The 285,467-nt window shown below is 42.3% G+C and overlaps 2 protein-coding genes across 8 annotated transcripts in view; one reads left to right on the forward strand and one right to left on the reverse strand.

The window, feature by feature from the left end:
- Positions 1 to 588: 588 nt before the first annotated feature.
- Positions 589 to 193,366, forward strand: DPF3 (double PHD fingers 3). Of its 7 annotated transcripts, XM_026078770.1 has the most exons (13): positions 589 to 1,076; positions 3,327 to 3,414; positions 5,908 to 5,974; positions 19,491 to 19,555; positions 97,930 to 98,090; positions 103,234 to 103,341; positions 127,327 to 127,454; positions 131,352 to 131,447; positions 132,489 to 132,527; positions 136,172 to 136,250; positions 148,610 to 148,747; positions 161,937 to 162,065; positions 164,877 to 165,346. In XM_026078770.1, exons 5-13 carry the CDS (start codon positions 98,066 to 98,068, stop codon positions 165,071 to 165,073), a joined length of 939 nt encoding a protein of 312 aa, XP_025934555.1. In that variant the 5' UTR covers positions 589 to 1,076; positions 3,327 to 3,414; positions 5,908 to 5,974; positions 19,491 to 19,555; positions 97,930 to 98,065; the 3' UTR covers positions 165,074 to 165,346. The 7 variants fall into 7 exon arrangements, 6 of the variants coding, with proteins under 6 accessions (XP_025934555.1, XP_025934556.1, XP_025934550.1 ...); XM_026078771.1 differs by lacking the exon at positions 19,491 to 19,555; XM_026078765.1 differs by lacking the exons at positions 589 to 1,076; positions 3,327 to 3,414; positions 5,908 to 5,974; positions 19,491 to 19,555; positions 164,877 to 165,346 and adding exons at positions 23,797 to 23,834; positions 190,612 to 190,724; positions 192,072 to 192,153; positions 193,187 to 193,366.
- Positions 193,367 to 256,328: 62,962 nt separating this feature from the next.
- RGS6 (regulator of G protein signaling 6) overlaps positions 256,329 to 285,467 on the reverse strand; it is a 95,468-nt gene continuing 66,329 nt past the window's right edge. Inside the window, exons 13-15 of the mRNA XM_026078754.1 lie at positions 280,084 to 280,270; positions 264,821 to 264,910; positions 256,329 to 256,487 (exon numbers count right to left, since the gene is read on the reverse strand). Coding sequence (XP_025934539.1) covers positions 256,329 to 256,487; positions 264,821 to 264,910; positions 280,084 to 280,270 — 436 coding nt within the window. The remainder of the gene's footprint in view (positions 256,488 to 264,820; positions 264,911 to 280,083; positions 280,271 to 285,467) is intronic.

Consider the following 285,467-nt stretch of genomic DNA (forward strand, 5'->3'; position numbering starts at 1 on the left):
CACAGGCGCAACCGCCGCCCCTCGCCGCTTCCACTCAGCCGCCGCAGCTCGGCCCCCCGCCCCCCCCCCAGACAGCGCGCCTGATTGGCCTTCACCCGCGCCTGCTGCTTGATGGACAGCTCACCCGCCAAACAGCAAGAGGCCAGGCCGCCGCCTGGGCCGCCCCTTCGGGAGGGGCGGGGCCACAGCAGCCGTTGGGCGGGGCGGGGCACGTTGGCGGCCGCGGCGTGCGGGGGCGCGCGGTTGAGGCCTGGGAGGGGAGGGTGCCCTCAGCAAGGGGGGTCCGTTAGCGGGGCGGGGGGGCGACGCGGGGCAGAGAGCAGCGGCAGGCCTCAGGGGGTCGCGGTGTGGGAGGTGAGGCGGCGGGCGGGCCGGGGACAGCCGCTGTGGAGCCGTGGCAGAGAAGGGGGAACGYGTTGGGGAGCGGGGGAGTCCCGAGGAGGGCAGGGAGGGAGGGTCTGGGTGTGGGGCGAGGCTTGGGGGGGTTTGGCTTTGGGGGCTCCGCGGTGGGAAGCGTCTCTTTCCTGCGCGAGTTGAGATTGAGGGCAGTGGGCTTCCAGGGGATGGGCGGGAAAGGAGACAGGTGTGTTTCTGAGGGATGGGGCCGCTGAAGGGAAACCACCGCTTCCTGCTCTAGGGTCCTGGCTGGTTCATGGGAAAAAGCCGATTAAAAGCTGCCCCAGGGCTTGGGGGAGCTGGAAGCTGTTGCTGCAGCCTCTCTAAATCTCTCCAGAATTATTGCATGGTGAAGAGGAGCCTGGGCGGTGGAGGACTGGTGAGGGAGCAAGTGGTAGCTCTAAACTGTCCCTCCTAGCTGGGGGTCCTCCCCTTCCTTTTCATACTTTAAAATATTTTTGGAGCTGTTTACTACTGGGTAACAAAAGGTTAGATCGGTGACAGACGAGAAGGCATTAGTAGTAGGACAGCTACGGAAAGCATGCAGCAAATGGATGAGGAAGAACTTGGGGCTGCAGCAGTCAGTGGCAGGAGGAGATCAATGCTTCTGTGGTTCATCAGCAAAAGCTGAAACGGCAACAAAAGGATGTAGTTGCAACTACCATCTCTTTGCATTCATTGTAAGAAAACCGCTGTCCTTTTGATCGTTCCTTAAAGATGTACTAAAGGCTGTTTTTGTGTAGTGGCTTTCCTCCTCCTCTTCCTGTCTATACAGCATCTAGGAATTTAAAAACTTCAAAACAGAGTGGTAGAAATACTTGTCCCTCTAACAGATGATTACAGTTACAGCAAAATGTGATCCATAGCTCAAAAAAATGTGGAAAAATAGGGTTATAGGCCTTCTCTTACCAAACAAAATGTTAGATTTTTGCCACTTTTGTAATTTTTAAAAAAGAAAATTCCAATATTGGGAAAATATGAAATGAATTTTTACTTGTTCCATTGAATATTTAGACCTTGCACTGGCTTGTTGTGTGCTCTCAGCAGGAGGGTAATTTTAAGGAGATGTTCTTTCATTCTCTTAGTTACTTGGTCTGTGTTTTAAGTTCAAAATGCATAGAGTTAAAARTGACCAGGAAAAAAGGGTGTCTTCAGGAATAGACACAGCTGGAGAATTTACCTGCAGCTTGCATAGTTTGTGAGCTCTATTTCTTTGCCTTAAAAAGTAAGCGATCAGCAAATAGTATTGCATGTAGTGTTACACTTTGCTTCTTTTGTTGGCATTGTTTCAGTTTTTTAATTTTTGATGCCTGTGAGCAATTTTGAAGGTTCTGTGACCAATATGCTGCCAATAAACTGTGCATTTGAGTCCACTGAAATAGAATTACTACCAAAAKACAGGTATGTTAGATGAAATCTGTTTTCTCAGCTGCATTGCACTTACTTATTTTTGAAATTCATAGGCAAAATGGGCTGGAAAAGACTTCAGAGGTCATTCATTGGTTTTCCACACACGCCCAGCCTCCCTATATTTTTCCTTATCTGTGTTTGTCTAACCTGTTCTTAAAGCCTTTTTGTGTGTGAGACTCAGTGCAATTTATTCTAATGATTTACTATATCTCTCACTGAAAGATTTTCTAATGTGTGAACTGAATGCTTATTGCTGCAATTTAAACCCATTACTACTTCTCCTTCTGTCCACCATGGATATAGAAAACAAGTTACTCCCTCTCTGCAACAGTATTATATATTTGAAAACTGCTAAAGTTATCCCACTTGAGTCTTTGTTTAACAGAAAAAAAAAAAAAAGACTAAAGAATACCAATTCACTCCGGTATTACAGATTGTGACTTTTAGCTGTGGTCATTCTTGCTTCCTCTGTGGACATTTTCCATGTGGGACATGTCTCTGTGAAGTGTGTCTCCCAAACGCTGGAAAACCACTATATACTACTACTCAGCTGAGGCCTTACTAGTGCTGAATATATTTTTCAGGATGTACTCAAGTTTATACATCATAGTATGGTGTTTACAATGGCRCAATAATGTTAACTGTCATGAAGTTTATGATCAAAAAGGATGGGGAAGTTACAGTTTGAGAGCTGCTGCTTCATCGGCTGTTTTCATTCTGGATTTGTGCAACTGACTGTGCTTGGTCTGGTCACTGTTGAATGCCACCCTTCTCAGACCAATCTTCAGATTGGTCAAGGTCATGCTGAATTATAAGTCTGCCCTCTGGTCCTGCCCTGTYCTCTGGCTATTTTTTCTACTTATGTTACACAGTGGACTGGATTTATACCTGTGTAGTATACTAAATACACAAATTCAGGCTATATTTACTTTATTTGCTAGTTTACGTTAAAATATAAATGTAAATTTCGTTAAAATATACTGTAAAGACCAAACTTCCTTAATCACATTAGAATTTATGGTTCAGCATAGGGTTAGGATTACTGCTGGTTAGTGAGTTGCCTCTTATCAGCTAGACTGCAGTAGCTGAACTTGTGTCTGCTCTTAGCAGTCACATGTGAAAACTAAAATTGTTTTGCTTAAACTTTTTTATGCTGAGTCTTAAACTGTATATTTTATCTCATGATTATTGGGGCTAAAACTATGTAATCTGCCTGTTACCGCTTAGTTTACACATGGCAACTCATTAAGCTGTGGTAACTGGAACATGCATCGAGCCCGTAAGTGGGATTGTGTAAGGTAATCAAAAGCAGGATTTGGTCTAACAGTAAAACTCGTCCTTGGTTTAATTCCACTGAAATCAAAGCAATTACATTAAGATCCTATTTAACTTTGTAAGCTTAATTTTTGCATTATAAGCTGCAGTAGTCTTGCAGTCATAACATCAAGGCTTTTAAGTATTTTTGCTTATGAAAGTTGCTGGTTGACTTGTAGTTCTCAGAATGTTCTGTTGTCCCACAGGCCAGCTCTGCTGTTGATGCCGATASTCATTTTTGGGTTCTCCTCCTGATGCTTGTGAGGGAAGAAACAAACTGCTGTAGCATTTAAGGTGATGAATTATTGCAGTTTATATATCGATCACTAACTTGCTGCATTTGTTCTGCGTTTGTATAAAATCTTGAGCTCTCATATCACAATCTTGATCTAGAGGTGCAACTCCCTCCGGTGTCTATTAGATGGTTTATAAATATGGGAGCAGATGTTGATCGGGTCCAGTGGAGGGCAGTAGTGCACTTACACAAAGCTACTCTTTCTTAAGACCTGTGGAGTATTTCTTTTGTATCTCTTTTGTACCAAGTATTGAATTTCTATAAAAATCAATTTAAAAAGCAGAAGTACACCACAAAATTCCTCTACAACATTATTTAAAGTGTATTTATTTGTATTTATAGATATAAGGCACAGGGGCACTGATGTTGCTTGGAGAGAGCTCTGCTTAGAGTATGTAAGAAGGTAAAACTTCTTTCTCCTGAAGTATCATCTTTGTCTTCCCTGCAGGGTGGGGGTCACTAAACACACTGAAAAGTTGGCAAATGAAACTGTAAACTTTCACATTGTATATCATTGCATTATATGAGTTTTAAAAAAATTGCAGTACATACAGTACTTCTGGCTGTTAATGTGGTAAGGACTGCTTGTATGCTAAGGAGTGACTCCTGGAAATCTAGTGGTAGGTTCTGTATCTATCAACTCTTAGTATTTATATATAAAACTTTAAGTTACTGGTTGGTATAAGTTCAAACTGGACTCCTGAGAGTAAGTCTGCGGTCTCTTCCTTTCAAGTATGCTTAGCAGTGAGAAAGATTCTGATCAAATTTAGCCCTCTCTTCAGTGCTGTTGGTTTTTGATGGAATTGTTCAGCTATAACTTACTGAAATATTCTGCTGTCTAATGAATTTAGCTTATCTTTTTTATTCTGCAGGATTAAAAGGAATAAAAAGTCCCAATACTTAATTTGCTTGTAAAGCTTTCAGAGTTAAGTCCCATCTTTAAATCATTTAGGTGCTTAGAAGTGAAGGTTTCACTGAAAGACAGTAATGAAGGTATTCGGGTTACTAAACACTTTTGTTGGCTTTGGTGGAGGGACTTCTTGACTCCAATATATTCAGAAGACTCACTGCAGAACATGCAGGCATAACTAGGTACTGACCATTTAGATGGCTTGTATATCAGTAGAAATGGAGCTGTGGTGTCAGGGGTCTCATTAAAGAGGCCAGCATATTCCAGGACATAGTCTCTTCTTAAAAATCCATTTCTGAGATCTTCCACTGCTCATCTTTCATTTTCTCCCATGGGAGACACAGATGACTGGGCTGTGTTTACTGCCTCAACAATTGTGTATCACTTCCTGTGACTGCAACAGCCTAATGCAGAACTGGGTTGCTGCTATTGTCACTTGAATGCGATTTAAAAAAACAAAAATCAAAAAACAAAACCCAAGGCTCAACCCCATAAAACTTTAGTAGGTGGCACGGAGACTCTTCACTTGTGTAGTAACAGCCTAGCGAGTGCAGAATGGCAAGTTTGGTGGCTGCTATTGCTGATGATAGAGGAAGGATGGTGGTAGTTTGCATAAAGACGAACTTCAGTGTCAGTGTTGATGAGAAGGAGGGTGGCTACTTATCAGGGGAGGTAGGCAGTTGCTAGGGTGGAAGTGATAGATTCCCAAATCCAAGTCTGGCATCAATGCCAGCAAAAGTTGGATTGGCTTTGTTTGTAGGCAGTACAGGCCTATCTAGGCATCGTGGGTATCTTATCACATGCAAGCGTTTGCTGTAGCTTCTGTGGGTGTTAGAACCCAAGACCGGTAGATTATTACTGGCTCTGCTGTACCTATGTGTAAAATCTGTTATTGCAGGACTGGCATGGTCTCAGGTACATGGGAAAATTTTGCCTGTAGTCAATAATTCCAACAGGCTGGCTCTGTTTTGTATACTTAAAGTCAAATGAGTGAAGTGGTGGTATTTCTTTTGAATTATTTTTTAGGGTGAAAAAACAGTATAAGGTTGGGAATTCAAAACGTAAGTCTCAACAGTGACAGTAACTCAGTTCCATTGTGCATACATGGGTTTTTGTTTGAAATCTCTCTTTCTCCTTAGAAAGGCAAACTGGAATCCAGACACTGTTTATACTCATTCTGTGTTCGTAAACACCATGAAGGTTACTGTGTGCATCTTTAAGTGGGTCCTGTTGACTCTGAATGGATATTAAAAAAATTGTTTTTTTCCTGTAAAAAGAAGGATTTAGTTTGCGGTTTTGACTCAGACTTACTGTTCCTGTGATATAGCACAGGCTCCTGTGTGCACCAGCTCATTGTTGTCAGTCTGCGCTTCAGAAATGGCTTCACCTTAATACTACATTTTTCTTTCAAAATAGCGTGTTGTCTTTGAGATAGGAGACTGCTAGATAGCTGTGAAATTCTTTTGATTTCTTTTGATATTTTAGCTAACTGTCTTAAATATATGATTTATGTGCARTATGAACAACTACCTAACATTTTAAAATGTCTTTGTTCTTTTTTGACTTCTCTTACCATTTTTAGTGGGTCCATTCCAAGAGTTTTAAATAATGCAACAATAACCACACCTCCTGCTGAAGACGTATTTTATGTGAGTATAAATATGTACGTGTGTATGTGTATACACACCTACACATGGACATATCTCAGCCTACAAAAGCCAGGCTTCATTACCACATTTTTCTGTGTATGAATGGTGAGAATGCTAATTTGAGGGCATTAAATTTGCATATGCTTTTGAGGACAGAAGTGGCTATGCTTTGTCTTTTGTCCTGTAGTGCTGTCCTGTGCAATCCAGATCTGATGTCTGTCATTAAAAATAAAGCCGGACTTCTTTGTTAATAATTTCAGTGCTTTTTGTGAAATGTCAGTTTGGTAAAAGGTCACATCTGCAGGTGGTGAAGTGATCTCTCAAACAGATAGAGTTGGTAATGAGGGTTTACACTGCTAGAACACAAAACTGGAGCTGGACCTTATATTCCTTGCAGAGGCAATGTAGAGTGGAATATCTTGACAGGGTGGTTTTTGAAGAAACCTGTGGTAAGTACTGCTGTCCTGCTTCTTCACAGGGAAAAATGAGGATCTGCAATGGAAGGTTAAATTCCTGGTGTAATTAATGTCTGCCTTAGAGTAGTGGAAGCTGGCAGCTTTTTCCTTTTTCCTCCAGACTCGTTTGTTCAGCTTATGGATCTCTAATACACAAAGTGCTTGCAATTACAAGATTGATTTCTAGCCTTGTATTTAAAAACAGTTCCAGTGAAAAGAACTGGTCGGTATCTCCAAGGAAGTATTTTCTTTTAGGATCAAAATCTTGTGTGCTGCTTCATCTTCTCTCTTTTCTGCTTTGGTTATGAGGTTGTGCTTTTATACAGAGAGATCTGTACTGTTTTGCCTTTACACAGCAATAAAGGATGTCAGGGCTCTGAAGGTTGATTTGTCATGCTGGAGGAAAAATTGGTGACATAGATCATAGGTATCATCTTGTGTATTAGGTTGCTTTATATTAAGTACGCAAGTCTTTGGACAGGTGTAGGCACAAATGATGATACAGAAAAAACCCTTCTCCAGAAATGTCCATCTGGAGATCAGTGTCCCACTTTCAGAAAGGAACAGTGTATCCTTAAAGTTTATAACAACTTTTTAACTGAAGAAACTGTGTCACATGGTTAGTAACACCTCCTTTCTCAAAGTCTGTATCCTATATCTCAGTCTATATCTYACATGCTGAGGAAAGTAATTTGTAAGGCTTGAGTACAGAAAGCATTGTAATCAGGTGCATRTGGTTCTCAGAAATGCCCAATAAATGAGCATAATGCTCTTCTGAAGCATGAGCTAGCTCAGTTGTCCTGTGTGCATCGTGCCCTGCAGATGTACCCTTTTGTAAAAGCACCATTTGAATGCTACCAGCCTTACTTTCTTTGTCTCTCTCCCAYCCCCCACTTCTGTTGTCTTTGAATTCTGCTGGAATTTCCTGTTTCAAGGGTTCTTTTTTTGAAAGAAAGGGGAATGGAAGGTTTATGAGATAAGAATTCTCACTTCTAAATCCTCTCTCAACCAGAGCAGCACAGGAGGAGGAGGAAGTTCAGCCCGGTATATGTGGACTGGTGTGGGAGGTTTCCTATTGCTTAAATGTAAAATATCAAGAGTATGTTAGGAGTACATCCTGAAGGAAAAAGGGTGGGAGGAGGGAAGGTTACCATGGGAAAGCAGCGTTGTCTTTTCATATATCAAGTACCTTCTGTAGAAGGTATGTGCGATTTGTTTAGTGGGTTGGGGTAGTTTGAAAGAGAATTAGAAGTATAAATCTGCGGATGTCTAGTCTCATGGTGATACTGTATATCCTCTACTCTTGTCTTGATTACTGTTTGTATGTTCTTCCATGTTCTGAATACTTCCAGAGCTATGATTGTAGCTGCAGTCTTAAATTTTATTCTTAGGTCACTGTGCCTCTGGTCATCCTAACTGCATGTATGCACTGATGTTTAGAATGGATCATGGCATTGCCTTAGCCCATTAGAGTGCCGGTTTCATGTCTCATAGCCCGCTCCATAGACACCCTGCTTCATGGAGCCATTCTAGGACCTGGTCTGCAGACTGCTTCTCTTCTGGGCACTGAGTGGAAGTGAGGAACAGCAAATTGTGGTCAGTCCTAATTCTCAGTGTAGACATCGGCCTATATTTCAGTGTATGTGCCTAGGTGCAGAAGTCTACTTATGGGCTGATATTGCAGGATCTGTCCTGTGTCTACAAACTAATAAAATTAACTTTCTGCATGGTTTATGATCTGCCACTTCTTGTGTACCTCTGGAAAAAATGAAATAAAAAGATTTTTTTAGACCAAGATATACAGCATTTACTGGGAAGCAATGAACTTGATTTCTAGAAAGAAATACTAAATCAATTGCTGAATTTAAAAAAAAACAACAAAACACAACCTGCAGATAGTGATAGTCTACAAAGGGTCTTCAAAAGTGTGAAGACAACTGATACTGTACGTCTGCTTTGTGGAACTGAAACAGTACTTGTCTTTCATATACAAGATGTAATATTACATCTCATATACAAGATGTAATATTATTTTGCAGTTCCAAAAAAACTTCAGCTCTCAGCTTAATTGGATGGAAATCAAAAGAGGAGATAAGATATAGAAAATGGTTTATGGACCTGGTTGAGCTATCATTTCCCTGAGCAAAGCACTTTCTAATTGGGAGCAGGAAAGCTGTCCAAGTCCCAAGGAAAGAAGAATAGCTGAAGTAACTGTCCATAGGATAATACAAGTTGCATACTGTAACTTTGTGGTAAATCAAGAAGGATGACAGAGCACTCTCTATGAAATGGTTAAGAGCTTCTAGAGACTACCAGGCCATGGGGTTTAAGCTGCATTAATTACCCAAGAAGATGTAATTGATTATTTTTTTTTAACCCAGGTAACAACTGAGTGCAAGTTGACTAATAGCATTTAGCTGCTTTCTCTAYAAAACAGGCCTTCTTTTCTAAAGCTAACAGACAGTGCAACAATATCAGCTGGTGGAACATCCTCCCCTTGAATAAAGAACATATTTTATCACCTCTGTTCAGAATGCCAAATCTGAAAGAAAAGGAAAATACAGATGATCAAAGAGTGTGTGTAAGGGCAAAGTCTAGGAGAACTTTTGTGGGAGAAGTTACATAAGGGGGAAGGGGGCTGTGTTACAATAAGCCAGCTATGTGAAATTGCTCCCATAGGTTCCAGATAAAATTAAAATAGCAGATGGATGTCTTTATGCAGTGTAGCTCTGCATGTATACTGTGTCCAACATATAAGTATTCCTGGCCTGAAGAGATGGTCTTTTAAAATTTCCCTCTAGGAGGAATACCAGTGTTAAGTGGCATTCCTCAGAGGCACTTGCATCCATTCATGCAGATAGAAGCACAGGATCAGACTCAGCCCTGTGAAATGGGGAGTGGAGCTTGGGGGGGGGGCGAGGAAACAAGCTTTTCTTTGGTAGAAATTTGCAAGTCGAATGTTTTGACAAGTTTCTTCCTCTGATAAATATGAATGTTAAATGGAAGAAAAATAAGGAAAAATATTTTGAAGGTCATCTGTATTTTGTGTTGCCTCCTCCCACCTCCCCAATAATCTGTCTTTGTTTTCAATTCTATGGGGCACACTGGCCAAGTTATTGAAAAGTCTGTCCACTGGTAGTTTTTTCATGGGAAATGTGAACCATGCAGGTGTGTGCTATGTCAGGAGGCCTAAGAAGTTAGCATCAGCCACTCTGACTCCAGAACTAGAAGCGATATTGTTATGCCTGCATGGAACAGTGCCTGGGATAATAAATCATGTTTGATGGCCCAGAAGCTTGTTTCTGATGCAGAGTTGTGTGCAGCTTTGTTCACCTGTAAAGCTTACAGTAAACATGGCATTTGGCTAGTTTAGTTTTTTTGTGCTAATTTGGCCCAGTTTGTTCAGCTGGCCAACCAAAAAAGCTGCAGACAGCTCTGGGTTTGCTATATGTCACGTGGAGCTGGAAAGTAGGCAAGACTGGCYGTGGAGTAGGGAGACACACCCCCACAGATCTGATGCAAAGCCTGTTTAAGTCTGTCAAATTATTTTTGTGGAATTTGGCTTAGGTGCCAAATTCTGGAAGTTTGTTTCTTGACTGAGAATGTTGGAATTTCCCGAGGCAGACACAAGTTGCACTTCTTCCTTTGGATCCTCTTGCTGAGCCAAAACAGTGTCATTGACTTAAAATATCAAAATAATATACATGCTACAATTTTTGGTAATTTATAAGCATTCTGGGTCAAATTTGTGACTACCTAAGTGGATCTGAGGGATGAATCAGGCATTGTCTTTGTTATTTTTGGATGTAGCAACTTGACTATGTCCTTTAATATTCCTCATGATGTTAATGGGCAAATTATAAGACTTCATTTATTTGCTTTTTCCATTACATTTTGTTTCAACCTGCTGCACTACCTGCTTGCTGGTAGGAGGCTCTTCACATGCAGTTCTCTGTTCATGGACAGTGGTCTGGATTAGTTACTGCTCCTGGCTTGTCAGGCTAAGATATCCTACTCTGCCAGCCATCTGTGGTTGGATGTGGTATGTAGGGTTGGGGGGGTTGAGATGAAAAGTGAGAATTTGTGCTGTATTAATGTGACAACAGAAGTATCCTGCCCAATTTCCAAAACGCCAGTTATGTTAATGTCGAGGCCAGTGACAGAAAGCATAGTTTCATCACTGTATCCTTTTCACAGGGCCATCTTTCAAGTTATGTCCACTTAAACAGAAGTTGGGCTAAGTGGAAGGACTTTGGATGTTTAGGCTGTTAAAGAACTTCTGTGCTGTTTTGGAGACAACTGCTTGGGCTGATGTTTTCTTTAGCCTTTGTCCTTGGAGGTGGACCTCATTTCAGAGTAGGAATTTTTGTTGTCTGAAAAAATACTAATGTTTCAGCTTTAAGGAAAGATCTGCCCATAATAAGCTTGAAACCTGCTTTAACTTTGACAAACAGAAACAGTACTCTAATGTATGGACTCCTAACACAAGGAATGGTCTGATCTTGAAATTCTAGGTTTGCATTCATCTAGGGTTTCCACTGGCTGATATTGCTGATTTTGATTTGGACTGTKTTTTGGAGTGTCATAAACTTATGAGTGACAGTTTCTCATATTTATGATATGTTTTAAATACTGTAACTGGCGGCTTTGTGATATAAGCCTTTAGCTAAGTAAACGCCTTGTACACTTCTTCAGCTCTAAAGGCTATGATTAATAAGCCCATGTTATTTGATAGATGTGCATAATAAATTCTGAGTGACTGCAGCTATTGATGGTTAATCTTTCTGTAAAGATCTAGTACGGTGAAAAATATTAAATTTTATATAAACAATGCTTCATGCATGTTGTATGTTTTTTGTCTTTTTCTTACCAGATTTTTTCCCAACTAAAAGTTTTGGTATGAAAGCATTACTTTCTGTGTAGGTGTTCCTCTGATCCTTCTGTTTTGTTCTTCACCTGAAGCATCATCATCATCCCTGTAAAATCAGGCTTGTCTGCTGTATGAATAATTAAAGCATTGCAAACAGAATTATGATTTCGAGTGAAGAGAGCAGAAGCAGATAAAACACTTCTTAAAAACTGATTTTCAAGAAGTATCTCTATACTAGTAAAGCAAAGTGAGAAGAAAAATAGGTGTGTATATATAGCACTGATTTTAAAAAGTTATGTTTTCAGATGTAGTTGTGAGATTGTCCCAGGGCTTCTAGCCTGACTTCAAAGATTGAATGAGACTCCGTAGATCTGTGTTCATGCTTGCATGTGCATGCCCTAGTGTGAGAGAAGGACTGTCTGTGTGTGGGTGCGCACAGAGAATGATCAAAATAGAAATCTTTGAATATAACCTCTTTGTCCTAGTGTATGTATTTGTCGTTTGGAAAAAAGCAGAATGGCATATAATAGTCCTTTGCAGCAACAACACAACAAAAGAATAAAAAATTAAAAAAGAAAAGTAGCATGAAGATTGCAAAGTCAAGCCCTCAAAACTTAGGAGATGCCAGAACAAAGGTTTTCTTTGGAGTTTTAATTCAGCTTCTTTATGTGGATGCATTGTAATCTAATTTTCCATTGCATGGCAGGGTACTCTCTCCTGCTGTTTTCTCTTCTGTCCTGCCTCCCCTTGTATATCAGCAGAGAAAATACGGAAAACAGAAGAGAGCTAGTTTTGCTCCTGTAAGTGTTGGGATCTGATGCAACAGTAATTTCTGGACAAAGGATGATTACTGTAAAAATACAGATGGAATCTTGGGGCCATATCCCAACAAGCTGCTGAAAGCGCTTTTCAGTGACTTAGTCAGTTATGGGTGGCTTTTCCACAGAAAATTTCTAAAGAAACATTCTTGATACCAGATTCACTGAGTCTTCTGAATTTCAAAGCCTTACATGAAGGCATAGAGTCTACTCAGCCTTATCGTTGTTTGATTTTATTTTAAGATGTTTTGTTCACTCTCACTGTTGGAAATTGTTCATGAGAAAGCTTTCAAAAATGCTTTGTCCCCTCTGATCTCTCCCTTCCCCTCCCCCTTCAAAACAAAACAAAACAAAAATCCCAAACCCTTCTGCAAGGGAATTCTTTGGCTGAGGAAATGTCACTTTCTTAGTGTGCTAAAAGTCTGAACATTAGAAAACATTCAGAGGTATCAGCAGTTTCAACTGCTGGCAGTGCTGATTGTGCCACCTATAATCCCTGTAGGCATACGTTGTGTAGTATAAAGAAGGTAATGTTCAGCCACGGGGGGAATGTTTCCTGCGAGTGTGTGTGCATGGAAATGCACCAGTACAAATTTGTGTTAATAAACATATAAACACAAAGAAATGGCTTCAGCTGTGCCTACCCCTCTGAGGTGGTGCTGGGCAAGCTGTACTCTGTGTAGCTTGGGACAAGAAGTGGAGGATATTGTACCCGCTACAGCTGAAAGGGGCCGGGGCCGGGGCCGGGGCCGGGGCTCGCCCCTCGCCCGCCGCTAGGGGGCGGTGCAGCGCCAGGCCGCGCCCCCGGCCGGCACTGCCCGGCTGCTCCAGGTGAGCCGGGGCGGGGAGTGGTAACGTGGAATAGCAATACTCAGTAGAGGATTTTCCGTGACCTTCAATGATTCACGCCCGTGGATGTTTACTGTGCGTAATCCCCATCAAGTTTTACTTCTACCACACCCACTGATGTGTCGTCTGTTTGGGGAGTCAGCAGATAAATTAAGCAATTGCTATGCAATATGGCAGAAGAATTATGTGCATGCTGTTATGGCTGTTAGCTGATTTCTTTCAGAGTATTTTTATTAAGGTCATGCTTTCATAAAGAAATACCTTATATGGGCCAAACTGTGCATTCTTGGATATAAATAAATGCTAATTCTTCTCAGGTCAGGACTTTTAACTCTCAACTCTGACTTTCGACAGCACTAATTTCTCTGCTGGGTTGACTTCATGAAAGCAGGATATGAAAATTTTGGAGAAAAGATTTTTGCTGCAGTGTATACATTTTAAAACTCCTATTATACATAGATGAGATTCTACTTTAGTTTACATCACTGTAAATGAAGAATAAATCTTAGTGGCAGTATGAACAGGATTTGACTGACAATGTTGGACAACCTCTTTTCCTGTTGAAGCCAACTTTGGCAGAACCAAGCCAAGCCATGTTAGAATTGCATTTTACAAATGGGAACAGAATCTGACTGGCAGGTTGGTTTGTTTTCTAATGTCTGTAGCCCAAACATTCAACCTCAAGGAGACTAAAACTAGGCACCTAAATCCAATAACTCCCAGAGTCACACGATAGGAAACACTAGGCATAGGATCCTGTGTATGAATCTTGGCTTACATAGCTATATTGCAGCACTCAGATATTTCAGTCTGCTTAATGTGTGCTTCATGCTTTCAGTGTCCTGTAGTTACAGGCTCTTAGTTCCTAGTGACTCTGCATTAACTATATAATCCTACTCTGATTCTAGAACCCTTTCTTTCAAATATCCCAGCCTTAGCAGCCATTGCTTCCTAAATTGTTCTTCAGTGCTGTCTCACCCCAGTACTATCTGATATCTGTGATCAATGTGTTTCTTCTTTTCCCAATCTGATTTCCACAAGTATTTAGTAGCATAGCTCATCTTTAGCAAATGAATGGCCTCGATTATGTACAGATAAATGTGTTAGTGTCTTGCTGAACTGGAGTCTTATTTTCTTGTTACGGTTTTTGAAAACAGCACAGGTCTTCCCATAAGCTTTAGGAAGGCCCATTAAGTAGGCGCATTGGGATATTTGTGTAAGAATATGGCCTGGAAACAACACTCTGCTATATATACAGGCTTGTGGATTAGAGTGTGTATATATATTTTTAAATCTTTTTTTCCCGTCAATATGCAGTAACTGAAAAATGAACATCTATTGTCCCAGCATTCTGGATGCTATGCTGACAAGTAGGCCAGGCTTGGATGTCCCTAGGACTGCAGTTTGGAATAGTGCCAAGCTCCTTTGGAATATAACATGCTTACATTTGTATCTGGAATACAAGTGGGATTCTCATATTCAATAATCAGAAGGAGGGGGTGTGAGTGAGGGAAACAGCTGCATGTCTCTGGCACTGTGCGTTGCATACTGACCCTTGTTGTGTAACCTCGGTGCCCCAGAAGTTTGAATCCATTTCAGGAGGTGGACATTTATTTAGCTGGGAAAAGTGTTAGCTAGTGAATTATTCCAAGTATATAAATAGAGTAAGGGAATCCACTGCTTGTCTGATATGAGAGTGATCTTAAGTAATAAGCACCTCTCACCCACAGCAAATGCAACTACATTTCAGATCGTTCTGTGCTATCCTTCGCCTTCTCCCTAAATGGATTTGGCCAATGTTTCTGCCTAGAAGAACGATGAGAGTGGAAGGTCCTGTTTGCCAGAAGAAATTATTACTATGTAGGGAGAGAAAAGGTTTTAATAAAAAGAATTCAGAGAAGGACTGGCCAATGGTTAGAAGAGAGCAAGAAGCTATTGCAGGGCTAAAGGGGAGTGGTAAAGAATGCAGGTCAGTTAGGCTTGTTGATACTATTTCTGGACAGTTGTGAAGTGGGTAAGGTGCAATCTTAAGGCTTAATCTTGTGGCCACTGGCTGCACAGAATTCCTGGAAGCTGGGTTCCTTCCATTTGTGTTTTGTAGCGAGATGCTGATGCCTGCAGGAGCCARACAAGGAGGATCTTCACTAAGAAAATAATTTGATAAATGATACTACTGCAGGCAGGAGTATTGCAGCACAGCTGCAATATTGTTCTTTATAAATGTTTTTATTCTATCAAAGTTGTTCTAATGCCTCTGAATCATATTTCCTAAGGGCTTTAGCCATAGACACCAGACAGGAGGGAGCATTCTGTTATGTGTGAGATGGGCAAATCCTTTGGATTTTGCAAGTGAGTGCAGAATTCAACATGTATAAGACACTATGCTTAGGTGACTGGTCTTTACCCCATTTTCTACAATGCTTTTCTGAGTTAAAAAACTGTAATGCTTGATGACTCCCAAGCAGTGTAGGTTCCAAGACATTCTAACTATTCTGAAGTATCCTCAGATGTATAGTAATATAATATAATGTAATATAATATTTGGTGGGAGCTTTTCTAGTGTTGAAGATGTTGGTGCCGCCTTTTCAGATACAGAGGCTGGAATGCTCTTAGCTGGTTCTTCACCTTTAAAGCCAGACAGAACGCAAGGAGACACCAGAAGGAATAGTAAGGTAGGGAATTTGGGTTTTCTACATGTGGCACAGTTGGCAGGATAGAGAGTGTAAGTTTTATGTGATGATATTTTGTATGCACTTGTGTTCTACTCTGGGCTCTTGGGTAACAATCATTTCTATCCTTCCTGCCTGAGATCTGAGGTTGCATTAAATATGTAGTGTATTTGAGTGCTACTTCTAGTAACATAGGGGAAAGAATGTGTGATTCTTGGCCATACCAGTTAGGTAGCTTGAACCTCCGTAGCCTCCTTGAGCTCACTAGTAACAGCTATTATCTGCGGTTTTGGGATGATGCCTATCTAAACCTATTCTCCTGGATATTGGTGCAAATCAGGAGCCATAGTTTCACTGAAGTCAGTAGGCCCATATTAATAATGCACATGAAAGATGAAAATCTGGACCTATGCATGTGCCTAGTAAATCCTGTACTAGGCAGTCTTTCCTGGAGTTATGTAAGGACTCTACAGGATAGTCCTAGAAATAGCCAAATAAGCAGCATGGTTAATAGCAAAAATAGGCACCTTGTATAAAGCAGTATCCCATCAGCCTTTTTCTTCACTCAGAGTTTCATAATAGACGTTGACAAGTTCTTCTTAGGTACTTTCTGTTGAGGCAACACAGAGTAACAGCATCAGCAAAGGCCTGTCAACTTAAGCAAAAGCCTTAGCTTCTGTAGAAGATTTGATACAAGGCTTAGATGTGCTGGAGAATGGCTGGGGCAAGAGTTGTATAGCAGCGCTTCCTACCGTGAGGTGGCCTCTGCCTTCAGAAGAAAGTGTCTTGGCAGCAAAGCTACTCCGCTCTCAGAGAAAAACAAAACAAAACAAAACAAATGAAACCAACAAATACGCTCCACCCTTGGCAAAGCCATTCTGATRTAAGGGATTTTACCAGTGCGGCTATCTCAGTTAAGGAATGTCAGCAAACTTCTGAAGGGGAGACCTGGCTTGAGAGCCTTTATGGGTTAGGGAAATTTGTATCAAATTAGCTCCACTGGTAGAAATTGCTGAGGAGACCTGGGGGCAAGTAAATCAGGGCTGGCTCCGCTGTGACTTAGACTGGAGTAACTTACACTGATAAATTCCCAGAATCAGTTTTATGTTGTACCAGTGTAGCACATGTCAATTGAAGTCTGCCAGCTTTTAAAGTTAGGCTTGATCTATATTGGTGTTTTAGACAGTCAGTCAGTGCCTTTCTGTTGTTTGCCTCCTCTACCAAAGTAAAGCTGGATGGAGGATGGAAAAACAGTTTCATGAAACTTTTAAAGCTGTTTCTATTTAGCAGAATTTAAAACGTAACTGAACAAAAGTCATCTTATTTCCCCCTTTCTTACTTCTTCCTCCCCTGTTTGGCCAATCAGTGCAATAAAATGAGCTAGTGCCTTCGTATCCCCTCACTCACTCCAAACTGCTGTTTAGTTTTTCTTCTTTCCACTTCAACCACCTCATTGATTTTTATTTTTCTTACTCTGAACTTTGTAAAAGTGGAAGATATTTTAAGTTATTGATTAGCAAGGTTAATCTTCTTTTTGTACTTTTTCAACTTTTCCAAATTGTTTTGAAAGTGATGGAACAAAAACAGAAGGAAAGGAAAAAATTAAATGGCACAGCACAGTCATTTGTTTGTATTTATATGGAAGAGAGGGGTGAAAGCATTGAAGATCTTACTAAATAAAATTTTGAAATGAAAGTATTGAAAATATTTCACAAGATATTAAAAAACTAAGAAATATTAACAGTGAATTTAACAGCTGAATTTAATTTTCAATAGAATTAAAAAATAGACTAGTTTTATTGTAAACTGTATAACTTCTGGATGTGCTACAAAAGTAACCTGTTTTAGCCTACTTATGATAGTATTTGTTCCCTTGGCCCCATGAAAACTGAAATACATATTATAAACAAGGAAGTACTGAAAGACAATAAGTTGTTACTCTCAAGCCACATCTGCATGGCTCACCTCTGCCTACTCTATTAAAAAATTTCCCATAGTGGAGTCAGCATATAGTCACAGTGTAATACTCATTCCTTTCTCTGAGGTGATCCCATTTGTAATGAAGTAAAGGTTAAGCTGTTCAAATCAACAGCAAAATTCAGAATTAACTCTTTCTTTGAATGAATATGGCAGTTCATGTTTTTCTCTAAGTTGTTAATATTTTCAGGTAGAGTGCTATCGCAATTGATTATGCTCAATCCAAATGTTAAACTTGTCTTAGAATCATAATAATTATAGTGTGTGCTTATTAGTGAGAAGACTGATTAGCAAGGTAATACATTCTTTTTTCTACTCATGGGCTAGAGGAAGTCATGTTATAGCACTCTTAGGCCACATTTGAAATTTGTGTTTAAAAGTGGTTAAAATGCCCAGACTTTATCTACAGTGATGATGAGGAACTTTTTATGAGAGTCACATCAGACTTTATCTGCCTTACAAGCCACTTAGGGTGCATCCATATAGGAGCAGATATCTAGCATCTGGATCCAACTGGTTTAGCAGTAGTTTGGAGAGTGGACCAGCCTGCCTCTGTCCATGTAGGCATGTCCTAATATATACCATCTGCTCCCGCCAAGATTCAAGTGACCTTGGAAACTCTTTCTTACCCCATGCAAGGAAGAGATAGAGACAGGAAGCATTATAACATTATCTCAGATGATTCAGGATAACACCTCTATATGCCTGTAGCTTTATCCCATCTACATTATAACGATGACTGGTCTCATGGAGAGAACAGCAGTAGCTGGCATATGTGTGCTCCTGAGAGCATGTGTCTATCTGTATTATTAGATTCCTATCTCTACTACTACACCACTGCAGTGGCTACCATAAGGATATGTATCCTCCTTTTGAGGCAGTTTGTTCTTAAGGCTGTTTCCTATTGTTGAGGGAATTTTAAGAAAAATCCATAGTAACATAAAGAATTTTCTAGAGCATTACACTAAATATCACTGATTTTCAGCACTTCATTAAAGTGAAGACAGATTTAAACCAGAACCCGGAACCTGAAACAACTTCTGTCTCCCCAGACTTTTGAAAATTTTGGATCAAGGTCTGAATGTATGTCTTAGCAGTAGAGACTCATCTTTAGTATCAGAAAATACTTGTTTTATCTGACCATTCCATTTGAAAATAAAGGGGCTTGAGTCTAGACCCCAGCATAGGTGTAATTCAGGTGTAACGCAATTGCAAATTGAATGGCGAATACGAAATTGAGACTTTGAAGTAAGAATCAGGCCTGAAATTAAGATAGCCTAAAGGCATCCAAAAATTGTTGCTATAGCTATAGAGGGGAATTTTGCTAAAAGAAAATTAATAAAAATTCAGGTCACCTTTTAGGAATGCAATTCCCAAAATTGCAAATAATGAATCAGTGACATCAATTTATGCTCTGCATGGCTCCATAGTTATCTTTGTTATGCTGATTGCATAAGATTTTAGTGATGTGTCTGTAGATGGCTGGTGTTGAGTGTGTAACTTTGACATCTTTCCCTGCTCATTCAGCTAACTCAACTATTGGTAAAGATCAAAGAAAATGAGGAGGTGGGCTGACAAGAAACAGTGCATGAGAGATGCCTGAAAAGCTTTAAATAAATAAAAAGGGGTTAAGATTTCAAATCTACTGCATGATATCTGTGGATGTGGAGCTCTGTTCTGCTCTAACCCAAAGTTAGGAGAGCTTCTGTCACAGAACATGTTGTTGTACCTTATATGAATCTGGTCCTTTGAATATTAATATGTTTGAACAAAATACAATTGCATATTACTAGATGTATCTGGGGATATTAAAGCTGAAAAAGTATGTGGTTTCTGGTAGACTAACAACTGTTTCTTTTGTATTTTCCTCCATTGCAGAATTAGACAAGCTGCTCTCCTGTCAGTGTCTAGTTTGTTTCACTTTCCAATTCACAAGGGTTGAGGTATGTATAAGTAAAAACCTAATCTTTCCTCCCTCTAGAAAACACAATTGTGCATTAAAACTTAACAAGACAAAAGGGGAAGCGCGAAACTACAAATACAGGGTAAAACTCCTTCACAGCCAAGGATCCTCAGTGAAAATAAGGCTTTGCAGGGTGAGCAGCRACATCTTTTACACCTCACAGAAAATAGCAATGCACTTGCATTATGTAGATTGTAAAAATGTTTGAAATAGGGGTGGATCAGAAGAGTAGCAAAATGATCCATGAGACATGACACTTTCCAATACAATGGGAAGAAACTACATTGTTTTTCTTTTACTTGGGTAGAGACAAGCTGCGGATCCATATACCAGGCCTGATATGAGGGTGTGGATTCTACATTCAAAAGCCTTACTCTCTTTAGCTCCTTAGAGCCAGAATGTTTAGGCTTTGTGTTAATGCCATAGATTTTTATATAATGGTTTTATGTAAAAATCTACCCTTCCTTTTAAAATTTAAATGTTGGCTGCCCAAACAGTTGGCAACCTTTCATTAAAAATATGCCTACCTAAATTTTTAGTGCTAAATATTTTAACAGCATTTTTATTTTCCTGCAGCTTTCTTGGTATGTTTCAGCTGGGTCTGAATAAAACTATCAGCAGCTACATAGGAGGGTAAAAATCCAAAGCTTGGAACTTAGTGTATATGTAACTGGGTGTGTTTCGGATGTGTTTGGCTCATATGTGATGTAAATCAGCAGTAACTGTATTGATTAGTGACTTACAGTAGCCTAAAACCAGAATAAAAAGGAATCTAAAAATTTAGTTTATAAGTGATCTGTGGTTGATGGAATGGTGTGTATGTGAAAATGGAGCCCTCCGTGGTGTGGTATAAAAGTTTTATTAGCATAGGTTTGTGATGGTTCCCTTACTCACAAAGACTGACTATATGAATCAGTTATGTAGATCATCACAAACAAAATGCCACCCAGTGCTCCATATTTGCATGCCTGTTTTACAGCTAAAACAGTAATCTAAATGTTGTAGGATTCTATGTGAAGGACTCTATATGAAAATAATGCAGATAGATGAGCAAAGCCTGATGTCTTGGTTATCACGTGTCAGACTTCCTGCTGTTCCGATATGGCAACTCTGTCCTTAGTCTTCCTGGAGCTTCCTCTGAACGAGGCAATACTAGTGACCACTGCTCCTGGCCAGTAATACGGGATCAGACTAGGAGAAACAGCGTCAACAATCTAAGCTCATCTGTGGCTGTTTTCACTGTTTGTTGCAGTTGCTGGTAGCTGATAAAGGCCCAATGTCTGAATAACTGGGAGCAGCGAGGGAGCGTGAGTGTGTTTTAATCCCATCTTTGTAATACACTCCCTGCCAAGCTGCACCAAGAGCTCTTTGCCTGCAGAGCAGGAATGGGCCTATATATYCAAGTGTACAGGACCAGAGGGACTCATTAAACTTCTAAAAATGACCTCAAACAGCTTTTTCTAATTCTCTAAAAATGTCATATATATACTAGAGTATATCAGGGCTTTCTAGAGCTTGGTTGAATTTTGGTGCTGCCTTCTCTCAGTAGCTCAAATCTGCCTCCAGTTCTGCAGTGTGATAATGTTCTAGACTATTTTTTCTTTTGTGAGCAGCATAATTGTTGTTGTTCCACAAATAAATATTGCCCATCCTAGACCAAATGCTAAAATGTGTTTGACGTTTACCGTCAGGTGAATAGCAGGACAATGAGGAAAGTGAAACGAGCAATCCTTGTAATAGTGAGATGTGATATAGGTCTTTAGGCAAAGATATGCACTTTGTGGTATAAGTTCATATAAACAAGGCTGTCATTTTCTGAAGGTTCTCAGGGCCACAAATACAAATCCTGCAGACTGATTAGTATCAGTGTGGACATGAGATAGCCAAAAGAGCATGATAAATTCTTTACACAAGTAGTTAAAGCAGTCTGCTACATGCTTTTTCTCCAGTTCTTGCATATTATCATTACTTTTGTGGTACCTGTTCTTTAGATTTTATCTGAACAAATCCTTGTCTACGGCAGTAATTCATACCTGCCACTGTGTAGTGTACTGTGAAGCACTGTTTTCCTAATATTTAGACTAGGGGAGAATTTCTGTCAGCAGTCTGGGCTGTAGGATGTAATCTTAAGAAATAAGGACATCCAGGGTCACTAGTTCAGGTGCACACTAGCCTGTTCATTTCTTTCTGGTGTGTACATCAACTGTGTTCTTATGAAAGCTTGGCAGTTTGTGGTTAGCTTTTCTTGTGAACAGTGCGAGAGTACTAAACAGGAGGATCTGTAGTCACATTCAATGTCACCTGGGCTACTACTATATTAAATAACATAATGTAATATGATAATGGAAACATTCTTAAAGATTGCTTCCCAGAACTGTGTTTTGGGATATATCTCAACATCTTGGCAACTCTCCAGCTTACAGAAAGCTTATTTCTCCTAAGCAGTATTTGTAACCAAATGGCTTAGATTGCTTTGATGGAAGAGATGATTCCCTCCAGGGATATAAGCTTGGCACAGCAGCTAGGTTGACCTAGCGGCCAGAGTAGGCAATGTGTTGGAAAGAGGGGTGCTGGACAGATCTGAGAAGATTTAACTTTTCAAAACTTCTGATGAATCCATAATGAATGGGAAAATGATGCATTGCTGTTTCCCCCTCTTCTCTGTATCTCATCATTTACTTATCTTTCTGTTCTCCATCTCCCTTTCTTTTCCACCCCCTTATTAGAAAGTTTTATTTTGATAAACAATTAAAAGACAGAGAGGTTTTGGTATTCTTGGTCTTCTTAAATTCAGCCCTTAGCTAGAAAGATTGCTATTTCCAATTCTATTAGCACCTGGATACCTCACAAACACAAGTACTTCCATTTTTTCCATTTTTATTCAGTAAGTTCTGAATAAAGTTGGTTCTTTATTCTCCTTTCTTATACTGTTTTTACAGCAGGGTATTTTAACTATCTTTAGTTGAGTTTCTTCTGATTATATAAATGCAAAGGACAGAGAATCAGGCCTCTGTTTTTTTTTTTTTAAGGGCTAGAGGATGCCTGAAGGGAAGCAAGACCTTTAAGAGAGAGAGAGAAGTATTACATGACAAAGCTTACAGACAAGAGGAAAACTTGGTCTGCTTCTGCTCTTGTTTATACCAAATTCATGCTGGTGTAATTTCATGAACTTCAGTGGATTTGCTTCTGAGTTACAGTGAGATCAGGATTGGCACTCCTTAAATCACTTAGGTCATGCTACATAATTCATTTGCAAGCTCCTTTAATTAGTTGCAGGTAAGCACAGACTTCCTGGAGTTTGCTGCTTCCCCAGGAATGGACTCTAACTACACCCTGTCTATTCCAGAAGTCCAGCCTCCAAATTACTCTTCTACTGTGCAAGTAAATGCCCCATAAAATGCGAGTTAAAGCTCTTTCCCCTCCTCTTATTTATGCTGAAAGATCACAGGACCAGGTCTCAACACGCTAAACCAGACGATCACTTCAGAAGTTGCTTTGTGGGAAAAAGAGCAAGCAGGCAGGCAATGGGTTCGGCCACTGTGCATTATGTAACCAGTGCACTGGCTGCAGGAGCTGGATGACTGACATTGAGAAATTCCTGGGGGAGGTGGAGGGGGAGGGGGTGCTGCCCTGGAGTCCCCGCGAGCGCCGGCAGCTCCAAGGGACCTGAAGAGGAGAACGGCTTGAAAGAAAGGGAAGCAAACTGGGAATAACAACAGAAAGCTTGAGAATCTAATGCGGCAGCAAATGTCAGCACGCATGTAATTTATTTTCCTGATAAAATGGCATGCATCCAATCTTTGCACGTGAATAAGGGGGCATGCCATTTGGGAAACGAAAGGCAGCGACGGCAGCGCAAAAAGACAATGAATGAGCCGAGCTCTCTCTCCCACACTTCTCTCTCCGCTCGATTTCCTTAAAGAAAGAGCCAAATAACTGCGAAAAAGTCGTCCTCCCCTCCCCACCCTAGTCCTCTGGATCTAATTCGGCGTGGTGACAGCCCCTTGGGCGTGCGCTGCCCCTTTAAGACCTGCTCTCTTGCAGTTCCACAGAAAGGGAGTGACCTCTGGGCTTTGACAGCTCCCCTAATAACTAGCAGAGCCCTGGCTCCGCCTGCGCGACGGGATTGGGCGGCGGGCCGGTATCCCGCGCCCTGATTGGCTGGCCGCTTCCCCTGAGCGAACCTTTAGAACTCCGAGACACAATATTCTGTTACATTGTAGCAAAATGGCGACTGTCATTCACAACCCCCTGAAAGCGTAAGTAGGAATCAAAAATGTACATATTCCGCGTGGTTTAAATATGAAAAAAGGCGCCTTTCCGATGCTTGCTGCCAGCCTGAGCCAGGTGCCTCCAGTCTCCCAGCTGATCTCTCCTCCCGCCCGCCTTTTTTCCTGAGCTACTCTCTTTTTTGTGCAACACACATAAACGGCTTGTGCTGAAATGAACAAGAAAAAATGTTACATTTGCGTTGTGCTTAATTGGCTGTCAGGGAGCCCGAGAGATCGGCGGGCGGGAGGGAGGGCAGGAGAGCGCTGGGGCTTTTTGCAGCTTGCGGAGCCGCGCGAGCCGTGGAAACGGCGAGATCCCGAAGGACCCCCGAGGGGGTGCGTGCACTTGACAGAGTCCTGCGCCTGCTGTCCGGGCCAGCTCGCCCCGCTGCCGCTCCGGCGTCCGATGGGGACGGATCGCTCATGGAAACAGCGTGCTTAATTGTTGGTTTCTCTGCGCTCCGACCGTAGTTCGGAGTTTTCTTTTGCAAATCTTTCCAGAGTTGGGATGACTTAAAGAGGGGGAACGAATCGGCCACATCGCTGCTTAGCTCAGTGGCAAAGGGGTTGCACAGACCGTATGAAAGCAGGGCAGCAGGGGCATTGCAATTACACTTAGATTTTCGTGTGTTTGTGCGCGCGAGGGACAGCGATAGGAAAAGGGGGAGAGACAGACACGTTAAATGAATGACTCGGGATTACTGATGGTTGATTTGGGGCAGGAAGTCCGGAGATCTGTTTTGCATATGACAGGCTTTCRCTTTTAAAAGTGGCAAAGAGAGTTGATTATGTTTCCATCTTGAGGGTGGGCGCACACAGTCACGGTCTGCACGGGCAGAATCTGGCCAACTGTTTGCTGAGGAAATACAGAAAGAGAGAGGGTGCGTGTGGAAGGGAGGGGGCAGGTGCTTCTGCTACAGAAATATTCTAGGGTTTCCGATCTCGAATTAAGGCCGATTTAAGAGGGGGAACGCGGGAGCCAGTTGTCTTCTGGATCGCGCCCTTTATTTTCCTTATGGTCTGCAGCACGCACCGTTAATCCCTCAAGGCATTAGGGAGAGTGGGATTTGGCACCGTATGTGGGGAGAGGAGCTGTCTTAACCTTTTTAAAACGACTTTTCTGCTAACGGGGGCAGCGCTCTTGCTAATAAAGCAAGAAAGCAGAGTACCTGGCGGTGACGCTTCGTTTGCACTTTCTGGCTGCACTGAGTGGGTGTTTTTATACGTTTGAGTTTTTAGGGATGAAATTAGGGCTGCGAAGTTTTTCTTTTTTCTTTTTTTTTTTCCTCGACTCAACTCTCTCCAGCTGGAGTTGGAAAAACACTTGACGGTTTTTCCAGGGATTCCTGCCGCTCTCTGCAATCTGGAGGGAAGAAAAGCCTCGGGCTGAAAGGGGGTACTGACATGTTTATCATTTCTCCTGCTCCGTCCTGGCAGAAAACCTTTGCTTTCATTTACCCAACCTTTCCATAGCACCTTATAAAAATCTACGGAAAGAGGGGAGTGCAGTTGTCAGGAGGTTTTTCAAAGAAGTCCGTGTATCTTCGGGGGAGAGGGGGGTCTGAACATGCTCTGAAAACTGCACGGAATAGACGACGTGCCACCCATCTGACGGCACATTTAATACTTGTGCCGTGAGAACAACTTTCCGCCTTGCCCTTTCCCCCGCCGTGCGTCGCTCAGACCCAGGCAGATTACTCCCGCTCATTACCGGGAACTTAAACTGCACGAAAGCAATGTTCGGGGCCATACCGTATAGCTTCTCACCTGTGCTGTAAAATGCCACGTACGTTTATGAGACTGTGTAAATATTACCAGCAGTGAGGAAGACTGGGCTTGAGCGCCTTTGGGGAGATGCTGGAAGCTGCCTGGAAGGAGCGTGGGGAGCGGGAGCGGGACGCCGCCTGGGAGCGCGCCGGGCGCCCGGCCCCGCCGGCCCGGCCCGGCCCCGCCGCAGCACTTGGCGGCGATTTGCACTTCTGATCCCTGCGAGACTCGGCGCAGCCACACTATCCCTCCGGGGAGGACGGATCCTGCCGGCCGTGCGCTTGTGCTTAAATGAATTGGGGACCCGATCCCGCTGCTGCTAAAGTCGGAGGTGGCAGGATTAGGCCTTTTATAATTGGCTCCCTTTCCCTCCCCTTGCCCCTGGGGTGTGAGAAGAGGAAACAATAGACATCAAGCGCTGGGATCGCTTTTCTATATGTGCTTTTAAAGTACTAATGCTGTGTACAGGAAACAGAATTGGTACTGGCTGCCTGACACCATCTGCATTTTTTATTAACAACTTGTTTAATAAAACATTTTATAATTTTCATTTATTCTTTAAAGTTGCTGATCGGGAAACAGTACACATATAAATAAATTATGCATGGGATAAATTAGGACAAAAGCAGTAGGGCAGATAATAGGGGAAAAGATGCAGTGCACAGTATTTTATCCTCATGTGTCCTTCCTGACAATGAAAGGGAGCTGAATGACATTTGCATTTCCTCTGTCTGCGTTTTGATTGTATCTCAAAACTCACAGACGCCCCCTACAGAAACTGGCCACACAAAGGTTTTGCTCTGAGATGGGGGACAATGTAGAGACTGAAAAATTCTAGCTCAGGTGTCACGCAGCTCCCTGTGTGTGCTTGTGCATTTAAGTGTGTCCAATATTCAGTTTCTCTCCAGCACTTGGACACATATGTGGCCTTGTTCATGCTAGACTAGTCCTCTCGGGATAATATATTCCAGTATACCTAAGCATCCGTGGGAATGCGTTACATAGAGTAAGCTCAGTCCATGGAGTCCCTTATTAACGACCGACAACTCCTTACATTCAGCTTGCCTCTTTCTCTGCATATCTCTCTTTTCTCACTAGCTGAATATATTTTGGTGCTTTCATCCCTTTGCTCATCTCCACTTCCTCTGGTAATCCAATCAATTTGACACAACTGCCCATTATTTCTGCCATTTAATAGCTTGTTGTTTACCAACATGGTGCTAAAGGCAAAAAGATCAGAGATTTAACAGATCTGCAAGGAAAAGGCAGCAGGTGTCTGGATAAACATATTCTTCTTGGTCTGTTAAAAAAAAAAAGGCAATATTCAGATACCTCTGATGGGACAGCAGTGGATTTGAAATGCTCGGTTTGTTGGGTTGTTTTTCCAGTAGCCTGTGTACCTATCTCCATAGTTTTACTTTCCATCTTTTCTTTTGGATATCTTAATACAGAGAGATTTGAGCAATGCAGTAAAGGAARCAAATACAGTTTAAAAAGTATTGTGAATGACTTAAAATGTCAGTCAAGAAACCTCAGTGGACTTTGTAAACATTAATTAATTAAACCTCTCAACACCCCTGTGGAGAAATGATTATTGCCTTTGTTTTATGGATCGCTAAACTAAGACAAGGTGGTTAGAAACTTTCTAATTCAAAGACCAACTCTAGAATTCAGCAATTCAACTTCCAGTCCTAACATTTAGTCACATTTCCTCCATCTCTGCCTTATTAATGATGTGCATATGGTACCATAATGCATTTAATGTAATTAAGATCTTGTAATTTACCAAGTCTTATCTAGCAGAAGAGCTGATTCCCCCACCCCTTCTCTGTCTTTACTCCCGCAGCTGACTTTTATTTCAGGTTGTCAATTAAACATACTAACTGGAACATATGTTAGGCTGTTGCCTTTTTTGCATGTGAGATTCCCTCACACTGTAGCTCTCTGCCTGAATGTTCACAAGCGGAGCTGTTGCCTTGAGTGGTTTGGCCTCTGAGTAGCCATGCTGGTGCTTTCCCTTTCTTTTGCTTAAGACTGCCTCTGGGACAAAAGGGCTAACTTAGTCTCAACTGCTAGGCTAAGTCACTTATTTGCTGACAACATTTTTGGACAACTTTGGTGTGGTCGGGGATGCTTATTCCCAGCCAGGTGTTTGGGGACCAGATCAATGCAATCTTGTGTGTGCAACGCTAGAGCTGACCTTGTAAACCCTACCAGGCCTGTTCTGTATCTGTATTTGCCCTTCAAACCCACAGCAATGGCTGGTTTTCCAGTTGCTGTGCTTTCTCATAAAAATTTGCCTTGAGAGCCACCTCTGGTCCCTGGGCTGCCAGTTGGCCATTCTTGTTATGATGAATTCTGTGGCATGAGACACCTGTTAGCGAAGAAGTGGTCTGTGCTCACATCCCTCTTTCATGTAGGCAACAGAGCAGCATGGGTCGTGGGTTCGCAGGTGGCAAGCGTATTTCGTCAGTGATAACTCAGCTTCAATTCAAGCTGGCTACTTGAAAGGTTCCATATCCTATTTTCCTTCCTTGAGTCAACCCCAAATTGTGATTAAGTGCTAATGAAGACTGATTTTTTTGGATGCTGTAGCATAAATGTCTGGTTGCTGATTTTTAATGTTAGAGTGAAAGTACAATGCACAGTGCCTCTTCCAGCAGGTGGAAACAATAAAATAGATGGACAGTTAGGTTGCCAGTTCAGTGCTTACAAGTGATGCAAAGGTGATTTTAATGTGGCTTTACAAAAGGGAATTTTCTTCTGTTTAATAGGGTTGTTGGACTCATTAAATCACGTATCAGAATCTCTGTGAAGTGTCCAGTGTGGCACTGAAGTCACATAAAAACATAAACGAGCCAAAGTACGATGCATTTCAGGCCAAAACTGTTGTCAACATGGCAACTCTTTTTTTCTATACCCCGCCACCAGCCTTCAGAGAAAATGATGGATGAATATTGCTGTGTGTATACAGGGAAACATGGGCATAAAACCCAAAGTTGTCTAGGGGGGAAGCCAAGATCCTAAGACCTGAGGATATGCTGGTTTGAGTATGGAAGTGTCTGATAAATGGTATGTTGCTAGTTACAGCGTTTTGTCTGGGTGCATGAGTAACTTGTGCATGATTAGTTGTTGTAGTGCTTTTGTAATCTTGTTTTGTTGGTGTTCTAGCCTTTCACAGTCCATCTGGTTGGATGGATGGATGGAGCTTGTGTCATAAAAATGTCACTGAAAAAAGGTTTTAAAACCCATTATTTATGGTGTGTGAAAGTAATATTGAACTAACTCAGATGGGATATAAGGTGACTACAAAGGCCCAAAGATCTGATCTTTTTGAGGGTGGAATAATTTCAAGGCAAGCACATATCCAGTGGACTGGGATCCTAATGTCAGAGTGTCCAAATGGGAATAATTTACCCAGACCATGCAGAAGTCCAGAACACAAAGCGAAACATGGTACCGTCTTCAGTCGGAGTCATGGTGAACTGTAGTAAAGGCAACATGGCTCAGCCTCTGTGCAGCCTGCTTTCTTAAAACCAGAAGTGTTGTGTTCTGAGGTTGCTCTAAAAAACAGACTTTGTCCAGCTTGTATATCTGCTTTTTGCAATTCATTACAGTCGGCCATTCCTCTGGTATCCAGAAATGAGACATCCCAAGGTATCTGTTGTCTGGGAATAATGTGTTTTTTAGAATTGCCTTTTGCTCGGACTGATGTTTTCTTACTCTGGATTGTCTTTCATGTCAGAGCTGAATTCCTTTGCTTGGTAGATCAAATTTGCTATCTTGGTATTTATTCTGGGCTCATCACTGTGTTGTCTGTATGTGATGTTGCCTTGAGCAGGAACCATCCTTGCATTGTTTATCCCTGAGGACTTGCAGGAGAAGAATGAATCTGTTTTGGAAGCTGAGTTTTTTTTTCCCTTGGACAGACAGACCTCTGATCTGAGGAGTCCCTGGTTTGGGTGACATACTCCCATGTGCAGAGAAGCAGCACCAAGGCAACATTGCTTAAGGCCTGTTCTGAGGGCTTCGTTAGGACTGTACTGCTCTTTTGTCTTTGCCTGGAAGTTTTGCCCAGCATGCACAGACTCAGTTGTGTTAATTGCTTCTTTAGCATAGGTCCCAATTTTAGGGTTTTTTGTTTCTTTTAAGGAAAGCAATCTCACTAACCATGATCTAGCAGAGAGCATACTTTAAAATCTTGTCTTAATTTTTTAACAAATTTTTTCAGGTGGAAGTGCTTCTTTTTGTTTTTTAAAGACTTCTCTACAGTTTGTGAAGCAAACCAATTACACTGGACTAGTGTGTGAGAAGCAGAAAGTGATTTTCCTTTCAAAAGAGAAGAGAAACTGTCCAGTCTACTTTCACTGTCTAAAGTGAGTGATATGTAACACATAAACAAATGGCATAAGTGAGTGCTTGAATACTGAATATTTACAATTCTTATTTATCTATAGTAGCCTAAATTATTAAAAATATGACACATTCTTTAATTGTTTAATTGTTATATATGGTTTATTTCCCAAAAGGGCATATTTTAATCACAGATTCCCAGCAGATGTCTCAAAAAAGAATAATGCAGTATCGTAATGGTTGCTGGCAAATATCCTTCTCACACCACCATCTCCTCCAGTATGGGAATAGCAGGAGTATGTCAGCATGTGTCTCAGTTTTCAGGTAACCTGCCTGAGCTGGGTGCGGTCAGGGACTTGCAATTGCAGCTGCATGGGAGGTTTTGCTGGCTCCCCAGCACTGTCTGAGGGGAGGCTTTCCAGGGAGTCACTGGAGCAGCAAGAGCAGGGCAAGGATGGGTACTGATGAGTGTGCATTGGGTGGCTGTGATCAGCAGCATGTGCTTGCCAAATCCTGAGTCATTGATTTTGCATTCTGCTGAGCTGCAGCTGGGAGAAAGTCCCCTGCTCAGGTGCTGATGGGGACACTGACTACATCAATGTTATTCTTCTGGTGAGAAAGGCTGGAAGTGTCATTTAAAATTGCAGTCCCCTATGAAAGAACTGATCCAGCCTGAGTGAGGATCATCTCTCCATTCATACAACACTGTGAGTTGCGTCAGTCCTCATTCCTATCTGATAATGCCGTCCATGCTTTCTGATAATTTTATAAATGAACATAAAATGTGAACTATAACATACATATTAAATCTAAGTATGCAAAGGAAAGGAACCCCACATAATTTACAGTGTCTTCCCCTGCCAGATTCTGCCAGATTCCCCCTCATTTTGGTTCCTTTACATGTTGTAAAGGGCAGCCTGGTTGGGGCAATCATTAAGTTGTTATTTAAACGGCTCCTAGAGGCCTCAGTTAAGACATTGTGCTAGATTCTTTACACACACATGGTTTAATGGTTCCTGCCCTGTAAGTCTCGAAAGTCTAAATAGGTTGGATGGTGCAAAGAAAATCAGGTGCAGAGCAAAGAAATAAGGCCATGTCCTATGTTGGTTAATTCCAGTCTGTCCTACCCTATCAGCTGGCAGTACAGATTTGATCTGATCAGATGTGGGCATGCCACTTCTGCCAAAATGCAGAATACAGTGCTTATGCTCTTTTATGCTTTGAGTTGGCTCCCTGCTAGCCACAGGAAAATAGATCATGCCTGTTGGAACAAAATTACCTCTTCAAAATTTTTGAGTGTTTTTTCATGTTTTGGAAGAGTGAGTGAACACTAGTTCAGTGCTTTATGCCATGTGGCTGTGAAATTTTTGATCTGGTTCTAGGAACTTTGCAGTTTCTAGCATGTTTGCAGTCTCATGGATCCACAGCCTAATGTGTGTTTAGTCCCAGAGCTGGGAGAAAATTGAAATGGTGGGGGTCTTATCCCAGATAGTTCACTATCCAGTGAACTATGCTGTTGGGAAACTTTCAATGGAGACACAAAGTTAGTATTATTTCATCAAGGGAAAAGTAATATCCATATTTCCATCTCCTGCAGAAATGGTCCAGACCTGAGGAAAGTAACCCATGGATATGTGACTCTTCAAGTATTTTGRCCCTAGTATTGCTTCCTGACAGATTGTGGTTAGTCACTGATGGGCACAAATATTTTTCATGTTTATGATTGCTTTAAAACCTATGCAGTCTGAGGAAGAAATAATGGAAACAGTGGTTCAGAAAGCTGTTTAACTGCTAAACTCCTTTGGTCTTGACCATGAATAAAAAATACATAATGCTTGTGGCTGCTATCCTGTTGAGTGTTCAAGTAAATCATACACCAGTGTCCCATATCAGATATTATAACATGAGCCCACTTGTATCTACAAGCTTACCCTGATTGCTTTGGCTTTTTTTTTTCTTTTTTACTACCAAAGGGTGTTTTAAAGACTGTAGGTTTTTGTGATTTTTAAGGACTCTCTACCCTTACAGTTTTCAATTCATCAGCATATGCTTGTTGATGTGAAAAATGGAACAAATCAGGAGCACAGCTCTAATTCAGAGGTCAGCAACTTTTATAGTTGGGCCAGTGCAGGTTAAGAGGCTTGCAAGATGTGATGGATAAGGTTTGGTGACGGAAGCACTCCACGATGAGCTCTTTCTCCTCAGGTATGGCTCAGCTGCAGCGCTGAAATGCTTCTTGTACTGCTTCATCATATCTGACTGACTCCCAAACCTTGATTTTTAGAAAGTGCTTCTTTACCAAGCATGTGCCCGTCTGTTAATTTTGGTGCTATTAGTCCTCAGTGGTCAAATGGCACGTGGATGAATGTGATGGCAATACCTCCGCAGGGAGAATGGAGCCCTGAAGACTTGTCACCTCTCTCTCTTCTCCTACACTGATACAAATGAAGAGTAACTTCATCAGGCTAGCTGGTGTAATGTTGATGGCAAACAGGCATTCCTCAGGCAAAAATCTAGGCAAAAAGTTTTGGTGGGAAATACGTGGAAAACCCTTCTCTCCTCCCTCAGTTTCCTGTCATCAATTCTGAATTGTTTTTGTTGATAGTCTCAGCTAAATGTTTTATCTTCTCTTAGCTTTCCTCTCCCCCGCCTCCCAACCTCTTTCCCCCATTGACCTCTACAAGCACAGTCCTAGCTGTTGATTTATCAGGGCAGGCTGGCTCAGCACTGTGTGGAGATTGCTTTTAATTAACTCTCTTCGTTTTTTCCAACCTTCAGGGAGCAGCAACCCTTTAATGATTTTAATATTTTATCTGGATTTATATCCACCTTATTTGTTGTTTGTTGCTCTGCTTCCTCGCATGTTCTTCCTGAGTCATTTCCCAAAATGAAATGTTTATTTCAGGCCCCTCAAACAGAAGGAGGAGAAGTGTTTTTAATGGCTTCTGGACTGGGACTCCCTATGATCTACACAGTGTGTTGGAGGAAGGTGGGGAGTTTAAGGTGATGCATTTTGGTGCTGTGCTCAGAGCAAGACTCACTTCTGTGTTCTGTGTCAGTGCGCAGGGCAAGGCAGCTTTGTTTTGTGGTTACAGCATGGCAGATCAGAGCCTACTGAATTAAATCTGACCTCTGACTTGTCGTATGGTGTGGGTAAGTCATGAGTTTATTTTCACAGTCAGGTATGACTCTCATGCAAGGCAGGCTGCGTAAAAGAGGCACTAGTGTAATGACATGTTGTTAAAATGTAGTTAACTTCCTGTATATGAATACAGGCCTAAATGAGAGTCCCTCTTTACTAGCAAAAGACTCCCTTTGCCTACTGTGAATAACTCCCCCAAGTGAGATTTCTTCAGACTGAGCAGAAAGCAACTATGCAAAGCTTCTCCTAGCTGGAATTTTCTCTTTGCATATCCTGCAGTGAGGACTGCAGGAGGTGCAGGATAAAAGAATAAGGAAAACTGTTTGTTATTTGTAATATTAAGTATGTGGCACTTCCATGCCAGAGCAGGAAAATGTTTTATAATCACGCTTAAAGTAAGCATTACAATCTATTTTGCAGGATTATTTTCGCTGTTCTTCTGATGGGGTAAATGACACGCACTGAATGGGTAGGACCACGCCATGAACCATTGACAGAATCAGAGTCAGAGAATCCATGTTGCTTTGCTTTTGTGTTGAGTGTTAGACAATAGATGAGCGATGTGTTGAAAGGGAATGGGAAGCCTTCCTTGGCAGCAGTTCCATAGCCAAACTGAATCTGGGGACGTGGAGGAAGAGTGGTAGACTGAGTTGAGACTGTCTGCCTAATTCTGATGGAAGGAGTTCACTGATAAATATTGCTAAGCCATCCTTAAAGGCAGTGGTTTATGCCTAGAACTGATAAAGACACTGTTGGGGTACAAACATTTTACCTCTGAAATGAACCACATCACACCAAGTGGCAAGTAGTTAAAAGTATCCTCACCCTGCATTTCAAAACATACGTGCTACACAGCAGACAGTATTGTCAGTTTAATTCATGCATCAAATTCAATGAAGTCATTGACATGAGAACAGTTTGACTTGAGTTATTTTACAGAGCTACTTAAAACTGTGTGCAAGTTTGCCATTTGTTAAAAAGGCAAAACAAATTAGCATGTTCCCAGATCTGGTCCTCCTTTCCAGAGGAGAGTAACCCTGAGAGACAAGCTGAAAGGAACACGATCATGGGTGCTACTTATCAAAATATTGGCAGCACGTCGCTGCATAAGATCGTCTGTGTCATCTGGTCTGTGGTTTGTGTTTGTCTTTTGTATCTCTCTCTGCAGCCCAGTTTAATTTGAAAAAATAATTGTTTGGGCCTTTTTTTTTTCATGCTCTTGCTGCAATTCTGCAGTAACTTTTGAAATTCCTCATCCCACTAGCTTGCAAATGTACCTGGTTCAGGTATTTATTCTGTTGAGTAGATCTCAAAGTAAATTCCCTCCTCCCTGACTATTAACTTTGTAGCTTTGTTTCCATAACTAGCTTATCCACAAAATGCTGGAGTGGGAGAGGGAAGGGCTGGTTTTCTGATATGTCTTCAGAATTCCTCACTGCTAAACACACACCTTGCAAAGTTGAAATCCGGCCAGCCCTCAAAGTGCAGGCTGTTTCCTAGGTTGTTTTTACCAGCTACTTTCTCCTTTATGCACCCCTCAGAGTGGAAGAGGAGGAACAGATGAGGGGTGAGCATGCTGGCTTTGGGAAAGCCTCTGACCGGAAAATGGATTGCAATTCCAGCCGAATGGTTCTTTCCCTTGGTAACAGAATTGCATGCCTGGGCTCTGAGCTCTTTGCATTAATTCCATCTCTGCTAAACTTTCCCAGTCAATTAACCATGCCCATCTCCTGCTCTAGCAGCCACATGTGCCTTTTCTGCCGCAGCAGGGTTTTGGAACAGTAACTGCCTGCACAAGCCTCTGCTGCAGCAGTTTTCCTCCAGCAGCTTTCCTCTAGCATAGTTATCAATCAGGACCTGTCAGGTTTTTCCCTCCAACACATCTATTTTCAGGGCTGTAGGACTTTGACCTTTTGCTTTTGTCTTTATAAATACTATTTTTTCCAAGAGGGGCCAACTCAGATGCTGAGTGTTAAGGTTTTACACTGATACTAAAACTGCATGCAATTTTCAGTCTTAGTCTGAGTGGGTTTTGGTAAACCCGGATGTTTCTTTTGGTTTGTGTCATTTTGCCTCCCTTGCATTTTGGTTTTGTTAGTCAAAATGGTCTTATTAAGCTGACCAGTGGTTCTCATACAATGTTCCAGGCAGCACCCACAGCCTAGAGGTCTCTTCTGGGTAGGTGGCTAACAGAACTGAACAAATCAGTAGTGAGTTCTTGAAGGCTGGAGTGTCTCGGCAATGCTAGCTCATGGGGTTTGACGTAGAGCACCTCTGAAGGGAATTCTGCCCATGTCTCTATAGCTGGAGGTAGGGTTTGAACACTGACACTAGTGGTATCTTGGCAAAACACTTGGGAGACTGCAACAAAGTCTTGAGCGTGTTTTTCTTGCATGTTCTACTACCATCGGAGCTCAGGTTGGGCTAGAGTACCTGTTAAAGTGAGAGGCTTTAATATCTTGTCTTGAGTGTGCAGGTGATCCTGGTTCTATTTCTAGTGGATAGGTAACTGTATCATAAAAGCTCCCATCCCAGTTGGCACTAATTGGTTCCTTTGTGGGTACTTTCAAATGAGCAGACAAGGATGAAATTGGCCACAGAGGCTCAATTAATAGCAGTGTAGGTTTGGAAGAGGGTTCGTGGGTCTTATGTCCAGTCCCCTGGTACCATGTCAGATAATCCCTTTCATAAACTGAAAAGTCCTTGTCTTAAATCCCCACTTGGACTGTTTGTTGCCATTACTTCTCTTGGGAGGATTCCAGAACCCACCGCTCTGATGGCTTGAAATAGCATTTTAATCCCTAGCCTGGACCTACTTGTGACCAGTTTATACCCATTTGTTTTGGTGCCAGCATGAGGTCGTTAGTTAAATAGTATTGCTCCCTCTATGTCTTCCTCTCCACTATCATGCCTTTGTACAACACTATCATAAGCCCTCTCAGCCTTAGTTTTGATATCCTAAACTAACTGTGCTCTCTTTTCCTTTCTTGGAGTAGTTATTGTCTCCATCTTCTGTTCTGCAGCTTGGGTTACTCACATWCAACTTTCCTGAATATGAGTAGACAGAATTGTACTGAGTGTTCCAGGTGAGGTCTTGCTGCTGCCCTCAGCAGTGACTTTAATTTTTACCTCTTCGTGGAGTACTTTGCATTTGTTTGTGGCTGTATCCTGCTGGTGGATCATAGTCATCCTGTGATAGAAACATAACAGTATCAGCCTTCTTGTGCCCTTTTTTTGTTGCTGTTGAACTGATGATCTCCAGGGTTTTGACTGAAAGTTGTACTAAATTAATTCCACCTAATTCTTTTTTCCTCAATATTCTTAACTTCTTTGATGTCCATTGAACTTGTGTCACTGGTTAACTTTTATCAGCACACCTACTTTTTGTGCCAAGCTCATTAATGAAAATATTAAAGAAGATCGGTCTTTAGACCCGTCCTTTCTGGAACTCCAGCAGTAACCTCCCTTCAGCCAGTTACTGTCTCTTACCACATTCACTGTGTCCAACATCTTTCTGTAGTTTTTCAAACATATCATCACTCTTGTACTAATCCTCTTCTCCATTTTTAGTAGTTCCTCATGTAGTACTGTATCAAATGTTTTATGAAAGTCCAAATTGATGAGAAATAGGTATCTACAATATCAGTATCTTGTCAAAGCAAGATGTCAAGTTACCCTGGCATAAGCTATGACTCTTGCATCTTTTTCTTTTCCTTGTTCCGTCATGTCTTTGATTATATTGCTCTTAAACTTGATGTGAGTAAATTCAGGCTCAGTTATCCTTATTGCAATAATTTGCAAGGTTTTAGAACAATTAAAAAAATAGGTATTTTTCTTTTGCTTACTATCTTCAGAGATATGGTACTGACCATGATTTGCTATATGTATTTAAAGTACTTGCTAGTAGCTGTGTAGTTTCATGTCCCAGTTCTTGGGCAGAGGTTATTCAGGCCTTGTGACTTGACTGCATGAATGCCTTTGTGACTTCCACCTCAGTCATCCCACTGCAAACTGAAGCACAGCATTCCTTTAGTTCTTAGCCTGTACCTACGTTATGTTTAATCTATGTCCCATTCTCACTGCAAAGCAGCTGAAATTTCTTTGTGCTCTTTTATTTTGATGTCTGAAGAATATCTACTATTAGTTTAATAGCTTTCATGAGTTCTAACTCTTGTCTTTGGCAGTTCTCCCTTTATAGCAATGCTTCTTGATGCTTTTAAGATGCTATTTTTCTTCTATTACTACTGTTTTCCATTCTTGAAGGGTGCCTGCTTAATTCTGATGTCCTTTTCTTAATTATTCAGCCAGTAACATCTCCAGTCTTTCCGCACAAGTTTCAGATAATTTTTGTATTTTTCTCTCAAAGAAATTTGCCAAGTTCTGCTGTACTGTCYGCTCCTGTCATACTTAAGAAGGGCTCCTCAAGAGCAGGTTTGAAGAACTTTGCAATAGTGATGGAAGTGTACAATTTTGTACCTACTCTTAGACTGCAGAAGACTTTAAGCCATTCTGATCTAGGGCAAGCAGGAGCAATTCCACTAAATATTGAAATGTTTCACCTAATTAGACCATGGCCAGATGTGGTTCCTAACAGTTCAGCAATGTATAACAATGTTGTGCCTTTCATCAGAGTTGCAACCATTAAGTAAAACCGAAATAAGCAACACAAAGTTGATTATTCTCAAATGACTTTATTCCATTTTCCTCTGATGCTATGAATCCCATTCAGAGAAAACAGTGTGTATGGATAATATGTGTATACTTGTGTGTGTGCATAATATGGGAAAGAAAGAATGTATTTACAGATGATGCTTAGGAAAAAATGATATGGTTAGTTAATCAATGTCTTGGCATTTTAAACATTCCCATATACTTTGTATGCTTTGTACTGATTTATGGCAGTATGTGATTCACCTCTTTCCTATTGGTCAGTTTCAACAACTCATATAATAGGAAAAAAATAATTTATATTTTCTAGAGGGCTGGGAACTTTTAAAATATTACAGCACTCTTTGGATCAATGCATATCCCAGCAATCCCTTGCATAAGTGACCTAAAATCAAGTGATCAAACCTCTTTTCCCCTCCCCATCCCTAGAGAGATATTTGTAATTAGATAAAAAATGAGGACAGAATATGCATAAGTATCTGTTATGCTGGGATTCCTGCCCGGAAAGGAAACTAACGGCCTTAGCTGGTCGTAATCTTTTGCACCCGGTACATTATTGACAAGGCTATGGCTTGAGAACCTGGGGAGTTCAGAAGCAGATTGCTCTGTAAAGAGCAGCTGCTGTCTTATGGCAACCTTTCTAAATTGACTGTTTTCCAAAACAAGTTGAATTACACATCCTATATGTCACTCATCATTCATTATCGAGGACATTTTGTTTTTAAGAAAGGGCCTGATTCTTCAATCTTGTGCTTTATGCCATGGAAGTGAGTGTAAATCACTGCTTCTGTGGCTTGGAAGTGTTTCACATTCACTTTTCCCAGATGTAAATGACCACATGAGGTGCAAGACAGTGGAGAATTAGTCCTGGATTTTTTTATTTTTTCTCATTTCATTTAGCAATTATTACTTGTCTCCAGTTTTAAGCAGAAGGGACCATGGTGTTGTGGCGGCAAATTCTGGTCTCTTTGCTCAAGCTAAGTAACCTCTTGGAAGTCTATGCAACAAGTCGTCTAGTAATGTGATACTGCACAATGCAAGGGGATCAGATTGGTGACACTTCAGAAATCTGGAGACTGCTTTATCTAGTGTAGTGTTTTTCTTTTTTCTCCCAGTGTGTTTGGTAAGTGTCAGCTCACCTCTCTCAAACTTCTAGATTTTAGTCCTCTGCTAGATGTGTATTTTTGTCTTGTGACTTGACAACAGTGAAATACAAAACCAGGATGCTTACAAATCTGTCAGTCTTCCTCAGATATCCCAGTTGTCAGTGGATTTATCACTGATGAAAAATCCACTGATGAAAAGCTTTTCTTGGAGCAGGCTGGAATTCTGCATGCTAGTCTTCCTCTCTTGCTTTGCTTAAACATCCTTGGGGTGAATGTCAGTGAAGGTAGAAGTGTTTTGAAAAAATGATGGGCAAGGTCACATAGAAACATGCCCTCCTGCACATTCCCAGGGAAGGTATCTATCCAGCATTTCCATTGTTCTGCCCAGTGTAGCTAAATCAGGGATTATGAGAGCCAAGGCCAAGCTGAAATGTGATTTTTTATTTTTTTTTAAATTATGTCCACTTTGGCRTCTTTGTGAACTGACGATGGTTGGTTTTTCCTCCTCCACTCATAGTAATTCACAGAGTGGGAGATCTGGGGCAAATCTGTGTTTTCCATGCTTACAAGGCAGCAGGAGCTTCTGTGGCTGAACTGAAGTATGTTTTTCCAATACACCTAAAGTAGAAAAAAAAATCAGCTTTATAAAACTTTAGCTTTTCATTTGTGATGCATTATATATAGGCTATTGGACTGCACCAGAACAGCACACACCAGTCTGTTTCACCTTGTGTGTTTCAGCGAGATTTTTGAAAGACTGTACTGTTTTGTTTGTACTGACAGTCAGTGTGATTTCACTGAAGTCTATAAAGTTATGTCATTGTGAGAGACAAATTTCAAGGCAACCTCTCTACCAGAGAAAATTTTATTTTTTCCCCTTAAATTTTCAGAATCTCCTTCCCCCTAGGAAATTCAGCAGAGCCCTATGCTTATAATTTGGCAGAAAATGTTGACATGAGCTGCCACCTATGAGATCCTCAGCAGAACTCTATAGCTTAATATGTGGGACAGGCAGCAGATGACTTCTTAGTAATAGGGATGGGTCAGAATAAAATCCTGCATCTAAGCACTTATTGTGAGCTTTGAAGATTGAGCCTGGATCTGAAGCTGAATGCATCTCTTTAATGGACAGGATCCAAACACCCACATGCTTTGGCAGAGCTCAGATCCAAATTTTCTCTACCTAAAGAATCAAGGTTCTGTTTTCATGTAGATTCTCCTACTAGTGAGGAGCAAAGGAAGGGATAAGACAGAAAATATGACACATTGGCAAAATTGTTTTTCAATACCATGTTTTTCAGAGTTTTTTCCATGAGGCGTCAGCAGCTCTTAAAAATCAGAGAGAGAGAACAGTTGTCAATGAGCCAGAACGGTTAAATACTTTTAAATATTTGAGTTGGGTTACTCCTTCACCTTTCTTTCTCACAAACATGTCTGGTAAAGCTCCAGTAATAAAAACACTTGCCGGGGGAGAAAAATAAAACTCTTTTCAGCAAGTTATGGTGGTGACATTTTAATCACATCATAACAACACTGTTAGCAACGGTTTAGGTTTGGCATTGAACATATACACAACATTTGTTCTTTTATACAGTATCTGTATTACATTGTAAAAATAGCACAATTGCAAAACTCATTTGTCACCATTGTGCCAACTTTGTTCAGCTGACAGTTGCTGTTTGAACTTTTAAAGCAATGTTTCATCCATATGTTAATACCAACTGTACAATTAATTCCCTCTGCTTTCAAATGATCCTCTTGTGCCCTACTACCACGAACGGTAGTTACTTCCCAGTTCGGGATACCTTCAAAACCATTTCTGTCAGATAAGCTCTGCCCACCCTGGGTGGTTCCGTACTTAGAGCTGGTAAAGAGCAGTCTGGAGATAGCAGTTGAAGACTGATTCCCATGGCCTTTAAATTTCCCAGTACATTCCTATCCAGAAGTTTGTTATAACTACTTCTTAACTTCACTGAACCATTTCAGGATGGTGCTATTCAGAAATTTTCCTCTTCCCGGTGAGAGATTTGGAGCTCCTCTGCAATGTTTTTGGATGCTGTATATGCTCTTTCATTATTTGCTCTCTGTGAAGGATGCTTATTGCATAATTTCTGAGTTTAGTTTAATAACGTGCTTTTGATTTTGGAAAATAAAGAAACAAAAAAATCAGGAGGGCAAAACCAAGACCTACAGAATCCATAAATGAAGACTGCAAGTGATGTTACATAGTAATAATTGGGCAGTTGGCATAGAAGTCTCCACTGTTAATCCAAAACCAGTTTTGGATTAACAAAGTCAAAAAAGCCCAACAAATAGGAAGGGGGAAGAACTCTCCCTGGATAAAATGGTGCTCCCTTGGGTAGTAACTAGCAGGGACCAGACTGACATGCAGATATACCTGCTGTTGTATCATCCCAGAAGATTAGAATTCAGCTAGAGTAGGCACAAACAGATTTTATTTCAAAAATTTTTTTCTTTTGAATTCTGCCTTGTTCCTACTATTACAGTTAAACCACACTTTATTTTAGGAAGGCTGTTATTGGCTTCAGTAGGGGTTTCTCAAGAGGGAGAGAAACTTGAAGTGGGTAAGAATGGATCAATATGCAAGGGTTTATATGTAGGCTGGAACCTGATCCCAGTGCGGGGAATCAATGGACTTTCACAATGCGGAGGTGGATTGCACAGGGGGACATTCAGAGAGAAACTAGAGAGGGGCCAAAAGTGCAGCTGACCCGTAAGAAGTGCCGTTTACCTATGAGTTACATGGAATAGTTTTGGTCTCTGATAGGCCTGCTCTGAATTTCACTCAATGTTTCCTTTTACGTATTTATAAAATATATAATACTACAGTAAAGCTGATTGTCATGACTGATATTAGCACCCTGCTTATAGAGTTGCATGAAAATCCTTATTTGTTCCAAGATACTGCTAAACAGAGCCCTGGGATGAGTGGACCTTTGCTTTGGTGGTGGAGATTGTTGGATGGATGATAAAAGTGACTTCATAATAAAATTTTAGCTACAAAGCGGTGAACAGTGTTTCTGTGAGACATTTGTTTTTCCGGTTTAAGTAGGCTATAGCTGAGTAGTACATTTATATAATAATATAGAAATATATACAGTGCAAAATCACTCCTCAGCATGCTTACACAAGGCATCACCTGCTCTGGTTGTGCCAGTGCTTTCTGCAACTGCTAATGCCTATACTCTAAAGTGACTTGAGGCTTCCTGGTGGTGCAAACGAAACTGCATTTTGCTGCTCCAAAGGTAAGAGGCCAAGGCCAGTGCTGTTCTGGCTATAGGGAAGGAAAAGGTAGGAAGAGAGGGAATGGAGAACGGGGTGGGGAGAACTGGGCCTGCTTCTCCACTTCCTGCTGGCAGGGACAGGAGGGATGGGAATGGTGCCTGCAGCTGAGGACTAGAGCCTTCTTCCAGTTGTGGCCAGGGCCCTACTTCCCCTCAACAAACACAGCGACAGTTAGCCTGTTTACCAAATGGCTTTAAATAACATTCCTCTCTAGAAGTTTTTAAAGACACTAAGCTGCCTTAGAAAGTCTAGTGGCACAATAATTGGTTAAAACCCAGGAAACACAGGCTAGGAACAACTGGTGAGTCCTCTCAGATGACCCATGGAGGCTCTGCTGGATCAGTACTGGGGCCTGTGCCACCTGATATTTGCAAATGATCTGGAAAAGAAGGTGGAGAAGGAGGTGGCAAAGTTAGCTGATAATACTAAGTATATTCCAGGTTGAAAAAAGCATCAGGTTACTGTGAAGTATTGAAGAAAGACCTCATGAAAGTAAATGATTAGGCTGATTAAAATGGCTGATTATGTTCATTTTAGATAAATGTAAATTAATACATGTGGGGAAAAACAATCCCAAATTAACATATACAGCAACAGGCTTAGAACTAGTTATTGCCACTGTAGAGACAGGTTTTGGAGTTATAATGGATAGTTTTATCAAAATCCGGCACCGTAYTCAGTAACTCACTAAAAAGAAAAAAAGAAAAAAGAAAAGAAAGAAAGAGGCAAATTGAATGTAAGGAATTATTTTGAAAAGAATAGAAAACAAACATCATTATTATGAAACTATGTGAATCCATGGTCTGCTCTATCTTGAATACTGTGAACAGTTTGGCCTTCTTTCTGAAAAAGAATGCAATAAACTCAAAAAGGTACTGAGAAGGAAAGAAGGATGATCAAAAGCATGAAGTAGCTTCTTTATGAGGAATTATTAAATTGATTTGAGTTTTTCAGTCTGTAAAAAGATTTATGAGGGGTGTATGAGAGATGTATATGATCAGGAACATCATGAAAGAGGCAATTGGGGGATGAATGTTCAGTCCCTCTCTTGAAGTCAGAAGTTAGGACATCAAATGAGACTATCAAGAAGCTGATTCAAAATGAACAGAAGGGAGTACTTTTCACAAAATGTTAAATAAATATGTAGAACTCTTTGCAAAGGGATGTAGTGAGTGTTAAAGTTCAGAAAGTGTCAACTTCACGGAGGAAAAAAAACCTTCAAGGGCTATTGAATACTAAGATATCCAAACTGCAAATTGCTAGAGGCTGGGAGAGTGTATCAGTATATTCTGCCGGAAATATCACTATATGCTTTACATATTTTTATGGGCCTCCTTAGGAATTCCTTATTGGCTGTAGTTTGAGACAGAATCCTGGGTTAAATGGACCTTTGGTCTGACCTGGTATGGCCTTTTTTATGTTTCAAGGGCTCTGGCAGTCACATAGTTCTTAGCACTGTTGCAAGAAAGGCCTTGAGAAGTTTCAAAATAAGAGACTCAGAAATACAAGACGCAATTATGATTACTGGCTAAATAAACCAAAGCTTTATTTTGTTCTTTGCAACATTTGCTCCTTCATGTCAACCCTAGGGGGATATCTGTGTGCCAGTTTGCCCAGGTCTTGCAACAACCTGAGACAACCTGTTTATTAAACATATGCTTTGGCTGTTATACAGAGGAAAGGGCATGATCCAGACTGGTAGTGCAGAGACTTGCGTTCAGTTTCTGCCTACAGCCCATTGACTTTCTGTATGTTTCTAGCCAAATTCTGTACCATTTTGTCCCTCTGTTTCCTTGTGCAAAGAACAGATAAAATCCTGCATATTCCTCCTTGAAGAGCAGTTTGAGATTAATGGCTGTGAAGTGCTAAATCAGTGCTAAAAGTTGTGAGTGAATGCAAAGTTTGTTTAACGCTGATTTGTTTAATGGACATGCAGTTAGGAAACTTGCTGTCTTCAATGTCTATTCATAGGACAGTCATTCAGACTGGATAAGAAGTAAAACCTATATTCAAATTCCTTCTATAGGAAAAATTGGAATCAGCTGTTGTTATAGTTATTACTTACTGATCGGTTGAGGGGGGCAGGTTAGAACTGGCAGGGTTAACCCCGGGAGATCTGCAGTGGTCTGATTTGACTAGAGAAAGCATTATACTTTTAGCTCTCACTAGGTCACTGTTTATGGGATGAATTTTCTAGTCATGTCTCAGATTCACTGTCGTGGGTGACCTTTGCTCTTCCATGTGGCTCTCTTTCTGCTCCTGTGATCACGTGTAGATGCATCTTATAAATTATTTTTTGTAATGAAAGGCAGCTGATGGCGCTTCCATGTAAGATGGTTGTCCTCTCCTCATGCTGTGCAGTAGGATATCTGAATCCTGATGAGAAGGCAAAGAGATGCTTTGCTTCAAAATCAAATATATCAAAGGCCCCAGTACCTGCCTTAGCACTTGCAGCTGAGCTAGATGGTATCAAAATCCAGGGAGATGTGGTTAAAATTCTTGGTGTCCAGCTGTTGTGTCCCAGGTAACTGCTAGTTGCTTAAATTAATTTTCAGCAGGAGGTATGTAACCATGTACATAACAAGCTGGCACAGTGCTCTCTAAACTTCCCTTCCAAATCTACTCTACACTCATTGTAAAACTAGAATGGATTATTTAAGCCTTTTCCTCCTTTGGCCTCAATAAAATCTGACAGGGGAGGTGACTTGAATCTGCTTGTTTTCTGAATTTCTGGGAAGCAGTTTTGGTTCCTGGCTCTAGATACTGTTGCATCTGATTGYCATGGTCCTTATGCTGCTCTAGTATAGTTGAGGCATATGGGCATCTGAGCCCTGCCTTCTCTCTTTCACTGCTCACAACAGACCCTGTAGTATGACACTAGGGAAGGAGGCCTTCTGATCTGCTCTGTGTTCCCACACTGGGGCTTCTACACAGGATTCCTGTCTTTACACAGGAGTGGCTGCTGCGGTAGGTCAACAGAATGATTAAACAATTGCATATTAGGCTCTTACTCAGGCATCTGTAGATGTTTCCAGGATACTGTACACATTGGCTAAAAGATATGAAAAAGCCCATCTTTTTCAGTGCACTATCTAGGTATTAACACACCTTTCAACAGTCAGGAGGAAGCTCTGAGGTGCTGCTTTATATACCAGCCTTTGAGTTCTTAGAAATCTAACTTTTGAGAGATCTTTGGAGTTGACACACAAATACTGGCAACGCAACTAAGGAGACCTAGATGATTGCCTTTACTAATGGGACTTAAGTACTGGGATTGCCTCCGCCTGCTGCCTCAAAGCTGTTATGGGTCCGGAAGTGTGGGAAGAGGATCCAAGTGTTTGTGCAAAACTTCTCTAAATTTCACTAATAAACTTCCAGACATATTTAAAATGAAACAGCTATGATTGTGTGATTCCTGTTGAGAACCTTGCTGCAGCAAAAAAATTAGCAGCTCCTGTTAACAWATCTGCCCAGTATTTGTATGTGGAGTAGTCCTACTGGATATCAAGGGTAGTAACAATGCGAATCCAAGTACCYATCTCAAATAGGAAGGCAAAAGATGATGTACAGTTGCTTCTTTATACTACTGAATGTTTCCAGCACTTGCTGGTAGGTTCACAGTGCCACTACAGATGGCTACTGGGAAGATATATGCATGGATTGAAACAGGTGAGGAGAGGCTTGTAGTAGAAGAAACTGCATCCACCAGAAGGCATAAGGATGATCTGCAGGGATGATCAGAATGGGGTAGCTGTGAGAGCCATCCTGACTCTCGTGGCATGGCGCTCAGATGCCTCACTAAGTAGTGTTAATGGGCAGTCCCTAAATGCCATTCTCTTCCCCCCAGGAAATCTGTGCCTGTGTCAAGGTAATGCTTGGGTGAATTCTGCCAATGCTCTGCATATAAGACTGCAATAGTAAGCTGTCCGGATATAGTACAACACCCTCACCCACAGGTTTCATTTCATTCATACCCAGAATTTATTTCCACTTACACTCTAAGTCACTTGTGTGCCAGTTACAGCTACTTTTTGACCTGGAAAAATACAGTTGTTTGAACAACAGCTATCTCTCCCCCTATTTTATATTGTTTCCATCTCACTACATGTAAATTCTGTGTGAAGGCCACCATGTCCTTTTGCTCTTTGCATAAGTGTAGAGAGGTACTTAAACATGACTTAGCAAACAGTTATTCTATACAGTGCAAACAGTAACTCTGTGTAAAGGGCATTCACCCAGCCTATGTTGCCAGTGATGATGCTCAGAGGGTGGCTCTGTCTCAGACTTCCCCTGTTCTGCTAACTCAGTACTTCTGATTTTCTGTGTGCATTGCACAGTTTCACTCTTGCCCAGTAACCAAAGGCATCCAGTTATGAAGTGGTGGAATAGCTGATTAAAAAAAAACAACAAGCCACACACAAGAAAACACCCAGTCTAGTTTACCACCTTTTGATTCAAGTACTAAGGGGTGTTTGAATACCTGAAGTGTCCCTTAAAATGGAGCAAAATAAGTTATACTAAAACAGAAAAATGAACTCTAATTCAATAGAAATATTTATTCAATATAAGTGTAAGTATATAAATATTTCGACTCACAGCAGTATTGTACCTTAATTTCACTTCATACCTTTCTTTGTGTGTAATCTCAGTTCTGGTCCAAGTTAAAGATTTTCTGTGCCTTTTGGATTTCTGAAAACTGTCTTCTGGTAGTTTTAAGGTAGTTGATAACACTGTGGAATTGTTAAGAATACTCTCCTCCTGCAGTTTAACCCTTCTGTTTGAGGAGTCCAGGGACATTCCACCAGAGTGACTAGCCAGTCTTCCAAGCTTAATGCTGTCAGTTTTTGCTGAACTGATGTTATTTTTAATGGAGGAAAATAAAAATATTTCTAGTTGTTAGGATATCCTATTTCTTTAATTCCTGGAAAGCTGCAAGTGGAATGGGGGGAAGTTAAGCAAACCTCCAACAAAGTGAAGTGGTGAGCTGCCACTGCTGAAGCAGGCCAAGAGGTTTAGACTGAGGGAAGGACTGGAAAGAAAGCGCATGTGTGCACATGGGTGTGCACATGGGTGTGTACTTACACGTGTTTGCTGCTTCAATTGGAGAACAGGTCAGAGGAAAGGACTGCAGGTATGAGGGCAACTGATCTTTTAAAAAGTTTGTAACATTTTGCTTTGAAGAAACTGGTGTTCCCATCTGACAGAGTGAGATATATGCAGATTCTTTCCTTACTAAACTTATAGTTTCCCTGTAATTATAATAGGGACTTTTCTAAGATGTAAGTTCATGTTTCATCATTTTCCTCAGTTACTACTGAAGAGTACAGTGGTGGTGGCAGAGGCAATCCTTCAAGCCCTGTGGATGGTGTGAATACAGATGTAAAGGCTGGTTACAAGGTGTGGCAGCACAAGGAAATGCAGATAGGATCACCACCTGGGTTTTAAGGCAGAAATGTTTTACTGACGGAGGGTTGCTAGGGAAATCTCTGCATGGGGAAGTGACTGGCAAAAGGACAGAGGATGCATTGACAAATGGATAGGAAACAGAAAACAGGGACTGAAAGGAAGAAAAATGAGTGTAAATAGAGAAGATTAACTGGAAAGAGACATGGTAAGGTAGAAAAAGAGGTATCATAATGTTTTGTAGGACAGAAGTAAAATGAAGACAGGAAGAGAAAGACTATAATACAAATGAAAGACATTTCCTTCAGTTAGTTCCTATAAAAATTATTATTAACTGAAAATCAGTATTATAAATATTATAAACAGCTTCCACTAGGCTGTGATCTCATTGCACTAATTGTTGTGTAGTCTCTGACCCAAAGAACTTATTGCTGGCAGTTACCGCTGGTCCTGGTCCCTGCTAAGGAGCAGGATGGGCGTACACTAGCAGGTGAAGAGCATGAGGGCAGCTAGCAAACCATAGAGTTCCTTGGAGGAGAGGATAGCTTGTGGGGCCCAGTGTGATATCCTTGGGCATAATGTTCAGATTTTCCTGGAGGAGAAGGCTCAGATCTGGAAGACCAACAGCAAGGCCTACTTTCCATTCCCGGTGTGGAAAAGTGATGGGGAGAGTCTGGAAAGGACTGCAGTGGGAGGAAGGAGTATAATACAGCTTTGGTAACAAATGCCAAAGCTGGTGATGTTTGTATCCCTGCTTCTGAGCTGAGGTTTATGTGTGAGAGGTGGAGACCCCTCTGTGTGGCTGGGATTTTAGAGATTAAATGSGTACCACAGCTCAGGGGATTTAACCACTTTTTCTCCCACTCCTCCCAATGAAGAAGGGAAGCAGGAAATGAGGTGGCAGTTTAGCTAGAAAGGGCAAGAGACAGTGTCAGGGATACCTCTGCACCAGTCCATTGCAATGTAAAAAAATGCACAACTTTCACTTTGAAGCTAGAGGGTTACTGTTCTGGGAGGAAGCTGCAGCAAGGTTCCTTTTGCTCTAGCTCATAGGGTTAACCCTTTGGTTGCTATGGAAGATTTGTCATGCCGGATCAGACCTGTTATCTGCCTCATCCAGCATCCTATTCTGGCAACATTATTCAAAGCTGGGTTTTCAGCATCTTCTGGTGGCCTTCAGTGGAAGCTTTATCAGGAGAGCCCAACTGTATAGGCTAAAGAGACAGCATATACTATCTTCAGAGGGGATGTTTGCTTCCAACAGGTACCCTCTCCAGTGCCATTCCCACCCCCACTACCTTTGCTTGGGAACCTGTAGGGACTGAGATATGTAATCCCATTATTTATTTTGCTCRTGAGTACAGAATGGATTCTGTGCCCACTAAGTTTGGCAAAGAGGCCCTGAGGGGAAACCTGTGAGGGTTACTCTCTCTGAACCTGCCTGCAAATGAGCAGCTAAACTGATCTGCCACCTCTTCTCCTTCCCTGATCTTTTCTCACAGATTTTCTCCTAAAGTTCTTGTAGCTTTTGTGTGATAAGCACTTAGTCATAACTGCTCAACAGCAGCTGTCAACATACAGCATCACCAAATACCATAAAGGCAGTTTCCTACTCTTACCATCAGTGTATCTGTGCTATAGTAATTTGAGTTGTTTCTTCTGTGCTTTTTTTCTGAATTGATCAGTATCAAGGAGGACTTAGTAAAGGACCTTTGGCCTCCTTTGCTTTCTTACATGGTGGTTCGCCCACCAAGAGAGCATGTAAAATCTTTCAGTTTGAAACTTGTCACATTTTGACCAGGTGTTAATGACAGCACAAGGTGTGCCAAGAGGGGTGAGACTGGCCTCAGCCCCTATTGTTATGTAAAATATAGGCTTAATAATCAACTCTTTCATGTTGTCCTAAATGACTTTTTCTACCATGCTTTCTCATTTTTGCAACTGTAAGTAGCAAATACAAAGCAAACATTATTTGTTTTCACATCATAGATATGAGACAAAAGGATACAAAAGCCCAGCCCATAACTCACAAGTGCATAGAAGCAGAGTAAAGGCCTCACACCATTAATCTTCAGGGGAGGAGAATAAAAGCAGCTCAGTGCTGGTAAAGGTTTTCTGGAAGGTCAGTGTTTGTAGTCAGAGTTGCAGTGTCTTAAGGACATCCCCTTCCAATTGTGGATTGGAGGGGCACTGTGCAAAAACTGTACAAGAAGATGGTGTGTAGTTTCTTACAGAAATTTGGTGGATGACTTTACTACCCTGATTTGTTCTGTCTCCTGCCAAGGACAGGGCTTCAAAACTGGCACAGGATATTTTGCTGAAAGCCAGGGTGGTTCTGTCTCAGGAGGCCTCTGCATCCTGCATGGTCTCAGAGACTCCTTCCTCTGTTGTCACTACTGTCCTAACATACCTCCSAGAGAAAGGAATGACAGCCTGCCCTATATTTGCTCCTGGACGTTACAGACTTGATGGCGAGCATGACTAGGAAAAATGTGAGCCCTTTGCTGAATGGGGTGGTGCCCTGGTGACGAAGGATGCAGAGAAGGCAGAGTTACTGAACGCCTTCTCTGCTTCAGTCTTTACTGCTCAGGCCAGCCCTCAGGAACCCCAGACCCTGGAGGCAAGAGAGAAAGTCTGGAGAGAGGAAGACTTTCCCTTGGTGGAGGAGGATCGGGTTAGAGATCATTTAAGCAAACTTGACACCCACAAATCCATGGGCCCTGATGGGATGCACCCACGAGTGCTGAGGGAGCTGGCAGATATTATTGCTAGGCCACTCTCCATCATCTTTGAAAGGACGTGGAGGACAGGAGAGGCGCCTGAAGACTGGAAGAAAGCTGATGTCACCCCAGTCTTCAAAAAGGGTGAGAAGGAGGACCCGGGAAACTACAGGCCAGTCAGCCTCACCTGCATCCCTGGAAAGGTGATGGAGCAGCTCATCCTGGAGGCCATCTCCAAGCATGTGGAGGAAAAGAAGGTGATCAGGAGTAGYCAGCATGGCTTCACCAAGGGGAAATCATGCCTAACCAATCTGATAGCCTTCTATGATGGAATGACTGGCTGGGTAGATGAGGGGAGAGCAGTGGATGTTGTCTACCTTGACTTCAGCAAGGCTTTTGACACTGTCTCCCATAACATCCTCGTAGACAAGCTCAGGAAGCGTGGGTTAGATGAGTGGACAGTGAGGTGGATTGAGAGCTGGCTGAATGGCAGAGCTCAGAGAGTTGTGATCAGTGGCACAGAGTCTAGTTGGAGGCCTGTAGCTAGYGGTGTCCCCCAGGGGTCAGTACTGGGTCCAGTCTTGTTCAACTTCTTCATCAGTGACCTGGATGAAGGSACAGAGTGCACCCTCAGCAAGTTTGCCGACGATACAAAACTGGGAGGAGTGGCSGATMCACYRGAGGGCTGTGCTGCCATTCAGAGAGACCTGGACAGGCTGGAGAGSTGGGCGGAGAGGAACCTCATGAAGTTCAACAAAGGCAAGTGCAGGGTCCTGCACCTGGGGAGGAATAACCCCAGGCACCAGTACAGGTTGGGGGTTGACCTGCTGGAAAGCAGCTCTGCGGAGAAGGASCTGGGAGTGCTGGTGGACACCAAGTTAAGCATGAGGCAGCAATGTGCCCTTGTGGCCAAGAAGGCCAATGGTATCCTGGGGTGCATCAGGAAGAGTGTTGCCAGCAGGTCGAGGGAGGTGATTCTCCCCCTCTCCTCAGCCCTGGTGAGGCCACATCTGGAGTACTGCGTCCAGTTCTGGGCTCCCCAGTACAAGAGGGATGTGGCACTACTGGAGCAAGTGCAGCGAAGGGCTACAAAGATGATTAGGGGACTGGAGCATCTTTCTTATGAGGAAAGGCTGAGAGAGCTGGGMCTGTTTAGCCTGGAGAAGAGAAGGCTGAGAGGAGACCTTATCAATGTGTACAAGTATCTGAAGGGAGGGTGTCAAGAGGGTGGAGCCAGATTCTTTTCAGTGGTGCCCAGCGACAGGACGCGAGGCAACGGGCACAAACTGAAACACAGACAATTCCATCTGAACATGAGGAAAAACTTCTTCACTGTGAGAGTGACAGAGCACTGGAACAGGTTGCCCAGAGAGGTTGTGAAGTCTCCTTCTCTGGAGATATTCAAAACCTGCCTGGAGGCGATCCTGTGCAACGTGCTCTAGGTGACCCTGCTTGAGCAGGGGGGTTGGACTGGATGATCTCCAGAGGTCCCTTCCAACCTCAACCATTCTGTGATTCTGTGAGGAAGCATACCTACATGCAGTCACTGCTTAAATACTGCTGGGAGTTTCACTGCATGCACTGGAGCTGTGGGGGGGAAAATAGTTTCATGAAAGGAGCTCTGTTTTAAAGTTCTGTGTCCAGGAATTTTGTGCAGTCACTGAGGAGATTTACCGTGCTTTATACTGAATCCAGTGCATGTTGGACGGGATTTTGCATGTTTAATCACTGCTCTGTGACTGTGCATGTAGTGCAGGAATGGTCAAAAAAGTGTGTAATTATGATACACTTCCCTGTCCACTCTCTGTGCCTTGAATTAAAGTGCACAGACTAAGCCACTACTTAGCACTTCACATTTTCAAAGTGTTGCACCAGTCCTAATACTGGAAATTCCTGTGATGGGCCAAATGATGTTATTCCCACTTTTAAAATTGGTGAATTGAGAGAAAGTGGGGGGAAGTCACAGGCCTGGGACTTTAGAAAGACTTGAATAACATTATGAATTTCTGGCTCTTGTGCTTGGGTTAAGCGTGACAAATCATGCCTCTGTCTGCCTGGATATTATTTACATAATTTTATATATATATATGTATATTTGTATGTATGAATATATMTCTCTGTGTGTGTATATATATACAAGCAGTTAAGTGTCTCTCTCTCTCTCTMTMTATATATATGTATGTATATATTACAATTCCTTGTGACTGTCATTGAGTCTCCTTGGAGACCCAGCTCTGTAAGAGTCATACTCAGGTGTTCCTGATCCTGATTCACCTGCTTGCATCATTTCATCAGGTCCTCTCTGTGACCCTTATTACTTTTGACTGCCCCTCATGTGTAATCCAGGAAATGCCATAGTCTGAAAGGTGATGTTATTGGCCTTCCATCTCTTCAGTGAACATATGAAATGATTAAAATAACTTTTTTATGTTTTGAGAAATCACAATCTAATGTAATTAGATTAGGGAGCTGAAGCACATGTTCTGTGAGGACTAGCTAAGGGAGCTGGGTGTGTTCAGTCTGGAGAAGAGAAGGCTTGAGGGACCTAAGAGCAGCCTTCCAACACCTACAAGGAGGTCATCAGGAAGATGGAGCCAGGCTCTTCACAGTGCTGCATGGTGGCAGAATGAGACAATGGGCATACTTTGAGATGAGAGATTCAGATTGGATATAAGGAAAAGCTTTTTCTGCCTGAGGATGGTCAAGCAGTGAGTCAGGTTGCCCAGAGAGATTATGCAGTCTCCATCCTTGGAGTTTTTCAAGACTGAAGTAGGCAAAGCCCTGGGAAACCTGGCCTGACCTCACAGCTGTCCCTGGTTTGATCAAGAGGTTGGACTGGAGACCTTCAGAGATTCCTTCCAACCTGTGTTATCCTTGGATTCTTATGCAATATTTTGCCCCACATGCTGCAAATCAGGGCTCATGCTGAATTTCCAGAAATCTATGTATAATATAGAAGGGAACCTGAATAAAATAAACAAGAAAACAAGGACACTAGAGTAAGAAGTTCCCCATTTCTGAAAAATTTCTGAGTCTCGTCCTGTGTAATGGAGGTACAAACTTAAATAACACAAGAATCTTGATGGAAAGCCTTGGTGACAGTCTTGTGCCCTGGAGCTAGCATTTTGAAGAGCTCCCTTCAGCTCTCCACATAATGGGATTGCTTTCTGATAGAATGCATAATTCCTACTAATATTAAAGGGAGTTAGTTCATTCTTTGCCACTTCTTTCCTTCCTGTCAGAAGCATTGCATTGGACTCTCTTTCTAAGTTCACTGATGTGAGGATAGGTGGAAGAAAGTCCTGCAGGTCCTTTCTCTGGGTGGAGCGCAACAATGTTTACTTACAACCTGTGTTACCTTCGGTGACTATTGTGTTTGCAGTGTGTGACATACATATTCATGAGTAATTTCTTTCCTAAACTGTATTCTTGACTAGGGTAAGTGAAGACAGTCTAGGCCACAAGTGTTTGGTTTGGAGAATTTATAATACACTCTGGAGAGTGATTCAATGGAAACATTAAGTAGAAAATAATGGAGTTTTTGCAAATCTACATTTTAGAAACAAACTAATATTACCTTAATTCCCTTTCTTCAAAATTAAGAACRTATGCAGGATGTTTAACTTTGTTAGATTTTCTTTGCCCAAAACTGTAGACTCTACTTTTGTTGATTTATTGGCACTGTACTGTGTCAAAAGAGCTACCTTCAGTGCGTGCTGGAAGCAGTAGGTTTTGCTTGGGATAGGATGCTGTATTTCTCATTTTTGCTCATTTATTCCTAAGTGCCCAGGCTTGGGTCAGAGATAATTTTCCTTGGAAAAACTGTACTGCACTGTATGGAGAAATAAAAAGTCATCATCTAAGAAAAACATAATGTCAGAAAAAAAAGAGTACAGTTACAGAGCAATGATGCTTGAATTGGATGCACTGTAGGTAGCAATGCAATGATAATGGTTGCTGCCTGGAACTCTTAATTTGAAAAGAACCTTATTAAGTCCTGACCACATTTCCCTTCTCCCCTCTCTACCCCACCTGGTGTTGCTTTTCGAACATGTTGCCTAACCATTTGCATTTGCCGTGAAAGCAAGGCTTTTAAACTGCAACAGAACTTCTGACCTTCTTACCTGACACTGCTAAAGGTAGATAACACGAAACATTCCACTTATCACTGAACACCTGAAGCTGTAAGAAGATACCTCTCCTTTGCTAGGTTGAAGATCCAGAAAGCTTAGCAACCTGTCTCTCTCCCTCCTTGAACTCTGAGAATACCGTTAGGACAGGAAAATTAAGGCTGAGATACAAGMATATGAAAAAAGAGCCCCCTTCCTCTTCTCTCTCTAGTCAAGTTTTGCATGAAAATCCTTTTGACAATTCAGATTATGCGTTTCCTGAAAATGTTAATGAACTCTGCAAGCTTCCTTGAAGAAACAGGCATGAGAAGCATGTTAGATTTCAGGCATAATGAGTCAGAACACCCAACTTGTATTTGTTGCATCCTTAGTGTGCTTGGACAGGTTGTTTAACTACTCAATAACTCAGTTTCCTTTCCTATATGAGGATAATGATAAACCTCACATACACTAAAGGGATGTTTTGAGGGTTAATGGATTCATGCTTGTGAAAAGCCTTAAAAGGACCTGTTGAGAGACAAACTATAATTATTATGGACACGTCATGATTACCAGAGATTACGTGCACACATTTACACATACCTATGTGCATGCACACTATTGCTTCAGATGGACAGTGTGCTGACGGCACCTCAGCAAGGGTGATTTCAAAAAGGAGTTCTGAGATTTGGGAGGTGGAGGAGAAGTCTTCCGTTAGCATTAAATGACTCGCTTCAGTGGGATGTGACATTTACTGACATATAAAACTTAGGCAAGGAGTGGGTGATAAGTGAGGAAAATAAGTGCTCTTCCTTACATTTTGGTGATGACAGGGTCTTTCCTTATCTACAGAATGCTTACAGGCAAGGTTGTACAGGACTCCCTAATGTTGCCCTAAAAATATCAAGGGATCCTTCATTCAAAGGAGTGAGAAGCTATTTTATGCTCCGCAACCCTTTTTAAGCCTGTGGCTTCTCTTCAAGGGAGGTAATTCTAATGGTGTTTCTAGTGGTGCAGCTGTTTGTCCACATGAAACTAACTCACCTTCCTCCACTCACTTCACAACACTATGAGCACCATATAARTAAGAATAGATCACTGTCATGAAGAGCTGTGTGGAAAAAAGGGGAAAATGAACTTAATGATTGTAGTTTTGTTTCATATGGATGCATGGACTTTGCTTCAGTGCAGTGGTATCACTTATCTTGGATGGGAAGTCCAGAATTAAAACAAAATGAACAAAGTGTGGTTGAAGACGGAGTCTTTTAGTAGGGCAGCTTCTTCCTTTCCTAGATTTCCCATGTATTCTTAGTTTTGTTGCTTCTGAGACCTTGAAAAAAAAAGGAAGCTCTCACTGGAACACTTCTTTATTTTTTAACTGAAATTCTTAGATATTCACATGTTTATAATGAGAGAATATCCAAGATYCACCTAAATGCTGGGCTTGCCATTCTAATTAAAGAAAGGGTTATTTGAACTCTCTGTTTAAGTTGTTGCTCAAGAGCAGGATGTTGTTTGTTTAATTTAAGAGGTGGGTAGTGGGAGCAGGGAGTTTCTGGGGCAAAGATTTGAAACTAGAGAAGACTGGGGAATTTTTGGACAAATTATTTCAGACTGAAATATGCTGATTCATCAAAACCGATTCAGTTCTCAGGATGGGGTTGATTTTTGGTTAATTTCCTAAATCAAAGAATTGAGGTTGTATTGGGGAAAAGTATTAGAGCATGTTAGAACATTTATTTGATTTGATATTTTCTAATTGATTTGTTTTTAAGTGGAAATGGCTTAATAATTCAAAAGGCCCCAGAGGTTAAAATCGAAGAGAAACAATGTAATTGATTTAAAGACAATTTTTTATATATTGTCTCTTCATGCACACTTTTAAGATTTAAAATTTTTGTGCTGTTGTGGGAAAGGGCAACAAATCTCCTCCAAATCATCCAACAAGATGAGAAAATTGTTTCCCAATCAGGCTTAGGAATTGAGAAATGTGATTCGAAGAAGTTCTAATTTTAGTTCTTTTCTAAATGTCTGTGCTAYGTTGAACAAACCAGAAGAAACCTATATTATATTATATCCTATAACCTATTATATCAAAACCTATATTATATAATTATGACTATGGCTGTTTGGGCCATTGCTTAGGGGAACCTTTAACTTGAGCAGTAGTTTTGCCAATCTGAAAATTGTGACACATGCAGATGCTTTTTTTTCTCCTGAGGTAGGTTCAAAAACTATGATTTTTTGTAAATGGTGCCTTTTTGAATGCTTGTATTTACCTTTTTTTTATGGATTTTCAGCCCGTAGAAGGTACAAGTCTGAGGTATTCTCTGCAAATCCAAGAGTTAGAAACACGTTTATACCTATGAAAGCCACAGTCTTTGTTTAATTCATATGACTGTGGAGGTGAGGTTTGAGGAAGAACATCACATTGCACAAAATATGAAATCAAACCATGAGAACTGGTAAGAGCTGCTTTAAACTTGCTGTGATACTGCAAATGAGATGAGAACCAATGGCAGCTTCTGTGAATCTAGATACTAGCTTGTGTGCTCCAGATTCCTGTTTGCAGAACAGGCATAATACAACGGACTGACTACACAGTGGGCAAGTACAAATGAGCTCCAGCTCCTGCTTATCAAGTTCTCTGAAGCTGCAAGGAGGATGGGATTTGTGCAGATTTTATTAGTTGACCCTTTATTCCTATGACGACGATAGCCTGTCTCAAACTGGAAAAAAGTGAGGCTCTTTCTTGTTTGCCAGAATATTTGTCTTTCCATAACTTATTCACCTGGTTTGGAAGCTAGCTTGTTTGTTTTTTCAGGAAAGGTGCCTGCTTTTGCCCCACTTTATGGTTGGGTAAATAAAAATGCAAGGAAGATGAGTGGCTGACACAAGGTCACCCACTGAACTACCTGCTTAGCTGAATTTAGAGCTATAGATCAGTCTGCCTCCTGGTCAGGCAAGTGAAGACCAGCAGCATTCATCCTCTTCCTCCTCCTCTTCCCTATTCATCACATGCAGATTAGTCCTCTCCAGAGCCAGGAATCTCTTGCTTAGATTCTGATGTTTTGTCCAAAAGCCACCAGAATTAGGTTATTAATTCCTGGGCTGTTTTCTGACATTTGTGACAGGCATACTTGCAAGCCTGAATAAGTGTATGAATGAAAACCAGATTGAAGACTGCATGAGGGATTGAAGGTTGTAGGGAGACCTGCAGGCAGAGAACAACTGTATTCAACTAAAGCATCTATAGATCAGTTAACTCTTCACCACAGGGTCTGGGCTCACAGACGCTTCTCAGTAGTCATGGAAATAAAGCTTTTAAATAGGCCTGGCCACACAGACGGAGGACCTGAAGACATTCTGAAGACAACACTTTTCCTTTTTTTACAGTTTTATCTAAACACATGTGAGTAACCTCCTATTTCTGCTGACAAGGTTCTCTRAAAACATATGTACTCCATTCTGTGCAACTTCATTTACAGAGTGGCTGTTAAAGTTTGGCACTCTGGAAGGTGAGATGGGGAATATGCTGTTTATGTATGTGAATAATGCCTTTGTGTCCTTTAGAGAGACAATCTGGATCTCCTTACTTCGTGCTTTTGCAGTGTGCTGTTGGAATGGCACCTGCCTGGCTGTTGCTCTTCTAGCCTGATCCCTTGCTCCTTCAGCTAGGTCATTGTTTCAGTTCGTGTTTTCTTTTGGGCAGATCAAACAGTATCCTGTTTTATCTGCTGTGTTTTATCTTCTATCATGAAAATCAATTCTCCCATCCCTCTCTGAGAATAGACTATTCCCTTGTGAAATATCTCATGTCCTTCTTCTCCTTCAAACTCTTACTTTAACTTGTTTATGGTTTGACCAGGTAGTTTGTTATATTACCACATGTGGTCTATACAGCTGGGCCTATGAGAAGGAAAGAAAAAAACCCCAAACATGCAGTTTACATATCTTTTTCTCCACCTCCTCTTCCTTCTCTCCTCCCTGCCCCCCACACCGGAAAAAAATTCAACTAATCAACCGTTGAATCTATTAAAATATCAGTCTGTGGGATGCTACATGCAAGAGCAAATCCTACAGAAACTTCTTGCACCTGCAGGGGAAATGCTCCATATACGGTATGGAGGCTGGCAGAGTCTTGATTCAGAATAAAATTTAAATGATTCTGGTCGTTTTGCCACATCCTGTTTCTCTCATTTGTGCATGCACTATTTTGATACAGTTTGCTGGAGCTTGATAGGCTTGAATTGTAGCACTAGGATCCTGCTCCTTTAGAAGTGCTTTGGTTCTCTGCCCTGCAGAGATTGGGGCCAATCTTGAAAACTGGGGCCAACCTTACATTTCCTTTCTGRTGTTTCTTGAAGTTTAGTGCAATTTCATAACTGCTTTTGGAGTATTTCAGAGTAACCCAAACATCACTAGTAGCACAGTTTCATTCTCTGGTTAGTCAAATGACCAGTATCATCTCTCTTTTCATCTGTCTCTGAAGTCATGATCCTTTGTTTTGTGTGAGATATGAAGTGGCAGGGAGAAAAGAAGTTGGTATGCTTCAATTTCCTGACTCTGCCTGAGGGCCTTCCCTTGTTAACTCTGTTTCTAGCGTTAGAGCTTTTTTTGGCATGTGAACCATCCTGTAGATCCCTTCGATGATTTTGGCACATCTTGAGTTTACATTCTGTTTTATTCCCCTCAGTGCATAGGTATTTTAACACCTGAAAGAAAACTTGATCTAAAGAACCCCTGTTAGTTGCTACAGGAGCAATCCCAGTGTAGACATGTTGACTAACAAGGCAGCTACTCCAGTTCCATTAGTCTTCCTGCAGTGATACTTGAATACTGCTGCTCTCCATGTAGCAAGTCTTGATGATTCAGAGTGCTGTTTCTGCCTGTGGCCACATTTGAATTGTCATGTTGTCTCCTTGACCCCTTCTGCAGACTCCAGTGGTAGCTGGATTCAGAATTCAAAAAGCCAAGCCACATATGTAAAAGTGGATAAATCCTCTTACATTAAAAATTTCAGATTTGCARTAAAGAAGGAACTTGTCAGGAAGGTGCATTAAGGTCCATTGCTTGTATATGCTTTTATTTATTTGACTTCTAAAATTGTTTGGTCTAAGTATATTCCATACTGTAAAAATAAATTCAGTCTTTTTTGGGGCAGTGGTGATATCTGCATTGGAAAGAATGACACACTTTTCCCGTAAGTTAATAAACCTATGCAGAGCTCAAATACAAGGTAAAATCTTCGTGAAGATATTTTGTATTTTTCTAGCCCATTAGCTGGTTGAGTGAAGTGGTGAGTGGAACTGAAGGTTTACCTTGAGCTGATAGCACATGTAAATACTTTGGGTAGGGCTTTGCCTTGGAATAGTCTTTTTCTAATGAAGAAAAGGGGTAGAAGATTTCAAATCCAATTGAATTTGAATTTGGATTTGGCAGGGATTTAAGTGGTAAATTGGTGGCTTAAAGGTATTCTCCTGCTGGAAAATTCCAGCCTGGATTCCATGCACTGTGCAGTTAGTGTGCACACTGAAGAGCATGTGTGTGTTGTTTGGATCTGTCTTTTGTGGATGTAGGCCTTCTACTGAAACTGAGATCAACTTAAAATTAATATTTGGTTGCTCTCAAATTTGAAGAATGTCCAGGCTGATATTTTGTTCAGTTCCATCAAACTTTTTCAAATAGAGTTCTACCTGACATTTGACATTTTCTGGTCCTTTTGTGTAACATATGTTGTGTTCGATCAGACTTTGGTCTATGCAGCCTGGTGTTGTGCTTCAAGAAGTATGTATTCCTGAGACAGATGGAAAGGACATATATTTTAACTAGACACTTACAGAAAGCTTTCAGAGGACAAAAGTGATAAGTAGATCCTTCTACAGGTTTATAACTTGTTCATGTTTTTTTTTTTTCCCTGGGTCTATCTGGGGATCCTAACGCTCTGAATACAGTAGAGCCATTTAAAATTGCAAACAAAAATACATGGCTGACTGATGTAAAGTATGCTAGTAAAGAATGCTGCAACTCCCGTATGGCAGCCAGGAACCAGAAGCCCAGCACCAGATACATGAACCATTTTCATCAGTTATTTGCTATTTGTATATAAGTAGCATCCAGAGTCTCTAATTTAAGGATGAACATTCTTTGTGCTCTGTGCTGCTAATATGTGTACTTAAACTGTATCCAGCCTGGTATGACATGTTTATCTATGAAAAAAGTAACTGGGTTCCTCTAATACTAAAAATACTGTCATTTTCCAGTTTCAGGAGCTCCAGAAATGTTGTTTGTTGTAACTGAGAACTTTGATACCAGTTCTGTCTCTGAAATATGCTTACCTGTAAACTTTCGTGTTGCAGTACTGAATGAAGTTGGAGAAGTTTTCTTTTAACGGTTATACTCTGCACGACGCTATTAGGTAGTTCAGCATTAAGGGACAAATTTTTCATATCCTTCTTATATGACTAATCCCATTAAAGTTAGTGAGACTGCTTGGGTGAGCAAGACTAGTATTTTGGGGTGCCTTGCTCTCATCAGCAATCCTGGAACTACTCAGCTGAGCAAGTCTAATAAAATTTGGCTCTATGTGTGGAGAGTTGTGTTCTTTCCGTTAAACAAAACGTGACCTCTACAGGTTCTCCTTTTCTGGTGTAAACACAATGTCTACACCAACTGGAGGACCTCTTTACTAGTGCCGCTGATTCCAAATAAAGTAATGGTGACAGGACCTTTAACAGGAAATTACTCTGCCAAATTCGTAATGCAGCAATGCAAGAAAATAAATTCACTGGACCAGATCCTCAAACTGTTGTAAATCTTGGTCACCTTATGCTGGACTTTGCTGGAACTGTGCCAGTGTACACCAGGAAATAAATGGTATCATTCTCCTTCTTTATTCCCTACCACCACCCTGTATATTTTCTTTTACTTTGAGTATTTATATACAACTGGTGCTCTTTCTTGGAAGAAATCCTTTGCTTGCCTATTTTGTTTCTCGGTGGTGCTGCTGACCTTCTGTGAGCAGCTCTGCACTGAAGAGATGTGGTTTGTTACCAAGTTTCAGTGGGTGTTGCCTGTCCCTTCCCCTTCCCCCTCCTTCTCTGCTTTGTGTAGCAGATGGTGCTAATTCCCRTGGTGGCTCTTGATGCAGCTGAGGTCTCTTCCCTGATGCCTCCACTGTATCATGGAAACTCCCTGTGGTCTTTTTGGAGAAGAGAACACACAGCTGATTATTATCTTTTGTTTATGACTTTTAAGATCCTATTAGGATTATATTTCCTTTTGCTGTTCTCTTCCCCCTTCCCTTCCAACCTGTCCCAAAGATCTTTGGTCTGAAATCCCCTCCCACTTGGGGAATATTGTTTTTCATTACTGTTGTTAGTTATGTTATTTTGCATTCCTACACACAGTTCCCCCCACAGTTACCTTTGTAAATGTTCCCTCATTACTATTGTATTTGCATTTTTTTCAAGCAAAAATGTTGACTCTGTCTATATAACAATGGGCCCTCTAGTTTATTGTTTTCTGTTTTAATTTAGAGGCGGAAGCACTGCTATTTGCTGTTTTAGATTAGCCCCTACCTTAGTGCCCCTTTTGTTAGCTTTAAGGTCTCCCCCTCTCTTGTAGTACACAAGTCCACTAGGATGTGTTTACTAAAAATCATCTTCCTCTCCACTGGGCCAGCAAGGTATGTTGCCCATACCTCTCTGACTCCCTGTGCTGACTTTTGGTCTCCTTATCTGATTCTAAAACCACATTCCTGCCTTTAATGCACTATATTGCTTTCTCCTAACCCTTCTGATTCTTTTTTGACTGTAGTTTTCTCAGTTATAATTGAGTCAGTGGTTTTATATTGGTGAAATCAGGAATGGAGTTTCACCCTGTGTATCTGATTGCCTTTGCCTTGTTACATGTGCCAGCTTCTGTCTTAATTCATCTTACTGTGTTGCTCCAGCATTTTCCTGCCATAAATATCTCTGTGCATTTTCCTGTAGCATATTATGATGTCTCCCCAGACCCTGTGTATTGTGCTCCTCCACTTTCCTCCAAACTGCTCACTTCACTGCTTTTAGGCTAGCCTTCCTTTGCTGTTCTCCACCCTTGCCTTTTATGCCAGATATGAAGCCAAATCCTGACGCCACTGAAGTCATTTGAAATGTTGCCATTTGCTTTACTGAGATGAAGACTGAGTTCACTGTCTACAGATTTAAATATTATGAATGGGGGGGAAGTGGGGAATGAAGCAACATAAGAAAAAGAATCATTAAGTTCATTACACCCGCTGAACAGATCCTGTGAGCTTTCACTGTTGTGTTATGTGTCCTCCTGTGCCACTGTTTTTGTCACCCTTTTCTGTGCTATGCTTAATTTAGACTGTAAATTCCTCACTTCAGACTCTTTCTGTTTCATTTCTCCTTGATATGGCGTGCCCACCTGTAGCATTGTACAAATGTAGTAACTCAAGAAAGACGGTGTAGTCTTCTGAAAATTTTACCCAGCTTAAGCAATAAAAGAATCACCTTTTCATAGTAAGAAACAGGAAGTCTCTGAGCAGTGGTCAGAATCTCAGTGGAAAGCCTAGCTTCACTGTGTGATGGGGACATGCAGTGACCAGACTACAGGACAGGACAGAAGCCTGTGGAGGAACATTTTATTCATCAACTTTGTATCTCTTCTGGGCTGAGGACTATAAATCCTTAAAATTTTTAGTTTGGCAGTTTGGCAGTTTAGTCTTCCGAAACAACGCACAGAGAAACAACCTCTGCAGGGTATCCAGCAAGGACTCATCCTGGTTCTGTATTATGGGAGAGGAGAAGCCGTGATTCTATATGCTTTTTCATACAGTACTGCTCAGTCTCCTAATTCGATCAGCCTCCCAGGTGAACCCTTAGAGGTGTGGGCTGTCCCAGTGACATAATATTTTAGAGTAGCTGTTGTTTTGTAGAAAGCACTGGGTTTGGTCCAGACGGTCCTGATGATGTGCTGAGTGGTGGCTATGTCTGAAATTAAGCAGGCAGGAAGAGCTCTGTACAACTGGAGCTCAAACTGGAGGCAGGGGAGCTAAGCAAGCTGTGTTTTGTGGGGAGCTGCGTGACTCCATTGTTCACCCCCTTGTTCTCTAGTAAGTGTCCTGTGGCCTTTGTAGGATGAAGAGCAATGTATTCCAGTTACATCAAACTCTGATACTGCCTGATAGCAATGGCACAATGGACTCAATTTTATTTTCCAGGTAACACAAGCTAATTTCATCTTCATCGAAGTCACTGGCAAAACAAAGCCAACGTTCCTTTCTTATATGTGTGAGATTACTTTTATTTTGTCCTTCTTTCTGTGCTTAAGGTTCACTTTAAAACCCTGAAGATGTGAGTATCCTCTCACCCCTGGCTTTAGTTGACTTAATTCTTACAACTTCCATAGTTCTCTTGGTTTACAGAGGTGATAAAAGAAAAAAATCTCTTTCATGTCATGTGACAAGCCAATGGTGGCATGATGCAGTGGGAGAGCTGCTCTGAGCATCAGCTAGCAGTGAAGGTCTGTCTGTCTTGCTGCATCTGTTTCTTTGATATTTGAACAGGACTCTTCTGAGCCAGTCTCTTTCACTCCATAATTAGCCTGTCACTCCAGGGAGCAAAAAAAAACTGGGACAGAAATCTAATCTGGCTTTCCTGGATTACAGGGCTCAGCAAAGGGCTGGTCAAGGAAATATGTATTTAAACAAATTGCTTCACATTTATACATTAACCCTTGAGTGAGTGGCTAACATTCCATAAAGAATCTACTTTGCAATTGACTGATTTCCCAACTTTTGCTAAAGCCAATGAAGGACCATGTCAGGGAGAGTCCAATCAATCATCTGTTTCTGCAGTTATTCCTTGTATCATGCCTTTTTTATGCCAGAAATCATCCTCTATCCCACTCCAAGACAAGTCTCTCAGAATAATAACTGACTGTTCTTCCATTCTCAGACCGTTCTTAGCGTCCTCTAGTCTAAGAAGTGATAGTGGGGAGCAATTTCTGGCAGGAATGTCAGAACATCTCTCATAAGCATGGAGATGCTCATGAGAACAGAGGGGAAGGAAGACTGCAGTTGGGGATCTAGAGCAGGCAGACTCTCCACCATACACTTCCTCTAAGGATACTGGAGAGCTGATTGGGAATTCGTATTTTGCCACGTGATGGACCCATGTGCACCTGAAAAACCCRTCTCTCACTGCCCTTAGGGACCTCCACTGCAACAGAGCATGTTTGAGCCAAGGATAAGAATGGCCRTTGTGGGAATTACAGCAAGTGCAAAATACAGGGTTAATTTTGTTTCAGTCACTTTTGAACAGTCAATAGTCCACTCATTTAAATGTTCCGAACAGTTTTTTTTTTCCCAAGGAGAGCCAAAAATTCATGTTCTCAAGTACATAGCTCTGCTGCAGGACTTTCACCTAGTACTTTGGGCCAGTGAAACAAGTACAACAACTCTGATCCTCTGCAAAATGAATACCAAGGTCTTAACATATACCTTGATTTTCTTCCTAAGGTCAGCTGCCATTTTAATTTCTCTACAGCCATGTTTTTCCTGCTAGAAAAGACACCTAACAACTACATTATGTGAAATTTCTTTTTGTGTTGTTTCTGTAACTTTTTTTCTTCAAACAATTTTTAACTAGAGAGTTCATCTTTGGCATAACTCTGACTTCATTGGAGTTACACCAGAAACAAATTTGTTTCTGGAAACCAAATAATGGATCAAAGATTTATAATTAGAATTCCTCATACCCTGTGGTCCTATAAATGTTTTCCACATCAGAGGCAAGGTCTTCACCAGGATAAATAAGATCACACACTTTACTTCAGGCTTATAATAAGCATGTAGGCTTTTTCTATCCCAGTTTAAACAAATTTAACTGAAATTAGTTCCTGTTGCTGGATTTCCAGATCTGCAGACTTAAATCTGGTTCCTGAAGAACCTGCCCAGTATTGTCAGCAGGAATGCAAACTTTCCCACAAGCTGTGCTGCCCATCTACAGCAATGGTAGGCCTTGACTGTGTGAGATAACTGGACCCTTCTTATTCCTTCAGGTAGCAAGTAGATTGGTAAGGACTAGATTTAAGGTAGATCAGTATATTACTCATCTAAAGCAAAATAAGGGCATACAGGAAGACATTGAGTGGAGTTAAACACATACATGTTTTAACCAATGTAGTTAGTCTGGAAACAGACATCTTTTGATGAATGAGGTTATAARGTATTATAAGCTGCTTGTCACTTCCCCTCTTCCAGAGACTACAGCGACTCCAACCTACTAGCAGAGCAGTCTGTGTGCAACTGTTTTCATTTCACACAAAAGTAGTTGGTTTAGTTTTGACCACCAGTTTAATCTATTTAAGCTAACCCAGCTTGTTTTGTTTGATGCAAATTAGGAGCCTACTTCAACAAAAGTGGGGAAGTAACCTCTGATACGGCAGTGCTGTAACCTCTCCAGCTGAGCTAGATGAGGACTTCTGTGCACAGTAGAAATTAATACRATTTCCTTAGGTAACTGACTCTTTGGGAAAGTTCTTAGCACATGTGATACTGAAGAAATATGCTTTTTGTGGTATGGATGCTTGTGGCATTAACATTTGACCACTATTGCCTGGATTTAGACTCCTAGGCCACTATGTGAGGTTTATGCCAATGCCTTTGCTTTCATGGTTGACTTCTGGGGATCTTGAGAATCCCTTTGGTCTTTTTTGGTCACAAAAAGAGAGTTCCAAAAAGGATAAAACAAAGGTGAAGGTAAAGTATCCCCCAGAGACTTCCTTTTTAGGAGCCAAAGTGAGTAAGAACAGTAACTGTAAGAATGCCATCTGCTTCTTTTTGGGAAGATTGTTGGGAAAGCAGAAGGAAAGAGGGCTTCCATTCTTTGGTAGATATTTTGAATCTGTCAGCCTGTGAATCTAAGGCCCTGGATTACTGACAACATCTCACATCTTTTATTATGCTAGAATCACATTTTAGCTTCTTTCTGAGGAAAAGAATATCTGCGCAATCATGATTGAGTTGCATTTGTTTCTGTCTGTCTCCCTCCCCTTACTATCTCCTGAGCCTGTGGGCCACTTTCAGCCAAACTTGTCAGTAGGGTAATTTTGTAACAGTTTTATGAAATCSGGCTGCCAGAGGCTGTTGCCCTTCATTGAAGACAGCTGCAATGTGAATACATCCCATTTTAGCCACCAGATAACTCACTCAGGAGAGAGAAAGCCCCAGCTGGAGGAAGAGCTTTACTTGGAGCAGGCATCTCATTCTTCTCCACAGATGCCTGCTATAAAACCAGGTCCCACTAGTTCAGGCATTTCCTGTATTTTTAGGTTGTGATGGGGTGTGAGGCTTTCAGTGCAGACCCAGAATTCTAGGATCCTTTATTCTTTCAATGTGCAGTGTGGAATGGTAGGAAACCAGTGGTGTGACAATCAGGTGAAGCCTGAAGGTTGGGAAGCAAATCCAGTTCTCTGTACATGTTTGAAGCCATGTACCTTGATTTTGAGAAAATTTTGTTGTCCACAGTTCAGACACTGTTTGACCTTCACATGTGGTAAATGGCTCAGTTACTCAAAAATCAAATGCAATCTAGATATAAATCCTGAAGCATGGATGTAAGTTTTATGAAATTCCCTCCAAAGTATTTCCCTCTGGTTCTTTTTTTTTTTCCATTTATTTCAAAATGTGGTGGAAAACCACAGATTTTGTTAGTCTCCACTAGATCTAAATGCCTCAAAACTAAGGCTTTTTGTACTTCAAGAGGATGGTATACTTGCCAGTCACTCATTTTGTTGAAGGATCTTCACAGGTATCTATGACCCTAGTAGAGAAAATATAATGGTCTAGGTGTAGGCTGGTCTACACCAGTTAGTTAATGTTACTCTAGCTTCTAAGAGATCAAGTGTAACTCCACATTCACCCCTCACTTGTCCTACTAGTGTAAAGAACAAAAGTTACATTCAGAAGCAATTCTGCAAAACTCTGGTTAATGCACTCAGGAGAACTCTTAATAAGAACAGTACAATCAAGTTCAGATTTAATAAGAAGCAACTTGAATCTTTAATGGAATTGAACCATCTTTAATGACAAATTTCTGAAAAATACAAATTTCCTCTTCTATCACTTTCACATTCTAGCTTGCAAAGAGGAGTAGAAAAGCCAAAATATATTGAAAACGCTCTTGTAGCCTGCTGGGAACACAGGCATTTCAGCTGTCCCAGAGGAGAGCTACGTTCAAGTGGAATATTAGCTCAGTTGGGCCAAACCAGGCAGTTTGTGTCCAAATCAAAACTGACCAAATTTGCTAGTGAGGTTCCAAGGTGGTTGGCTAGAGAATTGTAATGACACTTCCTAAAGCAATGAATTTGTCCTAAAACAATTAGCCAGCTATGTGTGCATGCCCCAAATGCAGGTGTTTGAGAGGAAACTCTGTATTTTGGGTCACAGAACTGTCTATAGACTAATATTTAGTTATGGATTTCCTATATAGGACTTATTCAAGCGTGAGTATATGTACATTATGAAATATTTATAAAGATGGTTACCACATGGAGACATGTTGTCTGTTTCTGGCCACACAAGTTTTGATGGAAAAAGATGGAAAAGTATTCTAAATGGGAGTAATTAAAGGGACTACCAACATGAAACTTGAAAACAGTAGTACAGTCAGGCATTACACTTGTCTTATAATTGTTTTTAATTGCTTTTCTATTTTTCATGTACTTTTTTTCTCACTTGTTTGTATAAAAGGTGTGAGCAACATGGAAATCCAAAGAATGGTCAAAACTGCAGTGTAAGAAAACAGAGAGGCATCAGCTTTTCTCTCTAGTGTCTTTCTTACAGTGACCTTCCATGTGACTTGTGTTATTAGAAAGTTAAAAAACCTTCTGATGGGAATGAGACTTTGAAGTTGGTCATATTCCTTCTACTGAAAGCTTTGTTACAAGAGACCCCGGTCATTGCTATCCCTTCAGCATTCCCTTCCCACTGTAAGCAGGCACGGTATCGCTGCGAGATTTTTCTTATGGATTGAGCAGAAGGTGAGTGCTTTTCCCAGGAGAGTTCACAGGCTCTCCTGTGAACTGAGGATTCCAAAATCACCACAGAACTCCTCTTCCTTCTCCTCAGGAATAAGTTTCTCTGTTGTTTACATGAGGTCAAATTCACTGCTGAGTTTTGGTGGAGTCTGATCTGCCCCGGTGTGTATTTTACTCATATGATAAGTTCTATAGGATCTCCCGCAAACAAGTGTCAGGACCTCCATGTCAGAGCTAATTTGAGGATCTGCAAAGTGTTCCATTAGCATCAAGTTTGGGCTTTGGTTCAACAGTAACTCACTGAGGGCAGAGAGTTGCTTCATCAACTACCAGCTATGCACTCGGTACTGCCTGGGGTTTCAAACTAACTCATAGAAACACATCCCTCCTTTGGAATGGGTGCCTTAGAAGTGCATAATACAGCAGTGCAGAGAGGGCAAATATTGTGGACCAGTAACCATAGTGGTGGGAAATCTTTTATAATTGTGGAGCATCCCTGGAGATACTGATGTATTTCTGGAGCCAATAGGGCTTTGACAGTTAAGGTCTTCTTCTGAGACTTTCTCATACCCAGTAACATGCTTGAGGCAGCACAGACGGTGCCTGGTGGTTGTATCTGATGCGGTGTGAGCTGATCCAGAAGAAGCAAAGGTTCTGTCTGTTTGTTTGTTTTAATGTATCATAGAAGGTTGTTGAGGCTACTAAGAGCATTGGAGAGGAATATTTATTTATTTATAGCCACACTGTTTACATATCATAGCTTGATGAAAGGCTGAACGCATTACACTTGAACTGAACATGTGACTAGTTATCTGCCTCATGCTGGATGGCTGTTGGCCAAGGCGATATATGTACATACTCTGAGCTGCAGTTGTGCAGCTGAAGCAAGCTAAGCTCTTTCAGCTTGTCTTTGTCCCTCTGCTTGGTCTGTCAGATAAGCACCTCCTTTTAGGTCTCCCTAACTCACATTAAAAAAATGATTTAGATTAGCATAAATATAGAATTTAAACAGTAGTCTTTGCTAGAGTTCATTTCAACTGATGAAGTTATGGAGTGCTCACACAAGCTCCCGACTAGCAGCAAAGGTGGTAACTTCTGGCTGGGACCTTGGGGATTAGGAGGGGAGTAGYAATCTCTCTATGTGCCATGGTGGCACTTAGAAGAGGACATGTGACAAAGGTGTTTCCCTTCAGGATTCTTTATTTAAGTCCTGTTTTGCCTAAGTAGTCTCCATTGGTAGCAACATTAATTGAAATACTGTTCATAAAGACTTCTTTCTGCATCACCGTTCTGATTTATTATAATGGGTTTTGCGGTACGTGAAGGAGGAGAGCGGGAGTAGAAAGGCAAAATAGATGTGTTTCTGCTTCTAAGCTGGGTGAAGCCCCATTATATTCTACTATGGTGCTTGTGAATAATATCACAAGTGTTATGGCTGCTACTTATGAACGGTTCCTTTTGAAAGAGAAGCACTTTTTTGCTGGTATGTTATGTTGAAAAATGTACAAGAATAACTGTGCTGCCTGTTGACAGAGTGGCTTATGAGTTGCATTCAGACTATCCATTTGGAAAGAATTTCTGTGCTGCAGCTCTGGTGTTGCTCTCACACTAAATGCTGCCTCTTTTCCTAGTTGGAGGCTTTTCTGTTGGGGCACCCTCATAATATGATCTAGGTGAACAGGAAGCCACTTCTGGGCTTGTATCATGGGTAATCTTTTAGTGAGAGATCTACCCATGTTCTTTATTATTTTAGTGCATGAAAGCACATTAATGGCCTGTTGGCATTCCAAGCAGAGAAACTGAACAGCCATGGTTAGAAAGATGTATGGTTGTCGGTGTAGGATGAGAGAGGATGATACTGTGATGGTACTGCAAGAAGAAATAGGAGCAAAGCTGCACTTCATAGCCTCATGGAAAGCCCAGGATAGCAGGCACAGGAATAGTGACTAGTCTGTTTCTGGGAAAACTGTCTGGTCCTCTTCAGAGCTCATGTATGATCACATTTGATTTGCAGCATGGGTGATAACAACTTTGGAGGTGCTAACAGAGTAAAATGAGACAGAAATAACAAGTTCATGACTTCTGAGGGTGAGGATGAACATCTTTCAGATACTTTGAAATAACAGATATAGCTGCTATAACCTTCTTGCTTCCATCTCTTTCAAAATATTACAAAAAAAAAAAAAAGAAGACTGGATCAGTGAAGGAYGTGTAAGACTTGCTGATTTATGTTATAGTTCCATGACTGGATTAACCCAGAGCTGCTGCTGAGAGAAGCAATCTTGTCCTTCAGCCATCCAACTATGTGTCCTAACCCTGACACTACCTTTCCTTGTGACAGCCATGTGGTGATTCAGGCCAGAGAACTAATCACAGTTAAAACTTTTTTTTTTTTTTTACATTTTAAATTTGCTGACCTTGCAAGAGCTTGTGCTGGCATGAGGGGGAGAGCAGTGTGAGGGTGGGAACAGTAGCAGGGGAAGGGTAGAGGACATTTATTTTAAGGTCAGTGCCTGTTTGTGCTGGCTTAAACTGGCTGTGGGACTGTGGCATACAGTGGCCATGTAGTGGGAGGGAAGGAGATAAAGCATGTCTGGTTGATTAAAATAGTACAGGTGTTAAAGCTAATGTAGCAGGTCCTGTGCTTGGAGATGGGTCACATCCTCCCCGTGCCTTTAAGCTTCCCTATCAGCAAAAATGCAGATAACTCTCTGAAGGGCTCCTGTGAGATTTAATTCAGCAAAGTCCTCAGGAGGGAAGGTTTGTACAGATAGGCAGTGTCTGTAGAATGTAACCAGGTGGCTGCACTGACCAAGAGAGCTTGCAGCATTTACACTTGGCTGGGACTGTGCAAGTTTCTCTGGAGGAAGGTGCAGGCCTTCCCTCAGAAATGGGGATCCCAGCCATTGTAATGCTGGGTTTGTGTTGCACGTTCTGCCCTCAATTTTCAGTGATGAAAAACAGGGTGCAGGCAATGTGCTTTCAGAGGCACAGTGCATGCACAGAAGCAAGTAGCACCTTGTCCTGTTGAATGTTCTCTGGCTGCAAGTTTTTCCCTATGTAAGTTGCATAGTGTTGACTTTCAATGAGATTCTACCCTTAAGTATCAGTAGGTTATATCAGGTAGCACCTGCACCTGTGCAGTAGGGGATATCGTACAAAGCAATTGATCTAGAAGCCTTTTAGCTGGGAGAACAAGAGCAGGATGTTCACTGAAAGGTTTTCAGTAGTGAAATTTGCTCCCTGCCTTGATTCTTCTGGTTTGCTTTTGGTATATGCCCCTAGACCCTCTCTATCCTCCAGACTCTCCAGAAGGGGAAAAATGAACCACAGTGAACAGAGGGAGAATTTGTTGGTGATGTCGTAGGGTATGAAGAGGTGGTGTTTTATTTTATTTTTAATGCAGAATACTGTAACATTAATGAAAGTGCACAGCAGTCTGGAGAAAGGGGCCCACCCACTTCTCACTTGTTTCCTTGTAGCTCTGCTAAGCAGACACCCTTCCTGTTACTCTGGACTTTCCCCTCCAAAAGTTTACATGTATGCAATAATTTTGTTTAAATCTGTTTTTGTTAATGGTCTCTCTTTCTGTGTCCTCTTTAGATCCCCTAGAATTAGCTAGGTTTAGAACAAAAGATGAAGTCATTTTTTTAAAAGAAGATTGATTCTTCAGTTTGCTCACTAGTGTTTCCAGAGCTCCTCCTGGTCAGTTATACGTCTTAAGTCCTGTGTCATTTTGCTGAATTCTAAAGTATTTTCCATTCAAAAACTGTTCCTGAATATAGTATTGACTGTCAGACACCAATTTCCTTTAGGAAGATTCCTTTGGTCTCCCTTAATCTACCAGGCATATAACAAATGCACTTTTACTTTCCCCTGGTCAAATAGACAGGCCATGACTACATTGTAAGCAYGGAATTGTGTCACTTTGCAAAAATATCCTGCTCACTGGTGTGACTCCAGCAAGCTCTGACTTTGTGTCTGCTTCTCTTCTGTTCTGGAGATGTTCCTGTCTTCAGCACTATGCATGTGTGAGTGGAGGGGATTGTCACAAAAGTTAAGTCTGAAATCCTTACTTGTGTCAAAATCGACCCAGTTCCAGTATTTGGCCTGTTATTATTTCTCTCTTCTCTTTGTCTGACTACATTTTCAGTGCTTTTTCTTTAATCTTTTAATTCTTAAAAGAACACCAATTTAAGTCCTAATTCTATCTTGGAACACTCTGTTACTACTATTTTAAAATAGTTCCTGAGATGGCCTTATCTGAGAAAAACTTTGTTTACTCTTCTCCACAGGTTGTTAACCATAGATCTGTGACAACATGTAGCCAGCTCTAGTGGTGTTCTTTGAGCAAGCTTTGAGTATATACGGCAACAACAGWTGAGAAGCAACACCCACAAGTTCTTGAAAGTTGGAAGAGCTGGGACTAGAAATGTGGGGCATCCCGAGTCAGGTGTCCCCCTGAAGTTCTGTTGGAAGCCCCGTTGCTTTCTGTGCTTCTCAGACAAACCTGCCTAGACCCCCAGTTTAGTAGGAACGCTGAAAACTTGATGAGCACTTTCAGTCTCTGAGTTTCCACATAACAAAGCCTGTGGTGCATCTGGGCCAGATTCCTCCCTGGTTCTCACCTGATTTAAGCCAAAAGAGGATATAGGGGGCAGACTGATTTCTGAGGAAAACATGGAAAACCTGAAAATAAAACTACCAGACGTTGCTTTGACCAAAGCCAAAGCAGGGGCAAGAGGAAGGGAAACTACTACTTCTTCTAGGAAATGGCTTAATCAAAAGACAGTCCTGTGTATCCACCTGGCAGGAACACACAAGTTTATTTTTGTCCTGGGAAGCTGTTTTGGATATGATGAAATGTGACCCCTGTTGTAGCAAGTTTGAGAAGTTTGCTGAGTGTCAAACTGCTGAGGAATTTACTTTGTTACATTTTGTCTCCTTCCTTCTGCTCCTCCCCAAAGAAGACATCTTTTCAAGCCGCTGCCCCCTCCCAGAATACCATAGTAACCCACCAGCTTTGCCAGAAAATGCTTAGCGCATTAGCGGGTTTAAGTGTCAGAGCTGAACCACTCAGGAGGCCACAGAACTGCATAGATTTCATTCCAGTATCCCTTCCAGCTGGTGGCTTTTTGACAACACTTCGTGGGCACAGTTACAAACTCATGAAGCCTGTGATACAGATGAAATATGAGTTGCTGCGCTGCATGGAGAGGATAGTTGTATATGCGTGGATGTGGTAGAGGGAGGAGGGTTATGAGATCAGCTGGATGTCTGTAGTGAGAGAAGTGTGAAATGGCAAGGGTAAGTTTTCCATTACATAGTGTTCAAATAAAGATGGTTGTTATTATTGAGGTTATCTGTTCTAGAGTGAGAAAAGGATCAGCACTGACCTATCCAGCATTCTGTATAAATAAGCAGTATTTTTGCCCTTTTGTTTTGGCTATCTTTGATAATTCCTGTCACCTCTAACTTATTTCTGTGATTGCCTAGGTGCCGGATTCTGCTCTCACCTTCAGGAGCATGACATCAGGAATCATTCTTCTGAGTCAATGGAGTTATGCTRATTTTTTAACCTGGTCCAGTTGAGAGCAGTATTTGGCCACTGTTCGTATTAACACCTGTAGCAAGAACAGAGAGGCTTCCATGCTGCTGAATGGAGCCAGACAGCTGCTTATCTCCCCTGCAGATGTTCCAGCCTTTTTGTCTCCTCTGTATGAGGAGGCACGATGGAACACAGGAATGTGCCATATCCTTTCCATTCCCCTCCCTGTGGTTTGGGGCGGCCAAAAATGAGCAGGGACTAGGGGCCCATTAGCAATGTGAGTGGGGAAATGCTTAATAATCTCCTGTTTTCCTGAGCATGGGATCTGACTTTTTGACTGTGGCCATAGGCAGAGCTGAGAGTGGGGATATATGCAGAGGGAAAGTGTACCTCTGGTTTCTTTTCCCCAAATTAGCATACTGAAGGTTTTAGGTGTACAAAACCTGCTTTCAGAATTCCTGCAGGATTCAGCTGGAGCCCTGCAGGAACTGTGGAGCAGACTGGCTCAGGATCTGCTACAGTTTGCAAATGCAGACTGCTGTCACACAGATGATGGGCAGTATTTTGCTTCTTCAGAGTCAATGGCCCAGACCTGGCGTGGGAGTTCCTCCCTTCAACAGGGCAAACGGAACTTTTGCCTCCATGCAAAGCAGTCTCTTCCAGTTTCCTTTGCCTTTTGAGCTCAGCAAGAACCTGGATTCCTTCTTGCACAAAAGCAAGATATAGCAAATCATTTCCTGCATTCAGGAGTGCCATGTATTTCCTGCTAAATTCAGAATTTGCCCCAGTCTGTAACAGTGGTTTCTGGGCCTACATGGACGTAGCAATAGCTTTGAGCTATCCCACAGTGGTTAAATACTACCAATTAGATGGTCAGAGGTATCTCGCTCTTTGTAAAGCAGGGGCTTCTGGATTCTCTTTCCAACTTTGAACACTAGATGAGGTCCAGATCACGTTAGGGAACAGTGCTCTAAGCGCTGGCCTGCAACCATATTTCAGACACTACTGAGCCATAGCTAACTTTAATAGCTGTTCAAATGAGCAGTTCTCTATCTATACAAAACAGCATAACTATCTTGTAGCTCAGAAAAAGTATGTCTGACCATACTAGGCAGGGGAGCCTTGCTAGGAACAATCAGGCTTCAGCACAGCTGTAGGCAAATGACATTTGTGATCCCGCAGAGGCTGATCTTTGTTTTTTTAGGTTTTATTTTTAAACTTTGTTCATCATTTGGAGACACAGTGTGCTGGAGTATTTGGACATCCTCTCTGGAGGAAACAGGGCTCAATCAGTCTTGTCTACAGGGAGGAGCACAGTCTACCTAGAAGGAGCGAAGGAAAAGGTGCTTATGTTAGTCTGCTTTTTTGCATATCTCCTACTGGGTACTCTGTGGACTGAGAGATACAGTTGCTTACACCAGGTTGTCATAGTTACCTACTCTAAAAAAAATCAAGGAGGAACATTTAGATCTTGCAGAATTCATAGGCTACTCCACTCCTTTTTGTTGGTTTGGGAAGAGAGTAAAGTCATCTAATGCAATGTACTGACTCTTAAAAAGAACAAAACAAGCAAAAAAACCCAACTGCAAATCCTCCTTCCAGTATTTCTCTAACATTGCATAATACTATAAGCGAAAGCAGCATTTTTTAAACAGGTGTAGAGTTGTGCCTCACTGCTTCCTGTATTTCAGTACCTGCTATCTGATTGGAATGGGGTTGCAGGTATTGAGTGCCTGTGTGCACTGCATCTTGGTAACACTTGATTATGCATTCACTGAATCACCAGCCATTTGCTTTTCTTTTTGTCCAGCGCTGAAATACATCTCCATCCACCTTGCCTGTCTCTCACTGCTAGGGCACATGGTGCAGTCACACACTGGGCTGAGCTCCTGTGTGAGCCAAATCCACCATGCTATTGAAGGAGGATGTTGCAGTGCTGGAACAGATTATGGCATAAAGAAGCCAAGAAATGCATGAAAGAGGGAATTGTATTTAAATCATCAAAACAAATAAAAGAAAAAAACAAATAAAAGTGAAGAGAATGTGAAATTTCCTCTTTGATGTTCTGTGCTGGGCAGGTTTCGATCTCTTTTTAAAGACTCCTCCCCCACCCCTTTGCTTCTTACGGGATTGTATCCAATATTCCAATGTTCATGTAATGCCTTGACTTAGCTATCATTCTTCTTGGGATGATTATAGGTTAGTATAATGTACCTATTGTTCTGTTCCACAAAGCAGCACTGTCATACGGACGGCAGGGGTGGGGAGAGGGGAGAATCTTTGTGTGTTCTCCTGCATCCACACTGTCTTTAATTAGCATTCTTCCTTGCCTTTCCTTTTTTTTTCTTTTCCTTCCTATGGTGAATGCGGAGCACTTCCCCTTCTCTGACTGTTGGTCCTGTTTTCCGGTTAGACTGGTGGCCTCTTTTTTGGTTTTGGCTGAGTTCATTCCCATCATAGCAGGTTGCCTTTCAGATAAAATAACATGAAACCAAGTATTGAGCTATTGGTGTTTACAAAGAAAGCAGGTGAATGATTCTTTCCCAAACCTTATCAGTTGAGTCGTTTATATTATCTTGCATGATTTTTTTGTAGACTCAGAAAAGAGAAAAAAACTGCTGCTGCATTTGGGCCCTGCTGTGCAAGGCACTGTATAAACATGTACTAACATAGTCCGTGACTCTGAGTGCTCACACAGTTTTTCTATAACAGCATTTGCCTTTGCCCTCCAGGTGCAGGTGTTGGAGACTGCTATTTAGTGTTGTAAAGTGTTTTTGGAGCTGGGGCTTGACTTTTGTTTGTTAGACAAGGTGCAGAGTATATTATTGGGTGCTTGAAAAATATTAAGGAAAGGCTGAAGAGTCTAGTTAAATCTCAATTGTTGTACACAGGAGATAAATGTTGGTCCCATAATTGGTTAAGAAGCTGTGTAATCAGTTGCTCAGTTTCTATTGTTGCCACCTCCAAGATAAATAATACTCAGGGCTGTTGCAGTATTTTAGCTAATAAGGCTGCATTAGCAAATAGGTTCATCTTGACTAGCAGCTGTTTATTTCACTGAAAACTACTTTCTGCTTTTGAGTCAAACAAGTGGTCTAAGGAGATGGCTCCTGACTAGCCCATCAAAGGAAAGCGGTAGTGGGGTGGGTTTTTTTCAGGACTTCACACAACTTCCTCCTTTTTCAATGGGAGTTTACCAGAATGATGAAATGGGAAGCCAAGTGAAACCCCCAAACTATTGCATTTTTAAAAACTATTGTTATAAAGGAGGGAATTACAGATTTTGCAAAAATCTGGATTGAAAAACCTCTGCGAGCACTAAGTGTGCCTCAAGTGCATGCAAATTTCCTCCTATAAAAGTGGACAGAAGTCTGTTCAGACATCAGAACTGTCTCCTCTATTCTGCAGTCCCTGGGCTTCCTCTTGCTCCTAATGCACAAAGCCAAAACACACGCTTTTCACGTGAATGTCTCCTTTAAAACTCACTTACATGAATCTTGGAAAGCAGAGATAGGAAAGTTCATCCAGCTCTGTAATTGCTAGGTTGTTCCTCCATAGAAAATGACTTCTAGTGTGAAGCCTTAAAAATCTTTGATGTCTTTGTACACCTCAGAAAATAATTTGCAAATTGGAAAAAGTATACTGTCCATCCATATGTGTGTGGAATGGAGAAAAAGGGGTATGAAAGTGTACTTCTTATTGTGCCCCCAGAATGTGATTTTTTTTTTAATCTTTCATAATGATAATTTGTAGAACTGTGTCTCCAAAACAAAAGAACCAACACAGATGCACAGTTTGGCAAGCTGCAAATGTTAAACAGCCAACCTTTGTCTCCCTGGTGTAGTTTTGTGGACTTAAAGGGAATTACACCAGTGGCAGTGAATTTGGCCCAGATTGCCTTTGACTAAAATTTGTTGTTTTATGTCTCATGTCCTGAGGAATGCTGAATGAGATTTGATGTTTTAGAAGTGGATGGAATCTTCCGTGTTCAGTGCAACATACTGAGACACACACACGTGTAAGCACAAACATGCTCACGCATGTGTACGCATATTGATTGCTTCCTGGGGACATTCCCAGAACTGAGACATGCTTGCCAGGTGTGTTTGCAAGCCAGTTCTGTCTGCGTTGTGTGTATCAGAGCAGCACAGGGATGCTCCACACAACTGCTGCTTGCCTTGTGCTTGCTTACTGTATATCCCCTTTGTATCCTGAAGTGGAAACCACAGGTTAATCCCAGTCAAATCCTGTAAATGATTGGCACTGTTGGACCAGACACAAAAAAATTCCATCTTCTGACTTAAATGTATTTACATACCACAGGTCATTACAAGTTGGCGTTCACCTTTGTATCCATTCCCACATGTCAAAGCATGGATATTGGTTCATTTTTGCTTTTACTCCAATATTTCTTCTGTTTCTAGGTTTCCTTTTTAAGAAAAAAAAAAAAAAAAAGCCAAAGGAGTGATCCCCATGGGCCTTGACATCTGCTGCCATCATTCTTACTGACTCAAATGACACCTAGAGGAGGAGAAGGAACAGTCTGGCTGCACTATCTTGTTGTTTCTCTTCTATGGGCCCCCACCCTGCACCCTCCTGGGCCAGAAATCCACTAACTAGCTCCTCCTGACTCCAGCTGTCATTTTTGCTTTTTATCTACTCCTGTCTCAAAGAACCAAATGTCATCTCTTGTTGTTCTCTGAGCTGAGGTCAGAGACTCCTTATGCGCCTTACTCTGATCAAGGATTTTCAACTGGGAGTGTGAGTGGTAATCAACTGCATGGTTGGGGAAGGGGAGAGATTAAATCTGAGAATTGCCAATGATTGCCCCACGTGAAGAGCAGTGGCTAATGAAATACATGCTCTTATTATGCTCTTATGATTATTTTATTCCCTTAGTGACAGTAAAATGCTATCTGTAGCAGAAAGGTAGGACAAAGTCCATCCTTGTTTTAGCCCTGTGGTATCTGATGAATGTTCAGTGGGGTAGAATTTGGTAAAAGTAGTTTTGCARTGGTGAGTGACTCATGTTTTCAGACGCTCTCCTTTGGAGATTTCAGGAAAGGGAGAAAACAAATCAGAGATACGTTTGTGTTCTAAATTCAGGACCCGTTTTTTTTCAAACAAGGACAGCCATTTTTATTTCCGGTCTTGACTCCATAGCTGAGGGGAAGTCATTATAGGGTGTACTGGGATGGGACTTCTAGTACATCCTGATGGTTCCACTTCATCAGCCGGTTTTGGGGATGTGCTGGCTGAATGGAAGTGAATGGGGCTGGAAGGGCTCCTAGTGCTGCTTTAGTCTCAACTCRGTGTTTATTTTATATCTGGTTTATTCAAGGCTGAATCAAGTTTGTGGGATTGCAACAGATTGCAAACTGTTAATTTTCATAGTTAAAGGAAGGCAAAAGAGTTAACAAACAGGCTAAATGATGAGAAGTATCTTTAGATTGATTAAATTCTTTCAGTGTTAGAGGTCTAAATGATCTCCTTCAATACACACTTTTTAAAGTCTTCTAAGTCCCTCTAAAATGTCTTCTGCTGTTACAGAGCTATAGGAAGAGCAGTTTCTGAATCTCAAGTTTCAGTTGGAACTTATTGATAAAGGATTCAATCAAATGCTACATCCTTATGCTCCACAATCTGGGGGTATGTTGAGCCATGCCTAACTTTTGACAGCATTTGGATGGACCTGTTTATACAGTTTTGAGGTCTGATCATCTCTTATATGTATTGTAATTTGAAAGGAAGGATGGATAGGAGGAGTCCACTGCCCTAGAGCTGCTTGTCAGTTGAATAGCCTTCTTGATCTCCTCCTTGCCTTTTTCTGTAGCACGGGATATGGATCACCTCCTGCGACCATCTGAGCACATTCACCTCATGAATCCTTTGGGATTGTGGATGCCCTGGTAAACTAGTGATGGCTATGAGCTTCTTTTTTCTCTTTCTGGAGCAGATTATAGTACTGGAGATTCCCAGTCTTTTTTACTGTAGATCTTAAGGTTTTATAGCATAGTGAGGATTTGCACCAAGGTTTTTGTGGACCTTTCTGTGCTAGATCTCTTGTACATTGTTTCCTGGGATTTCTGGAGACTGGGTTCAGTGTTCCAGTTTGCCATTTCTAGTCCTGAATTGTTCAAAGAGTCACAGTCCTTGCTGTATGCTGTTCCATTTACTCCTCCTTTTTCACTCTTTCCATGTCATCTTTCCTTCCTTACTCAAATTTGCCATTCCTGGTGGTATTGCTGGTTTGTCCTGTGGGAGCCATGGTGAACAGCTTCCCCATTGGACTGATTTGGATTGATACTTGTCTTCTCAACACATTCATCTTTGAACAGATGTCTCAGTATAACATAAGTTTAAAACCATTTTTAGGAAATACCACTATACCCTACACAGGCAAATACCAGCACTGAAGCCATGGCCTCATTCTTTTTCCACCTCACGCAGCCTTTTTACCTGAGTAAAATGAGTGTAATATGCTAGCAGAAATCTAAATGGTGTACTCAGTGCATGCAAGTTTTAATGGCAACCAAGTGTGAAATCAGATGGGGAAATGCTGTTCCTGAAATTCAGATTCAGGCCTTAAATCGAGAGTGCAGTTAAAACATAATTTGTCTTAATTTACCTGTCACTGCAGTATTAAATGCTTTAGAAAGTCAAGTTGTATTTTTTCTGCTTCTGCTTTTTTCTGTGGTGTTGCTGTACTCAAATGTGTTGACAGTTACAGCAGCATTGAAAGATATTACTAGAATAGCCAGTTTGGTCCTTCAGGACATAACATACACGTTTCTTTAAGTGAATATAGAACATATAACACTGAAGAAAGCAGGTAACTGCAGAAACAAAGCACTATATTTTTACTGTTCGTTTCAGAACACTTAAAACTTTCTAAAAAGTGGTTATCATTAGAACTGGGTCCTCTTCCTTCTGCAGAACCGCATGTTCTGTGATTTTTCTCCAGTATTTTATCAAGGTACTCTGTTTTATGAACGTAGAATTACCAGAATGCAAACAAGTAAACAAAGCTAGACAGAAAACATGCAACACAGAGATTTTGAAAAGTCTCAGTTTTCAGTTATTAAAAACAATGTTAAAAACATGCTGAAACCTCAATCCATAGTAAATTATATCCATACCTGCTATCACCTCAAATCCTCTAGGAATTTTTGCCACAGATGCTTACCAGATGCTGCAGCTCTTTCCAGCTGTTTCTCCACTTTGGGATGCATCAGGCAAATTGAGCAACCTCATCAGCTGATGAACAAACTTATGAAGGGTAAAATGGAGTAGGAGCTGCTTAGCTGAAGTAGGAAGAGACAATTTCATTTGAGATGATGCTGACTGAAGGCATACATGCCAACTGTGTATCAGCTTGCTTAAGACTGGATGTTCATTTTCTTTTAMAATGCTTTGTACTTGTCCTACCCCTCCTTCCCCTGGTCCTTTGCCTTATTAGACTGAAAGAAGGAGCATAAAAAAGAGCGCCATGCACTTATTTGTACAAGTACRTCATTTATATAAGTGCATCATTCTATTTTAATTGAATGTGCAAAAAGTCACACAGAAAGCAAGAGAGAGGTTCCCTCAAGTGTTCATAGCCCCCACAGCAAGAATACTTTGCAACTCTTCCTATCTGAACATAGAAAATGTCAAACAAACACTGGGCATTCTCTGCATTCAAAAACCAAATGTGAGTTCCTACAGTTCCTCATGAGTAAAATATTCAGTTCCAAGTCATAGATGGCAGCCTTATAAACAAGAATCCATGTGACAGTGATTTATTTGTAGTGTGTATGTCTGACCATGTACAGACAACATTATAGGTCAGTGATAGTCAAACGTGAAAAGTTTGACTCTTGAATGGACTCAGAGGAAGCAATATAATCACCAGGGTGTGGTGACCTGATGCTGTGCTGTGCTGTCTTTGTTGCTTTGTCATCATTGTTGCATATTGATGGTAAGCTATGAGCAGATGTCTTAGTGCAGTGTCAGATCATCACACCGTGATTATCTTGTATTTTCTCCCTAACCCATTCTGATCACTGGTAAAAAGAGCTGCTTCCCATCTCTCCATCTTTCTGCCCCTCTCTCTGACTTCAAAGAGTAAAGAACAATCCCAAATGCTCTGAAATATTGGCTAAGCCTTCTTGTTTGTTGAGCAAAGAGAATCTTTGACCAAGCCTACATACTCCTCCAGTACCTGCATGTGATGTTTTAAAGAACTCAAATTGAGCACTGTTGAGTTCTGTTATAAATTAATTTTTCTTCTGACTTCCAGGAAAATGTCCTATGTTTCACTGGGTTGCACAGTGCTTTCTGCTAATCATTTTCTTTATGCAGAGAATGATTCAGTGTGTAACTAGGGTGCATGTGCGGTAAGRGAGGGTTGTTCATCTGCTGCTTATAAATCCTCCAAACAAAGAATCTCTGAAGGGCTTTTCTCTTGTAACTCTCACTGAAGATGATGAGATGTTTTAGCATTCGCCACATGTGGCTTAGGGTTCTTTTTGGGGAGAAGAGAGAAGGGTGTGCATTTGAAGAGAAAGGAGATGGTCATTCTATTGCGCCTGTGGCAGAGCCAACAACGTTGCTGTCAAACAGTGGTGGTTCCTAAGCAAACTGCATCTGGAAACCCCGGTCTAGGGCAGAAGAGACATTTATTTACCTCCCTGCTCTGTGGTCAGCAGCAGCTACACCAAGATGATTCATCTGTGTGTGGTGGCCCRTAGAAGCAGGAGCCTTCCACACTCTCCACTTTTTTGCAGATACCTCTGCTTTCTCCCCTTCTCAGCTGCTGCTGATGGAGGGACTCTTCCCTTCCCCCTTCCATTGCTTTGGAGCTGTTTTCCTGCTCCTGATGAATGTCAAGTGCTTTGGGCCTGCAGCCCAAATGGGTGAGGGTTAAGACTTGCATCTACCCCTGAGACAGAGTGGAGCCAGTAAAGATGGGTTATTTTAAATTGTGTGGTGACAGGCCTTTTTTCCCTCCCTTCTTGTTCCCAGAGGATGGCTGGGGAAGTTCATTGTGCCAAATGCTTGGAGTGTGTTTTTTCTCCTCTTCTTTCCCCTTCAAAACAGAAAGAGAAAACTTTATGCTGTGAATTGTGTTAATTGGGGAACATAAATCCAGACTGTAGCGCAGCACTGCTGGGACTGGGCACCTGTTGAAGTTTAATGAGGGAAGAGCAGCTTTCTTTTGCCCTCCCCGCTTGAGCTCTCCCCACATGAARTTCTTTCTTGTGGTACAGACCTGTTCTGATGGGAGTACGAAAACGTGAGTGAAAGTGTGTGTGTTGGTCCAAAGGTTCTCACGGGACTGAAAGCAACATGCGACTCCTTTAAACCAATACAGCCAGATAGAGGTTCTCTCAGGCACAAGTTAGTTGTGTTGTCAATATGGGAAAAAGAGAGAGATTCCTTTGGGTGCCAAAGCCACTGTCAGAAGCGGCTGCAAGCCCATTTGGGGCAATCCACACTGCAACAGAAATTTTGATTGTCCGTGTGCCCTGACCATCCTTTTTTGGATTGATGACAGGGTCCCATGTAGGATGATATATGACTTTTTATTCCTCTTGTAAGGCCTGATGTTTTCTCAGAAATTCATGATGAAATATTCCCTTATGATAAATGACTGGCTGAAAAGATGTCTCATCACATCCAGAACACAGAACAAGAATCCTTTTCCTTCTCCCCACCACGGTGCTGGGAATAAATTGGTGCCAGTCAGCTTGTGCAGTACGTACTGGAGTCCCTTACGCAAAAAGCCAACCTGGGAGGGCCTTGATCAGAGCATGAATGGGAATGTAATAACCCACTGAGTATAATAACTCATACTTTAGCAGAGATGGACAAGCTCATCTGAGATGTCTCCAGACCACGTGCCAAAAGCAAGAGTTGCTCTTTGACACTGATACTTGAGGAAGAGAACCAAAACACCTTGGGAAAGAAAGGTGACTAGGGAGGGTAACAGAAAGAGACCTTAGAGAGAGGGCCCTGCAAGTCCCAAAGGATTATTAAAACAAATACTGACTGGTTCTGAGATCTGCAGCGAAAATATAGTAAAACTTGCTCTCAGATAAAAATGCTTCTCTTGATGGTGCAAGACCAGTGTTCATCCTTCAGCTTTGGGTAATATAACATTACTACAGGAGGTATTTTAACCAGCTGGTAATATTTTACTGCTTTTGCCCTCAAGCTCATCAATATTTGCATAGCATTAAAACTCTTATTTTTATCAAGTTCACCAGCTCTTGCTGATGCAGCACTGAAAGTCTGGAAAGAACCGCTTGCTTCTGCTTTGAGGGATGGGATGAAAGGTTAGAAGGGGTGGATGGTGATTGCATGAGCAATGCAGGTCAGGTTACTGGTGGATTCCTCTTGCAAGATAAGTGTGAGCCCTCTGAAAGGTAATTATTGGAAAGCCTAAATTCCTGAGATAACCTGTCCAAGAAGAAATACTGACAGGAACAGAGGCCGTGTGTTAAAGGCTAGCCATTACTGCAGGGCAACGGGCTAGCCTCTATCTCTCATTTTTTCTGTAACCTTTCTGTGCTTTGATAGTTGACTCCCTCAGTTCTTTTCCTTGAGTTACTCRTCAGACTTTTCCTAGGCCTGTTTACAGACCACTTTGATGCTAGTCTCTGTTCTGTTCTAATTGGGATGCAGAGAAGTGGAGTTTAGTTCCATGTTCAAACTCTTGTTTGGTTGTTATCTTTGCTTGTCATTGTAACTGCTGTGTTCAGTTAGCTCTTACAGCATGTCTGGAAAAGAGAAGGGTTGCTCTTATATTTCTTTAACTGATTTTGGTATAGAAGAGCTTGAACCATTTTTCAGGGACCACATGGAATCAGCTTTGGAATAAAGCCACTGAATGAAGCAAATTGTTGGATTGCATTTGGGGAAGGAAATTCTTGAAGAGCGAAAAAACAAATTTAAGGAGAAAAAATGGGAAATGAGAAAAGTGCCTTCTTGTTCTCTGTGGCTTTGTTGTGCAAACTGTCTGTGTCTCATCTCTAATGCAGAGATAACGGTACCTACTCTGCTCCTGTTTCCACTGGTTGATTGATTAATGATTGTCTCATGATCTCCAGATTACACTTTTTGTGATCTACAACTTCAACTGCTGCAGTGTATTGCATCCCAGAAAGAAAATGGAAGTAAGGTGTTAGCTCCAAGTAGCTCTGCAGGCAGTGGTACAGGAGGAAAACATCACAGACTGATGTGAACAGACTTGCCCATGTGTTTGTGTTTCTAAGACCTCAACCTGCAAGTGCACTGAAGTATATGCTGTTTGTTCAGCTCTCTGTTCTTCTCTGTTCAGCAAGACATTCAAGTAGCTGTATAACTGCATCGAAGGGGACCTGAGTACACAATGAATTGCTTTGCTGAATCAGGACCTAGTGTTTGGTCAAAGGCAGGGTTCCATTGTGTACCTTTGAGGACCTCAGTGGACAGGCAGGGACAAAAATGTGCCAGAGATCTCCTGCCCCAGCATGATCAGGGTCTGCCTTGAACAACTGTGGTCTTTAAAAACAGTGAAACTGTTCCAAAATAGTAAGTCTCAAATGTTTGAGCAGGAGAGAGGATCTTTTTGGTTTAGTGATAATGGCAGCAAAACACTTCTGCAAGCTTCACTAACTGCTGAGTGAGATGTAAGGCTCTTCTCTTTGCTTTAACTGTTCTACAGTAATAACAACCCCAATCTGATACCTGAGTTAAGGTGGTGCTGAGAACACTAGGAAAGCCAGAAGAAAAACTTGCACAGGGAAAGTGGGTGTGTGAGGTAACAACCATCAAGTACTTGAATTTCTGAAAGCTTGTTGAGTGCTTTTTGACTTTATCAGACAGTTCCACTCATATGCTGCATAAATATCTACTGAAAAAAGGACACAGGTATTTGAAACGTATCATTCCTCAGTGTTAAAGCAATACATGTACGTGCAACAGTGATTTTCTCTGCCCCCATGAGATGTGCTCCAGGTGCAGAAGATCCTGTGCTAGACCTCTGAGTTAGCTCAAGAGTGCTCTCGGTGCAGGGCATTCTTTATGCTGAGGGAACTGTGAGATGCTCTGTTGGAGGACACAATGCATCTGTTTCACCTTTTGCTTCTAACTTCTGCTGTTCCTTTTTAAGGAGTAATAATGATACTTCAGCAGAGGAATGCCCGTAATCTGCTCTGCTTCCATTTAGGGGTTGAACTGGGGGAGGGAGGTGAGAAAAGGAAATCTAATGCACAGTCCTCTTGTGAATTCCCCTGCATAGCATGAGTCAAGTATATCCCTGCTGTATGTCTGTCTGCTGAAGTCAGTAGGTTTATACAAGTGAAAGAACCATTGTTCCCATGCGTTCAAGAGAAATAATAAAGAAACATAACCTTAATTATCTAGTCTCAGRATGACTTTCAGGAGAGCACAAAATATGATTTTCCATTCTAAGTGTTTGATATGTGGTTAATAATTATTAACTGGCTGGAGTAGATCTTTGTGTTTTCTTACATGTGTGTATTGCGTTTGTTATACATATTGTGGCTAGGGAACTGAAAATGCTACCCATTCATGATTAGTAGACTTTTTATCTTTTAAGTGTTCTTGGCTATGGCTGAGTTGTTTGTTTGCTTGTTTGTTTCAAGGCTGACCTCAGAAGCAAAGTAAGCTCTAATGATTATGGGGTTTTATTCTAGAGCTATATAAACCTGTCTGCTTTGCAACTTGYGGGATCATTTTCACCTGAGCAAAATGGATATTTCCTGTAGCACAGGAGTTACAAAGTTTCTACAAAAGAGGCAAATCAGTAGAAAATGTGAGCTCACTCCTTCTTGTTACAGGATGAAGTATCTAAAATGTTGATGTAATTACGGTTTTGTGTGGTGTGGAAGCTTGCCTGTTATTTAGGAACATTTCTGCTGCTCTCCTCCTTCCACGTTTATTTCAGTCTCTTCTAAATTCTACCATCTGGATTGAACAGCATTGCATATTTGTCTAAACAACTGCGCAAAGTGCAAGGGAAATCTTAGCCTGGGAACTTCCAAGAGGGCCAACAAAGATCATTAAGACTAGGACCATGCTACAGAGCTTTGTCGGTTACAACCCTGATGTGGCTAAAAGCATGCAAAACCCACATGCTCCTTCTTGGCATCTCTTTGCCTGCAGAGCTCTGGTGGCGATATGTGGCTACATGAATGATGAGATACATGGAGATACATGAAAAGGAATGCTGTTGTCAGCTTAGCTGATGTCATTTGGGAGATGATGTAACTGTGATGGCAGGGAAAAACTCCTTTTGTTTGTGTTTTGCTGTGTCTCCCTAGAGGGCTGTGCTGGCTGAGTGACATAGCTATAGCCACTGATTGTGTGGATGGGCTTTTTCCCTTAACAAACGGGTGTGCTACTTGAAGACTATTCCCCTAGCCTGAGCTGGCTGTACTGCTGGAGACTACCTCTGGTGGCAGAAGGGGTTTTGAGACCTTACCCTTGGCTACCGCAGGCAATGTCAGCTGGTCTTAATATACCAGATAGTTGTACTGCTATTCAGAGGGACCTAAACAGGCTGGAGAAATGGGCAGAGAGGAACCTCATGAAATTCAACAAAGGGAAATGCAAAATCCTGCACCTGGGAGGAATAACCCCTTGCACCACTACAGGCTGGAGGCCGACCTGCTGGAGAGCAGCTTTGCAAGGAAGGACCTGGGGGTCCTGGTGGACAACAAATTAAACATGCATCAGCAATGCATCCTTGTGGCCAAGAAGGCCAATGGTATTCTGGGGTGCATTAGGAAGAGTGTTGCCAGCAGGTCGAGGGAGGTGGTCCTCCCTCCCTACTCAGCCCTGGTGAGGCCACATCTGGAGTGCTGGGTCCAGTTCTGGGCTCCCCAATACAAGAAAGACATCAACATAGTGGAGCAAGTCCAGCAAAGAGCCAGAAAGATGACTGAGGAACTGGAGCACCTGTCATAAAATGAGAGGCTGAGGGAGCTTGGACTGTTCAGCCTGGACAAGAGAAGGCTCGGTGGGATCTCATCAGTGTTTATAAATATCTGATAGAAGGATTTAAAGAAGACAAAGCCAGACTCTTCTCAGTGGTGCCCAATGACAGGATGACAGGCAATGAGCACAAACTGAAACACAGGAAATTCTGCTTGAACACAGGAAAACACTTTTCACTGTGAGGGTGGTTGAACACTGAAGCAGGTTGCCCAGAGGGGTTGTGGAGTCTCTATCCTTGGAGATATTCAAAACTCAACTGGACATGGTCCTGGGCAACCTGGGCTGACCCTGCTTCAGCAGGGGGGTTAGACTGGATGCTCTTCAGAGGTCCCTTCCAACCTCAACTATTCTGTGTGATTCTRTGATTCTGTGTGGGGTTGCTCAAACTGATTGAGTGGCTTTGCCAAAAGTTAATCAAGGAGCAGTCACACAATTGTTACTATTGGAGGGAGGTGTGGGAGCAGTAAGCTGTAGGAGACAAGCAGCAAAAAGCAGCAGGGTGGGAGGGAAGGGGGTGATATTTTTAGCCAGCACAGCTAGAGCTAGCTAGCAGAGGATGTCTGTGTATGACCTGAGCATCTTGTAATATAGACAGTGCCTACAATAATCCCCATGAGTTATTAGCAAGGTGAGTGCAGGGTGTTACCCCTGTTCTGCAGGTGAACTTTTAAAGCTACAAAGGTAGAGTCATGTTTAGAACTCTAGTTTGCTGGCTTCCAGGTGCCTCATCAGACAACAGATTACAATTTTTACTAATCCACCTTTSTCCTGGATGTAGGAATGCAAAACCTAGATCCAGTGTGGGAAATCAGGACTGAGAGAGCTGAATGGATAGACTTTGCTTTTGACTGCAGCTGGGCCCAGGGCCATGAACACTCTAGAACAAGCAGACTTCTGGTGACCCCAAGCCCCTGCAGCCTGAGATACTTCTTTAAAAAAACATATTTTTATAAAAATCTCTTGGATGTTGTCATGTCCCAACTAATATTGTTGCTGAAGTTTTCATTAGTTCATACTTTTAGTGATTGGAGAGAATTAATGACCTTTTGGGGAGGTAGGACCAAGCTGAATTCTGACTGCTGTCTTCAGATACAAAAGAGGTCTAGGTTATCACCTTTCACACTTGTAGTTCATTTAATTGGATGATGCCTCATCTCTTTAAAACAGAAWCCCCTGGCCTGAGAAAGAATTGATGCTCTGAGATATCCCCAAGGAATCTGCCTCTGAGATTAACCTAATTGGTCACTGTGCTGAGTCTAATAGAGATTGTATATAATCTCTGTCTCTGGAAACATCCTAGATATCTTGGTGTATGGCATGGAGAATGCTGCTGTTATCTCTCCATGGAAGTAGGCAGAAAGAATAAGAGCAGATGTGGGCAAATTACCACAAGTACCAAGGTATAGTTGTTCACAGCCCAGTACATTMGAACAGGGCCAAGAAATTCATCTTCTGATATTAACTCATCTAAGCACACATCATCTTGTACCTTACACAGATACTTGTTGTATCTAGCCAGCAACTCTGCATGTTAACTGCTGAGTAAGGTAGGCATAGTGATCCCACCATTTTAGCTCAGAGAGTTGGGAATATTACTGTAGGCCTTGTGGGGGGGCATGCACAGCTGCAGTAGGAGGAACACTTCCAGCTCTGGTCCCTCCTCCTACATAAAGATGGCAGCAGCTCCTTGCCCCAAAAGCCAGATTTGGCCTGCAGGCTGCTGTCAGCAAGGTACCCTGATGTATGATGCTTTTCCTGCAGTATTAATTTATGCTGCTGTCTCTTTTCTTTAAATGGAAATGCTGGCAGAGCTGTTGTACTTCCACAATACTTGTGAGGATGGGGCTAATCAAATCAATTTTCCCCAGTTGTAAGCTATGCCTACCTTTTGTCATTTTTCTTCAGTGCCAGATTTTTTTGCATGAGATACCTGTAGTTTCAGACTGGATTAAATTACGGTGTAAGGCTGTTTTCAGAGTAATGAATTTAGTTCACTCCATAAGGCCAGGTTCTCTGTTATGATTCAGCATCATACCATGATTCAAACAGTGAGAAGTCTAGCTGGTAGGGACTTCCACTCCACCAGGGAAAATCTCTGCTGATAAATACCTGGCAAAAGGGGATTCCTTTGTCCTTCTACATATAGGGGACAGACTAGTGCTGGGTGCCCGCACAAGAATGCTGGAAAATCTCATGTTGCTCTTTCAGTGACCTACGTTTCCACTGGGCCTTTGGCAGAATCATAGCTCAGGGCATCTCCTTGACTGCTCTAACGTCTGGACTATGCCAGTCCTGACTCAGCAACTTGTTGTCAGCTCCCTGGTGGCTCCTGATCTCTTGTACCACATAAAGTCTATGCACCCACATACAGTCTATGCACCTAGCACAGTATTTTTGAACAAATGTGTGAAAGCTTCTCTGTTTTGACCCAGCTCTATCAGATCTTCCAACAAAAGGCATTCCCTCTCCTTACAAACCTTTCCTTGCTTTTATCCTTAGATCATTGCTGCTCCAGCAACACTATGTCTGCTTACATCTGTATACTGCTTTATAGTCTGAATTTTATATGTTTCATACTACTAAAACAATTCTATCAGGTTTCTTTTTTTCCATCTCTCTGTGCTAGGGAAAGTTATACAGGCCTCTTTTTGTGTGTCAAATGGAATTGTTCAATATGTATAGAAATGAAGTAGATGTGCGAATGACTCCGGCTCTTGGAGAGTTTAGGACAGACAGAGGTACATGTTTGTGGGTGTTTACAAAGCTGCCATGCTTACATTAAAAAAAATGAAAGCCCAGAAAACTTGAGTCGTCCTGTAGCCCCCTCTGGAAATCCTGCTTTGCCTATGCTCACATTCACACCCTTTACATCATTAGAAGATGTTGTGCAGGGACAGACTCAACTGACCATTATGAGAAAACTGAATCTGCACATTCCTGCACTTTCTGGCTTGCCCTCGGAATTTGTGGTAGGATTTTGAGCAATTTATTACGCCTCACTCAACATCAGTGAAGCCATTTTGTATTTCTGTTGAATTTAATTATCCTACCTCTCTGGAATCACAAAGGATATATAATTGTAGCATTTAGTTGCTGCCTATAGGCTAGAAAATCTAACTAGAACAGCTGAAGGAGGGGCCCAGTCAGTCCTCTGTTGTTTAATGCCTGACTGTGGTTTGAAATCCTTGTATATGCCATCAAATTTTCTTTTGCTTGGATCTTTTCATGGATCTTGTGTTAGCATCTTGCAATGAAATCTGAGGAATAGCAAAGCAGAATACTTCATGCCTTCTGAGGGAAGGCTCTGGAGCTGTGTGACTGCTGTTTGAAGGTGCTGTGGGAGTCTAGTGGATCCTGGGCTCTCTCAAGCACAGGATTCCAATTGCGGCTGCCATCCTGGGCCCAGAAAGGAGACGCAGCTTTTCAGATGACTTGGACTTAGTCCACTGTGCCCTTTGCAAACAAATAGTGGTGTTTCAGAGTGCATGAGGAGAAAGGAGTGGACAAAAAGTGCAGGCTGTGGAACACTGATCTCTTTGGCTTGCTTTGTGAAAGGATAGGTACCACATTTTTGCATAACTAGCTCTGTTTTCATTGCACCATGCTTATGTATTCTAAGGTAGAGAGTCATAGCAGCCCAGCCTGGATATGAAAAACACACGTGAGCATGGCCAGACCACCACTTGAAAACAGAATTATGATGACTGGAGACAGAGAAAGAGAGGAAGGCCCTTTTGATGACTGTGTCTATTAGATTGTCCACATTAGTATCTGTCTTTGAATCATAAATGATATTAGCTCACAGTTCATAATAACATTTCCCACTTGCAGCTAGCCTCACTATCATCTTTTCTGGCCTCAGTCTTACCCAGCCATACTATCATTGCTTCCAGCATTGAGAGATTTGGAATAGTGCTATCTGCATGAGGGGAAAAGGTACATAAAGCTGTGTGTCATCAACATAACATCTGGCATTGGTGCCCATGTCACTTCATGATATTCCCTGGAGGTTTTGCGTAGATATTAAATAGAAGTGGTGGCAGAATTGAGCCCTGTGGCATTCTTCATCTCAYGGCTCTTGGAGTGGAGGAGCAGCTGCCTGTCATGGGCTTCATGGGATCTGTTGGAAAGGAACAAATGTAGCCAGCTTAGTGTAGTTCTCTCAGCACTTGCCAAGACWTGCGGTTGGTCAGTAGTACTTTGTGATCTGCAGCGTCACAGGCAGCTGATAGCTCAGGTAGTATCTGCATGAGTGCTTAGTTCCAGTCCGTCCTCATGAGAAGGGCCAAGACCCCACTGCTGTTTCATGTCCAGGCTCTGTCATGAAGTTAGACTGGAAGGTCCAGAGTATCTTCTGAAGCAACATCGTGTCACTGCTTTACCACCACACTTCTCAGCTCTCGCCCAGTTTGAAACTGGATGGTAGTGGTGCTGGAGAACAGTTTTTGGGTTTAAAATGTCTTTTTCAGTTGCCATCRCTGTTCCCCACAGTATTGTATGATCTAAAATGTAAGACTAGAGGCTAAAAGTGTAGTAAATGAAAACTCTGTGGTCTTGGGGAGAACATCAGTTTCCACATTTTCCATCATGGCTGGGAACTGTTGCAAACTTCAGAAGGAAAATGCCGCTGCTTTAAGTGATTAGTCATCCCTTTCTATGCTATCAGCTTTTTACTTGCACTGTTGTATAGTGGGCATGGTTTTAGAGGAAAAGGACTAGAAAAGGGCCTGACCTCTGAAGCTGGAAACAATTTGGATTCAAATACAAAGGATCTGGTGGAAATCTAAGAGCTGCCCTTAACGAAGACCAGCTCTTTATTATGCAGGTTTTCCAGGGTCATGTGGGACTGCAGTCATGGGTGAGCTTGACTGGTTATGTCTTTAGTGAGTGCTCTCCTTCCTTAGATCCTCACCTGAAATATGACAGGCAGTGAAGAAAGGGTGCGCTAAATTCTTCCCATTTTGGAGCTGTTGTAAGAGCTGTCATGCACACAAATAGCGTGGACTTTGCAGGATGGGCTGGAAGGAAGGGGTAGGGAGCTGCTCTCCTGCTTTCAAGGCACCCTGAGAGTCCCTTGTAAGCAGGAAGATTCCGAGAGAAACAAATTTCCCAGAAGAGCTAGGGTGAAGCTAGGCTTTCGATTGTTATTGCTGACTTATAGGCCAGGCCAGTTTTTTCTGTTTTTTTGGTTTAAGGCATGCCTAGACAGAGGAGTCATTGCGCTAGGTACTGTACAGAAAAGCAGTAAGTCACAGTCTGCTCTGAAATCCTAGAGTCTGATTAAAGCAGGGATACAAAGACTGAGAGAATGAAAGGCTTCTTCTTCACTGACTTTGCTATTAGCTGATCTGATTCCTGTTATCATAGAAAACCTTAGTTTCTCAACATTTAAGAGGACAGCAACCTAATAAAAGTCACAAGGTCTGATTCTCCATACTGATATATGCTCTTCTGCTAGTGACTATCCGCAAAACTGAGCAGAATTGCCTCAGCCTCACATCGCTGTCCCAGGATCCATGGGACTGGCTGTGCTTCAGAGTCCTTCAGCGTGCTCACCCCACTGACAGCATGCTTTCACTGCTCCAAACCAGATGCCTAGTTTCAGCACTGCCCTTTCTCACCAAAAAAGAGCCCCTAACTCCTACTAAATATATACCTCTCTTGAAAAGGGGCTGCTTATATGCAGCCTACAGGAGATTTTAATAACACAGGCTGTTTTTTTCCAACCCAGAGAGCTTTTATTAGTCAGCCAGAACCAGGTTATTTTAGTGTCCTCAGGCTGGAATGTAAATGCAAAGCTTGCATGTATCCTGGCAGCATTACCTGTCCCGCTGGTCCCAAACATACAGGATTTCACCTTTGTCCCTGCATGAAGGGGCTGTGTTCTTTTTGCAGTGTGCTGACAACTTTATTCTGTATTTTCAGGCATACTGTTTTCAGTGCACTCTGCCTCCCTTGGCCAGTAGTTATTCCTGTCTGCTCCTTGTTTCTTCCCCAGCATCTTTGAAGTCTATGCATATGCTGATGGTTTAATATCATTAATACCAATCTAGACAAGTCTGTGTGACCTTTCACACTCATGTCCAAAGGGAAGAATTGACCCTTGCAGTCAGTCACAGTACAACACTGAGTCATGCATACTTTTCATAAAAATAATGCAGAAAATCCCCATAGTTTTCACAGCTATTATTTTGGGGAATGAAGTGTAGGTCTTCCATAGCAACATAGCTTGGGAAAACTATGAAACATGTAACCTCAGATAATTAATCTTTCTGACATATAATGTACTTTTTACTATTAATGTTGCCTGGTTATATTTTTTCTCTTTGTGTATTTCACTCAGTGAAACTCAGCTGATCTGTTTAAGTTTCATTTGAACTCATTTGCTGTCCAGTCTTATTCCCGCCSTTATCTATTCTCCAGTTAGACTGTAAATCTTCTGGGAGAGGGCTGGGGTTAATTCCACTTCTGTGGCTATACAGTGACTAGCAAAATGGGGCCATACTTTCCTTTGTTGTCCCTGATATGAATAATATGCTCTGGTTTTCCTGCATAAGATAAAAGATTTTATGTTTGGATATGCAAGTACCATATTGAAAACAAAGAAACAAATATCTCCAAGTTAAAGTTCCTTAAAAAAATTAACTAAAATTCAGAATAAGTCAGATTCACTCCAGTGAAGACTAATGGCAAAACCAATCAACCAACCAACCAAAAGTAATTTCAGGGAAGCTGTTCTCCACTGAAATATGACTGACATAAAGAAATATAGTTTCTTTACTTTCCAGTATTTTATTATTCGTCACATTCTTCCCTTCAAAATTAAAGTCAGGGCAAGGCTTCAAGGTCCCAGTACCTGAATACTGACCTTTCCAGTGAATAACCAGGGGGTGGGTTTTTGATCATGCTTGCTATAGTGGAGCCAAAGGTGAGAAGCAAACTTTCTTGAAGTAAGGGGGTGTCTGACTGCTTCTTCTAAATTATTATCTTTTTAAGGCAAAAGATGCATATTTAAAATGTTTAAGATAAATATAATGAAAAAGCTAGACTGCAAGTAGCATAACTCCTGCAAAACTGTGCAAAGACTGAATTTGACCCACTAACTTGGCAGTACAATAACTCTCTGGTCATTAAACACATTAGGCTCTCAAACCCCTTTTTTCCCTCTTAGGAAATTTTAAATTTTAATCTTATAACCCAACCTGACAGTATCACTTAAAGCCAAATATTTAATATTCAAAGATTTATGGATATTTTCAGTCTTACAGGAAGATGGAAACTGAGTTCATCTGCAGCCAGATTTTCTAGCTTGATTGCTGAGATGTGTGGTATTTCTTTTGTTAATAAGGGACGCTTTCTGGTGTGCTTATTCCATTGGTTGGAGTAATTTTTTAGCACAAAGAAAACCTGTGCTGTGGTGACAATTTGCTATCACACAGCTGTGCTCTTCCTCCCAGTAAACTCCTTGGAGTTAGTGAGCATCCCTGGTTTAATATAGGGGGAATCTGACTTAACTCTGCTGAAACTCAAGTGTTTTTGGAAGAGCTGTTAATCTTTGATCAACTGGAGTCTCCTTGTTACTGACTTTGATTACACAAGTGTACAACTTTAATTACAGCTTTTAATAAGCTTTCCTTTCTTCCTAGTCACATTCTTTGCACAGTATGTGCAGCTTATCTTTTCCTTTCTCCTTTGCTCCCATTCCCTCCCCCCACCCCTTTTCTGGAAAAAGGGGACTTGAGGTCATTGCTGGTGATCCTGTGTCCAGAGATATCCCTCCGTATGTCCTGTGCCTATGGCTCACGCCTCCACCCACTTGTATGGTCCAGAGACAGCTCTTTTTTGGCTCCCCTGTAAAGATCCACACCAGGTTTTGCCCAGGAGCTCATGGTTGACAGGGGAAAGAAAGTGCTGTGAGATGCAAGAGTCACTGCAAACATAGTCTGCTGCAGGAAACAACTGGACAATCCTCAGAAAATCCGGTGCAGCCTGAGGATGTACTGATTCCTGTATGTAACTCCTGCCTGTTGAGGATGGTTCCCCCCCCGGAACACTCTAAAATGCAGCGGCTGAATGACTTGTCAGAGTGCCAGAGGGCAGCAGAAGGCCAGAAGGCTGTGGTGTCCAGCCATGGTGCTTGTTCCTCATCCAGGGGCTTGGTGTGCTGGACAGCCTTTGTTCATTAGAGAAATAATCTGATGGAAACCTTGGGAAAGACATATGGACTGATCATAGTAAATAACTGAGGTTATGGCTTAAAACAAGCACAAGGAAATACTTTTTTCACATGAGTTGTATTTCAGCCACGGAACTCATTGCCCCACAGTGTTTTAGGTTTGAAAAATGTATGTGAGTTTAAGAGGCAGTTGGATAGATTTGTGGAAGAAAGGTCCATCAAGGCCTATTAAACATAATGTCCCCAATATGGGGTAACCCGAGACTTGGGGAAATAAAGTTCTGATTATCAGAAGTGAGGAGGAGGTACTGGAGAATCCTCCCTCTGTATTTTACTGTGTTTTTTTTATTCTTCCATATGCCTCTGTTATTGACCCCTGTCAGTGAGAGGATATTGGGCCATGCAGCCCAGAGAAAAGAGTGTGGCTCCCATGGAAGTCACGAGCTGGAACTGAAGGGTCACTTACAAGATGCGAGTCATTCAGAAAACAGACACAGATGGTAAAACAGAGTAATTTGCACCAATTTGACATTCAGAGATGTACAAAGGGAGTATACTGTTAAAATGCCAATTGTGTCTGATGGTAGAGGGTAGCAGGGAAAACAACTAATAGAAGAGAACAGGAAATGGAGCCTCTTTTATCTCTCTGTGCATGCATCCCTTCAGCTCCCTTGCTGTGCATGTTATACTCTTTTTGCACACTAATGAATATCAGAGTTGGAGTAAGTTGTGCTGTATATCGCTCTACTCCTGTTTTCTAATGAACTTACCCTGATGGATAGCTTTCCCAGCTATTTGTGTCACGACAGAGTTTCACCATGACAAAAGATCAAGCATGAGGTTCAGCAGTGTGGCCCACCCACTTTGCAGTACTCCAGCGTGACAGCTGCTTTATGTCCTCAGGGTATCTCTACTTTGATGCTTTTCCATCTTTAGAAAAATTTGGATGGAGAATTTGGGAATCTCTAGCAGGCAGAGTTTTAAAATCTTTTTCTAGGGAAGATGAAGATTCTACAAAATTTTTGAACAAATACTTATTTATGAAATAAGTGACATTAGAACTGTTCCTTCCACCAGGCATTAGAACAAAAGGTTTGCCGTGTTGGATCTTACCAGCGGCTATTGTATCCTGTTGCTTTTGGTGCCTTAAGCCTGACTGTGAAAAGCTGCAGAAGTGTAAAGAGRACGTGTATTCTGACCATTACAGGCATGATCCTAGTTGTTGATGTGGGTGTTTTCATGCCTAGGAAGCACACAACATGGGGATTATGTCCTTTGCTCTTATGGGCTCCTTGACATCAAAAATGCTGGAATGAAGTTCTTCTAAACTTGGTCAGTGTTATGGTTGCTCAAAATATACTGCAGAAGTTGTTACAACACAGATTGAAAAGACTGGTTTTCTGGCTGGGCTGGACAAACTACAGGGAAAGACAAACAGTAGAGCAGGGTCACCATGGTGTTCATATTGCCTGACCCTGGGTCATGGGCCAGTGTGGTTGCACCATTTGCTTATTTAGTAGCTATACCACTACTGAAAAGATCTGTGTCCAGTTCCTGAGAGTCTGATCTTTTGATGGCACTTTCTGCACAATCTGCTTCAGCAGTGTCTTATGTCAGCAAGCTCTTCATGTGTTCAGAGAAAGTATTTCTGCTCATCCATTTTTAAATGAATGTCATGTCTCCTTTTTCCTGGCCTTGTTTGAGGGGGCAGTGCAATATTTCTTAATCTCTGCCCTGTCTCTTTTGACAGACTTGGGGACCAGTTCTACAAAGAAGCGATTGAGCACTGTCGCAGCTACAACTCTCGGCTGTGTGCTGAACGAAGTGTCCGCCTTCCCTTCCTGGATTCACAGACTGGGGTAGCTCAAAACAACTGCTACATCTGGATGGAGAAGAGGCACAGGGGACCAGGTTGGTAGCATTGTGTCTGTGTATGCATGTGCATGTATGGAGGGCAGGCCACTGAGCCCTCATGGGGTTTAATTAATAGAAACTCAAACTTGCTACAGGCCACACAGAAGAGAAGCTGCCTAAACCTCTTTGCCTGCAGGGGATTTCCTTTGGTAACTGCAGAGAGCAGATCCTAATTATTCTCTCTCTACCCAAAGAAGTGATTGCCTGACATGGTAGTTTCTAAGGCTGCATCACAGCAGCTCTTTTAATGCTATTGATCCCAGTTGGTAGCAGAAGACAAAATCCTCTACTCTAAACAGGACTGGAATTATCTTCAAGGTGGACTGGTGGAGGTGGGAATGTCCTGGATGGATGCTAAAAATAAGAAATTATATGGAGAAGAATATAGAGCAGAGGTGAAATACGGAAGAGTCCAGCTATTGGAATGAATGTTGTTCCGATGGTTGGAGATGTAGGTGTAACTCCTATTTCTGCTTTGAAAAGTTACTTGGGTATCAGCTCTGGAGCCTCAGTTTCTTCAAGTGCAGAAAGAATTTGGTATATGTCCTTAAAGAGCTTTTGCTAAGCCCTGTTCCAAAGTTCAATGAGGCTGAAGGGAAAAGACCACCATTTTTTTTGCAGACTTTGGTCAAAATTTCCTTTGTTAGAGTAAATCCATCTGAAATCCTTGTTTTAAAGGCAAAGGGCAGTCACCAGTTCAAAGGCTGGAGATGTTAGTCAGACAGAAGACAGAACTCCTCCTGAGATCCAGAGGGAAATTTGATAGAGTATGGCTCAGTATCTGACCCGTGATTAGCTCAGGGAATGTTTTTTTTGACAACACCAACCTAGGTTTCTTTCTTTTTTTTTTTTTAGAGTGCAGACCAGAGAGTTCAGGCAGGGAGGGGGCTAGGGTGGATGGGCACTGGCCGAAGGATGTGCATATGTGTGCATGAATACATGCCAATTCCTGTAAACTACACTGAAAAAAATAACAAACAGCAACCATCTCCAGGTCTGGGAAGGGGCAGCCTGCTGTTGTGTCCTTGACTGACCAGTTTGCAGGAGGTGGGCTGGAAGGAGCACATAGGATTCCTGGGGACAGACTAAGAAAGCAATTGCTGCACCTAAACAGGTGCTTGGCTGAAAGTTTCCCTTCCCTTTCACAGGGATGTACTGAGGAAAGGATCTTTGCAATGCAATTCCTAAAATTTCTGAAGTAGATTTAGGGGCTAAGTCTTACAGTGCTGTCTGAAAACACTTTCTGTAGTAAAATTCAGCCACTTCTGGTGTGAGAGACAGCAGGTGTTTTACCAGGGCTAAAAATACCCTAAGAATACTTCAGCTGCCAAAACTACCAGGGGAATCTGGGACCACTGAATGTGGTTTATGAACTGGAAGTTGTCTGAGGTTCTGGGCTAACCCTTCTTTCGCAGGTTCCTTTGTTCTTTTTTCATATGAAAATTCCCCATTCCTAAGAGATTATGCTCTGGCAAAATGAGCTTTTCGTTTTTTTGATAATCTGTTTACCCAAGGAATTTCTGTTTTTGTAGCATCTGGTTATGAGTAAGGTACTGCTATTTTTATTCTTTTAACTCAGTCATAGGCAAGTATACATCCACTGTATGCACAAGTAATGTTTTGGGAGGAGCATCTGCTACAAAAATAGGCATAGACAGTCTTGTGTAGGTCTCACTGGTGTCTCTGTACTTACAGGAGAAATCATTATATAGTGTTAAGTCATCAAACCAGGAATCAAGAGGTCTAAATACTTTGCCTTTATAGTCACTAGCTCTCTAGACTACCCTGAGCAAATTCTCTGTGCAAATCTTTCTTTTCTTATCTATGATACTGAACTGTTCTGCAACTTCCTCTGCAAAAGGGGATCAGTAGCAATTTCCCTGCAGGGCTGCAGTGGGGACTAATGGTGGAACATTCTTCATGGAGAATCTTAAGTGAATCAAGCCTCTTGCATCTGTTTGTGTGACCAAATCTGACTCCTTTGTTATTTTGAATTAGAATAATGAGTGCAAAATGAAGCAGCCCTCCTCCCCCATATYTGCTCTGCTCTTTCTTGATTTTTATTAGCCCATTTAGTGCTCCCTTGGGTCTCTTTGCATCATCTATTTTTCGTGGTACCATTATGATGGGTCAAAGCATCCCTCTGTAGTTTTAGCACGGCTGTTTTTAGGCTGTACACAATGCACTTATGCCCGTACTGAATGGCTCTGAAAATTCTCTGCCACCCACTCTGGTGTTTGGCTTGTGTGCTGTGTTCACTGCTGTTTACCATCCCTAACTGGAAAACTGTATAAAGGCAAATAGAAAAGCTCCAGGACCTCTTTTCACTTACAGAGAGTTTAAAAGACAGAGAGGAGAGTCAGAATCCCAGCATATTAACCTGGTTTCTTGCTGTCCTCTTTGTTAAAGGAGTCAGAAAACTGTATCTCATGATAAACAGTTCAGGGTTAATTTCACACAATACTGCACATAACTCCCTCCCTCTTCTCCCCTCCTCCCCCAGCCTTTCACACAAGCTTTGAGTTATGACTCTCCTACACTAATGAGATAAACAACATAACTCACTGCAGGTTCTGCTATTTCCTCTATAAGCAAATGACTGGAACCTTCTCTGGTTGCCCTATAAGGCACCAGAGGGAGAGACAACTGAGCCAGGACCGAAGACAGCAAGACCTGTATATGCATTATTTCCATATGCACTGCAAGATCCACTGTGGAGGGGCTAGTTTCAAAGTGTTCAGAACAGGCCCTTTTCTTGTTACCCCCTCATCTATGTAAGCGATCAAAGATCCACGCGTTATGTGAGCCATCACAGCGGTAGATGGGGGTCAGGGTTGAGAACGGAAGACAGTATTTGATGGATTTGGATCAAGAGAAGATATGGTATTGGTTAAGTTCACTGGACACTGCCTATTAATGAGCAAGGGTATTGTGAATAGGAATAGAGAGCCTTCGTCAAGGAATGTAGAGGTGGATGTTGAAGGTTTGTGGAACTTACGAGTCTGTCTGGCATCTGGCGTGGGCTGGAGGCCCTCTAGGGAAGACGCTTTCCCACCTCCTTCTTTTTGTGGACACCTGCTTTGTTTCACATTGGGCTTTCAGCTTTTTGTGGTTGAGTTTCACTGTCCTGACTGAATCCAGAACTGCTGATTTGTATGAGAATACTCAATAATTGAACCAACACTAACAGATACTCCCCCAAAACTGCAGTGAATCCTTGTTTCTCCCTGTCAGGGACAAATGTTCAAAGCTGTGATGCTTGTGTTTTGTTCAAAGGACTCTTCTGTAGAGGCCTGTGCAAAGGAGGGCTGATTCTCTGTCTCATTGCTTTGGTCTAGCAACCCCCTGTTTCAATGTTATGAGCAAGTTCTTGCACAGCACCTGCTGTAAAAGGGTGAGGCTCCTTGTCTCCACCTCTTTAATGACTCACACCAGACAAGCACAATCTACCCCATCATAATAGCAATTGTTCACAGTGGTTAATGTTTGCAAAGTGCCGTGAAGAAGTGTGTCAAGCACTTTAAAAGTTCTAATTATTCACAGGTTTTTATTCCCAAACCAGTCACAGGCTAGATGTGTCCCTCTCTGAAATGCATCTTTCTTTGGGGTGGGCATATTGCCCAGCAAACTGTGCAGCAACACAGCAAGGGTGTCAGAAGTCCCAGTCCAGTCCTGCTCTGCGCCCTGGAACTGCCAGGACCTCTGCGAATACTCCTTCTCCCAGCCATACCCAGGCAACGCGTTGTGGATGCTCTGTTTATGCACCAGGGCCTGAAAGTGAGTGGAGCGTGCTAGGGGTTTGAACTGGTGCTCCCAACAGCCGAAATATTTCAAAACAAGAGCTTAGGTTTCACTTGCAGAATTTGATTAGCCTGTTCCCTTGAGATGAATAATTTTGTTGTTGTTTCTCTCTCTCTCCCTCCCCCCCACCCACCCAAGTAACAGGATATCATTTATTTTCATTACCCTCATCTGGTTCAGTGAGTCAGTCTTGTTCCTAGGCTGGTACACTTTCCTGGCTGTTTCAGAAGGGCTGGTTGAGAACTCAGGCCATCCTGCTGCCCTTGAGCTGTTCTGCTTTACTGAGACTGCCTCGATGCTGTCCAGCCATTCACAGTTGGTACTGTTTCAGAGATGGTAATGCCACTCCTGTCCTATCTATTATGTGGTCTTAGCTGTTTTCTAAGGGCAATGAGTCTGTAAAGGCAGTCCTGCTCTCTAATGGCTACTGCATAAGGATGGAAGAGCCAAAGCACAAGTGGTGGATAGAGAGGGCAGGGGAAGTAGGGGAGGGAATGAAATTCTTCCAAAATTTCTGGGTCTTGCTGAGTTTCTATTTCTGTCTGTCATGAGCAACTGGGGGAGCTGACAATGCTCAGTAGCACTTGGCATGGTGTTTCCCCTAGTACTGATGCATTCGTGAAGCCCTGCTGTGTTCAGAATACAACAGAGAGCAAAGTATAGCTTGAACACTGGCTAAGGGTTGTCTGTCATGAGAGCCAGAGCAGCTCAGACACAGGCCAGTGATGCCAAATGTGATTCAATAGAGCATGCAGTAATATAAACATTACTGCTCTATCTCCTCCCTCCTTTAAGGTGTGTGCAGGTAATAATGAGACAGAAGAATATGTCTTTAAATAAAAGTCAAGAATTTAAGCAAAAATCCAGAGTCCAAATAGTCAGACCTAACAGACCTTAGCTTCCTGCTGCTCAGGAGACACAAATTCCCTGAGCTGCTCTCTGCACCAGGGCCCTRTGATTTGCCTGTTGGAACATTCTCTCTTCTCTCCCAAGGGGCCCTCTCTGCCCCTGGAGGAGGCATCGCCCCTGTGACCCAGGAGAGCCTGAAATTCTATTTACCCTGAAGAAATCACAAATTATTTATGTGAAGCTCTGGTTTCAGTGAACAGAGTGATGTATGTGAGTGAAACCTAGATTCTCTGTAGGCCTGATCCCTTGAGGTGCTGATGAGGCTCTGGAGTGCTATATGCCTTGAGTGCATAGTTCTGTCTCACAATTTGCGGGATTGAACCCTACAGCAAGGAGATCCTGGGAAGGCAAGAACAAAGATGCCAGAGACAGTGCTTTTGGTTTACAAACTGAAATGTGATTGTATTTCTTTTTTGCCTTTTATCTTCAGGCCTGGCCCCAGGTCAGCTGTACACATACCCGGCACGTTGCTGGCGCAAAAAGAGGCGTTTGCATCCCCCTGAGGATTCCAGGCTGAAGCTGCTGGAAATCAAACCTGGTAGGCATTTGTTTGTCTCTCTCTTGCCTGTGCTGCAGAGCAGCTGGCATACATGCAACCTCGCATTTAGACCTTGGACTGTACCTTTGCCTCTTTCCATCCATTTCTCTTTGCATCTGTTGCATCTTACTCAATTTGCTGTAATGATAACCACCAAAACCTCTGCACGCAACTCACCTCTTATAGAAATAGGTACAACTTGTATTGAATGCAATGGAAGCTGAATTTACCTTCTGTGAATCCTGGCCTCTGCTAATGAATTCATAAGGATGTAAAGAATCAATTCATTACTAATTATTGTCTCGGTGTGTTAGTAATAAAAAAATCTCACTCTGGCATCTCCTGCCTACTCTTTGCGAGGAAGACTGCTATATGTGCAGAATAGTACTGGTGAGATTTTCTGTACCAGGGCTGGCAGCCAAGGGTGCTACTGGATTCTGAACAGCACATAACAATAATTAGTGAGGATATGCCACATTTGTATATGTGTGTATGCTGACATGTGTACCTTAGTCCTCAGGAAGGTGTACCTGAGTCCAGTTCTTTCATTCTTGTCCTTGGTACATTTTCCCCGCCATAAACTATGGGAAGTGACGAGTCTGGATGCTGAATGAGTGACTATAATGCAGATGCAGAGGAGCTGCAGCTGTGTCAGGTAGAGTGTAGTGTGGTGCATTCTTCCTTGCAGCTAGCAGTAAAGGCTTGATGTCTTTGGGGTCAGCTATTATGAGAAAGAGGGAACACACACACTCACAGCTGTATGTGTTTTTCAAGAGGCGAGACACTGCCAGTATGAACAGTACAGAAGAAAACCCCAAAATGTAAATTAAGAATATTAAAAAACCTGTTTGACAGAAGGTGGTGTCTGGGAACTGAGCTATGCACAAGAATACTGATGATTTTGCTTCCATGCAGTGGCTGGTGAAGAGGGAGGAAGAGAAGATAAAGAGACAATTTATAACCCCAGTAAATTCAGAGGTAAAATTCTTGTTGATTTTGGCAGAAACAGGTTTCTGAAGGCTCCCTATCTTCAAGATAGCAGATGTCAACAGGCAGTTGGACAAGAGGAAGAAATGCCTATAACCACTCAGTTGGGGTTCAAACCAAGGACAAAATCTCAGTCAGCAAATAGAACCAGACCTCGTAGCACAGTCAGTCAGAGAGAACTGTTGAAATCAGCCAAGTTACACTGATGGAAATGAGACTCGGCTCTAGGAGCAGGAAGGTGTGGCCCTATAGAAATCTCTGCAGGAGATTTTGCAATGATGCAAACAGTGCTGTGCCTTGGTAATTTAGTAAGGTAAAACAGTAGTGTAGAGTTTAACACTTCTTTGCATGCATTACGCTTTTCTGCTGTACTCACTGAATGCCAAATTAGTGCATCCTATATGCCACAGGACATGAAAGGCAATTACCACAAAGTTATCAGATAAAGAGACCTCAGCATGTCCATCTCTCTGTTGTTTTTCCTGCTATAAACATCTCTTCTGCATCTCAGGAGTGCTACTTCTGTTACATTGTCAGTGGCAGCCAAATAAGGAAAGTTATATTGCTCTGCCATTTAAATCTATTTTCCAACCAATTTCTATCTAGTGATTAACTTTCCTTATAAGTTACACCACAAAATAATTTCTCTCCATCTGTGAATATCCAAACGAGACTCACTAGCCAAAAAAGGGATTTTTCCCTTCACTGGTTTAAAAGTATAAAACCCATGGAAAACATTGGAACTCCATTTAAAAGTAGCTTTTGACAATTCTAAGAAAAACATAGTTTATTTTATTTGCAACACGGGCAGCAGAAGTACTGTATATTTTTCAGGGGCTACTGTGGTGAAGCCTAATGCTGAACCTAGGAATCTCATTTTCTGCCTACCTCATGCTGACCTCTTTATTCCTTAGTTAAACATGAGGTGACTATGTGGAGCACAGATGTGGCAGTTTAAGATCTCTAAAGAAGCATAGAGATGAGGAATAAAAGATATCTCAAGTAAACTTTAAAGAAATTGTGGTTTCACTATGCCTTGGTCTTGAATGTCCTGCTCATGGCTTAGAGCCGTTCTCAGCAATTAGCCACAGTTTGCCATGCTTGTGCTGGGTTAATATGTGGGTAGCTGATTTTTATATAGGAGGTTGTTGAACTGCTTATACATGAGTACTACAATATATGCAAGCAGTGCAATTCTACAGCATCAAATTCTGTCTAAACCTTAGTTTTATTATGTTTTATTAATTATTCAGAAGGACTTCTAGTAAGATTGCCAACGTAACAAACACAGAATGGGATCTTAGCTCCAAAAATTTCCCATCTAGCAGTCAGTGGGATCAGCACAGGCAGGTGTGAATACTTTCTTGGATTGCATCTGGGCTTTTGGTGTGGCTTATTGTAGAGATAAGTTGGGACTTCTGCATGATTCGGGAGATGCATAGACCTAGGATTTTTGGGGGGATAAATCATAGCTAGTCGGCAGCTGGTCAGTTGCGAGCAGGGCAACAGTCCAAGAATATAATAAATCATTTAGTAATAATATAGTATTTATAGTTATAACCTACATTTGCAGTGTTGGCACGTTGAAGCTGTAGGTAGCAAAGTACATGGCCCAGCTCAGTGAGTGAGAATCTTATGTTTAGTAATACCAAAACCTAATGAAGAAAATAAACTTGTTCCAACACAGTCTCCTGTTTTTGTAAAGTGCAAACGCGCTACAATATTTTTCTTGGGTCAGTTTCTGCTTACTTCTTAACAGAATGGGATGCTTTTATTGTCTAGGTCTGTTGCTATTATTTGCGAAGTGTTTTGTTTTAAGAATAGCTACAGCCAAAGTTGTAAAGATCAGAACACTGGAATAGAAGTTGCTGATGCAGCCTTTGAATGTCCATTGTTTTCTGCCATTGTACTCTGAGTTAAGTGCATGGATTGCCCTAGTAAAATTGTTTGATCAAGGATCTAGCAATTTTCATGTTAATACAATTTCTAAGCATCCTCTGTCCCATTCAAGAGATGTGTGGTAGAAATACAGTATTGCCCAAGCTTACTTACGATAACTGCTTCAGTGAAAATACAGTCAATATTATTACTAGGTCCTTATGAATTACACAAAGTATTCCTGATATTTAATTACAGATAGGCTGGTCTTCGTCTTTCAGTGGTACATTCATATCATATCCTCAGAACCAATCATTATGGCTCAACAGCAGCCAAGTTTTCATCACTGTAATGGATTCAGGCTGTTACATGAGTCATTACAGTATAGCAAACAAGACTCCTATGAACAGGGGTGTAGATCTGAAATAAATCCCCAGTCATGGGCTACCACCCATGTATGTTGATATGTTGATAATACTGTGATTTTCTAGGTACATGATGCCAAATTTATGAGGTGTTAATACTTTCATAGTATTCGTAAGGCTAGTTCTGTACCTTGTTCTGTGCTACCCAGTGTGGATAAACCTAATTCCCTGCAGAACTGGGGAGTGGTATTTGCATGGCACTTCAGTGGAGAGGGGTGGAAGGACAGGAAGCAAGGCATGCTTCCACAATCACTCTACAGCTGGCTTTTCTCCTTCTGCCCAGTAAAAGGGCCTGAGCGCAGCTCCTGTGCATGGGAAGTCTGTGAGTGTGGGAAGGGGAATGGGTGAGGGAGGGGGTTGGGCTGGACTGGGTATCCTGTTATTCCAGAGGAGCGGGAGGATATCTGAGCAGCTGGAAGATGAGGGTTAAAAATGGAAGAAATGTACCTGATTACACCTAAAGTGCCTTGAAGTCTTAATTGCTCCTTGTCCAAAATGTTTAGTGGTTTTGTGGTACTGGGTGACATCATGATTCTGTGTTGGGTCAGATATCAACATTGTGGAAGTGGTGGGTATACCCTGCTGACAGTCAGGGTATTATACAAGCTTTGCAGCTATGTAGATGAGAGCGAATAGGGTGCCTATGGCCAAAACCTCTGGTGGAATTTAAATTGGTAGTGTCCTACCTCAGTGCTACAAGATAGCTAAATATAGATAGATTCATACATACATACACACACACACAGACCTTTAAAGAATTTCATGTGCTATGTAAGAGTAAAGAATCTGATTGGAAAGTTCTTGTCTCAGTTCATTGCTGTCCTTTGATTTTGGACTGAAATCCAACAGCGAGGTCTTACAGCTGGCAGCCTTCCCACCCATTTGGTGGGTGTGGGGTACAGTTTGTGTGTGCTGTTATTCTGGTGAGAACGAGCTGGTGTATTGTGCTAGTTATGTCTTGTTACTTATCTCTGGGCAGTCTAGTGTCTAGTGAACTACAGAAAATGGTTTTCTTTTACCAGCTGTTGAAGAGGTAAAAGTAGCCAAAAAGTATTTTTTAGTTGCCGTGATGAACTTGGATGGATTCCTTCAAAGCAAGTACTGCTACCAGATTTTTAGATGCCACTTAAGCAATGCCTGACCTTTTTTAAATCTGACATATGGGATATACCCATGTGAGTGTGTTTGGGAATGAATGAATGGAGTCCTTATGGATAAACTGTTATCTCTTTCAAGCATCTCAATATGCCTTGTGGATACTTATGTCTCATTGTGTAAGATGTGTTTCTCCTGGTAAGTGATGAGTGTCCCCAGCTCTTGTGGACCATGCTCAGCAGATCTGTGGAGGTCAGCGCTCTTTAAAATGGGACATTTTACCAGGAAGTTAAAAAGCAAAGGGCAGAATTATCATCAGCATCACTTACTGTATGATAGCATCTAGACATTCAAGCAACATGTTACACCACCATTCTGGGGATGTTGTACAGGTTTTTTGCATGAGACCATAAGAGATCTTACAATCCAAACATACAAAATATACAAAGGAAGTATTTTTATTACAAAATGGACAAATGAGCCACAATGATAATAAATTACTTGCACGAAAGTCCAACAGGGGGTATGTGGTAGAGCTGAACACAGAAAAAACTCAGTTCTCCTAAGTTCCATCTTCTTTTTTCTTTCCCTCATTGACATGTCTAGTGTCACTCAAAGGTATTCGAGCCTAAAAATAATTCAAAACACTAATTTCATAAGAATTTCCTTTTAGCATTTTTCACAGGCCAACTGATATTGACTAGTTTCACTTTTGATTCCAATCATTTTCTATACAATCACACTTTAGTTCTTACGCAGCACTACAAGGCAGCAGTGTTTCATTATGAACACTGGAGGGAAAGGTGAATTTTTTTATTAATAAGAAGTTTTGCTACTTTTCAAAATGTATGGAAACCTTTCTGTAATTAAAGGCAGAACTAGGTTCCTGCTGTATTATAAACCCTAGCTGTGGCCCCCCTCTAAAATCCGCTAACATGATTATATTAGGATCAAAATTGGCAGGACAATTCTGGTGCCAAATAAGAGTACTTCTGTAAAATTTAGATGAATTGGGTAAGATGTTCCCAAATGGGGGTTATAATATCAATATAACAATTCTTCAGACTTATGATAGATTTCTGCAGTTGTGATTTTACCAAAGTTACTTTCGTGTAGAGCTGATTTTAGTTTTTTTAACCGTCCATGGATTTTATAAACAATTGCTTTGATGAAACCTTAATTTGGGGGCAGATATGACTTGACAGCTGGCAGATAGGAGACTTTTGTTTTCTGATGACTTGGTCTAGATCCCCCCAAAAGTTGGACTTTCATGGCCTGTTAACACCTTCTGTGTCATATGCTGTGTTCCCTCCAAAATCTTGAAATTAAAAAGGTTTTGATAATCTGCTTATTATTCAGGTGCTTCTGCATTTTTAAGTACTTCAGCTTTTAAAAAATTCCTCCTCATCTTTTATAATATATTCTCCATTGCTTCAAAATATCATGGATATTAGTTTTTTTTCCCTCCCCTTTTCACTTAATAATCCCTGATTCCACCTGCCAGGTGTTTAGCTGTGATAGGATTGGAAATGGGCTCTGTGTATGTTTGCTTTTTTATTCAGGCACCTGCACAAATAGGTGCTGCTGCAAGGCCAGCAGAGGGAGCAGTGAATAGTGTGGTTTTTGTAAGGGCAGGGCCTGACTCTGCTTCACATTAACTGAAGTAAGTGAGGAATTGCCTTTGCAGAAATGAATGGAACTATATGGGTGTGAAGCTAAGGTAAGAGAGGGCTTGAGCCTGCTGCATGAATTAACTTTTTAGTAGATTTTTTTTCTGTGGCAGGAATAGCCTATTTTTAAAATAACGTTCCTCAGAAACAGGATTTGATTTTGGTCAGTTATGCCAAAGCAACTATTCTRTACTGTATTTAGGTCAAATGGGAGGCAAATAGTAGGTCAAATATCAAACAACTCAGGCTCATAGAGGGTGGACGACGATGAGTTTCATATCTGAAGAAGCTGCAAAACCCATGTTAAGGAATTTTACTGAACAGTTCCCACATGGATCCGTAGTTTCTGATTGAAACAGAGCGGATCTCATTTTCACTCACTCCTGTCAATCTTTCTTTTTTGGCACCTCATGGAGAAGAAAACAAAAAATATTTTACTTTTTGTGAGGGGAGGAGTGGATGAGCTTTAGTTCTCATTTGATGTGTTACAGTGCACAGTATCTGTCCAGTGGCCCTGCTGAAGTCTGAGATTAGTCTATCTTCTACACATATGTTACATTTCTGTATCACTTTGGAACAAAAAGCAGCTTTACAGTGTGAATGCAAATCTGGGAGCAGGGATACTGGAAGCTTTTCTTGTTTTGCTTTTGTTTTTGTTTTAGTTAGTGCTTTCAATCGGTAAGAAAAAGGGAACATTTATCGTGACTTTAGGAATCCCTAAACACTGCAACTTTTTTTTCCTAATATTTTTTTAGCAAACTGGAAACCTTTCATAAGAATGGACGGAAGTTTCATTTTTTTTTACCAGCGCTAGCTTTTATTTAAACCCAAGTAAATACTGATTTCTGCTTGGGCCTATTTTCATGCTTCTTACCCACCAAAGTACCTAAGTATTGGCCTAAACTTGAGTAGGTGTTTAAAGTAGGTGTTCATTCATCAAATAAGCCTGCAGCTTACTGTTGAGTCCATCAGTGCCATTGAATAAAAACAGTAGGCTTCAATTCTCCACTAATCTTGTCTTCAGATTGCACACAGCAGGACATGGCACCACAGGAAAGAGATACTGCTCTGTGGCCTTTACACGTCCAGCCATGACTCAAGTTAGAAGCAGTGACTTTCTGTCAGCAAAAGAAAATACATCAGTGTGGGACTGCCTTGTGAATCTGCTCCTTCCTCTTGCAGCGGTATATAGCCAGACTCCATTCCATCCCACCCACCACCCTTAAATTCCTCCTGCAATGGGGAACTTTGCCACTCTGAATCTCTGGCCAGATAAAGTTTGCTTTCCTTTTCTTACATGGCACTAAGGAAACCAGAGAACCTGTCCCTTTGTACGTGCATTCACTGACACTGAATCCGAATGTAGAAGTCCTGCAGTGAAATGTCTTTGTCCCATTGCCAGTCTGCATGAAAAGTGCCAGCCTCTGCATTTAGTGTTCTGGCACACTATCATGTACTTGAATCACTTGTACCCCTTATAGGACTACACAGCTGCAAGGACAATGGAAAATCGCTTTTTCTCTCAACTTCTCAGTCTGTAAAATGGAGGTGCTAAAACATTTATCTAACTTGTCTATCTCAGAGAAGTGCCTAAGAGTTACTTAGTAAATGTTTGCATAGATCTTGGGAGGGGTAGGGGAGATCTTAAATAAAAAGGAGTGTATGAATAAAGTATGCCACTTGCCAAGCCTTTCAAATGCCAGTATTAAACGTTTTGGCCATCAGCATGTAGCCTTGCAAAACTGTTGTGAAAGTCTACCAACTCTGGCACAAAACCTGCTTATGTGTACCATGATGTGATGAAAAACAAGTAACTTGTTACACACCCATTTATACTAAAAAAGAGACTTGCCATAGGTGAATGGGTGAGTCAGATTTCATAAGGCTGGTACAGCAGTGTAAACATTAGAAAGATGGCTCAAGTTTTGCACTGTGCATCTCTTTTTGCTTCATTTTCACCACTGATTAACTGGTCTTCTTTAACTTTCTCTGCGTAACTACCATGGCTGACTAGGCTGTGGAAACTGCTCCTTTAAATCATGGACTGTCCTTGCTGGGTATCGTTACATGTGATAAGCTGCAAATTCTTAGCATTCTAATTCAGCCCAGTAGGTTCAAGGATGTGAGTGAATGTGTATTTTGCCAAAATGGTATTTCATGATCTTGCAGGTATGGAAATCCAACACATTCATTTCTAGAATGAGCAAATAATAATATTCTATGAATAATCTAGTCAAGAAAACAAAAACAATTTTTCTGCTGCTAGACTCCACAGTCATGCTACTAGAATTTACAGGACTAACTTTGTGTAAATAGTTTCTCTTTCATTTGTGGGTTGATCTGGAACAGGTCACTACAAGTATTTTAAATGCACAATTTTAACATAAGAGCTGTGTTGGTTAGCTAAGATTGCTCACATGAATTGCTTGGGATTACTCCTGGTCTTTGTGTGGCTGAGCCAGCTTACATAATTAGGAGAAAGCTGCTTGAAGAAGCCACTGGGTTTTGGAACCTCTCTGGGATTTGATCAAAAGCCCATTGAAGTCAGACCCTGCTGGCTCTAGCGATCAGGCTAACACAGAAGTAGCAACTACACAGGATAAGGCAATTTTGGAAAGTGTTACATCTTTACTTTTCTGAGTTCTCCAGGTCTTGTTCTAGAGAATGAGAATATACAGTGACCCACACATGCAAGGCTGTTATAATTGCAGAAGCAATGCAGCCATGTAACGGTGAATCTTCCAGTGCGATGTAGTCTCAACTGTATTTAATATATTTGTGAAAAATATGGGACTTTATGGTTTATGAGGTTATGGTGACTTTGGAGCCAGCCCATTTTGAAGAATGATTTGGGGCAACTGGATCATTATCATTAAATTGAAGGAATGAGTTGTGCTGATGAACTCATCAGGGCTTCTACAGTGTGACTGTGGGCCATCACTTGGTGCTTGGTTCTGTAAGATGTGAGGAAAGCTTGGAGGCCTAAGGCAACTGGGATGGCATTGCCTTGAAGTACCTGCGGCTGCTTAAGTAGGGGCTTGCCTGTGGTCCTACCATTCTTTCTGTTTTTTCCAGTACATTGTTTTGCTCTTTCACTACTCTTGGTGACTGTGTTTCTGGCCTACATCTGACTGGGGGAGATGGTAGGCTGCTAGGAAGCCTCTTTGGGAAGGTTCTTCAGCACATGCCTCTTAAGCTGCCAAGGTCTGGCTGTGAATGCAATGTCTGTAGGAGACATATTACTATAGGAGAGGTAAAATGCTGTGGGATTTATCCCTTTACTGTAAAGTTAATATCACTGTCTGTAAGTAACCATCAGGATTATTTATTTCTGAAATAAACAGGTTTTAATCTTAGAGGAGTAAGATGAGGTATGGGATTCTCTCCTTAGAAAAAAAAGGTGTTTTGAAAAACTATTTCAGTGCTCCCCGAATAGGCCTTGAGGGTGCTAGGGGTGGGTTGTCAAAGCAATTCCCTCAAGGCCTGTCAGGAGGGAGAGGTATGGGAAAACCCCTGGGGAAGTGCCAGGGGATGATATGCGGGGAACTACTTGAACATGACGATTTTGTTTTCCCCAAGGCCCAAATCTGCTCTGCAGCAAAGGAGAGGAGCAGCTGGGAAGCATAATCTGCCCTTTAGAAGTCTTCAACTAGAGCTGAACCTGAACAGCTTTGCTGGTGAGCCTCCTGGCCCTTCTAGTATAGCCAGTACCAATTCCTTAAGTCAAATAACCTGTGTTGGCAAAAGGATTCTTGTGGAGCACAAGAATAGTTTAGATGCAAGGATTAGACACAAGGTCCTAGGTAATGTGTCATCTTTTATCTAATGCACTGCATCTATTTTGTATGTTCACGTGAGTAATTCTTGGAGTTTATTGGTAATCATGTGAACAAGGGTTTATAGGATCAAGTTCCCAGGACTTAGTCTTCTAAGATGCCAAGCTGTCTAGTCCCAGACAAGGAAAGCACCTGAGCTTTGACTTTAAGAATATCAGTGATCTTTTTGAAATTAATGGGACTAGTCACATTCTTCAAATTAAATCTATGTGTAAAGTACTTGGTTGGACCAGCCTTGCAGGTTTGGTACTCAGCATCCTGCAAGATAGAGCCCAGTAAAATCACAGGGTTACTAGATCAACTATGTAATATACCCTGCACACTCTTTTATATAAGAAAATATTGACAAAAAATAGCAAAGAGATTGTGGAATGTCATTGCGTTCAAAATATGATCTTTTACTTATATTCAATTTTATTGTTCTCCTGGTAGCTGGCAAATGAAATTGTTTTGTAGTCTGAAATATTATAACATTTATAGCAGGTGATATTTTTCCAGTGCATAATACAAAGAAATGAGCAATAAATGTTAATATTAAGTCCAGTTTGAAATGTTACAAGCCAAGCTTTACAGATTTGCTGAGAGTAGAATGAACAACGTGATGGCTTCCTCTCCCACATCCCTGCACCTCCCACCACCTTCCTTGGTGGATGTTTTCAATCTGTCATTCCCATTCTCTGGGGTAAACATTTTACAGCCTCGTAGTCATCTTACACCTGACAGATATTAAGTATGTTTTTACTGGATTACAATTCATTTCAATATTCCCTGCATTTTGAATTTGATTGCCTGATAAAATACAGGTATTTTATGCTTCAGTATTCAGACACCACTGGTGTTTGCCTTGGAGTCCAATCCCAACAATAAACGCCTTGGGGGAAGGAGGGCTGCTGCAATGTGCATTTGGAGGGGAATGAAGAATGGAATATGTGTACGTCATTTTTCTCTTCCAGACCAGGGATCTCAATTAGGATGCACTTAGAGCATGATTCCCCTTAAACAAAATAACTCAGGTTCAGGTCCTCTGTTGTTTTATGTGGATATTGCTCTATTGAAGACTATAGAGAGCAGCAATTTCCATCAGCTAAAGCGCTGGTCCTTAATGTGGGAGAAAAGACGAAAACTTTGTTCTTTCTGATGGAAATGATGTACTTCTGAATGTATGTAATTGCCCCAGGATGTACGGGCAGATGCCTTAGAAACACCTATGGTTATGATTAATATCCTGTGCATGTCCTACAAAGCTGTAGAGAAAATCCTTTTGTTGTTGGCCTAAAATAAATAATGTTGCATGATGGGAATAAAAGCCAAAGTTTCAAAGTTTCGATCATGCAGTTAGAGTGCTAAAACTGCATTTAAGCACTTTATGCACGTGGTTCATTTCTTAGTCTTCTGAAGAGATGCTGAATGCTTGTATCTTCTTTTGATTTCCTTGATGCAATGTCTGTGAATGACACAGTTACAGATATGTGCTATTCTGACAAAGTCAAGTTCATAGCTGTAGGAATTTCTGGAGTAATGCTGCATTTGTAAATGATGCTACGGGTGCATCTGCCATGTAATGCTCATTGCCTAAGTGAGGTAGCAGCATGGCAGGAGAACTGGAAGCACAGAGTCTGTATCTGTGAGCAATGCTATAGACCAGGACAGTATCAGCAAACAAAGACACTATTAACTAAATAGAAAGGAGTTGGGATTAAGTGCTTTGTGCCTCTGAAGCTGCTATACCAGGGATGGCACTATAAATATACTTACAGAATATACTTCCAGGGAGCTTTTTTTTAATATCTGGTTGGGCAAAATGAAAATATTAACCTCTCTCTGCTAAAGATGATGCTCCTAATACATCTGAACTCTCAGCAAGTGCTACAGATGGAACCAGAGTGCATCCAACTTTTTTGTTTTGCCTTTCAATCCTGAATCTTAATTAGTTCCCTACTGCTTTAGTACATGCACAACATTTTAATAGTCATAAGGACTTACTCGCTTCCACATTGCCATTTCCACAATTCGTTCTTTCATACCAGTAGCAATTCCTCCCCCTCCGGTTTAGGAATAGTGTAAAGGAAACTAAATAGCTGAGCATGTAGCTGTAGATTGATGAGGTTGTCACACTATTCTCTTCACCGTTTTCTTCCGACCTGCACTGTGTTCTAATAGATGGATGATTGCTGGGGGAGGGAGAGAGTTAGCAAATCCCACAGCCAGATGTTCAGGGCTGGACAGAGCGACCTTCTCCAGCAACCCAGAGGAGTAGAACTGTGTCCTTCTGAGGAAGAAGGACACTCAGGTGCCTCCGGCTGCCTGTGTTTATCTCTCTTTTTAGAAGGAGCACAAATGGGCTCAGTATGGCTGCAAGGATGGAGGTTTCTCCGTGCATCGGGGGAAATGACCAGTCATCCGTCTCTTCACTGTGGAGTCTGCCTGCAGCCATCAATCTTGTAGCCCAGCACGGCAGCTCCTTTGGCTTAGTTTGGCTCCACTTTTGATGAACAATGGAAAATGAAAGCTGAGCAGGGAGAAAGGAAAGAAGAGCAAATATTCTCTATTTCACTTACTTTCCCCCTTGCATGGCTAGCTCTCCCTCTCCCCCATTATCATCTATTTTTAACTGTATTTTGTAAGGTGAGGAGAAGGCCCAGAATATACATTTTTAGGATGTAGGATTTACAGTGTTTCTCTGTTTGCAGAGAGGAGAAAGAAGAGAGATATTGAAAGGGCATAATTCAAGGCCCAGAGCTTCCACATTTTTTGCTTTTCCGTGGCAGTTTTCAAAACAAGACTGCCACAGTTTAGCTGCAGTAGGCAAGGAGAAGGAATATAATACCTTGCCTCCATCTTGCTATTTTTCTACCCTGTTCTTCCTTGATTCCTTCCTCAATGCCCCTGTAGTGTTTTCGGGTGTGTACTTCATCTCTTCATTCCTGTTCTGCTGTAGAAGCAGTAAGTAGAGCCAAATAATGAGGCCATCTGGAGGGAGGTATGTACTGATGTCCAGAGCTGTGATGGCAGCTCTCATGAGAAAAACACAAGCTCACCTGAATCAAGCCTGCTTGATACAACAGCCCTGGGACCACACAGGCTTTGCACAAACTACCCGAGGTCATCCAGCAACCACGGTCCATACTGTGACTGGAGATCATGCCAGTATCTCCTTGCAGTTGGTATGCAGTCCATCAGAATCAACAATGTTCAGACATTATAAACTCAGCACACTGAATGAGCTGGGCCACTTTTGCCTGAAATCCTCTGATTGGGTGTAGTTGAGTCAGGCTGGAAGGAAAAGAGGTTTGTGAATTCACTACCTGTGCTGGACTCCCACAGTTAGGGTCTACTGTTTTCCAGGGTGAGTTGTAATGTGATTGCTTATTCTGTTTTCCCCTAAAAAGCCTCTGGATGTTGTACTGGAACATATTCGGCTTATTTTCTAGAAGACTGATTTAGAGATAGTGTTGTTGAATTTAAGCCCGGTAGCACTGCCCAGTGTGGTGTTTGATTGGCGTATTTAATAAATGTGTGATTACATTTACTTTTTAATTTTCCTGGCTGACCTCAGTGATCTAAACATCAGGTCTAAAAGAGTCAGGCTCCCCAGCAGAACTGTGGTAGGAAATTTCTCTCCCCCACTTTTTCCTGTAGACAAGAATTCAGATCTCCCAGGCATTCACAGGGCCATGTAATGAAGCTTATTAGGAGTTTGAAGGCCCAACTGAGCACTGAGACAAAGCAAGGGAACTCTGTAAAAGCAGGTATTGTACACAGAGATGCGTCTGAGGAGTCTTTACCTGCCTTCAACCCAAATGTGCCATCTGGAGTGAATTGGCTTATGCCAAGATGGGCAAAATTTATGCCTTCATGGGTTTAAAGGGCTGCTTTGTGGTTTGTGCTGAGGTTTTGTGTCTTCCTCCTAAACCTAAAGCATAAACCCTCAAGGAAACATTTGTTTTGTTAAAAACAGTCTCTCTCCTCCCCCACACCCTGCTTGTGCAGGTTTTACAAGGTGGATATGACACCTTCCTGAGTGGGGATATGCAGATCTCGGAGAGTCTTTCTTTCATGTTTTCTTTACAAAATAGATAGCATCATTTTCCAGTCTATGTATTTAATTCTGCAGCTTTAGAATGAACAGTCATATTTGCTGCTGCTACCCATTTCACCTCCCTGCAAATTTTGAAAAAGATAAATCTTGTTCATGTTGTTGTAAGACAGCCCAAATGGCACATTTGTGTCTCAGGATGCCCTCTGGCCGGCCTTTGGGTGGCCATTCCAGTGGCTTTGAAGGTCACCTTGTTTACACCTTGCCTTTTCCCCCCTCCCTATTCAGAGTCTTGCTGAGCCTGCAGGCTGGGCTTCACCATCTGCATTTTCTCTGGTGCCATTAATCTTCCTGTTTACCATTCTGTTATTAATTCTAGAGTTCACCTTTTTGTCTGAACATTTTATAGGCCTCTTGGAATTTCTTGCCTTTTTGTGGCATCAGATCTGAGCATCTCAGCAGATGATTTGCTTTGTTCTTTCCCATTTCTGAAAGGATACCTACTAGCATCTCTTGCTGTGTTTCTGTTAGAAGCTTTCCTTCTTATAACATTTTTCAACAGTATAGCTTCTTCTGTCAGATGCATCTTACCAGTATGAGTAAATATTTTCCTCATTCCTTGGAATTTGTGAATTGGCCTCTGAAATCTGACATTTGTGAAAATCGTCTCACGTTTTCAGTGTTTTTCTTGGCTAGAAAAAAATGTTTTTAAACCTGGCTTTGCAAGAACATGTGAGAACACCTTGCACTTGGTGCATTTTATTTGAAGATCTGAATGCCTGTGAATATTAAATGAGCCTTACCAAGCCCTAGAGGATAGATGAAGACTATCTTCATTTGACAGATGATGAAAACATACAGAGGGTACCTTTGTTAGAGTTTGGCCCAAGATCACATAGTGAAACTGTAGTGATGCCAAGGGCAGAGTCTAGGATGATTGCTTCTCATCCCTTGTTAAAATCACCACTCACTTTGCTGTGGCCTTTCTGTTCTTCAGTGGTTTATGCAGGTTTGGTATTTACTGAGCCATGGGTGCTGAGCCAGCTCTGCTTGGCATAGCTGACTTGTGACTTGTTCGGACTCAGTGCCATGCAAATGTGGCTATCCTGCTTCCCAGGCCTGCATGGGTTTCAGAGCATTACAATCCTTGAAGTGGGAGCTTTGTAGAGAGAGATGCAGGATCAGGTCCAGGACACCTGGAATCTGGCTGAGCAGTGCTGCATCCATGCTGATGCCTTCAGAGCTGACTGGGTGTCTCTGCCTGCTCCCCAGTACTTTAGGTTTCAGAAGGGCCTCATTAGCTGAGTGCAGCATCATGTGAACATATGGAGCCAGCTCAAGCTGAGCACTGCACTCAAGCAAATAACCCCCCTGAAATATGAAGCATGAGAAAGCGCAGTGCAGGCTCCCAACAATCTTTGCAGGACTCAAATTGGCTCTGGCAGGTTTATCAGCTCTGGCTTAGTGCCGGCTCTGTTAGGCCCAGCCTGAATTAATTTGAATGCTTGTGCACTGCAGTTCAGAGATAATTGCATTACACAGATTTTTCCATTACTAGAGGTATCCCCTGCACTGCCTTGGATGTGGGAGAGGAAAAGGTATGCAGAGTCTCCCAGAATTTGTAGCAGGGTTACAGCATGGCTGGTCTTACACGTGATTCAGTTCTGTCATGTACGGAAACAGTGCAGTTGATTGCAGTGGAGGTCCACTCCCTGTTACTGTTTGTGGATTGTGCCCAGTGTAGGAGTGACTGGTGTTTGCTGCTAGTTGTCTTGTTGCTGGACAATAATCAGGTACTGATTCTTCTGATGGGTCAGTAGGCCCATATGACTGTGCATGTATCTGTATGACCACTTGCAGATAGGTTGAGCAAGTTCTTCTCTTACTCCAAACAGGCCAGAAGCATGTTAGGGTGATACATAGCCCAAAGGAATAGACTTTCTACTCAGGAACTTTCTCTAAATTGTAGTAGTTACCCAGTCTCTGTCCCTTAGTAGTGTCTGCAGTGGTTGCCTGACCTGATGTTGCAAAAGGCCTGTTTGCAGTGTGAGCCCATCTAGAACACAAATGCAAGAGCGACCATGAACATGAATGAGTGCTAGCATAATGTTATTGAAGGGAAATATTCCTTTATGATTTGAGCCCTGAGGGTAGTTATATGATCCAGCATTTAGCCTGATATTGTAATTTGGCAGTCTTTGAAAAGCAGGTACAGTATACTATATGTGACAATGATTTATATCTGTGCTGAGAAATAAATCTGTAAAGAACTTGTAAGAGACAACCAACAGGAGGGCTGTTTTTTTTATAGCAAGATTTTATAGAGGCATTCTAGTCTGCCAAAGAAATACAGCTGCTTGTAAAGTCCGCATTTTGATGATGGGCTAAACTAAACAATGCTTAACCTTATGTCTGAGAACCTTGCTGTGTTCTGCAGCCTTATTTCTCCCTCCTGTCGTGTTGTAGCCTCCTGGGAAGTATTTTAGGTAGGTGCTGGTAGAATCTTTCCATTGGATTTTGGTCTTAAAATTAAGAGTTGTCCTGAGATTTTTCTGCATTTTATGCCCACACTGCAGAGTGAAAGTGTACAGTTCCCCTGTATCCACAGATCATTGCTTCCTCTTTCTTTCTCTGTCTGCACCCTTTTTCTCCCTGCCTTGCCCACCCCCCACTCCTTCTGCCTTACCATGAGGCTAGCAGCTTTGCAGGAAAAGGTGGTAGGGAGACATGAGGATTTTTCACTCTTCCAGCGCAAATCTCAGTACACTGGGGCAAATCTCAGTAGGCTCTAAAATTTGCAGTGAGTATTTAATAACATCCATTTCAGATCTTTATAGGATCCAGTGGCTTTAGTCTGCTGCACTTTGTGGGCACAGAGCAGAGCAGTGCTCTGCCCCCTGAAGAGGAGTTTTCACTTAGTGGAGAACAGTCTTCCAAACTGTTCTCTCCACACAAGTTGATTTGTTTCTGAGGAAACAAATTCCCTCTTTCTTTCAAGTAGGCTTAGTTCTAAAACAGGTTTATCATTCTCTTTGGCTTGATTTGTGTTCACATCATGGCCCCGTTTACCTTGAGACCTTGAGATTATATACTATTATTAAGATTRCCTTGCAATAGTATACATGAGGTTTGAGGATGGAATTGGAGGAGACAAAGGGTTACTGGAGTAGCCTTTCAATCTTCAGTAGAGCCATGCCTTTATTGCATCTGACTTGGATTAAAAATAAACTGCATCTGATGCTCACTAGTCTCTTGGGGCATTTGTTTGGCTTTATGGACCCATTGTGACAGTCTGTGTTAGCAGTAGTCTAGTCCCAAGGGAGGCCCAGGGCTTGGGTGGCAGGAGGTTCTACGGGTCAGGGTTGGAGAGAATTATAAATGTAGAACTGGCACTGAAGAGATTGCTACAGATGGGTGCTGAATTGCGGTAACGTGGGGAGGACAGGCTGGGATAGCAGCGACTGTGGAAGGTCAGGATTAGAGCATAACCACAACGACATGAACATCTGCTCCTGGGGTAATAGGAGAAGCTGCAGTGAAAGAAGGGTTTTGGAGATCCAGATCTGCAAGAGGAGTGAAGATCAGTACTGTGCTGTGCTGGCAGAGGCATGCTTAGGAAAAAAGCTTGCAGAACCCTACCTTTAGCGTACCCGGTTCTGGTCACTGCTTTGAGCGCATTCCATTCCAAGAACAACAGCAAATTGCTATACTGGCCATGAATGTAGCAAGCAAGCAAGCTAAGGAGAGTCTGGTTTTGCACACACAGAAAAGCTACAAAATCCAGCTATTCAACATAAAGCATTGTTTCCTCTTTCTTTCTTAAGGGATTCTGTCCCCCCTGCCCCCACCCCTTGCACTCTGACGCTATATTTGTGCCTTGGAGATGTGGAGATGAGCGCATGATGGATGGATGGATGCTGCTTGTCTGGGTTTTTCACCACCATTTCCCCTGGGGCACTCTGTCTGCTGGCAGAGAGCACCATCCCAAAAGATGGTATCTTTTGCAAACTCGACAGCTAACAGACAGCTTCTCTCTCTGCATATTTCCCCAAAGAAGAGCAGGCTTAATCTGGTTTTTATATGGCATATTTCATTATAATCTTTTTGACTTCCCATGTTCCCAATGCGCCATCATAAATAAAACTCTAGGGGTGGSAACAGCAGAAAAGCTGAGGCTTCGCACTCTTGTGACACTGATAGATTCTCATTTTAAACTGTCATGGGATTTAATTGCTTGCTGAGCCACTGCACTGCACTTTCAGACACATCCTGCCACATCCTGTTAATGAGCTTAGTGGCTGCATTCGCTCAGCAGTAGTTCTGTTTGCTGTGAATTAGGTGGCTTTTTTAGACCACCTATATAATTTTAAAGAGGTAGTGGTTATTAAGGTAATATCCTTGGATTTATCCATCTTAAACAACACTTCATGGACTCTTGATATATCGTTTCCGCTGGCACTTTTTCTGTTCCAAAAAACCAGCACCAAGAAACAAAAACACAAGAATCTATGTGCAAAGTCAGTGTTTGTCTAAGAGGGTTTTTGGAAGCCGGGTTGCTTTGGTTTGCATAGTAGCTGTCTCTGGCATGATAGATCATGCTGGAACTCACCCAATAAGTATCTCTGTTCCCAATTAGAACTGGAAATGGAGCTGCTTAGGAGTGCACAGAGATGATGGCTTGGGTGGCAGCTGCTACTGTGGAGATGGAAATGATCCATTGTAAAACAAATACATTGCATTGTATAGAAAATGGGATGGTTGTTTTTAATTTAAGTTTCAAAGAGACGTTGAAAAGTTGTTTAGCCTCCAATGCATTGTGAACTAAATATTTAAGGATGGTGATGTGCAGCTATTTTGGTGAATCAAAATTTGAAAAAACCCACCATTTTGTAGGATCTGTGAAAATGTGATTCTTTTGGAGGCAGCAGTTCAATAAAAAACAGATATTGGAATGATGCTGGCTTGGATTATTGTTCACATTCTACCACTGCAGTCTAAGGACCTTGATAAATAGAGAGGTTGCTGCACTAAGCTGGTAAACAGAAATAACCATGTTAATTTAATCACTGTGAAGGGGACACTGCCAAGTTAAGAAACATAAATTTTAATTATATGTACACACATGTATTTGAATTACAAATATATGTACAATCTTTAGCTGTGACACCAATAATATCTTGGTTTATTAAAACAGGAAGAACTCTTAAATAACATTTTATTTTTTATGGATGATTTTTGTTGATTTAACTCATGTTTTGCTTGGTTCTGACTTTCAGTCTTTCCTCTTCCCTGTATCTCATATGCTAACCAGGTGCTATCGCATTTGGAATATTAATCAAAAGGAAATTTATCTATAAACTTTCTTGAAATTTCTGTTTTTAGAAACAGTAAACTTTTAGTCATATTACTTTTACTAGTAGTTATTAGCTATAATAAAGATTATGTTCTCTGAAATTGCAGTGCCTGAAGAAGGGCTTGTGATACAAACTAGGAGTTACAGTAGAAAGAATTAGAACAATTGGTGGGTAACAAATGTTGTTACCTGTATTTAAAAAGGATTTGGATGAGATTCAAGGATTTAAAGACCAATAAATTCTACATGCATGTCTGAGAAATTGATTGAAACAGTAATTAGGAGTAAGCAGTAAAACACCTGGGAAAGGATGATATAGCAGGTTCTAACTGCCTTTTTTTTCTGCAAAGGAAAATCATGTCTAACTACTCTTGTAAAATTCTCTGCATGATCTGTAAAGGACTAGTAGATAAGGATGTTGACAATTTGCCTAGACTTTCTGAAGACCTTTGGTATGTAACAGGCCTCCAAAGAGAAACAAAGTGTTGTCTGGGATCAAAACTTTTAGAAAAGCAAAGAAGCAAAATTAAACAATTTCCATTATAGAAGGCTAATAGCTGGCGCATCAAGGTCTTGCATTCAGTCCACTGTTGCATAATATATTAATGAACAAGGTGGAAAGAGGGAGTGTGTTGTGAAGTACAAAGATTTGCAGACAGTACAAAGTTATTCAGAGTAGTCAAGGCCAGAGAGGTCTGTTAGGGCCTCCTTGGAGAGATCTGAATGTGCTGAGTGAATGGGCAGTGGGATGGACATTTTAATTTGTTACCTGTATGTTAAGTGTTACTTACTGGAAGTTCTTTTCGCTGTTACAAGGTTCCTAATTCTCCTTAGTGTGCAGCTGTGGACTTTGCATTAGGCTGCATAAGGGATAATACTGTGGGTAATATAAAGAAAATTGTAATGCGTTTGCGTAAACGTGTGTAGCTTCATCTGAAAATATTGGGTACGGTATTGGTCCATCTCAGGAAGATTATTGAAGAATGAGAGGAAGTTCAGAGAGGGGTGACAGAACAAAGCCATATGGAAAAACTCCCACATGAAGAGTAATAGAAAAAAATGTGATTGTTTATCTTTGAAAGGAGATGAATAGAAAGAAATGACAGATAAGTTTGGTCAGGAACTTCTATTCTCCCTGTCTCATAACAAGAACAAAGGGGCAGTCAATAAAATAAAGTGAAAGAGCTAAAGAAAACCTTCAAACCATAGTTTAACTGTTGAACTCACTCAGGTAGGAAGATATTGAGGGCAAAAGCGTATCAAAATTGAAAAAGAGGTGGGCCATTCTGTGTATTTCCAGAAGAACCAGATTCAGGATAAGTGTTTGGAAGTAATATTGCATTTATCCATCAGGACTGACATGTTAGAGATCAGGATGAAATGCAGTATTAGGGTAGGTTATTTTTCTTTGCATTTTTCACCTGACAGGCTCTTACACCTTCTTCTCCAGCATTTGATGCAACTGCATAGTGGAGCACAACAAACATAAAGGCAAAGAGAGGCAAGCATGGGGGTGCAGTTTAATTTCTTGGTTCTGGAAGAGTCTCTCTCTGGCCTTGCTTGAAGCTTCTGACACTGGCTGCTGCCTTTATAAGCAGGACACTGGATGGAGCAGACCCTGGTCTGCTTCCATACAGCAATTCCAATGGTCTAGGTGAAGCCTTGGTATTTCATGTGAAAACTACATTTCAGGTATTGAATTGACATCTTAGTTTCCTTTAGCATACAGCCATAAGGGAAAAAATCACATTTCCAGCTTTTCTGGGAAAATCTTGGAGAGTTAAATAGGAAAGAAAACATTAGGGATTTAGCAAAATGAGTTTTGTGAACCCTGGTAGCGTTTAACTATTTCTCTAGGTTAGCTGAACCATCTTTTAGATTTTTAGAGGCTTTTATCTATGAGGATCCAAAAAGTATTTTGGAAACATTCTATGTAGTAGAACATTTTCTTAACAGAAATACTTAATTTCCTGACTCCATTTCTGTATCCTGTACAGACTAGCCCCTTTCCAGGAAGGATTGAATTCATTACAAAGAAGTTATCTTTGGACCTTTGTAGGTTTTATGTTGTAAACTGTACATTGCAAATAAGGTAGTACCTGCCATTTTCCACTCTCTAGAGCTACTTACCCAGGAAAGAAAATGGCCTCTAAAAGGTATTAGAGGAGAAGGAAATACAGGAATTTGATAGCAGTTAGCTTAGTGGCAGATGGGAGGCTGCTGCCATGAATTTCTGTTCCCCTGATTTCCTCCTTACTAATTTAACTTCTTGGTGGCTCAGTCTCCCTGTCAGTAAACTGGGAATAAAAGTGTTACTTCCCTTCCACTGGCCTGACAGCGGTGTGTCAAATTTAATAATTAAAAAATGCTCTAAGAGTTTTGGATGAAAAGTCTCCTGGAGTGTTGCTAGTGGGAAGTAGCAACACCGCACGAAACAAACATGTTTTTTAAAGACAGCTGACCTTTTCTGACCTTAAAACCTACCTTTTCCTCTGACCTAATGTTCAATATCTCTAGAACAAACAAGAAATAGTTTTACTTTCATACAGGTTTCTTTTAACCCCCTTTCCTTGCTCATTCCCTTTTCTAATACATTGGTTTGCTGAGTGTATCAGTATCCTTAGACTGGCATAGCTTGTCATGGTGAAGACATGCTTTTGTTACTGATACCCTTGAGCTTGCTTGAAGCTTCTTCTCTTGCTGAATGTCTGGTGACCTGTTGGATTTTGCAGTCCCACAAGGTTCCAAATACAAAACAAATGTCTTTTGCACCCAAGCAGAGGACTTTGAAACCAAGCCAAGCCCACAGTCAGAGTTGATTATAGAGGTTCCTTAGTAACTTTAGGCTTAAGTGTTGTGATTTGCACGTAAATCAAATCTAAAATCCCTTCTTTATATTGAAATGTCTGGATTTAGCATCCAGAGAGAGGTACTATGAGTTCATACAGGGAATTTCAATCTATATGATTTTCTGTTGACTTTATCTTTTTTACAGCTCAAGTAAGGGAGAAATTGGGGAAAGTGGCATAATGGGGAGGGTGTGCAGAACTTAATGCCAGAAACAGAGGCCTGATTGAATAGAACTCCTTGTGATGAGCAGGGGGGTCAATTCACTGTTGACCCCCTCCCATTGTGTGGGTTGACCTGGGAGTTTCCTTTGAAAATCCCAGTGGTTTGGGTTTTCTGCATGGTTTGTGAATAGAATAGCTTTTGCTGGAATTTTTGCTGGATTTTCTATGGTTATTGGCTGAGCACTGTTCTCTCACTTTAGAAGACCTGAGCAAGCATGTTGTGGAAGCACTCATCAGGGACCCTGAACCATTTGCTGGCTTAGAGGTTTTCACATATAGAGCAGACGTATTCCTGGGACACAACTGCCCCCAGAAAACAGATTATACTTTACTGTCCTAGGTGGAAGTGTTCATTCACTGTTTGGACTGCAGGAGTGATTTGGGACTGTGTCAACACATGAATTTCTGCTCTGCAGAGCTTACAACTTGTGGTGATGGAAAAGCAGGGAGCTTCAGACAGACTGGTAAACACAACACAGCCCTAGGAGAAGAGAAGTGGACGGAGCTGTGAAATTAGAACACCAGATGCTGATTTGTAAGCATCGGTCTTGTACATTATTACTTTATAAATCTGGTGGCCTAGAGGAAGGAATTTATTTTAGAAGGGAGGGAATGCTTGAGAAATCCACACCTTGGCATCATAAGTTAAGGTGACGTTCAGGATGCCTCCCTGTCATAGGGTTACTCAGAATGAACACCTACACAAGCAGGGAGGGGCCAGGATCTACAGGGAAGATGGAATTCTTCCCTGAGTGTATTTTAACATCCTGCTAAAACTAACGTGCTGTATTTGCCTGCCTGCTGTACTGTATCTCATAATCTAGTGGTAGCATTCAGAAAGGGAATTATGCTCTGTTCCTGTGTCTGTATGGCAAGTTGCATCAAGCTTCCTCATAAACCCTCCTTTTCTTTTGGAGTCGTGTGCTCCAGGCCTGCCCCTGAGCTAGCCTTTGGTACTTGCTACAGTGGCTGAGGTTCAGCCTGTTTTATGGGCTAGATTATGCAACTCTTAACCATGCTGACTGATGTTTCTTCATTTGTGTAGTCCCATTTAAAACAAACTGAACATTTTAGCCAGTCAAAAATGGGTGTCGATATTCAGTGAGGATTCAAGACACATCCCTTTTGTTTTTTCATTTGTAATTCTCAGCAATGGCCCCATATACTAGYTTTCTACTTGCCCGTGTATGGAACATGCCCTGATGTAGGAAAATGCTGCTTGTAGCTGTGCCAGATGCAGATGTGTGTAATTAAACTACTTTGCTACTTCAGGAGACCAGATCTTCATATTTGCTCTTTCAATATCTTAGAAAGCCTTCGTTTTGTTCTTTATTTGAAGCATGGGGAGTTTACATAAGGGAGAAGGACCTTTTTTTCCTTTTATTCTGTCATGATGCAGTATGTCCAGCCTCTTTTTCCTGTAAGCATACTCAGTGACTGAAAAGGTCCCAGATTTTCAGTGAGATAGAAATGAATCCTATAAGGGGACCTTGGAGATTAAAAGAAGAACCTGAAGAACTCTCCCTCATGATAGGAATGAGCCTGAAAGTTTGTCAGTCTTCTGCTTGTCACCTCTGTCCTGCTGGTTAGCTGTCTGAGGGAGGTACATGATGCCTGCGTGTTTTGATTTTCAGAAGTTGATCTGCCTCTGAAAAAAGATGGCTTCACATCAGAAGGTACAACTCTGGAAGCCTTGCTGCGTGGAGAGGGAATAGAGAAAAAAACAGACACTAAAGAAGAAGACACTATACAGGAAATCCAGGTAAAGGAGATCCCCATGCACTGATAGCAGGGCTGAATTTTACAATTTGTCTCTAAGCCTAGCAGATTTTGTCCTGTGGCAGAACTTTGCATCTGCTGATAGTTCTATCATTCTGCTGTCAAAATGTTATCAAACCATTGTGCTACACTGTGATGCTCAAAATGAACTCGGGATTTGTACACCTTGTGTACTTTGTACACCTTTCCTGTCACAAGAATCTGGGTCATTTGTCTGTGTTCTGCATGGCTTGCATATTGGAATTTGCAGCAGTATGAGATTATTACATGTAAAACTGACAAGCAGAGATGTGTCCAAACCATAAACTGAATTTTAGTGCCTCAGGGAGTTTACAGGGAGTCTGGACATGGATTTGAAGTTGGATTCACAGTGCTGACTGTAAACAAAAGCATGTCGTTGCCTTGCCTGTTCTTTCTTATACATACTGAAAGACCTTCAGGAGGTATACAGACAACACAAATCATTAAAAATATTGTTATTTTACTGTTAATTATCTCAGATATTACCAGTGATGCAGATAAGAGAAACAGTCTCTTTCCTAGCATTACAGCTTTGAAAGTTACTTGTGAAGATTCCTWTCATCCTTTCCCAGTTTTAAAAGTAGAAACACAGTTGTGGGTCTGTCATAGAAAGAATACTGCTGATAAAAGGATATTGCCTGTATAAGAGCATGCCACTTTATAAAGACATTTCAAATTTATAGAAAAGCAGGGCTGTCCCAGGGGAGCAGCAGCAAATCTTTGGTGATGCTAAAACACCATTCTGCTCTGAGTCTCTATCAGTGCTTTCTAGTGAGAACCATCGGCAATGTGTAAAACTTAGTGATTTTGGCTGAGATACAAGATGTTGCATCTATACTTGAAACTAATAAAAATTTGAGTGGGCAGCCCCATGCCAAATGACACAGAAAAGCATGAGAATCAAATCTGCATTACCTGGGGCTCAGTCCTATTGGTCTGATTGCTAATGCTCCACTGAAATTTCACACATGTAAGGGCAGTCAGATAGGTCTCCAGTTCCCAGTAACACAGGTAAAGGAGCACTATTGAAGAGGAAGCATCCCATGTTCACAGGGTGGGGAAAAGCTCTGTGTGAGACCCTCTTTGTGTTTCCTTCTTCATTAGTGGATCGGTTTATACCTGCTTCCAAGGTCACAAGAAGTCATGGAGCAGCATCTTTATGAGATCGACAAGTGCCTTTGGATGTTGCTGTGCAATCTGAGCTCCCAGATTATTCCAGCAACAGCCCAGGGAAAGAGACTTCAGGGACAGTGGAATTGACAGAAGTCTTGGCACTTCTGCGTTACAGAGAAGGGAAGGGGTCTAACAATGCTCAGAGAGTTTTCAGCTGAACTGCCTGAGCTGTGACCTGTCATAGATGCTAGTTTCATCAGAACAGACACAAAAGGCACGTCTTGCTGTTGTTTCTTATGCAAGCACAGCTTAGCTGGATTCAGTCTATACAACAGTGATTGCTGAAGCCTTTACTAGTGGCCGGCTTTCAACATACACTTTGGTACCTGACAGCTAGAGGATACCAGATCAAAATCTTGTTCAGTGCCTTTTGTCCTTATGATGAATAAGAGAATGCAAATCTCTCTTTTGTTCTTTTGCATGCTCTTCTACCTCATAACTTGAAAGGGCCCAGATTCAGTGGTGGCGAGAGTGAGCAGGTGGAATAGACATAGTTTTAATTCCTGCCTCAGTGCCAGCCACATACCACCATCTAAACTCACAGTATGTGCCAGGAGAAGAGGACTTGGTGCTTAGCTGCACTGAAGTACATCGAGCTGGGAAATTGTTTTAGAAGACAGAATTGGAATATAAAAGAGATTTTGCCAAAAAGGGTAAGGGTTGACCCTGTTGAATAGATATACTCATTAGGATCTGCTATGCAGTTGTTTTTTAATGGAGCTGAAGATTTGACTCTGCAGTAAATCCATATTGAAACTGTGCCTCCATCATTTGCTGGAAGAAGGCTTTTGACCACGCGTCAGAAAAGCTCTGCCACTTCTCTCAAGAATTAAAGCCATTACCCTGGCAGTGTCACCAGATTCACACTTGGTTACTTCTCCTTTTCTTAAATTGATGCTACAATTTAAACTAGAGAAGGTGGTCTGTAGTATTTCTTTTAAATGATCTTGTGTGCTATTATTGATAAAAACTAGTACCTTCCTCCCACCTAAGATGTGGTTGTGGCCTTCTCTATTTTGGAGATACATGAAGATGTGAAGCACTGTGAAGATGAAAACTCTTATCAGGAAGGTTGCATATTTTCTTACATAGCATCCTCATGTACAACACTTTCCAGGTGCTCCTGCTTTCTAAGAGGAAGCCTGACCAAACTATGTCGTTGCATATATTTTGAAGAAGCATTTTGTGTATGCAGAAATAGAACTTGCTTAACTTTTACATCCTCTAGTATTTAAAATGATGTGAAATTAGATTTTTTTCTGACCCCATTGATAGCCTCCTGAGATTTAAAAATAAAAGGTGCAAAAACCAGACAGAGACGTGGTCCTTTACCATGTTCTATAAATTATTTGCACTTTTTAAAGGGACACTGTCCAATGTTTTTCTTAAAGCTTTAGCTGATAAAATGAGAATAAACTTGTAGGGTTGGTCTTCCAAATTCAGGCTTTTTTTTAGTAAAATTCCTGTTTTATTGATTTCCACATATCCAGAATTCAGTGCTTGAGGTAGCTAGAGACAAAGCCACTGTGATTTGCTCCTTTTCTCCCTCCACTGGATCTCTTAACAGCTGTTAGCTAGAAATTACATAGAAAGGTCAAATACTGAAAAACATTTAAAACCTCCCTATCCGTTTTAAGACCCTGATTTGAATCCGCATCATGGCTGAATGTTGCTGTCATTTAAATGGCTGGTGACATGGCAAAAATGTTAGTGACTCCAGACTAGACGCTTAGGAAATGGTGCTCACCTCATGAATGGTAGGAGTGGCTGGGGCCCTGTTCTGTATTTCCAACAGAGGTGCCAAAGATTGAGGGGAGCTCAACAGGACTTCTTTCCACATTAGTGTTGTGATGGTTTGTCTTGCCTTTGTCCATACTGTATCTGATTTATGCATGTTTTCAGGGCTGCTAGCCTTGATTTCATTCTCTGGAGGTTACATTTGTAAGATCAAAATGAAAAAGTTGAAATTCCCTGTGAGATGTGAGATGATGAATTATTATTATTTTCATTTTTATTCCTATTAAATAATTAATTGAAGGAACTATTATTGTTCCTATTAACTTCAGAGAGACCTGTACTTCCTCAGCATTCTCATGCACTAAGACCCCTTCTTCCAGATTGCAGAGATGTGTATATGGTGTAAGCCCCAAAAGATGTTACTGTCTAGATTCACTAAAAATGCTAGAATATATGGAGGAATTGTCACTATTTTTTGCTAAACAGAGAAAATTCTGAGCTGCCAACTGAAAAAATACTGATTTCTGTCTTCTAAAAGTGCATTCTCAATATTAGAGGAAAATGAAACAATTTAAGGTGCAGGAAACCAAATCCAAGATCATGCAGACAGCTTCCCAAACAGACCCTGCATTTATACAGACTAATACCTGTGCTGTCCTGGTATATCAGTGCTCAGTGATGCCACTAAGGTATTTCTTAGGAAGTTTTTTTCTTAGTTGTCTGATATTAGTGGTATTTCTTAATAAGAACTCCCTGGAGAACTGAGGGTGGAAGGGAAAGCAAATTTTGCTTTAGAGGAAAGAAAAAGGGGTTCTGGGATCTGATTTGGCATTATATCATTAATCAACTGTAATTTAATAACCTGCAATCTCTGTGGTAAAGAGCAGCAGTTGGTTGTATGTGTCATCTTCTTTTCTTCTAAATATTCCTGTTTATTGTTCAACCACAGAGAGTTTTAGAAAATGATGAAAATGCAGATGAAGCGAATGAGGAAGAGGATTTGGAAGAAGATATCCCGAAACGGAAGAACAGGCCTAGAGGACGGGTAGGTGAATAGTGTACTGGAATGGAAAGGAAGGAAGCAAATGTCTGCTTTCTAGTATATATTTTTCACATGTATTGCACATGCAAAGTGTATATCTGTGGATATATGATGGTGATAACCCTTTGGGTAATTTTAAGGGTACAGTTAAAGACTTTTTGTATATTTTCAGTTTATTTTTGCTAATTACCAAGAAAAAAGACTATTGTTAGAGTGAAAAGATGGGATAAATTTATTATAGTGATGTATTTATAATTTTAATGTAAACTGTAGTAGTTATTATGACATCCTGCTATTGCAATACTCTTACTTTGAAACAACATTTACTAGTTACAAAAAAGAAACAGTAAATTCAGGCACAAGAGCCAAAATAAAAATTATTAATAAAGGTAACTTGAACTGTCTTAATATGTTTTGCGGCTTTCCCCAAGGTAGCACGTTGTGGCTGAAACTTTGGCTCTCTTGAAACCCATAAAAAATTTCCCGTCTGATTAAAATGGGCAAGATTTTATCCTAAAGGGAGTCCCTGTCCCTTCTCTTACCTAGGATATCTTCTCACAATTTCATCAGGGAGCCAGCTAAATAATGAGGCCAACATTTTAAACTTGGAATCGACATTTTCAATTGTGGCCCCTTAAGCTAGGCATCTAAATAGAAGTGAACACAATTCTCAGAAGTTTTGAGCATTTTCATCTCTCTTTGGCTCCAGTGGGTGCTGCAGGGGCACAGGAGCTCTAGAAGTGCCTTTTGATGTTTGTAGGAGTCAAGCAAGAAGGGCCACATTCTAGGCCAAATGAGCAGGATATAATAGCTTTTGAATAAGAGAGGCATGAAACCACACTGAATACTTGCAATGTACTTATGCATCAGACCTTCTCTTTTGGTTTCTTCTGTTGTGTTGTTTCAGTTTTCTGCTCCTGTTTATTTTGGAGCTTAAGTCCTTTAATATAAGATCAAAGCACTTAATAACTGGATAAGTATATATTTCACCTTCCTTATTCTCAAAATCACCTGAACCAGTTTCTTTCTTTCTTTCTTTCTTAGCCAAAGACCCCCACCTGGAAAAAAATTTTCCAGAAAAATGTAAGTTTCAGAAAGTTTGTATGAACCAGTAACCAAAACTAGGAGTTAGAATTGATACATGCACGCAAGCTTGACTGTAGCTATCAACTAATATTCCAGCTTAACAACTCTTTTCTAATAAGTTGCTATCACATAAATTGGGCATGCTGGTCAGGGTAAGTGAAAGAGTGAATAGCAAAAAGGAATATACTACTCAGAAGAAGAGAATTAGCTGTATCATATATTCCAGGGCAATACAAACAAAGTCTTGAACTTATTGTTACTTGCAAAATTGTACTCTCCTATTCAGGAAACTACTTTAGAGTAACTCTATTGCTTTTTCTCTGCTATGGTAAGGAAAGGAGTTGGAGGGTGCTAGGGGTCCCATTCGTTTAGAAGTACAAATTTACATGATGTTTTCTGCCCTAGACTGACCGCCTATTAAGTGCAGGAACAGCAGAATCTCTTGCCTTTTTCTTGCAACTAACTCCTGCTCTACTAGTGCCCTGACTCCATACAGTGCCAAAAAGAGAAGTTTGAAGAGTGCCAAATACTTTGAGCAATTTTCCTTTTTATTTGATGGCATCAATAACCATAGTGAAATGTGGTATAAATTAGAATTTCAATATCAGGCCAGATTCCTTAGCTGTTGAAAACTGGTAAGCCTGAAACTGGTAAGTCTGAGTTGCGTCTGATCACAAGTATTTTGCCACTCTTCAAGCAACCTTTGTCTAATATGAGTCTGACCCAGTGTGGGGATCAGGACCCAGGATTTGAAATTAGGGTATGTGAAACCTTGTTTCTGGGAAGGAATTGGTCAAGATATTTTTAGAGAATAGTCGAGGGGAAGAACATGCACAGGAAACTAGATCCTGCAGAGTGTGGCCTTTGGGGATTTGGAGAACGAATGAGAAGGATTGACAGCATCGATGCAGGATTAGTGCAGCAGAATTACTGCTCTGGACATTCCAAATTTCACATGCCCCTTTCTTTTCCTACAGCATGCTTTTATTTTTAATCCTGGACTTCTCCATCTGCCCCTCTGGCTACTGTCTCTCTGGCTGCTTCAGTACTGCTTCAAGGCTGTAGTGCCATGGCTTCCAGGTCTCATACATCAAGTCCATTAGTCTTTGCTGCATCACATCAGGACAATGAAGGCAGTCATGGATGACTGAATTCAACAGACTGGAGTGCTGACAGCAAGCAAGCAGCACTCAATTTAGTGCCTTTGGGGCAGCTGCTAAGTTTGCTACCCCCTCAGGGCAAGCCCAGAAATCATGGGAGCATTAGGAAGGACACTGAAGGCCAAAGAGCTAGGTTTAAAAAAGGAGCTTTTTAGTATCTTTGCTGGACAGGGAAAAATTGGTAGGAACTAGGAGAGCTCTTTGCTAGGAGATACGAGAGGAATGCAGCTGCACCTGTACAGACTGTGTACTCGTCAGCTGAATACCCCATGGGATATTTTCAAAGGCACTAAAGACATTTAGGAACCCAAGTCCCATTGAAAGTCACTGACTTGAAAAATCTCCTCCTCTGTGTTCAGTGCATGAAAAAGTGTATTTGATGTGTGGTCATGACATGAATACAGTACCCTTGCATTTCTGTAGAGAACGGTTTGAAGGGAAACAGCTGGCTGTAAGACTAGCGAAACTCCGAGCAACAGATCTTAAATTATCATCCTATTCTGAAAGGTGTCTATGTAAAAATAGTACCTTCTTGCTCAACAGATCTGTTCTCAGCATGTAAACAGAGTCAGACCTCCTGATTAGTGACAAAAATAAGATTTTACAGCTTTTTCACAGCTCCAAAGAGTCAGTGCAGCCTGATAGAATAGGGAAATTGGATCCTAGTCCTGGTACTGGCAGAAATATTTATTAAGGGCCAATCATTTGCCTCTGTGAAGAGTCTCTGATGAGCTAAGAGCTGTACAGGAGCAGCCAGGGACCTAAATTTGGCTTGCAGAACATTTTGCAGTAATGAAGGAAGAAAGGAACTAGCCCAGGATTGATCTCGAAGCCCAGAGTGGGTTTACAGAGCTGGCAGTCATCTTTCTGGCTATATTGCAGACTAGTAAACTGATTTTATGTGATACAGTCAGTAATGTGGCTTCCACCAAACAATTGTTGCTGGGTCCTTTTCCAGCGTGAAACTGCTTTTCAGTTCACCCTTACAAATCTCACTTTGGATGTGTGTGCTGATCTGCACCAAGCTCTTTGCAGAGCTATCCTTGCCATACCTAATAGTATTTACTCCATCCAGACAGTAACAGATCCATGTCTTTCCTTTGGGACTGTGATAAGAGTTAGACCTGAGCAATCCTGGGGAAATAATATGTGAAGTTTTAATAAATCCCTATTTTGATAGGCTCAGTGGTAGGCCAGTGTAAAACTGTTTCTTCTTCCTTCACTTTAGATGTATGACGGAATGCAGCTCAAATAGTGCTAGTGCAGTGCCAAATCCATAGAAGGGAGGCAGAGCTTATATGACCCTTTTGTATCTGGAGCACTAATATTCTCAGAACTTCTGCATCTTTTCTGGCTTTACTTGCTGAAGCTCTGTCCTTTTCTTATTTTCATATGTAAAAGCTCAAAGGACATGAGTCAGGCAGCCTTGCTTAGGGAGAGAGGCATCAACAATTTATTAACAAAAACAGCAGAAACAGTTTGGTTGCTTTTGCCTGGGAACAGAGTAGCTTGCAGAATTATTAAAGGGCTACCTAGCCATTCATCTCCAGATCACTTGCTGAAATGAAGATCTAGTCTAAAATTATTGTCATCTACAGACTGTACGTTAACTAAAGTGAAATAATTGAAGGCCTGTGCTCAGTTCCCAGTTCCACATCACAGTCTCTACTGTTAGACTGGTATTAACTGTCCCCTTGTTGCCATCTCAGCTGAGAAGGGTCAGAACCAAGGGGCTTTGATGCTGAATTCCACTCTTACCCCTGGAGCTCGGGACAGAGCAGAGTGCGCTATGGACAAGCAGAGGTTTTTAGTTCCAAAACTGTCAAGTTGGTATGTTTTAGGAACATAGAATTATAAAGGGACCTTTCCGGGTAATTCCAGTTCTCCACTATTGCAGGTAGCCATGTTACCTAATCTTTTTCACTAACTCACCAAAGCTCCACTTTATAATTAACCATGTTATCTTTGTCCCTACTAGAAGGTCATTTCAAAACCTTGCTTTTTAGCTAGAAAACAAAACAAAACAAAACCCCCAATTAAAAAAACAACCCTCCCTTTAGAAATTTTAAAGCAAATAATTTTAATTCTCTTCTATTTGGGGCCTGTTTTCTGAATGATTTAAGGGCTGTTTTTATCCTCTGCCATCTGTTCATCTGTCCATTCATTCATATTCAGTAATAAAAGTATTTGAACATCAGAAATGAATGTGTGATGATACTTCTACTGAATGTGTGCTGACAGTCACCTACTGCTATGGACGAACAGTTTGGTTTATCTGTGGAGGGGATCTCTGCCACATTGCAGGGTCCATTAACATAGTGCATATCTTAGGAGATGAAGGGTCAAGCCCCCTCCTGGCATACCTGTGTGGAAACTGAGGATTTGTTTAGTCTATATTGCACATTTTTCATAGAAGGGTGAGGGGCACCAAGAGACCTGAGGGGCAGTGGTATAATGTTAACATTCTTCTTGTCCTTGCAGGCTCGGGGATCTGGAGGTGGCAGGAGACGGAATGATGCTGCCTCCCAGGATGATCATGACAAACCCTATGTTTGCGACAGTAAGTAGCACCCAGACAACTGACTCTGCTTCAAGCCTGGTACTACCAGCTTGGTGCACTCAGGGCTTCATCTTTTCCTTTCCAGCAAAGTGTTCTGCTGCTCCCTGACTTGCATGTTTGCCACCTGCTGCTGCTGCTGCTCTTGGTGTTTTTTCATGAAGGAAATAAAATTAAGTCCTCAGCAAGACTCCACTTCCCTTTGCACTATAATAAATCATCTCTTATATTTCTTTCTCTCTCTCCTTCTCTTTTTCTGGCTTCTCTGCCTTTTATCTTCCTTTGCCCCATGTAAGATTCACCCTCTATTTCTTTCTCTGTTTCAGATAGTTACAAACAAAAGCATAACTCAAAAATCTCCGATAAAGGTACTTCACCCTTGTTGTATCTCTTCATATATTTGGTGATTCTCTCTCCTTCAATCCTTTTAAAATCTCACTGGGCTAAATTTTGAAGATCTTATTCTTATCCCTCACTCAGCAAAGGACCCTTATGGCATCATCAGGAGTTGAGCCCTCCTAAGAAGCAAACACAACTGGAATGCATGGTTTTGACACTTAAAGTGGCCATGCTGTTTGTCATCTTGCAGTGGCACTGCTTGTGAAGTAGTGTATTGCCCAAACAGAAATAGGATACCAGGGTCCAAGTATACGGAGGGAGCCCAGGAGTTGGTACAGAATGTGTTCTTCTACAATCTAGTCCTTGGCACTTTTCTTCTTCTTTTGATATTCTTTTTCACTTCATTACTTTGTTTCTGTGAAGGGCACTTATCTTACCCATGTGCTTTGGAGGTCTCCCACCTTACCCTTAACCTCCCACCTTAACACCACCTAAGGTGGTGTGTATGTGCAATAGTAAGTTGTGCTACTGAGTACCTTCTATCTTACAAGACAGCAAGGTAACAAAAGTTAGTAGAAGTAGGAGAATAGTAGGAGGTCTTCACTTCCATGGTCCAAAAATGTTTGGTGGTTCTGAGGACAATTAGAACTCCCCATTCTTCACTGTCTACCCTTCTTGCAATATTTCTGACCTTAAAAGACCAACCATTACTATATCGATCTATGAATATTTCCTGCTTATTTTTAAAAATATGAAGAAGTATGGATCATGCATGGTAAATGAAAGCTATATTCCATGTGGTCAAATCATATTCTTTTATGGTGAGACCTTCTAAATCCAAAGATACTTGTCAGTGGTGTAGCCATTTTGAACATAATAAGTCTTTATTGTCTGATCTTGCTCTGCTTTTAAATCTTATAGAAACCTCACAACATGCATAGTAGTGACGTGCACATAGTAGATAAAGTAGCTAAGATATTGAAGGAGGCAGCAGAAATCTGAGCTGAGAAATCTGAGCAAGATTCTGGCACATTGTTGTACTCACAGAATTTTGCCTTTGCTTACATTTTGAAGCATACATTTCCTGTTTGGTTTTGGGAAAAAAAAATCCTGGCTGATATCTTTCATTTTTAAGAAACATATAGTCAGAGAATCAAAAGAAATTTTGGAATCTAGTGACTCCTCCTTTTCCAGTGTAGATGGGTGAGAGAAGGGTTATGCGGTAGCAGAACTCTTTTACCTTACTGTGGACAAGAAGGAGAGAGCTGTCCCAATTGTAGTGCCATCAACCTGAAATAGCTTCCTGCCCTTGTTAACTTTCTTTAGAAGTATTAAATACAACTCATTGTTAATAACCAGCTTGTTAAGTTGAGGTGTCTTTCCTGCTTGGGTGATCAGTAGTCCATTAAAGGTTTTCTTGAAACTATTTTTTCTTTGAAATTATTTGCTCGATATTTTTTATAGGTAAATGTCAGTCTAATTATGGTAGGTTAGAAATATGTTTTGCAGTATTCAGTGTGCAGGTGTTTTGAGCAGACAGCTTACTTTTGGGTGGAAGCATGCAGGTCAAAAATATTGAATGTTTCCTGTTTGGGAGAACATTATTCCTAGAATCACATTAGTAGTATGAATAATTACCTTAATGGGTTGACACTTTACTTTTTCTGTATATTCTTTAGTTTACTTCCAGGTTGCTTTTTCTACATGTGTTCTGATATTTGTGTTTGGAAAATGGCTACAGAGAGGACACAAATTAAACAAATTAATTTTGTTATTTAACTGTATAGTCACAAAAAGTGATTTTTTTGAAGAACTACTCCACCCTTTTTTCATAGTTGTGCATTCATATGTATAGGAAACAAGAATATCAGTAATCAGTAGCTTTCATCTGTATGTGAAACACCTAGTCCCTGTGTCAGTAAGGTGATGAAAGAGCAGCACCAAGCCTCCATTCCTTCACCACCACCTTCTTCCTTGCTGACACTGCCCCTTGTGTTGGAAGATGGCAAAGTTATTCCTGAAAAGGCCTGTCTTTGTTGAACAGACAATCAGCTATAAACCAATAATAAACCCGGTCCCAAACTGACTGGAAATATGGAATGTCTGTGCTGAAGAAGGTTTTGAAAGCTCAAAGTTTTTATTACCCTGTGTTGTTAAGAAAAGGTGAGGTCTGTGTTTATTTTCTTGTTTTGTGGAGTGAAGTATTCTGAAATATTGCAGTTGATTTTATTGAGCATGTAGTGTATCAGAAGTTTAGAATGAAATATTTGGCTAAGTTGTCATTCAAAGCATGAACAAAATTGCCAACATAATCATGAAATGTTTTGATTTCATCAAATAAGCAAGTGGAAAACTGGTTGGTCATATTTTCAAGGAGTTCCATTGAACAGTGTTGTGCCTTGAGCTCCCTTGGGAAAAAAGCTTGATAATGAAAGTGGCAGAAAAGCATGGTGTGAGATGGGTATAGGCAAGAAATGGTACCACAGCAGAATGGATCAGCTGCTGTATCAGAGCAGACGCAAATGTAATTTGAATACCTGGCTAGGAGATAGAGCAGATGACTGAAAGGTGGGTGAAAAGTAGTTCTGAGGAGCAAAGCCTGTGATGTCAAGCAAGAAAAGTTCAAGATACTCCATTTCAGCTGTTCCAGATAAACTGGTTGTATGATTTTAGAGGAGGGGCAGAGTGAATGAATGTATGAATACCTACATATGTAACAAGAATTGATGTCATGTGGTTGTAAAATGATCAGCTGGGGAATCAGCAGTCAGGGTGGTCCTACCACAGAAGTCTTCTTAGAAACTGTTTTATTATTTTTGGATTGTTTACTATATATTGTTTGCTATCTTTGTAAAACACAAATTTTTTCTGAAGTTTTATCCAGTAACTTGTATTCTGGTGTAAAAATTGCAACCAGCTGTAGCACCTGAACTTCATGACTCTGGATGTGTATGTCTTCCTTCAGCCAGAATTGTTTGTTTGTGCCAAATCTCTACAAGTTATTAGCTTTCTTGCTGTCCATCCTCATTTGTCTGTTTTCATTCTTCTCTTATTCCCATTGTAACTTACCCACATACATACTTACTTCCATCTTTGTTTTCTGTCCCTCCATCTATGGAAGATTTCCCTTACTCATCTCTAAAAGGAGTTGTTTCCTTCTCTCTTTTCCTTTTACCAATATGTCCTTGTCTCCTTTTAGTCTTATTCCTGAATAAATTGCAATTTTAGCATAACAACTTACTTCCGTATCGTATCCTTTATTCATAGTCCTTCTGAGGCTGAGGTATGCATTCAAATCCGTTCTTTGTGCAAAATGAAAATTGACTGAAACCTTCTTATGATCTATGCAGGACCAGGGACTAATGTAACCTTGCATATACCCAGAGACACTGATTCTGCAGTCTTTTGTAGAAGCTGGTTCTGTTGTCAAAAACTCTTCAATTTTAGGTTTCTCCAAATATTTAACCTGAATTTTCTCTGCTGCAGTCTAAGATCAGCACTTCTTGCTCTCTTCTTAGTGGATAACAATGTCTCTTTTCCATGTCTGAAAACAGTTATTGTAGCTTCTTTTGGCTGTGTTTTCTTCAGATCTGTTTCTAAGCTTGTTTCTTTTCTCTGAAAAATCTCCAAAGGGTCTCATTTAAACATCAGTGGCCAAAACTAAACAGAACATGCTGTTCTGACACTAGAACCAGTTGAGAAGAAAGAAAAATGGTTGATATATCTGCATGTGACTTCTTTTTACCTATAGAACTTGGATTTTTGCAACTTGCTATGATATATGTCTGTAAGAGGTACAGAGATGGCTGGCCTGTTAGGTCATTTTGCAACCTCTTTTTCAATGCAAGACGCTCCTCCCCAGTGCTGTTTCTTCTGTTTCAATGGCAAAGTAGTTTTCACCCCTGTCCACCATGTGAGTTCATATTTAATGTACCATTTGCTGTAACTTCTTGTTTCTTCCCTCTTCAACCTGTTTCTACTCAGGCTGATTATCTGTCATCTTTAGTTTCCTCACTGTACTGCTTTGTCCTGTTTGTACCATGTTTTCTTTATCTTTGCTAGATGTCATATTAATATTTACTAATAATGTTACTGTTTGAAAGAATTCTTTGATTAATCAAGCTCATGTGATATATTTATAATATTTTTCCAATATTTTCTCCAACGATTAGTTCTCTGCATGTTTGATTTTTTTCACTCTCTAGTCCACCCTCCAAATCAATAATAAAAATAGAGGCAAGCATTAGGCCCAAAATGGACTCTTTCAGGTGCTTGAAGATGCAGAAAGGTGCCTTGTGAAGTTTTCAAAAGATTAGGCTCCTAATTCTCACAGATTACAACTGGAGGTAGGCTCCTAAACTGTTTTCCATGAATATCCCACTAAGTGCCTATCTACTTGTATTGTGCCTGCAGATCATACAAGACTTGGTCCCTAGGGCCCTACTTTGAACTTGATTTTGAACTAATAATAATTACTCAGAACTTGTTTTTTGTTTTAAAAAATGTTTGACCCTACATTCAAATCATTACAGCTTGAAACATGCTCCTGATGTTTCTGTGAATTCATCATCCAGCAGAGTATTGAAATTTCATAATTTCAAGGTTCATTTTTTCTTCTCCATTGCCTTTCTCCACTAAACGTATCATAGGTTCTGTCAATAAAAGCTGGGAATCTTCAGGTAGTTTAAAGGATTTAAGATGAACAGATTCCACTGAATTTCAGTGGGAACTGAGGATCTATCTCTTTTAGGTTCCTTTGAAAATCCCAGTTAAATATTATGGTGATCTAGCATAACTTGCATAATGTGATTCCTTGTGCCCTGTTCTTTAGGAAATATTTTCCTGTATATGTTTCCAAAGTGACTGCTTTAATAATTACCTTAGTAACGTTTCCTGTCTTCTTTCTCTGCCCCTTCAAGTTGACCTGATCCTGCAATAGTCATTTTAACAAACATCTCATTGATTCTTTGGGAGGTTTGCTGGAGTACAAAAGGTCTGCAAGATAAATCATGATGTAGGTTGCTTTTAACCCATTCTCTTAGACTTAATCTGATGCCTTAATTCTCACAGATATTAGGAATGAGTCCACTACTACTACTGTTTCTTCTTAGAACAGACCTTTGGTTAAATATCACTGTGAAAATCTGATTTGAAAATGCTTTGATTATAGCAATATGTTTTTACACGCTTCTTATAAATCTCTACCATGACTTCAGCTTCCTTTTAAACTATTAGCAGTATAAGCCCTAAATCATCTCCTGGTATTATCCTTTCTAGTGAATCCCTAAGTAGTTAATAAGCAGTAAGACCTAGAATAAGGTGATTGTGCAGATGAACCCAACAAACAACTCTCCCACCATATCCGCTATACTGGGTATTGATTGCTGCACTCTTGGTAGAGAAGCCACGATTAAAGAGGCAAGAACACTCAACATTATTTTATATTGATTAGCATAGGTCTGGAGTGGGGCACATGGTGAGAGGTGGAACAGAATTGGCTCTGATAGTTGACCATGTCCTGCTCATACAGGGTACCGGTTTCCTCCTTTGCTCCTGCCAGCAATTCATTTATTAAAATGTGGACATACATATTGTTACTGACCTGTGCRTGTTTTGAGAGTTCAACGTTCTTGTGATCTTAATAAAGCAGGTGGATTCTGGGACTTGTTCCTTTGGGGACAGTGAAACAAAGACTATTTACTGTCTACAGAAAATCCTGTAAGAAATAGGTTACCAAATAGCTGCTCTGATAAAAGAGGTGTATAATATGACAGTACTGATCAACAGGGGGCAAACGTAATGCCTTTCCCATCAATGGATGTCAAAATACAATGTGTTAAAATCTGAGATGTCTAGAAGTGCCAGAGACTAGGCATGACTGTTGTAATAGTGGTGATTATGTTACCAAACCAATGCAAAACAAGGAATGTTTTTTTTGGAGTGGAGTGAATGGTGCAACAGGAAGATAACTTTGAGGAATGACTGCCTGCCAGTAGTTAACTTAAGCTTTAGCATTTGACACAGTCCAGCTGAGAAGAAAGAACAGGAGGCAAAGGAGAAAAGAGAAGACAATGAGGGGGCAAGATTCAGTGAAAAAAAAATGCATATACTCCCCCAATTTCCTGTTTCCACTAAAAGCATGAATTGTTTCCTTCTGTCTCATACTGGTGACAGATTGTGCAAAATGTATGTGGAGAGCTGGCTGGAACATAGCTCACAGCCTGCCAAAGACCAAATGTGTAACAATTTCAAAATGACAGCAGCACAGCCATTAAATATTTGATGAGGAAGTTTTTTAAGTCATAGATTTCAGGCCTCCTTTTAAAGCAGGGGAAGTATTTTATATTAATTTTACTCATAGAGAAACGTAAACAGAGAGAGGGAAATTTGCTTATCCAAAGAGTTGCAGGTGGTTACAGGCCAGGACTTAGAACAGAACTTTCTTTTATGAAGCACCCTGTGCATGTGATTAAACTGTCTGCAAATTAGTTTTTTTCCCCATAACATGGTTGCATAACTTCTTCGTTTCAATCTTCAAATTGGAAGGAATTTAAGGTTCATCACAGGAGAGTGTCCGGTGGCCTGATAGAATCTTCCCCTCCTCCCCATTTGTGGTGTCTGATCTGCACTGCTTTATTACTGCTTACTTACCCAGCCTGTTCCTAAGATGGCATTCACATCAGGTTAGAGCAAAATATACCCTTTAAATGCAGGAGGAATTGGAGTGGGTCACATCCTATAAACTCCTGCTGTTTTCATTGGGCTCGGCTACCTAATTAAAGATCAGGTCAACTTCCCAGTGTTGAGAATCAGGATGAAATCTACCACATGCAAGGATGATGAGCCTATTCAGCAAGGAAAATTAAAGGTACAAAAAGGCAAAGCTACTGAAAGAAAGGCAAAGCCACCCAGCAAAGTTTATGGAAGGCATACTCTCACTTATGTGCAAGCTGCATAGTGTTAGAACATAATCACCAGCATACATTTCAAACTGGGTGAACCAGTTCTCCTTACGCTTTTGTCAGCTTACAGAATGAGAAAGATGTGGTGTGAGCACCGGTTTGGATATTGAGAACTCATGAATTCTAATCCTGGTAATGACAAAGAATTACTGTGTGGGCAAGTCACTTAGCCCCTCTGTGGTTCTCTTTCTTCAGCAGTGAAATGAGGGTAACATTTTCCACTTAGGAATGTGGGGGAAGATTAATTAATGTTTGAAAAGCCAGTCTTGCAGCAGGAAGAGTTATATAAGAGCTAAGTGTTTATTAATGAGCACCCTTTTATAGAAACTACTTCTTACCACAGTGATATGGTAGATTAAGAAAATGTGCTCTCTTTGGAAAATAAGAGATTAGGGTGAATTTGGGAAGATTCCAATCTGTTGGAGAAACCCTGAAGTTCTGACTTAGTTTTTATTCTAGCAAACTCTCTCTGAAGCCAATGGTTCTTTTGCCCAATTAAAATTATGATACCTTTCTGTCCCTACAAAAGTCTATCTTGCATGGGGAATAGGAAATCTCAGTGGTTTCATCTCATGGCATTGCTTAGGACCAGATATGAGAACCAGAATTTGAGAGGGGGAAAAGTCTAGACTCCAAGAAAATCTAGACTCCAAGAAAAAAGCTGCTATAAGCAGCAGATCTTTCATCTACAAACCCTACAAAGGATCCATTGCAATGTGTAAATGAAACTCTTTTGCCTTGACTCTGGCTAAAAAGTCCTCTGACTTCATTTTTAGCCAGGAGTGGCTCAGCCTGCTGCCACCCTTGAAGGCCCTCTGGCCATTTGAAAGAGTTTTGCCAGCAGGAAGGGGCCAGCTGCAGAATTACTGCTGCCTCAGCTTATATCAACACTTGCTAGTTTTTTCCTGTTGATCTTGTATGTTTTGCTGGAGGAGGTAAGGTCTGCAAACCCACCTGATTTCCTATGCCACCATAAACTCTGCAGCTAAAATCTCTGCAGGATCCTGTAGGGAGTGGAGGAAAGGTCACAGCCTTGGGACTTACTGCAGGGATTGCAGGTTTCCTTTTGTGCATTGACGGAGAAAGCTGGATGAGACCTATATTCAAACACGCTATGCTTTTAAAATGTAACAACTACAGAGCTAGAATTGTGGATATGATTTCAGGTAGTGCTGAAGGTAATAGAGTCAGGTAGATTTTTTAGGAATATTTTTGTTTTGAAATTAAAAAAAAACTTAAATAGGTAACTGGGACTGGGTTTTAGAGTTCATCTGTCTGACTTGGCACCTAAGTCAGCAATAATGCAGAATCAAGCTGTATAAGAGGAAGATAGAATTGCTTAGCTGCTAAGCTCCAAGTGTCTCCTCCCATGTCAGTACAGCACTGATTATCAGATCATGCTTTGAAAATAATTTAAGCAGAAGTCAGTAATTCATAGCAGAAGCATGTATTTTTAACTTTTATCTTCAAACACACATGAATAAGGGGAATAGAGTAGGAGACTTAATATGATACTCAAATAATCTGCTAGGAATGTAAATCTATCTGTTCTAAGAAATTCTCTAACAGTTGCATAATTAGAAGGAGTTATCCTTTTGAAATCATTTAAACAGTGAGCATTTTCTAGTTTTCCCTGGATTGACAATTACTTTTTAGTTACATTTTTTTTGATGTTCAAAAGTAGAGGCTGTCATGCAGAACTGTGAATACCTTGTTTCTTGACTTTCTATCAACCTGTTTCCCTGCTTGTTCTTTGCTTTGTAGAACCACAAAGGAGAATATGAGTAGTAGTTGTTTCCCTCTCCAAAATGCAGTAGAAGAGTACCTGGCTGGTACCAGATGAAGGGAGACCAAACTGATGTTTTTTAGAGGGCATGCATCTAAGAACAGTCTAGTTGTTCAAAATATCTGGCAATGTAGTTACATTTATGTTTGAAACAAGGGCAGACATTTCAAAGAATGGATGTGCATATGTACCTGAGCATTTTAATCCTTCCCAACTTTTCTCCCTCCCTCCTGCTGAAATAATTTTTAAATCAAGGGAATTTCAAAACTTTTAAAAACCCAGTGATAAAACACTGGAAAAACATTAAAAAAAATCTGTTATTTTACAATAATTATATGATCATCATCTTTTTATTGATAAAACCCTTTAATAAACCTACTGTTTATTGTGCCAGAAGTTTAACATTTGGAGGAAATGCTTCAAATTACTATCCTATAGTGCCTGTGAAATCCTAACAATGAAAGAAGAAGTGCTTCAATCCACACCAAAACAGGACTTTGCTCCAGTTTCCTAAAGTTTGATGATTTGTGCTTAGATTTCATTTTCCCATCACCACCTGAACTTCTGTTACTGAGGTTAAACACCACTAATATAGCCTGTTCAATGAATGTGTCTGGGGATAGCTTTGCTTTTTCTTTTTTTTTAAATAAATGAAAAACATTCCCAGCAACCAGGATACATTTTTGTAAATCTACTGGCACAAGTCAAAAAGGACATATTTAAAAAACCCTAAAACTTAGTCTTTGAGACTAAGAGAGCCTTTTCTGCTCTCTGTTGATCCTGTTTAGTATCTCTGATCAACTCCTCTCACTATATTTGAACTATTCTTAGATGAAATGGCCAAAAAAGGAAAAAAAAAAGAAAAAAGAGAAGACCTTTTCAAAGATGACTGATTTCTGGTTATCTCTGAGGCAGTCTAAGAAAGATAGATGCCTGCAAAATTTTCAGAGGAAGGAGACCTTTATTTTGAATCTTAAGGAACAAAATGAGACTCCACTTTAATTGTGGAGAGACTACTGTCTTTCTGTAATACCGTCAAATAATTGCACTTACGGTTATTACTGTGGTCACAGCTGTAGTGATTTTTGGTTGTTGTCAATCTGGGCTGAACTGAACCTAGTGACATAGAGACACTGTATCAGTCCTCCTATGCTAGCCAAACTTGTGGAAACTTTTCAGTTAATATTTTATTTTTTTCTCCAACACTATTGATCTAATGAGTTTTATATGGGTCTGCTAATCCTTTGATCTCCATGAGAATGATTATCACTGAAGTTATGAGACTTGAACCCATGTTCATGGGGTTCCTCTTCAAGGTACTGAAACTTGACTTCTCTTCAGTTTAAAATTATTTCCAGTCGTCTGCTATTAAAGCCCAAAACTTTCTGGTGTCTTAAATAGTAGACAGTCATCACACTTGGCTGCCTTGATGGCACTCTCAGCAGAGAGCCACTTCTGCTATGTAATGAAGGCTGAGTTTTCTTCTTGCTTTCCAGTTTATGCTTGAAGAGTGCTTTCTGGCTAGCAGAATAMAAGTTTTCACTGGGGTATAAGTGCATATGCTCAGGTGTGTTTGTTTGCAAAACATTACTTTTCAACTTTTATTCTGTATTTGATATATTTCTCTTATTTTCATGTAGGCAAGGTAAGTATCATACTCGTGTCTTCTGATCCCCATGAAGAAAACCGGGATAAAAGTATCTTATATTCCAGATCACTTACCTTATTCATATCATGAGGTTGTTTTACACATTTCTAATAAGGCAACGTATTTTCTTTGAGGGAGTTTACAAACCAGTTGGAAGAAATGGAGAATAAACTGTATTGTTACCCTAGGCTTTGATTTACAATTTCCTATCCTCTGTTCCAGAATGTGGACCATCAATTGGCTTTTTGTGAGTAGTAGTAGAAAAGATTAATAATAAAAGCTTTTCTTAGATGTATATGAATAATTGGAGTGGGTCCTTTTTTTTTGATTTTTTGTCCATAGAGCTTAATGACATTCCCAGACTCAGGTGTCAGGGGAATGGGAAGTAAATATGTATATGCACTGCAGCATACATTTCAGGTATCACAACTAAGTGAAGTTTTAAGGCTGGGTAGTGACTRCCCCTTGGAGATTTTTTCAAGGGGTCTAAAAACACAATAGAGAGCTAGTGGTTGCTGGGTCCCATTCTTTCTTCTGACAMCACTTCCTTTGCCTTCCCGAGCAAGCTATGTGGGACTGAGTACTGGGCAAGACATTTATTCCTGTGTGAGATCCTTGAGGCTCATGCAGCTAATACAGTGACTGAAAGTGTGTCCAGGAGTAACAATTTGCAGGGAGGACACTAAGCTTCTCTATCTTTCTTTCCCAATCTTTTAAAATGGCAATAGTGATATTGGGCAGAAGAAAGAGATATCTAAAAGAAAATGGACATTCAGAGACTGCTTTGAAGATGAAGAGATAACTTTTAGAGACAATCATTTTTAGAGACAATAACATAAATTATAATCTTATAGAAGCTGAATTTATATGTAATGAATCTTATGATAAAGTTTGACCTACTGATGAGCTTCCTGTGAAAATACAGACCTTTCGTGAGCCAGAATTGTTCAATCCTATTCTTAATGTCTCTTGGCTTAATCCTAAAATAAACAGAAGTTCAGAAGGAGGATTCTCTGTCACACATGGTGTTATTTATTGGGATGCTGAATGTGAAGTTTACCTGGGAAGAGAATAGAAGTATCACTGCTAAATGTTCTTCTAGCAAGAAGCTCTTTGTCTTGCCTGGGTCTGTGAATAAACCTATTTAATTACCCTTTTAAAGAAAACCTTTTTTTGATTTTTTTTTAAATAATACTTTTTCCTTTTCTCAGAGACCAATAATCAAGAAAATAATGTCCTTTCTTCTCAGTTCAGTTCCCATTGCTGTGCATTGTGCAGCCCCAACATCCCAACTGGCATTTCATTTGATTTTATGGGCAATCTTGTTAGTAATCCTAGCAGAGAGGATCAGGACTATTGGAGACTGAATATGCACTTGTCAAGGCCTGTTGGAAGGAGTGGTGGCAGCATGGTGGGAAGAGAGCTTGTTTGGGGACATCAGGCTGCAGGCTGCCATTCTGTCACTTTTTACTAACATCCGTCGGTAGAGTTTCAAATAAGATTGTCGGGTGCGTGGTATTGCTGTTGAGGGGGAAGGGGTGTTGTTTTAAAGGATGTTGTCGTTGTTGCAGATTGTACTGATGTTTCCACTCTCTCTTCCCCTCCCTCCTATTTCCTCTCCTCCCAGTCTGTGGCAAGCGTTACAAGAACAGGCCTGGACTGAGCTACCATTACGCTCACACTCACCTTGCCAGCGAAGAGGGGGATGAAGCCCGAGAGCAGGAGACCCGCTCCTCCCCTGTCCACAGAAATGAAAACCACAAACGTGAGTAGTTTTTTCCCTTTTGCCTTTGAGATCCTTTTCAGGGATGTTGCCTCCACCTGCGTCTGCCAGGTGGAGGTTGGCATGATTGCCCGGCTCCTTTGTGAGCTCCTGGAATCTGGACGCTTGGAGCTAATCAGCTGCAGCTCACGCTGGCGCTGGCTCAGCAAGTCAGGAATTCGTTTCAAACCCAGCATTATCTCTGCAGCAAGTCACTTTTCCATTACTGCTCCTGTGGGGAGGAGGTGGCAAGGAGAGAGGGGAAAAGAAGAGATGTCCAACCTGCTCATCATCAAGCAGCCTCCCAGTGGTTGTTAGCAGGGATGTCAAGGAAAAACACATTCTGCTTCAGGAGCTTCTCTTTGTTTTTGTCTTTGAATAAGAGACCTTTATTCATGTCTCAGTTTTTAGGTATGAAATTCACAACACCTGTCCCCCTTATCCCTGCATCTCCTCTGCAAAAGGAGTATCCTCACTTGTACCAAAAGCTACTTTTTAATTATAGTTTGGGAAAATCTATGGATTGAAAAGCATTAGCACCGATCTGGAAGGAGGAGTACTGGAACACTGGAAGAGAGGAGAAAAGTTACAAACCTGGATTCCCCACACCAGTGCAAGGCTGGAAGAAAATTTTGTGGCCCAAAGGGCTCAGTTTGACTGTCCCTCCTCTTCTTTTCAGGCACAGAACTGGGAGTCAAGGAGACTGTGTTTTATTACTGATTTTTTGTAAGTCTTGGCAAGACTCTCAGTCCCTGTTTCTCAGTTTTCCAGTGTGCAATACTGTGTGATAATTGCTTTCACCTTGGGATTTGTGTAGATACCTTTGTTCATGTACAAAAAGTCCTTTCAGATCACCCTGTGGAATATGTCATTTTATTTCAAAGTAATGAACAATGTGTACAAAGGAATAAAATGCTTACGGGAAAAAATACACAGGCAAACACTTTATACTGCATTAAGAATGGGAAGAAGTATGGAGGTAGGAAAACATTTTCTTTCTAAGCAGGATAATTGATAATTGTCCCCAGGGAGAGAGGGAGGGGCTTTCCTTCCTCCAAAGCATCTGCTACTAGCCACTGTCTGAGCTTGAAGGGCCATTTTGTCTGATTCCATTTGGCAGTCCTTGTGTTTCTGTCACTTTTATGCTCTACCTTTTAGTTATTCACGTGTTTAGTAGTTTCACAGCAGAAGTAATTTTGACTTCTCCAGCTGTTGATAAACTTGAGCTGTCAGTGCAGTAAGAACGACTGCTTGGGCAGGTGGGAGAATGTCAGTATTCAACCAGTACCTTTTGTTTACTTAGAATTTATATTATCTCTGGATTTTTTTTTCTGTGCATGCAGTAGTTAGTAATACTTGTGTATCTGAGAGGCATATTGCAAGTCTGTATTGAATTAATATTGATAATGGCCTTGCACAGATGGCCAAACAAAGAAGGGTAGTGTCCCATACCCTTCAGCTTGTCACAGAGGCTGAGGACAGTCTCAGCCCTTATGTTTCTATGCTTAGAGACTGATAGAAGTTAGCAAGAAGAGGAGCTAGAAAAGCTGAGGAAAGGTTAGGTTTTTGCTTTTAAGCATCAAGCCTTGGCCCCTGCAAAGAGAGGTGCGTTCTGCACTACGGGAAAGCACAGAGTGGGAGCTACTTGGGCTTGTGTTCCCCCAGAGTCCCTGTGATCTGCCAGATCACTATGGGATCCAGATTCTTGAGCAGAAAGAATCTGCTTAACAACTAGCCAGGAGCCAGTGAGGTACGGGCAGCAGCTATGCGAATGTGAAGATCCCCTCTGGGGAGGGTCCCAGATGCTGGAAGGTAGCTCTTCCGAATGGCTTAGCTGTTGCAGTGGCTGTTTGTTCCTTTTTGCCTGTTTGTTTGTTTACAGCCTTTAGCTCAGATCTTGCATCTTTGCTCTTTCACTTGGTAATATTTAATTTATGCTGCCATTCATCTTCTGTGTGAATGCTAATTGTCCACATTGCTAATGTGCAGTCATTAAATGGTCCCTTTGTACAGGGGTATGGTGGGGAGCCAGGGCATCAGATCCTTCCTTTCCCCTAAGAACTGCTAGGCATGTGTTATGAATTAGATTTGACAGGTCTGCAGTGTTGCAGGGCTTGGGCTTCAAAAATCCTCTCTGCATGGGCTTGGGAGGGAGGGAAAAAGGGAGGGAGGAATGGGGATGTTAATCCAAACAGCTAATCCACAACCTGCTGAACAGGAGGACCAGAGATATGGTATATAGCAGGGTCTGGTTATTTGCTTAGCAGTGTGTCAGAGATATGAGCAGCCTGATTTAGAAAAGGCAAGGCAAATCCAAATGAGCCATTTGGAATTTGTCATGCTGTGGGAGGTGAGCACTGGGTCAACAAAGTTCAGGCAGGCTGCTGCAGTATGAACTTCCTTCCTTTGTGCCTGCATCTCCTCTGCCATCACTGCTCCTAGCAGTACTTGCAGCAACAGCGGCCTTGCTGATGCAGGAGGAAGCTTTCTGGAGTAGGGCTTCTACAAGATTCAGCTATTGATCCCCTGGCTGGTGCCAACTCAAGAGCTGATGGTCTCTTCTTTTTCTCCCTCCTGCCCCACCACTTTTATCCTTACTCTTTTTCTCGCACACAGACCAATTTGGATAGTTCAGTAAATTATCCATGGACTGGAAAAGAGACTTATATAGGAAGAACTTATCTGAAACTAAGAGCCGCTGCATAGGTGTGTATCAAAGAACGTGGACTGACCCAGCCACAAAATCCCACTTCCTTGGCACATCTTGCTGTCCCTGAGTGTTGTAGAAGGTTTTGTTTATTTACATCTGTCTCTCCTTCTGTCCTTCTTCCTCACCTATAGTTTACTCTTTCYCACATGGAAGACAGTTCAACAGTCTTCTCTGTCCTTTGCCTTTCCTGTGCCATCTTAGTCTGTGCTCTGTTAGAGCTTTAGTTGCTTTGTTTGTATGTCTTACCTAGCCCTTTGGTACAGCAAAATAGCCCTTCCTCAGGACCCAGTCTTGCCTCTGCCTACACACACATTTATTTTTGACCTACTCTCTGATTTTTTACATGTGTGCATATGAAATTGTGAAAAGGAAGTTATAGAAAACCATTAAAAAAGTGAGTTTCCTCCTTCCCAAATCCACCAGTGAAAAGAAATGGTCCCACACCATTCTCAGCCTTTTTTTATGCTGCCTTTTCCTCCACATGTTGGCACTGATAGTGTGAGATTTGTGAGCCGAGGGTGCATCCAAGACTGCCACAAAACACCTGCTGTTCTATTCCATCTCAATCTATGGGTACAGGCCAGCTCTGGGAGCAGCTGGTGCTTACAATTTTTGAGACACTTCTCATATAGGAATTACATTAGACTTCTATCTATTGAAATGTATGTGTGAATGAATGGACTAGTATAAATGTGCTTACTTAATTCCAAGGAGAGTAGGATTGTCTGTCTGTATGGAGAAAAAAACGTCCTCTGCTTTAAAAAGGAGCTAATCTTTCACATAGGTGAAGAGTTTTCCGTGGCAGTTTGCTTTGTAAAGCACTGGTTAAAGGCAGCTGTGGGGTAAACAGCAACTGAACAGGTCTCATGCCCACAAGCACTTTGGCCCATGACAATCCTGCAACAAAGCATGTTATGCTGGCTGTTGCTGGCCTAGCTGTTTTGTACAAGTTGGTCCACATGTGCCATACACTTAGTTAATGAGGATGCAGTTCACTGCACTCCTGTCACTCCTGTCACTCTGCTAGCTTGCACATTTGACCTGTAAAACCACTGTTTGTATTATTTCATGGCATCAGCCAGTTGTGCCTGGTTGCATGCCAGATTTTATGATGTGGATAAATCTCTACTGGAGAGACCAGCCAAAGTTGTTTGTGTACTCTAAGCATAATTGGATACCCAGTCTCCAGAGATAAAAAATTAATGTACTAACCTCAGTGTGCCTCCAAGCTGTCCTCCAGCTCCCCCACACAGTTGTCTTTGAGACATTTTTATTTTGATCCAGGCAGGGGGCTGGCCATGAATAAATGACGAGAGTCAGCCCCTCAGTTGGAGATGAGCTGTTTGTTCCTCTCCACAAGCAGCATCATTTTGAAAAGCTACATCAGGCCTGCTTTTTCCCTGCCTCAGTGCTGATCCTCACTGGGGACATGATAGGAGCTACATCTGAATGCAAGGATGCACCAATGCTCGTCTTGTGACAAGAAACCCTGCAGCAGGTGCCTTTTCAGTGAAAATATGTACCTTACCCTGATTTGATGTCTCATTAGTTTACTCTATTTGTTTTTTTTTTCTTTTCCAGAGCTAATTTACATAAAAAAAAGTTAGACTACTAAAAGAAACAATAGGGATTGCAGAGATCGAAATTGTATAATGGTTTCCACTCAAACCCTGTTTTCAGTTGTAAATAACTCAAACTTTTGTGCTTGTTTGTTGGAAGGCTGAGGAAAAAAAATAGATCAGTTGTTTAGAGTTTGGAAACAGTGAAGAACCCCAAACTTTTCCCTCTATGTACAGGGACACATGGGGGCTTTGAGTTGTTTTTTGGAGGGTTGCTTTTTTTTGTGGTACTGCCTGACCAGGACCTGAATGTTGTCAATGTGCAACTCTCCTTGAGAAGAAGCACCTATGAGTAGTTTGTGGGAAAGTATTTCCACTTTGACTAAGTAATTAGTTTTTGAAAAACGTGTGTTGCTTCAGTAGCATGTCAGCTCTTGAGATGTGAATGATATCATTTATGCATTTATAATTGTTTTCCTGTCTTGCTATCTGCCCGCTTTTTTCTCCCCAATGGAGAATTTGAACCAAGTAAACTCCAAAAGGTTTGACTGAATTTGAAATTAGGTGCTACGCCTTCTCACATTCCTCCAGTGAGCAATTTCCACATCCAAAATCTACAACATATTGCAGGGACCCATTTGAAGACACTGACCAATCTTACATGAATACTGAGGGATGCTGTCTGGACTGGGCTGTATACTGGGCAGCATAATCACGAGTTCCCTGAGCTGATGGGAATGATGCATTTCAATGGCCAGGGGCCAAATTTCAGGAGAGGTACCCCTCAAAATCAGGAGATTTATAATTTAATACATCAGGCTTTTTTGTCTGCTTTCCCATTTTTCATCTCCTACTGTTTATTCTCACGAGGTACTGGACAGTTACAGCATGGTCCATTCCCAAGGATTTACCGTGAGCACTGAGATTTTGGCCCCTGTTGTAGGTGTTCATGCAGAAGACTGCGAGATCAGCATACTGACATTTGTATAAAGCGTTGCCTTGTGGTGCGGGAGTGCTGACTCCCCAAATCTACAAAATCTGATTAGTTGATGCTGAATTTTCCTCACTGTACCTTCTGTTTCCCACCTCCCAGGTTATTCATTAGTTATTCAGCACAAGGGCCACATCAATTCCTGTAAAACATATGATCAAATGTTCTTTCTTCCCCCACATTGAGAGGCTTCCTCTGCCTCCTGGGGAAGTACCTGCCTCTCGTAGCACTCATTTTTTGGAGCATTCATTGGCTGTAACTCTTCACGAGCAGGGATGCAGGCCTGTCAGAGTTGCTAAAAACTGTGCAAAGGCAATCGCTGCTTCTATCGCCACAGCACCAATTAACTCAAAGAGGAGATGAATCCTGTTACGAGGGAGAACTGGCAATAGTTACAGTGTATGGTTTGCACCACCTCCCCCAGCAGCATCGCCTGCTTCTCTGGCTCACAGTAAAGGCCATACTCAAGCTCTGCAGTGGAGTGCAGCATSAAGATCCTGCGCTAGCAGAGGCCTGTGGAGCTGTGCAGTCTGATTAGCTCGGCTCTGGGAACAGAATAGCAGTGGTTTCCCAGCGCTACACCCAAATTCACACACACTCGAAGCAGAGCTTATTAGGTTGAGTACTGTGCAACATCAACACAGTTGTACCACTACCAACCCAAGCCACATTTACAGCCTGCTGGAAGGTGTCTATATCAAGTGCCCCAATACTTCCAGTTTTGGGTTTAACCAACATGCTTATCTCTGGTGTTAATGATAGTGTAAACATACCCAGTGAAACTGGCCTTTTCCTCTAATTCAGTTTGATTTACATTTTTCCCTGGAGAACTGCAGTGAAAAAAACCCTGCATGTAATTCATTGGTGAGGACAGCACAGAAATGACTGTGCACATCTATGCCTGGCTGTGTACACATGAGAGGGCAAGAGCTTCAAATGTACCTGAGCTTTACTTGGCCTGTTCTTCACCACACCAGGGATTATACTTCTTTTTTTTCTTTTATTGTGCCGCTCCAGAGCAGGGTCTTACCCTGAGCATTGAGCGCAGAGCAACCTCTGCAGCCCATCTTTCTGGCTCCCACCATTGCTCAGTAAAACCCAGGGATGAATGAGGTAGACATGGGTGCATCTCCAGCTGGGCATCCGTCTCCTGCTCCACTAGAAGCTGTAATTCAGGGAAAGCCACAGTCAAATTGCTGTTTTTCTTTTCCCTTCTCTCCTCATTTATGTCTTTTTTGTTGTTGTTGTAGTAGTAATTTCTTGTTTGAGCCTGCCTGTCCTCCACAGATGCATTTTGAACAGAAAATTAAGGGGATGTACTACAATTCCTTACACTTGAGAGATGAAGTAATAACAGGTGGCAAGACCAGAGGCAGCCCGAGCCCGGCACTCCGGTTGCCATGGAAACGGGTCAGACCTGCCACAGGATGAGTGCTGTCAGCGGCGGGGGGGAAGGCGAGTGAGAGATGCACGGGGGCACTAATCCTATAGGTTGGGATTATATGTTGTCAAGTCTTCCAAGGGACTTAGGTTCTTGGCAGGCTTTGAACTGCACAGGAAGCCAAATGTTGGACTTGCATTTCAACGCTTAGAAAAAGGGAGGTGTCGAAAGGGAAAACTGGGCCCCGGTCTCAGACAAAGAAAGAGTCTCGTAGATTTTTTTTAAGAGAAAGCAAATCCACCCCTTTTTCTCCATTGCAAAGTGCATTGACTTGATTCAGGCCTACCCTGAGGTTCCCGTGGTCTCTATTGTGCTCTGGAAATTTTTGTTGCAAACTGAGTAAATGGCCTGATTCAAAGCCCTTTGAATTGAATTGAAAACCTCCAATGGACTTTTATTGGTTTTGGATCAAGCCCAAGAGAAACAGGTAAGAGCTGGACAAAACATGTTAGGGAAAATGCCTTTGGGATGGCATATACATCTGTAGTCAATTCACTGTATTCATTTAAATAAGCAATGCACAACTTCCCCCCCCCCCCCAAAGGACACTGAGGTACATGCTCTGGTCCTCATTCTACACTGCCTTTCCGCTCATGTGGACATCATATGAAACAGGGATTAAATGCTACCAGACCTAGATTCTCCACTTGAACCATGGTCARGTTTTATACTATAGTCAGGTATGAATTTCTTCACAGGTTAAAGAAATACCTGTGATTATCATTTGGTACCAGGGGGCAGAGAATCCAGTTTCTCTTTTCAGCACTGTTTCCAGTTCCAGACAGGTGTTTAAAGATCACAATCCAAATCATTAAAAGTAATAACTTCACTTAGAAATCAGGAAATGAAAAAAATGCAAGGTTCTATTCATTTGGCTTCTTGTTTGTATATTTTTAAGAGTCACAGTTTAAAGTAAAACTATTGAAAATATTTGTATTCTGAGTTTTCCTGTTGAAAAACAGGGACAAGAATTGCTTCTTCTGAACTTGTTTTCCATTCAAGATATTCTCTGCATCCATGAAAACTAGAAAATGGAGATTCTTACTGAGTCACGTGGCTCCAGGACATGATGGAGAAAAGAACAATCCTAATTTCATGATGCTATTTGACTAGAAACAGCCTTTGATTATTTGTTTATTTATTTTATTAAAATGAAACCATAAGGAAGGTAACTTACAAGTTTTTAATTACTTGAGGAGGAGCGAAGAGGAGCTAGAACTCTGTTTAGACCCTCTACCTTCAAAATCAGGAAGGCACAGAAGTTTTTTTAAACATAAACTCAGTTGATTTGTTTAACCTCTTAGGCATTGTCTACACAGAGAAGTTACTGTGTAATACAATACAGAATAATTAAAGATGCAGTCCTTATTTGAACAACTTTTCTGCATTTTAAGCAGGTCTTTATTCTATCTAGCTTAATCCAGCTTGAAATTCACTTGATTAAGCTAAAGAAGAAAAAATGTTTTACAAAATAGGAGCATACCAAAGTTATTTGGAAATGCTGATTTCATTTTACATCTGCGTTCTATCTTCATGTGAATGAGCTTTCAGGTACAGAGGAACTGTTCACTAGCCTTTGCAGATCTTTCTGTGGATCTCCTTAATCCATTTGAAAAAATATTTTATACCAGAATACTCTATTTTATGCTGGGGCAGATATAAACAGAGACAGAGTCTTTGATGAAATTAGAGAGCCACACCAGGTTGAAAAAACATTTTTTAAATACACCCCCTAAGAGCACACTTTAGCTCAGGCCATAGAGTCATCAAGGCTTTTGATCTGTGGTAACAGTTTGTAATATAAGAGAAAAATCAGAGAGTTTTTGACATGATCATGGCTAGCTTTCAAGGCTTTGCTTTAAAATGGTTTCTGATTCTGGATGAACACTTTAAAAACAAAATCTTTGGTTGTATTCATCTGATCCTAATGGTTGAGTTAGCACACCTTGGTGAGTTACTTCTCATTAGCTGAGCTGTCATGTGGCTTAAGCTAGCAGCTTCTACTTTGTGATTAACTTCTGCAAAAAGTGTATACATAGTCCATTACTATGTCTCAGATGTAAAGCAGTGACACATTAGCCCCTAGTAACTTAATTGCTTTTGCTTCTATGTTCATTCTTATACTTACTTTTATGAGTATTTTCATTGATTAAAGGGTGGGAATAGGATTTGGCTTTTGGCGCATGATACCCATCTCATGAATATCTTACTATCTTTGCTTTGTTTTTTTAATTCCCTCATCGTTTGTGAGCTACAGTAAAATAGAACTAAAACCCTCCAAGCACACACACACACACACAATTCCTTTGGAAATAGGAACCGGTCGCTATCATCCAAAAATCTCTTTATTCCTCAAACCTTCTGTGATCTAGCCTGGGGCTTAATTCATTGTACAGTACTGATCAAGAAACCAAGCTTAAGTCAAGTTTGATTCTAGTTTTTGCCACCTGTTAGTACAAAAAAGCGTTGAAAAGAATAACATTGCTTGTACTGGCTTATTTGGCTATAAAGATACATCATTTAACACGTCGTTGATGCAGCTTCAGGAACTTCTCGTCTATGTACAGCTTTTCAGATCTGACATCTCTGTCAGTCTGCTGAGTCAGGTCCATAGTTATGGCTGACGTATAAATAAATAAATAGGTGAGCATATATGCGCTCACATTAAAAATTAAATTGGAAGAAAAAGGGAAAAAAAAGGAGGTGGTCAAGGATAACTCTATTCCCTTGACAATAGTCTAGGAGAATCTTTTCAGTTTCATCACACTCTACTTGTCCCACACAGTGTAGACAAATTGCTTAGCATACATATTTTCACAAGATTCTCTGTCCCATTTCCAGGACAACTTTCAGTGGGTCTTAGACTCATAAGTTGCTTTGCAAAATGTAAGTCAGTATTCACAGAGAATTACATCAATTTTACCATTCTGAGCAGTGGTAGCAGTAAGGCTCTTTACTTAGCCCAGTGGCAGGCACCTTGAAATCTTGTTTGTATTTGTGGCCTCAGCACAGAATTCTTGTGCTTTCTTGAGTAAGCCATTTAATCACTCTACCTCCAAGTCTTTCCAGCTGTAAAATGCAACGATGCCTCCTCACCATGAAACTTAATTAGGATCCAGCAACACCTTGGTTAGAGTCAATGGCAAAAGAGACTTTTGACTTCATTGAGGGTTAGTATTAGGACCTTAGTACCTGTAACACACTTTGAGAAACTCAGATGAAAGGTGAAGTAATGTAATAAAGAACAACAACAACAACAACAAAAAATCACTGAACACAGAGCTCGCTGAGTTTGCATTGCACATGACCTGTCTGTAGAAGCAGCACAATATAAAGAGGTAATTACTTAACTTTTTCAGAAGTGGGGGTGGAGGGGGGAAAATAAATCCTAGTGAGATCTGCTTTTTAGATGAAAATAAATGCACAGCTAGCAAATTTATGAACATTTTGTTAAAGCTCTTAAAATGAGTTGGTATGCTGGGCTTCCAGCTGGCTCCTGTTCTTTTTTGCCTATTTTGTATGCACATATTAAATACCTCTCCGCTAACAAGCAAAATGCTAACCCAACAGTAGAAGCTTCTGTCCATTTCTGGGAGAAGTGAGGATCTGCTATACCAGGACCCTTTCAGAATAAAGATTAATGTTTAGTAAATATGTCAGGGACTTACAATAATGCAGGAAGAGAATGGTGTATTTGCACCATTATGGTTTTTAATTATTTCTTAATTCCAGCTTACTTGCAATCTTCCAACTACCAGTTTCCAAAAAGTTCAACCAATCAACAACTGGAAGAAAATAAATAACCCAAACCAGAAAAACAAACTGAACTCTGAGGAAATTTTACTTTTAACTTTATGTCTTGGCTTGGTACCAGAAGCCCTTTAGAATGTCATTGTTCTTTGGGGGAACTTTGGATGCGGACACAGCTCTTCTTAAGGCCATTAGTAAATCTTTTCAAAATATCTGTTAAAAATACACAAGTTACAAAATATTCCTTAAGAAGATAATTAAATATAGATGGTAATGTTTGAAGGTCTTCATTCTGGGTCCAGTATTGTTCAACTGATTCATCAATGACCTGGATGAAGGGACAGAGTGCACCCTCAGCAAGTTTGCTGACGATACAAAACTGGGAGGAGTGGCGGATACACCAGAGGGCTGTGCTGCCATTCAGAGAGACCTGGACAGGCTGGAGAGGTGGGCGGAGAGGAACCTCMTGAAGTTCAACAAAGGCAAGTGCAGGGCCCTGCACCTGGGGAGGAATAACCCCATGCAGCAGTACAGGTTGGGGGCTGACCTGCTGGAAAGCAGCTCTGCKGAGAAGGACCTGGGAGTGCTGGTGGACACCAAGTTAAGCATGAGGCAGCAACGTGCCCTTGTGGCCAAGAAGGCCAATGGTATCCTGGGGTGCATGAAGAAGAGTGTTGCCAGCAGGTCGAGGGAGGTGATTCTCCCCCTCTMCTCAGCCCTAGTGAGGCCACATCTGGAGTACTGTGTCCAGTTCTGGGCTCCCCAGTACAAGAGGGATGTGGCACTACTGGAGCAAGTSCAGCGAAGGGCTACAAAGATGATTAGGGGACTGGARCATCTCTCTTATGAGGAAAGACTGAGAGAGCTGGGMCTGTTTAGCCTGGAGAAGAGAAGGCTGAGAGGAGATCTTATCAACGTGTACAAGTATCTGAAGGGAGGGTGTCGAGAGGATGGAGCCAGACTCTTTTCAGTGGTGCCCAGCGACAGGACGCGAGGCAACAGGCACAAACTGAAACACAGACACTTCCATCTGAACATGAGGAAAAACTTTTTCACTGTGAGGGTGACAGAGCACTGGAACAGGTTGCCCAGAGAGGTTGTGGAGTCTCCTTCTCTGGAGATATTCAAAACCCGCCTGGATGCAATCCTGTACAATGTGCTCTAGGTGACCCTGCTTGAGCAGGGGGGTTGGATTGGATGATCTCCAGAGGTCCCTTCCAACCTCAACCATTCTGTGATTCTGTGGTTTTCTAGTTTGTAGAAATATTAATAGGATAGACTCAGGCCAGGTATACCACTGTGATTTTTAATCTCTAAATTAAAAAAAGAAAAACAAAACCCAACCATCCCCTCCTGTCTGCTTCCCCCCCATCCCATTCCTAGTTAGAGTACGTAGGAACAAGAAGTTTCTCCTCTCTGGAGGGCAGAAGAGAAAAAATGGCAGTTCTGATTTCAGTCCTTCTGAGGCAGAGGAGAAATGGGTGAAACCACATCCTGGAACTGCCAGTCCCTGGAGTATCTGTAGCACTGATAGGGCTCAAGTGAGCTTGTTGCCAGTGCTTGTTGGTAAGCTTATCACAAACATTTGGGATTTTAGGAGAAACAAAGTCTACTAGAGAGCCAGCAAGTGCAATTCTAAAGTTGGAAAGACAAAAATAAGGGTAGGAGAGAAGAGGGATAAATTTACAGAGCTCATATGTTTAACATTGATAGTAGAACAGTATAGTTGGTAATGTTTCTGGCCAACAGAAAAGCCACTATGATGCAAAATTTCTTAATCTTTTAGTTTCACTTCAAAAAAAATTTTGCTATTCTGCTCAACAAATAGGAATGCAAGAAACCTCTGCCCTTCTCTCCTTTCTAGGGGAACAGCACCCTCTTCTACTTAAGAAACACTCTGTGCCTGCTTTTTTTCAGCTATTCCTAACTGGAAATCTAGGAACCTAATGTCCTTCCTTCCTTCACTGAGGGAAGAGTTTTTAACTCTGCCAGCTGGGCTTTTGGCCCTGGGCTGATTCTTTGCACTTGTGCTGAGTATTTGCCAGGGCTGGACCTGCTGTGCTACCCTTCCAGCTTCTCCCAGGGCACATACACTCTGCCGCAGGTAGTTTAACCCTTGGCTGAATCGTCCACAGATGACTTTGTGAATATTTGTGGGCATTTGAACTAACTTTTTAACTAAGGAGACCCTATTGCTTTGAGATGTAATCTCTTCAAAAAAATAAAAGTTTTAAAAAAATCAGTTAGGGTACCTACCTTTCCATCATCATTCCACTTTTTATGTTTTGGGGAATGTGTTTTTCCTTTCTGAGTTTGTACTTTGTGGGTTTACAGTTGTAGCTGCTGTTTGAAAAAACAGACTTAGCTTACTGACAGCTTAGGTCTAATACAGCATTAGGGACTCTTTATATGTTTCCTGTATAGAAATTCCTTGAATTGTACAGGGATTCTGTGCCAGAAGGTCCTTGTGAGGGACCAGCCTGGCTGACATTATAAAGGAAATGGTGAAGTTTACTTCAGGAAAAATATGTATAACATAACATTAAATATAATTTAAAATATGTACAACATACATATTTAAAATGAAGGTGATTTACACAATTCACTTTTTGTTCTAATTGAGAATATTTTGGGAAGACTGTGGCCTGCAAACTCCGCAAATTAACATTGTATCGAAGAGAAGAGGGAGATGTCCAAACTGAATGCCCTTTAAGTAACACTGATTTCTAACCTGACTGCAGCCCAGAAAGGACCAGACGGGGTCATCATTCCCAATAACTACTGTGACTTCTGCCTTGGAGGCTCCAGTATGAACAAAAAAAGTGGCCGGCCTGAGGAACTTGTATCATGCTCAGACTGTGGGCGCTCTGGTAGGTGACTACTTCTTGCAACTTTCTCATACAAAAGCATTTGTGTGATTCATTTTTTGCTCCTTCTGAAGATTTTGAAGAAAGGCAGCACGTCTGGGAGGGAATGGGAAACAAGGCTTTACCTCTTGTTTTTGTTTGTGGGAAAGGATGATTGGGAAACTTCCTGTCATAAAACCCATTGTTGAATTCATGTTTTTAAGCTAATGGGGTCTTACGAAATAATAAAGATTTAATGTATTTATTGGCTGCTGTGAACATTGTTACATGTACTAGTTGTTCTTTAAATGGAAGTAGAAAATCATATGACAATGTTAAAGAATGGGCTCTGTCCTCAAATGCTGCAATTACAACTATAAATTACTTAAAAGATTTATGAAAGTTGCATGACAAGCATTTCCATTGATTACACATTTCATGCATTTCTTCATCCAAAAAAGAAAGAGGGAGGAAATTACAGGGTAGAAATGGGGGTAGCTGTCAAGAATTATCCCCTTACAAGATGACTATCATTAATTTTGTTTAAAGAGGTTTTTATTTCTCTGTTTTCTTCCCTTCTCTCTTTTCAAATGTAGGCAATTGTGTCTTTCTCATCCTGAGTTGTCTTTATTTCTGGGCTGTTGTTTTCTATGGTTCTATCTTTCTTTCTCTTTTTTTTGGAAATTTTATCCCAGCTGAGCTGTTATTTATAGCTTGGGTGGGAGGTGGTGGTGGTAGAAGGAAACCTTTAAAAACTGCATATTCCCGCTTCAGTCCAGGTTTCCAGTGGTGATATGTCTGGTTAGTGGTGATAGTAGTGGTGATGAGACCATTAACAGTATATATGAAAAACAGAGAGACCTTGAAAATCAACGTTGCTGCTGCTGCTTCTGTTCTGTAGTCACTGAAGGATGTTTGTTGTGCGATCGCTGAAATGCAACATGGAGTGTTCTTGTGCTGAAAGAATGGCCTTCTCATACTCCCACTGAAATTCATAGTAATGCTCTTTCCAAATTCAGTGGGAGCAGGAGTACACTCTCACTGACAAATTGCCTTCTACAGTTGTCGTGACCTCTGAAGATACGCTGAAGTGATAATGAGTGGCCATCAGAGGACCAATGGCAACCCCTTTGGTTTTCTCCAGGGGCTTCCTTATGAGTGCCGTGCAGTCACTAGCATTGATCTTTTAGTGTATATATGTTTGCTTCTTAATAACTAGAGGGGAAGCTCATATGATATGTGGTGACATCTTGGAAAATGATTCCCCTTTCCCTTTATTGTAATAGTTCAATATAACTCGTTTCAGCATCGTCCTGATATTGCACAGTGAGACAGATCCATATATTTTGCCATTTAAACATTGCTACAGTGATTATATCAGAACATAACACAAACACATTAATTCCCTTGATTCCTTAGTGTGATAGAGTAAGTAGATCCGCAGGCAACCTAAATTGTGTAAAATCAGTTCCATTAAATGCTATCCTTGTACAAATTCTGACCCACCTGGGTCATTCATAAGGGTCTGCAATGGTGTGACAGATGAGTGATGAAAGTGATTAAGGTGCAACCACACACACTAATCTGTAAATGAAAACAATGAAAACTCTTTGGTGKCTGCCATCTTCCTCTTTCTTGATAATGGAGAACATTTTCATTACACTCAGAGAGAGGTCATGGAAATTACACTGTTTCTTCACAAAGTCAGTAAAATCACATCTCTATGAAGTGGTTCATCTACCAATTATTTTGTTATATCCATTTGCTTTTTGTGAACAGGATTTAATTCTTTGTTTGTTTCTTAAGCAATGCAGTGTATTTGTTATACAGCCGATTCTTGTAGCTGGAGGGGAACCAAACAAGTGATTATTTAATATCATGTTAGTGTTTCTGAATAATAAAATAGCTGTCCCCTACAAACTGATGCTTCCATTTTGCTGGGGCACAAGAGATATCTTTTACTCTACCTTTCTTGAAGAGGGAATTTAAGCGGTGTACTATTAATCACTTAACACATTTGACTGAAGAGAGAAAATAAACTTTCACAGATTTCAGTATTTGACTTTTCTTTTTAAGAGTCTTCTTTTTGTTGTTGTTGTTGTCGTTGTTGTTGCTATTGATGTTCTGTGTGGAGAATTTCCTGTTCCGTGTTAAAAGCTGGATTGACAAACACTTTTGAACTTCTCAGTGTTCCCCAAGACAGGTCATTTCTCATCTTAGTTGTTTTAGTAGTTGAACTGTATATATTTGGTTGTTTTTTTTTTTTTTTGAAGGAGATGCCATGAAATTGGAATAAAAGTGTTTATTTAGTTTTCAAAATGTATTTCATTTTGTCTTCAGAGGAGCCTCTTTAGGGTTAGGTGCAGGGCAGGGATAAAAAGTAATCTTGAGGTTGGTAAGACATCTAATGGGTTATATTTCTGTAGCAGTAAATTTTTGACAGTTGATGCCAGTCTGAAGGACAGTCATTGTGCTTAGAGCTAACGGAGTCTAATTATTTATACRGTCTAAAAATCTTTTAAAATCGATCTAAGTAATCACAAGAAAATATTTTAATGTCTTTTGAAGAGAGGAAAACATCATTAACCCTTTCGCTGCCATAGCTATGGGCACCTGTGTTTGTAGATTTTTTTTTCTTTTAAAAAGAAACTGATCCTTTTTTATTTTTCTTACTGCAGTTCTACCAAGCTATGTTGTTGAGGTGTGCGGGCACATACAAGCACACACCTATGAGCTYGATAGTCTGAATTGTTTAATAATAATGATGATTAAAAAATTATGATGATGATGCGTGTTGCTTAACCTATGTGCTGATATATTCATCATACATGTCAGCTCATTTGGGAAGAGAAGGCAGGAGGGACGAAGCAGCGCCAGCAYGCACTACGGAGGACTTGTTCGGTTCCACGTCAGAAAGCGACACCTCGACCTTTCATGGCTTTGACGAGGACGATGCAGAAGAGCCTCTCTCGGGCCGAGGAGGTGGCTGTGGTGGCAGCTCTCCCTCTGCAGAAAAAAAGGGCGGCTGCTAAAATAACTAAAAAGACACACAAACTCTGAGCAATTTGCTGTCCTTTCTACTACTAGGATTATTATTACTTTTTTTTTTAATTTTAGGTCCTTGGGTTTTTGTTTTTTTGTTGTTGTTTTTGTTATTTTTCCTGTGGGGTGTACACTGAAAGCACAAGTGTTTAAAGCTCTTGACAACTACTTTGAAGAGACAGAATGTTTTGATTTTCCTGTTTTTTTTTTTATTTTAATTTGTTTTTCTCCCACCTCTCCCCTTCTCTTTCTTCTGGGAAACCTGAAATGTGGATTTAATATTTTTTTTAAATAGTGAGCAGAGTTGATTTTCTTCTCTTTTAATATATATATCGGCAAACCACGAAAAAAACAGATGGGTTGGAGAGCAGAAAGCAAACCCAAATAGGTTTTTTTTAATTATTATTATTTATATATTCTATATATTATTAGAAAAAAGATACTTTTTAAATAAAATACAAAAAAAACCCAAAAAGTAATGGATGTCTACTTGATAATAGAACTGTTTCTAGAGAACCACTGTGGGCAGACTCTGTCAGAGGACAAGGAAACCCTTGGTGTGATGGCTTCTGCATTTTGAGATTTTGCACTTACAGTAGCATATGGAGTTTGGCTCCTCTTGTACACCTGCTACATTTGTCTTTAACAGCTTGAAAACACAAACAGCTCAATGGAAGACCATGACCTTGGGGAACACGTTTCCATACCTCCTTTGGAAACCTTTACACCCAGTAGATCTCTTCCTCCCTGCACCCTTCATCTCTTCCTCACTCTGTTCTGCTTTTTTTCTTTTCCTTCATTTTGCACTTCATGAAGAGCAATTTCCAAGTGTAGGGATGGAATATGAATGGCGAGCCATAGACTTCAAAGACAAAACAGATGGAGGAGCAGAATCATGGAAGAAAAGATATGGAAAAATACCTCACTTATATTTTCCTTTCCATTTTTAAATTTTAATGCAGATCATTTTTTCTGTGTCGCCCAGATTTTTCTCTCTGTAGTGTCTTGTGAGACACTTTGTTTGCTTTTCAATAGCTTCTCTTGAAATAAACCAAAGCAATACTCATTAAAAGTTCCAAGGGCAATGGAGAAGAGAGTGACTCCCTTCCCAGCGTCTATCCCAGGAAAGAGGAAACACGCAGCAGGATTTGAAAGGTATGTCCCAGCTGAAATGTCTTCCACTCATTGTGAAATCTCTGTGCCCTGGATTTTCAACAGACCATTGCCTGAGATTAGTTGTAGGAGTAAGTCCTGGGGATTAAATTGTACTGTGAATATGTGCCATGTTCAAACCTCTTGTGAAGCTAATGGATGTTGTGGGGGAACAGGATCTAGCCTAATGTGTACAGTCGAGAGTAAAGGCTATAGAAGAATTCAGTGCACAGGTTCCATTTTACTGTCCTAATGCGGGCAAAAATCTCCCTGAAGGGAGGGCAAGATTAGGTTTTAAGGATGTTGGCATTATACACATCAGTAAAAATACAAATGGTGAAATCATGACCCCATTTAAATCATAGGATAAATTGTCATTTATTTGGGCAGTATCTAATCCTGAAGCTGGAGGTGTGTGTTTATGATACCAGAACCCAGAACAGAAATCCCAGCCTAGCAATGAAAACTTTGGATGTATGTTGTTCTACTACATCAGTGAAGCCTATCCAAATGGATTCCATTTCTCCTGTTTCTTTTCCTGGGATAGCACAATACTATTTGTGAGAACTCTTTAAATGTTTTTTCTAAAAACCTTAAAAAAAAAAAAGAAGAAATGATCCAATTGTGATGCTTCTCTCTAATTTTTTATTGTTGACTTTAGACATGGAATAAGCAGTGGACAGATTCTGCTTTTGGGTACATGGATGTAAATCCAGAATGATGCTATTGACACTTAGACTACATTAATCATGTGTTTTTTGGAATTGTAGGAAACTGTTTTACAAAATGTTACTAAATACCTCTGCGTGTTTATAGCATAGAACAGTGCATGCAAGAGCCATGCATATGTGGAGGGAGAAGGCCGATTTTAAGCCTTCCCCATGCTGATAATCTTTTTCTGTTGTTATTCTGTTCCTGCTGGAGTATCATAATCAATCAAATGTCAAATCAATGATGTTTTGGTTCAACAATGCCAATGAAAAGTGTACTTTAGCTTATAAAAACATTCATACTTTCCACAACCAGTCTTTTTTTCTCTGAAATAATACATGAGATAAATTTATAATACTTTACCACTCTTCTGTATTTACTAAAAGCTCAAATTCCAGATGGTTTTCAGGGGTAAGAAACAGGCACATAAGTGTCTGTTTTTCCAAAATCCCTGAAAGAGTAATTACTTAGCTTGCATATCCATATCATTTTGTGTGTGTATGCGTGTGTGTATGCGTGTGTGTGTATGTATACAGGTAAACACATACCAAGAATATATGTGCACAGACACATAGACACATGTATTACAATGCAGACATTAAAATAAAAAGGAATAGAAGTCAAGGTGGAAGACACTCCCTAACCAAGTATGAATGGAACCAGCTCTTATATGAGGCATTGTTGGCTCACTTATTTCATATTGACCTTACAGTAGACAAAGAGTAATATCAATAAAGTCAGTAGATTTCCTCTGAGTTTATGTTAATATAATTGAGAGCAGAATCTGGTCCAGAAGTACTGTTGTTGCCATTTCTCAAGGAAATACCATAAACCTGAAATGCAATAGATTAAAAAAAATTAAGTTCAAATTGGTTTCTTATGCTATTCCTGCCCTTCAGTCCCTGCACTTGCATTTATGTTGTTATCACTATATTATTTCCCTTCAAAAAAAGAAATCTTTCTCCTGCTACTGTGTGAAATGTCCGTGCGGACAAAAGAGAAATAGAAAGGGAGCAATACATAAAAATGTGCCAAATGCACAGTAAACAAACAATAATGAAAGAAAACATGATTTCTTGCATCTGTTTCTTGTATCCATGTAGCAATCACGTCACACAGATTAGTAGGTTAAGAAAAGAGTTAAAAAATTTCAAAAGCACAGCCAGTGCTCCTTAAAATAGGATCAGAGTATGTTTTGACAGGAAGAGGCTCACAGGAGTAATATAGAGACTTCAATTATCAAGAAGTTGAGGAGAGCTCAGTTTTAATGGGCTGAGAAGAGCCAAGGTTGGTTCATTTTAGTTCTTTTGTCTACTTTTTACTGTCTAACTCAGAGGTGTATTCTTTAGCTGCTTGGAAATAGCCAGCTGCACGGGGCTCCTGGTGTAGCGATGGCAGCACAGAGCTCAGCATTTGTTGACTGCTCTACTTACCTGGTGCTTGCATGCTGCTGCAGCCGATCTGGAGCTCTGTGCTGCGGTAGTGACTATAGTCCTAGCACCACCAGAGCTAGCTAGCTGAAACCCATTCAGGTATGTCTTTCCGAACTCCAGTCTCTGCGTCAACTGCAGGATAGACATACTCTAAATGCAATTTTTTCTAAGTGGAGTCCTTACCATTGTCTTTTGTGAACCATGCCTAACACAGTCTGGGCTCTTTGGGAATACAAACAATAATCAGATGCCCATAATTCATTAAATCAGGAATGCAGTCACTATAACAATGCATACAGTCTTAATCCTTTCGCAACCTAGCCAGCCGTCTTTGTGACAACTGGGTAGTACAGTACCCTCAGAAAGAAGCCACAGCAACTCACATAATGCATAAAAACTGCCAGCTGACCTTTATTATCAATGGCATACAAAAATACATATCACTTATTTATACCATTAATGTGGATATGGACAGTCACTGATTCAATCTAGTTCTGAGAGGGAGGAGGATAAAATAAATTTGTCATTGAGGAGGGCAGGATAGTCCTTGGATCCCTCAAGATGTCTCATGAGATAACCAGCACAAGGGAAAACCCACATCTCCCAGTTGAGAAGGGCAGCCTGAGTAGGGTGGTGCTGACCACAGGAAGGCATTGATCACAGGGAAGAAATCAAGATGTGGAGCTGGGAGCTAGAAGAGTACTTGTTTGAACTAGCTTGGAAAGTAGTGTTAACTGTGAGTATTAAATGTGTTGATATGGAAATGAAATATTCTCAGGATAGGTACTGCTGGAATGGAGACCTGAAACAGGGAAAGAGGGTTGGTCAGCTCATAAGTCAAAAATGAAAGCAAAGCAAAGAGGCAGCTACAGGAGACTTTCTCAGATGGACAAGAGAAAACTGATGGCATTAACGAGATAGAAAATATACAGGAGGAGGTTTAATAAGCACAGTGGAAAAAAAGAGGAGCCTGACACCAGCATAGCTAGGTTAGAAATGAGGTAACTGCACAGCGCCACTTTTATGTTCAAAGACAAATAAGTCCCAAACCGAGCTAGGAAGTTATAAAGAGAGTTTTTCAATGTGAATTCTGGGTTGTACCTAAAAAAATACACTCATCTTTTAAATCAGAAAGAACTGTGATGCTCTGTATTCCCCAGTGATTTCTGCAGTTCAATAAGACCTGCTGTTTTGAGCTTCATAGGAAGATCTTTGAAGGCACAGTCCTTCAACTAATCACAAGCCTTGCTCTTCCAGTCCTCCTCCAAAGACGTCCTTCTTATTAGAGGAAGGTTATCACAAGTCTATCCAGATACTCCCCTGAAGCTTATATGCTCCCACATGAACCATGTCCCAAAATAAAACTCCAATGTGAAATGTGAATAAAGCAATGTTTCATCTCAGGCCCTAAATTCAGACTTCTCTGTCACATGAGCTAACTTCTTAGGCACCTCCTACTGCTCCCGTACTAAAGGATCTTAAGAAAAGACACATGATTTCCTGAGACAGCCTCTGCAAGCTCTCTGATTCACCTATGGGGGCAGGTAGAAATAAGGAAGTGATGTGCTGCTTGAGCAATTGATTGGGGGAAAGAAAATCTATATAGGATATGCACTGATCCTTAGCATATTCCCATTTGTGGCACTTGAATTAGAGGACATTTTAGCAGGGATGAACCTCAGCTCTTGCATGAAAACAGATTAAAATTTTAAGTACGATAATGTTTATTGAGAAAATTTTAAGAAAATATGTGACTCTGACATAACATCTAGAAAATAAAGAGAGACTGTGAGGAATGTGGGAGAACAGGGATGGAACTGAAATCTGTTTTGTTTTACTTTGTGCCCCCCAGTTTTGTGGGTTGGATATTTATTTCTTTTATATGTAATGGTGTTTGGAATAACATTGTACATATGTGGTAAGGTAATAAATGATGAGCCTAGACTGCTGAAAGAGGACCCAGGGAGAACTTTGCCATTGGCTTCAGAAGGATTAGCACTGGGCTTTCTTAGCTAGTTGCTCGTACTGAATAAAACCTCACTGTTAATACGTTTGCTAGCATGGTGTAGACAAGCTCTGAGATGGCCATTTGTTTCAATAGAATGCGTTATTACAGTCCCCTCCCCGCATTGTTTTGCCTTTGAGCTTTTGCATTAGTTAGTTATTCATTTTGAGCTCCAGTTTGCCATTTTACAGTCCTCAGCGTAGGCTCTTGATTGAAGACAGAAACTCAGTTTGCTGCCTGCTGGTGCATGGGGCAAATCAGAAGTGCGTCCAGAGAGTCACTGAGTCCAGACTGTGCTGGGATACCACTACTCCTGGCTGCTTTGCCTTTATTTGGTTAATTATTTTAATTATGTTTTGAGATGGACCCTAAAAGCTAGGATTCAAATACCATCAAGCTATGGAGTTTTCAAAACCTGGATCCTCATCCAATTTGCCTCTTTCAAATGGCAAGCAGTTTTACTTAATCAGTTCCTCAAGCAAACATTGTATTGACCCCACTGGGAGCTGTCTTATAATAAGAACTGCAAAATCTGCCCAATGTGTATTGTGCTGCAACATATGTAGATGTTTCCAATAAACGCCCATTTCTTATTCTCTGTGATTTTTTCCTATTTATATGTAACTATGAGTATATGTAAAGTATGAGGCACATGTACGTGTTCATGCTGGCATTGGGTTATTTTGACAAACCCTCACAGTACAGGAATGTAGCCAAGCTGAATTTTTGCTGACTGAGCCATTACAATAAACTCTATCAACCTTTTTTCTGTTTGCCAGGTATTTACCAGGGTTGAAAAAGCCCAACCTGTATAAATACTACAGAGCACTGAAATTGGGTTGGAACTATTTTTCATATCCCTGTATGTATTTCTATAAGCGTTAAGTTACCAATTTCAGCAGAAGACAAATTATAATAATATTTAGAAACAAACAGGTGTTGCAATATTAAGTTCTGATACCCAATAAGCTCTGATACCCCTGATAAGGGGATGCAGCTAGTTCATAACTTTGAGTTATTCTTTCTGTCACTTGGCAGCTCCTAAGGTTTTGGGCCTTCATGCCATCCAGAACTGATATGAGAGGTATGGGGAAGACATGGGTGGGTTTTGCATTTTGTGGAAATAAATGGATGATTTTATTGGCTGTCTGATACTGTTCAGGAGCTTAGCAGTGTAAAACTTAGTCTATTCATGAATTGAATGCAGTGGAAAATGCAGTTTTGCACTTATTTCCAGAATTTATCATATTGCTGCCAAGTCTATGTGTATAGTTCAGACTTCTAAAAATGTCTTTTGTGTAGTGCTGCATACCCTTGTGGCTCTGTATAAATAATTAGTAATATAGCAGTGTAGTCAGAGCAGGATTTCACAAGCAAAAGTCTTAACCTCTAGTAAAGACACATCTGAAGAAGCTGAATGATGAAGGCTATTTAAAGTTCTTCACAGTAAGAAAATCTGACAGTTCTTGGTGCCTTTCTTTTGGATATGCTCCTTCGTATCCCACTTGTCTGCTTTGTACTCCTTCATGGTCCCCATGGTCAGAGGAAACTGAGTTTGTTTAGCTATATTTTCAAAAAAAGAACTAAAATCCAAACAGTGTTGGAAGATTGGTTTGCATTTTTTTGTTTTATTCTGAACAGTTGCTTTTGTCGTCTGTTTGTGGTTGTTTAGTTTTACTTTGTATTGCCTTTCCTTCTGCAGTTAGACCTGACCTCATGGACTCCAACATCCTTCAAGCAAGACATTTCAGAAGAAGGCTGCGAGAAGCCAGGATGCTCTGATACTTCTCCTCTCCTTGCCCTGACTCTGCTGGACTTGTGTTTCATCTGGCACAGGAGCCTGGACTGTGGAAAGTCGGCAGCCAACTGTTCAGAGAAGATCTGGGGATTCCCTAAGCTTGGTGCAATACGAAGAATTTTTTTTAAACTCTTGATTTCACTTTCTTTTAAGCATGTGTATAAACCTAGGTCAAACTGGAATTGATCTACAGTAGAAATGACTGAAAAAACAAACAAACTGAAAAAAGACATAACTATTTTATTTATTTCAATATTTAAGAGAGAAAAGAAGTGCTGAAGTTGCACGGTATTTTTGTTTGAAATACATTTAACTTCAAAATTTAAATGCAATTTTGTGAAGACATGAGATTTTAAAAAGCACTTAATGTAAAATAAAGACTGAATATTTAAGGAAAAAAAACATTTTTTAAAATATGAAAATAAAGATCAACTCTGCTCTCTCTCTTACTTTAAGGAAGCCATTCATACATGTGCTGGGTATCTTTGTTTTTTGCAAATTGGATGTGGTAAGTGAAGATTGTTCTGGTTTACTTTCTCCATAATAATATTTTCCTGTTAGATGCTTAAAACTTCCTTTGCTGTACTGTGTTAGGCACAAATCTGAACAAAACTGTTGGAAAAGCAAAGACCAGGCTCAGTGGCTGGATTTTTTTGTTACCAGGTTTTGTGTCCAGTTCAAAGGACTGTCTTCTCCCAGTAGGATTGATGTGTCTCTTCTGCATAGTAGAACAGGTTTTCACTTTAGTGTCTCTGGGAAATACTTCTGCTGAAAGAGAGGTTTGGAAAAGGAAAAACAACTGTTAATTTTGCTGTTATTTTTTGCTTTGGTAGTTCCACAGCTGATTCTGAGTTGGTTGTAAAGAAAGTGTCTAAATGTTCAAGTGCTCTGGGCACGGAACGTTCTGTTGGAGTCAAGGATGATCCCATGTGTAGAAACTGTGTGTATCTAGGCCCTCTCTTAAGAAGCAGTGGACTTTGAAAAGTATATAGATGCACCTGCATGTCAGCAGTAAGCAACAGGGGTAACTTGGGAGGAGAAGAGATTGAGTTTCCTTAGCTACCATCCTAAATTGTCCTGTGGGGCAGCAGAGAAGGAAGTTCGCAACCCTTACTCTAAGCTGGTAGCCGCCATCTCAGCAAAATAAGGCGTTCTGCTTCATACAAGCACTGGAGGACTTTGTTGGCTGCCAGATCTGTTCACAGCAGATAGTGCAGGGCTGGTCGCTGTCATGTGATGCAGTCTGGTAAGGATGCGGGMTAGCCTTGTGTCCTGGAAGAAAGGTATTGAACTTGCCTCTGAGAGGAACTCCCCCCTATAACAGCTGTGCCAGATGTACCTATTGGTATAGACCCAGTGGATAGCTAGAAAAAGTGTCTTTGTTAATGTGGCTTATGTCAGTTTTCTGAGTGAAAAAAGCTATGTCTACAAAAAAAAAAAAAAAAAAAGCATCCTGCACAGGTGAAGCTGCCAGAGAGCCTGATCCAGCATTATGTTTCTTGCACGCCTAAAGCTAGAACTCACCTCTCTGAGAGGTTTCCATGTGTCAGGAGCAGAGGCTCTTGTCCTCTTCTCCCTTCTCCATCTCCTGCTCACTCCCAGGGTAGCACATATGGCCAAAAATAGCAGCGAAAAATCTCTGGTAGACCTCAGTCCTGCTCTCACTAAATTATATGGCAAAAATTTATGTCATGATCAGGCCCTTTAGCAGGATGGTTTGGTTTTGTTCATTTTGTTGATTTCTAAACTTGCAGTTGGTGAGCTGCCGCTAGCGAGAAAAAAAAAGAAAATTTTGTTTCATCAAACTATGACAAGACGCACAACTGTAATGAAGCTTTGCAAACTGTAGGGTCTGTATTCAATTTGTGTAATATTTCTGTTAAATAAAAGTTTTGCTTCCCATGCCCCTACTGTATATTCCTCTGTAAATATTACTTTATCAAACCAATTCCACAAGGTCTTTTTTAGTGCAAATAATCTTCTTTTAAAAAAGACATTGTTGGATAACATACTTCTTGTACATATACTTTTCTAAGCTCTCCATTGTTTATAATACTCTCTTTGAAGCTTAAAATAAAACTTCCTCCTCTATTGATTTTGTTTTCCTTTTCCATTTTGTAAGTGATGACTTTTGTCCCTGTATTTTGTTTTGTATTTGTTAATGAAGCTTGAAGTTAACCAAAAATTCTCCTCCTTTTTCTCTTTTACTTTCTCTTCTCCATTTGTTGGACTACAGTAACAGGTCCTGTTACTTGCTTATAATGAAGGTAGGCAGGAAATAAAATACTGCTTTTTGTGTAGGATTCATATAAATAAGACTGATTATTTCCCATCACTTGGTGCTAATAGATGATCTTCTTAAATGTATTTATATTTTAAGAACCTTCCCCATGAGATTTATTGAGTTGCGTTAAGGTAATTTAGACTCAAAGGCTGAGTGTAAACTATGTGAGAGGGCTCTTAACACAGATTTTAGTGACATTGCCTTATGGTATCTTGACCTTATATCTATCACTTTTTTAATCAACGTGCCAGTCACTGGAGTAACTGGCTGCCAGTTTCAAAACCTTGGCTTGCTTTGTTGCATTTCATAATGTAGACCTGAAACCTCCCTTTCCCTTTACACATATTTAATTAGTAGTAGTATGGCTGCATGGGTTGGAGAAAGAAAGAGGAAATACTGTTTCAGATCGGCTGGGATCTGTGGCCTTTTCAGGAAATCCTGTGTTTCCTTTCCCCTAACACGCCTCTGTCATTTTTATGCAGCTCTGCTGAGTTTCCTCTGTCTTCCCATCACATTCTCTGCTACCAGTAGTGGCTATAGATGGCTCTTTCTGCACTGGCAGCTGCTTGCAAAAATAGCAGCTGGGATGTAGTTTTTAAGTGATCTTCTGAGGTGGGTACAGGGCCTTTAGAGTAGAGAGGCAGCCCATTCCCCCCCCCCCCCCGGCAGTTTAAATGACAAATAATAGTGCAAAAGGAGGAAGTGCTACAGATCAGATCAGAATCGAATCTGGCAGGGCAATATAGAAATTACTCTAAACTCCTTGGAATTGTACAGAATGAGATCCTATCTGCATATTTTTTAACAGTTCTGTGTGATAGAAAGTATATTTTTTCAGCAGAGAGTAAATTATTCTTAGCCTTTTTCTATAAAGTTTTCCACATGTATAATTTTAATTTCCATTAATGTTTGTTTCTTGATTCACCTGGGGATAATATGACATGAAAACTGCGCTGCTTACCTACAGACTTTATCTTTTCCTGTGCAAAGCCTTTGGCAGATTCATTGGAGGAAAGAGAAAACAAAAAGATAGTTTCAGCTACTTTTGCTGTTCCCAGTCACTATGGCTCTTGCGAACTTGCTTGGGATCTGATAGAATTGCTTATGGACTGTTTACTGGGTTCTCCTCAGCCATTTTGCAGCTGAGAATGGACTTTCCTTCTTTTGCATGTTTTGGACATTGAGGGCCAGAGACAGTTGAGAAGGTGGGGTAAGATGCTAATGCTATTTCTGAGCTGCACTGAGAAGGTAGCTAAGATGCTATCCTTAGAGAGTATAGTGCATGATAGGATGGATAGTTTTAAACTCTCACCTAGTAACTTCCAATTTCCTTTCCCTCCTCTATTTCATTTGCTCTCAGGTATTCTTAAAATAATCTGAGTTGCATGCTTACAAAGCTACTTTTCCAAAGGGATTTCAGGGGGCAAGTAATCTTTTCCTGCCCCAAAGCAGAGTGAGAAGGGAGGGTGTGTGATAAGAAATCCTCTGGCCGTTGCTACTTTTGTTCATCTTCTCCTAGCTCCTCCTGAGCTTTCTGCTGTGCTGCATAGGACAGGGAGACCCACATGGAGGTTGGATGGAGGGCAGAGACGAACGCTGGCAAATCAAAGAAAGGAAAGTTGAAGAAAGGAAGGAAGATGCTCATAGCATCAGTGCACTTTTCTTGTTCACTAGGTCATTGTCTCTCCTCCTGTTCCAACTCAGTTGTCGTTTTCATTGTCCCCAGTGTGATGGATATGCAGAGCAGAGCTAGACATTTCTGGTAAGGTAACCAGGAGTGAAAGTGTGTGTTGAAATTGGTCTTTGTGTATGTCTGTCAACACCCTGTTGAGATGAATGAGATCATTCCCACCACAGCACAGCTATTGTTATAGGCTGTCAGACTCCAGGGAAAAAGTCTGCATAAGTCTTACTTTGAACATTTGTGTGGAGTGTGTGTGTGTGTTTTAAGCTCTGGACCTGGAAATATAAATGTTCTAAATGAAAGTTTTAATTCTGCAAAAATTATCTCGACATAAAAAAAATACCACTGTTCCCTAAGTCCCAGAGCAGATTTCCTTTGTCATTCTGGCTAGGAACATATCTTATTTTCCTATTCTGGAGAAGGGTTTTTGCTGGTGAGAGCCAGGAATGACAGGAGAAGAGTAAAAATGTCTGCCAGCACTCCTGCATCTAATTGGTGTCCCCACAGCCAATGTTCCCTGGGTGAAGATTCATTTGAAGGATGACAAAGCTGAGAGCTGGAATCCTGAGTTCTGTGAGTGGACTGAAAACAGTATTGTCTCCTTTGCTTTAGCCTGAACTAGTATACTTCACTGATTTAAGATTTATTCCAAACCTTTGTCTGGTATCAGAAAAAAAAAAAAAGTGGTTAAATTTGCATGGTGGAGCTGTGAGCCCTAGTTGTAATTAGAGCCATCAGCCAATAGATCATGAAAAAAACATAACCCTTTCCCTCTAAAACCAAACTTTTAATGCTCATTAACAGTAACATAGCCTTCTCTCTGCCCTGTTCCATCCCTAGTGTTGAAGATGGCTCAGTAGGACCTCAACTACAGAAAACACGGGAGACCATTTAGGCATTGACTAGTTCCCTTAGTTTTGGCTGGGCTTGGGACTACGCTTGTCTAAACAGTGGCTTGTTGTGTTTAAGATCTCTGTTTTCCTTTGGAAAATATTATAAATTGTATTTTCTTTGCTCCACCGAAGCTGGACATTTCCAACAGTTTAGTCCTGTCTTTGATTTTAATGACTCAAGATGAGAGCCATCCACCTGTGGCATCCTTTTAGTTCACCAGTATATTTTTTAAAGCCTCACTGCATTTGTTGCTGTGTCAACAAATGCCCTTGCTGTGTGTGTAGAAATTCACCAAATCTGTTATTTGATGACCTTTCATCCTTTCAGCCTGTGATTCTCCATGATACCATGATGTATGTACCATGATGGGAGAACCATGCCATTTACCTTTAAAAAGTGCAAATTTCTGGAGCTCAGTGTTGTATTTGCTAATAGTGTCATCCAGGATATGATTGGAAACATTTTCTGTTTAGTGTTGTCTCAGGTAGCTATAGTAGCTCTGAATGACCTACAAATTACGACATTGCTATAGAAAAGGCCATATGCTTTGCATATTGCAAGCTGAGTGGTGGGCTGAAGTTCTCTGAACTGCTGCTACCTGCCTGCGTGAGGTGGCAGTACTGGAAAGGTGGCTGTACTGGAAAGCTTGTAGGGGGTGATTCTGCTTTGGGCTCAGAGCTGATGGATGTCCTGAGAAGGAACAGACGTAGTCTCCCTTCAATGCCTTGTGCTGAGTGGTTTTATCAGAGAAGAGAGTTTTGTTTCTCATGCTGTTCATCTTTCATAACAGACATTCTAATTTATCTTTAGGTTCATACAGTTGTTTGTGAGTCTTTAAGGGTCATTTTTTGCTTGGACTGAAGTCCCTTCTCATTATGCTTCTTCAGTCTTTGCTGTTAGTGTCCTGGTGTCAGTAACCATGTGGCTTCACTATGGGCTGTAGGAGGAGAAAGAATGTGACCAAATCTTTCAGATACAGCCATCTCTTTTGAAACAGATTAGGGGTTTTAAATAATGCTAGAGTGTTCTCAAGCATTGCTGAAGACTTAGCTTACTAATTTAGATTTATTTTATTGGCCATAGCCATTAACTACTTCATATGGTGATTTCAGTGGCCAGTACTGAGGCTAGCTCTCCAAGGTGAGAGGAAATCATTGGATGAGAACCAGTTGAAAGCTGTGCTGTCACTGAAGGGGTACTTTTACTTTAGTGTTAGATAGCCAGTGAGATGCAACTTCTGAGTTTGTGTGACACTTACTATGGTGGAGTTTACCTAGGGTGGTTTTGAGCCTATGTCTGCTCACAAATCATAGTCGCTTCACATCAGTGCTCTCTTGGGAGTGGCTTAATACTATCAAATAACACTCAAATCTTTCCAGCCCTCTCCTCAGGCTCAACAGGTCATTTTAGAGTGCAGTGGATTCTGTGACTGGGTCTTGGCTCAGCAGTCTCATCCATTACAGGGATAACTGGCTTCTTAAAGAGCAGGTTTCAGCTCTTTTCAGCCTTTCCACACTGAGGACTGTGTTTGTGTCTCTGAATGTGTCCATCAGCCCAGAGGCTTTGGACAGTTACTAACTATCCACAAACTCTCTCTGAATTCAGATTGCTCTTATACTCTTCAGGTGACTGGTCCACAGCCATGCAATCCTTCACCTGGGGAAGCGGATCTCCCCTGGGCTAGGGAGAGGTAAGCCTCAATTCCCTTGCAAGGTCAGGTCAGCCTCTTCATTAATCAGCTCTCCAGGCCCTTTCTCGGTTCCATTAAGGATGGGATTTTAGAGGTATTTAGAGAGCTGGAAAAAAAAAATCACAGAGAAGAATTTCCTAAGGATGGATGAACCCTTTAGGTTCCTCTGTGATTGCTTATATGAATAAGAATTAGGCCCTGTTAGGTACCTGTCATCAAAAATTACCAAAGATCTCTTGGGTAACAGGATGTTGCTAATAGTGAATGTGAGTGAGGCTGATGAATACCCTCAATGGCCATTAAGGCTAAGAGGAGTCGAGGGTACCCAGACCCTTGTCAGCCCAGCCTGTAGGAGGGGACTTTACAACCTCTTTGCTTTGACAGAACAGCCCATTAACAGTCTGATTAGCCAGGTAGCAGTTGACTAAGAGCACAGTCATAAGACTCACAGATCCCAATAGTACCACGGAAGATCACTTTTTGGCATTAAATAAAATAATGTTCTGCTTACATATAGTCTCTTTTCAGTTATTCTTCTGGTGCTGGAAAAGAACATGACTAGCAGACTGTTTAATGAGGGACATTTGAGTCCACTGCAGTGGAACTGGCTAATTTCTTGTTTAATCTAAGATGATATTTAGCTGCTATGAAATATCAGTTGTGTAGATTAAAGGAATAGTATTCACTTGTTACAGGTTAAAGAATGGCCTGCCTTTTGACTTTGTTAATCTGGTAGGGTTGGTCTTGTGAGCTCTGAGAAAATAAATAATGGAATTTAATATGGCACTTTTCCACTAAGAAGCAAAAAAATCCAACTGTTTTGGTGTCTCTGGCGTCATTTTGTTACAGAGTTATTTGAACAGAATTGTTCAAATAACTGAACAGAAAAAAACTCTGATGGGGAGAAATAATTTTGGTTTGATTCAAAATGAAATGCATTCTGTTTTTCCTCAATGAAACGACCCTTACCCTTTCTCTCCCCCTTCCAAATCTGCTCAAACTTGAATGAAACATTTAATTTATGAGTATATTTTGCTTTTTTAAAAACAATTAGATCAAGCTCACTTTTGAAGCAAGGTACAGTTTCAAAATGAAAAGTCAAACTTTTTGTTTGTAAAATACTGGAACAAAATGTCTCAACCTTTCTGAATAATCTGTTTCTGCCTCTGCCATTTCTTAACCCTTTCTCTCCTTCCACTTTCTTTTGGCTGAAACCAAATTCAGATTCAAATATTTGATTCACAAATCAAATATTTAGATCATCCTGAAATTGCACCTTTTAGAAAGTAAATGAAAACATTTTGCTTACTCTACTGAGCACCTGCTGATGCTCTGCAGCATGCAGTTAACCATTACTTCCCTCTAAATATTGACATCGCTAGGATTTTGATGGGAAAGTGAAAAGTGGCTGCCATATTGATGAAGTTTCCACTGGCACTTAAAAATTCCCAACCAAACAGAGGTTTTAACTAATGGAAAAGGAGAAAATCAGTAGACAATGAGATTTTTCCAGCTTCTACTACTGCATTACAAACAATGGAGAGTGTGTTTTAAGAATTCTGCCTGTTCAGTAGCTGAAAGAGTTTCTTTAAATCAATGAGTGACTGAATCAACTTGTTCAAAATTGTTTTCATCTGTGTTTAGTTGAGTGAGGCAGTTCAAGTTGTGTCTCAGTATGCAGCTACACTGCTATATTAGCAGCAGTGTAAATTATGAGCAGTTCAGCATGCTTGTGTGGCAAAGTCAGACCTTTTGCATTTACTGCATGTTTCCATAGGTTATGAACCATTTACCCATCATGTGCTGAATTTATTTACCTGTATGATGCATAGTTTCCTCATGTAACAGCAGAGAGGTCACTGTGTATGCATTGCCATAGTGTCTTCTGCATAGTTAATAAGATTATTTATTATTAAAATGATGACATTTAAATAATTTCTCTGGAGTTTGCCATTTGATTTGAAACTTCTGGAACCATTGTGCTAGCAAATGAAATTAGAGTTGTTCTTAATGCATTCTAGAGAGAAATCTTGTTTGTCCAGAGATCAGAAATACTGTCTCCTTTCTCCTGCTCTCCTCCCCTACTCCATTTCATCTGCATAAACCCAAGCTACTCCTTTTTTGCCTGACAGTTGCTCTGATTGATGGCTGCTTCCTGGCGCATGGGTGAAATCACCTCTGAAGTGCTACCTGAAGCCCTTAGTGCTTGAGGAGGGCTTCAGTAATACAAAGAGGTTGTGCTGATGCTCTCTGAACTGACTGGGTGAACATGAGCCTGTTTCTAGTAAAGAGATGCCCATGTCACAAGGCGTTGCTGCCGTCGCTCTCTCATGGGTAATCTGAGCAGAGAGGCCAAGCTGGGAGTGCCCCAGGGAAACTGCATGTCCTTCCACGACTTCCTCCAGCCCAGGTTAGACACACTTTGTTGGGTCAGTGTTGAAAGCTTGTGCTGCCCATGTGTGGGCATGTTTTGTGGCTTTGGGGGCTTTGGGGGCTTTTGTTCTGGTCCTTGTGAGACACTGTTTTTATGCAGAAATTGTATTCTGAGGTTATGCCCTACTTGCAACACAACAAGGGCCTCCTTATAAAGTGGCTGAGGGAAAAGCCYTTTAAAGCCAATGTTCAGCCACCGTGTAGGAGCAAACCCATTTGGTGCAGAGTAACAGCACGGGGCTATGGTCACTGTGGGCATGTCAGATATCCATGTGGGCCAGGAACAGTTTCAGTGCCTGAAGCTTCAGGGGTACCCTTGGCAGATATACAGTTTGGTTCTAAATTCCAGTGAAATGTTGGTGAGTGGTTTATGTATGTGTGACCCTATCTCGCACCCTTGCTAGCAGATGGCAGCAGCAGGGTCCAGTGCACGTCTAGAGAGCTGGTCTATTCAAGTGTTACCTTGAGAATATCAGGGGAAACCCTGCAGATGTGCTGCTGTCTGTTTGTATTAACACACTAGTTTAACACCAGGAATGTCGAAGAAAGACCAGGTATTTGGGCAGTTACTGGGTCAGTTGGTTCAAACAGGTGGCAGAGTCCTTGTTCACATTAAAGGAAGGAGAGGAAGGGCAAAGCTTATGTCTTGTTTTATGGGGGGCTTTAATGAAAGTTTTCACGTAGTGCTCTAGTGGAAGGCTATTCAGACTGTTGTTTCTCTAGCATTTAAATACTACCCCACTCCTCTGATTATAACTGGAAATTTTGGCTCTCCTGGGGGCTGGGGGGTGGAAGCTATGTTCTAAGTGGGCTGCCAGGGARGTGGATTTAATGCACTGGGAAGAGCTGGCTTCACCAAGTTAAAAAGCAAAACAAAACCCAATCCTCCATTCCTATTTTTAGTGTTTATGACCAAGTATTTTTGCTTGGTTGCTCATTTTGAAAGGGTTTAGTGAGCCTGCCAGTTGATTGAAAGCTCTGTGGTGTGTGAGCTGGCCTGGCTGGGGAGTCTGCAGTGCATAGCGACAAGGTCGGAGCTGCGTTGGAGCTTTTTTCCACTGCAGTTTGTTGAAGGGTAACGAAAATGTCTCCCAGGCACAGGGGATGTTGGCTTTCCAGGTTGTGGTGATACATCTTGTCCAGATAAGCAGCCTTCCTCCCACTCCCACATTTTCATCTCCATCTACTTTTCCCCTACTTCACTTTACAAGCAAATGCAATATTGCAAGGGATATATTGCTAGGGATATTTTACACAGCTGACCCTCCATTAGGTGTACCTGCTGGATGGCATTAGCATTCATTGCCAGTCTTCCTGAGCAGTTTGTGCTTTATAAATGGGTTTATTCTTGTTATTAGAAGCTATGTCCCTGGCATATGGAATCTGTGCAGTGCCTGAAGGCAGGTTTCCTTCCTGTTGGTATTGGTAAGCAGCCCAAGTGCCCCTTGGCAATTAGCAGATCATTACCCATAATGCTGCATGCATAGAGATGCAGCCTGGTGGGTTTTTTGGAGGTCACTCTGACCTAATTCACCCCCAGGAATTGTACAGTGTTGGCGTGACTTACCAGTGCATTAACAAGCTGGTGCTTCAGTATGAGGTTATTTGAGTGCTTCCACATTATTTTTCTTAGGCAAGAAATAGCCATTTTGTCCAGCAGCCAACAGCGTCTAAGAGGGGCCAGTGTGGGAAAGGAGGCAGCAGAGTGTTTGTTGGTTTTGCGATGGGACATCCTGGGCATGCAGTATTTCCACTGGCTTTAAGGTTGGGGGTCCATTTCTGATCCCCTCAGTTGCAAAGGCTCAGAGCCCAGTTTGCTGTTGTTACTTGTGCATTTTCACGTCTCTGCAGTGAATTGAGCAGGATATGTCGGGTGTGGGCCTGCTTCCCGCTGCTCCGTGTCACTGTAGGCGTTGCAATTCAGAAGGGTAGCTTTTTCAGTCAAAGCAGGGTACAAAGCAGTAGAGGATTGGATCCATCTATATGTGACTGCTTTTGGGTCTCATCACAGTTAAATCATACACTGGTGGAGTTGGGTGTGTAGATGTGCATGTTCCATTGTCTGCCTCTCTTTTTATGCCTTTTATAGAGGTGGTGAAGCTAGAGAAGCAAGTCTGGTGTGCTGTGCCTCTTTCTTGAGTTCTGCCTCCCAGAGCTGCCCCCCAATTATTTGTCACAGTCCCAACCTCTGGACTGCTTGAAATAGAGGTCCAGGTTTCAGCCCTTTGAGATGGTTTGGATGGACTTTGGCAGGCTTGCTCGGCCAGAGGGATTTACACAGAGCAGCTAGCACCCAGGGAGGGCACATCCTCCCTCTCGTGAACCTGCACCCAGAGCCAAGGGCATCACCAGCATGCACTATCCTCCGCGCCTCCAGGCCTGTCACCAAGGCTGTTTGAGCAGCTCCAGCTGCAGACTAGGACAGCCTCGAGCTGACCCATCCCCTGAGATGTTAGAGCTCAAGGCTTTAATGAGTCTAAACAATAAGTAATTCTTCCTTTCCCCATGTAATGTCAGAACCTCTCGTCCATGTTACTTAGCTGTGAGATCCAGGCAGCAGATGCTTGGTTTTCCCCCAGTGACGGGGGCAGAGCCTGCTCCTTGGTTTCGTGGCCCTGAGCCACCACAGCTTTAGAGGCTTAGAAAAGGTGATTCCCTTGCATATGCTACCAACAGAATGGYGTGGGGTAATACACTGTTTTGATTAACAAACCGTTAGGATGGCCTGAATAACTTGCTCACAGCTCCTCTGTGTGCTCTGGAGGTCACCCCAGAATCCCATCCAGGTGCTCCCTGCCGTGCTGTGCCGGCAGAACTAGTCTGTCTTGTCTGCATCTATTCTCTCTGCGTGTACGTGCATCCGTATTTACACAGGTCCTTGATTTTGTTTATACACACGTATATCCTTTGAGCCAAATTTTGTTCTCAATGCACTCTTTGCAGTCAAGGTTCTTTGTCCCAGTTAATGTTCTCCAAGCTTAAAAACATTTTAGAGGAAATTATGCAGTGTTGTATAGTCAAAGCTGGAGAGCAAGTTGAGCAGGCTAGCTGGTGGACTGCCTTTCCTATGGCAAAGAAATATTCCAGCAAGTGAGGGGCATTTCAGTAGGATCTGCATTCCCACCATGCCCTTTGGAAGTCAGGTGTCTACAGCAACAACAGGGCTAACACAGGAGAGCTAGCTTGAAGTACCACGTTCAATAAGCAACCATTTCATAACTTCCTCAAGATCTTCAGTGTAATTGCCTTTTGAACACAGGTCTATTCTGCTTTCAGTTCCTATTGACTCCAATTATGTCTGCCTAACTGATATTGGGATTGAACCAATGTTTTGCGCAGGGGTTTTATTTGTCTCTTGGGTGAGCTGTTAAAGCGGGTTCTTGTCTACTGGTGCCGAATATTCGAGCAATTGTCTGTAATTTACGTGCCTTTCTTCACTGGAACTGGCAGTACTTGGAAGCAAACTACCATCCCTTGAGTGCAGCTGGCTGCAGCTCCCGAGTGCCAGCGCCGCAGAATGCCCCGGCACTTTTTTGTGTGCTTGTTTTAAGCTCTGTCCACACTGGCCAGAAAGAATATAGGGCCAGAAAACAAAATAATGGGAACTATAAGCTCTGCTACAGCTGAATGGTTTCAGAGCTCCATCAATTATTAAAGGAGTTAATTCTTCCACAATTACTGGCATATTGCAGCATATTAGATTAGAGGAAAGTTGGTCTCTCACCAAGTCAGTGTGACCAATCTATTAACCAAGGCCCCTGAGTCCTTTCAGACTCATGTCTTTAGCAGAGTTAGCAGCACTGGAACACAATACTATTGGACATTGGGAGAAATAGCCAGGTTTTCTCCTTTCCATCAGGAAATAGAAATTCACATTGATAATACTTCCTCTTCTCTCATTCTTTCTAATACTAATAAAATATGGCCGAACCCAATGTTGCCTATGAGTGAGACTTCCTTTTTAGTTCGTTAGTTTGTTTATTTAAAAAGCTGAATTCAGGAGGGGTCTGTTCTGAAGAGGATGAGACAAGGACTCTTCATTTGTAGTTCCTGACACTGACCCCTGTGGTGGCCTCAGGGAAATCAGTTAAGTTTTTCCTAAATGACATGCTACTGCTTCCCTAAATCACAGAGGTGCCGTGGCAKTTGGTGCCTTGGATTCTCACCCTACGAATACTTTTGAAGACTCCTGTTTGTGAATACTCCCGTTTGAGAAGGCAGGCATATGTCCCTAAATCACAACACCTTGACACTGTGAGATGGGAAGAGCCAGGCAAATGCTAAGAACTCAGTATTTTCAGCCCTTAGAGTTGTTTGGTCTTTTCCTTGGTGTTCCAGCTCCTGGAGTCCTGGGCTTCTAGCAGAACTTAGCCTTTTGTTTTGTTTTGTTTTGTTTTGTTTGTTTTTTTCAGGGCACTTTCTAATCTTTCTGTTTCATCAGGAACTTTTCAAAGTGGAACCCTAAAAGGCTCAAGAATTAAAAGGCAAATAAAAAGTGACCTAAATGTATTTTTAAAAATCTAGTGATTTAAAAACTTGGCTCATAGTTTTTGAATGTGTGGGACTGGCTATACTACAGTGACTCTGGTGAACTGCATTTTTAGATGGACAAATGAGGCAGAATATTTATATCATAACCATAAAATGATGTCCCTTATTAGAATTACAATTTACTTTTTCCTTCTTTGTTACAAATAATGGTAATAATTTTGTTTAATGATGACATCAGTCATAGAAATGCTTATTCAGTCTTAGAAAGAGGAAAGTCTGACTTTGCAGTTTCTTTGCATGTAAAACTACTTTTTTTGGATGGAGTTCCTGTGACATTGGCCATTATATCTGTAATATGTATTTGTAGTTGTTTAAAGACCTGAGTAGTTATGGAATGAATTCTGACATGAGACAGTCAGGAGCCCTGTGGGGTTTCATTATGCTATTGATTAAAAAACCCACCACATTGAAGATAAAGGAAAGAACTGAAAAATACAACACTGTCATCTGACAGAGACACTGAGCACTGGATATATGTGCCTTGAGAAAGTGGGTGAATATTCCTTTTAGTCTGTATAAATAATTTTACATTTGCTTGGAAAAGGAGTCTTTGCTTATTTTTTTCTCAATATAATCTCTGCTTTTGTTTGAAAAAGGTTATTGATTGAATTGTTAACTTAAATAGTCTGTGGCGGTGTGACAGAGCACATGGCTGCAATCAATCTTGCAGTGCAGAATCCATTATTGAAGAAGCACTAATGAGCCGTTCTAAGGCCTTCACTGGTCACAAAATGCCTGGGTGCAGCAGATTGCTCCTGCCCTTTAATGGCATTTTTGGTCTTTAGTGCTACACAGCCAGTGTAAGCAGCAGAGATTTTTAGCTTTTTTTTAAGGATATTTATGTTAAAATTTTCCTTACTGACAGCCTGCAATTGCACTGAGTGCAGAAGTCTAGAAGCGGTCATTGAAATGATTCCCCCCTCCACTCCTCAGATCAGATGTGTAGTGGACACAGTGTAAAATTAAAGCCAGTGGCATGTGAAACGTGGATGTCACTATAAAATACAGTCTCAGTCGCAGGGTTCAGATCCAGACTTGAGTTTTGACAAAGATGGGGGAACGTTCAGGGCTGATCTATATTTTAAAATGTTGGTTTAAGACAAAGGGACGAGCTGTTGGAAACCTTCTCAGTGAGAGTTTTATTGTCTGTATTTTTTATAGCTGTTGTGGCATAGCAGAAGTTTAGGTAGAGAGTAGTTATGGTAGATTAGAAACTGTCGATGTTAACATATCACCTTCTTCTTCAACAGAACTGCTCCCTGGGTGTATTTTAGAGTTCTGGCTATTGACTCCAGTGACACCATAAATATGTGCTACTTCTTACTCCTGCTAGATCTGCAGAGCTGATACAGACATGTGAGAGTGATCTAGAGTTTGCCAGGGCTAAGGCACCACCTGAATAATTAGTTGAGTTCCAGCTGCAGACCCTTTACTGCACTCCTTAACTATAGTAAATGCAGTTTATCACAAGATTGGAGAAGTGAGATGATTTCCTGTTCTTGACCATGTAACTGATGAAACTAAGCAAGAAAGTCTTTCCAGTTCTCTGGCTCATGTGCTACAACAGAATCTGTATCTTGAACCACATTCTGGACTGCTCTTTGTGTAGAGCAAAAATATTTATAAGGTGAACTACTTTTTTTTTTTTTAAATGATTTTGAATCTACCAACAGTGGCTTGCTGTATGCAGCTGTAGGGCTTTCTCTGTGGGATATTCTGCCACAAAGGCAATAGCAAGAAATCCTTTGATCTGGAGCAGGGATGGTGTTCAGTAACACAGCTCCAGCAAGTTTTGGTCCAGTGAATTTTCTTGTAGGTCATGAAGAACACTGGGTTTTGAGCCAAAGTGGCAGGAAAACAGAGAGATCATGATGAAAGAGAGCAGGGAGGGCAGAAGAAAGGATTTTCATTTTTGGAGCATGAGCATCTACTGACATGCTTGCAGTATGCTACAGTGCCTCATCGTGCTGCTGGCATAAGTAAAAATAGTCTTTCCAACTACATTAGATTGGGGTCATGATACCACAAGGGAGGTTGTTTAATGTGAAGGAGGGTCTGACTTGGAGACTAAAGAAAGACATATCCACGAGGCATTCGTTTTTCTTTAGACGTGTAATAAGCCCTGAGCTAACAGAGTACTCTGTGGCTATGCAGACATGACTGTGGGCATTTGTTGGCCTCCTTCACAGTCACAACATTTGGAGAGAGAGAGCCTGATAGAGTGAATAAATTGCTATTTTCTGCAAAAGATTTTAGCATTTCTGCTAAAAAGAAGTCACAGTGACCCTCCACTATTGTTATTTTCCAAGAGATCCTCAACCCACATCAGCCCATTTCTTTTAGGCTTGTGGTGGGCATAGTTCTTGAAAAGATCTCTAAAATATGGGATGGTTCACTTCAAGGATGGGGCAGTATCAATATGAGATGCAGTGCAGAAAACAAAGGGTGCAAAGGTATTTTTGAGGGAAGCGAGAAACTGGACAGTCAAGACTGATAACTGGAAGAGAGTGGGACTGACATGATAAGGGACAGAGATAAAGCAGTGAACAAAATCCTGAGCTTACTGTGGTTCAAGAAAGAGAGATTCTCTAGGTGGAGACTCTGCAGGGAGCAGTGTGTGTGTGCAAGCAAATGAGTATGTGCCTATGGGTATGCATTTAGCCTTGATTTATTTTTGTAAGTTTGATTCCATTCTTTCTGTTTCTTTTCAAATGTGACTGAAGCTATTTAACTCTCCGATTAACTCACGTCCCTGTATGAGTTGTTTTCTTTGATATATTCCAGTACTACACAACCTTTTTGGAAGCTGAGTTGTGGCTGTTGGGATGAATTCTTCCCTGATGTGCAGTGTGGCACATTTGTGCTATTTACTAGTGTTTGGAATGAGGTTTTGTGTTTGCTGTAAATCAGCCCTGGAGAATCATTTCAGTGTCATGTCAGGTTTTGCCAGTTTGGTAGTATCAGAAAATATATGAGGTCCTCTCAGCAAGAAAAGGTCGCACTTCACAAGATCTCCTGGACAGTCGAGATTTAAAGGTCCCCAGAACTTTAGTTTGAGTTTGGTCCACTGTAAATCTCAGTAAAACCTGACTCTCATTTTGTGCTGACATTTCAAGGGCTCCAAAAACTAGTGATCTTCTTAGTTAATCTGAGCTTATCAATACTGTCAAAATATTTCTTTATTCAAAGGCTTATGAGATTGGTATTAACAGTGTCATTGATCCCTCCTTCCTTAAATGTCTCCTTTATTTTCTATTCAATTCCCTTAATAACTTATGTACACACATTCCTTTGTTGGATGGGTTTAGTTTTCATGTCACTACCATGCGAATGTAACTGGAGAATCAAAATCCTTATTACGCTCTTTGGTGACAGCATGGGCACATAAAGGAAAAATATTTCTTACAGTATTATTGCGTTACCCTGCACTTCTCAGCAACTGCTTGCTTCACTAACTAGAAAATGTAGAAGCTTCTATATATTGTAGAGTGGTGATGGGACAGTATAGCACAGCAAAATAGTGCTGACAGGTGTGGTAATGAAGAGGGCACAGCTCTGCCCACACCTACTGTAGCCATGCCTTTTCTTCTTGCTAGAGAAACAGCTTTTTGTTCCCTACTCCAGCCTCCCTAAAAAGGTACTTATACCAGGGGAGGTAGAAAAGATATTTTTTTTTTCTTGTCTAAGAACAAGAAGTCTGCTAGAGGTGGAAAAACCTGGGCATTTAATGGTGTAAGTTTCTAGAACGAGAATTCAGTAGCGTGGGATGTGTGTACCTGTATTTGAGGTATGCACAGAGGTGAGCAATTGTGTATCCCTGTCCCCTTCTAGACTCTGCACACTATGAATGCTGATGTGTGTCAGAGAGGAGTGCTAAATACAGGGCTTTCCAAGAAGGAAAGCAGGAGCTTACTGCAGGTGACTTAAAGACTGCCTCAGCCTGATATGGGTGATTTGGGAGTACAGTACTTTATTTCAGCGATATATTTTTCTTGTTTTGTTTTGCAGAAGGAACACTGATCCTACCTTTGGTCTGTTTGTTTGTTTGTATTTTCCCCTCCAGAAAGCCCATTGCTGACCCTGCTACTGTGATACCGCTGTTTTGCAAAGCTGGAGTCGACATGCATGTAGGGGCGGGAGTTGTAACTCTGGCAATTTGTCCTTCCCAATTAGATGTGACTGCTCTGCTAGCTTTTCCTTCTTTATTCCTTTCATTTAGTTTGTTATGGGAGTTGGCGTGGGATTTTTTTCCTTTTGGTTTCTTGTTTTGATCCTGGAAGGTTAGCTGTGCAATTTGGTTTCTTCTGTGCCAACCAACTTTAGTGGCAGAGCTCTTAAAAAAAGTAAAAGCAATATTTCTCCATCCTGTATTGCCTCTTCTCTGTATGCTACTGCTTCCTTTTAAGCAAAGTTTACAGAATTGCTCCACCCATTTGAACACAAGGAAGGGAAGCTCTGAAGTGGAGAATTACCTCATTTCAACCAGGTCTTTCAGTTAGGTTGAATCAAAGGCAATTGAAACTGTAGTCCAATTTCTATTAAAATGGATGGGCTCTCTCTGAAATTGGGTTTGTGTCTGATTTCACCCTTCTCTTTTTTTCCTTAAAAAAAAAAAAAAAGAAAAAGAAAAACCAACACCCAAACCAAACCATTTTTAAGAGCTCTGAATAAAACTGCTTTGCTAATGGGGGAATGGGTGGGGATGACTCTGATTTTCTCTTGTGCCCGGCAGCGAAAAGGTTAATGCCTGCTTTTCTCTTTGGTATCTGTTAGTTGCAGCCCATGTTGTGATCAGTCCATGTCCATGTGCGTTCTGTTCCCAAACTTAATGCCAGTTAATTAGCAATAACTAAATGATCCTTAACAATGACAGTTGTTTCCAATCTTCCTCAGGACACCCGACCTGCCTGCAGTTCACCACAAACATGACTGAGGCTGTCAAAACCTATCAATGGCAGTGCATTGAGTGCAAATCCTGCAGCCTTTGTGGGACCTCTGAGAACGATGTGAGTTTATTTACCTTTTCATACAAACAAATATCAGTGCAAGCTGCTGTCATGCCTGCCCTTGAGAAGCACTGGCAATGGCACAGGTCAGTGTCTTATTGCTGCTTCCATACATTTCCTAGGAAGAGCCACTTCTGAGAATGGAGCTGTACTCCTCCTTAGTGACCCAGTCAGCTGCTGGTCTTTGCTGAATTTACTATAGGTATCATATAGGGCCACTTAAGATGACAATGCTTGTGGTTTGGATGCTTGCTCAACAGAAACTAGTTGGAGGCCATAAACTCATGTTGCAGGAAGCAGCAGAAGGGTAATATTTTCAATATTGTAAACAGGAGTAGATTTGAATGGGTGATTAGCCCACAGATGGCAGGTATGTCTCTTCTGTCCCTGATTTTACTTAGTTCCTTGGCATGATTTTTAAGATTAATTATAAGACTTGGGAATTATGACAACACTTGAATTGGGAGGACTAAGCCTCTCTCTCATCACCTATTCGAGTGACTTCCAAGCTGTGATCCAGAGCCTGCAGCTGAACAATATCCTCTTTCTGCTCTTTTCAGTTAAAATCTGATGATAAGGGTGTTTGATAGTCTGTGAGAAACTTTGAGAATTGACAGTGGCTAAAGAAGTTTAGAGATGATTAGTTTATCTGCATTCCCTATAGCATAATAAATTTGAAGCCCAATTTTTTGTTTTGCTTTATCATTAAATGAGAAGAACTGAAAGTAGGGAACTGTTCTGCTAGGAACAGGGGATGCTTTCAGAGCATTTTTTTTTTTCCCCCTGAGTGTATGAAAGAGATGCAGACCGCATGGTGGGGACCAGTCATTTCCATCTATTTCACAGAGTGCTCCCTACTCAGCTGAGTTTTAGAAAGTTGGCTAAGTCTAGGCTTTTGCTGAGAAAGGGCTCCCTCGAATGAGGGAAACCCAGAGTGTGGTCATATTGGAGCCTAGCGAAGTGGGGATGCTGGTTCTGCTCTCTCAGTACAGCATATCACCTGTCTAGCAGCTTGCGCTCCTGTATCAAGAAGCCACCTTGGAGAGGAAGTCCTCCAGCTCTGGAAGAGATTTTCCCATTAGAAACTAAACTGTCCTTGTGATAAAGAGGGCTCTCTGTGGCCTGTCGGAAGTATGATGGTTGATTCTGGATGCACAGATGTGATCTGTGTAGCCTTTTCTGTTCCCAGTAACCCCTTTGTTGCAGATCTGTGCTCATAACTGAGCACTACTGGTAACCATGCTTATGTTTTCACCTTGCCAAAAGACTAATTTACATCATTTTCTCTCTCTCTTCCTCCCTCTCTCTTCTCCTTTCCCCACTGTCTCCCCAATGACCCTGCATCAGGACCAGCTGCTCTTCTGTGATGACTGTGACCGTGGCTATCACATGTATTGCTTGAATCCACCAGTCTTTGAGCCCCCAGAAGGTAAAGTATGTTGAAGTCTGCTTTGAAAATCACAATAAAAGTCCTTGTGGGGAAGGGAAGAATTTCAGAAAGGTGGCTTGGGCCAAGCAGGATTAAYGAAGCAGCAGCAAAGCAGAGGCAGGTAGCAATGGAAGGAAATAAAATGTGTAGATATAGATGTCTACCACTATCCAAGATGTCCTATGCAATCTTGCCTGGCCTCTCCCTCCTCTTCAAGAACATGGCCCTTTTGAAGGTCATGGGTACCTTATGATGTCCCAGATGGTGTTTGACACCTCAGTTTAGGCAACTGAATTGAGCTCCTATGAACTGTGACTTCTGACTTCCTAAGAGTCAGATCAAAGTCCCAGACAGTCTCAGCAATAGCTGAGAGACTGTTGTCAGGCGACTGGATTAAGAGAAATAATGTTCATTGTTCTCTGGCCTATCTGTACCTGGGAAGGGTAAGAGTTGTATAGTCTGTGTTATGTTTGGTACAGAGTTGTATTCCCCTCAGGGGATTCCCTTTGAAAATACTACTACTGTGTGTTGTTTGCCCCTTGGTTTTGGAGCAGAGGAACTGGTGCCTTACAATTGTTGGTTCTCTGACTGAAATCTGCAAAGAGCAGTAGAAATAAAGGAGGAGACACCTGAGTGGGAATGACTGCAGTTTACATGAGGGGTGAGACAGGAATGATTACAAATCAATCATGCATGCAGGAGCTAAATGTTTTTAACTTTGATAAAGAGGAAACTAAATTAGGAGGGGAAAATTCTGAAATGGAACTAATGGTTGGCTGAGGTTTCTGTTTAACTAGGAAATGATGTATTAAAAGTGTCAAAATACAAAACACCTAGTGGCGATGCACATCCCAGCTGTGTTGTGACTTGTGTAGAGAGCCTATGAACACAGCATCAGGGGAACAGAGCCTGCCTCAGAAACAGACTGGCAATTCCAGTGTGAGGAATATTTGATATCCTACTCAAGCACAAGCAAACTCTTGAGTATTTGGATTTGATTTTGTATATACAAGAAGGATTTCTTCATTCACAGGGAGCTGGAGTTGTCATTTGTGCCGGGAGCTGCTCCGAGAGAGAGCGTCAGCTTTTGGCTTCCAGGCCTGAGGAGCTGCAGCAATCAAGAAGCACTTTGCTCCTGGTGTTGTTGTACAAGCACACAATTCCCATCCGGAACAGAGAGACACAACCCACATCAAAACGAATGGACACTCAAATAGATGAAGAGGTATCTATGGCGTTCACTGTCAGAGAGTAGCTGTCGCTCATGCAGTACCTCCTGGGCTCTACTAGAAGAATCGTGTACTTTCCTGATGCTCCAGATGAAATCTCTTCACTGCTCTGCATGGTCACTGCTTACCGTTACAGGCTCACATGCATTACAGAAGGGGGAGGGTTGTTATATCGGCACGGAGAAGTCAATTCTGTGTGGCCTTGTGCTTTCTGTCTAGTCTTCTTTTTTAAGAAGAAATAGTAACATATCTTCCAAGCAATTATTTGGTGAGTGGTTTGGCTGGGAGCAGTAGCAGTTGTTAGTCTTCACAGGCTTGATTGGAAATCTCTTTACTGCAACTACTCTGTCTTCATAGAGGGGCTTTGAGACTTGCATTAGTTCAATACTTCCCGGGTCATGAACAACACATTGTCACTSAGGAAAATCATGGATCAAAAAAATTTTGGGTGGCACTTTTTCCCCTGGATCAAATTCCTTGTTTTTGCAGATTTTTAGAAATCTGGTTTTAGTGTCTCTGAAGGAAGAATAGTAGCCATTATGTACACATGCAGATGCTTAGAAAGTTCTACCATGTTTAGTATTTCAGGATATCCAGCTTGCTGTCCTACTGTAGTTCAATTCAGACTCATCATTTTATTTTTGTTAAAAAAGTTGCAAATGGCTATGGATGTGTAAATAAATGATTTCCTGTTTAGCTCGTAAAACTGAACAAAAGAAAAACGTTTTAATCTGAATATAGACAGTAAAAGTGTGAGTTTTCTGAACAATCTAAAATAAGCTGAAAAAGGAACAACATTGATTTAGGGTCAAATGAAGCACTTCTGATTAATTTTTTTCAGATTTCTGGAATTGCAAGTTGAATTTTTTATTTCAGAAATTGCCTAATCAGGACTTCCAGTATGTCCAAAGTCTTACCATTTTTTATTTTGTATGCTCAGAGTAGTTATCAAGATCTAGTTGAATTTGCAAATAGTTTTGCCCCCAATAGTTTTGCCTGCAACAATGTTTTTTGGCAAACATACATGAAAATTTGCTAAAAAACCTTCCCCAGCTCTAAAGAAGGGAACAATTTGCTGAACCTAATATGAAAAGAAAGATTTTAGTAATTATTTTAAAATTTAAATAGAAATAGCGGTACTTTGTTTAAACAAACTTCTACTGTATAGCACATGCAAACCAAAAGGCATTTCGCTAGTGGCTCACAGCCAGGATGGAGACTTGATGAATGTTGTTCCACTCTTCAAGCCATGTGAAATGGAGAAACATTAAGCAAGAGCATCAAATGAAAAAATATTTTTACCATTGAGACCCTTTCAACAATTTAAGGAGGACAGTGAGGACATTAAAAAAAATCATACTGAGTATATCTTTAAGATTAAGAACATGCCACTCCCTGAAATAGGCCCAGAATTATCATTTTTTGAGGTGTTATGTATATTATTTTTTATGCATAGATTTAAATGGGATTATAATATAAATTTATGATGGTCTCAAGCAGTGTGTGACTCAGGTTGCTTGTACAAGTAGGTAAGGACACTGAAGATTATATTTGGGATATTTATATTAATCAAAACATTTTTGCAAAGTTACATGTCCCTGAACACTTGAAAGGACATTGTGAACGTGACTTAATTTTTTCTCCTTCTCCTGCTAATTACACTTAGCTAGAATGAACCGTACTGACCTAATGCACTTTTCCTCATTATTTAGCTGGTTTCTTCACCTTTTGCATTTTGTTCAGCTTGCACACTGAAGGTAGCCATGTCAACTTTTGGATTCTCCCACGTACCATCACAGTGTGTTCTCAGACTGCAGCACAAGTATTTTAACCTGTTAGAAAAAGGCTTTACGAAGGTTTAGAAACTATTTATCCTAGCTGTATTGGACCAAATCTCCCTTAGCACAGCTGCACTGGCTACCTGTGAAATTTATTCAGTACCTTAGGCTTTCTGCGTGACACCTCCCAGGCTGACCAAGAGTACCAAGAAATCTCAGTGTCAGGCACTGGGAGGGTGAAACGGGAGCCCGCAGTCTGCTGCAGACCTGGGTTAGGTGCTGTGTGCCTGGAAAGGGAATGTTTTGGCAAAAAGAAACAGTAACTGAGAAGTGAAGGTACTGAAGGAAAATGTGGTGGTGCCAGTGGTAGGAGCAGCAGAAGCGGGTTAGTGCAAAGGCTAGCGTTCAGCTAACAAGACGGTTGGGCTTAGCAAGTTCCATCGTAGAAATAAATAGCCATCACCTTCAAATTTGCTGGTACTTGCACTGGCTTTGGGAGAGCAATAGGAGTGCTTGAGACAAATAATGACGAAAATGCATATATATTAGGGAGAAAGCAGTGACTAATCACCTCCTAAGTCTCTACTAGCCCTTTGCAGGCTTTTGGTGGGACTGGCGGGTATATTAATTCAGTGCTCTCTATCCCTGTGACTAAGACATTGCTAAATGAGCTCTATTCTGCATGAACACCTGCTTCCCTATTTTGTGGTTTTGATCCATATTGCTGACTATTTTCTCCTCCCACAACCATTCTGCAGTGAACAGTATCTTTCAGGTTAGGAAATGCTCCTTAATGGCATTGCCGAAGTTTCATCGCTAATGAGGTGTGACGGAAGAATAGATTGCCAGATCTTCAAAGGCAAAATACTGTTTGCCTTATGAGTTTAATAGGATACTTATTTGTGATGGTTCAGTTGCATTTCATTCTCTTCAGCTTTGTGCTGTGTTGCTGTGTGGCCAGGCAGCTTCAGGTGACTTTTAGCAGCAGATAAGGTCCCAGTTCTCTCATGCCAAGAACATCCTCCAGCTACAACCTCCCTTCTTTACAGGCTGAGTCTTAGATAAGGGGCTGGAATGTTCCTCTCAGTGACATTTTTAGTATGAATTTGGGGCTGTATGTCTTGATGCACTTTGGAAATATTAACTGATCCACCAAACAAACAGTGCTGCACCCATTTTACTGGGCTATTGAAAAGTTATGGCACAGTCACGGGAGTGAGGAAGAGGAGATTAGAAACTTTGAGAACAGATTCCTTGTCGTCTGGGTACACCCTTGGGGATCTCCTTTCTGCATAACCATGGGTGTGAATGACTACATATGCTATTAAGCAAATCCTGAAACAGCATATAACTCTGACCTGGTGTGGGCAGCACACATTTGAGAACTCTGACTTTATATGCTTCTCTTTCTTTCTATGGCAGGACATAGTATTTTGCACTTTCCTTGAGTGTCTCTTGCTCAAAGCTTGACATAGGACATGGAGTGCTTCATGGGAGTATTGTTTCTGTCAGCCTTTAAAAAGGAAGTTGATATATTAAAAAGTAAATGTTTGTCATACGGTGGGCAGTGAAAAAAGGGGGAAGTTTTTACTGAGAGTTAGCAAAGTCAAGTGGGTAGTGAAAGTTGTTAGACAAAGACATCTTAGGTTTCCATTTAATCCAGCAACCTGAATTGAGATAGAACTGAAAGTGTTGTGCCTTCCCCACTGCTCTGGGGACATGTTGATGTTGTGGGGGGTTTTTTTGTTTGTTTGTTTGTTTTGGCTTGTTTGTTTTTTTTAGCAGTGATGTACTTAGTAAAGCGTGTCTCTCTACCTGCTCTTCTCCGTGGTGGAATTCACACTCCATGTGCGAGCTTGTTGGCAGCCCTTTGAGGTGATGAAACACTGACATATTTCAGAAGTCATCTGTGTAGGCAAGGCAAGCAATATTTTAACAGAAATCAGAGCAAACTACCAAGGGAGATGGTAGATTCTTCATCCCCTGAAGTCTTCAAATCAAGAATGGGCAGCTTCCCAGAAGAAGTATTTCTGTTAAACATAATTTTAGTTAAACACAGGAATGTCTGACAGAAAAAGACTTACGTTATACAGGAAGTTACACTAGATGATGTAATTGTTCTTCCTGTCCTTATTATGAAAACAGATGTTAACCAGTTGAGGAGATGTATTTAAATACAGGCTGTATCTGAATAATGGCCTTAAGCATGTTTGTGAAATCCTTCTCATTTTTAACCCATTTTGGATAACCTAAAAAAGGTCAGTTATAGAAATTCACCTCTACTGCATCAGTAGAGGTGCATTATCTCCTTTGTGCCCATGATGGCAGCTATATTGGTGTTAGCTATCTCAGTTTTTTTCCAGAGAATAAACAATTCAGACTACACTGAATGAAACCATGGTTTGGATCTGGCTTTTCCTCCATAGTATTTCTGTGCTGTATTGTCCTCTTTTCTGCCTCGTAGTGGGAAGACTGGCTAGGGAGAGGAGTTGCTGCAGAGCTGCAGTGTCAGCCTTGGAAACCAGAGGGGTAGTGAAATGGTCACAGAAAGGGAATACATCCAAACTGTATCGTTGAGGTAGGTGTGCCCATTTTACTGTCACAAACAGAACTTTCCCTTTAGCTCTGAAGAGCTAATACCTTTAATGACCTTGATACAGCTCCCATTCTGCCTCCAACCAGTACTTTCAAAAACTTTACTTTGAGAACCTAGGCTGAATTTGCCGCATTTGGGTAAACATACCTTAGACTAGTTCTCAAGCTAGAAAAGCCACTGTTAAGTGTGTTCTTTTGAAGCAAGCATTACTCTAAATAACTTTTAAATTGTTATTTCTCACCTTTCTTTGAAAGGGTAAGTTCTGACTCAAATGAAGAATCTCCTGCACAGTACAGTATTATGGGGCTGTTGTACGTTCTTTACATCTATAGCATGTGTATTGACAGGGGTCATTTGGGAGGTGAGAAGTGGATGGGTGTAGAAGGGGATATTAATTAAGCTTGTCACTGACAGAGGGCTAGTGTGCATTGTGTGCAAGGAAATTCCAGGTAGAGCTGGGCATGGTTTTACTGCATGTAATAAATTTAATTCAAAAAAATGTGCTTTTAAGGGAACCACAATTATTCACAAATCCATGTTGAATCTGACAAATTATTTCACCCAAAAAAATTTTAGAAAAGTTGAAAATGTTTGTTTCAGTCCTTTTAAAGTGGAGCATTTCAGCATCGAATGAAAGAATTAAAGAGTCTGCAACTGAAATGAAACATATAATTTGGGGGGTCAAAGAGTGTTTCAAGTCTATCTGAAAAGAAATTTTCCAAATTTTCCAATTTAGTGCCAAAAGTTGATTATTCAACTCTAACATTGGGTGTCTGGTTAATTCAGTTCCAGTGTGTCAAGATCTTACATAATAGAAAATGTTACAGTATCTATCTAAAATGAAGAAGAACTGAAATTATCTCAAAAAGTTAGTAGCCATGGAGGAATAGGAATCATTTAGGATCATGTAAGTGCATTCAGTTAAAAGTAAAAGAAGATGAATAAAACAGAAAAATATATTCTTGAATGCTAAAAGCATTTTCTTATAGTGAGAGCTCTATAATTTATTAATCTTATTTGTCTGTCTGTTTGTCCATCTAATCAGTTGGCAGTCACAGCTGTTAATCTATAAAACTGTCTTTCAGAGCAGAAGTGGGAGATGCTTCATGTTTTCCAGATATAAAAAAACTGGACAAAGCAACAGAGAATATATTAGGAACAATTTGGCACCAGGCTGGGAGGACAGAAAGAGAAAAAGTGATGGAGAAGGAAATCACAAGAAGGATTGTCTAGTCAATTTTATCAGGGGAGACAAGTGGATGGTGCAGATAAAACACTCCCCTGAAACTTTAATAGTTAACCAGTTCTATAGTTTTGTGAAAACAGGTTCTGTGGAGAAGAGAAGGCAGACCGGACAGGTCTCACTATTTGGTGAGCTCCTCTTTTCTGTTTATTGCATCCATCTGTAGTTTCTCACCATAGACATTGGACATAGTGTTTGGGTGCAGGACCTTGCTTGGAGTATGAGTTTGTGCAGAGTGGGAAAGAGTGAGTCAGAACCTCAAGGATGCTCCTAAACTACAAGTAAACAATACATCTTTCCCGTTTCCAGTTCCCACCATTCCCTCTGTTGCCCTGACAATGTGTGCACCTTCTAGTCCTCTGGCAGACAGGCTTGGGCTTGAGTGGAGGTAGGGGACAGAAGCAATGGCGAAAGGAGAGAAATGGAGTATATTAAAAAAGAGGGTCCTCTCCTCTAGTCAGTTCTGCCATTATTATGACCTAAGCAGCTCATACTTTTGTGTGATATATTAAGTGGCAAGACAAGCAAAGTATGTGTTAATTTTATTTACCGTAGCACAGCAAGCATGTGCTTTCATGTGGACACACATGTGCTCATGTGTAACCCATACGTAAGGGCTGTCACCAGCGTGAATCGCATAGACACCAGGGCAGGAGCTCCTGCCACAGCAGGGGCAGGGGCTGAAGGGTTTGTTGCTCTCCTGCCCATGCCCCCAGAACATGAGGTCTCTGTTGAAACAACCCACAGTGAGACAGGCAGAAATGTGCACATGTTAATTGCCATATGTAGGCAATTAATCACCACTGACCTGAGTGTGAGAAATTGTGTAGTAGAGCTAGTGATTCTGCCAGCCTGCTGGCTTACAAAGTCACATCTGCTCTGAGTTATTTGGAAGGTAGAAATTTCATTTTATGTAAGTCGAGTTATTAAATTTGGGTTTTATCTCTGTGTACAAGAGTGGTTGTGGCACCTCTATGGACAGGTATCCAAACTCTCTGTGCCTCAGTTCTGGCGAAAAGGGAGGCTGGCAATCTTAGCCATCTTGGTAAAGCACTTTGAGCCCTTGTCAGCTGCATGTAAGTGCTGAGTACCACCACTTACGACAGTACTGCAAACCCAGGTCAGAGCGGAGGAGGGAGAACAAGTTCTCCCATGCTGTTCTCTGCCCTGTTTGTTTCTGCCAGCTGCAGGCTTGAGACACTGCTCTGGGAGATGGGACTAGGTGACATGTCAGGAGCTGGATGCCAAAGGCCCAAGACCCTGCAGAGGAAATGAAAAGCTTTTGTTATTCCCTGTGTTTCCTTCTCTGGTCAAAGAGGGCAGGAGCTGGGACTGGCAGGCAGCCAAATCTGTTTTCAGTAGTGAAATAATTACTAATAGTGACCTCCAGGCCTGGCAGTAGCTAAATGACTTTTCAGGATGGGTACCAACCCCGGTCTGGTTTACATAAGATAAACTCAGTCTTGTCAGAGGGAAAGGAAGAGGAGGAGGGCTCTGTGGTCTGAAGGGAAGCGATTTATAACAGTAGTTTCCCAACCTGCTCCCCATCACCTTACTGTGGCAGTGCGTGCTCAGGCAGCCTCCTCTCTGTCAGCGTGGGTGCCACTGTTTAGGGCTAGATTGTGATATCCTTGCGTTGGCTGTGGAGCAGTTTTGATGAGATAGTCCTGGTGCTGTCCCAGCCCTGTCCCCCGAGTGTGGTGCCCACGGTGCCAGTTGGGGCGGCAGCATCCCTGGGGCATAGCCAAGGGCAAGAGTGACTGAAGCTGCCACGTGGTGTCTTCAACCCATGGAGGAGCATGTTCCCTCTGAAGCAGCTGATCTGGCAAGATGTGAGAGCGCAATTTGGCCATCCTGATGGCCAAGTTTTAGAGTCGGGTAGAGGGGAACTGCATTACCATCCTGTCTCTCCAGCTATATCGCTGGTGAGTTTGGCAAGACCCAACACCACTGTGCAGTGATGTGCTTAAGTGAGAGTGCGTGGGAAAGGTTACTAGTAACAATCACTTCTGGCGGGCAGGGGAGGGAGGATGTATGCTTTTAGGGTGTACCCCTTTATTTCATAATGTCGATGAGACTGCCAGGTGTTTTGCACCTGGAGAATCAAGCCACTAGCTTATTAATGTGCGTAATGTGTTTCTGCCAGGTTGGATGAAAATGTAAGGTATTGTTACAGTATTCGCCTGTGCATTTAAAATATACATTGTTACTATTATTTTGAAATAGGAAACCTACTATTTCCAGATTAACTTACCTGCCCGTGCATGCAAAAACTTAACAATAAAACACTTCATTCTSGAAAATTGCAGATTTTTCAAGTATTGATATTTCCTTTGAGACTTCTGCCTGTCCATTCACCAGTCTGGTTCAGTTCATTGTAACAAATTATAGGTTTCACCTCCCCAGTGGATTGGCAAATGTTCCCTCTCTCCCTACTTTTCAGAAGCCAAGGCGAGAGAAGTGCCGTTTTTATTCTTCTCCATATTTTAAGTGAGTGATAAAGAATGACAATTCCATTTCATGCTCATCTTTCCATGTCTTGAATGAATGAATTGGCTGGCTTGGAGAAAGTTCCTTTTTGTGGCACTTGTAGGGTCTTTGTTAGTATCTGTCTCACTTGTGCATGAGATAATAATCTGGAGTTTTGTCCCTTTGGAAAGAACTCTTCCTGCTCTTGCCATATAAGACTTTGAAACTGCTAATTTTCAGCAAGGAATCATGTTGTGCCTGGAGTCCTGAAAATCAAGATAAGGATTTTCCTTAAATTTCTCAAGATTTTAAATGAATGCGTGTCAAGAAGGCAGAAAAGCCCCTAAGCCCATGGACTGTGCTGGAACACATGGCTCTATTACCATCCCACACAGCGGCAGGTGCTACARTCTCAAGACTGCATTTTCATGTCCTCTCTGTGCTGCTGATGTGGACTTTGCCAGCAGCATTAAAAGAAAAGTAGCTGTTCAAAATCAAAGGAAGAGACGTGAATGTTATACCTAACATACTCTTCCTTCATAGCTCTCCTACGAGTGCTATGGAGGAGATTTGTCTTGTGCCCCTGCATCCTTATGGAAGGCAACAGCAAGTGTGTGAGGGCTTTCCAAGCGTTATCTCCTTTGAGCTTCATTGAGGATTGTCTTGTATTGTTACAACTCATTTTTTCTTCTCTTAAAATAATTTTTTGGATTTCAGAGAAAGCGCATGCCAAAGCCGATTTAAAGGGTCTAGAGCAGTTCAGAAAAAGAGAGAGGTCCAAACCAAACCATCAGCTCTCACCTCCCCCTAACTTAGAGATGTTCAACAAACCCTTGATCGTTGCAGGGAATCAAATTCTCAAGCTGACTTAATCCCAGCACAGCATTAAGGTCACACAATAGTTCATATAGACTCTCCCATACTTGTAAAATGCTCTTCAAAAAATGCAGGGAGAAAAGTTTCCTCTGTACGCTGAGAGCATTTCATTATTTTGTGCTGCAGCAGAGAGCAACACCCCTTCTGTTTACTCTTTCTTGCAGCATCATAGCCAGGTTCAGCAGTGATGGGGCAGGCCTGTAAAAAAATTTGTTTTGATGACTTGCAGATGCAATGAGAGGTTCAAGAGCATTCAAGTAAATGGTCACCTATGATAGACAGTCAAATCTCCTAAGAATCAGAAGGTTGTGTGTATACTAAATTATTACTTCACCTTTTCCTCATCTGCCGTTTCAGACTGTGCGTGCCATTGGTATGTACATGTTTTTTCTCTACAAATGGTTGTAAAGAAAAACACCAACAATTGAAATAGGGATTGGGGGAGGACTGAGTTAGAATCTTTGCTCTTGATCCTTTGTTTGATAATGAGACAAATTTTCCCAATTACCCAGAAGGGGGAAAAGAAGGAGAATAAATCTGTGACATCATAGTACATCTTTGAGATATAAACTGTGATGTCATCAGCTTTTAAATGCACTTTTAAAATGCTCAAGTAGTGATCCCAAAATAATGACATCCCCATTAATACATTGGTAGAGGCCATTACTGTGTGATGCTGTAGTATTTAATTTTAATTAGGAGACTGAAAGTTATATATATAAATATATATATATGTACCATATTAATGTTATTTACTGTAAATGTGGCTCACCTATCAGAAATAGGTCTAGAGTCCTATATGAGAGTTAATCACCTTGAAGGAGAAGAAGGAGCAGGTAGAAAACCTTATTTGGCTTGCCAAAGGTGTGTCAGCATTCTTAAAAAAAAAAAAGGGGGGGGAGGGCAGGCAAAACTTTGCCCCTTACAACATAGCCGCAATCATATTTGGAGCATGATTTATGGACACATGGAAGAGTAAATGACAAATAGAGTAATAGAGCAAAAGACAGGCAAGATCCTCAGCTGCTCTAAATCAACATTCCTCCATTGACTTTAATGGGGCCAAGAGGCTGGCCTGGTATCTTAAAGAGACCTAGAACTAAATAGTCTTGGTCTTTAGTCTTCATTCAAAAATTTCCRTTTCTTAATAGTCAATCACACCCAGCATATATAAGAAAATAGACATTTTTATCCCTGATCAGTCTGATCTGTTTACTCTCAGTTCTAGTTCAGTCTGACTCTGACAATACCACTGTCATAGCTTCAAAGGAAAGTGAGAAATCTCAGCAGAAGATAACTGTGGAGTAATCGGCAGCTAGATAATATTTCTCCCCAACTCCAAGGAGTTTGGACTTGGTTGATCAGCTTTCAGTAGATTGCCTTTCATTTTCTGCAAATAACTCCTTATTGTTATATTAGGAAATAAAAGGAACAGAAGTGCATGATCTTCCTCTTTTTTATCAGATTTTATTTCGCCAACTCTAACCTCCCCTCTCTTACCCCTTTCTAAACTGTGCCAGTCTTTTTGATCTGTCTATCTCCTCAAATGGAAATCTTTTTCCAGCCCCTATCATTTTTAGCATCTGTCCCTGGAATCAGTCCTCTTCAATTCTATTTGTTTTGAGACAGGATGAAGTAAAAGTTTTCATGGCCAGGACATGGCATAGGTTTACCCAATGGTATTTGAATCTTCTAAGCATTATTTTTCTCCCAACTGTGCTTCCTGACACAGTGTTTGCTTTTTAGCCACCCCTGAATGGGGCCATAGTCACTGCTGGGGTATTTTTCATCCCTGGTTACAGCTCATCTAGAGCCAACCTGTTTTACAATCCATGAAACCGCACAGCTTCTCCCTGGGCATAGCTGCCAGCACACTCGCACTCATTTCCCTGGTGCTGCAGCTGGGGAAGTGGTCAAGCTGACGGYGTATGAGAACACATCCAGCACGGCTACTCCCTGGAAGCCAAAGTGTTGCTTAGTAACCCACTCATGGAAGTACCAGAAGCATTTTTCAATCTGTCATGTTGGCGAAAAACACTGACTTCTTGATTTAGAGACATTCTGCTGTGCTTAGCAGAGCTGTGCTCCATTACCTTGCATCCGTTGCTATCTGCAAGTGAGGAAATGTACCTCCCATTTTATGGAGGGGTTGGGGAGAAACGCTGCATAGAAAGTATTTGCCCACGATTGCAAGTGAAGCCTTTAGCCATTTCTTCTGACTTCTAGTCCTCACTGTAACTTTCTTCCCATGGGAGAGCTTCCCTCCTTATGAAGGTGCACTCCAAGGTCCTATAGCAATTGACCAAACAGGACCCTGCAGCACCTTCATCTATTATGAGACACTACTGCAATAAAACATGGCTGTGTCATACAGAAAGTGGATGAGGTATTGCAATATTTATGTTGTAAGCCTCAGTGTCATGGACAATTGCTACAGAATAATGCACATCTTTTTTAATGCAGTGGAGTCATAGCAGCTTCACAAGAGCACACAGAACACAAACCATCAGGAATTACATGGTTTCCTCAGTTATGTTCAAATTATTGTGTTACTGAGAGTTAAATGAAAAACATCCTCTCATTTAAAAATAGACTATAAAGGCTTTTCAGTTATTTCCCTTTCTCTTTTAAAAATAATTCAATTAGGGAGCAAAACATCCAAGAACTGCATTCTGACTTAAGAGGCTTGCTCCTTTATCTGGCACTGGTTTATCTTTAAAAACAGCTCTAAAAAGTGTCTTGTGGGTTTTTATTTGTGGTACATCATTGATTTTGCTATCAAACCTTCTCAGTTTGGAGGTGGAAGGGTATTCTAAGCAAGGTCTAGTTTTGAGCCCCGGGGTCCAGCTGGGCCCTTCTCATCCCTTCCCACCATCAGACAGAGCAGAGCCATAGGCTGTGTTAGGCCACAGTATCACCCATTACCATGGCTTGCCTTTCGTTGTCCGATTGTGTCCCTGGAAGCCCTCTGCAAGAAACTGAAGGGTTTCATAAGGGTTGTGGAAGGTCCGGAGTGATGTGAAGACAACGTCATTTGTTAGACAAATGTTCTTGAGAGTCTCTGCTGGTCTTCAGAGACGCTCTGACTTGTGACAATTCTCAATACTGCGGTGAGGAAGTTAGTAAGAAGGTTTGTTTCTTATGAAAATCTCTTTCAGTACAAGGTCAATAACACACATGACAACTGCAGGCTAAAAATTAGTGCATCATAAGGATGGAAAACCATCCCACAACATGAGAGGTTTTGGATTTGATTTCTGAGGGATTTCTGAGGAAGTGAGTACATTCCTGTATTCCTTTCTAGCCTAATAGATAAGATTGGGTACGGGATACACTGTCTTTCAATTTCAGTTTGCATGTAGTTTAAAAATTACAGAAAACGACCGAAAAATGTTCCTGATGGCTGCTGTGTGGCCGGTGTGAGAACAATTGATGATCCCCTTGTGGGGCCAAGAGTAGAAGTGTCTATCTCACACAGTTATTTAGAATGAACTGGCTTCTGTAGGGGGCAGGGATTATTTTTGGCAAGGGAGCCAAAAAGACTGTGGAGGCCTAATCTACATTTTTGTTCCTAGAACTGGCTGTGCCAGCTCAGGATTGATGGAAATCTTGTCCTTATGATGCTTTGCTCTGTGGAAAGAGGATTCAGAGAAGCATTAAATGTACAATACACTGTTTGTTTTAAAAGTAGCAGAATATCTATTTCCAGTCTTCTAATACTTTGACCCTGAAATTTGTTTGTAATTAAATAGTCTTGTGTTACCAGGTAGCCACTGAAGCAAAAGAACTGTTGTTATAAAGACAGTGGGGTAGGGAAAAACAGCCTGACTGGATACCTTCTGGCAATACCTGGAAAGCACATCTGTTCCATGAAGTCACAAGGGAAAAGCACCTCTTTCTTCTGCACATTCTGCAAGACAAAAATGAATTGAGCTGAGAGAGATTTCAGAGAAACTGAGGTAGCTACAAAGCAGGGGGTAGTTTCTAAATGTTCATTCTTGCTGTTAGTTTTCGATGTTTCTATCTGTTCACAGACTCACAGCCTTCTTTTCAATACTGGGGATGCTTCAGGTTATCTCTATCTCGTCCAGCTGGGATCTGCTTCCCATTATAGAAAGAATGAAATGGGGGTTGGAACCTTCCCCACTTCCTTGTTGTAGATAAACCCACCTAGACATGATAGATGTGTATGTTAAGTGACTGCATTGCAGTGACTTGTAATGCATTAACTGTTGTGTCAAGATAAGATGGCTGGAGAAAACTAGGAATCCATAAAATGTAGTATCAACAGAAAATCAGTCACCAAAAAGGCAATACAGCTGAAGGTTTCTTACTCTTAGCAATCATCACGTTTTCTACAACATGCCAAACTCTGTATCCCCTAAAGAGCTTTTTATCCTCTTTGCAGCAGAAGAGAACTTGACTTTTGTGGCTTTATTCCAAAATGGAGCCATTGGTGTTCGGTCATTTCATAATGTGCTGATGAATTGAAAAGCCAGCCTTGACATGGGTGTGCCAACTGCCATAGCTTCCCACCAGAATAATCATGTATCAGTCAATGAATAGATGGGAGGAATTCTGGGCTGCTGGTGATTAGGCATGCCATTGAAATTTTGGTCTTCAAGGCAATAGATGTAAGGAGATTTTTGTACTGGGAGGAAAATCCTACAGTCTCAAATGAAACCAGTTGTCCTGTAAGTCACAAGGTAGGTACAGAATGCCGCCCAGAATGACTGTGTGACTGAAAAAATAAGGCTTCTGGCATAATACCCCAGACATCTCTCTTATGTCAGAGAAAAAAACCCTTCCATGATTGATCCAGGGGTCGCAGTGTAGATGGGCTCATGAGGCTGGAGAGACACGTCACTGAGCCCTTGGGGGCTCAACGCTTCAGATTTCTCCCCTTGTCACAGTGTTTCCAATCATGTAAACATACCTGAATAGGAGAAAAATGTACTTTCAGATTCCTTTCCTTTTCAGCTGTATACACTACCTCCAGGTTGCCTGTTGCTACCCCATGTGAGGCCTAATTGAAGTTTACACTATGCTGCTTGGTATTCATTTACTTCTGGTGGCCACAGACTAAGATTACAGGTTTGGGAACCAGTGCATAATTGTATGGGCAGCTTCTTGTATTATTTTTCTCTACCTTCCTCTGTAAAGTGTGAACCTTTCTTTTGAACTCTGAAGTGATCGTATTGTTACAATGTGTGTATGTAGAGATTTGTTTTGATATGACTTGTGTGGACGACCTTTGCTCCTTTTATCTCACACTCAGTTTTCTTAAGTGCTTGATATCTTTGCCAGCCTTTTGTTGGGGAGAAGCGGTGGTAGGGTGGGTTCTTACACTTCAAAATTTGGCATTTTTGAGGGAAATATGCACAGCTTTAAGTAGAGCAGCATGAGAATTTAGGGTGCTTCCAACTGTTTTTTAGTCCTGATCTGATTTCTTCCAAGAGAATTAGATTGGTTTTGAAACCCTCAGAAAAAATGTTGCTTGAAGCTACAAGCCAGCACTGATCAAGAAGGCCCATCAGTTTGTCATGCATGGAAATGTGCATTATGTTTCTCCCCAGTTTGAAGGTATCTTAATACAGAGTGAATCACATCCTCTGCTCGTGAAAACTGACATTGCTTCATTGAAGCTAATGGAGCTACCACAGTCTGCACCAAACAAGGATCAGGCCTTCTATGTTTTGGTGGTCAGGAAAACCATGAGCGAAATCCTACAAGGGTTTGAGAGAAGAGGGCCATATGTGCTGAAACCTCTCAACTTTGCAGGATTTCTTTGGTATTCATACACATTTGCAAGAATGTATTCCAAGCATCTTGTACTGTTATTAGTAACTTGTACTGTAGTTTGTTAGCAGTGTTGACTACCTACGTAGCTAATATTCTGTTGCAACTTAGAAAAAAGTGTTAACAATTACAGAAAATGAGTTTAGAACTCGTATGTACTTTTTTTTATATATTAAAGCACTTCAATTAAAAATACAAGGAAAAATGTGCCTGTATCCTTTGTTGTATGTCTAAACATCTGTGTGGAAAGAGATGTAAGAGCTCTCTCCAGGAGTTTGCTTTGATACTACCAGAAAGAGATGGTCAAAATCTGGTGCAGGACTCTCGATGTTGAAGTTTATTCAACAAACAGAAGATGTCAGTAACCTACTCCAATACTCCAAGTAAAGCAACTAAAGCTTTCCTTGAGACTGAAGCTTAGGCCAGACAAACCCCGGGTGTTTGTGGGAACACTGAGCCATTGCTAAGTGATGATTCACGCAGACCTGAGATGTTACAGCAGAGGTGGTAACTGAGGAGGAGTTAATGAATGAATCTATCTCTGTGTTGGAGTTCCTTTATTTTTAATCACAAAATTCCTTAGAAGTCATTGGGAGTCTGTCGATGCAAAAGTGGAGGAAAAGCTTCCACATTCCAGAATTATTTCAAGACTACTGGAAATTTGTGGGTTTGGGTAATGGAAGAATGGCATTAGAAACTGCATGCTACAGACACAGGCAACACATGGCCCTTGCCACACATCTCAGGAACTGTTTTCCTTTCACTGGCCCATGCATGAAATGTGCATATCCAAACACTTTTCTGGATCACATCACTGTGGGATAAGAGCGCGTAAACAGACATCTCTAAAGCAGCTTGTGATTTGGTGATCTCAGCCCAGTTCTTAGTAGCCAGATGCCCATAATATGAAAACAACCATCAGAACTGTCTCTTTTGCTGGCACTGTTAAATCAAAGGGACAATGGGGGAGAATGGCAGTCTTATTTCTACAAAGAGCCCTTCAATGTCAAATTTGCCATACAGTAGAGTAGCATTCACCTCTGTGGCGCAGAGGTGGCACAGAGACCACAGCCACTCCAGAGAGGAACAAAAGCCCTCAGACAGCACACAATTAATCCAGCATCTATTAAACCAAGCACGGGTAATTTTGAAGGAACGTAACAGATTTCTGCTTTAAATTATTCTGAGCACTATTTTTTTAACTCTACACGGTATGCACAGCTCAAAGTGAAAAACAGAAACCTGTGTTTCTAGCAGCTGTTATCTTCCCGGTAGCTGCTTTGCCTCCCCAGCTTCTCATAATCCTGAGAGAAAAACCAAGTAAAGCTGAGCAGAGGAACAACACTAAACCATCACTGACTTTCCTACTGCCCACAGCCATGTTCAGGTGCCCCATGTAGGAGCAATTAGCTCCATGAACAAGGGACCTGGCTTCCTATGGATTTATGACAGTATGTTGCCTTGGTGCCAGAGACTTGGGGAGTTAGTCTCTCTTGAATCCAGATGAGGATTTTATCAGCAATAGACTCTAGAATGGCTTAACGAACTTTGAAGTTGCAATACAGAAAAAAGATGTATTGCACACTAAATACAGTGACCAAATGTAGTGGTGGGGGTGTAAAAGATAATATAGAAACAGATCATACACAGGTCCTTCCTTAGCAGTAAGGAATGTATCCAAAAATGGGATTGCTGCTGTTTTTATTTCCATAAGGTCTGTATACATGTAAAACTTTTTCTGGTACAACTGTATTGATTTGGAGTGTGATTGCAAATGTGGTGGTGCCAATAAAAGCGGTAGAGTAGTTGCAGCTGTATAGTGTAAAGGTATAAATAAATGGTATGTTTTCATAGAAGGGGAAAATTACCCAGAGATCTAAGCTGGACATGTGTTTTTTAACCTATTTACAAATGCTTTGGAAAAGAGGATGAAAAGTGAGGTGAAAAGTTTACTGAGACTGAAAAATTGTTCTGGGTAGTCAAACAAAAGTTGACTGTGAAGAGTTGCAGAAATTTCTCACGATAATAAGTGACTGGGTAGTAAAATGACACATGAAATTTACTGTAGATAAATGCAAAGTAATGCTTCTGGGGAAAAAAACCCTAATTATACATGCATAATGAGGGGCTCTAAATTAGCCATCACTGCACAGGAAAATGAGCTCAGCATTGTTGTTGCTAATTCTGAGGAAATGACAGGTCAAGGCTGAGCAGGTGTCAAAAAGGCAAGTAAAATGTTAGGAATTATTAGGAGGAGATAAAAAGAGGAGGAAACAGAAAACATCATTAGGCCCCTGCATAAATCTACTTTGTGTCTATCCTGTGCTGGATACAGCTTGCAGCACTGGCCTCTTCTCCAACTCCCATCTATCCCTGCACCTTCACCTCCACCCCAGCACACATCCAAAAGCATACAGGAGAGCTAGGAAAGGCACAAGAAGGAAAGACAGGGATCACCAGAGCTATTGGACCACTTCCATGTGAGGAGAGAATAAATACAGTAGGACTCTTTGGCTGGGAACAGAGATGGCAAAGGATGATTTGATGGAAGCCTAAAAAATCATGAATGACATAGGAGTTAGGGGGCACTAAATGAAATTATCTGGCAGTGAGCTTAAAGCGAAAATAACTATGCCCTTTTTCATATGATGTGTAATTACATTGTGGAGCTCTGCCCCAAGATGTTACAGGGACCAAGAGTACAAATGCGCTTGAAAAGACATTGACAAAAGCACTATAGACAGGTCTGCAGGTTTGTCAGGAACCAGCCACCCTACGAACTAGCTGCATCTCCAGCCCCAGAAGTCCCCAAGCATCAGGCTTCCAGTAGGTGAGCAGATGCAACTAAACTGGGGTGGGTGCTTGATACTCGCCCTAAGTTAATTTCCCAACCAGATGTCTGACCTGGCACCCTACAGCATCCTTTGGTTCTTACATTGGTAGAGCCTATTTCTATTTCTGGGTATGTTTTACTACCACTTGAGCTTATGCCCATACTGGGAGATGAAAATCTATTTGACACTTTAACTACACTCCTTCTTGATCAAGTTATGCTGTCCCCTCTTATTTAATTTTGCAGAGTTGATAAAATGTTATCCAACATCTTGTGGTGGAAGCTTTAGGTTTTTTTCTGGCCCCAAAATGGTATGAAACAATAAGACCAAACTCAGCAAGCCACAGCTAAATCCAGGGGGTGTAAACCTAGCACCACAAAAGCAAATGGCAAAACTCCCATCCACTTCTGTGGGTCTAGTATTTCATCCCTAAGTACACGAGCTTCCCGGGGAGCTGTGACAGTGATTCCAAAGATTGAAGGAAGCCTTTTGCAACAGTGGAAATTGATTTAATGGCATTTATCATGAGCTCCCAAAAGGGCCTAGTGCAAATGGCTGTTTTGATACCACACTAGCTCACTGCTTTGCAGTTTCTGTTTCAATTATTTTTTTAAATGACCACTTTTTTCCTGGGAAACGTGAATCTGTAGGAACTGAGAGAGCCTCCTCCCCAAGGCAGCCTGCCTGGTGCTGAAGGGAAGAAAGGGCTGTCAGTCTTGAAGAGAAGCTACAGAGAGCAAAAGTACCTCCCCGGCAGCCTGACCTTGGCAAGGAGACAGGAGACTCAACATTCACGACAGCGGCAGCTCCCTTTAATAAATATTTCACRGCAGAGAACCGCAGACTTGGGGAGAAGATGGAGGGCAGGGTTCAGCCTGTGACGCAAGGTGATGTGACCGGACCTTGTCTAGAGAGGCTGGAGGCCACCTAATTGGCATTCCCGCTCCATGCTTACGAAGAGCATTCTGCAGTCCTCTGGGAACAAAAAAATAATTAAAAGGCCCCTCAGCACACAGTGTTGCTAATGGGCTATTGCCTGAGATGTGATGTTTTTGTGCTCAATTAGAGCTAACCAACACAGCCTGCTAAAAATTCATGTCTCCCTCTGAGAGACACCTGGACGGACCAAACCTCCTCTTCTGCTGCATGATGGCCCTTGTCACACAGTGCCCTGCAGTGTTTGTGATAAGGAGATAAAGGCAGAGGCGATAGCTAAGCTTCATGCAGCAAAGTACACAGCACTTTATTTACTGTGTTGCACACTAAGCTCCAACGTTGTGAATGCCTGAGTGAGTGAGCCTGGTGCAGGAGGCAAAGCTGTTCTGTTCAGAGAAGTAATCCTAGCACACCCGGACACCTCAGCGGTGACCTTGAGCTGCAGAATGACTGTGCATATGGTGTGAAGCAAAGGCCTTGGATCTCTTCCAGGCAAGAGCTTGTTCCCGCATTTCATGTCTGTGTGGACTTCTGGCTTCTCCTGGCATATCCAAAGCTTAGCTGGTGCCAGCTGCGGCTGCCTAGCATAAGAATTTCTCCAGTAACACCCCCCCCCTTATCTCCCTCTCACCCCCAACTTTACGCTCTGCACAGATCTTATGTGATGATGCTAAGGGACCTATCAACACCTTTTGCATTTTCTCAGGAGGGATTTGGCCACCTCAAGGCAATTTATTTCTGCAATTTCAGATTTGCCTTCTGTCCGGGCACCTCTTTTATTTAACAGCTCTGCTGTGGAGGGTCCCTTGCCAGGTTTGTGTGCCTAATGCCTTGTGTCTGATGCTCTCACAAGCCTCGATTCTCTTTGTGAGCCATCAGTGCTTCGTTTGGGCCAAAACAACAAATCGTCTCCACGGTATGGTCGGTTGAGTATTCATGGACTAAACTTTAGGTAATTAGCATTGTTAATGTTCTCTGTGTGATATTACAGCTGTGGGCCTCATTAAAATGTTCTCCTGGGAGAAGTCAGGCGAAGAGTCAGGTGTCAGCTTTGCTTCATGTGGAAAAGCCTGCCTGTTATTCTGAAAGAATTATTTGCTTAAATGCTGGGCTTCTTTATGATGGTTTATTTAATTCCTAATGCTTTTGACAGTCTGAGGTGTGGGCTGAGCTTCTGGGCAGCATCTGGCATGGCTTAGGTAGCCAGCCCCTAGCAGTGTCGTCTCCAAAAGGGTACCTGGCTGGAAGGGAGGAATTCAGCAACAAGGATCTTCTGCCTAGCAAATCCCCTGGCCTGCGGGCTCCTCCCCAAAATGTGGGCCATGGGTTGCAGGCCAGCCTTGCTCAGTGCCCCACTCTCTCACCCCCTGAGTGCATCAGAAAAATGCTCTGAGGCCCTACTTGCTGCCTGACCTGCTGCAGCAGCAGCTTCCCTGAGCAGCAGGGAGGCTAATGAGTGCTTTTAAAAGAAAGAAGAAAGAAAAAAGGCCACAGAGGAGATCAAGCTGGTCTGGACTGAGGGAAGTTGACTGGTGAGGAGAAAAGTAGATGCTGAATTTCATTCTTTGGCAGAGATTTTCTGTTCTTGCTACTGGGTTGCTCAGGCAGGGAGGAAAGAGAAGGGAGCAGTTCTTCCCACCGCAGACCAACCTCCCTCAGCGTCGGCTGCCGCACGAGCCACCCCTCATGGGCGTGCCAAGCTGTCCTGGTGGGTGTTTCTGGGGCTCCACTGCTGCTGCTCCCCGCAGAGAGGTAGGCATGGCCCAGGGCCATGCTAGGAGGCTCATCTCCTGTGCGGCAGAGCCCCGAGGCCACCTTCTTGTGCCACCACCTGCAATGCTGATTGTGCCACTCAAATGAGGAATAGGAGAGCTGAGCACATGGCTGCCCAGTTACCACCCTGGGCAGCTGGTTTTCCCCCCAGTAAGAGGCCTGGAGGGGTCCGTATGCCTCAGGTACTTGGCCAGACTCTGCAGGCGTCTCTCTATGTGCTCTGTTTGTGACCTTTCTCAGTCCTTTTCCCTGTGCCTGCCAACAGCTAATCAGGCAATTATTTATAAATGAGAGCTGAGATTCTTGAGCCAAAGGTAGTAGCCATGGAAAGATGTCAATGCAACACATGAGCATGTACGAGCTGCTTGCAGGCTCCGAGCACAGGCAGATAGAGGTGTATGTAAATAGAGATGGAGATTGAGAGATGCATATAGGCTCCATATCTAATCTGCCAGTAAACTGCATAGACTTTAAAGCATAAATGTTGGTGCTATTGTTATTTCTTAGAAAAATTTCACCCAACAAGTACTGCCTGGACCACTGTATCTTGACTGTGGTTGGAATTAGGGTGTTTTTTTGTAGTCCAGACTCCTAACTGTTCCTCAAATCTTTCTGCTATTGCCTTGACACTGCTTCCTTTCCCAGTCTGCTGCCAGTTCCTACTGCTTCCTGTTTCCTCAGGCTAGTGCACACACCATTTACTGTGGTGCCTTCAGGGAAGCGTGATGGCCTGCCTCAGTGTGCTGTGCTTGTGCCTGGGGACAGTAGCCTCTTCTGTGGCTAGCTGGAGTGCTCAGTCCTAGTCAAGGTCTTTTGTTTTGAGATGCCACATATGATCGGCATCTTGGGCTGCTCAGTGGCTTCAGCTTCCAGGTGAGTTTCTCTGGCAACTGATTTACCTGCTTTTTCACTTGGGGTTTGTGGCAGGCTGCTTGGGTGGATAATGATTGTGGCTGAAAGTTTCCCTCCTCCTTTCTGTTTTAGCCAGTTAAATGTCCTTCCTTCCCACAGATTTTCTTCTCTCTACAGGTGGGAGTGGTGGGTGACTGGAAGAACAAAGAAATGGAGAGATGCCATGGAGGCACCAGGTTCTTGGTGGGAAGAGAAGCTGAGGGATGGGTGGGAGTGAGGGATGGGAACAGAAGAGTAGGAGGAAGGCTAACAGGCTGGAAAATGGGAGAGATGGGACTGCATGATGGGGATAGGGAGGGAAGATTAACCGACTGCAGGGAAAGGGGGATGTATAGTGGGATGTTGCTTGCATCAATTATGCAAATCACATATATGCATTAWGCAATGTTTTCTTGGTTTTGCTGTGTTGGTAGAGGAAGGCTGGCTGCTCCCCATGCTGCTCCTGCAGCCGCAGTTGGAGGAAACAATGCCTTTCCCTGGGCTCTGCTGACAGTGTCTGCTGCTGGCACCCAAACTCAGATGCAAATGAACAGAGCCATCTTGATGTTTGCTGAGTCAAAAACAAAAAGTGAAGGGGGAAGGGGAAATTAGGCTTTGTCAGATGAAGAATTCTAGTTCAAAATTTTTCCCCAGCAGCCCAGAGACTTGCCCTCCCTCATCATTTTCAGGTTGCTCTAGCAGGGCAGAGTAAAATGGAGGGTCCCTGTCTCTCTGGAAGCAAATGTGATGATGGGGGTGTTTATGACCATCTGCCTGTCTTATCGATATTATGTTAATAACTTCTGTTTTATTTTCTGTCTGTTTTTAGCCCAGCTTCTGAACGAAAGAACACTAGTGCAGTCGTGTTATCACCTGCCTCCAACTAATGCTCTCTAAGCTCCTTGGTCATTTCAGCCAAGTATGATAAAACCATATAGTTACTAGGTTTTTATAAACTCTATGAAAACATGCAGATGAGCATGCAGAAAAAGAGTGAGAAACATCTTTTTAGTCCCTCCTGAGGGACAAGACACAGCTTGATGTTACACCATATTAAACACTAGGGAATGTAAGAGAAAGACTATGAATGTCCCAGCTGAATGGAAATTTGCAATTGGCACCTGAAAGACACTGGAGAATCCCACTAAGTGAAACAAAGCTGTAGAAAATAATGGCTCGTTTCTTCTGCTGCTCATGGAACATCATCCCTCATATTATTATTGAAAGATAAAAATGGCTTTTGGAAATTTTCTGGAGGGCAGCATCAGGCCAAGAGCACAGGAGGGTGTAAGTAATTGCCTTGGTCAGTTCTTCCATTAAGGTTCTCAGCTGGTTTATATTGGAGTACTGCCATTGACTCTGCGATGCTGTTTTACACCTGCCAAAAATCTGACCCATCAAATTTTGTGCTAAGAGAAATGCTTAGTTCATTTTTCACTGTTCCACTCTCCAAAGAGGGCGGGAGGCTGATTAGAGATTTCTTTTCCTGCTGAAGTGTTGTTACTAAAAGTATAATACATCAGTAAAATTACCTGTTATACCTGGTCCTACCTGTGCTTTTAGGAACGTTTCTCCAGAACTAAATCAGTTAACATCTCTGTTGTTCTGGACCTTCTCAGAGCTGGGAGGAGACGAGGGCAGGGGAATGACACTGAGTAAAGCTTAGCTGAATCCAGTTTTCTCTTGTGCCAGTACAAATACTCCTAGCTGCACAAACATCCATAGTCCACCCATGCCCAAACCTTCAGTGTTTCCAGAGGTGGTCTGCATTTCAGCAGCAGGACTTCTGAAAGAGGCGTTCCTCCTCAGGAAGAGACCAGCATACGTTGCTGCCTGCCCTTGTAGGTGCACACCTGGGTCTTGGAAAGTTTGACTCTTGCTATATCCATATCCAGAGAATGCAAAATCTGGGCCCATGTTTTGGTGGGTGCCTGACTCTTTATGAGTTGGGGGCAAATAACAGAATTCAGAGGCAGCACTTGCTGTAAAGTCAGTGTCATACCTCGACCTTCCTATACCTGGAGCAAAAACCATGGACAGAAACTCCAAGTAAGAACGAAAATCACATAAGAAAAACAATTTTGTTTCAGGAGGATTCAGAGCAGGTTTCTATATGATGGTAGAGGCTAGAACAGTGTGATATCGGCAGCTAACATCTTTACTAATAGCACTAACTTTGGAGAATCGCTGGGCACAGGGATTTTATCCAATTTAGATGTAGCTCTCCTGCGTTTCCTTTGCTGTGAACTTGTGTAGATGAAAGGAAGAATAATAACTATCTCACAGACAAGCAGTCCCATGTACCAGAGATTAGCACACGCACAGGCGACGTGCGCGGCTCCTGCCGGGCACTGACATTCCTGCGGTGCTACGCAGAGCCTGAATTCAAATTATCCTGAGGAAAACCAGCTTGTATAAAAGGGCAGCGCTACAAATGCGTCAGGGACCAGTCAAAGGGGTGCTTGTTACTCATGGCTCGCTGAGTGCAGTAGTGTCCTCATACTTATTATCTGCCCAATGGACTTGTGTGTGTATCCTTTCCTGATGGTATGGTCTGTGTGCTTAGACAGCATGTGTGTGTTTGTGTGTGGATCTATGTATCTGTTCCAGTGCTGACATGTTCATCTGATGATACATATTTAAATAATGTAAATAATTGACATGCAATAAAGAAATGTGCTTTATCAAACGAAGCGAGACCAGGCTAGGCCCAGCATCAATTCATATTCGTATGCTGTGCATCTCCTCCCTGTTTAATCTGTGTTTTAAAGGAACCTGTCCCTACTGGGAATTCCATTGCCAGCCCTCACCAGCCTCATTTTGTGCATTGTATGCCTTCAAAACTAATCCATCCTCAAAGCCAGAGGCTCATGTCAGCCTCATTTTAAGAGTGAGCATTTAATTTCTGCTTGCTCCCGTCCTTTAAAAAAACCCTAGTATTTAAGATAACAAAGGGGAAAGAGCAGAGAGGGAGTAAAGAAATAGAAACCTGACTCTCCATCCATCCATCACAGCTAAATCCAGCATTTTATTTTGAAGATGGATTTTTTTCCTTGCCCTCTTTCCACTCTACACTGACATTAGGACTTTGTGTAAGGCTCTTGAGGCTTGTTTCTCCTGGGTTTAAATGCAAGTCCCATGCACTTCTTTCTCCTGCCTTTAAAAGTTTATTCTCCTCTCTGCTTATTTTATACTGGTAGCGTAATTTTTGAATGGCAGAACAAGGACTCAAATTTGTAGTGCCCAATGATCCTGACTGCAAGAGCCAAGTGACTGGTACAAATCTTCCCTAAATCCAGCTTGTGTTTGATCCAGACATGTGTGTACCCTTTTCAGGCTTTGTGCCTCTGAATGTTTGTGGCGTTAGTTCTTTGTTTTCAGGAATGCGTGGAGTGGTGCTTTTATTAATTGTGCTCTACAATCTGCGAACAAATTAGCATGTCTGCACAAAGGTGCTTTCCTGGCCACCCTGTCAGTGCAGCTACAGCTAATTGGTGTGAACATGGTGAGGGAGAAGCCATCAGACAGACGGGGCATTTAGCTGTGCTCTTTCTTCCCCTCTCACTCAGGAATTCATCTACATTATTTTTGAATTGGCGTCTCCAGGCTTCTTCCTTAATTTATGCTGCAACTTTCTTATTGTCCCCGGAAATGCAATTGGAAAGAAAAAATCCATGCAGCCGATCTTTAGGAGAGGGCTAGGAAAGCTGCCAGCTGTGATTAGCAATGAGAATGAAGAGCAGCTAGTGTCTCTGAACCAGCAAGTTATCATGAGAAATGGCAGCTTTGATCAGTCTCTGGTTTTATATGCCCCTATGTGAAGCTGTAACCCCTCTGAAGACAGGAAGAAGTCATATCAGACCCTTTAACTTCAAGTCCATCCGTTAAACTGAGACTACTGTTTCTTGAAAAAGGGGTATGCAGCAAAAAGTCTCTTCCCCTCCACCTCACCGTTTCAGGCATATAGAATTAGCACAGCATCTCTGAGCTTATGTCTGGTGATTTCATTGTTTCTTCACATCCTGCTGAGCCTGCGCTTTTGTCTCTGGGCTGTGTTGCTTTCCTGTGCTGCGTGCTGCTTTCTCTTACATACAGAATATGAAAAGTGTCCACATGTCTTCAGTGTATTTGGGGGAGGCTTATGAATGCAGTATTGGTCAGGCAATGCCTTGATGAAAACAGCTGGAGCAGGGCTTGCAGCTTTTGGAAATATTGTGAGGGAGAGTTTTTGTGCTTTTGCCTTGGGTGTTTGCAAAGCTGGCACGACTGGAGAGAGAGCTTCTGCAGTCTCCAGCAAATGCCCCTGGTGCTTGCCTCCGGGCCTGCTGCCTGGCATGGGGAAGTCTGCAGCTCCCCCGCAGCCAGCGCAGCCCACCAAGGCTCCCCTGGCGTGTCCCACAGCTGGAAATCCTGCTACAGCAGCCAGTCTTGGCATTACACCCCCACAAGGGGCAGCTGGCGATAACAGCATCACCTTTTCCAAGGAGCACTGCTTTTATGGAGTTGATGGCCCAGCTGTATTAGATGATCCCTGAGGCTGCAGTGGAAAGAAGAAATTAGCATGTGTGTCCCCATGCCTCTTAGGCCCGCAGCATCCCAGTCTCCTCACTCTCCTTTTCTCTGAGCTGTCCTCATATCTCTATTGTTTCTCACCAGCTCTCATTATGTTGATTTAACATTTTCTGTGTTTCTGGGGCAGAAATAGCACTTGTCCTTTCCTCGCACCTTCAAGGCAGTGCTGTGCAGCTGTGGGGAGTCCTTGAGAGCACATTAGTACCAGCTCTGACCCACAACCATCTCGTGCTCCTCTGCTTCAGACAAGRCACTGAACTCCGTAGTCCTACAGACTGCAATGAAAAGACGACAGGGCGATGAGGGTTGTGTTCTCGTGTTGCGTGGGTACAGCAGAGCTGGCACACTTGCCGCAGAGGCGGCGATTCAGCTCCCCCTTGCAGCTTGCTCTCAGGTATGCTGATGCCAATTGTGTGGCCTGTTTGTACCATGTATAAACGAGCACGATACTCCACTGGGCACAAAATCCCTGGGAGGTGCAAGGCTCTCCTCTCCTCCATGCCACCTGCTTTTGCAGTGCTGAGCATGTGCAAAACCGAGTGTATTCCCCAGGCCATTGGTGGAGAGAGAAACTGAGGCTTGCTATAGGTACAAGTATGGTGCAAGAACAGGACGTTTAGTTTGTGCTGAAATGATAGAAGCATACAAGTGTCCCAAGACTTTGATGTACTGCCACACACCGGGGCAGAGGATTCATTCAATGCAAGGCTTCGGTTCCCTTGAAATGCAGTGCTTATCTTGCTGAAGCAAACTGGTCCCAAAGTCACTCAGAGATATCGCTGGACTCAACAGCTCAGCACCTCCCCTAGTTTTGCAGAAGTAACAACAAGCTCAACTGAAACATGGCCTGAGGCTTGCTTGAAAGGTAGCTCCCAGCTGAGAGTCTGCTTCACCCACCGAAACTTTGGCCCAGTGCCCACTGCAACCTGACTCTGCCTGAGCTGCCTTGCTTGAGGGGGCAGCCCCAGGCTCCCTGCAAACCCAGGACCCCTGTGAAACATTCATCAGCCCTAGAGAGTCTGCAGCTGAACCTGAGCTCAGCTTTGTGTCTTGCATGAACTGAAAAGCCAAATACACTTTCCTTGGTTTCACTGTGCCTCCTGTGCTAGTCCTTGGCTCTCATTTGCAACATCATTGCTATTTGTTTTCTCCTTGGGACAAGCCAGACAGACAATGCCATCTTGTCCTGCTGTTTCTGAACCCACAGAAGTTGTCAGTAGTCTCTTACAGAGATGGTTCCAGCTCCTCTAGTTTGCAATTTTGTGCATTAGCTTCCCATTCCCCCTCCCACCTCTTTCAGCTGCAGCAGTCGATTGCCCAGACGTCTGTTCCCACCATGACTGACTGACGCTGTGAACATGAGCTCTCTTCATGGTCCGGCTGCTATGCAAGCTGGGATTGAGACAATTTTATTTTTATATTTAATATATTTATATATTTTATAAAATAATTTCATTGTTTTATAAACAGGGCCACACAGCCAGAGAAGGCTGTAGCAGTAAGGCAGGTACCACAACTCTGATTCAGTGCAGCTCTCTCCAGGAGGCACTATTTCATGTTGGTATTTGGAAGTTGCTGGGAAACCCAGTGTACCTGCTGGAAGGTGGCTGTTTCCTGGGCTTTCCAAAACAGGCACCACTGGGAATTTTGTGAACAGGGAAGGTAAGCAGCCTGGGACTCTGGACTTAGAGAAGAGCTTCCCTATCTCCCTGCCAGGAGACCTCCTTCATCCCTCCCCATTTGGCTGCTGCCTGCTCAAGGAGGCAGGTGAGTCATGACCTAGGGAACTGGCATGAAGACAGAGCCGGGGGAGACTAAAAGGGCAGACAGATGACGATGGGAGGCATCATGGGAATATGTCAAAGGAAGGAGGAGAGGGTAAAGAGGGAGGAAAACTTGTATTTAGCCTTCTGCTGCAGTTTCCAGGAAAGGCAACCTTATTCTCAGCAGTGAAAAGGTTAATTCCCTTGACAAACTCTCCCCCTCCCTCCCAAAGTCTATCTCAGAAATAATCAAAGTATTTAATTAATATTGCACTAGTCCAAATAAGTACAATCATCTTCCAGAAGTATTTACATGTTGGGCTATAATTAGAAGCCTCCTTGGCACCAACCCACATAAGTTGACAGGTCACACTTTCCATTACATACTACATTTTTCCATATCATTGCTAAGTCATGAGTGACTATGAAATGAGTTAACTAAACTCAGCAGAGACAAGGGAGTGAGCAAGCCATGGTGGGGACTGGAAGAGGAGTAAGTAATTTTTCCTGTCAGAAACTTGCTGAGAATCGTCAACACCTTAGTTAAATGAATACTTCATAAACTTTTTTTTCCTTTTAAATATTTTCAAGTAACCTGAGAAGTGGAATTTCAAGATCTCTGTGTTTTCTAGTGATGATGAACCATCTCTTCCCTGGCTGAACTCCTTTCTCCTACTGAGGTGGAGGGTAGTGCTTTGGACAACCTACAGGACGATCTCTGTTGTTGCAGCAGAGGCAGGTAGGTGAAGGAGAGATGGCACTTTCAAAAAACAAAATGTTCTTAGAAAGAAGCCTTTTCCTCCTGGACCTCACTGTTACCTGCTCAGACATGATGGGCTGCGTAAGGAAGCACAAGGAGAGTGCTTCAGACCAGAAACGAGCTTCTCCTGCCTGTGGAGGACTGTTACCTCGTTGAGATCAGAGCTTTTGGGAGGCGTTTTGGACCCTGGTCCCCAAGCTTTTCCAGCGCTCGTAGCCAGCAGAGGAGCTGCAGACCCGCGCAGCGCCCCGAGCGAGCCGTGCCCTCGGAGCTGGGTGCACTGCCCTGCTGCCGGGGCTCCCCAGACGCCTGCCTGCTGCAGGCCGGCTCTGCGGTACCACCGGGCACCTGCTGCCACCCTGCTCAGGGATGGCAGAGCTGGCCAGGAGCCTGCAGCCGCCACGGAGCTGGTGAACCGGGGCCGCGTCTCGCAGAGCCGCCCTGGAGCACCATCTTCCACCTGTGCCCTTGATTCCCCAGTTCGATTCCCTCTGGGGGGCTTGAATACGTCCTCCTTTTTCATCCTCCTCATTATTTCACATTTATTTTTCTCAGAACCTGGTATCTATGCCCAGTGAATCCAACTTCTGCTGTAGAACCAGATTTTCTGATTTTCCCCTTTTTTCATTGATATATATATATATATATATATATTTTTTTTTTTTTGAAAAATCTGCGTACTACCTTCTCAGCAAGATGTAGATCCAGGATGAAGCCACATGAACTTGCTGCTTTTCCTACTGTAAAGGTGGCTCTTACATTACCTCGTTGGGACTTCTCTGGTCATGCACAGCTGGCTGAGTTTCCACCTCAGAGAAAACATGTTTTCCACACACACTAGGCCAACAAGCATCCTCCCAGCTTGCCGTGGCCCATGCATTGCAGCCATGGCCCATGCATTGCAGCCAGCCGATTGCTAGCTTATGCTACTGCTGCAGCTGAGAAGGAAAGCGCGGCTTAAGTACCAACATTCTCCTTCTTGGTTTGACCCCATAAAATGGCCCTTAATTAACATATATATTTTAGAACTGTAGTGGAGCCTAGCTTCTTTTTAATAATCCATTGCATTTTTTTGGTAATGCTTCTATTTTTTTTTCTTATTTCAAGAAATGGTTTCTACAGGTAATCTATATACATGCAAAGAAGTAACAGCTTCTAGGGAATTGCCTAGTTACAAGTTAAAAAGTAGTGCAGACCTTTTTCATTAGAACAAATAAAGATAAAATTTTCAGTGAGCAAGAGAGATAATTGGACATTTTCATACAGGAAGGGAATTTTTCCACCAGAAAATGTTAACTCATCAAAACCAAAAATTTTCACAGAAAAAAATGACAATAAATTTGTTAACAAATTGTTGTGAAACAAACAAAAAAAACTGATGGGAAAAGTATTTCAAGTGGAAATGTTCCATTTTGATCATTTTTAGTGTCACATTTTAAATGACTTTCTTTTATTTATGTTAATTTAATGTAAAATAGTAATATAATAAAAAGCAAAGGTAGAATGAAAAAAAATTCCTCTTACCTAAGCCCAACATTTGGGTCAAAATGAATGTCAGTGTTTTTCCTAACTTGATACAGAATTACTTGACATTTTTTGTTTCATTCTATTCTAAAAGAAAAAAATGAAACTCCCTCCCTCAAGYGGAAAAAAATCATTTGCTACACAGCTCTAGGGAGCTGCATTAGCACTGAAACTATGAGATCTTTGCCCTGTCCCTGGAGACACCCAATTGGCATTTGTTAGATTTGTGATGCTCCAGTAGAAGGTACAGGAAACCTGCTGAAGCCTGCAAGGTTTGACTCTGGAAAAACATAGAGTATAGAAACAGAGACTTTATTATATTACTTTTTTTCCTCCATAAGAAAGTTATTCATAAACATTCAAATTAGAAACATGCATAAAATCAGAAAAAAAATAGCAATGAGCAAATTCTTACCTGCTGCCTTTGCTAGTACAAAAATATTAGCATCCTTATTTTGTATGTGCCAAAGCCTGCACTCTGATATGCATGTTGCCTATTTGCAAGAGCAGCCAGGTGGGCAGAGACACAATGCAATGGGCACCTACACAGAAGACAGTCCTGCAGATTCCCTGGGTGCATTTTGACATTCTCGCTGGAAATCTGGCCCTAAATAATGTAAAACGGATGTGCAGAAATGATAGCTCTTGATTTGGGCCATGTTGCTGGTTTAGTTTGTTTTTTCCATCATTGCCTTTTGCCAGCATGTGAGAGGCCACTTTTTCCCCTTCTATCAAATTTCTGCCAATACAAATCTTCCCTCTGAAGTGCTGATGCCAAGCCAAAGGCCAAATTTGGGTTAGGAAGTCCGGGTGGTTGACACCTGGTTTCTCAACTAACGTGAATTGCTCCATTGTTGCCACCGTGAGTGACAGGTGAGTTAGACAAGACCTGACCTGGCTGCCTCTGAAAGGCTTCCTTTTCCCTGCTCAGTTTTGAAAGTGGGACCAATCTGTGTTTTCAAACTAAAGCTTTCACTTGGTACCAGCAGTAGGCCACCATACTAACCAGAAATGCTTTGCTAAGAAGGCACTGAAAAATGTCACAGGAGGTAAGCATGAAAAGTAGCATATGCCAAATTCACTCCTAGTGCAAACTGAATAACTTTGATGATGTCTACTACAAGAATAGATTTTGCTCTGTAAGTCTAGCTTTTTTAATCCAATGTGAAACCAGCAAGTCTACACAACTGAAGTGGATGAAGTGATCAGATTCATTTACCCTTGACATTACATCAATCTGGACCAAACCTCTGGAAAGAAAAATGATTAAACCTTTCTGGGAAGCTGTGTGAGAATAGGAAGGCCACAAAACTTTAACTGTGGTATTACTCAACAGCCTCTTGTTTTTCATGATATGAAGTGGATGTCCTTCAGTAAAGCCTGTGCAGACAGATCCCCAGCCACGCATTAGCCATGAGCTCAGTCAGGAGTTGCTGATCCAATACTGGCATTACGGAACCAACCGCTACAGGCTCTGCTACATTGAAGGAGAAGAAACATAGTCATAGTCCATAGTCCCCTCTGAAAAATCGGCCTCAGCAAAGTGATAGGACTTTTCCTCCACCCATATGACTGTACCATGTTGACTCCTCAGATTTAACTGGGTTTCTGCTTGGAAGGAGAGGACTGTAAATCCTCCTGACATGAGCCACAAAGATTCCTCCAGTGTATTTCTCCTCACCCATGCAGAAGAGGGTCCCTGCCACAATTTGGATGGTAATGCAGAAACAATATATCTCAAGAGAGAGGAGTGAAAAGGAGGAGGAAGCATTTGTGATGCATGCTGAATTCAAGCTGATGCCCTGCCTGACTCCGGAGAGCAGATAGGCACTTGACTACAGACCCTCATCTATGGGCTCTTTTGCAGCTGAAGTAGGACAAAGATGCTAATAACTAAAAGTGTCTCCTTAGGTGAGAGGAAGCCAGTGAAAACCAGCTTCTGTGACAGGTGAGGAGACATAAATGGAAGCTTTTTAAAATTAAGTTTTCCACTGAACCTCTCTCCTGGGCTGTGCGGTGCCCCCCGCCCGTGCTAAACACCTGGCAGTGGCCTGTCCCCACCTGCGCCCGTGGCAGGCTGTCACCTTGGCCACTCTGCGAGGCAGCGGGAGGGTTGCCCTTCACAGCCCACAGCGCCCCAGTCTCTATTATGCACTTGCATGTCTCCCTCAAAATTGGCACCATCTGGACCATCACCTGAATGTCATTTTTTTCCTGCACAGCTTCTCACATGATTTGCCAGCTTGTGTTTGTGATTTGGAGAGGGGGTGTGAAAGGTGATGAGATTTGGCACAATTTTTTGCATAAGCAGTGCCGCTGACAGGGCTTTTGTTTGGGCTTTAATTGATCTCTGCACCTCTTTGGAAATCTGCATCACTTATTCAGAGAAGCTCACTGAATCTGTGTCCCTCAAACTCCAATCACGTCAAAGTAAGAGGAGCTCTGTGGTCCCTCTAAAAGAATAACCACAGCAACGAGGCTAAAGACTACCTAAAAAACAGTAAGCAGCATTTGCTACAGTGTTTCTACAGAGAAGAGTGTGTGTGTCAGGACAGGACCTGGAGAGTCTGGCCTCTCCTGGGCCACTGGCTATTCATATAGTTTAGGCACCCACCTACCATCCTCAGGGATTCGGTCTCGTTAGTAACCYGATTGTGCTCCATTATGCTAAGATAAAACAAATATTACTCCATCATCTATAATGGAATTAAAGCTCGATTTATACCAAAGTAGCCAAGATCACAGCCTTCCCTTTAGGAGCTTGCTGCATTCCAGGGCACAGGATGCGATTTTTTTTGCTGATTCATAAATCCGAGAAATCCAGGCTGTTTGCCTGTTACTGCAGGGTACATACTTGTATCAGTGAAACCCCTCCTACAAGCAAATTGCTATATAGATGGCACAGGAAAGTCATGCAGAGGCTGCTATTCATATAGGCCACACTCAGATGCTATCTACACATACTGTCTAGCTATACAAGAGCCAGTTACTACAAGCCAGCCAACCCATCCCACAGGCATGCAGCCTGGTGGCTGTCCTGCCAGCTCTCTGTGGAAGCTTTGCTAGTTTACATCCAGCATATATATTTTATAGACAAAGACAAAGAACATATCCATTCTTAACTGCAGGGAGGAGACAGGGGTAAACTGGGCTGTTCACAGCTGACTACAGGTAATTGGAGTATGTCTGTAGGCATGCACTAACCAAAGGATTTGCCATGTCCTTCTGTGCACCAAGCAGGGCTAGGTTAGGCAGCAGAAGCTCTGCTGAGGAAGGGCCGCAGGTCTCAGCCTTCCTTTTGAAATTTAATCTCATCTCAATGTCAAGAACTCAGCTGCTGGTTCAGTACAACCCTAATTAAAACTGTATCTTGCAGCACTTTAATGAATGGTGTAACAAATGGGACGAGACACTGATCACATACCAAAAGCAAGTTCTTTCTGACTGCTCTGGTATAATGTGAGCAGTTCTTGCACACAGCTTCAAACAGACTCTTAGCCTGGCTCACAAATGGACTAAGACACAGACACAGAGGCTGCAAAGGACCTGAAGGAAAAAATGCTTTTGATCAAGACATTGGGAGAAGAGGCACTTTCTCTCCCAAGGTGCCCGTCCTAAGTTTGAGTGTAGAAGACGGATGGATGGAGTAAGACAAAAAAAAATCATTGAAATCACTGGCAGGTTGTTTGTTTGTTTGTTTGTTTTCAACAGAAGGAACTGTTTTTCAAAGATACTCAACCACATCTCCCATGAAGTTCAGGGGACCAACAATTGCTCTTTGCATCCTAAAAGCTGAGTCTTGGAGTGGTGCCAACTGTCAAAGAAATAAAATGCTAGCCAGTAGCAAGAAAATGTGGTTTGAGTTACTGTATACCTTTAAAGTGAGTGGTAGGCCTTTTCTATGTACATTAAGAACAGCAGCTTTTTAATTATGAATTGGTTATTTTCAGTAGCCTTGGGATACAATTATTTTCTGTCTGAGTGAAAAACCACCTGGGTGGTGAAGCTAGAATATAAGCTTGCTGGTTTTGCCCAGACAAGGAAATTCTAACAACTTTCATGGAGTTTTAGCTGCATAAATACTGTAGGCATGCACTCTGCAGCTGGATACAACCCTGTGTCCAGAGCATAGTGAATGACACTACAGTTCTGCTGCAAATAAAAAATACTGATTTAGCTTTGGCTGTGTTCAAATCCCTTTTCTTTCCAGGAATATTTTGAGTTTGAATTTGACTTAGAGGAATGTTTATGGACACAGTCAAATTAAAACAAATATTGGAAAACATTTGAGTAAACCCAACTGTAACAATTGTATCTGTCTTTTTGGGTGGCAGGGACAATACCAGGTGACTTGCATGTCCAAGCAAAACTAAACAAAGCACCTTGTATTTCAGCTCTCCGATGCCAGTAGCAACTGCTTTGTAAGTGAGCTGCGGATCAAGAATTTTTTCAGGAATAACTCTCTGGCAAGTAAATATTTGGTGAGTGCATTTCAAATAGTGAATAAATCTTGGAGAAACTGCAATCTATTTTCAGGCAATTTGTTAACAGAAGAAGAGATGGAATTCAGCAAAGACGTCTTTGCCCAGGAACGACAGTCTCATAGGCTAATAGAAATTAATTTTCTGTCTCTTGTACTGGGCACTACTTCTGCCTGGTATCACAGACCTTGACACCTTCCTGGCATGCAAGGTTAAAAACAAATGGTTGCAATCTGCGTTCACTTTTAAACTTTCAGCTTAACCAATGGGGTAGAAAAGGCTTCATGTATGGAGCGACTCGCCCCTCTGCTGGGCCCACACAGCCTGCACAACGCTTTGAAGCTCCCTGTAAAACCTCAAAGCAGCCTGGGTGTGAGGTGTGAGCAGTGTGCAGCCCCGGCCGGCCCTGCGGGGAGGTGAATCACCCCATATGTGACCGCTCCGGATGTGACATGGGGCTGGGTGCCTTCAGCATCTCTGAGTTAACACCTTGTGGTCTGCCTGCACATCTGAGTCCCCCATGCATTGATATTTTGTGGAGGTAAGAAGCCTAGTGTGGATGATGGCATCCCCCTCCATGACAGTCATAAATTGCAAGTGAAATGATCTTGTAATCCAGACTGTTACCCCAGTGCACAGAGAAGCAGGAGGTGATAGCCAAGGCTTACACGTCTCATGCTTGGCCGTAGCGCTAGTGGAGCACATATTATTTCTGGATAAGAGCACTGGAAGGGGCTTACTATAGAAAGTACCACCTGGTGTATTTGCCTTATTTTATGGGGAACCTGTAGCATATAAATCCCTACTCGGCTTTGGAAATATCTGCTTGAACATATGCACATATTGTCCAAGCATAATGGTAGGGCGTTGTATAAAGTTTTCACTAACATGCACTTGTGTATATTATGTGAGTCTTTTGGTGGAAAAACAATTCCAGGAATAATCTAGATAGTTTTAACACATTTTATTGGGACTGTTTTCAAAAAGCCCTTCACTCGTTGGAGCCAGGGGCATTGTTTTCCATAAGGACAAATGTACAGGGTGTTGAGGATGTCATGCAAGTCATATAAAAAAAAAATCATTTTTTCTGAGCCTACAGAGATTACAGTTTTAAAGTCTTTGACTCCCTGCTCTTCCTGGACTGGGCACAACTGCTGATTTCTCTTGCAGTGCTGGGCACGGCCTTTTTCTAATGGGAGTCAGCCCCCCTTTTCAGCTACTGTGACAGAATTGAAAACATGCCTGACAGGAAAGCTGGAGCTGGCTTGGCATTGACTCCGTCTCCCCTTGGCACTCTTGCTAGGGTAAATTTGCAACTTAAATTCCAAATTTGGCAAGGAAAGAAGGAACCATGTCCCTGGCAGCCCGCCATAGGTACTCAGGAGATCGGACTGGGGGAGGTAGCCCCAGAGCAGATGGTAATGTGGGATGAAGGTAGGTAAAGTGGTCAAAGATGCACAATAAATAGATTTGGCAAATGTGTTACACTACAACATGTGTGACATGCATGTAGTTTGCCGTGAAGAGCATGATGCCAGGGTGATACCTCTCTCAGCAAATGACTGGGTACTTGTGCCGTATGGATTACCACAGTCCTTCTGTCCTCACGTTATTATATTTTTCTTGAGTGATCATTAAAGAAAGAGAAAACCAGCAAATTTGACAGCAGTCTTCGAGAAACTGGCATATGAAGGGACTATGCTTTAAACCAGCTTTCATAGTTTGGGGAGGAGAGAGATAGAAAAGAGACATGATGGTCCACAAATTTCTAGACTGTGTCATGATAGAGGGTGGGAGGAGATGTTCATGCAAAGTGCAATAAGCTCAAGACAGTCCATGAAAATGCATTAAGGGACTAGTTGGAGGGAAAAAAAAATCTAATGTGCTGAACACTTTTACAACTCTGTTGCCTACAGATGGCTCTCACTGTGTTTAAACTTACTCAGAGATGGTTCTTTATGTTTTACATCAGAGGTTTGTTTTTTTTTCCTTGCAGTAGGAATGCTTCAAGTATGGAAAAATGTGTTCTGAGGGCACCTGCTAAAGCTCCATTCCTGGAGGTTTTCAGAGGCACGCTAGGTAAAGCAACCTTGGTGAATATTCAGCAGGGAGAATCTTGATGATTACAAGGAGCCATGCAAGATGAGCTGTCAGGTCTTTTATTATCTATGACTCTGTGACTATTGGGAATGAAGGGAGTTCTTGCACAACAGCCTTTACTGGCTCTATTTATGCCAAGGCTGCTTCCAGGAAGGGGAAATCCATCATGTCAGGGATGAATGCAGACATGGAGCTCACTTGCTCTCACCCTCTCTTTCCTTTTGGATTGTCCTTTCTTCTGAGGTGGAGACTGTGGTGCTCTGCCTATACTCTGCAACTTGATTTGCTTAAGATTCCCCAGAAACAAAGAAACGCCGAGGGCAGGATCACCTTAATATAGTAACACAGCTGCTTTCTGGGAACTCTTTGCCTGGTCAGAAGAGCACGTGGGGGAGGGAAGGGTAAGTCACACAAGAGTGGGCTGTGGCAATGCTCTGGCTGACAGTCTGGCAGGAATCCATGAGAAAGACATTAATCCAGTTCCCTCTACCTGGAGCCAGGATGCATCATTTCTATGACCCATAAGAGACCGCAAAGCCCTGGCAGGGGAGTCAAAAGGTCATTCCCAAACCACTTTCACACTCATGCAAAATTCTCTGCCCTGTATTCATTAGCTGCATAATACGAATGGTGAGAAAGAAAAACCCATGCAAGCAATTTCATTTCCTATTTGATGTCGGTAGCTCTAGCACTGCTCATGCTGTCACTTCCATATATGAGTCATTCAGTCAGCAGCCTGTGGTTTGCTGTGCTGCTTTTCATAGACTGTGTTAACTCTCTGAGTTAAAGGATGACAGAAGGCTGTGAGGCTCTGCCCGGCTTGGCCAGAAGGGCTGCTCTGCGGAGGACTTCATGGCAGAGTGGTTATATGTCCAGAGGCAGGTCAGCACAGGACAGGCATTTTGGGTAGGGTAGCTCAGCTGCTGCAAGGAAAGGGACATGGGGAAGGTCAGGAGTTTGGGCACAGAAAAGGGTTTGCGGTTTGCAGATGGCCTGCAGCAGATGATCTATCACACTGTGCACAGGAAGAGTTTTTCTTTTGTGTTAGACGTGTGTGTACAAGCAGGGCTGGCTGAGGGGCCTTTCTGGTGCTGGCAGGACAAGCTTTGTCTAGACTGCAGAAAGCTCTAGTTTGAATTGGACAGACCATGCCCCAAACCAGTCTGTGCTCCAGCATGGAGGATCTAACATCTGATATCAGACACCAGCTGCTCCTGGAAGACTGAGGGAAGGACTGGATGCCTTCCCTGCTGCTGTATGTATAAACAAATATGCAGCTGTATGGACAAACACCCATATAGAAAATCAGTGATGTCGGCTGTCCCAAAGATGACAGAATGGCAGACCTGAATAGAGCATGTAGGCAAATGCTGCAAACATGGTTTTGCCAAGGTGCTATCACTGTCTGAGCTCAGGATGTGCCAGTCCTGCTAGCAGGCTGAACCGTGCTGTGCTTTTGATGTTCAGAAAAAGAGAGCTGAGTCCAAACCCCCATCTGCATCCCCCTCCTGTGGTTCTTAATTGCAGAGCAGCTGTAGACCTCAGTAGCCCTTTACATGGCAGCACCTGAGGAGCAATTCTTTTGGTGCAGATTCTTCATCCAGCTTCAGCAAGCCAATCATCTCAGTTTCCCTTTACGAGCTGCACAGAGCAGCCTGACTAAGAGAAGGTTGGAAGAAGCAAAAATGAAGGGTGAGGAGGGGAAAAGGCAGCTGAGACTCTCAGGAGCGGAGGCAGTGAGATGTGGAAGAGAACTGCTGCTGAAGATGAGGCAGTGGGCTGAGAGCATGACACACAGGGCGGCATCTGGGCTTTGATGAAGAAATCTGCAGGATTGCTTGAAGGTAAATAAACTAAGCAATTAAGTTGGTCCTGCAGGATAAAGAACTCGCACAGCAACTCTGCTCAGTTTGATTCCCAAGATATTAAAAGTGGACTCAGGTGTGAGCTAAGCAGGAGGTCTGGTTGATGAGGGTATTTTCTGGCTTTTTCTGGTCCCTTGTTTCAAGATCAGCAAAAGTTATGAGTCCTACAGAGACGCCAGCAGGCAGAAAAGAGAGAGACGCTCTGAAGGACAAAAGCAACGACTCCAGTCTAGTGACCCCGAGTTGCAGCTGCTGGGCATGGCGGGAGGATCAGAGGCGGATCCGGGAGGTGGCACAACGCTCGGAGCGGGATCTCTGCCTGTCACGGCTCATAGTTCTGTGAGTTCATTTGCACACGTGTCCACAGGATAATCGTGCAAACAAGGAAACATTGGAACACAGATGCCTCTCAGCTCTGGGACCTTTCAAACCAGGGAACTGTGGTTACCAGAGGTCTGGCTCTTTGGCGAGGTGGCTCATCCCAGCTTGCTCATGGGCCACTTCCCAGTTCGTTAGGGAGAGCAGAGCCTTTTGCAGGGCACTGGAGTGGGAGGAAGGGATGAGGGTTTAAGAGAAGAGTGTAGCTGACAGCAGCATGGACATGTGCTGAGGGGAACCAGGTGGATTCAACCCCCTCCCCCCTTCCTCCCTCGCCCACATTTAACAGAGCTTTCAGGCTCGGAGCAAAGCCTTTGTCTTCTGTGCTTGCAAAAGCTAGAAGTCGCCTCAGGAAGGGTTAAACAACCTCGCAGACGTGGGGAGGCCTGAGCTGTGCTATCACAGTGCATGCTCTGTGCTCCCCGCAGCCTGAGCAGCCAGCACGACCCGGGCACTCCTAGCAGCAGGCGCAGCTGCACTCTGGCACGGTCCAGCTGGCTTCCAGCCCTGCCGAGAAATGTTCAAAGTCTAAATCCTGAGCAGGACTCCGTGCCTGTTTAAGGCCAAAAATACTCAGTGGCAGTGACACATTCCCACTGTGCTGGAGGGCCAGGCAACAGCAAGTTCATGCAAGGTTTTTCCCACTTCCCCTGCCCTGGCTGTTTTACCAGTACACTGCAGGGCACTAGAGAATGATGCTTCATGTTCCCATCACAGCGATTCATGGACCCCATCTACCCTTTGGGATCTAACCTCCCCCCTGCTTCTTGAGCCGAGTGCAAGAGCCGCCACAGCTCCCCACTGCACACCTCTCCCCAGGGCTTGCCCTCTGCCGGTGCACCAAACTGGAGAGGACCTCCTCAGGATGGGGGTCCTGGCACTGAAGGGAAGGGGTGAGGCGCTGATGTTGAGCAAGTCCCTGAGGCCCCATCACTGCACTGGAAAGGAGCCGCAGGTGCTGCGCGGACCACCAACTAGCCTGGAAATTGCTGCATGGGCCTGGCTGCCTTCAATCACCTTTGGGGAGTGGGAGGCCTTTCAGCAGATTTCTTTTGCCTTTAGAGAAAAATCCCACAGTGCCACATTTTTCCATGCGTGGCCCCAAGTGACCTCAGAACAGCACAGGGAGGTGTTTCAGAATCGCAGTCACTTCCAAGGGAAATGATGTGTTGTATAAAGCATCGTTTGAATTTTTTATCTGGCATGCCTTAATCTGTGTGGCATCAGATTCATGCTGAATTATGACAGGAATCAGATACCAACAGTGCAGGGCCTATGAAACTATATGTCATGTAAGAATAACCTGCCTGCAGAAGGTTGTGAGAAATCTTGACAAGGATCCAAAAGGGAATGATCATTCCTGAAATCCCAAYAAGGATTTCCTAGTCCAGCCATAAAAGGTGCTGATCAGGCCTGCCCCCCACTGTTTATGGAAAGCATAAAGTTGTTTGAGTCCCCAAAGATGAGAGATGAAAGCTCAGTTTAACATCTGTACTGAAGGATAGCAACTTTCAGGGATCAATGTGATTGCCCACAGAAAGTTGTCCTGTGCTACTTGAGATGCTCCAGGATATCTTTCCGAGCCTCCAGATGGGAATGCACTGATAAATCCAGTCATCACTGTCAACCTTGTGTGAATGACCTAGGCACTTTTGACCATCTCAAATGCCATTTGACTCCTATGTGTACAGCTCAATTTTACTCAATTGCCTGCAAATTGCTCCCTTAAATTCTGCCCACCAAMATCCTGCCTCTGCGTGGGGTGAATCCTCAGTTTTCTATTACAAAGGCAAGAGTGCAACTGCACTCACACTTATGGCAATAGCCATAAATTCATGTTAAAAGCATCCAAGTAATAGGATCGTTGTGTAAAGACTGCCTTTTGAAAAGCTTGTTTTCAAACACTTAGCAGCAGGATTAGAGGGTTGCTGGCTCTTAGCTGTGAGCTTTGCAGATGTTAGAGGTTGGCAAAGCAAAATCTATATCACATGAAAAAGTTGATCGGGTTTGACTCTCTCCTGCTGTGAGATTACTTTTCTCACTACAAAGCATTTCTCCTCACCAGTAAGTTCAAAGTACGTATGGGCATGAAGATAGTGTATTGTTCAACAACTCACTGTTCTGCTGAGCAGCCTCCTTGACTTGTTCTCTGTCTCAGGTTATAAATAGTGTTGAGAAGCTGCAAAATAGCTCACAGCTTAAACTACAAAATCATGATAACTTAGCCTATCTTACCTTACTGTGAGCTCTACTTTAATAATCCTGCTTAATAATTAAACCACAATAAGAGCAAGCCAAGGAGTCTGAGGACAGAGCCAAGCCAAGGCATATCGGAGCCCTGCTCAAAACCTGAACGGAGCATAGTCAGCTATTGATAGAGGAAGCTCTATCCCATAAAGTGATAGGAAAGCTGTTAAGCCGAGAGTCAGAAAGATGTGGCAGAACATTAATATCTGAAGGGACTGGTTCATGGAGCCAGAACCAGCTGTGATCTGCTCCTGTTATTCAGGAGTTTGCAGTGGTGCCCTATTTACATCCTTCTCCCAGGACACCATCTTRTTATCTAATATACACACTCTGTACAAGCCTTGCTGTTGACATGGATGCTTTGACTAAACCATTATGTCTGATTAATATTGAACATAGTGGCTGTAGTTTTACTGAAGGGTACAAAGACAGCAAATGGACACTGCTATTCTTTGCCCACCGTGCTATATGCTGTCTTAGGGCAAACCAATTTCTTCTAAGGACATTTCATACAAAGGTGATATTAAATTAAAAAAAAAAAAAGAAAAGGGGGAACAGTAGGAAAGGAGATAAGATAAAGAAATCAGACTTGAAAGGACACACTGCCTCTGTCACTCAGTTGGAGACATCTGAAACAGGTCCCTGTTTTAGGCCAGACTTTGCCTTTGGATGTGTAGGGGACCTGCATGGATTCCAGTGGGATTATTCATGTCCGTATGTGTGCATGACAGAGAGAAAAGATTTGGTCCTTATCGCTTTGACTTTTCCAGGATGCTCAATTTATTTGTGCATTTCAGGAAACAGACCAGTACAGTCAGAGGTTCTGTGTCTGGGTTCCCCTTCCCCCACCCCAAAACATAAATAGTTGTAGGCTAAAAGCACTACCCATGCCGGAAGATGATAAAGCCAAATCCTTTCCAAGGCAAAGGTCCCAYTGAAATTAATGGGGTTTTACCTGAGTAAGGACTAACTGAAGAACTTCATCATAGTCTGTAACAATTTGGCTGAATAGTCAATGAGCCAATTTCTTATTTTCAGAACAAAGCAGTGGATGGGATGGTGGAATGTTCTTGCCTCAGCTTCCTCAAAAACAGAGAGTGATAGGATTAGTATTGCAGAGATCATTATAAAATTTTTGGTTACTATGCAGAAAACTGACTTTTTTCGTGGTCCAAAAAGTGGAGCATATTTTGTCTTCATTGTCTCACTTCAATATCTTGTAGGATTTGACTGCAGCATTGAAGCATCCTGATATAACTTTACAGTGCATTATCTTGTTGTTACTGTAGTAACTTATTACAAGAACACCTTGTGTTATCTTTATTGCTGCAGTACCCGGTACAAATGTACCACAGTTTGTCCGTGCACACAGTTATTACTGCCTCGTTCCCCAAACTAGTTTACTGCAGCATCCTGTTGTGTCTTATTGCTGCATTATCAAAATGCTACTTTACTGCAGTGGCCTGTGTTACCTTATTGCTACATTTATCCTGGTATTATTATGTCAGCTTACTGCGACTTTTTATGGCTGCCCTGGTACCACTTTATTACAGTACTCTATGGGATCTTAGCACTGAGTTATACTGAGAGTATATTAATCCATTTGCCTTAGCCTAATGCTGGCTGCACTGACCTGTGTAATGTTTCTAGTGGTGTGTCTTGGTGCTACTTCACCACAACAGCCACGAAAGCCTTGGGTGTGCTATTATCCAGATAACAGTGTACAGCCATATTTCACAGCCATAGCCCTGTACGTGTGGGAAGCTCTATAGCTAGCTTTTGCAGCATGGTGTTTGTAAAAGCTTTCCAGTCTGCCTTTCCTTGAAACAATGCCATTTAGAACATGAATTGAGGTGGAAAGCTGATTTCCTAACTCATCTTCAGGATGATGAGGTAGTTGGAAGACATGGGACTCTTATAAAGCAGCAAATTACTGCCTGCAACACTCAATGGGATACTGGTGAGTATACAAAAGTAGCATCACTTGGAATGAGCAATGTCATTAAAAAGCAATAATTCAAGGATGCAGTTCATGTGGAAGTAGTTACGTGTAAGTATCCTTATATATAAAGTAAGAGAGACATGAGGAGCACTTCATATGTGTTCCCAGAAGGAGGCCTTGTCTGCTCTCATGATGTTTATTTTTAGAGAAATTTTGTCAGGAAACTAGGAGCAGAGCTCTCTTATCTCCAGAGAGTATGCAGCTCTGTGCGCTCAGCTAGCCGTTACTGAGCAGATTAGCTTGCACGTGTGTGCATTTAAATGGCAAGCTGTTCAACATCCAGGCCCCCTGATGCATGCCCATATGCATGCTCTCTGTGAGTGTAAAAATCCCCTCCCACACACACTTCGACTGTTCAAATACAGCACATTCCCTACAGGAAAAACATTGTGGCAGGTTATATGAATGTCCTGCAGAAAAGGAGCGGGTCAGGCAGCGCAGGGCGTTCCACCCACAGGGCATCTGCACATCTCCAAGTAAAATACTGACACTAAAGCTCCCTGCTCAGACCATGATCCAGTTTCTGCCTGTCCTGCACGTCTGCCAGCATCCAATGCTGTAAAGAATGTGGGCAGCAAACCTGGGGCCATCAGTCCTTCCTGCATATGCCCAGGTGCTGGAGGAAACTGAGGAACACCTCCGCTAAGCTAGACCTCCTTTTCCTGAACCTCCCCAGCTTCTGAGAGGGCCTGTCCAGTGTCGGAAATTCTCTGTAAAGCAGAGCCCCAGTAACACAGCTTACCTTCTCTGCCCTGGGCTACACACCACTGAGCTTAATGCTTTATGTGCGCATCCTACTTTCCCTGCATCCTACTTGGGAATGCTCTGCAGACCAATTTGAGGGGGTCATTAAGACAGACCTCCCATGCTAGTGCAAGGAAATGGGGCAAATGTCTCAGCCCAGGGACTGTGCAGTGCTGGCATGAAGACTAGTTTGGGATGTAAGCAGTTGTTGGTTTACAGACTTCCAGCGACACATGGCAATGATGGTTTTGGCACAGCTAAGAAAACCGTAAATAAGGCTCTGAGAAGAGCAGCCTTTCCATTTTCCTAGGGGTGACAGAAAGGGCCATGTATGAAGGTGCATGATTGGACAACTGGGCCTTTCTGCAAAGACCCACTATTACCAGAGGGAACCCTTTGGCTGGGTGGGCAACAGAGAAGAGAGATGAGCCCAGCAAAGACAGCTATGTGACAATTTGGAGGTGTCCAAATGTCCCTTTCAGAGGCAGCACAACACCCAAATGTATGTGCACATCTGTGATGTCTTGGAACTTGCTTGTTTTTCATGTACATGTAGGAAGAATTTGGTCTGAAGACCTCAGATAGTCTTTTTTATGGGAACTAGGCAAGTGTAAAGAACAAATATCAGTCTCAAAATTCTACTGCGTATTCATGCAGGTGTAGTGAGTCCTACAGACCTCCTCACTTAGGCAAAATCAGGATAACAGGAGTTTTCTGGGCAAAAAATAAGATTTCAAAGTGAGAAATTTCATGGATAAAGAGGGAAGATCCTTCTTCTGTCAGAAACTATGCTGGCCTGATTTTATGCATACAAAGGTCTCAAATATTAGGATAATATTTGCCTCCAAAGTGAATATTGTGGATAGCCAGCTGTCTACTTAGCTAGATAGTTTTGCCTAGGTAGGAATGTAGACTTGCAGCCATATAGCAATTTCTACCACCTGCACAAAAAGCCAGCTTGCCTTGGCATGAGTGAAGGAGATTAGCAAGTGTCTATTTTCATGGATGTTTCAGATCTACATTGCTGCAAAATATATAGGTACTCATTAGGAGGTTTTGTGGCAGTAAGTCAACTGAATCTTGGAATTTTTTTATATAGACAATATACTATATGTGAATGCAGTCCATTTTCCGTATCTGCAGCTAGTATATGCAGGTTTTTATCATTAAACAAGTTATTTGAGTTCTTTCCTCATCCTGAAACTCCACAGCCCCAACATTTTAAAACAACCTATTGGGTCACTCCTGCAGTTGTATTCACAGGTAAATGTCAAATGAGGTTTTAGTGAAAGCTCTTTTCCTCAAATGGTACAATTTAATAATTTTTACAAATGGTGTTTCTCAACTGAGTCAGGTGTCTGAGAATTATATTAAAGGCCTGTTTGGATGTGCTATTGTTCAGAAAGGGTTATCTGGTACTCAAAACCCTGCCTATGCACAAACTGCTTCCACCAATCTCATCTCCATGAATTCACTCCTCACTGTAGACTGAATTTTGCTCTTGGTTATACCTGTCCACATCCTGAGTAATCAAACAGGATCATCAGAGTTAGCTTTTCCTCCATAAAACACAAGCAGATTTTGGCCCTCTGTGATTGCAGGGACTTAGAGTTTCCTCTAAGTAGTTCAGTTCTATCTACTTGGAGTAAAACTTGAACATCCATCATTGAATAAATATGTAAAATTTTAAATAAATAGAAAACCAAGTACAATATAAAACATCTCACTTTTAAATACTGTGTGTGTGTGTGTGTGTGTGTGTGCGCATATTTGCATTATACATCTAAAACATTACTTATTGAGCATCAAGCAGAGTCTGATCACATTTGCACTAAATGTACATGCAGAGTAATTCCACCAACACCAGAGGATTTACACCAAGATCAGAGTCTGACTCAATGAGACAGATCCTCAGGTGATGTAAACCACTCATGCTCTGCTGACTTCAGCTGAGGATCTGGCTGTCTTTGGACATGCTACATGCTGTTGGAAGGACAGCAAATGAAGAACTTAAATAGTGCCTTTTTTCTTTTTCTAACCATTATTTTAAAGGAGGAGAGACAGAGGAAAGAAAAATGAAGCAGAAGTCAATGAATCTGCAGGAGAAATGAATTTGCTRTTTTGTGAAAAGGAGAAGCAGCTTCCAGTAGATATTTTATTGGATTCAGATGGCCCCAAGAAAGGGAGCAAATGGGATTGTGGTGGCATCTATTACAGCCATGTTTGCACCAGGGAGAGAAGAGATGAAGGAATAATACTGATCTCTCTCAGCTCTTCTTTCTCTAAGTTGTGGTTGGGTCTGTTTCCTTAAATAATAAGATACCAAGCCCTTGCCTTGGTGACCTTCTGTATGCAGTGAAGTGTGCTCCTCCAAAACCAAGTAGGAAACAAAGTACCTTTACAGAACTCAGTGTCCTTACAAAGCTGTACAAGTAAGGAAGTGTTGATGTAAACTACGAAGAGAGGCGTCTCCGGTGCGTCGCTCTCCCCTTGCTCTCACTCCCTCTCTCTCACAGTGACCCATTCTCCCCAAAACGAAACGTCCTCCGCGGAGGTCCCGCGCGGCTCTTCCCTGGCGCTGTCGGCAGCGGCTCGCTCAGCTGAAGCTGTCAGGAGGACTGCATCAGGCCTGTGAGGCGCTTGCCCGCCAGAGACTTTCCCTAGAGGGACGAACAAACAGAGAGAAGAAGAGAGCCGAACATGTGAGCCAGGCTGCCATGCAGGACCTGGGCACTGTGCCCCGCCAGCTGCCGGCGGGAGTGGGCTCGCTGAGCCAGTGCGGCGCAGAGCAGCCCCAGAGCCCGCAGACCCGTCTGGCTGCCAGGGCCGYGCACCTTCCCCCACGGCAGCGGAGGGAGCCCGTGGCTGCCCACCCCAGCCCTGCTGACAGGGGTGGGAAACATGACATCAGCCTGCTCTCGGCCTTGCGGACACCTGCGTTTTTGCCCCAGGTGCATGGTTTTGCAAAGGAGGCTCCACCTATGATGTCCAGGGAGCTACTTCTCAAAATGGTCAGATGTGTCCCTGGACATGGTCTTGTGAAGATGCTGTCACGTGGGAATCAGTCAAAGCAACATCCTATCCTATGCTCACTGCTTGCACTGACCAAAGCAGTCCTGCTGATAACAGGACCACTGCTCGTGTGCAAAGTGCTACTCCAGGCCTACAAAATTGAGGATATAATGGAACTTCTGATGTCTTTCCCACAGTGCCTGAATTTTAAATCAATATCATCTGTGCATATCCATCAGAACCAGAAAATGATTTTAGAGATAGCCTAGTCTGCCTCTGGACTGCTGCCACACCACATTGCGCACTCCTCCGTCATCCGCCTCCTTGCTCCTGGCTGCCCACTTGGGTCGGGCTCCCTGCCTTCCCCTTGCTCTCCTCCAAAAGCCAACAGAGACACATGGCCATGGAAGGCTTGCTCATGCTGCTGGCATCCACAAGAACTTTCCCACTGACTCCAGGGAGTGAGGGACCAAGGGCCAGGTGCAGAGAGAAGGTCACCTGCATATTTGAATCCCTTCATTGGCTTATTCCATCCAGCCACTGCTTTCACTCAGGTAAAAGGGAGGTTCTACAGCAGGTCTTCTCCATTCACACACAGTAGGAGGGGRTGCAATACCTTTGCAATTGCAGTAATAACAATGTAAATTTGTTTAATGCACAGCATCAGTTGCTGAGTTTCTTTGGGCAGCTTTCTTCTTGAAAAATTATTTTTTTTCTTAAGAAAAAGTCTTGGCTGAAATAAACATCCAGGGAATATTAGAGAATACTGGAATACTTAGTAGATCTTAAACAACCTCCTTCACCTTCAGCCAAAAAAATCCTTCCTAATAGAAAGTCTTACTYATTGCTGTTTGAAAGGAAGAGCCACACTAAGAGAAACAGATTATACAGTGAAACTGAGTATACACAAAATGTAGGAAAATTTGAAATGTAAAACTTAGCAGATTGTCTGAAATAAGCCTTGTTTAACAAGCTAACACCTTAAGAAAAAATGAAGCTCTTTTCTTTGATTTCTCATCTCTTCCTGTTGAGGGATACACCAGGAGGTTATAACAGTTCTACCCAGAAGCCTAATTTCTTTACTCAGATGTGTGGATTTTACCACATAATTTGCTTGTCTGCACACACAAACTCAGCCTAATTTTACCACTTTTGGTATATTGGCAGACTGCTGTTAAAAACACTTGTCATTTGAAATGTACTGCCTAGGAAGAGAGAGCCGTTGTCAAAGCGCTGTAGTTCTTTCAGTCTTCATCAATTTAGAAGAGAGTTCCCAACAAATGCCACATCRCATGAAGGACCACCTTGCCCAGATTTCAGCTCACAGCAGATACTTCAGCAACACTGCTGTTTAAAGCAAACTTTCCTTTTTCCACTGTAAATCAAATTCTTGATTATTATTACTATTATTTCTGAATGCACATCCGGGAAGCTTGGCCCGGTGCAACCCCAGGAGGCAAAAAAGGTGCTCTGAAGGGCAGTGTGGCAGTGCTTCCAGCACTGCCTCTGCGACTGCCACTGCTTGCCATTGAGGAATACCAGAGAAAGACTGCTAAGGAATTATTAGTTCTTAAATTCAATTTAAAGAAAAAACAAAGCAAACCATTGTGCACAGAATGTGCGCATGTGGGTGTTAATTGCTGGAAGAATAGCATGGTTAGTTTTAGAAAAAAATGTTAGTTTCAATCTATATTTGGATAGTTCCTTAGAAAAACCTCAAATAAGCCTTGGGTATAATAACTATTCAGTCAGACTTTAAATAACCTGAGACAGGCATCTTCTCGTGTTATCTTCTTACAGGCAGATGGCTTGGGGGAATGTCAACTCCCCATATCAGGGTCCAGTTCAGATGGATGAGTAAATGCTGTTCCACATCAAATTCTGATTTTAACATGCACATGCTCAAACCGGGAAGAGGAAATGCGAGTCAGTGCCATGCTGGGCAGAGGGCAGGAGGCAGCTGACATCAGATCCAGGGCAGGAAGGCTGCCCTTGGGGAAGGTGGATCTGAAAATGGGGCTGCTGTTAGATCAGAGTGGCAAAGTGCCCACAGGCAGGGCAGATACTGGGGGGAAGTTGGTGGGCTGCATGGAAGTCACGCCACGGGGAATCGCTCCGGACATCTTGCATCTTTCCCATCATTGGTTCCAGTGGCAACTGTTACCCTTCACGGTCAAAGGCAGTGGGCCCCATCTGCAGCTCTCCTGATCTCGGGGTAAAGGTGTTAGCCTGGGAACCTCTATCCAGTTTCTGGCTCTGCAGCAAACTTCCTGCGTGCAAGCTCAGATGAGTCACCTAATATGTAACCAAGGTTGCTGGGAAGATAAGTGCATCAATAAAATGTGAGGTGCTGAACAGCATTGTGTTCAGGGACATGCAAGCAGATGGATGCAAGTTCTGCTTCAAGCCAATAAGAAACAGCCAGAGATGTTGTCTAATCGCCTGTCGTATCTACCTCTTTGATATGACAGATGGTGAAAGAGTCCCTGGAATTATGTACATAGATTAATACTGTGAATTTTTTAGCTACAAATAAGAGCATGGGGACTGTAAGTGTAATGGTCAGCTTGGATACCAAAGTGGCCTCCAACTAAAGGCATATTTAAGTATGGGATTTTGTTTCAACCCAATGCAGAGAGTATTGGTTTGAATTATATGAACATCTGCAGTCAGGAGGTTGTTAAGATACAGGTGTTTGGTTTGAGCTTCTCTCGTCTTAGACATCGTCATTAAAAAAAGAAAAAAATAAGGAATGGAAAAAACTGCACTTCTTTAGGAAAACTGGTCTCAGTTTCCTGTTATTAAAATGAACAATGGGGAATAAAATATGTCACAGGGGAAAATACTGGATGGGATCCACTTGCTGAGGTAAACTGACATAAGTCAGTTGTTTTCAGAGAATTGCTGCTGATTTACAGCAGTTGAAGGGCTTGTCTGTGATATTTACGTTTCCTTTTTTAGCCCTTCACTGCTTCATGGGCTCGAAGTCCACCAGCAGACAAAAAAGTGCAAACATACAAAACATTCCTTAGTGCCTCATTTTGCATTTAGTTAGCTGGCAGATATAAAATAAAGCATAGATCATGCGACGGCTCCTTTGTGACAGTGCACCCGGTCATTCCCCAGCCAGCAAGCTCTCTCTTCGTTATGCCCAAGCTTTCCTGTCAAACCCACCCTCCTCTGCTTGTGGGAGAGGGTTGATGGCCAAATGGTGTAACACAGCATCAGTGTGCCTTAGTGTAACCACTTTTGTGTGGCTGTAAGAGAAACGTGCACCCCTCAAAGGCAGCAGGAGTGCCGCAGAACGGGTGAGGGTAGGCTGTGTCCCCGGAGGTGTGACCTGCTCCTCTTTTTGCAAAGGATGGCGCCCACCTTTAAGGATCAGCTTCAAAACATTGCTCCGAGGTGCTGCCAACCTGGCCCGGCTGAGGTTTATTTGCAGCCCTGGCTGCCCATGCAGGTCATGGTGCTGCGTGTGCAGCGTGGTTGTGCTGCAGCATTACATGCGCAGAGCTAGCGAGGAGGTGTCCGTGTCCACCGCCTGCACCAAGGACCGGCTCTGACACCGTCACCCGGCCCTGAGCACAGACGCAGGAGTCAGTCGGGTGAAAGGCTGCTGTGAGAAGCTGGAAGCAATTGCAGCAGTTCATAGCCAGGTGCAATACATGCCAAAAAAGTTTAGGCCCAAGAGGTCATGTTGGGCCTGACCCCAGGCTCAGTCGGCATTCCCTCAGTGATGTCTTTGACAGAATGAGGAATGTTTCGGATTATTATGATGTGAAAGCTTGTAACAAAAAGCTCGTAATTTCTTAATAAAGTTTCAACCAAAATACATGATTTTTTTCCTTCCAGATGTCTTTGTTTAGCATGAAATCAGCCCCTTCCCCTAGTTTTCTACCTTTCCTTTTCCCACTGAAAGAAAATGTCAGCAATTCATGCCTTATTTCCAGGAGAAATTTCACCAAAGCTGTGCTGGCAAGGGATTTGGAAAGCATATGATTTTAAGTTCAGCACACTRCAGAGCTTCTTATCCTCTGTCATACACATAAATTGAATAATTTAAGGCAAGGTTAGAGTGGACATAAGGAGTAAACTTTTTATATCTAATTTTCCAGTTGCAAAATATTTGTCACTGGTAATTAGGGTTACAACAACTAAAAATCCAGATTGCTGTCGTTCAAACAGCATAGCGCAAGCAGTAGGGCATATGTTGTGTGTCCTGTTGAACTGAGGAACATTTTCTYTTCTGTTGTTCCCTGCAAACAGCTGAGCTGTAATACAGCTTTCAGGCAAGATCACATGTAGATTCATTGCGACTAGGTAAAGGTAACTTCCAGTTCTGTCTGTGCAGCTGAATGAATCTGCTGCCCCCTGAACACTGCCATGACAGCAGTCCCCATTTTAAAGGCAGTGGAAAGTCTGAATTTGGAATAACCAAAGAAAATTTCAGGGAATTCTTAATAAATCTTCTGCAATTTCCCATCAGAATTAGACTTCCACATATGCAGCCCATCCTATTGCTTGGCTAACTGCAGGTCAGTGGCCCAGATCTTGCCATTTGCTGACCGTCAGGGGTCTCACTGTGGCATGGGGAAGTGAAGATTAACATGTAGGTCACAGGAGGTACTTAGCATCTATGATACCTGAGCATTTGCTGAGTGGCTACTAAATTAAAATGTAAAATGCAGTTAACTATTATTTTAATGAAGCAAAATGCAGCAACTAAACATAGGCAAGAAGTCAAACGAGAAAAAAATAATGTTCCACACAAAAAGGAGGCAGCACTCCAGCTAGAAGTCCTGAATGAGCCACTAGAGTTTCCATCTTGTTCTTTGCTAACTGTTCAGCTAACAAAGCCAGCACTTTGCACAGGTGGGAGAGAAGGCAAAGGCTGTGAACTACTCTTTTTAAAACTTTTAAATAGAAAATTTCGTTTTGTCCTGTACCTGTGGTTTCGCAAACTGTTAATGTGCTCTGCCCAGCACAGGGTGCGGTTCATTTATCTAACATGCAGACGTTAACCACCACCAGCATGCACTAGTCAGCACTCACCATGCACTTTGGCAGCGACTTACCTGAACGCCCAGGCAGTAGCTCTCCCATAGGGAGGTTTGTGGCTGCAGGAAYGGGGGAGAAAGCATGTGGGAAGCTTCTGGTATTTCAGCGCAGGCTCCTTTTTCCCCATATCAACACAGACCAAAGCGCTCTCATGCTGACTGTTTCCCTCCATGCTCTCCACCCACCAGCTTTGTATTTTGCCTGCTATAGCTGACTCCACTTCTTGTTTTTCACCCCTCCTTACTGCCGAGGTGCTGCCCTTTTCCCAGCCCAATGCCCAGTCTGCTCTGGTCAGAGCACCACCTTCCCGGAGGAGAAGCCATCTCCTCTGGAGCAGCCCTGCCCCTTCCCTTCGTTCCTCCTCCAGCAGAGGATAGCTGGTCTGCATCTCTGCCGCAGACAAACAAATTTCACTTCCATCAGTGTGAATTTGAGTTTTTTCACATGGTGACAGACATGGCTGGTACTTTGTACCTGTTAGCTAATGCACTACAAGCAGTGGGGCAAGCAAGTGGGGCCAGGTCCTGCCACCAAACTTTCCTCCTAAAGAAAGAGATTTCCAGGCTCCTAGCCCTTCCATCACTGTTTTTTTCAATGTTACATTACACTGCAGATACTAGGGCAGTTTTATTTCTGTGCCATTTTAAAATATTTTTTTATTAGATTTTTTTTCTTGAAAGATACATTGCAAACAAAGGATAAGTAACATAAATTAATGAAGTTAAATATGAAACAGATAAAAACACAAACAATAAAGAAAAATAACTTAGTTCAACACAAAATAAACACAGACACAGAAATTAATAACTGACTTAAATTTCACTTAAATTAGCACACAAAATGCAGTGGAGAATACCATCAATTCCATGCTGACACAGACTGAAAACCAGAGGTACAACGTGGCTGTTGTGGTAACTATGCAGACGGCTACTCACTTGCAGCAGAGTGCTCACCCACTCTAACCAGCACAGCCTCAAGAGTTACCTCCAAAATACTGCACAGTGGGCCCCACTCCTCTTGTAAGGCTTGACTAGCAAGTCAAACTCAGCTACTGCCCGTTACTGCTGATCACAGTTAAGCAGGCTGTTTAAACCATGGATTAGGTTTCTACATTTGCTATTCCTTCTCTTTTTCTCTTTCAAGTTATATCACTATGGGAACAGATTAGAGCTGTAGCCCAATTAAAATCAACATTATCTGTACCCACTTTATTTTCTGAGAATTTCCTATGCTTCCTAAGCAAGGCATTGTGTTTTACTATGAGAAATACTAGTGCAATAGCGACTGCATGTGAACCAAGGAACTTCATGGAGCTCAGCACTCACCTACTCCTAGAGCACCTTCATCAGTGTTGGAGCTCTCTGCTACCATCCCACCAGTAATGAGAGAAAGGTCCTCTTCTGGTGTGGAGCAGTCTGGGCCCCTTGAAACTGAGAATGTGTTCGAGCCAACTTTGGCATTAGTTAAAGCAGCCTGGGAACTGCTTAAACTTATCACACTGAAGGACGGTCCTGAGAAACCATAGAGTAGTAGAGGTTAGTCCTTACCACAGTGCTGGGTTAGGGCAGATAGTCCAGAATCCGTCTCATCAGAGAGCTTCCCCAGCAAGAGTAGCTTAGTTTGAAAGTTAAATGATGTTTGCAACTATGGTTTGCAATGTGTACCATCTCTAGTTATTTTATTGGGGCCCTTCTAAATGTTAACTCCTCCCTTCTGCAACCCACTTGGTCATGCCAGCTTGGAAAGACACTGTCTGTTAATGCACGTGTCCTGTAGGGGAAGGCAGGTTTCAGAAGAGAGCTCTTCTGAGAAAGACACTGAAGCCAATATGTAAAATATCTCGCAGGAACTGCTATTCCAGAACAGCCAGAAGCTCAGGGCCTCTGCAGGGATACTAATCTGTCCGTTCAGCTCAAATCTGTCAGGTGACTCCTACAATATATTCACAGGTCACTTAACTGTTGTGAAGGTCTKGCACACAGGTGCACGCTGCAATGTGCCGGTGCGGCTGGACTTCAGCCCCACCAGATGGACTGCCTTGGGCTAGGAATCAAGGGTCTCTCCCTCTCTCTGACAAAAAAACAGGACCAGRGAGGTGTAGAGAGCTCTGGCTCTATTCCCAGCTTTGGTCCTGGTTCCTTGATGGGGAGGCTGCGGCCCTGGGGAAGAAAAACACAAGCCCTGTTTCTCCGGGTCTCCATGTGGAGCCCCAGGCCCCAGCTTTCAGTGTATCCTTTTATCCTCTCTCCTTATTCCCAGCACTGAATAGCCACAATGCTGGGGACGCCTGGGCATCCAAACTTTTGGGTCAGCAGCCCAGGTCTTGGAAGAGGCAGACTCCCTGCTGCTACTTAGTCACAAGCAGCTGTGAAGCTGAGAAGAATTATAACAATTTCACTTAGCAACTGCCAAGTCCCAGCAGCACGCTCGATCTCAGAAACATGATATGTCAATGTTTCTAAAATAGTTTTTGGAATTTTCATTCATGGAAAAAAACCTGGAAAATGGTAAATTTTCGCATAAAGCAGAAATTCCTTATATCCCTCCCTGTTCCAAGTAATCAGCTGTTAAATCACTGTAACCAGTGTGCACCAGTGTAGTAAAGGTTTTTTTTCATGCCACTTTGAAAAATGCCCTTACTGTATGTTGCCAGTTTAGCTCTCAGGCAGAGTGGGCTTCTGTTGTTCTCTTTGTGTGCAATGAACTCAATGAACTTTGTTTAACTTCCTTCAGTGGTACTGGGAACCAGATGTGTAAATACCTTTTGCAGGCAGAGGAAAGGAGAAACACCACTGAAATATCATACCCCTCTGGAATATTAGAATCAGCTTGGCTGAAATCACAGTAGGGTCTAAACAACCCCACTGAACACCCTGCTAGAGCAGCGGATTCTGCATCTGAATTTGGCAGCTACAACTCTCTGTAGCGGGAAGGTACAAAGCTTTATCTTTCAGAGTTTGGAATAAAAGACAGTAAATGAATGGTAAGTATATCCTGAACTTCATATAGCGCCTTTCATCCAGAAGGATCCCAAAGCACTTTACAAACTTTATATATAGGGGTCACTCACCCACCGCTGGAATGTAGCGACCTCTGGGGCGTAATGCAGCTGCCATTCTGCGCCAGCAACACTACACAACAGTGTTTTTAGGAAGGGAAGTGAAGAATAACTTATCCACCAGTAACGATGAATACGTATCTTTTAAAGGAGCCCCTGTATATAGAATAGACTATGCAGCATACATGCAGTACATGCAACCCACCATTTACTGAGCAGAACAGCATGCAGTGTAAACCCACACATCACAGACTTTTACAGATAAGGTACTATGCAGATACCAGGAAGAGATGCTGTGTGTTCAAGCATGCAGTGAATAGTCAATACATGCACTGTACACACCGTGCACATGGTCCTCCACAGTGTTATGTACTGACTAATTATCATGTACAAGAGAATGAATAGACGAGAAGTTGTGAATGTTGACTGGATCCCCTCATGCTTTGGGTGCATTCTGATGCTTTCCACCATCTACATAATACAAGTACCTTTGCCCAGGCAAAAGCCAGTATTTGTTAATGACTAAAGTACTGAGCAAGCAAATTTTCTTTTTAAGTAAAATATCTTTCAAAGAACAATACAGATAGCTTTCCTTGGGGCAGATTCTAAGGAACTTTGTTATCCGTTCCTAAATCCTTTCTTTCTAGTTTTCTGTTCTTGATACCCACTTCATCAGAATCTCAGTGTATCACTTTTTTATACTTGCCACAGTTTATATACCTTTATTCTCTTGTCATAATGGCTTAAACTTTTGGCTTTATTATATCACAGGTCATGAATAGTTTCCATGCCCTCATAGGCTGTTACCTATTTATGCAGTCGTGTAGAGTTGGGAAAGTGATGGGTAAGTACAGGTGTACTGCCAGCTTTAAGAAATTGCCAAGGAACCAGTTAAAAAGAGAATCCTGATGACACAAGGTATCGATTCCTTCTCCAGTCTGATGCCTTCTTCACTGTGTTTATGGTTAGTATTTGTAATACATCACAGTGACAGTTGTGCAAAATATCACAAAATTCACCTGAGAAAGGTAAGATCCCATCAATACTTTTCACATGTGTGACACCATACTCATGAATTAAGAATAGGAACAGGACTAGTAGAGCATGCCTTGGACTTTGATCCAATGGCAGACAAAAAGAGAGGACATAACCAGAACAGCATGAGGCAGTAGCAGTAGCCAAGAATTAGGGATGAAGTTGAGCTCAGGAAGATGGGAAAGAGGTAGCAGGGAAGAATAAGGATAACAACATGGAGTGGGAACAGAAGACTGCTGAGAGCAGCTAGGACAGGACAGCCATGCAGGTAGGATAGAGACTAAGGTTATCGGAGCTGTATAATGTAAACGTAGAGAGCCACAGGTAAACATGGGACTGAATCATCTTTGGGTTTCACTGACTCCTGTGGGTTCAATATGTTGCATCTTCATGCACGTACAGCCACAGAGTTCAGCTCCATCTACTCAGTGGCGATGCTCTCAGGGGAGCAGTGCTCCTCCTCTTTGGAAGAGACATTCTATCCTTGCTTCTCTGCTGGCCACCAAAACCTGACTCCAGGTTTGCCTTACACACAAAATTTGACTACTTAGTTTTAGCTGGCCTCTGCTATCACCTGGGAAGTCCAGCAGCCTAAGTGTTCAGTGAGTGTAATACAAAATACTATAGGCAGTTAGTATATAAAGACAGCTCAGAAGATACAAATCATTAATGCAAATATGYATATCAGCTTTCATTGTCTTTTTCACCAGTGGGATTTTAGATTATTTGATAATCTTAAAATGGCATCCCACAGTTTTTGATCAAAGTATGTCTCACATAAAGACACACACAAAAGCTCTTTGTCAATCAATTTTGGTGGCAAGTCCAGTTCTGGGAGTAAGTTAGAGCAGTTTCAGAGCCATTCAAAATTGTTCCCAGTAGCCAGATTTAAGCAGAGTTGAGCAACGTGCTGGCTATTTCTTCAATCTCTGTTTGCACTGATASCAGTGAGGCTTAGGGTCAAGATGACACAGACATCAGCGTGGGGACCTCTCAAAGGAGAAGCTGCATCACAGACTTTAGGGATGCTTTTCATTGCCACCCTATGTTAAAGATACAGGTGTCTATCCCTACCCTGGTCGCTATGTTTCTGTTCTGCAGAAACTTAGAACCAACTCAAAAATAAAAATCCTAGAGGGTTCTTGAGATTTTTCCTTAGAGGCATTAGACTTACTCCAACCTAGCCTACACTTTGTTAGAACTGCAGTTCAGACTTGTGGACTGAAGGACAAAAAGCCAGTTTCCTCCTCCTGCCTCAGATATGCACTAATTCTAGTATTTAACGACCTTCCTGAGTCAAGGACAGTTCAATATGAAACAGCTGGAAGATACCGCAAAACTAAAGCAGATGAAGTACTACCATGAAAATTCCAGTTACCGTTACTGCAAGGAAGAGAGCATTTTAGATTCCAAACAGAAAGCATGCTGGCCACGGATCATGAACTATATCCAATACAACATCTTAAATCATATCTTTGTTCCTGGAAAAGCCATCCCTGCATGAGAAACCAAGGTGGGACACTGACTCCACAGCTGTTGAGATGTATGTCTGGGACTTTGCCCACAATGCTCCTGCATGGATGGGAATAGAAAATGGCCCAGCTGCTATTAATGCAAGGACTACAGACATTCCTGCTTACCAGTTTTTGCATTCTCACTGTTGCAGTTCTGTCTCTTATGGTCAATGAAACTGCACCAGTCTGTCGATTCAGTTATTCTCTTCTACCTAGGAACAATCTTCAGTCTTCATTGACTTGCTGCCCCATACAAAATGCTCTGTCCATAATGCCCAAGATTCTTTAAAGGAAAGTCCATTAAAGAACTTTTATTCTCCTGTTCTTAATCTACAATGTACTTCCTATGCAGCTCAAACAGTGCCCACCTTCCCCTTCACCTTATTCTCCTTCTCTATYAAGTTGAATTTTCTGTCTGGAAAAGCTCCCTGCTTCTTCATACCTGATTTCTTGATTCAGTCCACACACATCTCTTTTCTGTATCTATCTGGTGTCTTCTACCATTCTAGCTTTAAAATAAATGTCCTGAGTCTTTCAGTCTCACTGTATACTCACATTTCCCCTGGGACTTAACAGGAGAGCTCCTTTTCCTGTTAAGTATTGCACACTTTACAGACTATAATGATGGAAGATAAAATGCAACCTGTAGTTCACCTGTAAGCAGCTATGATAGGCCTGTACAAATCAAACATAAGCATATACTGCACTGGACTACCGTTGCCTGAGGAAGGAGGTAGGGAGAAGAAAATGCGAATGAAGGGATTTCCCATAGACTCCAATACTTTTCCCCTTTACTCATCCTAGACAAAAGTCTGGCATTTGCAACCTCAGACACCCACAATATGCAGCCAGTTATTACATTACTTTACAGCACTTTCTGGCTGAGGTTGTTGGTTTGGTATGGGAATTGACAGGCCCTGCCATTGCTTTGGTTGAGTTTCATAAGTGGACTCTGCCATCAAACACCTCTAACTTCTCCAAGGTTGCGCAGCTCTCATTCCCATAGTCAATCAAAGGAAGAGACACAGGAGCTTTTTTACTTTATTCAGGTAAAGGGCTTATTCAGTTCAGGAGCATAATGCCTAACAGTGTGTAATGACAATCAGTTCAGAAAAAGTTGTAAAAATTCCAAATAAAGACTATACCACTGATCTGGCGACTCTCTTGTTCTTTAAGGCATGGAGACTGAGAACCCTGGTCTTAGAAGCTTTAAGTGTATGTGCTTTTTGTTCACAAATAAATGTCAATGGGGAATAAGATGCAGGGGTTTTCTTCTCGGTACTGGTTCACTGTCTCAATATTGAGTCAGAAACTTTAACATCAGTCTTCTTATGAAGGAAATGCCTTCCTTGGAATACAGCAATTTTAGGAAAGTTTGAATCAAAGTCTTAACGTCATGGTCCAGGTTTATCTCTTGAAGTCACCTGCTGAGGCTGCTATCCATAGGTTTAATCCCTGTTATTGCTGGGGTAACTATCGCTGCTTTTAGACATAATACTCAGGATGCTGCAAGATGCAACAATGGAACTCCCAGCTGTTTCCCTTTTTATTAAATGTAAATGGCCACCAGCACAAGTTAGACAGAGACTTGGTGGCTTCCTTTGCAACATAAAAGCAGCAGTGGTTTCTCTAAACGTACTCATTAAAATATATTTTCCTTCTGCTCTTGGCCCTGAAGGATCATCTCAGCTTATGAGAACTAAGCTTCTGTCTATCTGATTATTAAATCATTTCTAAAGCAGATGGGAAACTACAGTGGTTTAAACAGCTAGGCTGAGACTGCATGGCTAAAAATAATATAGCAGGCTCCTTTTAATTAGTAAGATGATCAAATACGACAGAAGAGAGAGATGTAGATATATGGGTTGGTGTGTATGTGTGTCTTTAAAATTAAGTTATTACCTCAATACCAGGTATTATTTATAACATATATGATACATGATGTCTGATTTTTATGATGCCATTTATCTTCACTTGGGAGGCAAGACAAGCTAACTCTGCTTTCATAATGTCAAGCCTTGCTATATTCAAAAGGAAAACTGTAATAAGATAAACCTGCCACCATGTGCAGTGCCATCATTTTTTAAATGAGGTGGATTAGTAAGTGCTCTGATGCAATAGACCTGTCAGATCTGCAGGGTGCTGCTCGCAGCCAGTGCAACGCCTGAAGATCGACCTTTCCCCGGGGCCCCCTTAGAAAGCACCGAAGAGCCAATCTAGTTTTATACCTGCAAATTCAAAGCATGGGAGTCAGGCACAGGGCTGATGGGGTCAGGAACTGAGATGTCTGCCACCCCACAGTGCTGTTCACGTATTTTTGACGACTCTTTAAGCAACCAAACAGATAAGAAGAGACATTTGCCACATCTCTCTGCTCCTGTGGTGCTGGGTGATGTGTACTACACAGAGATCTGCTCTGTGGCCCTTTGGTGTTCAGCAGACGACGGAGGACGGTGACGTCTGGTGGCAGGACTGCACAGCCAACACCCTGGTTGTGGTGCAGTTGGGGAGCAGGGAGCTGGCTGGGGGCTGCGCTGCTCGTGTGGGGGTCGCCACCAGCTACGCCAGTGCTGCAGTTGCCCATATGTTATTTCCTGGCTGCCTGCGGGAGGACTGAGGCTCAGAGGCAGGGTGGGAAACAACAACAAAAATGTGAGCTACAGACGTGGTAGCAGATAAGTGGAGGAGCCTGAGGATGTTGGTGCATTGTATGCTGGGTCGGACAGACCCCCCCTTGCCTCCTGGGGAAACATGACAGGGGGAGGTCGCAGGATATCCCCGTCGCTAGAGGAGGGACTGGCTCAGGACGGACGTATCTCCCCTCCCTGGCCACTGCACACAGGTCTGAGCTGATCCTCTGAAAGGATCTGGAAGCAAAAGGTGAGCCACCACCACGGTGAAAATCCTCCTGACACAAACTTGCTGTCCTGTTCAATGCGGACCAGATAGTATCTGGCTTCCAGGAAGATCTGGTGCACTTCACAAAGGCAAAAACTTGGTTCATTCATTAGTTGTGAGCTGCCTTCTCCTGGCCAAAAGTACCAAAAAAAGGAAGATGAGGAATTCTAATTCTGGTAGGAATTAGGCAATAATATGAAAAAAAATCTATAAAACCCTGTTCTTTCTTATTCCCCTTTGATCCCCTTGAAAGTGTGAAGCCTCTGGCTGGCTAGCATGGCTCCACAGCACCTTTCTAAAGGACGTCAAAAAGTATGGGGTTAAACACTGTCTCCTGGGTTGTGACTCAGAGATGAGCAAGAGTTGGACAGGATCACTGCCATTTGCTCCGAGTCTGTGCTCTCAAAGTTGAGCTACAAAGCTTTCCACCCAACAGGGACAGCAATCTCGAAGTATCAAATGATTCACCTGAGGAGGGGTTTACCCAAAATGAGAAATGAAAAGCCTGCAACATTGTCTGCAGTTTGAAGCACACTTGCTTAAGTGCTGAGCAACGCGAGCTACGTGGTCTACAGCATGTACTAGTGTGATAAGATGACCCCAATTCAGTCATCTCCCAAACTGTTGGGTCACAGGCCACAGACAATTTTGAAAATTTCTCAGGGGTTTATTATGTTCTCTTGTCACCAGCCAGAGCACAGCAAGGAGGTGGCTCACTCCTACAGACAATTTATAGTACAGCCAATCTGGGAGCCACTCCATCTCTTGATGTCTTGAGACAAATAAACTTCCAGTCCTAACTATTTTGGATGGTCCTCATATACCTGTTATTGGAAAGCTGACCTCTTATTTTTCTATTTGAGAAACAGGCTTAGGGCTCCCCTCCAAAGAGAGCTGAGCACGCTGGCTCTCATCCAGCAAAGCCTATAAGCATATGCTTAACTTCAGTGTGCCTACGCAGGGTCAGCTTGAATATGTGAGCCTTTAAAGAGCAATCACTAAAGTGTAGTGGAGCTYTGGGAATGAGGGCCACTGAATTTCTTCACTCCTACACACTCAGGGAACTACAGCACATTTTGGAGAACTACAGCATGTAGAATTAACTTTGTCTTCATTGAGTCCCCTGAGTACGACATAAGGTTATTGCTTTGGTAGCTTTGCCCTTTGAGGATATTATGACATGCCAACATAGTGACTTTTTTCTTAACTGATGGTAGTGACAAACTGCCGTAATGTGAAGTATAAAAAATCTAGACCCTTCTTAGTTCTTGTGGCTACCATGCCATCATAGGATGATATTTCATATCTGTATTAAGGAAGTGAAAGAAAATGTTTACAGTATGCTAGCTGATACGACAGAAATGAATTAAAGTGCAGACCAATCTATAATGATTATCTTTACAGGCACTTAGGTTGTAATTCCACCTTCCCAAATTGAACTTGTCATGTTACCCTTCAAATCAAATGTAAGAGAAAAATCTGTTCTCAGCTGTGTTACTATAAACCTACCCAGTCTAATAAGGTGAGAGTTACYCTTCTATATATTTGGTGAATCTGGATGTAGAATTTACCACTCAGTGTAAATATTTCTGTATAATATTTATAAAAAAAATTCTTGCCTTTTTCTCTTTCTGGCAGACTCTTAGAAAGTAGCAAATATGCAGATGGGCATAGCACTACATTTGGTAGCAACATATTTTAAATGTGTGTATATGCATTAGCTATTTAAATACATTCCCCAGGAAGTGTGCCAGTGGATGTATTATGAAGCTCTGGATGCTACATTCAGGTTTGCTTGTGTAGTTAGCATGACAGCATCAGAAAGAACCCCCCTAGGCTTATTTGTTATACGATAGCTCACACTTACCTGTGCAGTTTCCCCTTTTCTATCTGTATGTACAAATATTTTATATTTATATGCTGTGTGTACATATATAGTGTATATATAAATATACATACATACATACACACACACAAATGCAAGCATATGTACTGTATATACACATAGTCCAATAACTTTGTTTTAAAGCTGTTATAAAGCCATAACAACGTTCATGAACTTTCTTTGAAATCTTTTCCTGTACAGTAGCTTCTGTGGGCACCACCTGCTTGACGGCCATCTCTGCTCTCCTGGTATCACCCTACAGCTAATGATGGGCGATACACAAAGACCGTAGCAGCATGTGGAAATCGTAGATTTGCATGAAGTCAAAATATGCTTGACCCTGAGCAATACCTGCATAACTCCCTGCTGATGCTGTGCCGCTGGTGCTGGTCAGATGCTGGCCCAGGGTCACCCCACAGCACAGACCGGTGCCACCCTGTGCCGCCCCAGGACCCCGCACCTTGGCTCCCCCTTCCTGCGCCCGCAGCGCCTGGCCCTGGCCCTGCGCCCGCTCCCTGCCTCCCACCCCACTTCCCAATAAGTCAGCTGCGGATATGTATGTGTATATACATACGGTATCAGCACCATGCATGGAGGTCAATATGGATACTGTATACTGCCACGGCACTGCTAGAACCATGCTCTTCTACGTCATTGTGCAAGGAAAAGCCACAAAAATACTGTAGTGGGAACACAGCAAAAAGACAACCTTCCACTGAATACTGAACAAAAATCAATTTCCTTATGCAGTGATTATTAGCTAGAATGAGCATTATGGAATTCTGCTTTTTTTCCCCCTTTTTTAGAGTTACTATTTAGATGAGCTACAGTATTAAAAGAGAAGCTGCAAAGATGCTATCTGCAAAAATAAAAGATGAAATAAAAAGTTAAGCATCCACATTGCCCCCAACTGAAAATAAAATTCTGAGGAAAGGGAGGAGGGAAAAAAAAGGAACTTACCACACTGCGAGTGAACTTTTCTAGAGAAGTTCTACGACCTTGCTCATTCTCTGGCTTAACAGGGAAAAAAAGTGGGGAGAAAAAAATACAGAAAAAAACCCTTCAGCTTAAATGCAGTTTTTCAAACCAGCAGCAAAATATAAGGAAGCAGCAAGAGAAAAAAATTGTAAAAAAATGTAAAAAGCAGAAATCAATGTTTGCAACAGCAAACATAAGAAACCAAAACCCCTTAAAGAATGAGATACATCGCTACTTTTACTCTTGGAGAATGTCATCTTTTCTCCTGCAAGTTTTTTGAACGGTTCAAACAGGGTCTGTGCATTGTTGTGTCTCACAGCTATTGGTATTGATTTCTTGTTCATTGAATTTTTCTTCTGTAGCTGTTTGAGCTGAGACCTCTGATTCTGGTTAACATCTGCCAAACAGCTGATTGGAGGTTCCCATCTACTTTCTTAGAAAGATGAAAAAAACACAATAACTTTTACAATATTAAAAAAAAAAAGTGTGTGAGTGAACACAGTGCTGGAGAAAAAAACCACTACTGAACTGATTGCCAGGAAACCTGCACTCCTCTATTTATCCAGAGGGTAGAAGCAGATTTCCAATAAGCTTGGCTCAATCAGGACATAAGACAGAGTATGTGTATCTGTGCAAGGCCATGGAAGATACAGGCAGATATGGGGCACTGATATTTTTGTATCCAGTGTACAGGGCTATTCATATATGAGAAGTTCAACTTCACTATGAGAAGATAAGCATGTGCATCATGGCTTTATTAACATATCCGTGAGAAGATTGCTCGCTGCAGCACTTCATTCATTCGGCGCAAGAGAGGCCTAATTGTCACTTACAAGGAATAACTAAATAATTTATTGGCATGTTTGTCAGAACATCTAATGGAAAAAAAATGTTATGGAGAATACAAGAAACTCAATAATATGAAGGAAAGCTCATTGCAGTTGGAAATCTGTGAGCATTGTTGGTTTCCTGGAGAGAAACTTGTGGTGAGCCAGGGAAATGGAGATGATAAGATGAAAGTAAAAATGCAGTGAAGGGGCTAAGGAGCTACATATAAGGGAAAGCCACAGTGCGAATTGTGCATGAGGGTGCTCTGGAACTCAGCATCACACGGGAATTCCTTATCGGTCAGTGGTGCCTGCTTGCTATCCCTAGCTGCCACAAATTCAGCTGCAATAACAACCCCCAGGAGAAAGCACAAGTGCAAAAACAGGTAGAGAAGATGTAAGGAACCAAAGCATGTCAGATAAACTGGATGAAAACTTGTGTAAATGAATCTAGGCAAAGCCTTTTGATTTTTCTTCAAGTTGATTACGGCTGTCATAAACTGCAGCACTCTGATGTCTGAGATTAATCTGAAGTGTCCCAGCCAGAGACTGAGCTGATTCTCCTTGATGAGTCACCTGAGATAGGACCAGAACATAGGGCTATTTTAAGACAAGCAACACTCTTTGTCCAGAAGAAAGAGTCAAGCAACCTCCCCACTTAACACCATTTGAGAAAGCCACACCGCCAGCTCTGATGTGCCCGAAGTGGCATCAAACGTGAAAGCTAGAGGCACCAAGAGGAAAGAATTTTAGAGCTGTTCAGTAACTTGATGAGATTGCTTAAAGTATGCTGAGTTGAATAATATTTTTAATGTTTAGGACAACATTTCTGCAAGGAGAGAAATGATCTGAGCTTCTGAAGAGATGAGACTGTTTTCAATACCAAAGTTTGTATGYGTGGCTTGCAGCACCACTTCCAGAAATATATTTAAAACCCATCACACTGAGGGCTTGCAACGAGGAAGGTGCATTTTAATACACCTGAACAACAGCTGTTGTTTCAAAGGAGGGGGTGCTGCTCATTGCAGCCTCTCTCTGAGTAGCAAACTAGCTGTGTAAGGGACAAGTGGGAAGCAAGTAAAAAGGGAATGACTACCTTGGAGCAAAACAGGGGAATGGGTAACAGGGCCCTGCCCCAGGCTTAGGGTGTGCGTTTCTATTTGATCATACACACTGCCCAACAGCCAGTGAAACTCAACTGAACTAAAGCAGAACAAGGCAATGAAATTCACCTGGGAAAAGCCCCATGCAGAGAGAAGACCTCTGCAAGGGAGCTAAAGGAAACACTGAGAGAAATTACTTTTAACACCGCTGTTGTGATAAAGCCCAGCTTGTCTGGTGAATGCTCCTGTGCTGCTGAATTCCTCCAAGCTCTCCCTTTACCCCCTCGCAAGTGCTCGGAGCGCAGCACAGGGATCCCTTCCTTGAAGGAAGTTGCAGAGGTGCCCCCACAGCCCGGGAAAGCAGAGGTGATGGCACGGTCCTGCCACCTTGGCTGGGCGCTTAGTGAGGAGCGGGCTTGAAAAGAGAAGTTAACACCTGAGCACCAGGCCTCTCGCTCTCCTCTTGGGGCAGCAAGGCCCCCCAACAGGCAGGGTACAAAGGCACAATTTCACCCAGGAAAAGAAATCCCTAGGCCAAGAGCCAGAGTACTTTGCTAGGCCTCCCTAATGGAGCAAGGCACTTGGAGTCTCCAGCATCACATTGTTGCAGGCTGGAAAACCAGTGTCTGGCCCAAACACATTTTAAAATGGAGCGTCAGAATGCACTGGGGCAAAGAAGGGCTGATGAACACAGTCCACACTATGTCCCTGCACTTGCTGTCAAAATTCAATGCTTTGCTTTTGCTACAAGCAAGGTGATGCAGCTCCCTACCCAGCAGGAAAGCAGGACAGTGGCATCCAAAGATGATGAGAGCCTCGCTGGGTGTGGAGAGCTTGCCCAGCACAGGTGGCCACGTACAAGGCTGTTTCCCTACCATAGCTGAAGATGTGCACAGGAATGCAGGCACGGAGGGCCCCGAAGTGCTGAGGTGTCCTGTGGAAACGCCCTGCAAGCACAGGCTGCAGGAGCCCTGCACGTTTGGCACGGGGCTGGCAAGCTGAGACCAGCTGAACACGCAGAAAGCCGATCCCCATAGCATCCAGCTCTGAGTCAAAGCATGACATTTTCCAGGAAAATAAAAAGCAGCTGAGGCAGGCTGGCTGCAGAGTGATGAGCTGGCACAAGCAGTTTTAAGGGCAGTGTGTGTGGGTGCCAGGCGCGTGGCTCCCCAGCTTTTCCTGCCTGCGTGCCGGCAGAGTGTGTGCCTGGCGGCCCGCTGCCGAGCTAACCGCTCGCCCGCATCCCTCCGCCTCAGTGTGGAGGTGCTGGGGCTGCCTCACAGAGCAGAGGAAGGAAATTTAAAAATAACAAAGTTAAAAAGAAAAAAAAAAGAGAGGCCGAGTCAGACCTTTCTGAGTTCTGCGAACATCTCTCAGGTCCAGCGCAGGAAGTGTCTGACCAGACTGCGGACCCCTGAGCTGTGCATGTTGCAGCACGACAACCACAGTTGTACAAGCCACACGCTGCATTTGCAAAGTGTGCATGCAGAGAAACACACTCACAGGCCAGGTCAAGCAGTCCTCCTGGGTGCAAAAGGGAAATGGGCCTTCTTTGCCAGTAAACACACCAACAGACTGTACCAGCTAATGGCAAAGGACATGTTAATTTAGATAAAATATGAAACAACCACCCCCACTGTAAATGAAAACACCTCAGCCCAGGTAGGTGCAGAAAACTAAATCTCATCACTTTGGAGCAGTCTACTAATCACTGACTGTCTCCTCCAAGCCTTCCTTTTCCTCCTGAATATTATTTACCCAGATATCCCAATTTTAAGTTCCTTTGTGTAAATTATACTGGCACCAGGCAGTGTAAGTAGAAAAACTTAAGAAAAACAGCTGACAGATTATTAACAACAATAGTGAGAAAACTGATGAGCATCCTTACAACACTCAAGTCAAGTCCTACCACCGAAATGAACCAGTCACGTTTCTGCTGATGGGACTGAGAAGGGGGCAGAATATGCAGTAGCTGGCTTACTGGACAGTACAGAGCACTAGGGGCAGAGGGTATGAATAAAAGCAATGCTTCAAAAAGTGTGTGTTGAAAATGGAGCCTGCCTGACATGGACATAAACCTCCTAGCTGTTACCTTGTTAACATTTTCTGCTAGTGATTTGAAAAGAGGTAAGAAAATATTCCAAAAGCTTGGTCTTCTGAACCACTGCTCTACAAAATCCTTCTCTCCCAGGATTCATTTTGTTGGCTGTTGGATCCTTCTTCTGGTGTGAAGTTGKTTTTTTTTTTAAACTTTGGTTGGATGAAAACCATGCGTTTCAGAGGGAATGATACTGCACTAGGATAAAGGCAAACCACTTCCCTGACACTGGCTCAGGAAAAGGCCAAGAGCAGGTCCTCAGCTTCCCAGACAGCCATTTACACCTGTCCCAAGTTAGAAAGCAGAGGGCACATACAATGGCTGGAATAGTGTTTTGCAGCTGCTCTGCATTAATTTGTGCAGGGCCACAGAGAACTCGCCCTTTTCTGAGCCAGCTGAAGAGAAAAACAGTGCTCTCCTCCTCCTAAACCATGCAAATACTGATCTGCTCTTCCTCCAGTGTGATAGGGCTCGCTGCTGTGGCGTCGCAGCCCTTCTCCACTGCAGCTCTGGTTGCCCCGCCTCAGCTGCTCTGTGGGCATGGCTGGATGGTGGAAAGCCACCCCTGCGCCAGGCTAACATGAGCACTGGAGCTGTGAGAGCACACTGAGCTAGCAATCTCCTAACACAGAGATGCCCACCAATGTCACAGTTACACCTTCCTTTTACAGACAGCAATGGAAAGTGCCTCGAGGGCTTTTCTGCTCCTCTCTCTCCCTTCTCCTCAAAAATAAATACCAGAGCATTTGTCTAACTGGTCCTGTGCCATTAATGTAGCTTCCTGTGATGCCCTCCCCTCCACAGTGTTCTAAGTAATATACTCTGTTCTTTCCCCAGGGAACAAATCCCTGCTCTGCAGCCAAATCACCCAGCCAAATTTCCTACTCGCCTTGAGTAGGTTTGTCAAGGCACTCATTCTTACATAAAGCTCACTGCCATCTAAGGACATCCAGCCACCTTTTTGGCTATGGTGGAGTACGGCTGGGGGATGGTGGTTGTTACTTGCTGTAAAGTAGTCTGAAGTAATGTGTGTATCAGCAGAAATACGTGCAGGTTGATGCTTGACTCTGCACAGCACAAGTGGGGCGTGTTGCACAGATACACAAATAAAAAGCGATGAGTTGGCCGGGGATCTCAGCACCATCCAGCCCTTCGTCGCTGAGCCTGCTGCTCTCAGCAGCCCAGTGACTTCCACCTAGCTGCAGGGGTAAGGCCAGACAGGAAAGCTCAGAGCTAAAATCAGGCCAGGCTTACAGCCATTTCTCCTGAGGACGGAGCTCTGCCCTCGTCCTTCCTCTACTTCAGCCCGGCAGGGGAGGAAGACTTCTGTGTGAACAACACAGAGAATTACACCCAGCTTTTCTCTTCTCTAGAACATTGCTTCCAATCACACCCATGCTGAAGGCCAACCTCATGTTCCCTGCTGAGCACCATGAATCTGCAGGATCGAGGCCAATAATACTGTGGTTATTTGTAATAACGACACTGTGAGGAAAGGAGAAAAAAATCTAAAATGGATTAACACAGTATGTATGCGTGGTCTGTACACAGCCTATGTCCACTGTCTTGCATCAGTTAGTGGTGTGAACAATACATTCCTTTTATCTTCCYTGGTCTTTCTCGTAAGTCCGTCATCGTATGTCAGGCCTGACCCATAACTTTCCCTCCCTCCCCTTCAGTGCTCCACTCCCAGAGCAGGGAGTGGAAGCTCGCACATGTGCGGTCATTGTACAATGTAGAAGAAAAGTAACTCTTTAAACTTACGGTGTTTTCCGAATTCCAGATCTCAAAAATGTCAAGCATGTTTGAGGCACTAATCATGCCTTGCAATATCTCCACTAAGCAGGTAACTATTATTATTCCCATTTGACAGAGAAGAGAATATGAGCCAGAGCAAATTTGAACTTTTTTTTCCGCCAAGATCACACAAGAAAACAAGTGGTGGAACCAGGGGAAGAGCAAGGACTTTGTGGCTCCCAGTCCTGTGCTTTAGCCACACAACCAATCTTCTCCCTCTCTCTGCTCTCTCGGCCTGCCACAGCTCAGCACTGGAGGGAGTGCAGGGCAAAGGACACTGACAGACATAAACTTACGAAATATTAACATACGAATCTCAAGTCACAGAAATGCTCATTTGTTCTGTGTAAACAACTCATTTATACCAAATCCATTATGTTGTTCTTCTGATATTACTTATTTTAAATAATAAAAGTAAGGCTATGTCATATTGGCATTGTATACAGGCAATGTTAAGATAATGTCTTTGGGGCAAGACACCCTCATGCCCCAAAGAGACATACTCATCAAGCCTTAAACAACTGGACTGAATTTCCACTCACATCAGTGAATCCAGGATTTTGCCTGTAGGCTCTAAACCAAGTCCTCCATCCGTGCAGTCTCTGATATTCCACTGTTTCCCTTTTCCTTCCCTCTGCTTTCCAGCTATCTGAAGGAATATTAAAGGGATGCCTCTCAAAGTTGCGCCAACGTTACTGAAGATCTTACCACGCAGCTCAGCGTACAGGAACTTCATGTTCTTCCTGTCAGCATACCTACACTGCTTCAAAAGTGCTCACTTGCCCAGCACAACGTGATTGCAAAGAGCTTTACAGATCCTGGAGTAGCATTAATTCCCCTGCTGCACCATGTGAAGCTGGTGAACCACTCATCTACACAGCTCTACTACTGCCTTTCTGTGCCTAACTATGTTTATTCAAGCACCCACACCTCTTTCTAAAAGAAACTTGATTCTTACTTTCACGGCTGTGTTAACATGACACTAAAACCTGCTCTGCAGGCAGTCTGTGGGGGGATGAGGACGTCATGCTGACAGGTCCAGGGCTTGATCTGACAGCAAACAATGAGTGCAAAAAAATCTCTGTTTTGAACAGGCTCAGCTGGGAAAAATCTCCTGGGCTGAAGCACACGAGTCCTCATGTGTTCAAGGGAGACTTTGTGGGGGGGCAACGCACAGCAGGCTGATAGGGGTTGGAAGATGGCAAAAGGTTTTAACTTCCATATCATCAGAAGGTTTTTCCTTGCACCTCCTTCTTTCCCTTTGAACTCTGAGTCATGTCCAACCTTTTCAAGTGCAAGCAACACCATCATATTTTCTCTTCCGGTCTATGCTGTCTCAAACTAGAAGTTTTGAAACATAGGGTCAATTTATGCCCTCTATTACCTTCCTCTAATCCACCTGCCAGTTGTTCCAGGCATAGCAGACAGAGGGGTTTGTCTCCTTCTGTCACCATATGCAGGCTTTTAGGACACACAATGACAATCAGGACAAAAATACCACTGGGATTTCATTGTGTTGTGCCAATGCAAAGTAATCTGGCAGCACACAGAGAATGCAGCAGAAAAACAGCAGGGAACATGGTGATGCGAAACCACATGCTCAGGCAGCAGCAGTCAGTAGTCATTTTATCTGCTGTCCTGGAAGTCAAACGTAAGGGGAACACACACGTGTGTACACGCATGCATATGCACACACATGGACACACAGACTTACGGGAATAAGTCAAGATGTGCAGAAAGCATGTGAACACAGCCACAAATGCAGAGATAAGTAGCTTACCTCCCAGCCCCCTCAGAATGAGCGACCTGAGCCAGTTGGATAGGAGCTGCCTTAATTCTACGTAACCGTTCCTTTGCTACCCTGAATTGGGGATTCCTGGCAGAAATATAGTGTTGGCAGAGGACATACGGACACCAAAAAGGCTGAAAAGAGCTCAAACCCAGTTCTCCTGTGAAAGATGTGGCTGAAATTCTTGATTACTGTATGGGTTGCATGGGTTGCAATTATTTCTTTCCTCAAAGGAAAAAAAAAAAAMCATCTCTGGGGAGCCAAGAGCAAGGGAAAGAGGGAGAAAAGCAGAACAGAAATCACCAAAGGGAGGCTTATAGGTACGGCATCCAAAGGTAAGATCACATGGTGAGACTAAGGAGGCAAAAACCAGAATGGGTGAAATTTGCACCAGCAACAAATAGATTGATGGGTTCTACTTCTCATACCAGATATCATCTTTGTCATGCGGAAGAGGCAATGCATTTTTAACTGTCTGCACTGAGTTTGGAAGACAGTTGTGCAAGACAAACATTTCTCCATACTTTGTACCTTGGGTTGCTAACTATTCCATGTTTTGCCCAAAACATATGTTGAGGCTGTGCATACGGATGCTGTACCCTGTGCCCTTCATGAAGAAAACAAAAGTTCTCATTCCTCTCTTAAAAAAAAAATTAAAAAAAGGAAACAATATTCTCATTTTCACACTAGCGGCAAGCAGCAGGCGAGAATCAAGAGGTGCTAAAAGATGCAAGCATGTCCTTTCCAACAGATACCTTCTTCTTCGCCAGCAATAAGTCCTGGTAAGCATTAGATCGGAGGAAGCGCGCATAGCTGTCACTCTTCATCAGCTTGTAAATGTGCTCCTGTGGGATGGGAGGAAATGAGAGACAGAATTCTTATCAAAACTCATTTAGACATCACAGGGATTTAAAACACAGGCAATTAGAGGGAGAGAGACTGATCAAAGTTCTAATTAAGTCTGCTATTATTGATTATCTGTACTGTGGTAGTGTGCAGAAGGTCCATCTGGGGGCAGGACCCCGCTGTGCTAGGGGCTGTATAAACACAAAACAAAAAGACGGCTCTCATCCCAAAGGTGGGCATGCATTATTCTGTGGTCAGTGTTATTCTGCAAAGACTGTAAGTCTCAGAAATCCCCAGATCATAAGCAGGTGTCAAGCCAGGCTGAAACTAGTGGTATGTCACAAGAATGAAGAAATAAATGCCAGAATTTGTACCTATGATTAGGTTTCATTTTGGATACTTGCATCTTGGTTACTTGAACTGTCACCCAGCACTCCCCTTACAGTTCATGGAAGGGAAATGATGCTAGGACACATTTCATCTCCACTTAAGACAGAAACTTAAAATAAGCCAAACTGATCACGTCCTGCAAAAGCCTGTATCTCTGGCTGACTGACTATACAGGGAGTTCATACAACTAGCTCAGATGTGGATGTCTATATCATACATACAAAGCTATGTCAATGAGTCCCTCCCATAGGGTCTTTTTTTTTCCTTGAGTCAAACAACCATTACGAATTTGCTCTGAGAATACAGCACTTCCTATGTGAATTTTCAGACTCACAAAGTGGTATTTCATTGCAATGGAACTTCTTGCCTACCCTTTCTCCAATTTGCTGGCTCAGTTTTATTTTCCTGCTGAAAATCCCTTAATACAGTCAGTGCTTCTTCTCCTAATTCCTCCTGAATTTGTAATAAATATTTTCCCGAACACCAAGAAAATAAAATCAAAATACTTTGGACAAATAAGGACTGAGAATACACTAAAGGAACTCAAGGGGAAAAAGAGGCACCCTGGACATTTCTCAGACTTTGCCCAAGGACGCACTTTTATAGAGTTAATGAGGAATTTTATCTACACTGATTTATACAATGTGAAATATTTTCTCCTGCCCTACAGCCATGGTGCATGAAACTTCAGAAGAGCCAAAATAGACTTAAGTTGCATAGCTTATTTTACAGTGTTAACAAGCCAAGCAGAATTCCCTTACCTTCACCATTATGGGTAATCTGTGATGACTTGTTTATGCACAGAAGAACTGCTTAATTCAGCTTTCTTGCACTATTTGGTGTATAGTCCTACCATGGGCATAACTGCCACTGGTTTTACTAGGACACAGTATAAAACGTATCCCTTGAGATATAACCTGGTGTGGAACAATTTTTATCGGTTAATTTCCATATTTGCTTTTAGACATGACAAATCCTCATGTCTGTAGCATTATGTATCCAAAGGACAGCACAAGAGTTTACAATAGAAATGTCTGTACAGAGTCATTTAGTGAATGTGAGACCCTTTCCCACTGTCGAAAAACACAAGTGAGGACACAGCTTCATGTTATCACCTACAGCACTGCCACGAGATTTCACATCCAGCAGTGGGATATTGTTTATATTCATTCACGACAGAATGAGTCAAGCATGCACAGAAGCAAGAACAGGGAAAATAATGCATATATCATGGATATGGTCATCAAAATATTTATATTTCTCTGGTTGAATAAGGATTTTCATCATCAGCTCTCTCTCTCTCAAATACTTCAACTAGCAGGAATTTGGGATTCAGTTGACTTAAACTTGAACTATTGCAACTGGCTCAGCTGTATTTTTAACCTCTCAAACTGYGTCCTCTTACAGAGTGTTTCATACCCAACTGGTACAAAAGCTAGCTGCATACCTGCAAGTCTTTTTCCTTCCTCCTCCAGGACCATGAAGAGGCTGATCATCCCAGAAAAAGTGGGATGGTTTGAGGACCCTATGAAAATTACCTTTATGGTCCCTARAGACAGTCCATCTACAGTGTCTCAATCTGTAGATGAGGCAGAGCTGCACATTCAGAGAGGGTGAATAACTGGGGCAGCTGCCTTGCAGCCCATCAACCCTAAAGTGCTGGAGGGGTCTCTGGAGCCTTCCCCCTCGTAGGGATCCTCCCCCACAGCACCACCCCAGGAGTGCAGGGTGCTGGTGACCATGCTGGGATGGGTACCTCAGCTGAGGTGAGGTCATGGGCGACAAGGGATCTTTTGTTTTACATTTTGATAGCTAGGTGATCAAATATTTTGACTGCCTGCGGATCCCAAACGGTTTCTTTATCTGTTGTCAGATAACTGGGCCTTCTGTGAAAGGTGATGATAATAATTTTGGAAAATAACATTCAGTTTTTGTTGCTGCATAGACAGACCGCACTAGCTGTTTGCACATAAAAAGGAACACACCAGAGCAGAGACTGGCTGGCCATGCAACCCGCCCGCCTGCCAGTAAGAACAATCATTCTTGCTCATGTCAAGATGACTTCATGTATTTGACCTTAAAAACAGTGTAAACTCAAGATCTGACTGTGCGAAGCACGAAAAACTACTTCGATCTTGAGATGAAATAAACCACAAACCAACCTCTTAACTGAATCCATTACATGAAAAACATGACTATTTCACACCCCCAGCCCAACTGCCGCCATAGCTGGGTTGTCGGTATTTGCTCTGGTTTTCACATCTCGGAATCACTGAACAGCACCACTGCTACCTTTCAACTGTTCGCCAATGACATACTCAAATTATGAAAACTATTCCTCGGCTTTGACTGTTAATGAAGAAAGAAGGCTGGGCATAAGGAAAGGGAGGGACATGCACAGCTCCAGTCTAATTGCAAAAATTCAAAGGGCTTTCTTTGAGAAGCTCTGGACCGGAGGCCCAAATGATGCACCAATCGTTTATTTTACAGCACTGCATTTCTGAAGCACCTGCTGGAAATCTAAGCCAGCTGTTCAGCAAAGATTGTCTTCCAATTTACAACACTACAGGACAGCTTACATTGCTGCAGCCAAAATCCTCGCTGAGACTGCACCATGAGGGCTCCTGCTAAAATTGTGGCTGCAATATGTGCTCAGCTCAGTTACACAACAAATCTAGTTGCAGGACAGGAAACGCTGGTGACTGGGACATTTCTTTTGATCTTCAGCCTGCCTATTCCTTGCCACCAAGCTATTTTCTGTTATAATTTCAAGAATCTGCAACTTTCTAGGGAGAATTTATAGCTACCACTTAGCAGCTCCCTGCTTCTTAAATGCATTAAAAAGGTACTGGAGCTCCAACAATTGAGCACATTCTTCCAATAAAGCTTGAGCAATGGGCATATTAGCAGAGGTGTGTGCATGTCCCAATGCATCACAGACTCTTAACTCACTGTGGATTATCATGGCAATCCATTGGTCTCTCGCTTCCTAATTTACCGAGCAGCTGCTTTTGTTTCTCTTTATCCCATGATTGAGAAGAAGCAAAACCTCACAAAAGACTGCAATCGCCAACTACAGTCAGCACCTCTAGTGGTACAATTTATACACTTGCAGGCTCCATGACATACCTGAGACTGCTGACAAGAAATCTAAGCCTTCCCATTCCTCTTCTGAGAGAACTCTGCATTTTATAAACCTACTTATTTTAACGGAATGAGCTCATTATTATTGGCTCCCTGAATAGGCAAAGCAAATTCACCATTTATGCAATTTTTCAGCAACTCGGTTGCAGCTCTGGGCATTGCAGACTGTTGCACTGAGAGCAGCCTGCCCCGAATTATCACTGCAACATTTCTTTGCAAGTGCCATGGAAAGTTCCTGGGCCACATGTGCACAACAGCAGAAGAAACATTTCCTCTAGGAAGGCAGTTTCTTCTAGCCATTGCTGGGTACTGCTCCCCAGCTAGGGCTCAGAGTCCCAGCTCTCTGCTCTATTCGTAAGACAGTACTCCTTTAGGGAGTCACATTGCCAAAAACCAACCAAGTAACCAGCCAAACTAAYGAAAGTTTCCCAAGTGATCTATTAAATCATTACCCAAGGTAGCAGCCTGCTTTTAAAAACAGAGAAAAAGTGGGACAAATATGTCCCTGGCACAGCATGCTGCTGAGGAGTGCTGGCTGTATCGATGCTGCCCTGCAAGGGTGGATTCATTTGGATACACGTGTCTAACGYGGAGGTTGACATAATAACCTGCTTACGCACTTATGGGGCTCTACTGGTAGTATTGGTGTGTCTTTCAAATGTCAAAAGAGCCACACAGGGCTTCTCCTCCCTCTTTTGCATCTGTAGGAGTAAATTTGACAATTTAAATGGACACATTTGACACGTTAAATACATGTAGCTCTGGAGAGCTAACGGAGAGAGACACACCACCTCCTTCTGAACATGGCAAGCTCTGTGGCCACGTGCGTCCCTGCAAGCAGCACACACGCCTCGATAGGCAAGTGACTGGCAACACCCTCTTGTTCCCTCTGGTGAGCTCCTGAGAATCCACCTTTTCATCGCTCTTTGGCCATGCAGCTGTTGCAGGACATCAGGGTTGGGGACAAGAAGTCACCTCTTGCTAGCAGCGCAGGCCAATTTCAAAGCAAAGACCTTGCACTAGACTCTGTGTTTACCAGAAGGCTCATCAGAAGGTGCAACACAGGAGCAAYAAGCTCACAGCAACCTGAATTACAGTTTCTTTATGGCATATTCCTTGCATCATAACTATAGCCAGGGATGAATGGCATATCCAATTAATAATTTGTTTTGAATAATAACCAAAGGAAAAACACTCGATTTGATATGATCTTCTGGGACCTTTTGCCCCCCTGAATTTGTGGGCTGGAGATGGTGGGTTTCCTCTCCAATAAATGAACAATTCTCTTAAAAGTTTCCTAAAAGTAGAGCAGATTTGCTATTACACACCTTCCAAAATGTTGTTCTCCAGATACTGAACTGAGGCACCGGGGAGCAATGGGGTCTGCAAGCACCTCATCTTTAGAAAAAGGTATATCCCTTTTGTGTTTAGTGCACCTGAACCACATCTCTTCTGTGGTGGGAAGAACAACGCACTGCGCCTGAGGGCTACAGGAGCTATACTAAGCATGTTCTCTATGCTTAGGTTTCTATAATGAGAGTTACACTTCAGAAATGGCCGGTTGCCATTCCATGATATACAGGAGAACAAACAGTAAATTTTAAAGGGGAAAATGTTGTCACTTCAGTGAACTAAAACACAAAGGAATCAGCCAGGTAAATCACAGAAAATTTCTTTTCTACAGTTATGTGAAACCAAGAGGAAATCCCGCCCAGCTACAGCTGACAGCTGAAGTGCAGGGAAAAAAACCCTGATAAGATTCAGCATCTCTCTGCTTTTTCCTTTCACATGCCCTATCTTTGGAAGGAGATTAAGGACAAGCTCTGCAAATTTTCTTGACAGGAGGGGAAAGGGAAAAAAAATCAAAGTTTGCAATCCAGATGGGAATGTGGGAGGTGGATGAGACAGCAGAAAATGTCTCAAAGTTGCACCTGCTTCAAATCAATGTGCTGCAATGCGATCTCAGGTCTCTCTCCCCCTCAGCAGTCAAAGCGCAGTGACCCTGAGGAGGGCAGGGGGTGGCAGCCAAGCCAGCCAAGCAGGGCCTTGGAAACACCCGACACATATGTGGGAAAAAACTGAACGATTAAAAAAATAAGAACAAAAACCAACTTGCACAAAGCACCTGGTAGACCTCAGGAAATGTGTTGCCTATTAAGAACATTTCTTTTTGGCAGAAAATCTTGGCTCTTTCCTCTGAAATGTGCATATGAGACAAGAGCAGTGTTAAACAAATCCGTTTCTAAACCCACCTGTACCTTACCCACTGTGACATTTTGCGACAGGCCTGAGACATTTGGGGGTTTGTGAAGACCAAGCGCAATGGTCTCGTGACCATTGAACATCTGTAGGTTTCTAGCAAGCCCTTAAATTTTAACTTGCTGATAGAAAGTTTCCCCTCTTTGTATCTAAACACAGTTGTAAGCTGTAGCTGTTGGGGGGGAATAGGGGAAAATCTCAGATTCTTTGCTTGTTTCAATTAAAGGTTTTCCCATTTAGCACATTTTTCAGCCTATTACAGGGGGGTTACAGAAAGACTAAGATACCTGTTAAGATTCACTTCAGCTCCAAGGTCCCACTTTGCCCTGCCTAAACTGATCACAAACCTCCTCACTGTAGCTATCCCACTCCTGCCTTTTAGATTGTTTTGGGGCCTCCCTTGACCCTGTCACTGAGACTTGGCATAAAACTAGTAAGAATGTATTTGGAGATCCCTCTGTATTGCAAGCATGTGAGCCCTAGCAGCTACCCTTCTAGCCAACTGAAAGGGAGATTTGCAGAATGTCAGACAAAACCATTAGAAGAGAAGGCCACAAGCAATATAAAGCAGTAGATTAAATAACTAAATAAATAATGGCAAACCACAATGAATGCTAATGTTTGTTCTACCTGCATGCTGGGCACTGGGGATGAATATACCGCACATTTCAGTGCTTCAGTGAATGCCTTGTGGCCTTCACTATTAGGATGAGAACTGATGCCAGCTGGGGACCTGCCTGAGGTTGGCTTTTCAAAGGGCTGTCTCCACTGAAAAAAGAGGGGATAGGAAGGAGGGAGATGCTTTTCTGAGCACCCAGTGTGGGACTGCTGCACCTTCCCAAGAGACTTGGCTGCTGCCTAATGCCCCTCTGCCAGGGCCTCTGCTCTGCACAGACACCTCTGCGGCAGAGGAGRCAAGGTTAATCCGTGAGCCCCAGTGCCAGAAAGCACATGTACTGCAGGCAACAAAAAGCGCCACCCAGGGGCTATTCTCAATGTATCATATTGGCTCCACTGTACTTCTCCCAGCCCATCCGCAGGTATCCCGCCTGACCAGCAGAACACTGTAGCACACCACCACCAGGATCTTCCTAAAGGTCTATGCCAAAGAAAAGAAAGCAAACCTATTCCTCAGGAACAGAGGTAGTCACCTGTGCCACTACTGAGTACAATGGTCTTTAGGAGCACTAATTATCAATTGCCATTCAGTCTAACTGACTGTGCTGAAATGTGCTCCAGACAAGACAGGAAAAATGCCACGTTGGCCCTGGAAGCAGAAATAGCCGGTAGCAGATACAGTCAAGACAACGCATGCAGTACACAGTAGAAGAAAAGACCTTCAAACTTGTCCCGACTGAATCTAACAGGGAGGGTGTGTGCATGTGTGTGTGTGTGTGTGTGTGTGTGAACTGTGGGGGTTTTATTCCAATCCCCCTTAATGTCTCCAAATCCTCACTAAGAACTCTGCATCTGCTTATTCTAGTCTCTGCATTTAGCATTTTACTCTTCTCAGCAATGCTGTATTGCCGTTTTTGAGCTGTCCGAATGCATTAACCTGTAAGGGATCCTGTTTCTCAAGCCTCACTGGTGCCTAGCAGTACTGCCACCTAGCATGGCTAGCAGTAAATGAGTGCTCTTGTTGCTGCCGGAGTGTAAGACTTCCTGTGATTTATATTTTAGAAAAGAAATGTTTCAGGTTGGTAAATGACACATAAGGGTCTTGGCCTGAGTGTGAATTGCTCTGGAAAATTTGAGCTATATCTTTCTGGCCACAGGTTATTTAAGTGACACAATAATTTACACCCACAGTTTTAGCTGGTGCATTTTCTTCACACTCAACCAAGTTGTTTTTATTACCAAGAAAAAAAAAGATGAATAATTATACCGTAATATAGACCAACCTCCTTGGTAAACTAAAAAGCATAAAACCTCTTTTCAGACCACAAATGAAATTACACTGGGCTGAAGGCACAGTAATGTAAGAAGGAGCTTTAGCAGAAGAAATAACTGTAAGCAACGAGAGCTCATTTTGAGTAATACACAGAAATCCTTTGTTTAGCCCTGTAGATACATAGWTGGAAACACAATGTAAATCTTTTGCGTGAAAGTGCATTGATAAAAGTAACACATAAATTTAGCTTTGGCTCCCCTGTAAATCGATGAGATAACTGGTTTACTTCATACCTTCAACCATACAAATGTGCACGCAGAGCTGCCGGGGAGCCGGGGGCAGACGCAATGCGGAAGCYAACAGAGACGAAGAGCTCTGGCAAGCAGCACAGTTAAGGGGTCAGCTTGGTACTGCAGGAGGATTTAGTCCTAAATATAGCAAGAGCTATCCTGGGAGACAGGAGTGGGCTGTCGGGAGTCCAGCATCATATGAGCAGCTTTAGGTTTTGAGAACAATGATCGTGGCTAAGAGGCTGATTCTCTCAATATGGGCCAAATCCTCACTGATGGCAAAAAGCCCAAGTGAACAGGTTTTGCCTGGGAGGAGGAGAGAAACTTGTATAGGATTTGGGATCCTGGAATCCCTTTTCCAAACAGGATACAATATCTAGGAGATGCAGCAATGAAGATGGCTCTCTGCGCTCCTATACATGCTGTGGTATAGCCATGGGATGGAAACTATTCAACTCTTTGGCCAAAACCATTTGCAAGGCCATCTGCAGCTTCCTCCTTCCATTTCCTGTGGTGAAAACCCTGCCAAAAAGCTGGGCTCTGCCATGGATGGGAAGAGGCAGAAACCCCCACATAGCAGAAATGAAATTCTGTAGCACTGGGGCATTCTCTGTCCCACGGGAGATGGTGACAGATCAGGATTCAGCCTTATAGAAGCAACCTACAATAGAAAGCAACATATGGCTTCTCAGTGATGGAGGCTATGCTGAGATAGGTATGATCAGCCCTTCTTGGATGCCTACATGGAGAATATATGTTGGATATATAAACAGATCTGCAGCCTTCCAAATTTCATAAACGTTTTGGCTGTAGCATATCTATTGGCATATCATCTTGTACGTGCCTTTAGGTGACTGAGCTCAAGTCTTGGAGTTCACACCACACCACACCACACCACACCACAAATGCATGCCAAAATCTTAGATCTGCTTGCAAATGAACCCATCGAGACAGCAAGTGACATTCACACCGTAAGTGGACTCATCAAGTCCTGGCTTCTCAGGTGCAAAGGGGCTTATTTGCAAGCACTTTCTCTTGCTGCTTGGGAGAAACAGGATAGTGTCAGCTACTACCTGACTCTCACATGAACAAGAAATACTCTTGCTCAGGATTTGAGATACAGCTACTTTTTGCATCCAAGTAGCACAACGCACAGTACCAGCACAAAAGTCCCAGAACCTGAGAGCTGAATTCAATTTTTAAGCAAGCCAGAGACTTTTTGGAGTTTGGAAGTGTTTGGCACATGAAAACACTGCTACTGTTCATGCATGGTCCTAGTCAGCCTGGCATGATCTATATACCAAGGAACAGGTAGACTATTCTGCTGTGCGAATATGTTGACCGTTCTTTTCACATCACTCTCATGATCCTTCATCTGGAGAGATCTTCTGTCACTGTATGTGCAAGGTGAGAGCTCAGTCGTGGCTCTTTCCTAGCCCTTTCTCTGCCTGTGTAGTACAGAGAGGAGTTAGTGTAGAGAGTAGTTCAATCCCTGATGCCTTAACAGACAGAAAAGCAACAGCTAGACAAAAGCTGGATGTTAGATATTTGTCATAAAACATAACCACCACAAATTAAAACGAAAGGCACTGGACAAAAGTAGTACTTTACGATTTGTGGTGTGTATAAACCTTTAAAAAAAAATCTCAGGAAAGAAGCAACACTAAATATCTGTTATGATGTAGACCTCTGCTTCAAGGCTTTCACTTTCTGCTTTTGTGCAGTAACAGGCATGCTAGCATAACCCTTTGTATGTTCACTTTCCTATTTTTGTTCCATCCACCTAATTGCTCTGCTGGGTATACTTAGGGGCTCTAGTATTTAGATTCTGTTTGGTTGAAGGTTGCTTTGTGAAATCCAGAAGGGAAGGAAATTGCTTCTTTTTTTTTTTWTATATATGTCTAACAGATAAACAGGAACAGTGATGCTTCTGGTGAAGGCTGCTTCTACAGTCACAAAAACCCACATATAGGGAAGGCAACTAGAGTGCAGTGTAAGGAAAGATTTTCCCTTCCAGCCCCACAGTGTCAAAGCCAAAGGAGGAGAAGAGAATAATGTCCAAGTCCTTCTGTAGTCACTGACCCCCATAAGAAGGTTCAGGCTGTCAAAAGACTTCAGGCGGTCCCATCACCATTTGTGTATACATACATCTACAGAGGCTCTGACTTTTAAACACACAAGAAGAGGGGTGGAACTAGGCTATATATTGCCTGTTATTTAGAGCTCTCTGTGCACTTGCAGCGAGTCCAACTTAATGTGAATTGCAGGTCTAATGCCCCTGGGTGCAACCTAAAGCACACTGTCTGCGGGGGCCTCATCCAAACCAAGCACCAATGGCCTGGGCACTGGAACAGCACAGAGGAGGGAAAAGGACAAATTGAGGCAACAAAGTGGTCTGCTGTGAAGATTAGAGGACTAGTGCACAGTAACACAACCCAAATGAGACGCACGTTAGTGGGATATACGAGTCAGCACAGTGCAAAGATACTAGATCAAAGGTGGACATACTGCAGCCAGCTGGCCCACTGTCAGGATGCAACTTGGTGAAGAGCTTTGGGCTGACTCAGCTACAACATTTTCAAAACCATGTAATGCAAGCGCTAGGCCTCTGAGCAGTGCTGGCTCAGGTGGAGGCGAGCAGCCCTTCGAGGAACTCCTGGGTCTGTTTCATGCTTTCTTACTGACTGTCTGTCCCACCAAAGAGAACTGTTATGTGCTGCCTCAGTTTCCCCATCCTTATTCACCTTCCTTTATAGATGCGTGTGTAAGTGGTGTGACTGGCTGAAGGGGAGTAAAAAGATTTAAGAAAGTAGCAACAAAGTTTCTTTAGTTTCTTACATAAAAGGTGATACAGGCCCACAATGAATGATTATTTTCACGTTTTTCTTTCATGCTGGGATTTTGCTCCAGACCTACAAAAGGAGTTCTGTATGCTCACTCAATAGCTACCATGCATACACAGCTCTATAGGCTTGCTTTCACATCCTGTGCCTGCTTGAAAAAACAAAGTCAGTGGGAAAAAGGGTATCCCTTCTTTTCCTTTCTTGGTAGAAAACATTCCACTTCCAGGAGATCTTAGCTCACACCTGCAGATAGCTTTTCAATTCAATAGGATCCTGTCACAATTGTGTCAACACTCACAGCTCCTTTATGGGACCAGAATGAAAACTGAACAAACCAAACCGAGACTTGGGGCAGCTGAGAGTGTGACTTGGGCCCAAATCTGGGCCAGGTGTATTTCTAGTTTGATCAGCTCCAAGTTTGGCATTACGATCTAAATCTGCTCTGGAGTTAGCCAAGAATATGCACAGTATTGTTAAAATCCCTAACTGAGCTGGGATTAGAACTGAATTCCCCTGAATCATCTTCACAGAAAACAATAGCTGATTCGTTCAGACAAGGGAAAGTCAATCTAAAATTCTGTTTTACTCGTTAAAGAAGAAAAATAAACAAAGCAACAATAAAAAACTCCACTAAGCAAACAGAAAAGTAATTGAAAGAACAACTATGTGGCTCATCTTATTCTAGTAATTCCTGGCTCTGAACCCTGGCAGTAAATGCCCCTACAACCAAACATTAATATCAGGAAACACGACGCATTCTTGTGATAGCTGCTTACAATGCCAAGGCCTATGGGACTGAGAGAGGGATTAAAGACTTTCCGAAAGCAGAAAAACATTACAGGGGAGGGAAGGAGGTACCTGAAGGTGGGAAAAAAGTGTTAAAAACCTCATAAAGTGTTGTACACATAAACCATAATTGTCATATTCACAACCTGGTTACCTATTAAAGATGGGGTTCCCCTATTAAAGATGAATTGCTCTGGCTGTCAGCAGCTTCATTAGCCAAAAGAGGCCATTTGGATGGACTGGAACATATTTACTTTCTAGAGCTGGCCGTGGCTGCTTCATATTGTGGGGCCTCACACTGGTTGATCAATGATGCTAATAACTCCTATGGAAATTTAGATCCTGCAAAATAGTTCAACTGAACTGATTGACTGAGCTGACCTTTCCCCATGGTGACCCTGTCTTCAAAGCTGCTTTGGTCCCCAGTGAAAATGGTTTGATAACTATTTTGTTTAGTGGACAGTTGTTTAAGAGAAGAAAATAACCAGTTAAACTGTTAGGCTCCCCTCTGGAGGGGCCCAGCTCTAAAATAACAAAATGTACTGTGGGTCAGGATAGCTGGCAATACTGCTGGAAGATGAGGACAGAGCTAGCAGCAGGAGTTGTCCTGGTCGAGGATGAAGTATGGGGCAAAGCGGGGGGCGAGGGGCGCAGGACCAGCCCCACACACTGCTCCCCACCAAAGAGYGCAGGCGGGGCAACCAGCACAAGCAGGAGCGCCAGCACATGGGGCGAATCTCACAGGCTCACATGGGGAAATGGCAAAACATGGGCTTCTCCAATGCAGGAAACCAGCTCAGCGAGAGCACTGTCTGAAACAATAAGTGCACCCCCAAATCAGGTTTGGATTAGGAGCTCCTGTAGGGTGCTAAGATTTTCAGTGTCACTTTTCCTAGATATAGGGGCCATTTGTCTTCAGACCATGAGTGGCCTCAAGAGCCAAAGGTGTTAACTGAGAGGTACATTTGTCAGGAGCCGCTTTTCTCCCTGTGTTCTTCTATGCCCATTTTCTCACCAAAACTCCCTCCACTGCCYCCTTCAGTTGGCCTTCATGGCCGTACAGAGTCTGTGAGCGCTGTGTGGGGCTGGGAGCCAAGACAGCGCACAGAAGCACGTCCATTTAGTGTTAAATACCTGAAAACAGCTTTGGTTATAGCACATTCACTAGCCTGAAGTGTGCTTTGCTGTGCTCCACCTTCCCCTTCCCAAGTGTAGTGACTGAGTTCATTTCCAATGCTTTTTACACAGAATTGGCATTTTGTGGGTCTCCCAGGTCAGCATAAGGGCTACAGTGCCACATCACCTTCTTCTATTTTCCCACTGCAGGAGCAGCATTTTTTTCCTTCTCCTCTGTTCAGCCAACCCTTTTCTCTCCTCTTAGTCTTAGTGTCTCTGAGTTGCAGGCATTCAAAGAATGTACTGTTCTGTAAACTAATTTTTTTTCTTGTTCTTTATTCACAAGGACATTTAAGTTGTTTTCTTCTTTGTGCTAAAGCTACACAGGACGGGACAACACTCATATTTTCCCTCCCACGGTGGGGTGTTTTGACTGGTTGTGTCTGGTTTAATCCATAGGAATGTGGGATGTGTGGGAGCTCCCCTGGGCCCCCGGTGCCAGTGTGCCACGATAACAGAGCTGGGCCTAAACCTGCCACAGCTTTATGAGACAACAGAGCCGGCGAGGAGGGCAGCGCTGACCTGGAGAGGACATGGGAAGGGCCCGCGTGAGGCTCAGAGTGCCCTGGGGAAACCTGCGTTGGTTCCTGGGAAGAGCAGACGTGCAAACAGAAACGGCCCTTCTCCAGGAGGAATCAGTAACCAGCCAGCATTGCGTTAGCTCCCGCTAGGGCGTGAGGCGTTTTGGTTACGTCCTGTTTCTGTCTGCTTTTGTTAGGCAGCCTTGGTAGCTATCTGGTGAAGCAGTCAGAAACAGCTTGCTTAGCTTTTGGAGAACTACCAGAAGTCCTCTGCGATGTGCAAGAAGGCAAGCTGGCTTCACCTTCCACATCGCCGCATCCTCTCTTGGCACAGACTCAGTCTCCAAGAGGATTATAGCTGGGCCTGAAGCTCTGCTTTTGCCTCATACTTCTATTTCAGTGAATCAAAACAGATGAGCTGAGGACATCAGTCAGTATAAAAATCCTCTGAAACAAAATTAACCTAAGGAGCTAAAATTGCAGTCTAACTTAAGAGATCCAGCTTGATTTCATCAACCCCTCTTTGAATTGCAATTACATTTTTGAACCGATCAGTTCAAGCCTAGATTTCCACTGTCTTCCTCTGATTAAATACTCATTGTCAAAACATCCATCTTAATCTCAGTACTTCAACTTATCAATTTAATCACTCTCTTCTTAATTCATCTATCTGCTTTAGCCTGCATTTTGCCATTATTTTTTTTTCAGGTAATGCAAATTTACAGAAGTTCTTGCTCACTACAGCTGCAAAACAAAAAACACACCATAGCCAGAACATCTTCACACTCCTGTGTTCCTCAGCTTTAAAAAGAACATTTAAAGTGTTTGACATTCACAGGGGACTGGCTTGAAACTTTGTGTACATCCCTTCTATGCTGGCACCAAGGAGCAGGACTGCATTCAGGAAAATACAATATTTGATGCAAGTTTGAAAAATCCATTGCCTAACCTTGTATAAGTGGTCCACAACCACCTCCCCTGAGACAGCAGTATTTTGTTACTGGAGTATTTTGAAGAACTGCCTTTGAACGTCAATTTAAAGAAAAAATAAGAACAAGGATTCTTTTCATTTGCTGTAGGTTTTACTTCATGCTTTTGATAAAAAATGATTATGAGAATATCTTTTAATTGTGTCCCTGACAATATTTGCCAAATGATCCCTTCTTCCTTTTTCTTTCTTAGCCTTTATATAATGACATTTCCACTTTTTCAGAAGGTTATGCAGTCTTAATTCTTCCTTGTAGCAGTTTTTCATAGATTATCTGTATTCCTAAAGGCATTTTCTGTGTACAATTTATCTGTAAAATTTCTTTGATAAATCTGGGGCCCTTAGGAGGGAAGGATTAAGCACACTGCATTGCATCTGTCCTATCATTATTCGAAGGTATTGTCTGGTAGACAAATTTCTAGTTGTGTTGGAGGGAGTTGCTGCATTCGGACTTTTTTGGGGTGTGTGTGTGGGGATTTAATTAGTTAAAATAAATAAATGATAAAAGAAGTTATCAACCAGAATTTAGATATGCTATCAGCCGCCCTGTAAACATGACAGACTTTAGTGACAGGGAACACAGAAAGCCAAACTGAACTTTACAGTATTCTTTCATCTTTGCTTTCTTTGAGACATTGCTCCAGCTCACTGCACCTTGCAGACTTGTAAATTTTGGAACATTTGTTCCCAGAGGAGCATTAGCCTACTATAACTGATAGATTCAAAGAAAATATCATTTGCCCAGCTTGAGTAGATATCCTCAAAGTCACTTCCAACTGTGCCTCTCCTTTTTCTTACAGGTGAACAGTAACAATGTGATAGGGGAATATTGCGGTAAAACAGAGAGCTGTATTAGCAGTAGTTCCATAAAATCAAAAACAAACCTGTGCATCTTCATATGTGTATCTCCCTGGGTCTTTGACATTTTGGCTTGTTTTCTCATAGCTGTGGGAATCCAGGTTGATAGCACTTTGGGCCCCAGGGGCTAGAAACTCTTGCCAGATTTCCTCCGCTCTTGTGGTTACGTCCTGTAAAGGTTGTTTTTTGAGATCTTGGACGGCTAGCCAAAACCTAATAGTGGGGAAAAATGAAAAGGGGAGGGAAAGAAGGAAGAGAGAGGAGGACAGAGACATTCAGATACGACTTTGTGGAGAAGCCTGGGTAGAGCACCAAACCACAGCTGTAGACTCTAATCCTATATTTAGCTGAATTAATGGAAGACTCTCCATGTAGCATGATTGCAGGGGAAGGTGTGATATACTTTACACTAAACCACTGCAATGTGGCCAAGATCAGAAAAGTGACTTAAAAAAGTGATACATTCTTATTCAAACCATACCATTCCTATTCAAACTATCTCTGCAGAAGTGTGGCATTAGATATGCAAACAGGAAACTTCCAGAGTCAATGCAGCTGGAGGAGGGGGAGCGGATTCTGCTTCCTACAGCCCTGGTGGAATTTGCTTATAATTTCTGCCTGCAGGATCTGTTGCTGAAAGGTGATGCAAAATGCAGAACAAACTTAATATTCATATCATTTCCAGGGTGAAGCTGTAGCACTAGCACTTAGAGAAACCTTTTTTTTTTTGACTTGTAAACTGACCGGCATTCAGATGGATGCCACAGAAAGATGAATACAGAGCCCTGTTATGCCTATACACCCCTTTTACAGGGATATTTTCTTGACTAGATCCACACTGAGGGACTAAAATAAGTCCATGAACATGGAGGACATGATTCCTTTGAGGGGTAAAGGCATAATCCACATCTTGATCTGTGAAACGAAAGGCCATAGAATATTTCTGAAAGAGTGAGAAACACTGGCTTTTGACTGAGAAATAAAAGGTATTTTGTTGGTAGTGCTGGTTTATTTACTTTTGCTTGAAATGTGCGCTTTCAGGTGACAGCCCAGAAGAAGGTTGGCCCCTTGTGGCCTTTTGCTTTGYTCAGCTCTACCTTTGGGTAAGAACATATTCCTGGGCCTCTCCCCTGGTACCCAGTCCTGCGACCCAGCAGAACAGGTAYGATTCTCCTCTGCAGGCACGGCAAAGGGTTACATTGCAAATAGGGTTAGAAGGGACCTGAGGAGCCCTCTACAATAACCAGYTCTTTGCCACCCCATGGCAAAGGAGCACAGATGCCCTGACCGCTTGGAGAGGACAAGGGCAGGGCTTGCCTTGTGGTCCCTTGGCAGCCTGGTGGCGAAGGCCCTGCAGAGCTCGCATGCACCCACATCTGCTCCCCAGACCATGCTGTGGGGACAAGATTTGTCTGGGTCACTAGCTGTTCAGGGCATCRGAAAGAGCTGCTCAACTTAGAAAACCCATTTCTCTCTCCTCACCTTGTCATTATGGGAGACTACTAAGTAAAGCAGCTGAACTTCACCTGAAAGTCTAATTTCCCATCCCAAATTACTCAATGATGCCTGCTTGCTACCAGTTAGGCAAACACTCCTCCATGGTGGAAGAAGAAAGATACAGTCTCTTCTAAAGGAAAAACCCCTTTGATAGAGGGACAGATGGAGGAGCCAGACCCTGGTAATTAATGTTCTGCTTCAGACCTCCACCTCCTACTAKCTCAAGTCAGGATTTCCTGGCGCAATATGTAAATGTCACAAAAACACTGGGGTTACCATAATCAAATGAGGCTGCTAATCCATCTAGCCTGGTCCCCTACCTGTAATAGAGGGAAACTGCCAGTTTGAAAGACAGTCATCTGTTTTGTGTGCAAGGGCAGGATAAATCATCCTTGTGCATCCCCCACTCCCCTTCCTGCCAGCCGGTATCTCTGGGAGAGGACACTCCTGCACCCGCGCCTCGCACGTGCGATGGCTGTTTGCAAGTATGCAGCATTTTGTCTCTTGCTCCAGGCACTGCCGCCAGACCAGCCTCATCTTGTGCTCTTTCCTGTTGTTACAGTCTCTCTTGCTGTCACCCGAATATGGTACTTAACCCATCTGCGAAGTCTGCGAGAGCTAGCAGTGGGCTGCACTACTCTGACCTTTAAAAGCCTCCTGCAGCTTGACTGACTGGCGTTCGTTCTCTCCTCCGCTTGAGCCCTCGCAATGGTGAGCAGGAGGAGGACCTGCGCGCCACGGGGCACGCGTTGCGCTGCAGGGCTCGACGCAGCCCAGCCCATGCCACCGTGAACCGCCTGCCCCCGGCGCTGCCCCCAGCCTGTCCCAGCCCCGGGGCGAGCTGCAGCGCCCTGTCGCCAAACCTGGGGTCCCATCCCCATCGCACGTGGCAGCGCAGACATCGTATGAGGCAGGTGGTTTGAAGAGTGTCCCTTGAAAACTGCGCTGCCCGGCCTCTCTGAAGTCCTGCCTGCCTGGCGCGGTGTGTACGAAGCCTTGGGGAAGGGCGGCTGGCGGCGGGGCTGCTGCGCGAGGGGCCACGGCAAGGCCAAGCCGTCTCTGGAGCGGGGATATAACTGGGGCGAGGAGAGAAGGAATGTGTCTTCCCCAAAGCGGCGCTTTTGCCACGGGCCTGGGGGAGCAGCCCCCGCCGATGGAGGAAGGGCACCGGGGAGGGGAGGATGGAGGACGCAGCCAGCCAGGAGACACATGTATGGATCGGCACGGCACATGAGAGACGGACAAAAGGAGCAAACCAACAGCAGTGCCAGCCTCCTTGTCCTGCTTGCCGTCCTGGCGGCTCCGGGGGGTTGGTGTCCTGCCCCAGCACGACTTATTGCCCAAGACTGCTGGTAATTCATGCGAAGTGACTGTCTGCCCTTTGTGGCTCTGCTCCAGCATTTGCAGAACCGCTGTATGCATGCGGCTAATGCTGCAGCCCTGACTCCCCCCAGGTCGTCTGAACACTCTCCTTCATGTTTATCCCTCCAGCATGCATTCGGTGAAACAAACCCGGGACAGTGCTTAGACCACTACATCAGTACCTTCAGGGTCAGATACTGGCAATGAAGTTTAGCTTTATAAACTGAAATAAAGTATTTCGGGCTGGGGGAAGAGTGTGTGCATGTGTGCGTGTGTGTGTGATTGGCCTTTTTCAGTCTTCMAGATGTTATGCTAAGGTTGTCTGATGTCCTGCCTTGTTATATCTTATTATTTGAATAAGTGACACCCCCATTTATCCCATGTACACAGAGAAGAGGGTGGCACTCACAGTGATACACTCTGATGCCAAACATTACTTTCTTCACATAGAAATTATTTTATCATTACATTTCAGATGTGAGCTTAATATGTAAATACAAAAAAGGTGGAAAGAGAAAAGATGCTCATCATTCCAGAGTAGCTGGGACACTAAAGACAAACACATGGCTAGATAGGGAATTTTCTGCTGGCTTATCTACTGGTGGGCTGGGAAAGCATGGTTGTGGGGAGAACTGGGAACATTATAAAGTGACATCTTGCCATCCATTTTAATAACCATTTGGCTTAATCTGAAAATCAACCAACCAAACCAACCTGACACTAACAAGCTCTTTTTACCGCAAGTGATTGCAAATTCATGCCCAAGGCTGGATGTCCTCTTCAAGGCAAAATGGAGTTTTGTCTTGGTAAAAATTTCAAAGCTATTCACTATGACTGGTATTTGAAAATCATGAAACATCAAAGAGGGATTCCCAGCCCTGCAGCCTTGACTTCCAGGCAAATTCTCTGCCAAGAGGAAGCCACTGGAAGCATCTCAGGACGCACCTCAGTATCCAGTGCATAAGCAGGGTTCACATGGGATCCCTACAGCACTCACCCGAGCAAGGCAGGTATTTCTGCCCAGGAACGGAGCAGGCACAGGAGGGCTGCATGGGAATTTGTGCTCAATTATAAAGTGCAAATGCGCTCTCTGACTCAGTCCTGCAATTTCTGAACTGGAAATCAAGCCCCATCCTAACAAGGAACCAGGTGGAGACTCTGCATTGCCTCCCAGCACTTCTGTGGGAGGTGCTGGGAGCAGCTCTTGCACAGGGCAGGGGAGGAGCGAGGCGTCAGTCTGTTCCCACTCTGTGGGCGCCCTAAGGAGAACAGGACAGCCATGGGACCAAGGCTGTCTGCATGGAGGAAAAAGCAGCATTGATTACGGGTTCTTCGTCCTTTATAAAATAGCACGTTGATCTGGAGAAGACTGATAAGATAGACACCAGTGTCCTAAAATGTTGTTAGAGGGATAAACCACTCCATCCTCACGCAGTGTGTAACTAAGCTGCTGTCACTTGCAGGAGCCATCTCATAATGTTGCTAGTCCCACACAGACCCCCTCAAGGCACAGGGCGCCTCCTGGGCGTCCGTGTATCTGCTCTGCCTCTCTGCAAGGCTACCATGGAGGCTCCCAGACGCTGCGGGCTGTTTGCAGCTGCCCCTCAGTGAAAAGACAGCTGAGAAAGCACAGGGAATTTTTAAGTTGCTTCTGAGGTACACTGTAAAACAAAGCTGGATTTTTAAACCTGATCAAAGGCAAAATATGGATGGCTCCAGAGACTGAGAAGAGACTGTCAACAGAGAATAGTATTATATCCCCATCCCGGAGGAGGACATGACACCCCTGGCTTGGCAGTGAAATCACCGAATGGCTATCAGAGTTTGAAATATGCTCCATACTTCTCTCTTTCCTCAGGTGCGCCACCTTACTAGCCTGTTACACCTCCCATCTCACATCTCTCACCGTTCACAATCTTGCTCTCACTTCCTGTCACCGAGAAAGAGAGAGAAAAAAGAAACATTTTAACATCAGAGTCAAGAGGGGAAATGAATGAAAGTAATAGGTACAACTCAACACGAGGTTCAGCCATCATTGCACAATGTGACGGCCAGATCCTTGCGGTGGTCAGCCTGGTGTGGCCGAGAGCAGCAGAAACCCGTCCCAGGTGGCGCGCGTAGGGGCAGATAGCTGCAGGGAGGAGGTGTGCCAAGGGCACGGCAGAGCGCTGGTCCTTCACTAACGCGGCATTTCCACGGAGACCGCGGCACTCGGTGCGATCGGGAGCGTGCTTCACACTGCTCCCCCTCGCCTCCCCCCGCAACCAGCCTTCCTCCTCTCTCCTTCCCCAGACTATGCACCCAGCTTTTAAACCGAAAGTTCCTCTTTCTTCTGCCTCTTAGTTTTCTGGGGCAGGAAACGGCTGAGGGCGATTAGGCAGCACCCAGCGCGCTTCGGGACATCCGCCAAATAAAGCCACCAGCGCACAGGACCCAGGGACGACGCGAGCCGGCACGGGCGACGCGGGCCGCTCACTCGGGTCTCCCCAAGGGCGACCCGCAGTTTCCCGGCCGGGCGAGGGCAGCGCAGCCCCGCTCCGCGCAGCCCCGC

This window comes from Apteryx rowi, unplaced genomic scaffold, assembly GCF_003343035.1.
Source record: "Apteryx rowi isolate R43461 unplaced genomic scaffold, aptRow1 scaffold_488, whole genome shotgun sequence".
NCBI lineage: Eukaryota > Metazoa > Chordata > Aves > Apterygiformes > Apterygidae > Apteryx > Apteryx rowi.

What these genes read in the sequence shown, in the direction of transcription:
- DPF3 (XM_026078765.1), top strand. Translation starts at nt 23,803, where the DNA reads ATGGCGACTGTCATTCACAACCCCCTGAAAGC. An exon ending in GAAGAGGCACAGGGGACCAG is followed by an intron (nt 98,091 to 103,233) that starts GTTGGTAGCATT and finishes TTTTATCTTCAG; the next exon opens with GCCTGGCCCCAGGTCAGCTG. An exon ending in AGTCTTTGAGCCCCCAGAAG is followed by an intron (nt 192,154 to 193,186) that starts GTAAAGTATGTT and finishes CTTCATTCACAG; the next exon opens with GGAGCTGGAGTTGTCATTTG.